Source organism: Tachypleus tridentatus, chromosome 9, assembly GCF_004210375.1.
Source record: "Tachypleus tridentatus isolate NWPU-2018 chromosome 9, ASM421037v1, whole genome shotgun sequence".
In the NCBI taxonomy this organism is placed as follows: Eukaryota; Metazoa; Arthropoda; class Merostomata; order Xiphosura; family Limulidae; genus Tachypleus; species Tachypleus tridentatus.
In genome coordinates this window covers 17758874-18047231 of record NC_134833.1, presented here as the reverse complement: position 1 = coordinate 18047231, position 288358 = coordinate 17758874, and the positions used below count along the sequence as shown (strand labels likewise).

Sequence of the window (288358 nt, the reverse complement as noted above, 5' to 3'; positions counted from 1 at the left end):
CTCGAGGCTACTGACCTGGACTTTTAGCCCACGCGGGAGTAAAACTTTCTTCGGGTTGAAATTTCTAATTTTTGTTTAATGACATAGAAACAACTAGGGTTTCTCTAAGCTCTGCATATAGATATCAGTTACAATAAGTTTTTATAAAACTGACGTATGATAACTAGGGCCGGGTTAAAGGAATGCTATTGCCCAAGGCTACCCGAGTAAGAAAGAAGTAAAAATAGGTCAAAAACTGGGTGAATCATTGAAAAAACACGTTTTGCAACTGTGTCAATATGCAACCTGTGATTTCATTCATTATATATAAAACAATAATTTCGCAATTATTTTAACTAACACGTTCTTACAATTTGTTTGTTTTTAATAAATATTTTTATCGGCTATTTAACAACTGTTGTCAAGCTTTATATTTATTATAAATAAGTTATTTGTGTGTCATTTATGTGTCGCTTGTGTTTATACTACAGTTTGTTAATTTTCAGAACAAAGCCACATTGAGTCATCTGCTGTGTCTCCCGCAAGGAATCGAACTCCGTCCGTAAACTTACTACTGTCTCACATGGAATTTTTTTTTGTTGTTTTTGAATTTCGCACAAAGCTACTCGAGGGCTATCTGTGCTAGCCGTCCCTAATTTAGCAGTGTAAGACTAGAGGAAAGGCAGCTAGTCATCACCACCCACCGCCAACTCTTGGGCTACTCTTTTACCAACGAAAAGTGGGATTGACCGTCGCATTATAACGCCCTCACGGCTAAACGGGCGAGCATGTTTGGCGCGACGGGGATGCGAACCCGCGACTCTCAGATTACGAGTCGCACGCCTTTACACGCTTGGCCATGCCTGGCCGTCTCACATGGGTGGTACAACTATAGTTCATAAGTAGCATTGAATTGTATTTGACTTACTTATAAATTTATTATAGGCCTGAGCCTACAATGCCCTTAATCCCGCTTTGATGACGACATATTTCCCAAAATGGTAGTGGTAGAACATTAATCATACAATAAGTAGTTTTCTTGTGCTTTGGTATAAACCTGTTTGGTACTATTTTAAATAGCGCAAGGATATATACATGTAAATTTGAGTTATAAAAATAAGCTTAGTTTGATGACAAATTTACCTTCTAGTCATTTCGAGTGTTGACATTGGGATAATAAACAGGACTAGAACAGTTTGCTAATCGCATAGTTCTCCAATGAGACTATGATTGAAACGTTGGTGTAAATAACATGGAAGATTTAATCTGAAATTTAAAGTCGTTTTTATTCCATTCAAGTACTTATATATAAAAATAGACTGTTAACAGATATGTATAAAAATAGACTGTTAACAGATATCTATAAAAATAGACTGTTAACAGATAGTTTGATGAAATAATCGCTTTGAATTATTCATTTGAATTTCTATTTGACATTTACGACAAAATACAATGTTTAAATTATGTAAGAATATCACTAGGATACTAGGTAAGCAGCTGTTTCATAATTTCAGAGAAACAGGTACTAAAATAACCACACTCGGTGAAAGATGTTTACATTTTCCGCAACGAGAAACGTGTAGTATCCAAGTTTCAGGGGTGACTATTTTTAAATCTTCCACAATTCGATTTGACAAACGCTGGTTGTTAATTTTCAGCCTAAAACTACCAAGAATCTGTTAAATTTAAAAGATAAAATGTTATGGTTTTATACAGTTTTATTACTTCTCCACAAGGGGGCAGTGAATTCCATTTCTGTGTATTGTTTAGTGTTTTATAAACTGCTATTTCTGAAAAACATTTATTCTTCATCGGTATTCGGTCAGTGTTTTGGACCAGATCAGAGGGGTCAGCACAGACCTTGTTAATAAATACTAAATATGTCACTTGAAAAGTCTTTCACTCGTGTCTTATTCATTTCCAGAATCCCCGTCGCGCCAAACATGCTCGCCCTTTCAGCCGTGAGGGCGTTATATTGTGTATGGTCAATCCTACTATTCGTTGGTACAAGAGTAGCCCAAGAGTTGGCGGTGAGTGGTGATGACTAGCTGCCTTCCCTCTAGTCTTACACTGCAAAATTAGGGACGGCTAGCACAGATGGCCCTCGAGTAGCTTTGTGCGAAATAAAAGAAAAACAAACAAACCTCCAGCTTGTGTGAAAATACTACTGTTTACATTCCCGGTATTTAAGTAAAAAGTATTTGTAAAAATTAATACTACTGATTACATTCCCGGTATTTAAGTAAAATGTATTTGTAAAAATTAATACTACTGATTACATTCCCGGTATTTAAGTAAAATGTATTTGTAAAAATTAATACTACTGATTACATTCCCCGTATTTAAGTAAAATGTATTTGTAAAAAGTAATACTACTGTTTACATTCTCCGTATTTAAGTAAAAAGTATTTATGAAAAGTAATACTACTGTTTACATTCTCCGTATTTAAGTAAAAAGTATTTGTAAAAATTAATACTACTGTTTACATTCCCCGTATTTAAGTAAAAAGTATTTGTGAAAAGTAATACTACTGTTTACATTCCCCGTATTTAAGTAAAAATTATTTGTAAAAAGTGACTGTTTTACTAATACTGATAATTACATGACATTTAAATTTTTATCACTGAAATTCTTTGTAATATACATCACGCAGAGATGTTTAATTTGTTCCATTTCTTAACATGTTTAGGGGTTAAAAAAAGTCTATCTTAAAAATTCCAGTCACAAACTTGCAAAATATTTGTAAGAATGTGTCAGCTGAAATCTCGTAGAAAAATAGATACAGACGATAAACTATGCAAAAAAAATCAAAAAATCACATCACTCAGTACGGTTTATTTTGATTTTGTCGCAAAGCTACACGAGTGCTGTCTGCGCTAGCCGACCCTAATTTAGCAGTGTAAGACTACCTACACGCTAAACAGAATTTTTTTTATTTTTGCAGCGATAAATGGAAAAATATGGTTGACGAAATTTAAAAACTCTTAAATGTAAGTGACTTAATTTGATAAATAGTCACTGGAAGCTGTGTCTGAAACGTGAGATAACTAGGATAACCTAATGTTATGTATACTGTACAGACATAAAGAAGTCGGTCTGTTGAAAGAAGTGACACATTCCTACCACTTTAGCTTACAGTACTACACTAACAACGGAATGTGAGCTCGTTTCATTTGTATGTGTTTGATTAACATGTTACTATACAGGTATGTGGCTTGAGTGGAAGTCAAGTTATTTCATCTTTCTTTAAACCTCGTGTATGTATCCGTTTATAACTGGACGACCATTAGACCAATCGTCATCAAACCAAATACTGGTTTGTTCTTCTTCCAAAACTTTTCTTTGAAGGATTTATCAACTTAACTCAAAGAAAAAAGTGAACCAACTCATTTCCGCTTTTGTTCTCTTAGAGGCTTTCTAAAAAACCTTTGTTTCTTTTGTTTTAAGATTTGCATCATTTATTTTAACAAACTGATGTTGTGATCTTTAAACATTAGTTGAACTGTTGTAATTCTATTATTAGCGTTAGTCCAATGAAACGATATAAAACGCAACTTTAAGTTGATAAACATAAAATTACAGTTCCTTAAAAATAACTGCGAAGTTGTTAGTTGAGACTTTTTGTGGTAAATTCTTCACGTTTGAAGTTCAAACAGTGTCAGAAGATAAAATAATATAGTATTCATAAAATAATATTGTATTCATAAAATAATATTGTGTTCGTTCTTTTGTTTCAATTTTTAATAATTGTTGACAAACATTTTTTAAGTGAACGACTCTTCACTGGATCTATATTGTTTCCATAGATAGAGCAATCTCCAGGTCAAAATCTATATAAATGTAATGGTACTGTCTGATGTATATCGATATAACAACTTCGCAGGGCATGGATGGATCTTCACCGATATTAGTATGGAGGTTCAATAGGCCCATGCAGGGGTACACACCAATTTTCAGTTTTGCGATTTTTATGGGCGTTTTGTTTTATATGCTACTACCTTTTCTCCTTGGATGGATCTTCGCCAGATTTGGCATGAACTTTATTGGGGGATCCATGTGATGATAAGTGCAACTACAAACTTATAGTTTTATATTTTGTGTTTTGCAGTTTTTATGGGCGTTTTTTTTTTTACAATCACTTTGCCAATACACAACCATGGATGGATCTTAACCAGACTTGAGATGGAGTTTTCTTGGATACCGATGAAGGTTCTTCTGATAAAGTTTTGAAGTTGTTGCTTTATGAACTAGTGTTTTTTAAGTATAATGAAAGGAATCATCTTCTCCCGCCCTAAGATAACCTTTCATTAATCACAAACTTACAGAGGACAGGTATTTCAACTAGTATCTAATTACAATTATTTCCCAAGAACCTATTGCGAGTTTCTTTTATTTGAGTTATAAGAGTGACATTCAAATCCTACTATTTCACTAATCTAAAAAAGTGTTGTTGGATGTTGTTGTCTAGCTAGATTTTAACTACTTTTCATATAAAACTAGGAAACGGTCAGGACAGAGAGTTCGTTCACTACAAATGAGATTTACAATTACGCATGGATTTAGTTTGTTAACGTTAACAAAATAATGTATAATACACAAAATTTAATTACGAAAATCAGAATTTCCAAAGATAGAATTTTTGGCAATTATTTGTTTCGCAAGTCAATAATTCAATGGATGTACTTCCAAGAAATAACGTCTCAACTCTATTCGAGTTTGAAATTTTCCCTTTTTGCAGTCATGACGTATCGTATTAACTTAGAGTAGTAAATATGTTGTACATATTATCTATAAGCGCTAAATTATTTAAATGTCTTGCATCGCCTGCCCCAAACTGTAGAGATGGAAAGTGAACTGTAAACACTTGGATCCATAGTTTGGGCTAACCATATGATCCACGATCGTTCAAGAGTGTAAAATAAGCAAAATCAAAAACGAAATCATGATTTTACTTTATTATATGTTTGAGTGTAAAATAAGAAAGGTTTGATTAATTATTATTAATGAGATTCTGTTTTGTGTGCGTTTCGATAAATAGTATTACTAACTCAATCATTTCCCTCTTAAGCTTCGTTTCGCTTCCGTTTCGAAATGAAATAAGTTTAAAGTTTGTTTGTTTTTAATCAAATTGAGACTGTATGAGATGAACATAATTAACGAGAACAAAGTTTTTCAAAGTCAGGCTGCATGGTGTGCGTATCATTAATTAGAACAAAGTTTTTCAAAGTAAGGCTGCATGGTGTGCGTATCATTAATTAGAACAAAGTTTTTCAAACTAAGGCTGCATGGTGTGCGTATCATTAATTAGAACAAAGTTTTCCAAACTAAGGCTGTATGGTGTGCGTGTCATTAATTAGAACAAAGTTTTCTAAACTAAGGGTTTTCTAAACTGTATGAGATGAGTATAATTATTTAATTAGATATCTATAGTAACAAATTAAATGATAGTTTCTCATTAATGAAGATTAAAATAAAACATTATTCATAAAAATTAACGAATCTGGACACCATTTTTTATTTTTTTAATGCCATTGGTTCATAATATCCTGAATGCTTACTACCTAAATATGCAAATAAATCAAGATAAAGTTACAGTGTTGTTTTCAGCGTTGAGAACCCACTACCTGTGGTGATGTATTCTAATATTGATTTTATGACTATATTTATTGTGCTAATGGATCCGTAGTTGAGCACTGTTGGATGGTTATTATAAAAGTGCATTACGCACGCGGACTCCCCGTGACACGTTTTCTCAGCTAATTTGATTTTCCATAAGAATTAAAGCAAGATAGAAAAATGTTCATGGTAGTAAACTTATACAATCTATAAAAACTCGTTCTTATATCTGTCCATTCATATGAGTCTCGTTGTAGTTGTAAAATGGAAAAAGAAAATATATTTAAACGTTCATGAGCCAGTTAATTTCGAAGCGGCCTCTACTTGAAACTAGAGAGCTAAACGTCCACAAATATAAATCAAGATAAATTCAGAGTCTGTGTGAATACTTCACAATACATGTAATATATCAGTTTGTTATTTAAACCCAGTAAGAGTAAAATCGTAAACATTTATAGTGCAAAAATAAAAGAACAAACAAACAGGATATGAAACACAAAAGTCAATGAACAAAGATGCAAACATGAAAGTAGAAACATAAACATTGTGGTATAAAAGATGGTAATAAAGATATATATATAACATAAAACGTGGTACTGAACATTAGAAACAAAGTGTTTCGAACGTTCACATGGTGGGGTGGCTGGTCTCCTTGCTATGAGGAGTCATCTTTCTTGCACAGAAAAATAAATCATACAGAATAACTCTCTTAACTCTTTTACAATTTCTGTACTTTGATAACTTTAACTGAATTACGTGTCTTAATCCTCTCTAAACCAGCGTCTATTAAAACACCAATAAACAAATTGATAAACATTGATAATTTGTCTTTAAAAAAAAGTACTTGTTATTCCTGTAAATGACCAAGAATATTGCTTACACATAAGTCTGTTTTACCATCTCCCACGGAAATTGGTTGATACTTAAAAGACAACCTTTATTGTACAGAGTTCTTAATCAACTTGGGAATGAAACTGTGTGAGTCTAAGAAAGATGGCAGATGTCTGTGCTGAGCACATGCATGAATATGACCGACGCTGTACTGGTGTTTGTGTCTTCTCCCAAAACTGGTGAAAATTCTGTAAAACATTGAAGTTAAGAGCGACAGTGAGTCTGTATGGATGATCAAAAATTGTCTAATGATAAGATATAATGACTGGCTGATGGTGAAATGTAATGATGGTTAGATAGAATGATTGGCTGATGGTGAGCTGTAATGATTGTTAGTATAATTGTTGGCTGATGGTGAGATATAATGACTGACTGATGGTGAAATATGGTGATTGTCTGATTGTGAGATATAATGATTGGCTGGTTGTTAGATATAATGATTGGTTGATGGTAAAATGTAATTTAAATACCGTGTTCCTGTGTTTATTGTGCGTGCTAAATGACCACAGCTTAAGGTTGAAATGACTAGTTTCATGTTTGATCCAGAGAATATTTATATTATACAGAACGAGTATGCCAATGAAGTGGGTATATTCCATATTCCAAGGACTTGCCATTTCACCATATGAGTTCATTTCCAGCCGGTCTAAATTAAGATGAATTTTTCCTTACAGAAGAATCGTGTTTACAACACATAATTATATTAAAATTGGAAATCAATATTTTATATTTCACACACTGCAAATTGCGCGGGCACCTGGATGTGTTTGCCATCCGAAGATACTTGGAGGAGTTCAGTTTTCAAATACTGAAGCTCCCAACACTACTCCAACCCTCTTTTACCATTATATAAAGCAAGATAACTCGGGGTCAAGAGATGGTATAATTTTTATTTATCAAATACAATGAACTAAACTCGCATATATAGCTAGAAAGTACATCAATAAAGATATTTAACAACCAAAAACGCAGAATGAGAGAGGGGTATATAAATTATTGTTTGTGAGTACTATATTAAAAATATTAACAAATTTTCCAAATTGCGCTCAAAACCTTCAGCGAAACCCTTTTTCCAGATACGTTTCCCGAATTAATATCCTGTTTATTGAGTCCGTTCTAGTTCGCGAAAAGAAAGAAAATTAAATTATATTCGTGGGACGTAATTCAGTTTATTATTATTGGTGTGTTGTTGGTGAAACGTTAAAACAAAATGGAATATAAAAGAGCATCTAGAGAAACGTCACATCGTATTGTGTACATTATTATAGACTTGTCTTTTAGGAATGTAAACGTTATGTTCATTTAGGCTTCACACGAACGTAGACGTTCATGTTTTATGTGCCACGCATGATGAGGTTTTATGAGAATGTAATCTTACGCAATATGTCTTTCTCACAGTTCCTTTTGAAAAAAAAAAAATCCAAAACGAACAGAACATTTCTTTCAACTTGTTTACTTGATTCGAAAGGAAATTATTGTGTATTTCCAGTTTCGTATTTCATTGTATTACGAAAACTAAATGATTACTGTACGCAGATACAGCAAAACAAAAATGTGTTTTATTTAAATACATTCATAAAGTACATTACAGGTTGGCAACACAGAACCATTGAGAACAAATCGATTTCTATATTATTGTTTTAACAACTTTAAATAATTGTAATACGTTTATAAAGTCGACATTACACATACATAGACAGACGTGCCTTCTTCAAACATTGCTACAAGAAAGCGTTATTACCAACAACACCGACAGCTTGCTTGACGTCGTTTGTGGAGCCCCGCGCACAAACAGCGTCAGCACAGCTTATACACAAACAAATTTAAGATATACCCGCGTACAAACAATATCTACAAATTTCATACTTACACAAGTTAAGACAGCTAGGTATATACTTAATGTAAACAAACTCAAGTGCAAACAACATTTAGACAGTTCAACTCTAAAACAATGTCAGAACCGCGCATACGTAAATAACAATAAGACAGCTCAACACTCAAACAATATTAACATAGACCATAAATAACATTAAAGCAGCTCAAAACTTAAACAGTATCAGTACAACGCATACGTAAGCAACTTTAAGATAGCTCAACACTCGAGTAATGTCAGAGTTTAACCTTTTTTATAGTTATCATTTGACAACAGTGTTGCTATACAAATAGAGTTTAATAAATATTTTAAAGTAAAGACGTTAATAGTCCATATAAATAGCTATAAGTATTCTGAACAATTTAATTGTTAATATTCACACGCAACTGTTAACTACGAAGTTGAATCGTAAGGGTGTGTTTAACCTCACCCGAGTCATTTTAATATCACTTGTATGGCTTCTCTATGCAGGACGTTCAAATTCATTCAGTTCAGTTATACTCTGAGGAACATCACAACATAGCTTTAGCAACGGTAAAAATACCTAACTATTACTTATCTCATTTTCTTGATGTTTAGAAGAAGCTGATGTATCTAACAAAATCGAGAGGTCGCGAGATTCTCCAGGGTGTCGTAATCGCCAAAGTACGGTCCACGAATTCCTGATGCACCGTTGTTAGTGAGAAAGGGTCTCATCCACTGTAACACTCTGTTACATTTATGTTCACACTATTTACTTTCAAAATGTGGAAAGGCGCGTCTTGCAAACACACGAACATCGTTTCGAGTTTTGCACATCCAGCCCACTAAAAAAAAGTGTTTATACTGAACACAGTTCTCAAGGATCGAAGTGGATTCAGAGAAACTCATGGTTTTTAGAGAAATGTCCAAGACTAAAACATATGGTTTGCTTGTCGTGATTCATAAGGCTATATAAATATAGGCAGTTTTTAGGTTGCTCAGAGATGTAGGTCCAGAATCCTGGTAATGCCTCTGAACTGGTGTTACTATTTAAGTTATATATTTTAAAAGTAACATCCAATAGCTATACACAAATAGCAACCTACACACTACCGTTGTTACCTGAAATATTCACCGAACAGAACTTAGTGCTAGATTTACGACTATAGCATCATTGTCATTAATGGAAAAAAATACTGTCGTGATAATGGTGGGAAAAGGCTTTCCTTGCTCTAACGATCAGGTCTAGAACTAATTAATTTATGCTGGGAAAGAATATGAAAGAATCTGACTATGCGAATTTATCATCGAGCATGTGCATAAAACTTAAAATAATTATTGATCGTTGAATGTCTTTCCTTCCTTGGAAGAGGCAAGGTGGATTTCTTTCCGTAAACCGATTATTTGTTTTCACTTTTGTAAGACACACACACGTTGAAAGTTAAACCAAAAATTAATAGTAAGTTATCTATAAAATTTCGTTATTCAGTCTGGTACTTTTAGACGTGTACGTTCCCACCGTTTCCCGCTCGTTTCGTTCGAAAGGTTGCCTGTAAGGACGTTTCTGTCGAGAGTTACAGGAGATGATCTTGTGAAATGCTTTCCGGAAGTTGTCGGAGAGAAAAGCGTAAAGGAAGGGGTTAACACAGGAATTCATGTAGGCCAAGATATGAGACGAAACCTGAAAAGCAATGGTGGATGTATTATGTTCGTATTTGTCCAAACTTTTGAGCACTAGAACAATCTGTATTGGACACCAGCAAAGAGCAAAGATTAAAACAACTACGACCACCATCCTGGTGACTCGTTTCTTTGATTTATGGCTCTCCGCGCTTATTTTTCCACCTGGTGTTACATGAAACCACAATCGTTTTAACATGAGCATGTACAGAACAAATATAACCACCAGTGGAACTACGTAGGAAGAAAGAAAGAACGAAATCTGAAAAGCAGCATAGTTATAACCTTTGATTGCGAGAAACCCACAAGTCGAATGTTCCATCTGCCTGTACATGTAGTTCATAAGTCCATGGGCCTCAAGAAGCGGTATGCAAGCAATAAGGATGCAGGACCATGTTACAGCTATAGCAATGTAGGCATTTCTTTCTGTGCGGATAGACATCGACGTTATTGGGTGTACTACGGCCATAAATCGATCTAGAGACATGAGGACCAACGTGTAAATGCTCGCGTAGGCACAAACGAATACCAAATACTGGACGATGCGACACCAGGTGTCGCCAAACGGCCAGTAAGGAAGAGAGTAGTCCCATCCTGTGAAAGGTACGCAAAGTATTATAAAAAGAAGATCCGCTATTGCAAGGTTTATAATAAGAAGGTTCGTGGTGGAACGCATCTGATGATTGAACCAGACAACAATAACCACAAACGAATTGCCTATCAACCCAATGACAACAATGGCACCAAAAAGGATTGGTATTAGGACACTGAGGATTCGTTCCATCTTTTCGGCTTGAAAGTAATCTATGTCTTCTTGTCTGCTCTCATTTCCAACAATGGAAAAATTAGTGATGTTGTTATATATGTCTTGCAATGTGAAGTTTAAGAAGATGCGAAGTGAAGGTGTCACCGATTCAGGTTGGATTTCTTTTGGAGAATTGTTATTTTGAAAATCAATTTCTATATCCATATTGTATTATGCAGCTACTGTCAGTTCCATGAACTTGTCAAATCGAACGTGGTCTCTTGTTCTTCCCCTTGTAATCTGTAAATAACATAAAAAAAGATATCTGATAAATTTGTTTGTTTGTTTGCTTTGGAATTTCGCACAAAGCTACTCGAGGGCTATCTGTGCTAGCCGTCCCTAATTTAGCAGTGTAAGACTAGAGGGAAGGCAGCTAGTCATCACCACCCACCGCCAACTCATGGGCTACTCTTTTTACCAACGAATAGTGGGATTGACTGTCACATTATAACGCCCCCATGGCTGAAAGGGCGAGCATGTTTGGTAAATATTGTATTATTAATACAATAATAAATTGCCAAACACCGGATTATAAGCATAATAAAGTGATTTATTTGTGGAACATGCATCGTGTTTCGACATAACAGTGATATGTCTTTTTCACACTTGCTTATATATATACGTAGTTCGCTTAATTATTAAGACTTGAATCATATAAAAGCTAATTTTCACTCCTTATGTTTTAAATATTTATAAAGTCATAAAGATTTTTTTTTTGCTAGATTTTTATTAGAAATGGGATTTTCGTTTGATAAAACCGCTAATACTAATAATATGGCCTGACATAGCCATGTGGTTACGGCGCTCGATTCGTAATTCGAGGGCGGCGGGTTCGAATTTCCGTCACGCTAAACATGCTCGTTCTTTCAGCCGTGGGGGTGTTATAATGTGACGGTCAATCCCACTATTCGTTGGTAAAAGAATAGCCCAAGAGTTGACGGTGGGTGGTGATGACTAGCTGCTTTCTCTCAAGTCTTACACTCCTAAACTAAGGACGGCTAGCGCAGATAGCTCTCGAGTAGCTTTGCGCGAAATTCAAACCAAACCAAACTAATAATATATATATTCGTTATTTCTGCGAGTATTAGCTAAATCAATTAACATTTCTTATGGTGTATAAATAGAAATTACATAACTTTAGATTATACAAAATAAATTACTACACTAGTTGGACTAGTTGGCCTAATCAGCATCTTTATAAAAACAGGCCCTTTCGATCATATAACCATTTTTATGTGATCTTTTGTCTTTCCTAGCTACTCGGCATAATCTGGTTGATAGTTTTAACTAGAAAACTTTGTCCTATATTACGATAATTAACACAAAAATCACATAAACAATCGTTTTATGGAGGGTGAACCAGTTGGCACGCTATTTCTATCACGTGCTAAGACAAATGATTATCTTGTCAAAGACTTATAATATCTGATATTTTCTTCATACTCGATACAATACACACGCACACACAGAAATCCGGTAATGTTGGGGCTTGGAAAGCAATGAGCCATAACACATGATCCGTTTGCTCGCTGAAAAGGCACTCGTGTGTCACGCGGCATTAAACATCCGTCTTCTTTGGCATCTATTTCACGTACTTTAATAACTACATCCTCGCTTAGTTAATTTTAAGGTGGTGAGATTGCCAATCTCGAACTTGTGCAATTGTTTGCCTATTTCAACTCGGATTTCAGGAGATCCACTTGGGTTCTTTTACAAAACTTCATCGGATGGGGTTCAGCCAATCCTCACAACAGATGTACAGCTCTTTCAGCCAATCCTCACAACAGATGTACAGCTCTTTCAGCCAATCCTCACAACAGATGTACAGCTCTTTCAGCCAATCCTCACAACAACAGATGTACAGCTCTTTCAGCCAATCCTCACAACAGATGTACAGCTCTTTCAGCCAATCCTCACAACAACAGATGTACAGCTCTTTCAGCCAATCCTCACAGCAGATGTACAGCTCTTTCAGCCAATCCTCACAACAACAGATGTACAGCTCTTTCAGCCAATCCTCACAACAGATGTACAGCTCTTTCAGCCAATCCTCACAACAACAGATGTACAGCTCTTTCAGCCAATCCTCACAACAACAGATGTACAGCTCTTTCAGCCAATCCTCACAACAACAGATGTACAGCTCTTTCAGCCAATCCTCACAACAACAGATGTACAGCTCTTTCAGCCAATCCTCACAACAACAGATGTACAGCTCTTTCTCTCTCTTTTTCATTCTCATAGATTGATTTGTTTGTTAGCTTTCATACAAAGCTATACGATGGTTATCTGTGCTAGCCGTCCCTGATTTAGTAGTTTAAGAATAGAAGGAAGGTAGCTAGTCATCTTCACCCACTCTCAACTCTTGGGTTACTCTTTTATCAACGAATAGTGAGATTGACCGTAACATTAAAACGTCACCACAGCTGAAAAGGCGAGCACGTTTGATGTGACAGGGACTCGAACCCGCGACCCTCAGTTTACGAGACGAGCTCCCTAACCACTTGGCCACGTTGTTGTTGTTGTTTTTTAAGTAAGGAGATAATACGTAACAATCCGATAATCGCAGGTTAATCAGAGATAAAAGACGTTAACTGACTGTGTGAAGAAACACCACTGTTGGCACTATTTCCCATTTTCCATTTCTAGCCTCGTTTCCAAAAGCAAGTCGCAAACGGCTTAGAACGATAGAATGACAAATTTTGATCTTTTGACGAACGAGGAATTAATATGGCTGAATCTGCCGCATCCTACATATGTCAGAGCACCTGACACGTGCGTGTGTGTTGTAACAGTTCAAAGATGCTATCGATTGAAGGTACAACAAACTAATTTTGTAAGGTACATAGAAAGAAACTTACAAATGGTGAAAACATGGGTGTTATTTTTCAATGTATGCTGTTTGGTTTCGATTTAAAATATAGCCTTGGAAACTTTGTGGAAAAAATTTAACTTAAAAACATCAACTAACATTTCAAAACAGTTCGTTTTAAAATTTTCTTTTTTCATTATTACAAAACAACGCATTTCCTTGGGCACGACTGTTTCAATCCAAAATGTATATTTTATTGTTCTATACTATAGTAGTTCATTCCTAAGCCAGAATAATTTACACGACAGTTAAACACAATAGTTGTATACGTAGAGTATATGAAACCAGAATTGCTGCTTTACGTTGTATTAAATTAATATAATTATCATACGTTTTAAAGTTGAGTACAATTAAATAGTTGGGCATGCGTGTGTGTGGAAAATCTCTTGAATAGTTAACTATCTTTTATCACAAGAGAAACAAGAAACGTTGTTACAACAAACACGCGTACGGACTAATTGGCCTCTGTTCGTCGCTGGGATCGAACTTCGAACTTTAACGTCATAAGCGCCTAAGGCTATCGTTGAACCAACGAAACTAATCAGTTGCTTCATGAGAACTCGCTTAGAATAGGAGTTGAGTTAATGTCAGTGGGGTAAAGTATCAATATTTCCTTCAGGACTAATATGGACTCGTCGACAACTGGCGATGAGCTGACTCATTAAGTTGATTGGTTTTTCAAAATGTAAACATCTTAACCGTCTTTAATGACTGAAGTCACATTTTTACTCCGGCTTCGACTTTTTTTTTCTAATCAAAATAGTAAAAGTACATAGATATTCTATCGAAATGTTCAAAACAATGTGTTGTAGCAGTAAAGATGTATTTTGTAACTATAATAGCCAATCATGACACCTGATAAGTCGAACCTGTTGTACTCTACTCAGATTTAGCCAATCATGACACCTGATAAGTCGAACCTGTTGTACTCTACACAGATTTCATATATAGAACCGAATAAACATAATTACTCAAACACAGTGGAATATACGTTTCCTAAGCGCCTTATTATCTATAACATAGGCTTGGCACGGCCAGGTGGTTATTAAAGCACTCGACTCGTAATTGCAGGGTCGCAGGTTTGGATCCCCGTCACACCAAACATACTCGTCCTTTCAGCCGTGGGGGCGTTATAATGCGGAGTTCAATCTCACTATTTGTTGGTAAAAGAGTATCCCAAGAGTTGGCGGTGGGTGGTGATGACTAGCAGCCTTCCCTCTAGTCTTACACTGTTGAATTAGGGACGGTCAGCGTAGACAACCCTCGTGTAGCTTTGCGCAAAATTAAATAAAACAAACGAACACTCTTTCTTAAGATCCTAATTAACGTGATATGCCTTCAAGAGTTAATACGTGAAAGAAACACCAAAGCAGAACAACGTTTTGTTAGTAATTAGAATAGAGTAAAAGCTGTAATTCTCATCCTAAAACGTAAATTACAACAAGGTGTGTGATGGCTGTTTACTCTAATCATTACGTGAAAAGTAATTAATAACGCCTCCCTCTTAATTTCTGGAAAACAAAACGAAAATACGGTATTGGAAGTTTACAAACAAGCGTAAGAAAGTACGAACAAGCCATGTAGGATTGAGTTACACAAAACCTAGAATATGACACACATTACGAAGGCGACACTGCAAACATGTCCGATTAGCTTAATAACCGACGTGGACAACTTGGCAGGACGCCGGTAAACACGATTAACAACCTTATTACGTTCGTGTGCTGCGACACGTGCATATAAAGACTGTCTGCTTAATGTACTACCTATCTCCTTAAACGTGTTTCGCGGGTAAATTATTATGGGTTATCTAAGCATGTATTTCTTTTATTTCCCTCTTTGAATTATAAATATTGTGCTTACTTGGGTTATAAATCGCGGATCCATGATCTTTGAGTATAGCCGTCCATAATTACGGACCACCGATGGTTTAAAGTTCAACAAACTTTCACTATTATAACACTCATGCAGCTGAGTGTGTTTGGAATCGGCTTCCGCATCTAAGCATGTTAATCTGGTAGATGGTTGTTTACTCAAAATAAGAAAGTCACATGACAACCACAGTAAATATAAAGTTGCAATGAAACAGCATGTATTAGAAATACATTTTAATGTTGTTTTATCAAATAGTAGGTAGGGTGATGCTACTGAAAATTAACAGCTTTTAATAGGAATGTTTAATAGCCTTTTCTACTAAAAAAACATTAATGTGATCAGACTGAGACAAGATCAGATGTATACTAATCAATAGCATCGAAAAATAAAGGAATATGAATCAACTTGGGGTTTCAGAACCATCCAGAAAGAGATCTGCAACAAGTCATACACCATCCATGGTAAGCAAAATGCAGTCCTGTAAAACATGGCCAATAAAACTACATGCAACACAGTCAAAAAGAATCTCCATCTGGAAAAGTGGCACAACTATCCTGTACACAATCTGCTTTCTTGACAACAAAACTTATACTACACGATGTGATATAGTCTAGTATAAATTTATCTCATTCTTATTATAGGTTCTTGTTCTCACAGAATGTGTTTGTTTGTTTTTATCTTGTCTATAAAGTTTTTTTTTTAATCTTAGGAAACCGAGTTTAATACAGAGAGTTCGCTGAATCTTCTACCAGTAGTACTAGTAAGATGTTCAGACACAGTTTGGTGTTAGCTAGATACACTACATGGCCAAAAGTATGTGATCACCTGACCATCACACCCATACGTGCTTGTTGAACATCTCATTCCAATACAATGGGTAATAATATAGAGTTGGTCCCCCTTTGTTGCTATAACAGTCTCTACTCTTCTGGGAAGGATTTTCATTAGATTTTGGAACATGGCTGCGGAGATTCGCTCCTATTATGCTACAAGTGTGTGATCGGACACTGATGTCGGGCGAGAAGGACTGGCTCGCAGTCGGCGTTCTAATTCATTACACAGGTGTTCGATGGGGTTGAGGTCAGGGTTCTGTGCAGGCCAGCCAAGTTCTTCCACACCAACCTCGGCAAACCATGTATTTATGGACCTCGCTTTGTGCACGGGGGCATTGTCATGCTGAAACAAAAAAGATCCTTTTTCAAACTGTTACCACAAAGTTGGAAGCACACAATTCTCTAGAATGTCATTGTATGCTGTAGCATTAAGAACTCCCTTTTCTGCAATCAAAGATCCTAGTCCAAACCATGAAAAACAGTCCCAGACCATTATTCCTCCTCTACAAAACTTTATAGTTGGCACTATGTATTCAGTCAGGTAGCGTATTCCTGGTATCCGCCAAACCTAGATTCGTCCGACAGACTGCCAAATAGTGAAGTGTGATTCATCACTCCAGAGAATGCGTTTCCACTGCTCCAGAGTACAATGGCGGTGTGCTTTACACCACTCAAGCAGACACTTGGTATTGTACATGGTGATCTTAGGCTTGTGTGTGGTGCTTATGAAGCTCCCAAGGAACAGTTCTTGTACTGACGTTGCTTTCAGTGGCAGTTGAGAACTCGGTAGTGATTGTTGCAACTGTAGACAGACAATTTTTACGCGCCACGCGCTTCAGCACTCGGCTTGTGTGGCCTACCGCTTCGTGGCTGAGCTGTTGTTGCTCCTAGACATTTCCACTTCACAATAAAAGCGCGTACAGTTTACCGAGGCAACTCTAGCAGGGCAGATATTTGACGAATTGACTTGTTGAAAAGGTGGCATCCTATGACAATGACACGTTGAAAGTCACTGAGCTCTTCACTACGACCCATTCCACTACCAATGTTTGTCTATGGAGATTGCTTGGCTGTATGTTTGATTTTATACACCTGTTAACAGTGGGTGTGGCTGAAATAGCCGAATCCACTGATTATAAGGGGTGTCCACATACTTTTGGTCATGTAGTGTATCTTTCTCACTGTAGTGAACACACGTCTACGTCTTATGTTCTACTTTCGTTTTGTTAATTTTCTGCACACATTCTAAAAATTCAACACATTTTTTAACATCAATGTTAAGTTTACTTTGTGCTTTTCGTTACATTTGGTGCTGTTGTTGTTGTATTGAATTAAGCGCAAAGCTACACAATGGGCTATCTGTGCTCTGCCCACCACGGGTATCGAAACATACCGCTGAGCCACTAGGGGGTATTTCGTATTTCTCTTCTAGCCGAGTATTTATCAACCACTCGTCGGTGGGTTTTCACGAAAACAAAGAAACAAAAAACCCGTAATGTTTTTCGTTATATTTCCATTTTAGGGGTCCGCAACAGTTTAAGGGGTCTGTTGGTGGTATCGAAGAGGTTGAGAAACACTGACCTAGCCATCTGAAACCGACTATGACAGATACAAGCGTACTACGTTTTCTATATGTATATAATACGAGAAAGAGAGAGAAAATTACTAATTATAATTGGCATATTTATTAGTTTGAATTTCTTACGCTGCTGACAATTCCTAGAATATTTAAACACAACGGGCATTCAGTGTATTTTCTAAGCTCGATTATTTTCGAAACTGAAACCGAGTAGCTGTGCTTACAGTGTGGCATGCGTGAAGGGAAGGGCTTCCTTCTGAGCTGCATCCCGTCATTATCTTCCCGTTTGATGCTTTGTAGGCTTAACTATCTGAAGTGAAATGTTTTTTTTGTGTCTGTCACAACTTGCACTTCGTGGATAGTCAATTATATTTTGTAAAAAAAAATAAATGAAATACTAAATTCGAGAACTCTTATGAAGGTTTTCTCTCCCCCTGAGCTGGATGTATCCGGTGCTTGTAACTTCGTAGAAAAATTTAACACTACTTTGAAAAAGATACTTATATGTCTACGTGTATATGACATATGAAGAGACGGTTATTATGAATAAAGGTTTTGATCAGAATACTAAAGAAAATAAAAATAAATTATTGATGTTTGTTACTTAAGGACAGGTTATTAATGAGCTATCTGTGCTCAGTCCACCACAAGTATCGAAACCTGGATTATAACCTTTTAACTCCACAGACTCTGTCACGAGGGGGTGCAAAAACAAATGGAACGAAACGTTTATCGTTTTTATTATAAAGTAAAATTGTGCAGAGTTACGGTTACACTATACCTCATTCAGGTTGTAACCGTGCTGTCAGTTCTCAGATGATGTCAGATTGTGCTGCCATTTCTCAGTGTATGTAAGATTGTACTTGTAATGTCAGTTCTCAGTAAATGTCAGATTGTACTTGTGCTGTCAGATCTGAGCTGATGTCAGATTGTACTTGTGCTGTCAGTTCTCAGCTGATGTCAGATTGTGCTGCCATTTCTCAGTGTATGTAAGATTGTACTTGTAATGTCAGTTCTCAGTGGATGTCAGATTGTACTTGTAATGTCAGTTCTCAGTGGATGTCAGATTGTACTTGTAATGTCAGTTCTCAGTGGATGTCAGATTGTACTCGTACTGCAGAAGAAGAAAAACCCACTAATGTATGTAATGTTAAAACAAATGTGAAACTAATTACAATGAAGTTTCTTATAGGTTATTTGATTACCATAATGCATTCTTTTAACGTAAAATAGCTTTAAAACACACCAGAAATATTAGTTTGATTATCTTTATAACTTAAAGTAGAAAAAAAAATATTTTCTCATTAAACCTTAAAAATATATATGTATATATGAAGCCCATTTATCAAATATTTTAATTAAATACCCCTTTATTTCTAAACTGAAATCACGTTTTCCAAATGTGAATAAAAATATTAAGTCATGCAGGAAAAACGAAATATTTATGAAGTATTCCACAGTAATTTTTAGCCTATATTAGCTGTTGAGTTTGTTTGTTTAGTTTTGAATTTCGCGCAAAGCTACTCGAGGGCTATCTGCGCTAGCCATTTCTAATTTAGCAGTGTAAGACTAGAGGGAAGGCAGCTAGTCATCACCATCCACCGCCACCTCGTGGACTACTCTTTTACCAACGAATAGTGGGATTGACCGTCACATTATAACGCCCTCACGGCTGAAAGTGCGAGCATGTTTGGTACAACCGGGATTCGAACCCGAATTCGGATTACGATTCGAACGCCTTAACACACTTGGCCATGCCGGGCCCTTCTGTGATGAAGAAACTAATTATATCTTATGAAGAATATACTATTCTGTCCACGCTGAGAATAATACTCTATTAATGCATCTACAGCATAAAGTAAATAGGGAATAGTTTTGAGAGTTTCTGTGAATTCAAACCCGGCTAGTTAATTCTGAAATACATAGCTCTAATCTTGAACAAACGCTTATCCAGTCTTCTAGGACCCAGCATGGCCAGGAAGTTAAGGCACTCGACTCATAATCAGAGGGTCGCGGGTTTCAACCGTCCTCAAACCAAATATGCTAGTCCTTTCAATCAAGAGAGCTTGATAATGCGACGGTCAATCCCACTATTCGTTGGTAAAAGAGTAGCCCAAGAGCTGGCGGTGGGTGATGATGACTAGCTGTTTCCCATCTACTCTCACACTATTAAATTACGGATGGCTAGTGCAGATAACCCTCGTGTACCTTTGCGTGAAATTCGAAAACAAACAAACCAGCCTTCTATTTAAGCTGTAACGTAACGGGGATGTGTTTTAGTATATAGGTACAGAAGAAGCAATGACACTTCTTCAGATTATACTCGAAAGACCTTCTGTTACACGACAAAAGCAAATGAAGAAACTGGAATGAGTGCAACAAGAGGTTCACCAGTTTCTGCCAAAATCAGCCATTGTTTTCAAGTGTTTGCTAGAAAACAGTGAACTCTTTGTGGATGTTACTCCAGTATATTAAGTTGTTTTTTTTCCGTAAAAACATACGCCAATTTTGAGGCTTTGCCAAACGCTTGTCGACGTTTAGTTTCTACTCATCATTAGCTTTAAATCTCAGTTTGTTATGGTAACAGGAGATATTTTACATTTTAATTTAATTTGGTTTGTTTTTAATTTCGCGCAAAGCTGCACGAGGGCTTTCTACTCTGGCTGTCCCTAATTTAACAGTGTAAGACACAATTGTAGGGTTATTCTTTTGGCAACGAATAGTGGGATTGAGAGTAACGTTATAACGCCCCCAAAGCCAAATGGTCGAGCACTCTAACCACTTGACCATGCCAAGCTTCAGAGTTTGGATAGAAAGGTTTTATTTCGTAACAATAGCCTTTACATTGCATGTGAAAACATTGGTTCTAATTGGCTTTCCTAAACGTTTCATTGAGCAGATTCTTCGGTTTCCGTAAAGAGCATTAAATATATTCTCCATTTCAGAATGTTGTATTCTTTTATTCTAAATTGTTTAACAGCTTCGCTCAAGGACTTTTTTTTTTGATAGAATGGTCGTATATTTCTTCAGCGGCCCAAAATGTTGTAGTTTGGTTTTAGCACGTGATCAAATTCCTGTCTGTCATTTGATAGTAATACTAGAGTTATCACAACACATTTTCATATCTATAAATGACTCTCTATCAAATACAAATTATAACCTTGAGAAAACTGTCATTTGTAACGTATGTAATCATGTCTTCGAATGTCATCTGAAGCTTATGGCTAATTCTATAAAAAAACGAAACGTCGTCTTAACAACGAAAATAAGACACTTTCCTTCTTTGCCATAAGATACAATCACTATTAACATATCTATCCTTCTTTAACAGGTTTTACCTAATAACACACGCCTACCATTAAGAAATAAAACTTTCATAATGAACACTATAGCAGATTTTATGTATAAAGCATTCTTTCTCATTCGAATATACCGCACTCAGAGTAAGTAGCTCAAATTACAATAAAAGCTACTCGAGGGCTATCTGTGCTAGCCGTCCATAATTTAGCAGTGTAAGATTAGAGGGAAGGTAACTGGTCATTACCACCCACCGCCAACTCTTAGGCCACTCTTTTAGCAACGCAGAGTGGGACTGACCGTCACATTATAACGCCCCCACGGCTGAAAGGGCGAGCATATTTGGTATGAAGGGGATTCGAACCCGCGACCCTCAGATTACAAGCCGAGCTCCTTAACCACCTGGCCATGCTGGGCCTCATACTTTAAGAAACTGACATGTTAAATTCCACAATTAACTTGTTTGCTGTTAGAAATGCCCTTCAATGGCGTAGCAGCGACAGGTTTGAAGAATTATAGTGCTACGAATCTGGTTTTGATACCTGTGGTGGGCACAGCACAGGTAGCCCATTGTGTATCTTTATGCTTAATTACACAAAAACAAGCTGGTAAATATTTTTTCTTGGTTCTGTTAGAATTACTACACATAACATAACCTTTCGTGACCATTACTTGAATCTGTGTTTCACTGATTTCTGGTCCCTCTGGAATAGCGTAAGCCTCTGGACATACAACACTAAAACCGGGGTTCGATTCCCTGTGGTGGACACAACAGATAAATCAACGTTACTTTACTTTAAAAACAAGCATATACTTACCAATAATATCTCTCCTACCTCTATAAGTGTGGGCACTTATAACGCTAGAAACCGGGTTTCGATACCAGTGGTAAGCATAGCACAGATAGACCATTGTGCAGCTTTGTACTCAACAAAAAGCATACGGTAATTGATTTCCTTTATCACTATGTAAGATTTTACGGTATATTATGAAGTAGTGATTTTTTGTGGTAAAATAAATATATTTAATTGTGGATAGAAACATATCTTAACTGAAACATGATGGCCATAAAGAAAACTCTGTATCGTATCCTAACGATCACCGGTTCTAAAGAAACTAGGTTTCACTACAGAGAATATTAACATTTGTTCAGAACGTTCTGACGTGGCTTGGAAACCGCGTTGTTCTACTTTGTACCTAAGTCGGTTTGTTTTTGTTTATAAATCATTTCATTTTTCCTGTTTCTTGCTCTTACGACAACGGAACAATTATCTATGTCTTGAATAAAATAGTTGTCAGTATTCAGAAGGATGGCTTGAGTAAAATACGTTACTGTGTACGATGATAATCTAAATAAAATACGTTACTGTGTAGGATGACGATTTAAATAAAATACGTTACTGTGTAGGATGATAATTTAAATAAAATACGTGTAGGTGTTTAGGATGATAATTTAAATAAAATACGTCACTGTGTAGGATGCTAATCTAAATAAAATACGTTACTGTGTAGGATGACGATTTAAATAAAATACGTTACTGTGTAGGATGATAATCTAAATAAAATACGTTACTGTGTAGGATGATGATTTAAATAAAATACGTGTAGGTGTTTAGGTTGATAATTTAAATAAGATACGTCACTGTGTAGGATGCTAATCTAAATAAAATACGTAACTATGTAGGAGTGTGTGTTTTTCTTATAAAAAAGCCACAGCGGGCTATCTGTTCAGTCCACCGAGGGGAATGGAACCCCTAATTTTAGTGTTGTAAATCCAGAGACATACCGCTGTACTAGCGGGGGATCGCTGTGTAGTATGATAATCTAAATAAAATACGTGTAAGTACTTAGAATGATAATTTAAATAAAATACGGGTAGGTGTTTAGGATGATAATTTAAAATTTAAACAAAATGCATTTCGTATTGAACATTTAAGGCAATCTAAGAAATACTTGTACCAAGTCCAAACGTTCCTATTAAAAACGGATGATCCTCAATGTACTTTTCGTTAAGCTTTGTATTATAAGATTAAAAGTTTTCAGGTTATACACATTTTAAACATCGGTTTATCAACAATCAGGTCATAAAAAATATATAAACTAAAATTATATTTACTTCATATCAGTAGGACATTAATCTTACGTAATCCCAAAAATTAGCAACACCTCAAATGTTTACTATTCCTTTATATCTAAACTCTTTGTCCAGCATTAGACTTTGACATTGAACGGCCATTGATATTTGCTGTTAGTGACCACATAAAAGACATACTGAAAGAGCATTAATATTTTAAGAACTGTAGTTCCGTATTTTAATAATTTGCACTAAAGGCTAATACTTTAATTTTATGTGTCCGCTAATTATGCTTTTAGAAAATCACCCGCTAACAGTTACATTTTTTCTCTTTATATCCCAATAATTCTAGTTTAATTTCAGCCGGAAACGAGTGGTTTCAATGGGTGTTGTTAACGCATTCATGTTCTATATATCGTTTGCGTGTTGGCCAACCTGCAGTAGGGATACTAGTTGTCTTCTAATTGGACAAACTTGGACTGTTACATGAACCAAAAAACTCACCTTCTATAGGACTTCAGGTGCAAGGACCACGAGGCTGTGTTCTGTGACAGATTTACTCACTTGTTGATGGAACGAATACCGCCGAGCGAATGAGTGGAGAGAGAGCACCGCTGTCTGTTTTTCTAGCGAAAGCTATTCAAGGAACTCTGTCTAGGTATATATGTGTGTTTAGACTTACATACACAGGTTTTAATAGCATGAGATAAACATATATCTCCAGCAAGCAGATTAACGACCAGTGATTGAATGCTACGTAATGACTATAGCCAATGAAGCTTGGTGAGGTATTCTATATTTTTATTGGTTCCCTGTTTTCCCATGTGTTTTTAACATTTTTTTTTTTTTACTATTACCAATTCCACCGCTCTTGGTGGATCAGTGGATAGTGTTATGGGCTATGATGCTGTAGGTCGAAAGTTTGTGTCCCCGGTACTTTAAAAAATAAATTAATTGCGCTCTGCTCTCTCGGGACGCGAGTGCGTTATTAGTGTAACTGTCAACTTCCACTGTTTTGTCAGACAAGTGACCACAACAACTCGTTGTAGATGCTGTTAAATAGCTGCCTTCCCTCCAGTCTATCGTTTCAAAATTAGGAATGGCTAAAGCATTTTCGGTCACTCGGGTGCGTTATAAGCGTGACTGTCAAATTCCACTATCTGGCCCTTTGACTAACTTTTCACGAACATCTAAAAACAAGCAAAATACATTTAAACTGAAAACCAGATAGCTAGTCCCGTAGGTTCAATCCACAAATTACATTATGTTCAGAAGCTATGTAATCTGCACTCAAAATGCGTATTTTAATATATGCAAAAACCTATGTCTCTATGTGTGTGTATATATTACGTTAGGTACTACTGACAAGAAAAATATTAAGTTAAACTGTAAGAGGTATGGAGAAGAACTAGGAACTTATTAACTCGTTATGGTAGATTTAGTGAAACCAGTATTAGCGGTACACTACAACGCGTTTTATCTGCGAATACCATTTAATATTCGTAAAAAAATTTGAATTGTCCATGTCAGTAGTGGTGGAAATTTGTATTGTTGCATTTAATGCGTTTGAACTTCGCGCAAAACTACATGAGAGCTGTCTACGCTAGCTATCTCTAATTTAGTAGTAAAAGACAAGAGAAAAGCAGCTACTAGTCATCACCACCCACCGCCAACTCTTAGGTTCTTCGTTTACCGATGAATAGTGGGATTGACCGTAACTTTATAACGCTCCCACGGTTGAAAGGGCGAGCGTATTTGACGAGATGGGGATTCAAACATGCGACCCTAAGGTTGCGAACCGAGCGCTCCCTAATCAACTAGAAGGATCTTCCTTACTTTTCGTCAAGTTTGTTTGTCTGTTTGTAATTAAACACAAAGCTACACAATGGCTATCTCCATGGGGGGAGTGCTTTTGTTTATTACTCGATTCCTTGATATAGAACATGCACATTTACATAAAAACTCATTTAATATAATTAGTGACTGTAGCTGGTTCATGTTTGTAAACGAAATGAAAGTTTTTGAAGCAACTATAGCTGGCTCAACTGTTTTAGCATTTTTATTCCAAAATTTTCGAATTACATTACGTAAATTTGTTCCATAGCATACAACACGGGTGATAATTTTGTTTTATTACTATCTTGTCTCTAATTTTGATTTAATTAGTTTTCGGTTCTATGTACATTTCAAATAGAATTATATCAAGGGATCTTTAATTTTCATTGCCAAGTTTTGCCCAGAAACTAGGTTATTATAAAGTTGGAGCTTTTGTTCTAAAGACCATTTACATCTTCATTTTCGGAAAACTAAAGTAATGACTTGAGTGTGAACACGTTCGATTCGCGCTTTGCAGAAAGGAAAAAATTACAATTGTGTTGACATGCTGATTTATTTGTTTGTTTTGAATTTTGCGCAAAGCTACTCGAGGGCTAGCCGCCCCTAATTTAGCAGCGTAAGACTAAAGGGAAGGCAGCTAGTCATCACCACCCACCGCCAACTCTTGGGCTACTCTTTTACCAACGAATAGTGGGATTTACTGTAACATGATAACGCCCCACGGCTGAAAGGGCGAACAATTTTGGTGTGATGGGGACTCTAACCCGCGACCCTCGGATTACGAGTCGAGTTCCTTAATCACCTGGCCATGTCGGGCCTGACACGCTGGTATAAAACTTCGAAGCGTCTAGGTTCCTTAGGCCTAAAAACAGTGATGATAAAATCATGTACAGCTGCAGTTGTTTAAACTCACACGTCTATGATTCGAAATTTGTAAGAGTATGTTAAAGATTTTATTGTTATTTTCGTTTGTTTCGTAAGTTTGCGAAATGCTACACAAGGATTTTCTGCGCAAGACATCCTTGATTTTAAACTGATAGACTGAAGGAAAGGCAGCTAGCCGACAGAACCCATCTCTCACTCCTGAGCTTCTTTAGTAGAATAATAGGATTTGACCGTCACACTTATAACGTACTCAAATCTTCAAATTGCAGAGTTAATTTAACGTCACAGCGGGACTCGAACCACGGGCCCTTAGATTAATAATCTAGCACCATAGCTATTAATTCACAAAAAAACCTGTGCGTTTCTTAACTACTAACAGTGAATCGTATTTCTGGATACTGAGCATCTAAATATGCAATCAGGTTCGATACAGTTTATTTTTAAACAAATAATTTCGATTAAACTGTATATTACACTGAAAAGGGTGTTCCGATAAGTCTCGCCCCCTAGTGACACAACGTTGTATAAAAAATTTATAGCGATAAAAATCAGGTTTTGATAGCAGTGATGGGCACAGTCCAACGTGTAACAAACAATACATCCCAATCTTAAACTAGCTGATGGTCAGAAAAATGCGTTGAGTTTGTGATGTGTTATTACAAACTCCTGAATTATATTGGTATCTAATATACGGTTAGTCTGTTTTTTGTTTTGAATTTCACATAAAGCTACTGGAGGGCTATTTGTGTTAGCCATCCCTAATTTTACAGTGTAAGACTAGAAGGAAGGCAGCTAGTCATCACCACCCACCACCAACTCTTGAGCTACTCTTTTACCAACAAATAGTGGGATTGACCGTCACATTATAACGCCCCCATGGCTAAGAGAGTAGCATGTTTGGTGTGACGGGGATTCGAACCCGCGACCCTCAGATTATGAGTCTTAATTATGGCCAGTAATGTTGTTAAGCCCAACGCTTCACAATAAGCTATCTGTGCTGTGCCCACTGCAAGCATCAATATTTTTAGCGTTATAAGCTTTAAAACTTATCGTTGGGTTACGTGGGTGTGCTAAAATAAACAAAAAAATATATGAAAAATTGGGAGAAATATGTTTTATTTCAGGCACCAAACGTTTTCGAGTTGTCAACTCGAATGTAATTAACGTTAACTTACGTCAAAGTTAATAAATGCTTGATAACATAAATAATGGGTGTATGCGTTTGTGTGTTTGGAAGGGTTGTTAACTCCTATTTATATGCCCCTTGTTTCATACTTTCATTCTTCAAAGTTTGGTTGAGATTGGACCAGCGTCCTAGGAGTAGCCAGATAACAGACAGACAGACACATATAATTTTGTCCTGTATATACGCTTAATGTATTTTTAAAGCGTGTGTTTTTCTTAGAGCAAAGCCACATTGGGCTATCTGCCGAGCCCACCGACGGGAATCGAACCACTGAGTTTAGCGTTGTAAATCCGTAGACTTACCGCTATAGTAGCTGGGGGAGGGCATTTTTAAAGCCAATGTGTACAATGACTGTTCATTACGAGAAATCAAACCATGGATTTTAGCGTTTTAATTCCGTAAACTTACCTACTGGAGAAATGTGTTTGTGTTCTTTGATATTATTATCATTGATACATTTACTTATTATAAATAATACTTATTACAGCTAGTTTATTAATTTTATAAAGAAAATATGATACACACTCGACTACATTTTGTGACACATAACGTGTACTGTAAATCTTTTCCAATTCCAAAGAAATTGAAAAAATATATACCTTACGTATATTTTCCCTTATATATCAGTAACTATAAATTATTTTCTAAAGTAAGATGGCGCAGAGTAACTGAATATTTCTTATTATATTAATTCTTACAACCAGCATGATTCACCTCCTGTTACCCTAACCGCTTACCGCCAAGCAATCGAAAGAGACTCTTTCAATACGAATGTCGGTTTTAGAACAGAACTTAGTTGATAGTGCACGAGGGAGATATTAGTTTCCGTGTGGCGAGATTAGCTAGTCTGCGCGCACTCTAGCTTCGAACAGTAAGGAGCTGCGAAATATGAGGTATTTCACTTGTGTGCACTCACGATTACTGAGATGAGAACACGTTATTTTTACCAAATGTTTTTGCTAACGCACTTTAGTTCAAACCCACTTTCTGAACACCATTTCGTATAGTCTACTATGTCAAGTCGTTTTTATCTGCGAGTAACTTTATAAGGTTTGTTTGGAAAATTAGGAGAGAAATTATGTTGAGTGGCTAAATCACACGGTACTTCGACTAGATCCCATCGCGCCAAACATGCTCGCCCTTTCAGCCGTGGGGGCGTTATAATATTACGGTCTATCCCACTATTCGTTGGTAAAAGAGTAGCCCAAAAGTTGGCGGTGGGTGGTGATGACTAGCTGCCTTCCCTCTAGTCTTACACTGCTAAATTAGGGACGGCTAGCACAGATAGCCCTCGAGTAGCTTTGTGCGAAATTCAAAAAACAAACAAACAAACAAAAACTTCGACTAGGCTCTCTTCATAACTGCATAGTTAGTTTATTGGGTGTAGCCTGTACAAACTTTGGGTATAGCTACGCCTGTACAAACTTTGGGTATAGCTACGTGTGTACAAACTTTGGGTATAGCTACGTGTGTACAAACTTCTTTTTTTTTTTTTCTTTTCACAGAGAGGAAAAACGATTTGAAAAAAAAAAACACATATTTTAGGCCTAAAACTCCACAGGTTTTTAGAACAAAATGACACGTTCACAAGGTGGCACTGATTCTTCCCATAATCACTTAGCAGCCCATCTTTTGTTTTATGTAAATACTCTTTTAGTTAAGGGTAAAAATTAGGGGGAAAAGATACTGTCATAGAAGTAAGATGAAAAGTTTAAATATCAAATTAAAGTTTCTACCCATAAAATACCTCTGTGGTGAGAACAGCAGATATATCCCATTATGCAGCTTTGCGCTTAACAACAAATAAATGAACGCGATTACTTGAGCGCCACCAATCCAAATTTTGTTTATAAAGCCACAAATACTTATATCAAATAGTAATCAATGTACGTTTAGCATCCTAGGTTTTGATGAAAGTTTTGGATATGAATGTAATTTTTTTGCATGGTTTAAAACAGTTTTCTCGCATATTTTAAAAGTCTTGACGAGTAATTTGTGTTTGTTTTTCGTGTATTTATTCCGTGTCACTGGAGACTGGATCAAGAGTTGTAATACTATTTATTCTTTTTTTTAGTCCAGCTGTTATAAGGAAGGCCGCATAACACGAGGAATCAAAAAATATAAATATATATATATTTTTCAAAAATATTCCAAACTTCCCAGATGTCACCTTCACTGCGCAACGTCACAAGTTTTAAGCGAGTTGTAAAATGTGCAGTGCAGCACTTTAACACTCGTGGTTCATTATATCAGGTAATATGATACTCAAACGTTCACAGTTTTTTGTACTAAACATTACGATACTTTAACATCTATGGTTCACTTTTTCACGCAGTAAGATAGTTAATTAAACCCAGATGGTTTCTCATCGTGCAGTTCTAAACTTAAGCTGCATGTTCAATCAGTAAGTTTTATACGTGTAAGTTACGTATTAATCTACTTCTAATCTAATTTAGAAGAATCGACGAAAATTGGAGTCTCATTTATTTATTTATTTTCTTTTGCTAAGTACGTGCTTAGAGAACCATGTAATACAAAGCACAAGGCTGTCTTTTTTTAAACTGGGAGGTCATTGTCACCTGATATTCTGTGTTATCTCTGTGGGCACCGAAGGAAACTAAAATTGACTGAGCTATTTGTTACAAGCGATCCAGAAATTAAGCTGCGTGACTGATGAAACTGTCAGTTTCCTTCTAACTCACCAATAAAAATCCTTTTAAGCGATTGCCTTCGATCAACGATCACGTGGACTCTCCAGCTACATTAAACATCGTCCTAAGACCTCATCAAAAAGTGAAGTAAACCTACATAAACTGATGATGTATGATCAGTCACTTCAAGGATATGGGTCTCTAATGAACTGCTATAGCTCATTCGTTGTATTTTCTCTCTATTTTGTTACTAAAACGTATTTCTGGTCGAAGTGGTGGAGGGTGGTGATGACTAACTTCCTTTCCTTCGTGTTGCTTTGCGCGAAATTCTAAACAAACCAAACTAAACCACACTGATGTCTTGTTCAAAAATTGGTAGAGATGAATCTCTACTGGTGTTTTAAACCTTAAAATTCAAATGTTTTGTTGCTAGTGGTTAGTTCGTAAAGTAATATGTATAAAAGCTGACACAAGTTTGACATGGATTTCTATTTAAGATATATTTTTAAATAAGCAGGAACAGTAAGCAAAGTAATTGTGAAGAATTACCAAACCGTTTTTTGTGCATCTATGAAAAATGCGCCTTAAAATTAGTTAAAAAACAGTTTATCCACACAAAAAACGAATAAAAAATTTTCATCTGATGGAGTGTGTGTGTTTTTCTTATAGGAAAGCCACATCGGGATATCTGCTGAGCCTACCGAGGGGAATCGAACCCCTCATTTTAGCGTTGTAAATCCGTGGAGATACTGCTGTACTAGCGAGGAGCAATTTCATCTGATGGAATTCGCCAAGATTGCCGAACCTGTTGTGGTTAAAATTCTAGTGAAGCACGAAATACATATTGCTACATGTGTTTCAATAAAGGTTAATTTTTTTATGTGAAATTTTTGCTCAAAGCTAAGCCGTATGTAATTTTATAATTATAGATGGATAGTTAACACAGCATTCACCATCAACTTTTAAACTAATTTTGTCTGCCCGAATAGAGGGAGTTAACTGTCAATCTTTCCAACGCACGTGTCCCGCGGTGGGACAGCGGTAAATTTACGAACTTAGAACGCTAGCATCAGGTATTTGATTCCTCGTGGTAAACACAGTAGATCGCCCAATGTGGCTTTGATTTAAAACAAACAACCAAGCAAATTACTTAAAGCATACCCTAGAGCACCAAAGTTTGAAGCACGTTATGGGGGAATCAGGACGTGAACTTAAAACCATCGGACTCACAGTCCAGGCGTACGAACTGCTAAGCCGTGCTCGACCCATTATAAAAATTAAAGATGAAAACAGACAAAGTAATAGCACATTGTCAATGTTTCTCATTTAATAGTTTGACGTTAGAAACAAGCATTACAGAGATGGACGAATGATCGGTTATATATATTAATAAAGAAATAATTATTAGTGTGCGAAAAGGGTTCCTAAATCTGAAGAATTTGGTTTGCAATTCTTCACTTCGTAGAAAGGCATAGTTAACAAAAACTTGTGACAACGTTCGAAATAGCACGAATGTTAAGTGTCTAATAAATGCTTTTAAATGAGCTTCAAAATTATATTTGAAAATCGGAGAACTTGTTCAATATTAAGGTTAGAATTAAAACAGTCTCCTTTTATCTATCTTACAGGAACGTTGGACATTTAATTCTACTAACTGTATTCTATTTTGATAAACAGTTTTAGTTATTTTAGTTCGATATAACGTTTTCAAACGAATAAGCCGATGGTCAGTCATGAAATATAAGACAAAATGTTAAATTCAATAATATTCCTGGTAAAGATTATGAGCTTTTAATATTAGGATATTGTTTTACTTGTTGTGAGTATTATTTTCTTTACCATTTTAAACATCACCAAATCCATAACGTCCGAAATTCGCAGGAGTACTAGTTGAATAGCTGTGTAGAGCAGATGACGTAATGTGCTAAATAAGCAGATTTTGAAGTCCAGTACAAAAACCGTTATATGGGGGGAAACCTACAAATTGAGAGTTATCAAACAGCGCCTTTTATCATTACGATAAAAAAGTTGATGCTGTAAAGGCCACTGAAAGAAAACAAAAGGAATTTTTTTATTGTAGTTTCCTCAATTACTTGATTATATGTTTTATTCAGACACTTATAATTTACGGAAGAAGCCGAAATAGCACTATTTTAAGGGCACTCGAATCGCAATTTGAGGGTCGCGGATTCGAATCGCTGCCACATCAAACATACTCGCTCTTTCAGCCGTGAGTGCATGATAATGTGACGGCCAAGTAGACCAAGAATTGACGCTGAGTGGTGATGACTAGCTGCTTTTCCACTAGTGTTACGCTGCTAAATTAGGGACGGATAGCGCAGATAGCCCTCGTGTAGCTTTGCGAAAAACAATCTCTTGCTAATGGGACACCTCTGTTGTTCATAAAGTTTACGGTCATTAAATTCTTGGTAAATATTACAAAATATTTATTTGTCACGCGTGGAAGTGGACATCAATATCTACTTCCCAGAGTGGAAGGCAACAACGCAAAAAATAAACCTGTCACAAATATTTGTGTTGATTTGTCACGATGTCCTTAAGTTTTCCGTGCAGGTGCCACACCCACTAAATACTTAAATTACTAAAAAAATGACTTATTAATAAACGTAATCAGAATTTTAAGACACAGATGCTGCATCGTTAATTGAAGATACATTTATATATCACATCTGGTGATGGATATGATGGTTACAAGGTCTCATCCTCTGCCAGCTCTGAAACGGCTCACTTACTGAAACTTACATTACTAAGTAAGCTAAATCTGAATTTTAAAAAAAAAACCTAACTCACAAATATCAAAGTACATCAGTGGAGAAATAGAAGCAAGTAAAGAGTCAGTTTGTTTGTTTCGAATTTCGCGCAAAGCTACACGAGGGCTATCTGCGCTATCCGACCCTAATTTAACAGTGTACGTACTAGAGGGAAGGCAGCTAGTCATCACCAGCTATTGGGATACTCTTTTACCAACGAATAGTGGGGTTGGACGTCACATTATAACGTCCTCATGGCTGAAAGGACGAGCATGTTTGGTGCGACAAAGATTCAAACCCGCGACCCTCAGATTACCCTCTATTGCCTTAACCACCTGTCCATGTTGGGCATAAAGGGTAAATCAGTGGATACACGCAGATAGAAACCTTGATATGTAACCGAAACCCTGACATGACTCTCACAGCAATTAACTTTTTGCTTCACGTGGGTGTTATATGATAAAACATTCTCTAGAATGCTGTAGATTTATTAAACTGTCAACAGTTCGATCTTATTACCTAAAGGTTACGCCTCACTTCGTATCTAATGGTTGCTTAAGAAATAACTAACATTGCCTACTCTCGCATTTTACATATTTACAAACGTTATTGAATAGCTGAAATTTCAAAAGTAAAACAATTTTTTTTATCACTACACTGTGAGTGTTTTATGTTAAATGGTTCTTCTCGGTCCGTCACAACAATATTATTGAGAAAAACATAAAAATGGGAGAAAACCCAGGTGCCACAAATTTTGGTGGAATTATGTGTCCAAGAGAAAATAGCTATTCGAGGTATTCTAGTTCGCCATTTTGTTTTGTTAACTTACCATTCATTACGTATTAATTCCACGCCATCAGATTAGCTCAGCAGGAATACTTCAACATTTGCTCATACCTTAAAATAAAATTTCCTATTCGCCTTGAAGACAACCGTCAGATATTTCCCTTAAACACACATTGAACACTGGGAAGGATAGGTTCTTGGCAGGTTTTCAGGCCCTAATTTAGAGTGTAAACAAACCACAGTCGGTCTTCACATCAGGTGTTTAAGGTTATATTGGTGAAAGAGGTTTATAACATTCGGGTCCTCTAGTAATTACAACTTTAACTACTGTACAATATATATATATACACAGAATACTCTATAAATATCTTATTAGCGTTATTACTGTACTCTTATACTTTGAACTAGCAGTAAAATAATTAGTGCTAAAAAGACGAAAAGGATTGAAATGGGGATCAGCTAACGTTGAACAAGACAAGAGGAAACACGTTTACTTGATTTTACGTGTAAGATTACGTTTTTAATGTCTTGTGCATAATTAAACAATGTCGAGAAAGCCACTTAAAGTAAAATTATATTCAGGACTCAAAGGTCGAATGATTGTCAACATCTTTGTTAACCTAGAGGTGACCTAAGAAGGTCGAAACGTTGTTCTCTGCTGTATTAGAAAAGTGTTGATACCCATACCAGCCGTCTTGAGATATAATTCTGAATTTTTTTCTTATACGACTCTAGATTTCGTCACGGACAAAGATACTTTGTTAACATTGGTGGCATAAGATCACAGAAGAGGTTACCAGGACACCAGGACAGAAAAAAGAGAAGTATTTGTATCCAGTTTTGTATGTAATACAGTAAATACACAATATACATAATAATTGGTATTTTCCTACTCCCACTTCCTCAAATTCTGGTCCAAATTCCCGCTCACACACATGAGGCAGGTGAGAACTGAAAACGGTTCTGGTTCTCTTGTCACGTCTCTCCGTGACTCTTCATTTACATATTTTACCTCAGAAATGTAACAATAATTTACTGTTTGTTTGTTTTTGAATTTCGCGCAAAGCTACACGTGAGCTATCTGCGCTAGCCGTCCCTAATTTAGCAGTGTAAGACAAGAGAGAAGGCAACTAGTCATTACGACTCACCGCCAACTCTTGGGCTACTCTTTTTACCAACGAATAGTGGGATTGACCGTCACATTATAACGCCCCCACGGCTGAAAGGGCGAGCATGTTTGGTGTGATGGAGATTCGAACCTGCGACTCTCAGATTACGTGTCGAGTGCCTTAACCACCTGTCCATGCTGGGCCAATAATTTACTGACGTTGGTGAATTGGTAATTTATGCCTGAATGACACCTCATGTGACACAGCGGCTAAAAAGTCAAGTCAGACACTCCAAGGTTCAAACACACTTCTTTCTAATTGGATACTGCTGAACAAAGGAAGGGTAACCACTTCAGCAGTACTCACCGCCTATATGGTAATTCTGGTAGGATTACTTGTAACTTTTCTAACAACTAGAAATAACAAGTGGACTCTGGCATATTTCTGGGTTAAACTTTGAACCCTACAGTAAGCAACCCGACAAGCTCACCAGTAGTCCACACCAACCCAAGGATTAAATGATTTTACATCCTTGGTGTTAAGTAGACCTCAAAGAGCAGTACCCATAACTGGTTCAGAAAACGTCAATTTAATTTTCGTACCCAGATATTCAGCACGTGTTAAATTGCGCTCTGAATGTAAAATTTATTACCATTTCATTACAGCTGCACACTGATGCTGAGCAATAAATCATTTAAAAAATTATATGTATATATACTTTTATAGAAATTATATAATAGATGTCAGTAAATTCGGCAGATTTTAACCGGGTTTTCTATTTTACAAGATATCCGGACAACAGATGGATAAGGTGTTACATGCACCAGCACAGCCGTGAGTCGAATGTGTTAACAGTTTCAAGTACTTAGTGTATCAAGTAACTTCTAACGTATATTACAGCATCCTTTTCTCACTCAGCAAAAAACCCAAAAAACATGGCAGCATTCCTATAACGATTACAGCAAATTTCTACCCCAACTGACAAGTGTGTTTCCATAGACATCAAATTACAAGGGCTTTTGTTTGCTTAAAAGTTGAAAAGAGTTTTCGAAAAATCACGTTCCAAGGGAATATCCGCTTATTCAACCACTTATATATTATATTAGGGACAAAACGAGGGAACTGCACGTAGTAGTTTCGGAAAAGAGTACCGCCTTTTCCTTTAATCGCCACCGTTTTTGTGTTGTTTTTTTTCAGGCTCCTACTTTTTTTTTAATTGTGGAAAAGGAAATTTAAAATGCGTGAAAGGCAAAGAACAATATTTAGTTAAACTCTGCCCACAACGGTAATAATTTATTTTCCCATTGATAACTGTTTGTTTTTTTATGCCCCATAATAGCTAGCCATAATCAGGCAATAATTAAATTAAATACAACAGTTTGTATTTTAGAGACGGTACATGATGACGAGGACAAGGTTTGTAGGTGGCGGTAAATTAAGCGTTCGAGTAAAGTGAGATGAATAAATTGTGAGTATATTAGATAAAAGGCATTTTGGGATATTTATTTCACTTTGACTTTAATGATTTCAAAAAGTAGTTCTTCAGTTGCTTTCGGTGGTAACATGTTTGACGATTTTAAGACGTTCCTTAACTCTGGAGTCCTTTTCTGTCCCGGTTTCTCTGATATCATAATGTTTATAAGAGTTGCATTTTATTTTGTGGATGACTCCTTTGTTTTTATTTTTAACGAGGTAACTGTTTTTTATAAGGTTGTTTATGTCATTGATTGTTGTGTTTTTTGTAAAGAATAACCTAGTTACGAATTATTAAACACTATTACACTGATATCAAATGACAGGCGAATTGATGAAGTTTTGATAGGCCTAACAAAAGGCTTAAACCAAGCCTAACCATGAATTTCGGTGTGTTTCTTTACATTCTCCTAAATTAATGCATTTAATTTTTTACCTATCACGAATAACTACCTCTTTGTATGCCCGATATATTAAGTTGCTTGTAAACGCAGCTGTATAGTATTGTCTTTTCACACGCAAGAAAGAAGTTCAGATATTTATAATATACATACTTTAATGTGTGTGTATCTGTTACTGTTCGTCTTACGAAATTCATTAATTCTGTACAAGCGTTCTTTAAATATCAAAATCTTCAGTGGTTAGCTCCACTGAAAAGTTTTGGAAGTGATAATAATATTGATGTTATACTAATCACCGTAATAACACCACAGTTTGTATTGTAACTTCCATACTGATTTACTATCGCTATTCAACCAACTATCATCTCAACTGTACTACTATACCTACATATACAACATCTTAAAGTGAAAACACTGCATTAACGTTATCACGTGAAAAATGAAGTGTTTTTTTTATCACGTAGTGATTTATTTTAGTCCAGTTTCTTACTGTTATCAATGCGCTAATGCTTATTGCCTAAACATTTTAGCCAGTTTGAATAGTTAAGAATTTTTCCAAAAGTTTCATTCAGAACTCTGGTAGGTATGGTTTGTTTATTTCATTGTAAAGTAATTGTTATTCAAAGGCAAGTATTTATCGTTAAACATTTAATAATATTCAACTGCTTATTAATGGTGTAATTATATTCAAATATTAATTTAGCAATTATATTGATAATAGTTACTAATTAATTAACGATATCTATTATGAAACTAATGACTTAATGATAATATATTTCACATCGGTTAATCACATTTCGTACTTTATCATTTTAATTTTTAATTTGATGCTGAAAATCTCGAATCAACAAAGTTTGAGTGACGTTTCTTAGTACTTTATTCAAATGAAAGCAAAGAAAGAACAGAACACTTCACTCTTGTATGCTACGTCTCAGATTCAGTGACTGCTTGAAGCCTGCATTGTGTCAGTCATTACCAGTGTAAATTGAAGGAAAACAGAACACAAACATCACTAATGTTCATTTATTCCCTAATGAACATTTTGTTTGACTTAGATTCTAATTTGAGATAACGAAAACTACATCACACGAGTTAAAGAACGTCTTTATCTCCCTCTTACACATACACACAAGATTTATCAAATACACTTTAATTATAATATTTTTAGCAAGTAAAGCACAGTTTTCGCGCATGATCACTAGAGAACACTATTTTTTTGTTTCTTAACTAATAATACAAATAGTAAGCAGTAGAGAAGTACAGTATAATTTATAAAAGTACTCGTATTGGATAAACGACTGTAATCGTAAATATTAAATATAAAAACTTGTTTATACCGTGCTATTCCGAATAAGATATTAGAATTGTTTTTATTAGGTTAATATTAACATAATATCTACTTGATATTTGATATTGAGAAAACATATTGGTTTTTCATTTTTTGAAGACAGTGCAGGTACAACATAGTTTCAAAAGTCGTATTTCAGTTAGAAACCGAAACCTTTACGTTCTGGGGTACGTCTTACTGCAGCTTCCCAATGACAACATTTTAAAACTTTGTCATCATAATAAATCAACATTTTTAGCCAAAATAACAACTGTTGAGAAGTACCTAATATAATGAGTGTTGCATTCAAAGGTAAAATATTTATTGCTTTTATAATATTTTACTGTTTCTTGTAAATCCAATTAGGTAGGTTGTTCTTGTCTTCCATGGGCTTCGTATGGCATAAAGGGCAGCGTTGTGTTTCAAAAATAGAGATGTCTTCTGAGACCGAGATATCGAGTGCAAATACTGTGAAGAATTCCTTTACCGAAGAACAATACACGTTTGAGCCCCTTATGTTCTACAGGCAAAGAGCAATGTGTTCTAAGAAGGAAACTTTCTCTGACAGGAAGTTTATTTTGATATACTGATTATATCTTTTGTTTTTCTGTACTATTTAACGTCCACGTTAAAAATCGTGATAGTAAATTACGTAATATGTTTACTCTTTCAATGTTTTCTACGTGAAAGAAGTTCCAGGTGATTTTCATTGGACCGAAAGTTTTCAGTGTAACCGCGAGATTGAAAAATTCTAAGATTTGACTTAGTTCTTGAAATTTTATTATAATGTATCTGAGAAAACTTACGTTCGTTACTTCCTCTAGCCTCGACACCTGGTGGGTCAGCGGTGAACCTAAGAATTAAAAATGTTCAAATATATTTTTGATTCCCCATAACAAACAGAGCTGAAAAAAACAAACGTATTCTGTAGCTTGGCAATAAAAAACAACAACACAACTTATGATCTATGTTAGTGGTCTCGGGTTTAATAACTTGTTTATTTCATGGAGCTTGCCGCTAAAAAAAAACACAACTTATGGTCTATGTTATTGGCCTCGGGTTTAATAATCTTATGTTTATTTTATATTTAAATATGAGTGTAACAAATAGTCTTTTAAATTATCATAAAGTTAAAAGTTGTAAGGGGAAGGTTGGTAAAAGAAAGGCCATTCATTAGAAATGTGATGTTATTTAGCACTTCTGTTGGAAAGATGATAAAGTAAAAAACTACGGGTATTCTGTTTGTTTTAGGCTTAAAGCGATATTTTACAGAATTTGTGTAGGATACGAAATATTTTAGACATTACTTGGGGCGTTTACAATATTGATAACTTGAGTTTACTTCTGCTCAGTATACTTCATTTTTGGACAAAGACTGAAACATTTATGTCTTTTTTTTTTACTGTTGTAAAGCGCAATTTTGCATAATGAGGTATGTGTGCCCACCAGGGGGTATCAAAACCCAATTTTTTAACATCCGCCGAGACTCTGGAGGATAATTTCTAGGAAAACGCTTGCAGTGATATCACCGTCGGTCATGTGTTCCTCGATTGCATATCTTTCCATTCTATAGAAAAAAAATGCCATCCCTGAAACGCTTTTATGTTCGAGTACTCCTTTTGTGTTGTAAGACAAGGCTTAACGTCCCATGGACTAATATCTCACAATCACCAAGAGTATTTGGTCATCTTCTCTTTCTTCTTATTTTAGTCCTAGCGTGGCCTGGTGTTTAAGATGCATGATTGATAATTTAAGGGTTACGGTTTCGAATACTCGTTACACTGAATATGCTCACCCTTTTAACTGTGTGGACAATATTATTAACTTTCTACCTTCCGTCTAATCTATCGCTGCTCAAGCAGATAGCCCTCGTGTAACTTGGGAAGAAATTCCAAACAAACCAAGCATGTTGTTTGTTTCCTACTAAGCCCTTTGACCAGGGATGTAGACTTTTTACACCCGATGGGGGGGATGATTTTTGCAACCACTTATGTGGACTGTTCAATTTGTAAATTGGTAATCTCTGATTACGTGAACCTGAAAGCTGTAAACATGTAGTCAGTCACAGAGTAATCTTGTTACCACGATACTTGCATGTATAATTAGGCCTACTGACTGATACTTACGAACTATTGCTTAGATCGAAAAGCTTAGAAGCTCGACTATATTAAAAATTTACATTTCGGCTATTGAAAAAGCCCACATCTAGGCCTAATTATGTAATTCGATTGGTAAGAACACGAAAATCACAAGAACAAACACACAATTTGTAGGCCTATGATGCAATAAAACAATTCAACAGACCAAACAGCAGGGGGGGATGATTGTATGCACCATCCCCTCACCTAAAATGAAGGGGTGTATGCCCCCATCCCCCCAGAATCTACGCCCCTGCATTTGATTTGACGTATGTTATCAATATACGCGTATAGAGTAACACACACTAACAACACTTCAAATAATTTTCACTTTTATAACCTCAAGCGATCAAAACCAGACACTGAGGATATTCGCAATTTAATAATATTAGACTTATAGCTCACTTGTTTTTAGGAACAGTTCCAAGGCAGGAATTCAGTAAATGATCATGTTTGCTTATCTCGAGAAAGTTAATTAGAATTCTAAAATATCGTATCAAGTAAATTTGGTGTTTGAAAAAGCTGTCACATTTCAGACTTCTGATGAAATTAATGACGTATCTAATGAGTATTTCTTTGTTGACTTATGGTACAGGACCCCAATTAATTACGTTGCTATAACGTTCATTATGAGTTGTAATTTCCATACTGTATCGTTTAAAACTATCACATCGGCTCCTCACTCTCGGTTTATATATTATCTTTCTATAATCGGATGTCGAATTCACTTAAGTTTAACCATTTTACAAAATTAGAACGGGAGCTAATGTAAGTCATGTTTATATATATATATAACGGTAGGATTAAAGTACGATATCTTAGAAAGATAATCTCTCTGAGAGTTACATGCAAACATGAGTTTAGATTAAAGAATATTGATTATATCGCAAGTTTTTGCTTTTAAATAAAGTGCTGCTATATTGTGTTCTATAGAATGGTAATATATTTATACTACGCCATACGTTGTTTCATGAAACTCGATCTTAATTTTAGAAATATAAATGTTAATTGAGTGAATATCCCAGCAAGGAGCAAACAAAACTGAATTTGGCATGTTTAATAAGATAGTGGTTAAAAGTTCGTCTGCTTTTTTAGTGTGTGTAACTTTTTTGCATTGTGTTTTCATCTGGAGTTTTCAAATTACGAATTGTCTAATAACAGATATTTAGGAACTCGTAAAAACGATGTTTTAAGACACTTTCTTTCAATACAAAATTTTTAAATAATTTCTGAAAGACCAGTAAACATTAAATGTTGATACTCAAATGAATGTTGTTGTTTTCACTTATTTCTTGATTTGTTTACAGCGATAAAAATAGGTTGTTTTTTTCTTTTCGTTTGGACGATACTTCACTTTAGTCTTGTTTGTATTCCTTTTTTTTTCCAAAATATATTCTTCCACGTAAGCGCCACAAAAGCATCATCATGTTAATATGCGTGTGAGATCTGAAATACGCAAACAAACAGTTAGGCCTATAAAACACTGCTGAAAACTGCAGAACGTAAAAATACATTACATGGTAAATATCTAATAAATCAAGTTTGAATCATAAATAATTGCCTTTTCTTTCTGAAATATTTTCTGGATAATTAAAACATGCAATTAATTTCTATGGGTGCACTTAGTTCTACCTAAATCATTTCGACTAAGTGACAGTGAGAATGGTTCCAGTCCAGACCCTAAAGACAGTAGTATAATGCTCTGTAAATCTTCGCCTTTGGAAAAATAGTAAATAAAAAGTACAGATTTTTATTTACTTAGTGGAAATATTCAAAACACTTTGCTTTTATTCCAGTTTAAAATAAAAATAGGTTCACTAATCAAACGCAACCAACTAAATGGATTGGACAAACACACGTAAGTTATTTTTTGTCACGACAAGAGAAATAGACAGTTAAGCAGGCTTTTAAATAATGTAGATAGTATCTTTAAAAAAACGAAAAACATATTTCGTTTCTTTTCAATAATTATTGGGAAAAATTATTTTTTTAGTGAAATGTAAAATGGGTTTCAAAAGTACACAAGCAACATTGGACTCTAAAATGTAATTCTAGTTGCATCTGAAATATATTAAAACACAACTTTAAGGTAATGAATACATCTGACTGACTTTCTTAACATAAGAGTATGATTATATTTTTATTTGAGACAGACCCTAATTAATCAGGCATTTTTTTTAATATTAAAAATGTACTCGTAGGTTTATATCCATTAGGTCATGTTCGGTCCATCTTCATTGGTCACTAAACTAGACGACCCAGCATAGCCAAGTGAGTTAAGGGGTTCGACTCGTAATCTGAGGGTCGCGGATTCGAACTCCCGTCGCACTAAACATGCTCGCCCTTTCAGCCCTCGAGTAGCTTTGCGCGAAATTAAAAAAAAACCACTAAACTAGTCCCCCGCTTACGGATTTACAACGCTAAAATCAGGGGTTCGATTCTCCTCGGTGAACTCAGCAGATAGCCTGATGTGGCTTTGCTATAAGAAAAACGCACACACACACACACTAAACTAAGAATTTTATTTCGTAACTGTTGTGTTCTTAAGTTACTTCATAAAGATGTCTTTTTTTCAGCGAGTAACTGAGCGTGCCATCATTTTTTTATACTTACTGACAAAATGTTATCAATTCCTGCACGTGGAGTGATATATATATATATAACAGCTGTAGGTTTATTGCTGTAAGAAAGATACAACCAGTGTATGAAAGTAGCTACATTATGGCCAAAGAACATTACTGGCTACTGCTTTGGTTGGTAACATAGGACTGCGTAAATGTGGGGTAGGGAAGTGACATAGCTTAAATACAATTCCACAGTATTGTTAATAACAGCGAGGTCTGACCTAGAAACACTTTGAAAGCTTCTGTCTTCTTAAAATAAAGAACACCAATTCAAGTACCACGCAACTTTCCAGTCAATTTCAGAAATCGAATGAAATCCAAAGTGAAGTTGTGTGTTTTTATTAGATTTCAGAATGTCACTAAGTTTGACACATGTGTCGTGACAAAAATATATATAAATACTGTTATTTGAATATAAATAACAAGATAAAGTATATCCTTCAGAATAACTGGTTTTTCTTCTCCGGTCTTATACATGCACATAAATCTGTGATAATAAACACAAAGAGAAAGGACAACACAGTAGTTTTGTTCCTAAGCCTTACAAAAGTAAAAGGTTTTCAAGAACAGTATTTCTTCTGATTTACTTTTATTCCATGTTTATCTTTTGGTGATAAAATCCAGTTTTGTTTGTAATATAGTTTTGTTTTGTTTTTCACGGGCTCTCTGATTTACCACATATCGTTTGTGACTTGTAATCTATTTAAGAAACGTTTGGGTATTATTATTCTCAATTTGTTTTTATATTTGTTATTGGACTTGACTGTAAATAACCCAGTTCGAAATCAAATATTCTCTGTGGAGTTATTGCTTAAAGAAAAGAACGTGTGTGACAGTTTATCACGGTTACTGAAGATGCGAGTACATATAAAGATTTCTTATTAAGTGTCGTATGTAGCTTAATATGTTGTGTGTTTTTTTTACACCAATGACGATATTAGGAAGTGTAAGAATATGGTGGTAGTAACAGTACATTCTGTATTTATCACAAAGCCACTAATGCTTGTAATCTCTAACACAGGATCAACCAGCTCCAAGTATCAACAAACTTACAAACTTCGATTAATTGAGAGCATTGAGGCAGACCGAAAATACGAAGCTAAGTTCGTTTGTTGTTAACGCCAAAGCTGCATAATGAACTATCTGAGCGGTGTTTACCACAGGGATCAAACATCGAATTTTAAACTTTTAATTCCTCGACCTTATTGCTGAACCATTTTCAGGCGATACAAAGCTACTGAATACCCACCACCGGGATATACGTGGACGTCATTTCACTGAATATATTTCCACTAGGATATACGTGGACGTCATTTCACTGAATATATTTCCACTAGGATATACGTGGACGTCATTTCACTGAATATATTTCCACTAGGATATACGTGGACGTCATTTCACTGAATATATTTCCACTAGGATATACGTGGACGTCATTTCACTGAATATATTAACACTATGATATACGTGGACGTCATTTTACTGAATATATTTCCACTAGGATATACGTGGACGTCATTTTACTGAATATATTTCCACTAGGATATACGTGGACGTCATTTCACTGAATATATTTCGACTAGGATATACGTGGACGTCATTTCACTGAATATATTTCCACAAGGATATACGTGGACGTCATTTCACTGAATATATTTCCACTGGGATATGTGTGGACGTCATTTCACTGAATATACTTCCACTAGGATATAGGAGTGCACGCGTGAAAGCCTACAACAGTATATTTGATTTTGTGTAGAACCGGTACACACCTGAAGTCTTAAAACAGTATATTTAATGTAATGAAGAACCAGTACACCCCTGAAGTCTTACAACAGTATATTTGATTTTGTGTAGAACCAGTACACATGAAGTTCTAAAAATTATGATCAGATCTTTTCTTCGAGAATATGAAATGCACTTTTAATTCAAAAAGTTGCATTCTACTAAACTTCGGAGAATTTGGTTTGTTTTGATTTCCGCGCAAAGCTACACGAGGATTATCTGCATTAGCCATCCCTGATTTTGCAGTATAAGACTAGAGGGAAGGCAGCTAGTCATCACTACCCAGCACCAACTCTTGGGCTACTTGTTTAGCAATGTACAGTGAGATTGACCGTAACTTACAATGATCTCACGATCGAAAGGACGAGCATGGCCTGTGGGACGAGAATTCGAGCTCGCGACCCTCAGATTGCGAGTCAAGTACCCTAACCGGCTTGCCATACTAGCATTTAAACAGCGTTACCAAACAAAACTAAACTTGTCTTTGACGTTTTGGTCTAACGCAAGATCTGGAGCTCTGTGCATAGAATACGTAATGTATTTTTGACAACATAGACGTTTTGGTATCAGAAACATTAGACTTTATAAAGTCAGGAATAATTAAATTCGTCAATATATTAATTAATGGCGTTTAGGTCATCATTTTGGGAATTGGCTTACCAGATTGTTACCTATAGTATGTTTACAGCCATTTTACACAGTAAATAAGGCCCAGCATGGCCAGGTGTTTAGAGCGTTTGGCTCGTAATCTGAGAGTCGCGGGTTCGAATCTTTCTCACACCAAACATGCTCACCATTTCAGCCGTGGGAACGTTATTATGTGACGTTCAATTACACTATTCGTTGGTAAAAGAGTATTTCAGAGTTGGCGATTGGTGGTAACGACTAGCTGTCTTCTCTCTCGTCTTACACTGCTAAATTTGAGACGGCTAGCGCAGATAGCCCTTGTCTAGCTTTGCGCGAGATTAAAAAACAAACAAACAAACTGATACGTCTTCGAAGTGCTTTAATGCATGTTATTACATACTGATGTGTTTATCTCGGTTTACACAGGCAAACCTGTTATGTAACCAAAATACATTAAATGATATGAACAGTGACCAATGTTCCATTTTCACAGACTCCGCTAAGTTTGAGCTGACAAAAGTTCGAGTTAAGTTTGACAACATTCACTATTGGCACACGTATATGTGTTATCTACAGTTTCGGAGATAAGGAGTGAATACTGTTTCTCAACATTAATCCATATTGTGTTATATACACTTAATATCTTAGCATCCGCTTTACCTAGTTCCTACTATTGAGGTAACGTATGCTATGAATATTGCTTTACATCACTCATCCATACTATGTTAGGTACGCTAATATGTTAGCGCTCTTTTCAAAATCCGTAGAACATTTGTGTTACGGTAGTTTAGTGTACTGAGCTTAAACCAGCCTGTATTTGAACAACGTTCTGACTCAGTTCTGATAAACTTTGCAATTTGTGTTTTCATAAAAGGATTTTGTGTTTTTAAAACAATTTCCAGTCTGTATCTAAACAAAGTTTAGTTCGTTTAATTGACAGTAGACAGTTGTTAGGGAAACCAGTTCGAATAAGTGGTTTGTATAATTAGTGATGCATCCATTATAGTGTTGTTTCTGAACCACTCTGATGATCTCTGGATCAATCGAAATGCGTCGTATCCAGTAGATACGGCAAACGTAGTCTGTTTGAAACACTGTTATTACACTCTTCTAATTCTTAAATATCCCTAAGAGACTAGATGTAAAATAGGGTGTTAATAATATATTAGGGTTAATACTAATTTCTGATGACCACCTTCGAAAAGGTGCTCCCACCACAAAAATTTAGTTCAGATATGACAACCAGGACAACCTTAACAGTGTTCTGTTTTCACAAAACGGTTTTGAGTTTGTAAAAGCAACAAGTTACATTTAAAGAGCATTCGGTTATTTTTTACGTCCTCGGATCACAAATAACCAAGTATTTTTAAGTCGCAACATGATATATGTACTGAATATTAAGAAATCTACAACAGACTCACGAGTTTCTTTGGGTGAATCAATAATCTCTCAGATCAAATAGAATCGTTTTATCAGTTACAGAGTAGACAGCTTTAAATGTGGACAGTTTCACATGCTCACTAGTTAGTTTTTTTATTCAACTTATAGTTCGTCGTATTCGTGACGTGTTGCTATATTCAAACATGGGATTTAAATATCGTAAAATGTATAGAGCCATCAATATTCTGTTGGTAACTTTAAAGAAATCGACTTTGTAAAAGTTGTATCTATATTAACTATATGAAGGAAATATAAATAATTTAGTAATGATTAACTATATATATATATATATATATGCATTTTTTTTCTATTTCTTTTTAGACTCCAGACAATTTTTGACAAAATAATTTTAACTTTTACAAGTAGGCTCTCGATGCCAACAAAATATAAAAGGAAGCAAGAAATTCGAAACAATTACTAGGGGACAAAATGGGTGATCGTCGTTTCTGGGGTTTAACGGAACATAATCATATGTTTATGAATTTCGCGCAAAGCTACACGAGGACTATCTGTGCTAGCCGTCCATAATTTAGCAGTGTATGTACAGTGTTTTCGTATAGCAAAGTCACATCGGACTATCTGCTGAGCCCACCGAGAAGAATCGAAAAAAATTATTCGAGAAAAAATTTGAATAACGCGTTTTAATTTCATTGTTTTTTTTCTTCATCAGAAGTAACCTTCCCGCAACTGAGTGGAAACTGTGAATAGTTGTTTCAGATGTATTATCCACTCACAACTTAGAATATTTACTCTTATTTCTCTTCTGAGATTTAAAAGTAGAAGTTAACTATGAATGAAAACGTTTTCCCACCGTAAATATCATTCCTAGAATAAAAGGTACAATTCAAATTGGCCCGCATCACTGAGACGGTGGCAAGTTTACAAACTTACAACTCTAAAATCCGATGTTCGATTCCCTGCGGTGGATACAGCAGATAGCCCAATGTGGATCTGTTATAAAACAAACAACCTGTCGGTCCCCTGGTGGCAAAAGATTAAACTTCTGAGATTATTGCATTAACATTAAGTATTCGATTCTCCCGAAGCCAAATACATCTCATTCAGTATATAAAATAAAAATGACAAGTTTTAAGTCCGTTGCTTGTGTGATATGTTCTATTTTCAGGTCGTCATATTCTTTGTGTTGCCTCGTTGTTGGAAATCATATTCGTAGATTGCGTTACCAATTTTATTCGTATAAGTAATCTTACCAATATGCTATTTAATAACGTTTTATTTTAAATGCTGAAAATGTTAACGGATTACACGAAAACTAAACAACAGATCTTAGATTTATATAAAATAAATACTAAAGCTAGGATGTTGCAGGTTGTCGTCTAACAGCTAAAAACCACCTGAGAAACTTTGTTTCCGTAAATACATTCAATTAATTTTCTTCTCTTGGTCGTGTTTCTCTGTTATCATAACACTTGAACTTACGTACACATCGCTGAAAAAGCCTGAAGCAGCAAGTGTCATTTTTCAATAGAAAAAGAACTCGACATTTAGAGATACCTTGGATTATTTATACCAGTAAATCATCAGAGCGAAACATGACACCTCTCATTAACTGAGGGCCTGGCATGGCTAAGCGCGTAAGGCGTGCAACTCGTAATCCGAGGGTCGCGGGTTCGCGCCCGCGTCGCGCTAAACATGCTCGCCCTCCCAGCCGTGGGGGCGTATAATGTTACGGTCAATCCCACTATTCGTTGGTAAAAGAGCAGCCCAAGAGTTGGCGGTGGGTGGTGATGACTAGCTGCCCTCCCTCTAGTCTTACACTGCTAAATTAGGGACGGCTAGCACAGATAGCCCTCGAGTAGCTTTGTGCGAAATTCCAAAACAAACCCTCATTAACTGAGACCTGTCAACTGACGCTTTCTGGAAAGATCTTGAAAATGGGCTGAAATTAAACGTTGTTGTTTACTACAAAAAGAAACAACAAAACACGATAAACCTTAACAAATGAACTCAGAACTAAGCTAACTGTTTATAAGGTATCTTAAATGATTAGCATTAGTAAGTTGTGTCACACGCCTCGATGATGGATTAAGGGAGAAAAAATTATCTTCAAATGTTTCGATATTATAAAACTTCATGTCTTAACATCTCAAAGTGGAAATTACTTGCATACTTGTAAATATCTGATTGCTTCCTATATAATATTTTTATATATTTTTTCTTATTTACATGTAAGCTAAAATCGTGAAAATACAAATTTTGGTTTGTAAGGATAATATACATTTTATTACTCACAGGAACTCTTACGTTATGCGTGTATGTTTTCTTATAGCAAAGCCACGTGTAGACTATTTACTGAGTCCACCGCGCGGAATCGAATCCCTGATTTTAAAGTTGTAAATCCGTAAACTTACTGCTGTACTAGTTGGGGGCCTTATGTTATGCACCAAAATTTGTATGCTAATTATATCTACATTATTTACATAAGCTGCTTTTAATCGAAAATTGACTCGTGACAAAACTTACGGTCTATTTTCCTTGTATTTAATGTATGATAATACAGCAATGCTCCTTATGTAGGTGTGTTAGTTGCCTTTCGTAGTTGGTCCGGCATACCCAGATGGTTAAGGCACTCGACTCGAGGGTCGCGCGTTCGAATCTCCGTCACGTCAAACATCGCCCTTTCAGCCGTGGGGACGTTATAATAATACGATCAATCCCACTATTCGTTGGTAAAAGAGTAGCCCAAGAGGTGGCGGTGAATGGTGATGACTAGCTGACTTCCTTCTAGTCTTACGCTGTAAAATTAGGGATGGCTCACACAAATAGCCCTCGTGTAGCTTTGTGCGAAATTCAAAACAAACCATAAACATAGCCTTTCGTAACACTGACAGGTGTTTGAATAGCTCCCGTTATCATATCAAATACATAACGTTTAGAATATTTTGTAGTATGTAACGAACTTACTAATGTCTATTTACTTTTAACGTCGCTGTTTATTTTGGTTAAATAAGTATTTAGAAATTTATGTAGTACATGTTGTTAAATGTGTATTGCTAAAGTACCGCCTGTTCTGTAAATTTATAGAAGATTCCCAAGCTTAAGAATTAACAACATACGATGTATATAGTATATAAATTACCAGTTTTCTTACCTTGGCTAAAATTTCTACAACCTCTCCTCTTAAGCTTATAAAAGGTAAACAACACAACACGCGGAGAAGCAGTTTAATAATATTGTTGGTTTGCTACAGTCAGTATACTATAAATCTCAGAAACTATAATTGTAATAAACGTTTATTAATCAGAAAACTACAAATATCGTTTATAGATTTCGAACATTATAAAACAGTTTAACTATAGAGAATTAACTTCGGATTTCGTACTTTTACGAGGACGTTAGATGGCTTCCTCGGTGAAACGTGAGCTTATAAACCACTTGAGGCCAGCCAAGAATATAGCTAGCTAGCTTTCCCGTCAAGAGAAGTGTGCCTGTATACTAACGTAAAATTAATTCGCTATCCAGATCAGATAGAAGACTCAGTTTTATGGTTTGTAAGCTTGTAAAACTTTTGTATATAAATCATTATTTGTAATAACTCTTTGTAATAAACATTATTATAAGTTATATTATTGTTTGTGTAGTAAAATATATTTGTGTAAAGAAAGAAGATTGGGCGAATGATTTTGTTGGCGAACATAATAAATTTAACACATATCGATATTCAGTTCGTGGACTCACACAGCTAGAAACCGTGTTTCGACACCCGTCATGGGCAGAGCATAGATAGTCCATTGTATAGTTTTAGTGCTTAATTCAAAACAATCAATCAATTGGTATTCAATTGATTTCTAAATTTAAACTAAAAACTTCCGGCTTTTTGTAATCGTAATGTGTAACATAACGAATCGGATATTAGTCAGAAATAAATTATAATACAAGTACAACAATGAATTTTAGTTAGATGTGTTAGGTGTTTCCGTGACATTATAATGTGTGTGTGAAGGAATTCTTTTATCATTGTAAAAATAATTTATACATGTAAATATATGGTAGTACAACAATTAAGTTTTAGTTATCTGTGTTAAGTGTTCCTCGAACACAAACACGTGTTTGAGGAGATTTCCTATGATAGAAAATAAATAACTTTACCAATGTTTAGTAGTACAACTGGGTTTTGATTAGCTGTTACATACCAGGCATGGCCAGGTGGTTGGGGCGCTCGACTCGTAATCTGAGGATCGCGGGTTTGAATCCCTGTCACACGAAACATACTCTTCCTTTCAGCCGCATGGACGTTATATTGCGACGATCAATCAACTATTCGTTGGTAAAAGAGTAGCCCAAGAGTTTGCAGTGGGTGGTGATGACTAGCTGCCTTCTCTCTAGTCTTACACTGCTAAATTAGGGACCGCTAGTGCAGATAGCCCTCGTGTAGCTTTGTGCGAAATTCCAGAAACAAACAAACATTTCTACTTTTCTCTGGACTTGTAGTTGTGAATTTAAAAACACCAGCACCTAATTACTTAAATGAGTCAATTATCAACTTCTATAAAACAGTGTATCCGGTTAGCATACAACAGGTCAGTAGAGATTCAATAACGAAAGTAAATAGGGGTATATTGTCTAACATTATATGTCATACAGTTTTTCTGCTTCCTTAACGGGTGCCCTTAACTAATATTTATAAAGATTAGAAAGAATTTTTTTCATCGTTTGGTATCCTCGTTGTTAACGATGTTTTCGGCCGTAAATCCCATAATATCTCATGAAACTTAGTCATCTTATGAGATTTAGGCTAATCCTAAATCCACATATTATTCAACTAACGCAAAACAGTCTCTATAATAAAAGTACAATGACAGAAAATCAAATCAGAATTAATAGAATTACATATTTTAAGTATTTCTAACCAATACTGTCAATAAAAGTAGCAATAAAAGTGTACGTGCTTTTGTGTACGGAAGCACGTTATACTAATACAATAGTCAATTGACAAATAACGAGTTATAAGCATAATGAAAATTATTTTATGTATAAAAACACACTATATGTTTCAACACACAACTTTGGTCTCAAAAGTGTCTTCTTCATTGCTTGAAGCTGAATATTGCCTTTTCTTATGGTTTGTTGTTTTTTTAAATTTCGCGCAGAGCTGCACGAGAGCTATCTGCTCTAGCCGTCCTTAGTTTAGCAGTGTAAACTCTTGTGCTACTCTTTTACCAACGAATAGTTGGATTGATCGTCCCATTATAACGCCCCGCAGCTGAAAGAGTGAGCACGGTTGGTGTGACGGGGATTCGAACTAGCGACCCTGAGATCATCAGATTACGAGTCGAGTATCCTAACCATCTGGCTATTCCAGGCCATTTTTCTAATACAGTATTGCAAAAAAAAAAGTGTAAAATTTGTTTTGAACACTCCTAGTATAATATGTAATTTGAAACATTCGTTTCTTCGGTATACTAGTTTATTTTGAACCAAGAATAAATTCTGCGAGGATACGTCTAAGACCCGAACTCTTTTTTTGTTGAATTTTGCGCAAAGTTACTCGAGGGCCATTTGCTGTTGGCTGTTTCTAATTTATTCCTTTTACCAATGAACAGTAGGCTTGACCACAACATTATAACGCTCCCACTGCTGAAGGAACGATCAGTTTCGGTGACAGGATTCGAACCCTTCACCCGCAAATTGTGAGCCACATACTTGACACGAACTTTACTGAAAGGACAAACTGAAGGAAAGTAATATTTATTACTATGGTTAATATCTGCAGTTTCCCTCAAATTGAAGCACCAGTAAGCAATGTGTCCCTAATTTTGAACTAAGAGAATAAAAGGAAGGTAACTTGTCGGCAATAAACACTGTCAACTTTTACTCTGACCGATTTTTATCGTTTTACTGTCATTATTTTAGTTTATAGCTCATGTAATGCGCCCAAATTATAGAAAACGTGCCCTTAATGACGTGACACAAACAAGCGACCTTCGGATTTACACTCAGGGCACTCTAACCACTAGGCTTCATTCAGCTTGAATTAAGATAAATTACAGTAGTTTAATATTCTCCACTAGTGGCACAGCCGTGAACCTGCGGCCTTACAACGCTAGAAACAGATAGGCTTATTATAAAACTTTGTGTTTAACTTGAAACGAATTGTTTTTTCTGGTTGTCGAAATACTCTATATAGACATGTATCATTTTTTGAAATTGTTTGTTTATAACATTGGGGTCGAGTATGTAAAAAACAAAACAAAAAATAACTATTTTGCGAATATGAATAATAATAAAGTATCAGTGAATTAAAGTTTCCTTGACACTTAACCACATTAGCTAATTGGTAAGAGCACTTCTTAGGTTTAATACATGGAACCTTTTTATTATAGTTTTACACGCTGTAAACAACATGACTGGACATCTAACGATTAGATAGCGCTTCCAATGTTGGCTGTAGCAGTTCTGGTATTATAATTGCTTTAACGTTTTTAAAGCCGTGCTTGAGATCACGTGGCGAACGTGGTCTACTTACATGACAAGAGCTCCAATAAAATAGCCCCAAGTATGAAGATAGGGTTAGGAAATTGCTATATTGTACCTAAGCCTTTAATGAGTTATCCAAGAAGTTATGCTATGAGCCTGTGGTGTCTAATGTGGGAGATAAGGATATGGTCAATATTCTATTGCAAGAAGACATGTATCAGCTAAAGCATGCTTCCCATTCAGCCATACATGAACTGTAATTAAAGCAAATGTTTTCCAGGTTCGTAAATAACACTACACACTTTCTTGTGCGCTAGCAATTGTTTTTTAACACTTAATGATGTCGTTACCTGTGGAGGGGAAAAATTAAAACAATTTTTTTTTATAGAAAACAAACCACTTTCTGAAAGCTCTATAGCTCGCGTTTCTATAGAAAATAAATCACATCAAGATGACGTAATCTCGATACACGATTCATGAGATACAAATTCATGGCTTTAGAATGGCCATGGTACTTGCATTGTTAGCTTTTTATCTTTTTTGAAGGAAATATTAATCGCCATAAATGTACCGAATATAATCATGTTATTACGCAATAAAAATGAAATCCTTCGTCCTTAACTTGAAATATGACAGTATACAAGTTTCTAATTTAAACTCATTGAGCTCGTTTTAACGTCTAAAATAAATTCACACTAAATGTAAAATGTTTGATACAAACCGTTCTATCTTTAAGCTAACACAATCGAATATCTGTGCTATCTCCACCACTATTACTATCGTAACCCAAATTTTTAGTGTATAAAGAATTACTGCTCAGCCACTGAGTTCCATGTTTACGTGACGAAAACAAAACAGCTATATCAACATTTTAACCTCAGGTTGTTATTCTGTTTTTCTTCACTGTTTATTTAACGTTTCCTAATACCTTTATATCAGTAATCCAACTAGGCCTATGTTTTAATACCTCCGTATTGTATCTTAAATACCTAAATTGGTGAAATACTAAGTCATTCTTTAGGCCTAAATAAAGAAAAACGTTATAAAGCGTCACCACATTAGACTGTGAAATATATTTTTCTTGCAATGCTTTTAATCCATTCATAAGATAATTTAACTAATAAATTACTAAAAAGCGCTAAACGTATATTTTTACCTACCCATCATATGGGATGGTATTTGTTCATTATCAGAAGTTACTTAATTCAAACGTAACGTTTCAACGTATTTGTTAGGCCTAATGGTTTATAACATTGATATAAGCATAAAACTATAATCGTCGAGCGAATATTTCACTCATATAGATTAAAATTCCATATGACATTAGAGACCTGGAATATTCTCAAAATAAGAGAAATGTGAAAAACTGAAAAAACTTACGATGAAAATGCTTAAATTACTATAATTACCATAAATTGAAAGCTCACCTTTATAAACACAAAATAACAATAATTAGTTCATCAAAGTATGTGTTATAGGACGCGAAGTGCGCTTTAATTAATTATTATTTTTCAAATATAGTATTTCAATACATTTTCTGACTTGTTCCACAGTCGATAAAAAAGCGAGATAGAAATGACAGAAACTGCTTTGATCTATAGAATATTATAAGCATATTTCAAATGAGTTGGATAAATTTTTTCCTTCTTGAAATCTAATTATCTCAAACGCTTAAGTGAATTTTGTTATTAAGCTTCGAATTTATTCTTTCTTTCTACAAATAATTACGTGACGATAAAATTGGTAAAGTGTTCGATTTCTTAAACACCAGAGTTCGCTTAACAGTTTTAGATAATTTGACAGCGAAGCTGAAGTTTTGTCCGTATTACAAGAGCTCAGATTAAGTAGTTCACACAGATGTCCAACACAGTTTCACTCTTTTGCCAGAGTAAGCGTTTTCCTGATTCTTGGGCATGTGATTTTTCTATCGATTGACAACACTCAATTCTCTTTAAAGTGGTTCTAAAAAACTGAGATCCCTGAAGGTATCTGGTAGCCAGATCCAATTATTAGTATTTCCACATCTCTCTCTGTATACAAATTTGATTATCGCTTTTTAAAAGAATAATAATATTGGAAGACAGCGTCACACACAAATAGCTCGCGAGCCTGAGATTTAATTGATTTTTTTAAAATTGAAATGTTGACATTTTTGGATCTTTGAGAACGAAACATAAAACTGCACAAACATAGCACGTGGGATAATCTAGAATGCTAATCCTACGCTTTCATTTTTAAACTTAATTTCCCGCATGTGGCAGCTTATCTTAGTTCGATATTTAATCTTGTTAGCCAGCCAGACTAACAAACAACACTTTAAGTCAGGTTGTGATTAATGTTTCATTTAAAACAACTAATTATTAAATATATATGTGTAAAAACGGAGGATAACAAATAAAACTGAGATATTGTTTTTCTTAAACAAAAATAAATAATGCTATGTATATTGGATAAGTGAACGCTGGAGAAATAGTAAACCACACTCGTGGAATGATATATGAGCACAAATACCATGATAATAGCTTCGAAACTCTCTTATGGCCTATTCAGTCTTACACTGTCTTCTGAGAGAAAACATGATTGTGAAAGTTCCTTGAGAACACACGTGGATAGAAAACAGTTCATTTTCAACTAGCCTTCAGCGGTGTTAAAGTTCGACACAGTTTTAATAATTTACAGTTTCCAACAATCCTTAATAATATACAGATGTAAAATTTTAATAATATACAGTTTTCAACAATCCTTAATAATATACAGATGTAAAATTTTAATAATTTACAGTTTTCAACAATTCTTAATAATATACAGATGTAAAATTTTAATAATTTACAGTTTTCAACAATCCTTAATAATATACAGATGTAAAATTTTAATAATTTACAGTTTTCAACAATCCTTAATAATATACAGATGTAAAATTTTAATAATTTACAGTTTTCAACAATCCTTAATAATATACAGATGTAAAATTTAATAATATACAGTTTTCAACAATTCTTAATAACACATAGAGGCACAATTTTCAATAATGATTAACAATACACAGTTTCAACAATTATTAATAATACACAAAGTTACAGTTCTAATAATACACAGTTTTTAGTTTTATCTTCGTGTATAGTTTGTTTCAAGTAACATTATTGAACTCTTCTTCAAGGGTAGTAGCTTCTTAGCCGTGAGGGCGTTATAATGTTACGGTCAATCCCACTATTCGTTGGTAAAAGAGTAGCCCAAGAGTTGGCGATGGGTGGTGATGACTAGCTGCCTTCCCTCTAGTCTTACACTGTAAAATTAGGGACAGCTAGCACAGAAAGCTCTCGGACAGCTTTGTGCGAATTTCAAAAACGAACAAACAAACAAAGTAGCTTCTTTCTATTTTCTCTTTTTCCTTTTTTAAAAAAAGTTTTTTTTTCTGTTTTTCAGGTGAGTATTTTCAATGAATTAAATATGAACTTGTAGATTCTTCAAAATGCACTTAACATCTAGTTTTTTTATTTAAGACAGGAGAATGACATATTCTTGCAGTCTCTTAGAAAAATAGTTTGCAATAACGTTTCGACTTTTTTGTAGTACTTGGGTTTCGTTTTAGAATTTCGCGCAAAGCTACACAAGGGTTATCTGTGCTAGCCGTCCCTAATTTAGCAGTAAAACTAGAGGAAAGGCAGCTAGCCATCACCACCCACCGTAAACTCTTGGGCTACTCTTTTATCAACGAATAGCGGGATTAATTGGACCATTATAACATCTCACGGCTGAAAGGGCGATCATGTTTGGTGTGACGGGAATTCGAACCCGCGACCGTCGGATTATGAGTCGAGTGCTTTAACCACCTAGCCATGGCGAGCATTTTTGTGGTGGTGTCAAATAGATTGTTGGTTTCGGTAGATGGACAGAATAATTCTTGTACCGGTTCTACTTAAACGGTTACCTACAGAAAAGGAAATTATTTGCTCATTTTACTTATAATTTTATACTATTATGAAGAAGATTAACTTTAGATATTCACTTCTGTGATTTGGCCAGACATCATCATAAATGTTGTAACACAGCCGTGGATTTGAATCCAGACATCATCATAAATGTTGTAACACAACCGTGGATTTGACCAGACATCATCGTCTATGTTGTAACACAACCGTGGATTTGACCAGACATCATCATAAATGTTGTAACACAACCGTGGATTTGACCAGACATCATCGTCTATGTTGTAACATAACCATGGATTTGGCCAGACATCATAAATGTTGTAACACAACCGTGGATTTCACCAGACATCATCATCTATGTTGTAACACTACCATAGATTTGACCAAGCTTCATCCATGTAACACAACCGTGAAACTTTTATATTGTCCACTTTCAAAATGCTCCATAAATCTGATACATACATATTGCAAGTAATGGATCCCAATTGTCATTTTGTATTTTTACTTGAAATATTTTCCTAACCAGATTAATAACATTGTTTTCTACACAGGTTTCAATGAGAGAGATAAAAGTATTTTCAGGTTCTGGAAGTGCAAGACATTGGGCAGAGAGACGGATTTACGTTTTTTCAAAGGTATTATACTCTTGTTCCAGAAATTCCAGTTCTTTCTCGTAGGTCTTTTATCCAATAAGAAAATTTATATGTTTTGTTCAATTTATCAAGTGTGAGGACGTTATCTACTTCCAATTTTTTTATAGTTTCAATGAAGTAGCCAAGGACATTACTAACATAATTATTGTTATTTAACACGCACCAGCTAAACATTCACGTGTGAGGAATAAAACTTCATCGATATTTTTGGTTAATTTAATGACGTAAAATATGGAGTCTGTGTTAATATAAACATTTGTAACGAGAGACAAAATCAGGTATAAAACGCTTCCAAGCTTTCTGATTTAACCTTTTTTTATTATTATTCGCTATTTCCAAATTGTCTTTCTGTTGTTCCAAATATAAGTTCTTCATTCTTGGCAAGGTGTTGGGCCCGGCATGGCCAAGCGTGTTAAGGCGTTCGACTAGTCATCCGAGGGTCGCGAGTTCGAATGCCGGTCGCACCAAACATGCTCGTCCTTTCCGCCGTGGGGGCGTTATAATGTGACGGTCAATCCCACTGTTAGTTGATAAAAGAGTAGCTCAAGAGTTGGCGGCGGTCGGTGGTGATGACTAGTTGCCGTTTCTCTACTCTTACACTGCTAAATTAGGGACGGCTAGCGCAGATAGCACTCGAGTAGCTTTTCGCGAAATTCAAAATAAACAAATTGATTTGAAATTGACTTATTCAAAAAATAGAATAAATATAAAACTGTAAAACTACATAAATATTTTTCAGGAAAAAAGAACGTATTTCTAATCAAAACATATTCACTCCTAATTTAGTATATACACGTGAAAATTATATCTATCTTTTATACATATGACCTCGATTAAAGATACATATATGAATTATTTTGAAAAACTTTTTATTTGTTACTTTCATATAAAATAGATAACGAAAATCACAAAGGCATAATATACTGGTTTCCGTATCATCCGTATGTGTATATACTTTAAGAACATATTTGTTTAATTCATAAGCTTTACTAGTATTATTTGAGTTAGAATATTGAACTAATATCTGACTCTCCCGTTCTTCATTGTGACATATTTATCCTAACGAAATCGAATATATAGGAAAATTGTAATTAAGCGCTTTCCATAAAATTTCAACATAATCTTATGAGAAACAATGAACCTTACCTTTCACCTTGGCAGATTTGTGTGGTACTTCAACAGGGCGAGTGAATATATCTTCGAGGTTTTACATCAGAATCGAAACTGACAACACGCTCTCTAACAGGTTCGTTCTGTTTTGTGTCGATACCCAGCAAGCAGTACGGGACCACATTTTCCTTCGACTGCGCAGCTTGTCATTTACCCAACTGACTTTAACGGCATCCAAGTATAAATTTTTATTTTTAATTAAATCAAACACAGTCTAGTAGAAATTTACCTAATCGCGCATATTTTGTGACATCTGTTAAGTGAAAGATTCGAAAGAACGTTTCATCGTTTCGTTGAAATAGTAATATATATTTATATTGAACCACATCGTTTCGGTATATTAAAATCGCGTTATTCTTTTCTACGTAAGTTTTTACTTACTTACCATGTCTCTCCCATAGGGACAAACTGTATTTTCCATAGTGATTAGTGTTATCGACTCGCAATCCTTAAGTTGCGGAATGGAAACCTCATGAAGCATGCGCTTTCAACCAGGGGCACGTTATATGGTGAGAGTCAACCCCACTATTTGAAGGTAAATTGTAGTCCATGAATTGGCGGTGGGTGGTATTGACTAGCTACGTTAGTCTATATCTCAAAAGTTAAGGACAGCTAGCTCCAAAAACATTCAAATAGCTTTTCGTAAAATGCAACAAAGAACAATATTCTTTCCAACAATTACAATTGTGCGCCGATTGTCTTCAAGCGTGGAGAGAAGACAAATTAATCTAATACGCGGGAAAACTTTTTAATTTTAAGCCGCGGCATATTGGCTCATAGAATGACTCAGAGTTATCGATTTGTTTTTGGTTTTCAAGCATAAACATAACTCTATTATCTTTTGACCGAATTGAGATTTAATTACGGTTTTGGACTCAGGAGGTCAAATCATTTCGATTGATGTATTTGGCTTTCGACTCGTAATCTGAGGGTCGCGGGTTCGAATCCCTGTCACACCAAATATGCTCGCCCCTTCAGTCGTGGAGGTGTTATAATGGGCAGGTAAATCCCACTACTTGTTGATAAAAGAGTAGCCCAAGAGTTGGCGGTGGGTGGTGATGACTAGCTGCCTTCCCTCTGGTCTTACATTACTAAATTAGGGACGGCTAGCGCAGATAGCCCTCGAGTAGTTTTGGGTGAAATTCAAAGCAAACCAAACCATACTTCAGATCGACTGTATCCTGCAGATTTTATCGAAAAGCATATTGCGTCCATTTCTAGCATGTGGTGATTTTTTTTTTAAACCTAGAATGAAGATGACTAACTAGTTCTGTGTTTAGTTAATTCATTTTTAAAACAGATTATACTGGTTGTTTGAGATAATGTTCTTGGTTATGTTAGCACAGGTTAAGTTAACAAAGTAAAAGGCACTCTTTGAATTGTTTGTTTTTTGTTTTTTGAATTTCGCGCAAAGCTACACGAGGGCTATCTGCGCTAGCCGACCCTAATTTATCAGTGTAAGACTAGAGGGAAGGCAGCTAGTCATCACCACCCACCGCCAACTCTTGGGCTACTCTTTTATCAAAGAATAGTGGGATTGACCGTCTAATTATAACGCCCCCACAGATGAAAAGGCGAGCATGTTTGGTGCGACGGGGGTGCGAATCCGCGGCCCTCAGATTACGAGTCGCACGCCTTAACCCACCTGGCCATGCCGAGGCCTCACTCTTTGAAAATAAACCACTTTGAATTTGTAATAAAGTGTATAATTTGCAAACTGTACTACAACTAAATCACATGTGGTCCAGAGTTAATAACAGTTGCGTCTGAATTACTTGTAGTCGTTATTTAACAATTTTAAAATTTCAAATTTAAAGGATAATACTGATTGATTAACATTCGATAGTTTTCGCTACAGCCTTGATAAAGAATCGAGAAATAACGTTGAAAATTCTATTGTCATATAACAAGTGTTTATAAAATAATGTCTATAACAACTATATGATTCTGCTTCGATGTCCATAATTTTTTCTTTATTTCGGTAAACAATATTTGTTTACAAAATTTAACTGTTCGAATTTTTTAAAAAGTTTATCTTCAATTAAGTAAGATTATTTTTTTATTTCTTGTTGAGCAAAAAAGCTAGACAACACGCCACCTGTGCTGCCCTCACCACTGGTATCAAAATTCGAATTAAAATTTAAAATACACAGAATAGAAAAATGCGAGTTATCACTTTAATAATCTTTAGAAATTGTCGAACCTTGTCAAGAGAACACTGCAAAAATTCAGTTAGAATTTGCTGTACACATAAATGAACGACATTTTAAAATTATACAAAATGCTATTTGAATAAATCAAATAGAGATGCACCAGGCCCGGCATGGTCAGGTGGGTTAAGGCGTGCGACTCGTAATCTGAGGGTCGCGTGTTTAAATCCCTGTCAAACCAAACATGCTCGTCCTTTCAGCCATGGGGGCTTTATAATGTTAGAATCAATCCCACTATTCGTTGGTAAAAGAGTAGCCCAAAAGTTGGCGGTGGGTGGTGATGAATAGCTGCTTTCCCTCTAGTCTTACACTGCTATATCAGGGACGGCTAGCGCAAATAGCCCTTGAGTAGCTTTGCGCGAAATTCAAAAAACAAACAAACACACGCACCATATTAAAAATTCTTACCTCAACACCAGTCATCTACGTATTTTCTAATTTATAGAATCGATTCGTGTTAATGAAAGTTTCTTACTACTGCCTTCATATATATTTTGATATCATGTGTTTTAGCAAACCGCTCTTAATTGGATTTTATTTATATATAAAACCGATTTCCTCATGTGACCGGGAACTTTTCGTTTTGACGAAAGCAGAATTTATTCTATCTTTCAAACAATCTTTTTCAATGTTTTTCCTTAGCGAACAAAAAGTTATTTTCTGGTCTTTGGTATTTATGATGAATTTTAAACTGTTTAAACTTTTGAGCAAAATATGTGACGAAAAAGAGACAAATGGTATATGTTTGTTTGTTTATTTTTATTTCGCGCAAAGCTACACGAGGGCTATCTGCGCAATGGTATCTGAGTTTTTTTTTTTTTTTTTTTTTTTTCTCTGAAACGAAGGGATTTCTCTTTGCTTTGATGTTATTTCGTGCAAGTATATAAGCACTTCAAACATACATGTTACCCACTTTATCAGTTAAGAACTTCTTCGTTATCACCTCAGGCAAACAGGTAAAGTTCCACAATCGATTTAAACACCTTGTTAACAGTTTCGTTTTTCACAGGAAACCAGGCGTTTTAATCTAAAAATCAAAAACAGAACAAAACAAAACGGTTACACGGTGAAATAGTAGTCACACGTAACAGTTACACAGTGAAATATTAGTCACACGTAACAGTTACACAGTGAAATATTAATCACACGTAACAGTTACACAGTGAAATATTAGTCATACGTAACAGTTGCACAGTGAAATATTAGTCACACGTAAGAGTTGCAGAGTGAAATATTAGTCACACGTAAGAGTTACACAGTGAAATATTAGTCACACGTAACAGTTACACAGTGAAATATTAGTCACACGTAAGAGTTACACAGTAAAATATTAGTCACACGTAAGAGTTACACAGTGGAATATTAGTCACACGTAAAAGTTACACAGTGAAATATTAGTCACACGTAACAGTTACACAGTGAAATATTAGTCACACGTAAGAGTTACACAGTGAAATATTAGTCACACATTAGTCTGCTCGGACTGTTTCATACACGATTATTACCTTTACTCATTTGGTTTAAGGGTTTAAATAACAATGTTCTGGAAATGTTGTGAAATGTTACAGGTTACATGAGTAATCCTTCGTAGCGTAGTTCGGGAAGTTATCACAAATATTCCTTATGGTTAAAACTATAAATACCGGTAATAACAGTCCAGGAACCATCAGTTACTGTTCAAGTTAGTTTGTTTTTAAACCATTTGTTTTACATATCTCAAGCAAAACCACCAGTTACGTGTGTATTTTCTTATAGCAAAGCCACATCGGGCTATCTACTGAGCCTACCGAGGGGAATCGAACCCCTGATTTTAGTGTTGTAAGTCAACAGACTTACCGTTGTACTTATGGGGGTCAGGAACCACCACTTACTGCTCAAGTTAGTTTGTTTTTAAACCACTTGTTTTACATATCTCAAGCAAGAACCACCAGTTAGTATTCAAGTTAGTTTGTTTTTAAACCACTTGTTTTACATATCTCAAACTGGAACCGTCTACAAAACGTATATTAGACCAACAATAGAATATGCATCACCTGCCTGGATTAACATAGCACCCACACATGTACAGAAACTTCAACGTATACAAAATTCTGTACTAACTTCAGCATATAAAGTACCACGTAGCACCTCAACCACATTCATGCACAAGTATGCAAACATAGATACAATAGCTGAAAGACTCTTGCATAATTCTCTAAAATATTTCAATAAGAATTGGCATAAAAATGACTTAATGTGTGGTCTCGACAGATATCACGTACATGATGTAAATGGTCCTAAATACCTCTCCCCTTTTAACATATATTTAAAAAATGTAAGGTTATGTGTGTGTGTTTGTGTTACTACAAGTAGTAGTAGCATTCTCTCAATCGAGAAAAAGGAGAAAAATACAAAAAATATATATATATATGGAAAAAAATTAAATGAAGAAAAAAAAACTTCTTGTTCGTCCATGCATGGACTGAGCCCTGAAATGGACCTGAGTATGATGTTATACTTTTACTCTGGCCCAAAGCTTTAAAAAAAACCAAAAAAAAACACCCTAAAGACAGACGCTATAATCGTTCGGGAGGGAGGAAGAGGTCAAATGTACCTGACCCTCCTGGGTATTTAACAACATCAATACCCAAATACCGACACAGTAAAACTTGGAACTTGAAACTGGAACCATCAGTCAGTATTCAAGTTAGTTTGTTTTTAAACCATTTGTTTTACATATCTCAAGCAGGAACCATCAGTTACTGCTGTAATTAGTTTGTTTTTAAACTACTGGTTTTACACGTCTAAAACACGAACTATCAGTTTGTGCTGAGATTAATTAGTTTTATATTTCTCAAGACTACCCGTAGCTGCAATAATGTATCTAATTCTTTTCGCTTGCAGCTATGAATAACAGGTTCGTGTATAAATTGCACATTAATAAGTACTGCAGAAAACTCTGGACACACGTTATGTTTACCGATCTATTTATTTACGCGGAATGTGGTTTCGTATATACACTGTAATCAAATCCTTTACTTGGTATTAACTAAAGGTGTAAACATTTGTAGCTAAATTAACTCATGATTATCAATTATCCGAGTTTTTTTAGTAACTCTTACCTGAAAAACGAATAATTTTTTTTTTTTTTACATTTTAGCAATGACGTAGCTAATGTATTATATTTCTTTGTTATTAAGCATAAAGTTACAGGGCTATCTGTGCTCTGTCCACCATTGGTATCGAGTGTGTGTGTGTTTTTTTCGCATAGCAAAGCCACAAAGGGCTATCTGCTCAGCCCACCCAGGGGAATCGAACCCCTGATTTTAGCGTTGTAAATCCGGAGACATACCGCTGTACAAGCGGGGGGCCCATAGGGATCGAAACCTGGTTTCTAGCGATATTAGTCTGCAAACATTTCGCTGTGCCACTATGGGGCAACCAAAGTGTATGTATCACTTTAAGAACTCCTAGACGGCCCAACGTGGCCAGGTCAATCCCACTATTCGTTGGTAAAATAGTAGCCCAACAGTTGACGGAGGGTGTTGATGACTACCTGCCTTTCTTCTAGTCTTACAGTGCTAAATTAGGGACGACTATCACAGATAGTCCTCGTGTAGCTTTGTGCGAAATTAAAGAAAACAGTACAAGTCTTGATCATTTCCGGAATTCATTTGCTTCCGTCTTGGCCCAGCATGGTCAAGTGTGTTAAGGCGTTCGACTCGTAATCCGAGGGACGCGGGTTCGAATCCCGGTCGCACTAAACATGCTCGCCCTCCCAGCCGTGGGGGCGTTATAAAGTGACGGTCAATCCCACTATTCGTTGGTAAAAGAGTAGCCCATGAGTTGGCGGTGAGTGGTGATGACTAGCTGCCTTTCCTCTAGTCTTACACTGCTAAATTAGGGACGGCTAGCACAGATAGTCCTCGAGTAGCTTTGCGCGAAATTCAAAAACAAACAACAAACAAGCTTCCGTCTTCGAATGGTTGTTCAAGTATCTTCTGGGGCACATTTCCCTGAACCCTCAGTATTAAATTCTTCTTAACAACAACAACACTTCAGCCTGCAAGACACAGGTTATTTTTTCAAACGACACGACACTATCACCGTGTTATCGTTGCCTGTAGACAAATTTCGTTATGGTCAACCTTTTCACGATTTGTTATTATTCTAACTGTCTAACATGCATACCAACATATTATCACTCTTTCAATTAAAAACAAATACACGAAGGGGCTCTGTTCTGTTGTATCAACTTGTAATTCACCATCTTTGCTTTATTTTAACTCAAATATCACGGTACTTTTCTCTTATTGTTTAACTCATACGTCATTATGAGCGTTGTCTTAAAGCGCCACCACCAGTCTTCCTGTTTCAACTTGAACAGCATCATTGTTGTTTTATCAAGACATTGTCCACCTTATTGTCACAACTTAAACAGCATCATTGTTGTTTTATCAAGACATTGTCCACCTTGTTGTCACAACTGAAACAGCATCACTGTTGTTTTATCAAGACATTGTCCACCTTGTTGTCACAACTTAAACAGCATCATTGTTGTTTTATCAAGACATTGTCCACCTTGTTGTCACAACTTAAACAGCATCATTGTTGTTTTATCAAGACATTGTCCACCTAGTTGTCACAACTTAAACAGCATCATTGTTGTTTTATCAAGAAATTGTCTACCTTGTTGTCACAACTTAAACAGCATCATTGTTGTTTTGTAAAGACATTGCCCACCTTGTTGTCACAACATAAACAGCATCATTGTTGTTTTGTCAAGACATTGTCCACCTTGTTGTCACAACTTAAACAGCATCATTGTTGTTTTATCAAGACATTGTCCACCTTGTTGTCACAACTTAAACAGCATCATTGTTGTTTTATTAAGACATTGTCCACCTAGTTGTCACAACTTAAACAGCATCATTGTTGTTTTATCAAGACATTGTCCACCTTGTTGTCACAACTTAAACAGCATCATTGTTGTTTTGTCAAGACATTGTCCACCTTGTTGTCACAACTTAAACAGCATCATTGTTGTTTTATCAAGACATTGTCCACCTAGTTGTCACAACTTAAACAGCATCATTGTTGTTTTATCAAGACATTGTCCACCTTGTTGTCACAACTTAAACAGCATCATTGTTGTTTTATCAAGACATTGTCTACCTTGTTGTCACAACATAAAGAGCATCATTGTTGTTTTGTGAAGGCATTGCCCACCTTGTTGTTTTATACGTCATTATCATTATTTTAACATAGGGATCTATTACGTGATTTTGATTAAGGCCTAAATAGGAATGAAATATTCCTATACTTTCCCAATAAACCTCCATCATCGTAGTTTCTTAATATCGCGCATATTTCTGTTTCAACTGCATTGCTGAATAACATCTGTAGAGAAATATTGTTAAAAAAAAACAGAATATTTATTGACTTTCCTTTAAAAAATTGAGTTCTTTTATGAGGATCTCTAAAATAATCTGTTAAAATACCGAACTCTGTAAAATGTTCTTGAAACTATGCTGCTGAGCCCTTTACTTTAGTTTTATAGATTTTTTTTCAGTGCATATGAATAATAAAAGAGCAGTCTTCCATAGGGGTGTCAAGGTGGCGTTGTTTAATACCAGAGACACCTCAGTAGATAAAGTAGATTTCCTTCATTGGTCTTTGGTTCAATTAGTTTAAAAGCATTTTGAGTTACCTTATACACTTGGAACAAAATCTGTCAATCCTAACCTAAGTGAGTGTGAAGCACGTGCTGTGTAAAATCTGTGAAATACAGCTGTATAGTCACGTGGGAAGCTGTCACGTTCGGGTCTTCTTCGTAGCGAATGAACCGTGCAGTTTAATTAATGGTCGTGTCTCTTACCCGGATTCTTTTCTCATGCACTTACACAGCAGTTATTTCATTAAACCCTTTCACATAAACAAGACCCAACTGCACTTAATTTGAAATAATTTGCTTCTGAATATTGAAAATCCGCCTCAATTAATTATGACGTGTTTCAAAAGGGAACACGAGTTGGTGAACAAGACTTGTTTTATCAAATAGGTCGATTTCGTGTAATCTTACAACGATATAGTTTTTTTGTGTTTTTTTACGGAGTCATATTTTCATACGAACTAAAATTCTATATATCAGCGTTTTTCGAAGTGTGGAGAGCCCTCCCTCACGGGTGTGTATGCAAAATGGTTTGGGTCAGTAGAGCAATAAATGTAAATTAAGCATCCTAATATTTTATTATTTGTGAAAATATTAAGTAGTTACACAACGCATACAGTATCAAACGTTCAGTATAATTCGTACTCGTGCGTTACATCTTTCACTTAAAAAAATAAAATAAAAAGGGATTCGCAAGAAATAATATTTATTATATGGGGCGTGATTGATAAAAGTTTTGGAAACTCTGCCTTAAACTGATCTCGGTTCACTTAGGTTTTGCTAGTAATAATAAACAAATATAAGTTAGAATTAATGTTCGTATATATATCCCGATTACACAAATACGACTGTTAACTTATTATAAATCACAAGGCATACTTCTGTACCCAGGATTGGTTTTAAATAATATTATAATATTGTTAATTAGTTGGTGGTATTTGTATAAAAAAAGACATTTTTTTTTAGTGTAACATATATATTTATATATAATAAAGCACGTGCAGTATAACTGACCGATTTGTTTCTCGTTGTAGAAAACATGGAGATAGATCCCCATGGTTGCTCTGTTAGCAAGTAAAAAACTGGATTGAAGTTACTTTATAAGGATGTTACTCCCTTTTCAAAGGCATTGTACGGCCAGATTGTTATGGCGCTCGACTCGCAATGTACGGGTTACAGGTTCGAATCTCCCTCCCACCGAACATGCTCGTCCTCTCGGCCGTGGAGGAAGTATAATGTGACGGTCAATACCACTATTCGTTGGTAAAAGAATAGCGCAAAAGTTGGCGGTGGGTGTTGGTGACTAGCTGCCTTCCCTCTAGTCTGTCATGTTAAATTAGAGATGGCTAGCGAAGATAGCTCTCGGGTGGCTACGCGTGGAACTCATAGTAAACCAGCTTTCCGAAAATGTAAAACATAATTTTGTAAAGTTAGATCAAAGGACTGAACAGAATTCGAACCTACGACTATGTTTAATGTCAACTAAAGTACTGTACTTGAAAAACGTTATTTTGATTGGTTTAGAGTTTGCTGTATAATACTATAATAAAAACGTGGTTATCGTGACATTTTTAAGTCTTCTGATTATAAAGACGATAAAACAAAGTTGTCCCTCGGTGGGACAGCAGTGAGTTTCCGAACTTACAAAGATAAAACTCACGATTCGATTTCCTGCGGTGAACACAGCAGATGGCCTGATGTGGCTTCGTTCTAAAAACAAAATTAGTCCTTTTTTTTTCCAGGTGCGAAGAGGAAGTTGGAAATAGCTTCGTCAACCAGCTCTGACAAATTATTCTCCGATGCATCGTCCGACGATAATTTAAATTGATGTCAATGCCAATAAATAATAAAACTTCAAGCACATACATTCTGGAATATAGAGAAGCTTCAAGCACAGACATTCTGGAATGTTACAGAAACTTCAAGCATAGACATTCTGGAATATACAGAATCTTCAAGCATCGACATTTTGGAATATTACAGAAACTTCAAGCAGAGACATTCTGGAATATACAGAATCTTCAAGCAGAGACATTTTGGAATATTACAAAAACTTCAAGCAGAGACATTCTGGAATATTACAGAAACTTCAAGCAGAGACATTCTAGAATATTACAGAAACTTCACGCACAGACATTCTGGAATATACAGAATCTTCAAGCAGAGACATTCTGGAATATTACAAAAACTTCAAGCATAGACATTCTGGAATATTACAGAAATTTCAAGCATATACATTCTGGAATGTTACAGAAACTTCAAGTATATACATTCTGGAATATTACAGAAACTTCAAGCATAGACATTCTGGAATATACAGAATCTTCAAGCATCGACATTTTGGAATATTACAGAAACTTCAAGCATAGACATTCTGGAATATTACAGAAACTTCAAATATATACATTCTGGAATATTACAGAAACTTCAAGCATAGACATTCTGGAATATACAGAATCTTCAAGCATCGACATTTTGGAATATTACAGAAACTTCAAGCATAAACATTCTGGAATATTACAGAAACTTCAAGCATAGACATTCTGGAATATTACAGAAACTTCAAGCATAGACATTCTGGAATATACAGAATCTTCAAGCATCGACATTTTGGAATATTACAGAAACTTCAAGCACAGACATTCTGGAATATTACAGAAACTTCAAGCATAGACATTCTGGAATATACAGAATCTTCAAGCATCGACATTTTGGAATATTACAGAAACTTCAAGCACAGACATTCTGGAATATTACAGAAACTTCAAGCATAGACATTCTGGAATATTACAGAATCTTCAAGCATCGACATTTTGGAATATTACAGAAACTTCAAGCACAGACATTCTGGAATATTACAGAAACTTCAAGCATAGACATTCTGGAATATTACAAAAACTTCAAGCATCGACATTTTGGAATATTACAGAAACTTCAAGCATAGACATTCTGGAATATTACGAAAACTTCAAGCATCGACATTTTGGAATATTACAGAAACTTCAAGCATAGACATTCTGGAATATTACAGAAACTTCAAGCATCGACATTTTGGAATATTACAGAAACTTCAAGCATAGACATTCTGGAATATTACAGAAACTTCAAGCAGAGACATTCTGGAATATACAGAATCTTCAAGCAGAGACATTTTGGAATATTACAAAAACTTCAAGCAGAGACATTCTGGAATATTACAGAAATTTCAAGCATAGACATTCTGGAACATTACAGAAACTTCAAGCAGAGACATTCTGGAATATTACAGAAACTTCAAGCAGAGACATTCTAGAATATTACAGAAACTTCAAGCAGAGACATTCTAGAATATTACAGAAACTTCACGCACAGACATTCTGGAATATACAGAATCTTCAAGCAGAGACATTCTGGAATATTACAAAAACTTCAAGCATAGACATTCTGGAATATTACAGAAATTTCAAGCATAGACATTCTGGAACATTACAGAAACTTCAAGCAGAGACATTCTGGAATATTACAGAAACTTCAAGCAGAGACATTCTAGAATATTACAGAAACTTCAAGCAGAGACATTCTAGAATATTACAGAAACTTCACGCACAGACATTCTGGAATGTTACAGAAACTTCAAGTATATACATTCTGGAATATTACAGAAACTTCAAGCATAGACATTCTGGAATATACAGAATCTTCAAGCATCGACATTTTGGAATATTACAGAAACTTCAAGTATATACATTCTTGAATATTACAGAAACTTCAAGCATAGACATTCTGGAATATACAGAATCTTCAAGCATCGACATTTTGAAATATTACAGAAACTTCAAGCATAGACATTCTGGAATATTACAGAAACTTCAAGCATAGACATTCTGGAATATTACAGAAACTTCAAGCATAGACATTCTGGAATATACAAAATCTTCAAGCATCGACATTTTGAAATATTACAGAAACTTCAAGCATAGACATTCTGGAATATACAGAATCTTCAAGCATCGACATTTTGGAATATTACAGAAACTTCAAGCATAGACATTCTAGAATATTACAGAAACTTCAAGCATAGACATTCTGGAATATTACAGAAACTTCAAGCATAGACATTCTGGAATATTACAGAAACTTTAAGCATAGACATTCTGGAATATTACAGAAACTTCAAGCATAGACATTCTGGAATATACAAAATCTTCAAGCATCGACATTTTGGAATATTACAGAAACTTCAAGCATAGACATTCTGGAATATACAGAATCTTCAAGCATCGACATTTTGGAATATTACAGAAACTTCAAGCATAGACATTCTAGAATATTACAGAAACTTCAAGCATAGACATTCTGGAATATTACAGAAACTTCAAGCATAGACATTCTGGAATATACAGAATCTTCAAGCATCGACATTTTGGAATATTACAGAATCTTCAAGCATAGACATTCTGGAATATTACAGAAACTTCAAGCATAGACATTCTGGAATATTACAAAAACTTCAAGCAGAGACATTCTAGAATATTACAGAAACTTCAAGCATAGACATTCTGAAATATTACAGAAACTTCAAGTATATACATTCTGGAATATTACAAAACCTTCAAGCATAGACATTCTGGAATATTACAGAAATTTCAAGCAGAGACATTCTGGAATATTACAGAAACTTCAAGTATATACATTCTGGAATATTACAAAAACTTCAAGCATAGACATTCTAGAATATTACAGAAACTTCAAGCATAGACATTCTGGAATATTACAGAAACTTCAAGCATAGACATTCTGGAATATTACAAAAACTTCAAGCATAGACATTCTGGAATATTACAGAAATTTCAAGCAGAGACATTCTGGAATATTACAGAAACTTCAAGCAGAGGCATTCTAGAATATTACAGAAACTTCGAGCACAGACATTTTGAAATATTACAGAAACTTCAAGCACAGACATTTTGGAATATTACAGAAATTTCAAGCAGAGACATTTTGGAATATTACAAAAATTTCAAGCATAGACATTCTAGAATATTACAGAAACTTCAAGTATATACATTCTGGAATATTACAGAAACTTCAAGCATAGACATTCTGGAATATACAGAATCTTCAAGCATCGACATTTTGGAATATTACAGAAACTTCAAGCAGAGACATTCTGGAATATACAGAATCTTCAAGCAGAGACATTTTGGAATATTACAAAAACTTCAAGCATAGACATTCTGGAATATTACAGAAACTTCAAGCAGAGACATTTTGGAATATTACAGAAACTTCAAGCAGAGACATTCTGGAATATACAGAATCTTCAAGCAGAGACATTTTGGAATATTACAAAAACTTCAAGCAGAGACATTCTGGAATATTACAGAAATTTCAAGCAGAGACATTCTAGAATATTACAGAAACTTCAAGCATAGACATTCTGGAATATACAGAATCTTCAAGCATCGACATTTTGGAATATTACAGAATCTTCAAGCATAGACATTCTGGAATATTACAGAAACTTCAAGCATAGACATTCTGGAATATTACAAAAACTTCAAGCAGAGACATTCTAGAATATTACAGAAACTTCAAGCATAGACATTCTGGAATATTACAGAAACTTCAAGTATATACATTCTGGAATATTACAAAACCTTCAAGCATAGACATTCTGGAATATTACAGAAATTTCAAGCAGAGACATTCTGGAATATTACAGAAACTTCAAGTATATACATTCTGGAATATTACAAAAACTTCAAGCATAGACATTCTAGAATATTACAGAAACTTCAAGCATAGACATTCTGGAATATTACAGAAACTTCAAGCATAGACATTCTGGAATATTAAAAAAATTCAAGCATAGACATTCTGGAATATTACAGAAATTTCAAGCAGAGACATTCTGGAATATTACAGAAACTTCAAGCAGAGGCATTCTAGAATATTACAGAAACTTCGAGCACAGACATTTTGAAATATTACAGAAACTTCAAGCACAGACATTTTGGAATATTACAGAAATTTCAAGCAGAGACATTTTGGAATATTACAAAAATTTCAAGCATAGACATTCTAGAATATTACAGAAACTTCAAGTATATACATTCTGGAATATTACAGAAACTTCAAGCATAGACATTCTGGAATATACAGAATCTTCAAGCATCGACATTTTGGAATATTACAGAAACTTCAAGCAGAGACATTCTGGAATATACAGAATCTTCAAGCAGAGACATTTTGGAATATTACAAAAACTTCAAGCATAGACATTCTGGAATATTACAGAAACTTCAAGCAGAGACATTTTGGAATATTACAGAAACTTCAAGCAGAGACATTCTGGAATATACAGAATCTTCAAGCAGAGACATTTTGGAATATTACAAAAACTTCAAGCAGAGACATTCTGGAATATTACAGAAATTTCAAGCAGAGACATTCTGGAACATTACAGAAACTTCAAGCAGAGACATTCTGGAATATTACAGAAACTTCAAGCAGAGACATTCTAGAATATTACAGAAACTTCAAGCAGAGACATTCTAGAATATTACAGAAACTTCACGCACAGACATTCTGGAATGTTACAGAAACTTCAAGTATATACATTCTGTAATATTACAGAAACTTCAAGCATAGACATTCTGGAATATACAGAATCTTCAAGCATCGACATTTTGGAATATTACAGAAACTTCAAGCATAGACATTCTGGAATATTACAGAAACTTCAAGTATATACATTCTGGAATATTACAGAAACTTCAAGCATAGACATTCTGGAATATACAGAATCTTCAAGCATCGACATTTTGGAATATTACAGAAACTTCAAGCATAGACATTCTGGAATATTACAGAAACTTCAAGCATAGACATTCTGGAATATTACAGAAACTTCAAGCATAGACATTCTGGAATATACAGAATCTTCAAGCATCGACATTTTGGAATATTACAGAAACTTCAAGCATAGACATTCTGGAATATTACAGAAACTTCAAGCATAGACATTCTGGAATATTACAAAAACTTCAAGCATCGACATTTTGGAATATTACAGAAATTTCAAGCATAGACATTCTGGAATATTACGAAAACTTCAAGCATCGACATTTTGGAATATTACAGAAACTTCAAGCATAGACATTCTGGAATATTACAGAAACTTCAAGCATCGACATTTTGGAATATTACAGAAACTTCAAGCATAGATATTCTGGAATATTACGAAAACTTCAAGCATCGACATTTTGGAATATTACAGAAACTTCAAGCATAGACATTCTGGAATATTACAAAAACTTCAAGCAGAGACATTCTAGAATATTACAGAAACTTCAAGCATAGACATTCTGGAATATTACAGAAACTTCAAGTATATACATTCTGGAATATTACAAAAACTTCAAGCATATACATTCTGGAATATTACAGAAATTTCAAGCAGAGACATTCTGGAATATTACAGAAACTTCAAGTATATACATTCTGGAATATTACAAAAACTTCAAGCATAGACATTCTAGAATATTACAGAAACTTCAAGCATAGACATTCTGGAATATTACAGAAACTTCAAGCATAGACATTCTGGAATATTACAAAAACTTCAAGCATAGACATTCTGGAATATTACAGAAATTTCAAGCAAAGACATTCTGGAATATTACAGAAACTTCAAGCAGAGGCATTCTAGAATATTACAGAAACTTCGAGCACAGACATTTTGAAATATTACAGAAACTTCAAGCACAGACATTTTGGAATATTACAGAAATTTCAAGCAGAGACATTCTAGAATATTACAGAAACTTCAAGCATAGACATTCTGGAATATTACAGAAACTTCAAGCAGAGACATTCTTGAATATTACAGAAACTTCAAGCAGAGACATTCTTGAATATTACAGAAACTTCAAGCAGAGACATTCTGGAATATTACAAAAACTTCAAGCATAGACATTCTGGAATATTACAGAAACTTCAAGCATAGACATTCTGGAATATTACAGAAACTTCAAGCAGAGACATTCTGGAATATTACAGAAACTTCAAGCAGAGACATTCTGCAATATTACAAAAACTTCAAGCATAGACATTCTGGAATATTACAGAAACTTCAAGCAGAGACATTCTGGAATATTACAGAAACTTCAAGCAGAGACATTATGGAATATTACAAAAACTTCAAGCATAGACATTCTGGAATATTACAGAAACTTCAAGCATAGACACTCTAGAATATTACAGAAGCTTCACGCACAGACATTTTGGAATATTACAGAAACTTCAAGCACAGACATTTTGGAATATTACAGAAATTTCAAGCAGAGACATTCTGGAATATTACAAAAATTTCAAGCATAGACATTCTAGAATATTACAGAAACTTCAAGCATAGACATTCTGGAATATTACAAAAACTTCAAGCATAGACATTCTGGAATATTACAGAAACTTCAAGTATAGACATTCTGGAATATTACAAAAACTTCAAGCATAGACATTCTGGAATATTACAAAAACTTCAAGCATAGACATTCTGGAATATTACAGAAACTTCAAGCATAGACATACTGGAATATTACAGAAACTTCAAGCGGAGACATTCTGGAATATTACAGAAACTTCAAGCAGAGACATTCTGAAATATTACAAAAACTTCAAGCATAGACATTCTGGAATATTACAGAAATTTCAAGCATAGACATACTGGAATATTACAGAAACTTCAAGCAGAGACATTCTGGAATATTACAGAAACTTCAAGCAGAGACATTCTAGAATATTACAGAAACTTAAAGCAGAGACATTCTAGAATATTACAGAAACTTCAAGCACAAACATTCTTGAATATTACAGAAACTTCAAGCAGAGACATTCTGGAATATTACAAAAACTTCAAGCATAGACATTCTGGAATATTACAGAAACTTCAAGCATAGACATTCTGGAATATTACAGAAACTTCAAGCAGAGACATTCTTGAATATTACAGAAACTTCAAGCAGAGACATTCTGCAATATTACAAAAACTTCAAGCATAGACATTCTGGAATATTACAGAAACTTCAAGCAGAGACATTCTGGAATATTACAGAAACTTCAAGCAGAGACATTATGGAATATTACAAAAACTTCAAGCATAGACATTCTGGAATATTACAGAAACTTCAAGCATAGACACTCTAGAATATTACAGAAGCTTCACGCACAGACATTTTGGAATATTACAGAAACTTCAAGCACAGACATTTTGGAATATTACAGAAATTTCAAGCAGAGACATTCTGGAATATTACAAAAATTTCAAGCATAGACATTCTAGAATATTACAGAAACTTCAAGCATAGACATTCTGGAATATTACAAAAACTTCAAGCATAGACATTCTGAAATATTACAGAAACTTCAAGTATAGACATTCTGGAATATTACAAAAACTTCAAGCATAGACATTCTGGAATATTACAAAAACTTCAAGCATAGACATTCTGGAATATTACAGAAACTTCAAGCATAGACATACTGGAATATTACAGAAACTTCAAGCGGAGACATTCTGGAATATTACAGAAACTTCAAGCAGAGACATTCTGGAATATTACAAAAACTTCAAGCATAGACATTCTGGAATATTACAGAAATTTCAAGCATAGACATACTGGAATATTACAGAAACTTCAAGCAGAGACATTCTGGAATATTACAGAAACTTCAAGCAGAGACATTCTAGAATATTACAGAAACTTAAAGCAGAGACATTCTAGAATATTACAGAAACTTAAAGCAGAGACATTCTAGAATATTACAGAAACTTCAAGCACAGACATTTTGGAATATTACAGAAACTTAAAGCAGAGACATTCTAGAATATTACAGAAACTTCAAGCACAGACATTTTGGAATATTACAGAAACTTCAAGCATAGACATTCTAGAATATTACAGAAGCTTCACGCACAGACATTTTGGAATATTACAGAAACTTCAAGCACATACATTTTGGAATATTACAGAAACTTCAAGCATAGACGTTCTGGAATATTACAGAAGCTTCAAGCACAGACATTCTGGAATATTACAGAAACTTCAAGCACAGACATTCTGGAATATTACGGAAACTCTATCCATCGTTAATCGTTCTGCTAAATTCAAATTTCATGGTTTTTTCAGTTACTGTTATGTGTATATAAATTCATCCGTTATTTAAAATCGTCTATATCTATACACCAGTGTCGAAATATTTATATGATATTAATTTATTTGTTTATTGTATTCCAAGGTTGAAACTCAAGTTCGAATGAATTACTTATGAACTGGTTACGATCATGGTTCATTCCTTGCTGTTCAGTCTTGTAGCACGTGTCGTAATTATTGATAAAGACGTTTAATGTAAACTGTTGTTTATTCTTGTATAACGTGGTGTAATTACAAATAAACCCGTTTAATGAACTTCAAAATGTGAAATGTTTCAGTTTACCACTTTAATACGTCTATGACGTTTTATTTTCTACATCTCTGGTTGGTTAAATTATTTTCCTTGTTTGATTTTATAGAATGGAAAAATGTTTTCCACAACAAATATTTAAAATATTTACGTATTTGTGACTAAGTACATTCGAGAAACAACAGGACGTTATCACTGGAATACGGAGAGATACAGCTTTATTGAGATAAACACAGACCCACTGCTTAATAATTAAGTCTTCCAATTATCCTGCATGGTAACGCTGATTGGTGACAAAGAGACTTCAAGTTCAAAAACAAGGTAGAAAAATGAACCACGATTTTCAGTGCTAGTGGAGGACTCTTCGAGTTTCACAAAATCCCTTTTCGAAGCATTTTGTAATTATGATAATAATAAAATTACCAATGAGTTTTCTCGTGTATTAACAATAAAACTATGTCGCTTTATTACGCGCTGTAACCGTGCTACTTTTACTATGACATAAAGTTCTAAGTAATGACATACTTAAAAGTAATTATGATAGAAATGAACTATACAACCCTATGTTACATTAAACCATTGTTCTTTCATTTCTTTAAATTCATTTAAGATAAACAATTTGAATTTTGTAATGTATTTAACTTATACGTTTTCACTATTTCTTCTTTGAGGTAGAAGACTGTTTAATTAACAGCTGGAAGAAACTCGCTTATTTTTTAAAAAACAGCTTTTAAATACTATTCTATTGCAGTACGAATGCCGGGTAGTTAAGGCGCTCGACTCGTAATCTGAAGGTCGCGGGTTCGAATTCCCGTCACACCAAACATGTTCGCCCTTTCAGCCGTGGCAGCTTTATAATGTAACGATTAATTCCACTATTCGTTGGTAAAAAAGTAGCCCAAGAGTTGGCTGTGGATGGTGATTACTAGCTGCCTTTCCTCTAGTCTTACACTGCTAAATTAGAGACGGCTAGCGCAGATAGCCCTCGAGTAGCTTTGCGCGAAATCCAAAAAACAAAAATATCTTCTCCCAGGTTTTCACCTAGTGGTTGTCGCACAGAACTATGAATACGAAATTTCGTGACTCATGTTTAATTGCAGAAAAATCGTGCTCGGAACTTTGGAGTCGTTGGTGCATTATAGGTGTGATAGTCAAATACCGCTATTCGATTAGTAAATATAAATGATTGTCGATTGCTGCTGTTGAAAAGCTGCTTTTACTCTTTTATTAAAAATAAAATTAGGGACAATCAATGCAGATACCCCTAGTGTAAGTTTGAGTAAACATCCGAAACAAAGAAAAAATGGTGAAAGCGAGAAGAACTGAACAATTAGTAGAATCTTTGTTCCCTAATGTTAGTACAATAAAGAAACAATTATTTTGGTATTAAAGATTCAGAGTTTTCGGGTAAAACACGTCGTCACAAAAAAGCATCAAACAAAGTATGAAAGTAATGAAACTAACAAATGTTGAAATCTTAAGAATCCAAACCAAAATATAACTTTATTTAAACAAATGACGTATAGACAGATAAACTGGAGAACCAGTACCAGACTTGTGACTAATTCACACTAGATCTAACAACTGACGTCTTAACTGATAAACAAGAGAACCCAAGACCAAAGTTGTGGCTAGTTAGCATTGGATATAATTGACATCTTAACTAATACTCTAGAAAACAAAACCCAAAATTGTAATAAATACGCATTGGATCTAACAACTGACTTCTTAACTGGTATGAGATAGAATCCAAGATCAAACCTGCAGATATTTCGTTGAAATACCAATGCAATAAGTAGGTGGTACGAAACCAGAAATTCCTTTGCTGTTAGACTGGAGTACTAAATAGTCCAGAAACAAAATACATTTACTGACGGACCAAAATTCTCCACACCATGAATCAAATCACATTTTTCATCATGAACTACAAATAAACCAAACAAGAAATATTTAAACCCGGCTAACTATATTGCTCAGTTTCTGGTAGAAGTTGACGCATCAAAGGCCAATAATTTGAAAGGTTTCAGTGCTCAAAATCACATCACGGTCACCGAAAATTAGGTTGGATTAATTGTCACTAACTATGGCTGATACAAATGTTGTTGATAGTTAAAAAGCACGACCGATACAAAGGGCTATCTGTGTTCTGCCCACCACAGGTATCAAAACCTGCTTTTTGCAGTGTAAGTTCGCAGATATACATCTATGCCACTGGGGGATTATGATAAAAGCAAACAAACGATAACACAAAGTTTACGTAGAGACTGAGGTAGATTGGTTTTTCTTTGGTGGAGAAGAACAAGCCGTGATGCTCTATATGGTATTTTTAATTATATTGTGAGGGCGGAAAGTCTGCTTGAAAACTTGAAATATGTTATGAGGTTTCTTTGGATTCCTGTAAAAATAGTCACGAACAACAAGAAAAAAACTGTTCTCACAACTTTTCATGTCAGCAACTATATTATGATATATAACTGTTTGTTGACATATTACTGTTTGTTGATATATCACTGTTTGTTGATATGTCAGTGTTTGTTGACATATTACAGTTTGCTGATATGTCAGTATTTGTTGACATATTACTATTTGTTGATATATTACAATTTGTTGATTGATATATTACTGTTTGTTGATATATTACAGTTTGTTGATGTATCACAGTTTGTTGATATGTCAGTGTTTGTTGATATATTACAGTTTGTTGATGTATCACAGTTTGTTGATGTATCACTGTTTGTTGATGTATCACAGTTTGTTGATGTATCACTGTTTGTTGATGTATCACAGTTTGTTGATATATTACAGTTTGTTGATGTATCACAGTTTGTTGATATGTCAGTGTTTGTTGATATATTACAGTTTGTTGATGTATCACAGTTTGTTGATATATCACTGTTTGTTGAAGTATCACAGTTTGTTGATATGTCAGTGTTTGTTGATATATTACAGTTTGTTGATGTATCACAGTTTGTTGATATATCACTGTTTGTTGATATGTCAGTGTTTGTTGATATATTACAGTTTGTTGATATATCACTGTTTGTTGATATATCACTGTTTGTTGATATGTCAGTGTTTGTTGATATATTACAGTTTTTTTATATATTACTGTTTGTTGATATATTACAGTTTGTTGATGTATCACAATTTGTTGATATGTCAGTGTTTGTTGATATATTACAATTTGTTGATTGATATATTACTGTTTGTTGATATATTACAGTTTGTTGATGTATCACAGTTTGTTGATATATCACTGTTTGTTGATATGTCAGTGTTTGTTGATATATTACAGTTTGTTGATGTATCACAGTTTGTTGATATATCAGTGTTTGTTGATATGTCAGTGTTTGTTGATATATTACAGTTTGTTGATATATCACTGTTTGTTGATATGTCAGTGTTTTTTGATATATCAGTGTTTGTTGATATATTACAATTCGTTGATTGATATATTACTGTTTGTTGATATGTCAGTGTTTTTTGATATATCAGTGTTTGTTCATATATTACAATTCGTTGATTGATATATTACTGTTTGTTGATATGTCAGTGTTTTTTGATATATCAGTGTTTGTTCATATATTACAATTCGTTGATTGATATATTACAATTTGTTGATTGATATATTACTGTTTGTTGATATATTACAGTTTGTTGATGTATCACTGTTTGTTGATATATTACTGTTTGTTGATATATTACAGTTTGTTGATTGATATATTACTGTTTGTTGATATGTCAGTGTTTGTTGATATATTACAATTTGTTGATTGATATATTACTGTTTGTTGATATATTACAGTTTGTTGATGTATCACAGTATGTTGATATGTCAGTGTTTGTTGATATATTACAGTTTAGTGATGTATCACAGTTTGTTGATATGTCAGTGTTTGTTGATATATTACAGTTTGTTGATGTATCACAGTTTGTTGATATGTCAGTGTTTGTTGATTGATATATTACTGTTTGTTGATATGTCAGTGTTTGTTGATATATTACAATTTCTTGATTGATATATTACTGTTTGTTGATATATTACAGTTTGTTGATATGTCAGTGTTTGTTGATATATTACAATTTGTTGATTGATATATTACTGTTTGTTGATATATTACAGTTTGTTGATGTATCACAGTTTGTTGATATGTCAGTGTTTGTTGATATATTACAATTTGTTGATTGATATATTACTGTTTGTTGATATATTACAGTTTGTTGATGTATCACAGTTTGTTGATATATCACTGTTTGTTGATATGTCAGTGTTTGTTGATATATTACAGTTTGTTGATGTATCACAGTTTGTTGATATATCACTGTTTGTTGATATGTCAGTGTTTGTTGATATATTACAGTTTGTTGATATATCACTGTTTGTTGATATGTCAGTGTTTGTTGATATATTACAGTTTGTTGATATATCACTGTTTGTTGATATGTCAGTGTTTTTTGATATATCAGTGTTTGTTGATATATTACAATTCGTTGATTGATATATTACTGTTTGTTGATATATTACAGTTTGTTGATGTATCACTATTTGTTGATATGTCAGTGTTTGTTGATATATTACAATTTGTTGATTGATATATTACTGTTTGTTGATATATTACAGTTTGTTGATGTATCACTGTTTGTTGATATATTACTGTTTGTTGATATATTACAGTTTGTTGATTGATATATTACTGTTTGTTGATATGTCAGTGTTTGTTGATATATTACAATTTGTTGATTGATATATTACTGTTTGTTGATATATTACAGTTTGTTGATGTATCACAGTATGTTGATATGTCAGTGTTTGTTGATATATTACAGTTTAGTGATGTATCACAGTTTGTTGATATGTCAGTGTTTGTTGATATATTACAGTTTGTTGATGTATCACAGTTTGTTGATATGTCAGTGTTTGTTGATATATTACTGTTTGTTGATATGTCAGTGTTTGTTGATATATTACAATTTGTTGATTGATATATTACTGTTTGTTGATATATTACAGTTTGTTGATGTATCACAGTTTGTTGATATATCACTGTTTGTTGATATGTCAGTGTTTGTTGATATATTACAGTTTGTTGATGTATCACAGTTTGTTGATATGTCAGTGTTTGTTGATATATTACAATTTCTTGATTGATATATTACTGTTTGTTGATATATTACAGTTTGTTGATGTATCACAGTTTGTTGATATATCACTGTTTGTTGATATGTCAGTGTTTGTTGATATATTACAGTTTGTTGATATATCACTGTTTGTTGATATGTCAGTGTTTTTTGATATATCAGTGTTTGTTGATATATTACAATTCGTTGATTGATATATTACAATTCGTTGATTGATATATTACTGTTTGTTGATATGTCAGTGTTTTTTGATATATCAGTGTTTGTTGATATATTACAATTCGTTGATTGATATATTACTGTTTGTTGATATATTACAGTTTGTTGATGTATCACTGTTTGTTGATATGTCAGTGTTTGTTGATATATTACAATTTGTTGATTGATATATTACTGTTTGTTGATATGTCAGTGTTTGTTGATATATTACAATTTGTTGATTGATATATTACTGTTTGTTGATATGTCAGTGTTTGTTGATATATTACAATTTGTTGATTGATATATTACTGTTTGTTGATATATTACAGTTTGTTGATGTATCACTGTTTGTTGATATGCCAGTGTTTGTTGATATATTACAATTTGTTGATTGATATATTACTGTTTGTTGATATATTACAGTTTGTTGATGTATCACTGTTTGTTGATATGCCAGTGTTTGTTGATATATTACAATTCGTTGATTGATATATTACTGTTTGTTGATATGTCAGTGTTTGTTGATATATTACAATTTGTTGATTGATATATTACTGTTTGTTGATATATTACAGTTTGTTGATGTATCACTGTTTGTTGATATGTCAGTGTTTGTTGATATATTACAATTCGTTGATTGATATATTACTGTTTGTTGATATATTACAGTTTGTTGATGTATCACTGTTTGTTGATATGTCAGTGTTTATTGATATATTACAATTTGTTGATTGATATATTACTGTTTGTTGATATATTACAGTTTGTTGATATATTACAGTTTGTTGATATATTACAGTTTGTTGATATATCACTGTTTGTTGATATATCACTATTTGTTGATATATCACTGTTGCTATTCTCCAGCACACTGTTGGCATTTTAACACATTCACATTAGGACGCATGATGTGAAACAATTTCTTCAAGACTTGGTGTAACATAAAACAATAGTTTGATTTTCAGATGTTCTACAGAATAACAAACTATTACCTGTAGAATACTCTACACTTTGTATTTAATCTCGTCTTAGTTCAACACTCTTTTGACAATACGTTTTTTAAATTTTGGCCAACAGAAAAATCTTAGTAGTATTCACCAATACTACGTTTATATTTAGTATATCGTTAAAATACTGACCATATATCAGTTCAGCAGTGGTCAAAATAAAAATAATGTTATTTCCACCAATCATTTTAGCCAGTGGACAGACCAAAAATAATGTTATTTCTACGAGTTATCTCAGCCAGCGGACTAAAACAAATATAATGTTCTTTGTACGAGCCATTTCAGCCATAAGACAAAACAAAAAATAATATTATTTGTATCAGCCATTTCAGCCATAAGACAAAACAAAAAATAATATTATTTGTACCAGTCATTTTAATCATAAGACAAAACAAAAAATAATATTATTTGTACCAGTCATTTCAGCCGTAAGACAAGACAAAAAATAATATTATTTGTATCAGTCATTTCAGCCATAAGACAAAACAAAAAATAATATTATTTGTTCCAGTCATTTCAGCCGTAAGACAAGACAAAAAATAATATTATTTGTATCAGTCATTTCAGCCATAAGACAAAACAAAAAATAATATTATTTGTATCAGTCATTTCAGCCATAAGACAAAAAAAATAATATTATTTGTACCAGTCATTTCAGCCAGAGGATAAAATAAAAAATAATATTATTTGTACCAGTCATTTCAGCCAGAGGATAAAAAAAAATATTATTATTTGTACCAGTCATTTCAGCCAGAGGATAAAATAAAAAATAATATTATTTGTACGAGTCATTTCAGCCACAAGACAAAACAAAAAATGATATTATTTGTACCAGTCATATCAGCCAGAGGATAAAATAATAAATAATATTATTTGTACCAGTCATTTCAGCTCCTGAAACATTGTTTTCTGAATAATTTCTTCCTCAAGATGTCGTATCTGGAACCTATGTTTGGCTGTGGAAGCAAATATTAACCAATTAAACACACGTTTATGTAATTAGACATATAATCTAGCACAGATGCAATGTAATTGGAAGAGTTATGAATGTCTTCAAATGACCCGAGCCGGTCAAGAGTGGACCACTTTAATATAAACAAATGTTCGTCAAATGAATCTGACCTATCGACTTTTTAAATAGACAGTATAATGTAACGGGCGTTCTTACACGTAGAATTACATCAGCTTTATCGCTATATTACTTAGACATTTTACAACTTAACGACCGTAACAGAACTATTTTGTGAACGTTTCAATTAGGTTAATCTTCTTAAATAGTCTAGTACTATATAGAGCATCAATGCCTTTTTCGCGTCCTACCCTAGATGTCTCTGTTCTGAAAAACGTTTTAGAACCTCGATCTCAATTTTAGAAAATACCACGAGGATAATAATGGGAAACAGTAGCACTCTAAGTGAAGTGAAACTCATGAAAATTTTATAGGTTTAGTCCTTAAATTTACAGTACTGTTTCAGGTTTCATGTAAAATCTAACCCTAATTGTTGCCAATATAATTTACCATGCTTACTATCACTGTCTAATCTTTTACAGACAATTCAACCTTCCATAGTCCTTACACCAACCTATTTCATTATAATTGGTCTTTTCAATATGATCTTACATAGCCCTATTACAGTCTAATCACCTATATTTATTAACAACCTAATATTCCATGGTACATGACTGTCACAGACCAGCCTACTGCACGTGATATTATATAATGCAACTTCTTCCACTCACTTCTGTATACATACATATATATATGTTTGGCAATTTTAGATTGATTCTCTTTAACTGTCTTTTTTCACTTCTTGACTCTTCATAGTGTTTTATGATTAATCGAACCTCATTTGCTGTTGTGTTATAATACTAACATATTAACAGTCTGATCTAGAATCGTCACTGTTAATCTCACCTCAGCCACTCTACGTCAGAATATAAAACAGTCACCTGTGTACACAGTTTAACAAATAACAGTTATTTCAGCAGTGAGACTTACTGGAAGACATGCTGGTCAGCATTATAAAAAAGAAACGAAAAGTGGACTTGGCCAAAATAAGACACAAACAAAAATTATCCTTTGAATGTTTTAATTTCGTTTTTAATATCTCATCATAAATGTGTATTATAATAAGATTAATGCGTGTACTTCACAATTTGCTGTAGGTCTGGGATAGGCGGGTTCTCATGAGCGTTAATTAAAGACGAGGGTAGGGCATTCGACCAGCCAGTCTTTGGAAGTAATTCCAAAATATGCCTGTCAAGACACTCGCTGAATCTGGTTTATTGTCCTGGACAATTTTCGTGATGGTCAGACAAAAACAATAACACGTACATAAAAGAGATGACGGGTATTATAATGTTAATTATAATATTATAAACCCTACCAACCATTTGTGTAGTCTAATTTAGAATAGCTGTTTTTTACAATATTGTTATTTCCAATATATATTTAAAACGACTAGTATGGATAGTGAAAGCACTATATAGAGGAGCGAACAACGTTTTGACCTTCTTCGGTCATCGTCAGGTTCGCAAAGAAAGAAAGGGTTACTGACCGGTAGCTGATTACATGTTTTAAGGCGGTTGTGTAATTGAGTGTCGGAATGTAGAGGGCGTGCTTTGATGTTGGATATATTTATTAATATAGGTATAAAGGTGTTCCTTTGTATTGGTTTATTTTGGAGTTGAGTTGTTGTATAAGTAAGGCTTCTTTAATTTTGCATCTGTTTATGTTTGTTTCTTTATTTAATATTTGAGTGTTTTCTATGGTTATGTTGTGTTCATTTGACTTGCAGTGTTCGAAAACGTGTGAAGGTGACTTTTTATGTTCTTTGAATCTGGTTTCCATTTTTCTACTTGTTTCTCCAATATATTAGTCGTGGCAGTTATCACATTGTATTTTATAAATAACGTTGGTGTAGTGTTTGTCAGTGTGGTTTTTACTTATAATGTTTTCTACGGTTTGAGAAGGAAACTTATTGATGTTGATGAAGTATTGTTTTATTTTGTCTAATTCGTCGTTAATTTTATCTGGTAAGCATAGTTTTATGGTTGTGTTTATTTGGTTTCTTTGTATGTTGACAAAATAAAACAATACTTCACCAACATCAATAAGTTTCCTCCACAAACCTTTGAAAACATTATACGCACACACCTAGACAGAAAGCAAAATCAACCAACAAAAGTAAATATATCTCACAAATAAAAAAATTACGAAACCATATACTGCTGTATACCATATATTCCCGACATCAGCAGAGAAATAACCAACATTTGGCTAAAACTAGCAACAAAATATGACATTCCACTTAATGCCAAATTTGTTCAAAAACAAGGTACGAAACTAAGGTTTATACTATGTAAAAACTACACTGACAAACACCACACCAACATTATTTATAAAATACAGTTTGATAACTGCCACGACTTCTATATTGGTGTGTGTGTGTTTTCGTATAGCAAAGTCACAAAGGTGTGAAGGTGATTTTTATGTTCTTTGAATCTGGTTTCCAAACACTGCAAGTCAAATGAACACAACATAACCATAGAAAACACTCAAATACTAAATAAAGAAACAAACATAAACAAACGCAAAATTAAAGAAGCCTCACTTATACAACAACTCAAGCCTAAAATAAACCAATACAAAGGAACACCTTTATACCTATATTAATAAATATAATCAAATATCTAAGCACGCCCTCTACATTCCGAAACTCAATTACACAACCGCCTTCAAACATGTGGTCAGCTACCGGTCAGTAACCCTTTCTTTCTTTGTGAACCTGACGATGACCGAAGAAGGTCGAAACGTTGTTCGCTCCTCTATATAGTGCCTTCTCTATCCATACTAGCCGTTTTAAATAAATAATTTTTCTACAAGTGAGTTTTCTCGTCATCAAAGATTGCTATTTCCAGTTTAATCCGTTACAGCTAATTGTTGTTACAGTCACTGCTACAATTTAATCAAAGGCAAACGCTGTTTGAGGTTAATCGGTCTCCCGCCTGCTACAGCGGTAAGTCGACGGATTTGCATTGCTAAAATCAGGGATTCGATTCCCCTCGGTGAACCCAGCAGGTAGCTCGATGTGGCTTTGCTAAAACATACACACAAAGATTAATTGATTACAGGCATTGCTAAAATCTGTTAATCCATTAGAGCCGCTACTTGCGTTAAATGTAAGATTCCGGTTAAATAGTTAAAACATTGGATCACCTACAAAAGTTGCAATATTTTCAAAACGAGACCCAAAACCCGAGCGAATAGTTCTCTATTCTTCTTCAGGAGAATAAAGGCTTATGTTTATGTAGACGACATCTGATCCTATATATTTCATCACACTCATTAAACATAACACCTTATTCTCCTAAGAAAGAGATGTTAACTATTCGAAAGTGCTCGAGTTTCGGGTCTCGTCTAATTTAAGTTTCGCTGTCACAGGTTAATCCAAAAACCATCAGTTACTGTTACAATCTAATAAATTATAGACGTCACTACAATCTGAACTAAAAGGTTCACTGTTACACGTAATCCAAAACCATCAGTTACTGTTACCACCTAATAAATTATAGACGTTACTACAATCTAAACTAAAAGGTTCACTGTTACACGTAATCCAAAACCATCAGTTACTGTTGCAACCTAATAAATTATAGACGTTACTACAATCTAAACTAAAAGGTTCACTGTTACACGTAATCCAAAACCATCAGTTACTGTTGCAACCTAATAAATTATAGACGTTACTACAATCTAAACTAAAAGGTTCACTGTTACACGTAATCCAAAACCATCAGTTACTGTTACAACCTAATAAATTATAGACGTTACTACAATCTAAACTAAAAGGTTCACTGTTACACGTAATCCAAAACCATCAGTTACCACCACAGTCAAATAAATTATAGTCACAATAATTTTAAACAATCTCCACTTTATAGTTACCAGTAAATACAATTAGTAACTTTCACTGACACAGTCTAATTCAGAACAGTTACTGTTACAATCACTGACAATCTTATCACAAAGAGTCACATTTTTACGTTTTCGTTCATATTCGCTCTTTTTACAGATTTATCTACCCAAATTATTACATCTAGTACAGTTACTCCTACACTTTTATCTACTAAAGACTTTCTTACGAAAGTCAACATAAATTTATAGTAAAGAAAAAAACTTTCCAACAATTCTTTCATACGCTTCGCGGTAACCCTGCGGGTTATTTATTTGGAAGTTAAGTGCAAAACTACACGGTGGGTGTGCTTTGTCCACTGCAAGTATCAAAACTCGGTTGTTAGCGTTGTAAGTCCACAGACATACCGCTGTTCCACTGGCGGAGTAACCTTAATGGCTTATAGAATAAAACTTGGTGCTAAATACTAGTGGCGGGGGCCCGGCATGGCCAAGCGTGTTAAGGCATGCGACTCGTAATCTGAGGGTCGCGGGTTCACATCCCCGTCGCGCCAAACATGCTCGCCCTTTCAGCCGTGGGGGCGTTATAATGTGACGGTCAATCCCACTATTCGTTTGTAAAAGAGTAGTCCAAGAGTTGGCGGTGGGTGGTGATGACTAGCTGCCTTCCCTCTAGCCTTACACTGCTAAATTAGGGACGGCTAGCACAGATAGCCCTCGAGTAGCTTTGTGCGAAATTCCAAAACAAACAAACAAACAAACTAGTGGCGGGCTCACCGTAGATAGCCTATGGTTGAAATTTGTAATTTTAAAAACTTTTCTCTGCAAAAGGTACAGATTTTTATGAAATTATACATGGTGTACTTTATTTAATCTGGTAACAAAACTGGCTACGTAATCTTCAAAACACCAGGTACCAAGAAATTCTTAAAAAACTGTCTCAGAAACCAGACAAATGTAACTTTTGTAAAAAAAAAATTCTTATTCGTAATTAATAAGTGCAAACTTAGGCCTTGACTCAGAATCTGTGGACCTCGGGTTCGTGTCTCGTCATCAAACCTTGCTTAGGACCATAAAGATCTGAGAAAGAGTTACGTCCTGGAGGTGATGGACTATTCCTAGGTGAAGGCGAAGTGTGTTTGTTTGTGTTTTTTTTAATTTCGCGCAAAGCTACACGAGTACTATTTGCGCTAGCCGTCTCTAACTCAGCAATGTAAGACTTGAGGGAAGGCAGCAAGTCATCACCACCCACCGCCAACTCTTAAGCTACTCTTTCACCACGAATAGTAGGATTGACTGTAACATTATTACGTCCCCGCGGCTGAAAGGGCGAACACGTTTAGTGTTATGAGGATTCGAACCTGCGACTCTCAGAAATTCAAAAACAAACAAACAATTTACTGAAAGGTAAAAACACAGAAGTTGAAAAGAGGAGAAACTGATCAAAGTGATGTTGAAGATGTCATTTTTGGTGAACATTTTACTTTGAATTGAACCTGATATGACAACAACTTCTAGTTCATCACACACAAAATTTAATGTCCGAAACAATATTAAAGTCTGAAATAAATCGGGATGAGATGAAAGAGGTTTTGTTTACAATTAAGGTCTATCTGTGCGCTGTCAACCACGAGTATCGAAACCTGGTTTTAACGATGTGAGTCCGCAGATTTAGCGCTGTGCCACTGGAGGAAGGGGTGATGAAATACGAGTCAACTGCATACGTACCACACGAAAAACACGCAACAACTATAGTGCGGAACAATAGGCCCTTATAGCTGTAGTCCAAAACCACACTCCTTTCAGATGTAGTCTAGAACCCCAAGTCCGTTCAACAGTAATCCAAACTCACACGTACTTTCAGCTGTAGTCCAAAACCACACGTCCTTTCAGATGTAGTCTATGACCACACGACCTTTCAGCTGTAGTCTAAAACCACATGTCCTTTAAGCTGTAGTCCAAAACCACACGTCCTTTCAGATGTAGTCTATGACCACACGTCCTTTCAGCTGTAGTCCGAAACCACATGTCCTTTCAGCTGTAGTCCAAAACCACACTCCTTTCAGCTATAGTCCAAAACCACACGTACTTTCGAACTGTTTTGTTTTGTTTTTTTTGGAATTTTGCACAAAGCTAATCGAGGGCTATCTGCGCTAGCTGTCCCTAATTTAGCAGTGTAAGACTAGAGGGAAGGCAGCTAGTCATCACCACCTATCGCCAACTCTTGGGCTACTCTTTTACCAACGAATAGTGGGATTGACCGTAACATTATAATGCCCCCACGGCTGGGAGGGCGAGCATGTTTGACGCGACACGGATGCGAACCCGCAGGTTACGAGTCGCACGCCTTAACGAACTTGGCCATGCCAGGCCTCGAACTATAATTGAACTTGTGAGATTAAAACATGACGTAACTGTAATTCAATCAAGAATCTATCTACATTCGTTTCTTATTTACTTCTAAAATCCTGGTTACAAGAAACATCAGACAGGTATTCTTTCTTTATGGTAATAACACATAATGTCACGAAATACATGTAATTCATAAGAGTTAATCTTCCCAATTAACTAACGTCTTGTTTATTATAACCTTGCGTCAACCTTGTGTGCACAGATGGGAATCAAAGTGCGCGTACCGTGACTTTGTACAGAATGTCAACACGAGTTGTGACAGCACTATCAAATATTCGTTTTACCTTGTTTTATTTTGGTTTTTTTTAATTTCGCGCAAAGCTACACGAGGGCTATCTGCGTTAGCCGTCCCTACCTTAGCAGTGTAAGACTAGAGGGAAGGCAGGTAGTCATCACCACCCACCGCCAACTCTTGGGCTACTCTTTTACCAACGAATTCTGGGATTGATCGTTACATTATAACGCCTCCACGGCTGAAAGGGCGAGCATGTTCGGTGCGACGGGGATTTAAACCCGCGACCCTCGGATTACGAGTCCCAAATAGTAGCCCAAGAGTTGGCGGTGAGTGGCGATGACTAGCTGCCTTCCCTCTAGTTCTTACACTGCTAAATTAGGAACGGCTAATGCAGATAGTCCTTGTGTGGCTTTGCGCGAAATTCAAAACAAACTATATATCCAGATCTCTGACAATAAGTACCTTTCGGATTGAAAATTTTAATTTAAACTCTACTTACAGTAACTGGTTTTATCAGTATTTTTATACCTTATTTTTCATTAATTTAATAAACAACTTACATATATCCCAGTTAAATTAGCTCGAAAAGAAAACAAGTAACTACTTTCAAATTAGTTACGCGCTTTTTGGGTTCTCACGATAAAGTTTGAACCCCAATACTCACTCGAATTATAGACTGTTATCTCATTATGTATTCTATGTTTTTAAGACAGACCTTCAATTTTGCTTCTAAGCACTTCCTGCATCTTTAACCTCTGTAGATAGCAAATAATTTCCAGCATGGCGAAGTGTTTGGGACGCTCGCGATCTGAAGTGCATGTGTCGTGGAATCGAATCTCTGTCACACCAAACATGCTCGCTCTTTCAGCTGTGGGGGCGTCATAATGCGACGTTCAATTCTACTATTCGTAGGTGAAAGAGTAGCCCAAGAGTTGGCGGTGGGTACTGATGACTAGTCTTACACTGTTAAATTAGGAACAAGCACAGATAACTCTCATGCAGCTCTGTCCGAAATTAAAAAAACAAACAAACAATTTCCAGCCGCAAAAAAATGACAACAAAAAGCACGTTACATACAGGGATTTGAAGAAAACCATTGCTGTTTTTAAATCTATAAAACATTAAAAACATTCGAAGAACTGTAGTTAGTTGAACAACGTATTCATTTTTCTTTAAAGAAGTAGTTTTGATGCTCAAGTCAACTGTTCTGATTTTCTATTGAAACAGCTTAATAAAACATTTCTAATTCAAAAACAGAATGCAATGCTCAATTCAGCGGTTCGATTCCCTTCGGTGGACACAGCAGGTAGCCCGATGTGGCTTTGCTATACAAAAACACCCACACTCACCCATTTAAAAACAGGAAGACGATTCTGTACATTCATTTCCCAAACACTTTTGATCTCAGCGTTACCAAACATTTCATGGCTTCCATGGCAACATTGATCAAGACATCTTACGTAAAGTGACCGGTGCATGAGCCGATAAAGCGAAAAGACAGTGGTTCCATCTTATAATTCAACCTTTTAACCATGTTGAATCCGAAAGCAAAGTAGGGAAACCATGCGTTGGGTTCGTGGATCGTTATTTGCTCGACTACATTTTCTTGATAAAAATAAAATAAAAATATACACACCGGTTACATCTATCCATGTTTTAAATGCATACTTGTGTAAAAAGATGGTACAACGTGTTGTAAAAATGATTGAACGAGAGAGGATACACGTTGAAATAGTAAGCTCAACTGAAACTAATTAAACATGACAATTAAAATGAATCAGTTAATTATATTGTAATAAGAATATATTTGTTTGCCCCAAATTTCTATCAGTTGTCTAAACGATAGAAAAGTTATACACGCATATGCATAAAGTGTTTGTTTTAAATAAAAGCCATGTTAGTCTATCTCCACTGCGGAGAATCGAACCCCCGACTTTAACCTGAGAAGTGTGTATTCTTACCGCTGTTCCCCCAGGAGATATACGAAAGTTAAAATACGTCTCTCTCTAACGTGACCAAAACTATTATACCGTGTTCGAAACGTTTCAGATCATGAAATAAATGAGCGAATAGATGAATATAATTATAATTCTGCTACTATTAGATTGTATTTAATAGATACTTAGTTTAAACACAAATATCCTCTCGTGTTTTTTATTTTTTTCATCGGATGTTTTACAATATTTGTTCGAGTACTGCTCCACTGGAACAGTGGTAAGTCTACGGATTTACAGTGCTAAAATGTAGGATTTGATTCCTTTCGGTGGACACAGCAAATAGTCCAATGTGGCTTTGATTTAAAATAACAAAGCCAAACAATTTCAATGTCATCAAAACTACAAGAATTTCGATTAATATTGAAAAATTATGAAATACTATAATAAAAAAAATGTAATTTCAGTTACACAAACGAAAAAAAAAATGTAATTTCAGTTACACAAACAAGTTCTTGTTTATTATTAAACCCAGTTTTTAGCATGGTAAGTCCACAGACATACCGCTGTGCCACTGTTATAAATTGTTATAAAACTGTTTCTACAGTAAGTAACTTTCACACCTTGACGTTGAGGTGTACAGAATTCCCAATAGCATGGCCAAGTGGTTCGCGCGCTCGAATCGTAATCTGAGGGTGGCGGGTTCGAATCTCCAACACACCAAACATGTTCACCCTTTCAGTCGTAGGAGCGTTATAATATTACGATCAATCCCCTCATTCGTTGGTAAAAGAGTTGGCGGTAGGTGTTATTCACTAACTGCCTTACTTCTAATTTATTACTGCTAAACTTGGAACGGCTAGCACAGATAACGTTTTTGTAGCTTTGCGCGAAATTAAAAAAACAAAACAAACCGAATATCATAATATGAGTTGCAATACTTACAGTTGCTCACACACCAATATATAAAGAGAAAGAGAGATAAAGAAAGTGTGGTTGTTGTTTTTTTTTTTTGGGGGGGGTAGTCCTTTCTTTATACTTATTGCTGTAATTGGAAGAAAATATAGTAATCAAAATACGAAGCGTCATGTTGACTTCACGAGCAGTCAAATGTATATAACCAAGATGGTAATTTGAAAGTTAAGTCCCCGTCACACCAAATATGCTCGCCCTTTCAGCCGTGGGAACATTATAATGTGACGGTCAACCACACTATTTGTTGGTAAAAGAGTAGCCAAATAGCTAACCCGTGGATGGTGATAACTTGTTGCCTTCCCTCTAGTCTTACACTGCTAAATTAGGGACGGCTTGCGCAGGTAGCCCTTTTGTAGCTTTGTGCAAAATTCAAAACAAGCAAACAATATATCTGTACTATTTATTAATGAGAGATTATCCAAATTTTATTTCCACAATTCCGTAATCCAGAATATCTAGTCCCCAGCTGCGACAGCAGTAAGTCTACGGATTTACAACGCTAAAATCAGGGATTCGATTCTCCTCAGTAAACACAGCAGACAACCTCATATGGCTTTGCTATACGAAAACACACACTCTATTATCCAAGTTATATTTCTATTGTCAAGTCATAACAGACTATACATGTTGTGTAAGTTATATATAGAACAAAAACTTCATGTTTACCGTCGAAGCTTCGCCTTAAAAGGGGGGAGGCAGTAATTGCAATTAACATGGTAACAACTGGAATACGTCGTCAACTCAACTGATTTGAGTAAAACCAGGTGGGCTATCGTAAGATACCTTAAGACATCACATGCCACAAACATTTAATAATTTTTTATTGTTATAGATCAACAATAACCAGAGTAACATCCTTTATGGACTTCAGTTTTTTTTGTTTTATAGTTTAATTTTGTCAAACAACACGGAATCTCCAAACTTATCTTACGTATCACATGGACGACAGTAGTGCCACCTTTTACGAAGTTTCGTTAACAGACAAAACTCTATTCCGGTTCTACGGTTTAGTGTAGCCCAGTAACTGGTGTTCCGAAATATCAACAAGGTTCGAGCCGTAATATGCTGCTAGAAATACTTTGTTATTTCAGCTGTTGGGGCATGATAACAATGCTGATAAAACCAGTTATTTTATTAAAAGTAACCACGCAGATGACGGGTGTCACTGTTCGTGACTAGATAACTCCTTCCAATCGACAGTTTATAATTACGGGTCGTTATGCATCAATCTAGGACCTCTGACGTTTCGCTTGAAAATGCCAAACAATTGATAATGGTTTCGCGTAGGAGTTGGAAGATTATCATGTAGACTGAAACGTAAGCCTCCGAAACCCCTGAAGAATTTTCAGTGTAGCGAATTATATTATACTCTTTTACAAGGTTTCTAAGTCTTAACGATAAGTAATAACAACTATTAATATAAAATAATTATTTACTTGAATTATTTATACCAAATTACGATTATCCTAAACATTATGTGGTTGTTTATAAACAAGAAGAATGTGTGTTTGTGTGTGTTTTTCTTATAACAAAGCCACAAAGGGCTATCTGCTCAGCCCACCGAGGGGAATCGAACCCCTGATTTTAGCGTTGTAAAAACAAGAAGAAAGTTGCACACTAGGCTATCTTCGCTGCGTCTACTAGGTGAAAACCGCTGTCTCACTGGGATGGATCTTCAACATAGTAACAACAGCAACTCAAATAATCGTGTCATATGTAAATAAGTTTGTTATTACGAAGAAGTGCCTATTCAGTGTATAAATTCAAAAACTTTCAACAAACTTATCTCCAAATGTCAAGACACGACGTTCTTCAAGTTTCAAAACATGAAATATAAATATACACACAAGAAACAACTCTGTCTAAGCCTTTTCTTACGTTATAGTAACTTGTATTAAAGTTGTTTTTTTTAAAAAACATGAAATAATGTTGTACTTTATATCCACTTATTACGGCATCAATCAAAGAATCCACTTAACACGAAAAGTGAATTTATTTTAGAATGTCTAAAGTATTAGGACTACTTAAGTGATGGATGAGTTTAAATTAATTTTGGTTCTTTAAATAATATTCCTGAAGTATAAACGTCGACATTCAGGAAGTTGTGCCATTTCGAAACTTAATTAAATGCCAAAGACAGATTTTTAATCCAGTTACGCAAGTTGTCGTTAAAGAAAAACTGGAAATGATAATTAGTTTTACATATTAGAAAAATATTTATCTGTCTATTGACGGCAAAGCTAACTTGTCTATCTGCCGATGCCCCTAAATTTCAACTGCGGACCACAGGGAAGGAATCGACTTGTGGTACCTAACTTTCGAGATGTTTTCTCCCAACGAATTGTGGGCTTCACCGATGAATTTATAAACACTACGTGGCTGAGAGGGCGAGCACGCGCGGTGTTGGATTTCGACCTCGCATTACATAAATTGCGAGTCAAGCGTCATAAGCGACAATAAACCACATTATAACTGCGGTTGAAATTAAACACATTGATTATTATGTCCATATCAAGTGTATTTTGGGTGAACAGACGAATATGTGTGTTTTCTTATAATAAAGACACATCGGGCTATCTGCTGAATCCACAGAAGGGAATCGAACCCCTAATTTTAGCGTTGTAAATCCGTAGACTTACCGCTGTACCAGCGGATGCCTATTATGAAGAGCATCTGCTCAAATCAAGCTACCTATATAGATGACTCAGTATGGCCTAGTAGTCCAAGGTTCGAGTCCTGTTACCGCAAGAATGAAATCCCACTTTACATTGGGGTGATGGCTACGTTATAAAGGTGACAGTCAATTTAAACTCCTCGGTCAGAAATCGGTGGGCCACGGTTTGGCGGTGGGTACTGTTAACTAGCTGCTTTCCATTTAGTCTATCAGTTCAATATTAGGAACCGAAAGCGTAACTGCGTAAACAAAGAAACATTAAACCTCAAAATAATAATCTATTAAATTAAATAATGTATATAATTGAATCCACTGATCTAACTAAAACTACAAAATATCATAAAAGCAAAACGTAGAATGATTACAATACATTAATAAATACAATAAACATCTCTGCAACGATTGATTTGTTTTGAATTTCACGCAAAGCTACACGAGGACTATCTGGGCTAGCCGTTCATAATTTAATAGTGTAAAACTATAGGGAAGGCAGCTATTCATCACCACCCACCGCCACATAACGGGCTATTCTTTTACCAACATAGTGAGATTGATCTAATTTTATAACGCCCACCCCCACACGGCTGAAAAGGCGAGCATGTTTGGTGCGACCGAGATTCGAATCCGCGACCTTCAGATTTGGAGTCTTAACCGCCGAGCCGTAATTACTTTTCGATTCTGTTTCTTTTTCTGAAAAGTTTTAGGGTTACGTTACTACGTTTTACGTAAGTGGAAAACTGACCTTGTAGTGACAGACAATAAAATAGGTGTGAAACTTTCGACAGTGCATGTACTATATACCAACTATGTACCAACTATATACCAACTATGTACCAACTATATACCAACCATATACCAACTATGTACCAATTATATACCAACTATGTACCAACTATATACCAACTATGTACCAACTATATACCAACTATGTACCAACTATATACTAACTATATACCAACTATGTACCAACTATATACTAACTATATACCAACTATGTACCAACTATATACTAACTATGTACCAACTATATAACTATATAGTAACTATGTACCAACTATATTACTATAACTATATACCAACTATATACAACAACAACTATGTACCAACTATATATAACTATGTACCAACCAACTATATACCAACTATATAACTGTATACCAACTATGTAACTATATACCAACTATATACCAACTATGTACCAGGTATGAACTATATACCAACTATATACCAACTATATACCAACTGCGTACCAACTATATACCAACTATATACCAACTATGTACCAACTATATACCAACTATATACCAACTATATACCAACTATATACCAACTACCAACTATATACCAACTATATACCACTATGTACCAACTGTATACCAACTATGTACCAACTATATACCAACTATATACCAACTATGTAAATGCACCAACTATGTACCAACTATATACCAACCAACTATATACCAACTATATACCAACTATACCAACTATATACCAACTATGTACCAACTATGTACTGCGTACCAACTATATACCAACTATATACCAACTATGTACCAACTATGTACCAACTATATACCAACTATGTACCAACTATGTACCAACTATATACCAACTATGTACCAACTATATACCAACTATATACCAACTATATACCAACTATATACCAACTATGTACCAACTATATACCAACTATATACCCAACTATATACCAACTATGTACCAACTATGTACCAACTAATATACCAACTATATACCAACTGCGTTACCAACTATATACAACTACGTACCAACTATATACTAACTATATACCAACTATATACCAACTATGTATGAACTATTCACCAACTATATACCAACTATATACTATGTAACTATATACCAACTATATACCAACTATATACCAACTATATACCAACTATATACCAACTATATACCAACTATATACCAACTATATACCAACTATGTACCAACTATATACTAACTATATACCAACTATCTACCAACTATATACCAACTATTTACCAACTATGTACCAACTATATACCAACTATTTACCAACTCTGTACCAACTATATACCAACTATATACCAACTATGTACCAACCAACCTATATACCAACTATGTACCAACTATATACCAACTATGTACCAATATACCAACTATATACCAACTATGTACCAACTATGTACCAACTACTATATACCAACTACGTACCAACTATATACCAACTATATACCAACTATGTACCAATTATATACCAACTATGTACCAACTATATACCAACTATATACTAACTATATACCAACTATATACCAACTATGTATGAACTATTCACCAACTATATACCAAGTATATACCAACTATGTACCAACTATATACCAACTAAGTACCAACTATATACCAACTATATACTAACTATATACCAACTATGTACCAACTATATACTAACTATATACCAACTATGTACCAACTATTTACCAACTATATACCAACTATGTAACAACTCTGTACCAACTATACACCAACTATATACCAACTATGTAAACCAACTATATACCAACTATGTACCAAACCATATACCAACTATATACCAATTATGTACTAACTACTTACCAACTATATACCAACTATGTACCAACTACGTACCAACTATATACTAACTATATACCAACTATATACCAACTATGTATGAACTATTCACCAACTATATACCAAGTATATACCAACTATGTACCAACTATGTACCAACTATATACTAACTATATACCAACTATATACCAACTATGTATGAACTATTCACCAACTATATACCAAGTATATACCAACTATGTACCAACTATATACCAACTATGTACCAACTATATACTAACTATATACCAACTATATACTAACTATATACCAACTATGTACCAACTATATACCAACTATATACCAACTATGTACCAACTATATACCAACTATTTACCAACTATACCAACTATATACCAACTATATACCAACTATGTACCAACTATATACCAACTATATACCAACTATATACTATGTACCAACTACGTACCAACTATATACCAACTATGTACCAACTACGTACCAACTATATACTAACTATATACCAACTATGTACCAACTATATACCAACTATATACCAACTATATACCAACTATATACCAACTATATACCAACTATGTACCAACTATATACCAACTATGTACCAACTATATACCAACTATATACCAACTATGCACCAACTATATACCAACTATGTACCAACTATTCACCAACTATATACCAACTATGTAACAACTATGCACCAACTATATACCAACTATGTACCAACAATGCACCAACTATGTACCAACTATATACCAACTCAAAGACGTTTGCGTTATTTTACTGATTTTTAAAAACTGAAAGCCGTTCGTCATTTATTACTGAACTCGTAAGCATCACTTTTCTTGACAATTTAGGGTTAGTTTTCGAAGTATTTCGTTCCATAAAAAACAAACACACAAGAAACCTAAAAATATTATTAAAAATAAAACCTTTCACTAAAAAATGTACACTTTCGTCATGTTGGAGTTAATAACGTGTCTTCGATGCGCTCTTAAATCGTTATATTTTATTTTACCTTTGACCTCTACTACCAGTGACCCTTGTCCCTGTTGGCTTCAATAACGTTTCTTCGATGCGCTCTTAAATCGTTATATTTTATTTTACCTTGACCTGTATTACCAGTGACCCTTGCCCCTGTTGGAGTTAATAACGTTTCTTCGAGACGCACTTAAATCGTTATAATTCTATGTGACCTTTGACTTTTATTAACAGTGGTGTAGGAAATGATGGGGTCATCCCTTTCACCAATCTTTAATCTGACCCAAAAAATGCATTAAAATTATAAACATCAGTATCGGGAAAAACTGGAGAGTATAAAAGTTAATTTACAGTCCAAGAGCTTTTAGAGCCATGAGACGGAGGCATGGACCCCAACCGTAAAGGGTAATTAATGTGTGTGTTTGTATTGAACATTCCGTTGTTTCTCTCGGTCAAATGAACTTTGCCCTTCCGTTCCCACTTTTAATTTGTCTCTAACATGTCTGATTACCAAAACCTCTCTTTACTTGCAATCTACTTTACTGTCATATTTACTATATATAACATGTCTGCGGACTTAAAACACTAGAATTCTGGTTTTGATACCCGTGGTGTGCAGAGCACATGCAGTTTGTTATGAAGTCTTGAACTAAATTACAAATGAAAAACCAAATGTTTTTAGATACTTACTGAGTATATTTACCCCTAAACAGATAATCGGATAAAAAGAAATCTCCGTAAAATATAATTACTAGGTCAGTTCCTTTGGACAATATATTACCGTGTATTTACTGAAAATATTGTCCTTAAAACTTAACAGAGAAAAAAAAAATGATTTGTTTGTTTACCTATTTGTTAGAAGTTAAGCACGAAGCTACGCTATGGGCTATCTGTGATCTGCCCACCTCGGGTATCGAAACCCGGTTTCGTGCATTTTAAGTCCGCAGAATACAAGTTGTCAATCCAAAGACTTACCGCTGTCACTGCGGGGGATTTGTAAGAATTGGACTTAGACATCTCGGTATTCACAATTTTATATCCTATAAATAAATCATCTTTCTGCTGTAGTTAACTTGTAGTTTTCTACAAATAATTACTGAACAAATAACAGAAGAGGACATAATTATAAAATATGAATCATAAGGCTTCTGAGAATGTAGTCTCGTTTCTTTGTTATGATTCACAAGTCTAGGTTTAATAAGACATTGTTGTTAACGTCACTCGCAGCTGACGAAATACCTTGTGATAACGCGCTTTGAAGCATTTCTTCCTTTAGGCCTAAAGTAGATTAGTTTTCTGGCGATTGCATGGGATCATATTCACTCTACTAAATGATTTATGTGTAACTACAATCCCAACACACAACTCGTTTACAGAATGGAAACCTTTTAATATAACTAAGAATCTAACTGTGACACCATAAACCTAATGACGTTGACATAATTAAGACTAAGAGAACTTTAAAAACGTCTTCGCAGACCTATTTACACTCAAGCCAGCGATTCAACTTCTCGAGCTATAAAAAGTTTATTTCTTTTCTTATTAAATATCTTTATATTATATAAACTAGAAAATTAGGGTCGGCTTAAAGATGTGATGTAAAACAAGAACTGAAATAAGCAAATAAGGGTTCTTTAATAAATTTCATAGTCAAATATGGAGTTATGGTGTGTACTTCTGAATAGATTGTCAACTTGAAAAGAATTACATTTCGGCAATCTTACCGGAAATAATGAAATAGTGATCACGAATAAAAATAATTACGAAGGTATTTTTTGACTAAAAGATTATATTTTAACATATACGATTAATTCCATAAATCTAGATATAAAGACGCCATCATGTACAAACTAGGTCTATTATGTTGGGCCCGGCATGGCCAAGCGCGTTAAGGCGTGCGACTCGTAATCTGAGGGTCGCGGGTTCGCATCCGCATCGCGCCAAACATGCTCGCCCTCCCAGCTGTGGGGGCATTGTAATGTTACGGTCAATCCCACTATTCGTTGGTGAAGAGTAGGCCAAGAGTTGGCGGTGGGTGGTGATGACTAGCTGCCTTCCCTCTAGTCTTACACTACTAAATTAGGGACGGCTAGCACAGATAGCCCTCGAATAGCTTTGTGCGAAATTCCAAAACAAACAAACAAACAAATCTATTATGTTGCGTTGAAACACGATGTATGTAATTAAAGTCGGGTAAAAACAGCTACTCTTAATTTAAACCTAGAATAAGTGGAAGTGAGAATAACTGAACACGAGCCCGACCATAAACATTTTGAAACAGATAGACTGGAGTAAACTTAGAAAAGTAATCACTCTTTTATTGCTGTAAATATCTGCAAATGTTTATAGCTGTTTGACGATGTTTTATAGTAAAAATAAATTTAAAACCTAATATGTTTATGGTGTTTTGGTATTTCTTTTACCTACCACGTAGAACTAATATTTATGCAAGTTCTCAAGAATACTTAGCGCTGGCGCTACTAATTTATTTTCAAGAGTTGTTTCTGACAATAACCTCCATTGTTGTTTTTAACGCCATCTAGTGCTTACAAGTGTCTAAACATTAGGTGTGTAGAAATTGTTTCCCGTTCTACACATCGAATGACAAAACGTTTGAGGTTCCATCTTGAAATATTATTTAATCTAACACTTGATAAATACGAATAACGATCGTGTGAAACATACACTTTTTTTTAACACAGTGCTATTATTTGGTATACAAGGACGATATTTTTCTCCCGTCTTGGGGATTTCATTCTGAAAATATTGGCCAAATACTGTCATTAAAATTACTGACGTAATGTAATAATGACAACTTCAAATGCCGTACAGCATGTGTATATATAATTCATCTTTTACAGAATGTACCTTTTCTCTTCAGTTTCTGTGTTTTTCTTATAGCAGAGTCACATCGGGTTATTTGTTGTGGCCACTGAAGAAAATACTTTGGTTTGTATTTTTGTTTTGAATTTTCTTGCGAAGCTACGCGAGGGTTGTCTGTGCTAGCTGTCTCTAATTTAGCAGTGCAAGACTATAGAGAAGGCAGCTAGTCATCACCACCTTCCGCCAACTCGTGACCTACTCTTCAACCACAGAAGAGTGGGATTTAAGATCACATTATAACGCACCACAGCTGAAATGGTGAGCATATTTGGGGTGATGGAGATTCGAACCACAACCCTCAGATTATGACACGAGCGCCCTAACCATCTCGCTATGCCGAGACCAGATTAAAATTATTGGTATGTGTAGAAGTTCATTTTTTTGTTTTTGTTGAATTTTGCGCAAAACTACTCAAGAACTATCTGCGCTAGCCATCCCCGCTGACCTGGAGATGACCTAAGAAGATCGAAACGTAGTTCTTTGCTTTATTTTGGTGAAAGTGTTAATACCTGTACCCTAATTTTGAAGTTATACACTAGAGGGAAAGCAGCTAATCAATATCACCAACTTTTCATGCTTTATCAAGTCCTTAAAATTATCAGTTGCAAAGTAGAACCTCCTCCCCGCTGAGTCTGAGTACCTATAATGACAGAAATTTGGTTTTGATACTATGGTTGGCACAGCACAGGTGACATGTAGCGCAGCTTTATGTTTAGCAATAAACAAGCAAATATATATCAATAACTCCTAATCGGAGGGTAGCGGGTTCGAATACCTGTCACACCAAATATGCTCCCCCTTTTATTCGTGAAGGCATTATAATGTGACAGTCAATTCCACTCTGCGTTGGTAAAAGAATAGCACGAGAGTTGGCGGTGGGTGATGATGATTGGTATGACCCTGCTAAATTAGGGACGGCTTATGCAGATAACCCTCGTGTACCTTTGCGCGAAATCCAAACAATTTTTTTTTTACATGAACTTTTCACATAAATATGTTTAAGCTCGAAATACCAATAAAACTCTTTTATCCACCGAAAAACTCTCTATAATATTTTTTTATATTATCAAATGGCTAGTATTGATATAATGTTGGTCCACTTAAAATGTTTTAGCAAAAATCTTTTTTTTTGTCAGTATTCGTTTTCTAAAAACAAAAGGAATTACCTAAAATTGGGCAAAGAGCTTTTATCTTATAATAATATACTTGTGTGTGTTTGCTTTCTTTTCTTCACAGAAGACCTTAAAGATTGCTACAAAAATGCACTACACTCGTTAGGGTTGTAAGTGCACTATATGAATGACGTCAAATCCAACTATTCAGGCAGATAATAGCACCTCACGCACTTGCAGTGGATGTTATTGATTAGCTCACCTTTCTCTAATCCATGAGTTGAAATTAAGAACAGATATATGTAGGTTGCCCATTAGTTTTGTGCGAAAATTCTGGGGAGAAAAAAAAATTGCTTTCGATATTTACTCTCACTTAGAACCTATATACCAGTTTTATAGGACATATCATGAGAAAATGAGAGATTGAAAATATTATTATGACAGAAAAGGAAGACAAAAACTGTTAATATCATCAGATGCCAAGAAACTTGGAATTACCACTACAGAAATGATAAGAACAACAAGATACAGAGCTCAGTGGGAGACCATGTCCACCAACGCTCTAGAGTCCAGATGGACGTGGTACTTAGAGACATATCAATCACGTCTCTAAGATAAAACATTTCCATTTTTCCTTTTAACACTATTAAACGTTTTATATTGCTTAATTTAGAAGTTATAGTGTTTTCAACAGGTTTTGTTTGCGACACCTTTGTTTTTTCTTTGTTACATGATTTGTGATTCGTTTACTTGTTTTGTGCCAATAAACACCAAACAACCAACCTTCCACCGAAGCAGTGTTGTTGCATGTATTATATGTAATGAGTTTCTAGTTACACCAAGCCTTTCGTTTATTTTTCTGTGAATTTCGAGAGTAACGTTGTTTTGTTATTACCTTTTTACCTGATTCTGTTGAGCAAGCTCAAGAAATGTGGGAAATACGATTTATTTATTTATTGTAACTGAATTTCTAACTGTTATTAAAATTAGTATGGCTTAGGGCCTGGCATGGCCTAGCGCGTTAAGACGTGCGCTTTGTAATCTGAGGGTCGCGAGTTCGCGCCCGAGTCGCGACAAACATGCTCGCCCTCCCAGCAGTGGGGGCGTTATAATGTTACGGTCAATCCCACTATTCGTTGGTAAAAGAGTAGCCCAGAAGTTGGCGGTGGGTGGTGATGACTAGCTGCCTTCCCTCTAGTCTTACACTGCTAAATTAGGGACGGCTAGCACAGATAGCCCTCGAGTAGCTTTGTGCGAAATTTCAAACAACAATAGTATGGCTTGGTGGTTGAGGCGCTGTGCTCGCAGTTTGAAACACGTTACGGAACAAAGGGGTCGTGCATGTTTGCTAACTGAGTATAAATATTTTTGCTTTACAAAAATACCGCCCGTCCCTAAACTAGGAGAGAGGTTTAATTAACGTCGTAAAGGAACACAAAAAGAAAAAAAAATGCCTACTCAGTCAAGGTGTCTAATAAGAAAACAGTACAAGAGTATGTAATACGAAAATGATTTTGAATATACAGATCATCAAGTTGAATAACCACCACAGCCAGAATAAAGTCATGGTGAAACGTTAAGAGTCAGAACAATGTTCCATTACTTGGCCTAATTCCACTAAAAATTACGGGAATTTAAGAAAGGAATTTAAAACCTCTTTCTGGTGCAAGATTGTCATAATTATATCATAATTACGTGTTCTGATTGGATTTAGATTTTGTGAGACAATTAAATGTTGATATCCCGTGTTTGAAAAACAAATAAATTTGGATCATCTTAAAAGCCAAGTCCATGTAGAATGAGGCCTGCAACAAGTCGTATCTCAGTATAACAAGCAAAGCGTGCCATTTTGTTTGTTTGTTTGTTTTTTAATTTCGCGCAAAGCTACACAAGGGCTATCGGCGTTAGCCGTCTCTAATTTAGCAGTATAAGATTGAAGTGAAGGCAGTTGGTCATCCACACCCACCACCAACTATTGGGTTACTCTTTTACCAACGAATAGTGGGATTGACCGTTGAATTATAACGCCCCCACGGCTGAAAACTCGGGTATGTTTGGTGTGATGGGGAGTTGAACATCAGATTGAATACCTCAAGTAGCTAGAGAATGAAACGAATATTCATTCTATTCCATATGAAAACTTAATGTTAAAATCACTTGGTTCCTGTGAAACTGGAATGAGGGGGGTACGCTATAGATGCAACAGCCTTATTAGAGAACCTTTTGTAATGAAAACTATAAGTGCAAAGTAATTTTCAAGATGCCTGATCGTCGGCTGGAGCACCTTAATTTCACATCATGCACGACAACGACGTAAGGCTCGAAAATCTTAATACAACATTTCAACTATGTGTTAGCGAGAAAACTCACTTGTAGAGAAAAATATATATGTAAAAATGGCTGGTATGGATAAAGAAATCTCAATATAGAGGAGCAAATAATGTTTCGACCTTCTTCAGCGTGAACCTGACGATGACCGAAGAAGGTCCAAACGTTGTTCGATCCTCTGCATAGAGTTTTCTCTATCCATACCAGCCGTTTTTACATATATATTTCAACTATGTCTTCTTTGGTGTATGCCTCTGACAACAATAACCCTTCTAGATTTAAACAAGCCAGCTAGGACAAAAGATACAACCCTAGTTGAAATGCCAAAGAATCATAAGCCTAGTCCAATTGAATGGTTCTATTCAACCCCGGATTGAAGCATGGATTTTCTGGACTGAAGTCCAGGACCTCACACTAATTGGCGGGTCTCAAGCCATGACTATAAATATATGGTATGTAGAGGTTCTGTTTTGAGGGGGCTTCTATAAGTTGGAAAGCTTAAGGCCAATAAAACCCTTAATTCAGCCTTGGTTCTAATATTGAATGGAAAAATACCACCTCCTAATTAAATGCAGCCTAAGTGTGGTTTTAATCACCTCGGTTCGATTCAGATTGAAATTTGTTGTCTAAAGCTATCCACTCCTATGGAAATACGTAATTCTGAAAACCGCGGTTACTATTTGTGTTAATTTTGTGCTTATCTATTTCGCATATACAAATCAAACTCACCTAATAAAATGAGAATATTCATTGGTTTTTGTTGTTTTATTTCGTTTTTTTCCTTTTCGTAAGGTAGGTAAAAGTTTTATTGGAAACGTATATATAAATTATACATACAAACAAGCCTACAGTTTAAGGCAGAAATACTTCCCAGAAAACGTTTTTTACTCTTCGGCTACTTTTTACTGAAGATTGTGTAACATCCTTTGATTGCATCATTCGCTTCCCTTGGGTTGTTCCTCCTTTCTAGGTTATATATTTAGGTTTGTGTGAAATTGGTTTACCCAGTTGGTCACGTGAAAGCTAAAGATAAAATGTGGTAAACAGTGAATCTAGGCGCTTAAATATGAAAGAACGTTTTGTCAGTCTTACTATCGTATGATAAGTTTTTATCGACGTGCCTATGAAATGTTATGCTTTTAATGTTTTATTGCAAGTTGTGTCATAGGAAAATATAAACTGCTATTTTAAAATGGGTAAGAAATCGTTAAGTTAGATTATAAATATAAACTTAATTCGTGAAATTGTTAAGGTAACTACGCTTAACCAAGCGCCGAAGTAGGCGATTAAATTTTGTTATCTTGAACATGTAAAGTCATTAAACTTTCAAGCATAGCTATAATATGAATAATAATATAATTTACTTGAACATTTATAACTTTGCACGAAGAAGTTTTTATTATCTAATTGTAACAAATTTATATGTATTTTTATTGCAACTACTAGTGGTAGTACTAATAGTAATTAAATACGTTTATGAAATTTAGGCATGGATGCCTTATATTGTACTTCTGATCTTGGTGAACCATGCACTTACTGTGTTATTTTAATTTTCATTGTTATTAAGTTTTTGTGGTGATTATGTTTTAAGTTGATGTAGTATAATATCCTTCTTTATTGGTTTATCACCAAAAAACTAAAACTTTAAAGATTTCTCTTCGTTATTGGACAATGAGTGCTAAACAAATCTGTCAGGGTTGTGGATTTGTAGTTTTAAAAACAAGACATTTTAAAGTTTTAATGTTTGGAACAGTAGAGAAATATAAGTTATAAATCTCAAGCTATCTTACTCTTGTGAAATGCAAGAAAAAAAAAGAGAAAAAGACATCGTTATAGAGTATTTAGCCATTAGACAGGACCAAGCTGTTCTTTCAAACATTTTAAATTTTTAATTTGAGGAGGTCAAATACCAGATATGTAATTTTCTCAGATTTTTAGTAAATTTTTGGATTTGGAGAATTGCTAATGTTGTTTTTGTTTTTAAAATGGGTGATAAGCGTTATCCTGTAAATTATAGGCTAATTAGACTTTTGTAATGGTAAGAGTTCTAGAATGGTAAGAACTGTACAAACATTCTTAGTGAGGTAGTTTGCAATAGAAAACCAACATGGCTTCACCAAAGGGAGTTTTGTATTACTTATCTGTTATATTTTCTTAGGATGACATCAGTTGTTGTATTGATGATAGAAATTATGTCAATTTTATGTACCTAAGATTTTCAGAAAACTCTTTATAAGATGTCACAAAAACCTAACCTAAGAAAACCGTATTGTTATGAATCGAGAAATACTGCTTAATTAGATTGTAAGGTAGCTGAATGTTAAAATTTTCAAAAGTTGTAATTAATGCAGTCTGATCCAAGTGGACCCTTGTTAATTAACAGAGTGCTTGAGACTATACTTTTACACACATTAATTAATGATGTAGACATGGGAAAGATTTATAATTTACTAAAGCCCTGATATCATGAAATTCTAGGGCATTTCTAACTGTACAGAGGATGTTGAGATAGCACTTAGTTACTCATGTCTATTAGAAAGTTGTATGAATATTTGGTAAATTAATCTTTTAATTATAGTAGGTAGAAGTTAATGCATTTTGGTTATTATAGTATGATTCACATTATTAACATAGACAGGAACCCATTCAATATTGTGACTGGAAAAAAGGTATCTTAGTATGGATGGAATAAGTCTTTTTTGTGCCACCAAACCGTGACTTGTTTATAATAATAAAACTAATACAGTTTTAGGATACATCTACAGATATATTGATTTCAAGTCAAAAGAGGTAATTATATGTTCATATAAGTTGCTAGTTAGACGTAGTTTTGAATACTAGAGTTTGACCTCTATCTGATAAAGGGTAAATACATGTTGGAAAAGGCTTGGAGGAAGGCCACTGAGGTGAGGATTAATGAAATAAAGGCTTCTGGTTTGTTCTAAAGATAATGACAGGATGTGAGGTTAAGATTTGGAAAAAAAAAAATAGGCTAGATTTGTGATAAGTGTTTTGTTTTGTTAATGGTGTTTGGCTTGTAGAATAAGTTGCTATTGGCAGTAGTAGAGGCTAGCTCTTTAGGGGAATGGTCTCTTGTTGCTAGTTTAATTTAGAATAAATGAAAAGTTCTACCTATAATGAGTTCTTAATTAATGAGTTTCCTGATTTATGTAAAACAGAATGTGCCTGTTGTGTATTGAAATTAGAGTGAATTTATATTGACCATTTCTTTCTGTGTGGATGCGTACTGTGTCCTAAGATGTATGATTGTTTATATATTAGTTCATAGTTTCCACTCTTAAGTTGTATTCATATTAATAGCAGAAGATTTCCTCTGTGTGTTTTTTATCATCATTGGTTAGCCTCAGGTTAGGGGCTTCACCTTACTTTTGGAATGATTGGAATGTTTTTAAACTGATATTTCTATGTGGTATTTTCTTTTTGACAAATCTAAAACAGTTTAAAGGAACCAGCATGGATATAGTTAGGGTACATTTCAGTTTTACTCCTTAAAATAAGTTTAATATCTGATGAACACCAAAGTTTAGAATTACATATAATTTGTGCCTGAGAGGTGTATACGTGAATGGGTAACCTAGTTTTTATGTTATTTTCAATTATGTGTATGTTAGCCGTTGTGATTTGATACCACTTGTACATGTGTGTGACTGTAAGAGGATTCTATTAATTCAGTGTCTAACCTACAGAATACATTTTGTTTTTTATGTGACCCAGTTGCCTCAAAATGCTGGTATAATAGTGTCAAGTATCCATAGGGGAGCTGTATTTATGCTCGTATAACACAAGTTATTGTAAAATATGTTGCTTATTACTTTATTATTACATGTATTTTAAACTGTACCGAGAGTTATAAAGTACATAAATATGCTTATAACATTTAAGTTTTTAATTATACGTGAATGTTGGTAAGTTGTATTAAGTAGTAGCTTGTTGCACATTATTTATTATCAAACATTTAAATGATGTTGTGGCTTTGTTTACACCTTTGATGTACATAACAGGATATGATACATGAATGTTTCCATCTGACTGTTGTAGATTTATATAATGACCTACACACACATGCTTAAAATATATCTAATTTAAATAAATGCTTTTTGCACTAAGAAATTTCTTATGTGAAAGTAAAGTTTTATTTAGATGAACACTTTAAACTAAACAGTCATTTCTTTAGTTTTGGACATAGCGTATCTAGAGTTGGTAGACGTTTCTAATGTGTATATAAATTCTGTTTTGATTTCAGAAGGATTTCGTGACGGAGTGACATAAGCTTCACGTGTGTTGAATTTATCGGGGGGAGGGGAAGTGTCTACAGAGGAGAATTCTGATGGAACTGTTTTATTAATACGGTAAAACTCGCTGAGTACGGCAATTGAATTTACTGTTACTGCTATAAATTGTAAGAGAATAAAAGGAAATTAATCAAATTCCTTTCTCGGTGGCATGGCTGACTTTATAAACACTGTAAGTATATTATGTAGTACTTGGTCACAAAAAATCTATAGAACAGTTCTCAAAATTTTCAGGCTTGTATGGCACTGTTTATTTACATTTTTTTAAAGTATAAACCCAGGCCTGATTTTAAAAAAAGGTAAAAATAACAGTTGCAAACATTATATTTAACACTTATTCATTAGAAGGAAGAATGTACTTAGTTTTTCTACCACAGTTGAATGTGATAGTATTTTTGAAACAATATCACCTCCTCACTCAGAGCTATCGTGGTCTTAATTTTCTCTCTAAGCATTACGAAAAAATTTGTCACTAAGGGCACATCTGTCTTTTATTTTTGCACCATTTCAAAAAATGTGCTAATCGTACTAAACTATCTGAACTGGTCCAGGTCGCTCTTTCTTTACTATTCTGGCACAGTCCTCACTATCTAATGGCATGTTAATGTATAAATGTGTGTTTTAATTCTCTCTCTCCACATGACCTACAAAAACTTGATTCTGCTTGATCACTAAGTTACATCAATTTCAATGTCAAGTTTTGACTTCTTTTGTTTGATTTCCATTGTTTTTTGCTGTGTATTTTTAAAGTATTTCTCTTCTCTGTATTTGTCCATATGAATTCAAGATTTAATGTGATGGATGACAAAATTCCACTCCAACTAGATAATAGTTGTGACATGAATATTCTGGTCTAAGGGTCAACAGTATCTACCAGGAGAGCAATCTTTAGTTCACATCTTATGTATGGCTAATGATTTCTTCTTTCCATTGTTTTTTGTTGGTAAGGAATTGAAATTTATTTCTATGGTATTTTCCACTTCTTACCATGTAATCTGCTGGGTTAGCAACTATTCTTCATTCCCAGGAGATCTGTGGTTTAATAAAAATAAAATACAAGATAAGAAATTCTTTTACACTTTTTCAATTTCAGTGGATTTCGGTTGTTTGTGTAAAATTAGATGGTTGAAAAACTGTATTCAACAAACTTTTGGTTGTTTCAAAACAAAGGAAGAAAAGTGAACAGTATGTGAACTTGTGTTACGTTCTTGTTTGTGATGTTTTAAGAGAAAATATGTTTTGCAATGTTTTTCAAAGTGATGTTTATGTTTAGTGTAAAAACAGAAACTACTGCATAAAACATTCACTAAAGTCTGATATTATGAATAAACTAACACTCTGGTACTGCTACAACAGAATATCGGTATGACTTAATATAGAATTTAGGTCATGAATCAGTTAAGTACTGTTCGGGTAAACTTGGATTTGTTCCAGAAACTCTTTGTCAAGGACATCATCATGTAGAAAGTTTTTAAGGCAACTAGAACCAGTAATTAATTAGTATTTTACTTTTGTAATGCACCGTGTGTGTGCATATTAAGTCCTTATGAAACTGAATAAATATGACATGTTTATATCACATTTTCACTTCGTTTGTTTATCATTACTGTTATAACTAATTCCCTGTTTTTAGTCATTATAAGTTTTTATTTTTAATGTTTGATTTCATTTAAGTGATTGAATTATTGTTTTTTACATTATTGATGATTTAACATCAGTACTTAATTTTCTTTGTGTGTCTAGAAGTCATGTTGTGCCAAAAATGCAAAGGGGTGTTAGCATTAACAAACATTACAATAGAAGATACTGAGGAAACATGAAATACATTGTAATATAACTTTACATATAATAATACCTCTACTTATAATGTGAAATTTTGTATGTAATTTGTATTAAATATATAATTACAAATTAGTGTTTTGTATGCTTATGTTTGGGCATGTATTTAAAGAGATGTATTTGCCAAGAGGATGTCTGGACTTGCTATGGAATTAAAAAATAAACCCAGTTAAACAAGGGTGTATAAACTCTCCATGTTTGAGAAGAAATGGCCATTCATAAAAGAGAGAGTGGTCTGAGCCACTGTGCAGTAAAAATGGTGGGTGTATCTCAAGACTGCTTGTATTAGTATTAAAATAATACCCATACCAGCCATCTTGAGAGATATTTTTACTTCAAGTGGGTTTCTCGTCATCACTAATGGCGGATGTAATAACTAACAAGCTTCCGTCAAAGATGGCTGCAAGACACTGGAAATCACAGTGAACTGATATAAGACTGTGGAGCATCTCTTGGGCATTACAGCTGGATCATATTCCTGAGAACCCAGAAGGTTTATCAATGGCTGATGAATTTGTTGAAATACATTAAAACCTAATGCAGGCATGGTGGAAGAAGCCCTCTAAGGATAAAGTGGAGATGATGATAGTAGGCCCAAGAAATTAAAAGTCATTAGTCTAAGCTCTGAACATAGTTAGTCTAGTTGTGATAACTGTACTGGCTGAAGCAACAGTTGAGCAGGGATGCTACCTTTATTTGAAGATGTCACAGTTGCTTCTTTCTTTGAAGATATCCCTAGAAAAGGTGTGATCAAATAAAGCTTGATCGCCTGAAATCTGGCCAGTTGTTATTTTCCTTAGTTCTAATTGTCCTAATGGATAGCCAATGATGGTATATATATTGGTAGTGGGAGTGTAGTTTTAACTTGTGTACTTCTTCAGAGGTAGTTTTTATGTGCATTATGAGCTGCTTGGTAAACGTTTTACTTTCTCAAGACTAAATTTTGACCAACTTCAGCTGACTCACTGAAATCAACAGTAACAACTCTAAATGTTATTGTCTGGTAGAGCCCACTGCTAAGTTAGAGTAAAACTGGTATTCTGACATGTACAATGAAATATTTTAGCAATTTGTAATGGAATAATAGGATAATTACAACATAAAACCCAAGCATTTTGATACAATATTACTGGTATATGGTTTATGGTTCCAAAGATATTGGCTGTGAATAAGTACTCCCTATGAAAGGTGTATATAAACACGCACACATACATACAAGTTGAATAGAACTCAGTGCTGTGTCTTAAGAGTGAGAAGTCATGCAGTTATTTTGAGTAAAATTCTTACACTCAGTTTAGACAAATTCTTGATTGTTTGAGTCAGAAGTTTGTTTAAACTTAATATATTTTTAGAATTTATGGTGGATAGATCATAAGAATGACATCATGGTATCCAATTTAAAAATAACTTACCTATAATGACTAGGAGTGGTATTTTGCATACTGTTAAGTTTCTACAAATAAACTGACTAATTGATGTATACATTTTCTTTAAAGTTAAAAACTTTTTTTAGATAGTAACTCCACAAGTAACAGAATTATTGAATTTTGTTTGTTACATATAAAGCTTGAAAGACAAATTGGATATTTTTTTCTAAAATTATGTTCAAGTGATGTGTATTTTCTCCATTATGAAATTTGGAAGATATTGATCCATATCCACATTCAACAGTAAATGTATGAAGGCTTTTATTTAAAAGTATCTTCAAGTCATTAAACACAAATAGCAAGGACTTATTCTTGTCAGAAACACTTCTCACTTGCTCATTTTCCACTTTAATTGAATAGTTCCATGTAAGAAATAGTATTTTCCAACATGTCTTATTATTAATTAACAAACTTTGTTGTTTTGTAAATGTTTGAATAATTTATCATGTTATTTTCCATGTATGATATGTTATAACAGTATGTGACTATTACTTCTTATAGTTTCTTAACTTATTTTATCGACAGTACCCTGCCTTCAAGTCGTTTTTAGCAGGTTCTTTCAGTGGGATCTGTTCCACTCTGCTATTTCAACCACTTGATCTGGTGAAGACAAGGTTACAAAGTCCTATTCAAACAAGGTGTGTTAATATTGTTACAGAAAACAAAAATAGTGATTATTGGAGACTTGCCACAAGCCTGAATGTATTTCTAAGTTTTGAAAGAATACCTAAATTATGGACAAAAATGTCATCTAACTGGAACTAGATTACATCTTTGTTTATAATTTTTTAGAAGTGTAGTTTTCAAAACGTTTTGTAAAATTTATTTAGTTTTCAACTTTGATTAAATTTGAACCTTTAAACTGTATTCAAGATTGGATATCACGACAACTTTATTTTAGTGAATTTAGGTAAAAGCAACAGCTTAGACCAGTAGCCTAACTTTATGATTTGAGAGGTTTTGATAAATTATAAGTGTTTTGAAATTGGTAAAACATGCTTGCAAAACGTTTCATATCACGTTCGATCATTACTCAACTATGTACAGACATTTCATTATAGCACCACTAAGGCTTTAGCTGAATTTGTCTTTACTAGCATCGATACTTTATATAATTTGAGGTTACTGCTTGTTCTGATTGATTTTCTAATTAAATTTTAAATATTATTTTCTTTCTTTTTCCAGAACTGCAGGACTTGGAATGGTTTCCTTGTTGTCCCACGTTGTCAAAAACGAAAAAGTGACTGGACTTTGGAAAGGAACTGTTCCAGTAACTTAGTTTGTTGTTTGGTCTATAAAATGAGTTAAATTTAGTCAGTAGTGTGTAAAATATGGAACTTGTTTACTTTTGATTTAGACTTTTATAAAGAGATGTTATTTAATCTGATATTTTTCTTATAGTAATAATAATATAACTATTCTCATAGTTACTTCAAAATTTTGTTTTAAAAAATGAAAATGTAATGGTACTTCTTTGCATATTGTTTTCACATTTTTGTTTATGAGACTTTCATATTTACAAAATTAAAATTGTATAAATACTTAAATCATCAAAATACATTTGGCATTAAATAATCTGTAAAAATGTAATACTGATGTTTATATAAAACATGTTAATGTAATTACCTTTTGTTAAAGACTTGTACAGGTGACTGTAAATGTCTTTTTTTTTTTTTTTCAGTCTATGACTCGATGTGTTCCTGGGGTGGGGTTGTATTTTTGTTCCCTTAACTGTCTACAGCAAGCACTAGCGTAAGTTTTTAGCTTATCTTGCATATAATGTGATCATAAGGGTAGAAATAATGTTTATCTTTTGTTAACTGAATGGTGTTAATGTTTTTATTTTCACTCAGCATTATTTTCAGACAAGTTTCTTCATCTGTAATTACTTTTCTGTTTGACAGGAGCTGAACATGGAAAGAATGGAATCTTTGGTTTTATGTAGTCTTTTGTTGTTCTGTTAGTTTAAATGTTCTGTTCTGCTGATAATTGAGGTATATACTAAAAACTTTCGTACATAGTTCAAAACAAAAAATACTTGGAAATCTCTACCACATTTGCTACATAGCTAGACATTGATATAATAATGTCGGTTATCCCACGCAGTTAATTTTTATGTAAGTCGGGCATTTGATTTTCATTTCTGTCGTCTGAACTACAGAAAATTTGTCAGGTTAACATCTGGTATATATTTAGCTTTTTTAAATCTTTACATGAAATTTCACTTCATTATGGAACATGGTCTCCATGCATGCAAGAGCAACATGGTATCATTGTCAAATCTGTAAGATCTAAACATGTTAAGATCTTGTGGATCACCAATATTTGCTCTGAAAACATTATTTTCAGATGATCAGTCAAAGACTGATCCTGTGGTCCAATTTTCACAAACCTTTCTTTTTAATCTTGTGACGAGTGAGTGGGTGCTACTGAGTGACAAGCATACAAGTAAGTCTTGTGGAATTGTGCTTTCTTGTTTGTTTTTTAAAATGGCATCTAGTTATGGCTGAGAGCATCTAATTCATTCTCAAAGCCTGTACACCCTACAAGTATGTCGAACTAGAATCGACAGAAAGTGTTGTCTGCTTGTGTCATGGATGATGGTTTATCTTTTTATGGAGATCTCTGTGTCCATGCTATTAATTAAGAAATAATTTCACATTTTGATGACATATGGAGTAAAATTAAAACTGTTTTCTCTGATGTCTAGACATGATTCATGATCAGTGTACAATACTTTCAAAATGTCGTTCATGTGTGTTATTGATACTTGTTCCATGTATGTTTTTACATTTCTTGATCAATCGGCACCAAAATTGCACTTGCACAGGATGACATGAGGATGGTCATGAAGGGGGTTGAGAATTAGACCTCCCCCCCCTTCTATATAAATAGATGTCAACATGTGCATGTATCTGTTTTATGGACAAGCTCTCCAGTTAGCTTGTGTGTCCTGTATATAACCTGAATAACCAGTCACATGACTCACAACAGTGGATTCAATGGGTGGCTTACATTATATTGTAACAATGTTTCTGTCATATCCATAATGTTGGATATTATCAGTGTTATTTAATTATTAATTTATGATCTTCTGTATTTTTGATGTCTTGTAATGTTATTGACAAACTTGAGTTGTTTACCCTATTTCAACAGACCAATTTAGTTTGACTACAATATATTCTTTATATTTTGATATTTATATTATTAAAAAAAATTTGGATATTCCAAAAATTTATATATTGCCACTTGAAAATAGCTTAGATATAGTTATTTATTCAGAGAAGTAATAGCATTAAGTGAAACCTGAGAAACAATAAATAATGTATCGAGGAATTTTCTCTGACCGCTCTTAAGTTATACAATATGTTATTGTTTTGGGGAATTTTAATTAACAACACAAAAATCTGTACAAGAAGAAAACAAATGTATAAAAAGGTGAAGCACATGGATGTGATTAATCTTAGCCCTGCATTAGTCTTTTGATAATGGATGGAAGCACTTGCATCTTTGGTGTTCTCAGTATTCAGCTAGTTTGCTTTAAATTGTTATACTTGGTTTAAGTGGTAAGAAATGAAATGTCATAATATTCATTGTTAATTTATTTATTAATAAAGGAAAAGGTCTTGAGTGTTAGTGTTTGGTTCCAAAGTAATAGCTTATTATTATTATTCAAATAATTTTTGAGTTAATTTGTTTATGATGAGGTGCTCTCCAACCCTTGAAGAGTGGCTGTGGTAAACATTACAGAAGACTAATGTAGGGTTAAGTATTTTGTATTAATTGTATTTTGTACATCTAATTTACAGAAGACTAATGTAGGGTTAAGTATTTTGTATTAATTGTATTTTGTACATCTAATTTACAGAAGACTAATGTAGGGTTAAGTATTTTGTATTAATTGTATTTTGTACATCTAATTTACAGAAGACTAATGTAGGGTTAAGTATTTTGTATTAATTGTATTTTGTACATCTAATTTACAGAAGACTAATGTAGGGTTAAGTATTTTGTATTAATTGTATTTTGTACATCTAATTTACAGAAGACTAATGTAGGGTTAAGTATTTTGTATTAATTGTATTTTGTACATCTAATTTACAGAAGACTAATGTAGGGTTAAGTATTTTGTATTAACAGAAGACTAATGTAGGGTTAAGTATTTTGTATTAATTGTATTTTGTACATCTAATTTTTTTCCCCCCTCTATGTTTATGCAGGAAAAGTGATCCTTCCCCATTAGATGCAGTATGTTTGGGTGTTATGGCAAGGTCATTTACTGGCGTTATTCTCTTGCCAATAACAGTTATCAAAACTAGATATGAGGTACGTTATACATACAAAGATCAAGAATGTGTTTCACGTTTGTGTATCCTGTTGTAGATGTAACATACAAGCTTGTAAACAATGGTGAACACTGAGAGTCCGTCAACATTTATGAGCTGTAACAGTTACAAACTTCTCTCTCTTCCAACATTATGTGGAGGCAATGTAATTATAAGAGAAATAATTAAACATAAAATTAGGACTTACCTCACTATGTCCACAGAACTATTCAAATTAAATGGACAGACTTCACAATTTTACATATGTAATTGTCCTTATAGTTTATAAAAGGTATAAGTAATTTAAATGTTTACTGTTTGTGCAGTTTATTCTACTATGTAAGTGTTTTAGTTGTGATGACAGGATAAAAATGTGATTATAGTACAAACAACTGCTAATATTTTGTTGTGTCATAGACGAGGATAATGGATTGTCATGTTAATTACATCTTCTTTTGTCCAGAGTGGTGTCTACAAATATGGTGGCATACTGCAAGCTTTGAAGGCTATTCATACTACAGAGGGTTTTAAGGGCAAGTAGACTGTATTTTAACGTATCTCTAGTAATTTAGCTGTAGCTTTAGGTTACTTAAGTTTTAAGTAGATTTACAAGGTCACGACTTATTACTGTTTGTTTTTTAAGCAGCACGTTGTACACCAATATATGCTCCTGGTGGAAGTCTATAAATAGTGAACTCTCAGTCCATAATTGGTTAATTTTTCAAATGCATTATATGTCTTACTTTAAAAGTTTTAAATGACTCCCTCTAGGAAATATGAGTGAAATGATATGTACTATAACCCTGAGATTTCTTGGTATATCCTCAAAAACTGGTAAGATTGTTTTAAAGATTACCAGTGTCTTATACACAAAGAATGACAGTCTTAATTTAGTGTTTCTACTAAAAATGTTATGTATCTGTTGTAGTTATTTGTACTCAAACCCTTAACAGGCAATTTTCATTTTAAAAATACAAATACCATTCTTTGTTTTACAGTTTTCAAGATTTACATGAATGTGTTTTTCAAGGTAAACATTTATATTTAATTTTTTGTTTTCTCTACCACATTGTAAACCATATATATTACCAATATATAGTTTAATAAAATGTTTAAAATTAAGAAATGTAAAAATGTACGTGCCTTTCTAATTTTGTGTAAATATCTTAAAACATCATCTTTTGGTTATATTTTGTAATTTTAGGTCTCTTCCTTTTCACATATAGTTAATTTTTAATATATTTTTTTCCCTTTCTTGTTCCGTATCTTTTATTACTCATCTTGGTACAAGTCAATGATGACCTCTGGTATTACACTATCTTCAGCAGAGATGCACAAGCTTTCGACAATATCTGATCCTTGCAAGAGATCTTAAGCTTTAAACTGATGCAAAGCACGGTGTATATTTAAAAATGTTAAACCTTTCAATTATATAGTTTAAAACATGTAAATAATACATAATTAACTAAGATGTAAAAGTAGGAAGTGAAGACAGTTTAACTGTCTCTCTAACTATAACCTACTTGGCAAAGAAGAAACTAAGTGTTATCATGGATAAAACAATGAACAATACAGTTATATCTACCAGATGATAACTGTGTGCCATTTCTGTAATTTAGGTTTAAGTACTTATTCTTACCCATAGTATAAACCAGAAGGTAAATGGTGTGAACCAGAAAAGAACAGTATACTTAAACAGCAGCAGTGTCTTTATTATCTGCATTGTGGCTGAATTGTTATTACTGTGTATTTTGGGTGTCATGAGAAACAAGCCAAAATGCTGAACAATTTGTAATTTTTGATTTCTACAATTTTATTGTGGTGTAAGTTTTTTTGTTCAAACTCAACTGTTTACAATAACTACTGTAACAATTATATAGGGGTTATTCTATTAAAAAAATTCAGTACATTGAAATGATTAACATGAATTTGTTTCTGGACTACTAAATTACTATACCAACTTTGGTCCAGATTTGTCAACTTGTTGAAGAAGAGATGTGCTCATAGACAGGCAGAAAGATATTTGATTTTGAATAGTTGTTGTATGTACAGCTTAATATGAATAGTGCATATCTGAAGAACTGTATCCTAGTTTTCGTATTTGTCAGAGCTGCATAACTTAAACACCTTATACTTACAAAACAAAACAAAAAAACTGTTGGTCCACTATAACATGACCGAGACTTTTAAATCTATCATCTTAACTAAGTGAAGTGGTTGAATATTTAAGACCTTTTTCAATGATATCACTCTTCAAAAAATAACTGATTACTAGTTTAACAGTCCAGAAGGAAGTCTGAAACTAATTTTCTTTTATCTTTAAGACTTCTGCTGCCAAAAGGCATCTTGCAAAAAATTCTGTCCATTTGGCTGAATAAGTAAGACATTATTTAAACCAGGCTAAGTACTTAAGTGTTTTAAAAGAATAACTTAGACCCACAATAACTGTTCTGATGAAGTATGTGCAGAGTGACCTTTTCATTTTCAGTTGGTATATTTGATCAAGTAGGTTTTTGTGTTTTAATCTTGTTGTATTTAATATTTTAAAGAACAAAAATAGGACTTGACAGTACACTGTGATCGGGACTGGAGATTAATATTTTTATAATCTTGTGAAAATAAACCCAATATTAAACGTGCTTGACCAGAGCAGTTTATTTAAAGTTGTCTACATCTGTGAACATCATATGCAGTGGTGTTTTATATAACTTGTGGTTTAAATCATATGTTTTATTTACAGAGTAGGTACTTATGGATTATACTTTATAATTATGTGTTTATTATTCTGGTGATGCTCTGAGTGGCACAGCAGGAAGTGTGAAGGCTTATAATGCAAAAAACAAACAAAATAAACTTTGATACCTATCGTGGGCACAGCACAGATACCACAAGGTTTAGCTTTTTACTTATTTATAAATGATTTTGATAAGTACTACTATTTAACTTTGGATATTGAGGTATTAAGATGATAGTTGTATAATGTTTTGTTAATTCTTTGTGAAACTTTTTTGCAATAAAATCGTAGTTCATCAATTAATTTTAATTGGTTGAAAAGTTCTTGGATAATTTATTATTTTTAATCTTGCTAAAGGAACGCGAGGTGTGTTAAACATTGTCCGTATGATTCATTCTGTGGCATGCTTTACTTGAACTGAATACTTGGTAGTTGGGAGTTTATTATCCAGTTATTAATTACCATCCTTAAAAGTATGTTTCTCTGGTGTTACTTATTTTTCATAGGTGTAAATTATTGAAAATAAGACTTTCATTTCTCAGAAACAAAGAGAAACATTGTTTTTCAAATAATATTTAACTTTAAATAACATGAACTTAAAATAAGTAGGCCATCCATTAAATCAGTATTTGAAATTTCTGTTTTTTGATTTGGCTCGTTACTTCCTAATCCTCTGGAAAAGTAGTCCAGAGAGAGATGTTTTTATCCAATGTAAACAAATGTGTGTGTGTGTGTGTGTGTGATGGCATTGATACAGTAGTATCATTTTCAATACTTTGCAGGCTTTATGCACTTACACCATAATTTTTATAGTATCATACAACCTTTTTAAGTAGCATTTCCTTTGTCTTTCATTGTCCAACCCAGTTTATGGTTTCTGATATTGAACAAAAAGCTTATTGGTTACAAACTTGTGAGAGAAGGAGACAAAAAACAGATTTGAAATGCTACTTTTACATACTTTTAATTTTTAGCCACAATGGGCAGATTAAAAGGAAGGTATAAAAAACATCTTAATTTTTATAATGATCATTAAAATTATTGGGTTTCTTACATTTCACTGACCTATGGCATTTAGAATAACTTCTTTAAGTTATTGTGTTAGTTACTAGACTCTTACTGAAACAATAACTTTGGTTTTAAATGTATGACAAACTGATTAAACCCACTGTGGTAAGTCTGAGAAAAACATTGTTTATTTGAGGCATTATGGGATATGTTTTGGGATGACTTCTTGCATTATTTAACCATCTTGGGTAATGAGTTTCTACTACATAGGTAACCATCAAGTGCTGGATCATTCTTTATTGAATAAATTTATTGTTTTCATTTTAATAAGCTTGTTGCCATGGTGTTACGTGGAGAAAAGTGTGTGTTTTTAATTCTATAAGAAATATTGTTTAGTAACTTCATTGTTTCACCAATGTGTAACATTTAACTTTTGTTTTTTTAATCCTAGAAGTACCTTTGGCAATTTTCAATCAAATAATTTGTATTTCCACTTATAAAGAATTCTGTAAGAAAACAAATGTCTTGAATTAACTTTCAGAGGTGGGTGCAAGTTTGCCAAATTCCTTTTTAAATTAGTGAAATAAGGTCTTTAACACATTAAAACTGTATATTCTGAAATGCTTTGGCGTGGTTGATGTTTGTTTAATATTATAAACAAACATTTCTTGCACTTTTGTAGCTATTTTACATTATAACATTCTTCTTAAATATTATTATGTCCCAGTCGAATACTTTACACAGTTTATTGTTTGTGGTGAATAAAAATAGAGTGTATTATACTGAAGGATTACGAGTTGCCAGTTTTCTTATAAAAAGCATGTTTCAATCAATCTTCATATTGGATGTTTATCGTGGAAAAACAGTTTGGATGTTATTTAAAAGTTTATTGCGTATATTTAGGTTTAATCTTTGTATCTAGCAAAAACTTAGTATTTAGATGAATTATGGTCTGAAAAATTTGTTTTTTTTATGTGATACATTGTCATACTTGTGTTCATTTTCTGTTTCAAATAAGAAGAAAAATACTTGTAGCAATGTATCACTTTAGTAATAATTTTACTAAAAATTACAAACAATTGTAAATTTATATTGTTAAATCACTGATTCGTTAAGTAGTGTTAACGTGATGTTGAAAGGAATCTTTGGAGAAAAAAATGTCATTAACTTAAATCTTTATATATATATATATATATGTGTGTGTGTGTTCTTTTAATCTAGGTTTGTTCAGTGGACTCATACCTACCTTGCTACAAGATGCACCTTTCTCAGGCCTGTATTTGATGTTCTACACACAAGTAAAGAAAGCTGTGCCTGAAGGTAAGTATGAAACTCATTTTTCTAACATTAAGTTTTAAATAATGACCAATAAATGACCCCAATGCACCATGCCTACGGGCAACATTATGTTCCACGGTATCTTGTAAGTTCTTATATAGTACACTGTGGATTGTGTCATAATTCTTCCAGAGTACTCTGGGAATGATGATCAAATGTTAGGCACCTAGAGGGAAAACAAATCTTGGGTAATCAGAAGTAAAATAGTTCAAAAGAGGGGTCTAAAACTACTAATGACCAGAGGTGTGGCATGACTAATCATAACCTGAGTGTTAGTATAAAGCGAGTGTTTTGTACAAGATCTAATTTTTAAATAATTTGTGTTCTACAGGCAAAAGCCTCAGCATACTATTTTTCAAACGTTTAGTATACAAACAAATAATAGTGAATTAGTGAACAAACAAATCCTTAAGAATATGAAAAGTGCAACAATAACAAGATATTTACATTTTTTCATGTTTTTCTTTCTTCAGCATGGAAAGATGGAATGACTCAGGTTCCAACAATATTTTTCTGTGGAACATTTGCAGGATTAGTGGCTTCTCTTTGCACCCAGCCAGCTGATGTCATCAAAACACACGTACAGTTGTACCCCAGAAAATTCACTAGTGTTTCTATAGCAGTTAGTCATATCAATAAGGTATTCAGAAGTACCTGCTGAAACAGTGTGTGTTGTTCTTCTGCTGTATATTTTTTGTACATACCTGTTTACCTTTAATTTCTTTGCAGCTCTACACTTTCTGTTTAGGTAGTTATTGTTAACTGTTTCTTTTTAGCTTGTGTACTTTTACATGTGTAGGCTTGACAAATACGTAAACTAGAAATGCTATTTAATTACACAATATGCTACAATATGAAAGTTTAAATGTTTTAGTGTAATGTAAATGAATATGTAATATATTAGCTTGTTTATAACCAAAAACAAGCCGAGACAAAAATAAGAAATAAAAACCAAAACCTCTGCACTAATTGAAAAGATCCCAGTGTACAAGCTATAATGTGAGAACGTACACTCGGTTTTGGAAGTGACTACTGAACGTTGCAGTCTATCAGCCTTAACCTCCAATCGTCAGTCTCACATAAAAAAAAAGTAAAGGAATAACACATTATGAGAGCAAGATGTGGGTGTTCAAGGAGGTTAAATAAACTTTGTTAGCATTCCAGCCCTATTATAGTAAAGTCACTAACTGGTGGTCCAGTAAATGAATTATACTAGTATGAAGAGTCCCATCCAGTTATCTAAATAAATTAATACAGCTCTCAACCACCACCCATTTAAAGTCTATTGTAACTGTCATGCTCTAAACAAGCCTTTATATGTGGTAAGGTGTAGATCCACTTAAAGTGGTGCCTAGTTTTTAAATGACCTTGTTCATAACTAAAAATAGTTATTAGAAATTTTAAGTAAAATTTCTCTAATTTTTAATTTTTATATTTATTTAATATGTTCTTGTATTTGTTTACAGAATAGTTTAATAATTGTATTTAAAGTTTCTTTATTAAATCCATTAACTATTAATTTTTGTATCAGAATTTCAACATTACTGATAAAATATTAATTATTACAAATTTTACAATATTTGAATAACCTGTAAAATTTATAATCCAGATACAAAAATATTCAGTACATTGCTGTTAAGAGGGTAAACCATAAATAAAAATGCAAAATATTTTCGTTTATTAAAAAAAAAAATTTATATTAACATCATTATCAGTTATACAGAAACACATTATTCAGATTTAGAATTAGATACTGAAGTATTTTTAATATCTAATTCTGCTGGATAAATAGTGTTAATGAAATTTATTTCAGGGTTATTTAAGCTAATTAACTCATCTTCTATATATCTGTAGCTTAAGGTAAAAATATCTGGATATTTCTGTAGTTTTCTATAAATATATTCTCATAATAGTAAAGATATATAAATTTTGTAATACAAGTAAAGTAGTTAGCTACCATTGGAACTCCTATTGTTTAAAAACCTGTTTATTGAAAAAAATAAAAATATATAATTAGTGTAAATGCAGAAACTTGATGTAACTTTTATGTTTTTGGAGCTAAATGTTTCTTCCAGTTTTGTGAAATATAACTGAATTGTTCTATTAATGAATTTAAAACTAACATTAAATTTGTTAATAGAATTGTGGTGTACAATGTGGTGAAATCAAATGTTTGAACATTGTTTATTTGTTCACAATATTTTAAGATATTTTAAAATTTCTGGAATGCAAACTTTGAGAGGTAAGTTTATTTAACTTGCTTACCCCTTGTGGTTGTACCTTATTTTTCTTATTTTTTTTTTTCCTTTACTTGGAGAGCAGTCACCTTCCCACAACTGTCTGCAGACAGTGAAGAATGATAGATGTGGGACGCTGTGGACTTGAGCACCCACATCTCGCTCTCTTAATTTTTGTTGCTGTTCCTTTATTTTTGTATATGTGGGACTGGCAAATGGAGGTTATGACTGACAGATGGTGTATCCCCACCTCAGTGTGGGTCCTACTTCTCAGCCACCTCCAAAACCTAGGGTACATTATATCTCACATTATAGCCTGTACTATGGGATCCTTTGAATTAGTGCAGCATTTATTTATTTTTGTTTCAGCTTGTTTTTGATTGTAACAAACTAATCTTAGTCAGAGGTTTGGGTTTGCTGTATTTCAAACAGCTCTTTTGATTTTGTTTGCTTAACTCTTAGTATGAATTTTTGCTAAAAATAATGTATATCCACACAGGAACATGGATTGGCAGGATATTTCAAAGGTCTTGTCCCTAGAGTTCTCAGAAGAACATTTATGACAGCTTTGGCATGGACTGTTTATGAACAAGTATGTTAGTGCATTTTACTTGTCGTGTTACAAACAGGTTTAATAAAATGCCATTTGTTTTCTTATGTTATATATAACTTGTTGGTTTAATATTTTCCATACAACTAGTTGTTTTTTCTTTTAATGGTTATATAGGTTAAATATCCTCTTAACAATCTGTTCTCATTTCTATTTTAATGTCTTAACATCTTATGTTAGTCAGGGTTTTTTTCTAGCAATGGCAGGTGATACTTAAATTGTCTATGTTTGTAAAGACATAATAACAATACGAAATGTTTATTGTAGTTACAGGTTTTTAAGTAAGTTGTACTTTTGCATTTACTTCAATAATCTTTAGTCAGCTGAGATAATGAACAAAAACTGAGAGGAATTGTATTAAAAGTGAATATGGAAATATTATACGAGTATTTCAATACTCAATTATTTTTCTTTAATTACTGTAGATGTTTTAAGAAATTAGTTATTTTAGAGAATTTCTGGGACACTAATGGTTTAAATCTGACAATCATTAGTGTCCCAGTTGTTGTGGGTGACTAGTTATCAAACGTGAAGGGTAACATCTTCGACACATTATACGTAAGAAACATATCATTAGTTTTATTACATAGTTGTAGGTTAAACTGTTAGTTTTGGTTTAACACTTATATTAATTTCATTTTATTATTCACTTGTATCTCTTAGCATGTTTAATGTACTTCTGTAGTCAGTTAACAATATACTTGTGATAATATTCCTTGTATGATCTGTTTATATGCAGTTAAACCTGAAGTGTTTGTGATTATAAACATGCATAGATAATTATTCTGTTTACTTACATCATTGACAGACGTTGTGTGGGAAGTATATTAACGTAGGAAACCTTGAAGTTTATCCTAAACCTAACTGTGACACCTCCATCTTTGATTTTAATCATAAAGGTTTTATAAGAGTAACTATTTTTATATAGACTTGTCACACTTCTTTATTGGTAACATTAGCTTATCTATAAAATAGTTAATACTTGCATAAAGAGCTCTTTGTACAAGTAAATATGATCTGAGTCCCACAAAAATTATACCTTTCTGATATTTTTAACTTGTGTCTTCTGGGTAGGACATTGTACAGTTTTCTGTAGCTTTTATCACTTTTCTTTATAGAATTAATTATATATGCATTATATCTCTACCATATTTCAAATATGTCATACTTATTGTCCATGTGATATTGAAACTAAAGTGCCACAGTTGAATATATATAAAAAAATTTAGCTACTTTGAGATATTTCAAATTTTAGGTGCTAGTTTTGTGTTATGAAGGCTTCTTACACACACATGTCTCCCAATATAACTATAAAGAATATAAAAAGTAAATATAAATTTACAGTAATAAACTATGGTTCTAAATTTTTGTAGGTTTCACGAGAACTTGGACTGAAGTGAAAAAACAAAACGGTATAACAAAGAATATGGCTAAAGGATGTTTACTGATACACAAATTGAAGACTTATTTGTGAGTTTATAATCTGAAGTTTAATACTTAACTAATGTATAAAAATTCAGATTTCCTTCTCTGAAGATGACTACATAAACAGTTTAGGTTACAATACACAGATAACCTTATAAAAAGTGCGAGAAATGATAAATACCCGAGTTTTAAGAAATATTTATTGCATGTTTCAACTCTAATATAAATATTTTAGTCACTGTTTGAACAAACTGTGTGTAGATTTGTCATACATGGATAAAACAGAGAAACATGTGACATGAATTTGTTACTTGTTGATTTATTTCTGTATTACTACAATGTGCTATCATAAAGGAATGAACATGGATGTGTTATATTGTAAAAAAAACAAACTTGTTCAATAGAGAAAACACTGTAGGTAACTCCTTGTTGTCTGAAACTGATGTTTTATACATCCTGTTGTTGTTTGTTTTAAAAAGAGATGTATTTTAATGTGTTATCACTTATTTGTGAATTGTTTTTTCTGTTTTTAAACTGTCATAATCATTAATTTCATTTTATTTTAACTAAAATATTTTTTATGACAGAAATAGTTGTGCTGTTTAGGTTGGTGTCGTATCTTTTAATGTATTTTTATAGCTTTGAAGTTTCATCATAACATTTATAATTTTGTCTAAGTCATTATTAGATATTTTTAATTTTTAAAAGTCGAGCATGAATTAGTATTGCCTGCTATGTTTTGACATGGTAGGTACACTTGCATATTTTTGAAATAAAAAGATAATTAATTTTGATGGCTGAAATGGATTTCTGTACAACTAGATTCTGCAATAAATATCTTAGAAAGAATCTTTTACAATATATTCATTTCTTATGTATTTAAATATATTTTGTCATATGAAATATATATACCGTACCCTTCCCTCTTTGTTATTTATGATAGCAGAATTTCGTGAGTTTGAAATAATGATGTTTTAACTTATATTGTGTTATATGTTAGTACATTTTGAGACAATATTTATTTCTTTGTAGGCTTTTGGAAGTTAGCTAAGTGTGATTACTTTATGAGTTAATCTCAATACAAATCTAGTTTTCTTAAGTTTACCTCATGCCATCATCACAATGTTGACGAAAACAATTCATGTTATAATTTATAAGTTTATTTATATATATATATTTTACCCTAGAAGCTAGAATTTTCCAACACCTGTCTTTTACCCCATGTCCAGTTGTTTTCTCTTGTATATAATAGCTTTCATTTTAAAGTTAAATCAGAAAGTATAAGATAATCATATCAAAAGTAACTGTATTTCACCTGAAACTATGTAAGTGTATAAAAACTTATAAATGCTTTAATTAATTAAAAGAAAGAGGGGAAGAAAAAAATTAATATTAATCTGCAGAATTTAATTAAACAAATTAACTGCTATTTATGAAATGAGTAGTTAGTCACTATAAATAGTAATACACTTAAAAATCTAGTATAATGTTTACATTGTGTATAAATGTGTAACACTGATGCTTTAAGAAAACTAACACTAAAAGTGTGTTATCCTATGATATTGTAATATTTGTTTGAATAAAACTTTAATAAACATTATTCCACAATTATTTCGTACGACCTCAAAGTTTTGTGAATCAACTAGAAAACCAATCGACAACAGGCTGTCAGATATGACAAAAGTAGTTAAATTTGTATCGAGATCCTTTCCAACTAATAAAACTGACAGAATAAACCTTGGACACTTTCTAGCTGACATGAAGATATCTTGCAAAGTAACCATGATGAAAACCAAAATGGTTTTGTAGTTGTATCATCAGTTAACACTGGTAGTTATAATAAATGAAAACCTTCAACATTCTTATAGTTGAACTGTTTATACAAGAGAATAAGACTGACAAACTTTATGTAGAATAATTTAACACTTCCTTTTTGAACCTTGTAATTTAATACGTTGTTGTGACTTTTACGAGAGTTTACTTTTCACTAGTAGCACGATGGATACAAAATAATTCTCAAGTTTGGTTGTTTTACCATACTTATTCAAACAAAATCATGATTTTACACGTTACCTAGAAACATGATACTACAAAACTACAGAACTAAAATAGATTTAAAATGATGAATCCACTCTTTGCACAATAATTTCAGTTTCTATGATAATTTTAGTTTGTCTGAGCTGTCCATGAAAATACATTAATGTCAAATATAATGCAGAGAAAATAACATGCTAAACACACACAACTTTAGTATCACCATTTATTTAATATATAGCACTTAACATGTAGTTTCAGCTATAGGACGTTATATCTTTTGTAGAAATAAAAAAAGGAAACAAGATATGTTTCTAGAAAGTTCAATAAAATTAGAAGTAAAAGTTAGAAAGTCATTGATATGGTAAATAATTATCAAAATATAATTTAACCAAACTAAGGATGGATGCTATTTCATAGTATGTGCTGGTACTGAAATTAAAATATACATTGTTTTTAAAGACAAAAGATTTTTTAAAGACAAAAGATTTTTCTCGAGCAAGCTTCTGCAAACACACTACCTTATTTTTGTTTAGAAAAGTTTGATAATTCGTGCAAGAATATTAGCTTTGTGCGAAATTTCCAAACAAACAAACAAACTGACTGATGTCTACAAGCCTGACTGAAAGTAAGGTGTGTAATATTTTAAAATCTGAATAAATACAGATCTGAGCTTGTGGACTGAGGTGACTTTACGCTGGAAATCCCTTTATATGTTTAAAATGTTCTTTCCAAGCAATGGCATATATTATGTACTTTCGAGAAGGAAAAAGGTAGCGTGGAGCAAGATAAACATAAGAGTTTTCATGTTTGTTTGAAGTCAATCACAAAACTACACAATGGGCTACCTGTGCTTTGTCTATCGGGGTATCAAAACCTGTTTATAGCACTCTTATGTCCCCAGACAGACTGGAGGGCAACAGTTTCCTTGAGCATATCTTATGTAAAACTTGCACATACTCAGAACAAAGAATGAATTTAGAATAAAGATTATAATACTGTGAGAATAAAGAAGCCCCTGCTGTGATGTATTGAAATAAAAAAAACTTGTATAAAACAGTCCCACCAGTAAGTATATAAGATATCAAAAAAGAATGGCCCAGAACATTAAGTAACTAGAGTAAAAGGAACTTACACTAGTTGTAAATTCATGGAGTGATTGTGAAAGCTACATGCCTGGTTAGAAATGTGTATGTGTATGAAAAAATAGAAATTTTACATAAAACATGAACCATTCAATGATTAAACTGAAGAAAACAAGAAACGTGTTTTGCCTACTTTATGTATATAATTGTAAATAGGTGAAGCCACCTCGGGCTATCTGCTGATTCTATAGAACCCCTGATTTTAGCATTGTAAATCATCAGACTTACTGCTGTACTAGCGGGGAACAGGTAAAGCTCGTGCCACTAATTTGTCATAATGTTATGTTTCTTTTATCAAAATATTACTTTACTAGCATTGCTATGCTATGACTGAATAATGACCAGATACAGTCTCCTGAGTCTTTAGAAAAATATCTCAAAATATATTTTTGGTATATCCTTTCATATGTTTAGTATGAATATCCCATAGCAATTATCCCTTTCAATAAATAAGTTCGGAAATTATAGGTTTTAATGGAACAGAGATTATGGGTTTTAAAGATTTGTTTGTTTGTTTTTGAATTTTGCGCATGGCTACACGAGGACTATCTGCGCTATCCGTTTCTAATTTTGTGGTGTAAGTCTAGAGGTAAGGCAGCTAGTCAACACCACCCACCGCCACTTACTTTTTTTACCAACGAATAGTGGGATTGACCGTCACTTTATAACTTTATTCGTATATCTTTAAATATATTTTGACTTCAATGACTTGACTGTAGGATCTGTAGAAAACGTTAATAAGCATTTTCTTCATATTCTCTTAGGTACCGCAATCAAAACGCTTTACAAACATCTACACCATAGTGTGATTACACCATGTAACAAAATTTTTACTTTTCTTGTTCCTGGGCAGAAAGTGTTATTTCTCAATTGCTTATGCCTAAAGTAAACGGAAAAGACCTATTTTTCTTTTCAAACTTTACTATTGTGACCTGGGTAATACATTTTTCAAAGTTAACAATTTTCCAGAACATTCCAAGTAGATTCAGTGCTGAGTAACTGATAGAGAATTTTCTAGAATGTTGTAGAACTTACGAGAATTTTCTAGAATCTTTTAGAATTTCCTAGAACTTTTCATAGTAATATATATATAGGGGTTCACCACTTCAGTTTAGTTCTAGCTGCCTAAGTGAACATATAGACCCATCTGATTTTATCAGAGATGGCATCAAGAAGCTACAAGCATTCTCCAGACGCATTCTGCTACGTATGTAGTCAATTTATCAAAACTAGTGAAAACGTACTCTGTGACAGCATCTGCTAAAATGTGTGAAGCCTACAAGGCATATTTCGTCATGCCTGTTTCTGCCACAATGTATCCTGTCTGTGCAAGGCAATTGGAATTGCCTGTAGCCCGAGCTAATGGCGTCTCTTCATTGATAGCTCATCCAGCAGCCTGAGAGCTGTGGTGCTCCATAAAGGAATAAGTATCCGTCTCTTCCTTTGGCTCATCCGGTGCACCTCAAAGAGGAATACAACATCATCAAGACCTTGATAGAAGCTTTGAAGTATGATGATTATAGCTGGGAGGGGTTATCGGAGACTTCAAAATGGTGGCATTTATGATGGGTCCCCAAGGAGGCTTTACCAAGTTTCTCTATTATCTTTGCCTTTGGGACAGCAGCACACTACAACAGGAAGCAGTGACCACAACGGACCAAGTTCTCTGTGGGGAGGCACAATATCACGTGTGAGCTACTAGTGGACCTACAGAATGTGTTGTTCCCACCATTGCACATAAAACTGGGTCTTATGAAACAATTTGTTACAGCTCTTGATAAGGAGTCTGAAGCCTTCAAGTACCTTTGTGACTTATTCCCCAAGCTGTCTGAGGCAAAGGTCAAAGCTGGCGTCTTCGTTGAATCACAAATAAAGAAGATCTTGGAGTGCACAGAATTCCCCAACAAGTTCAGTAGGAAGGGAAAAAAGCTTGGAGCAGCTTTGTCGCAGTGGTTTGGGGCTTCTTTGGCAATCACAAGGCCAAAAATTATGTGGATCTGGTTGAGGCTGTGGTGAAGAACTACGGCAAAATGGGCTGCAGGATGTCCCTGAAAGTCCATATCCTTGACGCTCATCTTGATAAATTCAAGAACATGGGAGCATACTCAGAGGAGCAAGGCGAGCGCTTCTACCAAGATGTACTGGACTTTAAACGCCGCTACCAAGGAGCGTACAATGAAAACATGATAGGAAACTGTGTTTAGGGGCTGATACGTGAAAGTGGTCGACATTACAGTCGCAAATCTCAAAAAACTACTCACTTCTAAACATTTCTGTTCATTTTTGAATAATTTTAGTGTAAATGCATGTAAAACTTGATTCATATGTTGTTTTATTCAGACCTTATATAAATGAAAATATGCAAATTTGCCCGTTTTTACATAGAAAATAGGTTAGTTTCTAAATTTTATTATTCAGGTCACAAAAGCAAACTTTAAAGGGAATAATGGCCATTTTCTGTACTTTTACAGCACAAGCAATCAAGAAATAACACATACTATCTAGGAACAAAATTTGTGTTACATAGTGTTATCATTAACATTATTAGGCTTATTGGGTTAATTACTTCGCCAGTCGTAGGTTCGAATCCCCGTCACACCAAACATGCTCTCCCTTTCAGTCTTAGGACGCTACAAAGTGACGGTCAATTCCACTATTCGTTGGTAAAAGAGTAGCCCAATAGTTGGCGATGATTAGTTGCCTTCCTTAGAACCCACGACCCTCGGTTTACGAGTCGAGTGCCATAGCCACCTGGCCGATTCTTAAGAGACTAATTATCAGGCTTGTGAAAAAACATACGTAGTCTAGTACCATTGTTATTACCGTAATTACACCTATCAGTTTTGCTGTTTTCTTGGTTGTCGAATTTTAAACTGTAACTTTGCATATTATTGTAATGTATTTTATCGCTGGACAGGTTCAGATTATTTGGGGAAAATAAAGCAAAATTAAATCCAAGTAACAATAACAAATTAATTTATTTCTGACTTAACGCATCTACAAGCTATGTTCACATTGAATAAGTTATAGGCTTAACGTCACGAATAACGTTTAAACAAAATTCGTTGCTAATCATACTATGCCGAAGTTCTACAGTTTGACGCCTAATAAATCGAGTAAGTTAATATAGGCGATAAATTTCCCTATTAACACTGATTCTAACTATTCACTGGATATATAATCACTCCACTAAGTGTTTACTTGTATTTATGTGTTTTATAAAAATTTTCTATATATCAATTTATCATATCGAAGTTAGTAATTGTCTCTGATAAACAACAAAGTTATTTTACGTTTTTCTTATAGCCAAGCCATTTCGGGCTGTTTACTATATCCACTGAAAGGAATCGAACCTCTGATTATTGCATTGTAAATCGGAAGACTTACCGCTGTCCCTGCTGGGAACGACAGTTATTGATTGACAATATAGCTTAGACACTATTTACTAATGTTTATGTTATCACTGTTCTCGTAAACATTCATCTCGATTTTGAGTTTTCTGACAAACAAAATAATTTTTATCGTTATATATCGGGTCATCCCACATGTCCGAATATTTAATACAGAAAGTGCATCATCATTTCTGTCTTTGTAAAAGGTTTTAATGACTAAAATATGTAGTAGGACGTGTATAAAAATGTTCAGACAAATAAAAAACTAACCCAACTACACTTTTTCAGATCATTGATCAAATAAACCCTTATGAAGATGGATGTGTCTGAGGAGCACATTAGACATATAATGTTTTATGAGTTTAAAAAAGGCAATAGTTCAGCAGAAACTACACGAAACATTCAAGGTGTTTATGGTGCGGAGTCTCTCAATGGAAGAAAATGTTGAAGGTGGTTTCAGAAGTTCATATCAGGTGACTACAGGTTAAGTTCAGGTCGTCCTGTTGAGTCTAATGATGATTTGTTGTTGGCTGCACTTGATGAAGATTGTGCTGTAACACTTGAAGAACTAGTATAGAAGCTTAATTTAACCTATTCAACAGTTTACCGTCATCCGCAACAGCTTGGAAAGGTGTCAAAACTTGGAAAATGGGTCCCCTATAATTTGGCAGAAGCCAACCTCAGAATAAGAGTGGACATTTGCACTTCTCTATGCTCTTATGAAGGTAACTCACCTTTTTTGGACAGGTTAATAACTGGAGATGAAAAAATGGATATTTTATAAAAATGTTACGCGCCGCAGACAATGGCTCAGTGCAGGTAAACTGGCTAAAGCACAGCCAAAAATGAACCTCCACCCAAGGAAAGTCTTGTTAAGCGTTTGGTGGGATATTGTTGATGTGATCCACTTTGAGTTGCTGCCAGTCAATGTTACGATTACACCAGACTTCTATTGTCAACAGTTAAAGCGCTTGGATGTTGCACTGAAAGAAAAGAGGCCTGATTTGACCAGTCGTAAAGGTGCTGTGTTACACCAGGATAATGCACGACCCCATGCAGCAAGGATCACATCTGCAAAGACTGAAGAGTTAGACTGGGAGGCCTTCCACATCCATCTTTTTCTCTAGACCTTGTCCCATCTGATTATTATCTATTCCGAAGTTTGCATAACTATCTTGATGGAAAAGAGCTTGGAACACATGAAGATGTCAAACTACCCTCTCTACATTCTTTTCATCCAAATCCCAAGAATTTTACAGCAGTAACATTCAGAAGCTTGTGAATCATTAGCAGGAAGTAATTAATAATAATGTAACATACATTATTGATTAAATACCATTAAAAGCGCTTGAAATAATTTCTCTTTTTCTGAACCTAATAGAAATCCCATAAAGTCGAGAGCCACTTGAACAATGATTATCATTTATGGATTGTGAAGTTGTTAGTTTGGTACTGTTTACTAATTACTTTCTTTCTAGTTTATCACTACTAAACTTAGGGAGGCCCGACATGGCCAGGTGTTTAAGGCAATCGACTCGTAATCTGAAAGTTGCGGGTTCGTCCCCGTTATACCAAATATGCCTGCCCTTTCAGTCGTGAGGTGTTATAATGTGACGGTCAATCCATTCCACTATTCTTTGGTAGAAAACTACATCAAGAGTTGACGGTGAGTGATGATGACTAGCTGCCTTCCCTCTATTCTTATACTGCTAAATTTGGGATGGTTAACGCAGATAGCTTTCGTGTGGCTTTGCACGAAATCCAAATCAACCAAACAAAACAAATCAAAATTAGAGACAGCTATGCGGAAATAGCCCCGTGTGGATTTGTTAGAAAATTTTAAAAGAAACCAACTCTTAAGTTAAACCATAATCCCAAATTAACTAAAAACTGAATAAAACGACTAACGTGTATATTTGTGTACCACTGGATAAACCATCCAATTATTTTAACAACTTCTTATAATAACTTTTAGTTTAAAAATAAATAAGAACTGACTGTGTTCTTCATTTCTCATAAATATAGTAATAAATTACAGTTGGTCCATATAAACTGTTATTAACTTCATGCCTTCAGGGTCGCACAACTGTATATCTGCAGCTCTAGAATGCTAGAAACCAAGTTTCGATACCCGTGATAAGCAGAGCACAGATAGCTCATTTGTGCTTAACTTCGAACAAACAAAATCTGTTGGCTTGAACATTTTCCTTATTAACATAAAATGTTGATATTCTATAAGCAAATCGAAAATTTTCAACTTAAGAATACAATACAAAATTAAATAGATAACAGTAAAGAACTGTAGTTGTACTTTGTTAGAAAAACAGTAAAGAACTGTAGTTGTACTTTGTTAGAAAAACAGTAAAGAACTGTAGTTGTACTTTGTTAAAGAAACAGTAAAGAACAGTAGTTGTACTTTGTTAGAGAAACAGTAAAGAACTGTAGTTGTACTTTGTTAAAAAACAAATGAGGAAAAAATCATTAGACGTGGATGCAATAGAATAGCTATTAAAATAAATTAAATACTATGATTTAACTTTGTTTGATTCAGAATAATCAAAACCACACCCAATGAACCTCGAGTGATACTAAATATCAAAAATAAAATATGTTTCGATTACCCGTAACTAATTTTGAAAGAGAATAGTTATTAATAAATTAAATACTATGATTCAACTTTGTTTGATTCAGAATAATCAAAACCACACCCAATGAACCTCGAGTGATACTAAATATCAAAAATAAAATATGTTTCGATTCCCGTAACTAATTTTGAAAGAGGTAATTTTATAGTTAGGCCCGACATGGCCAGGTGGTTAAGGCACTCGACTCGTTACCTAAGGTTCACGGATTCGAATCCCCGTCCCACCAAACATGCTCGCCCATTTCAGCCGTGGGGGCGTTATAATTTTACAGTTAATCCCCCTATCCGTTGGTAAAAGAGTTGGTGGTGGGTGGTGATGACTAGCTACCTCCCCTCCAAATTAGGAACGGTTAGCGCAGATAGCCCTTGAGTATCTTTGCGCAAAATTCGAAACAAACCAAACCTACAGACTTACCACTAAGCCAATGGAGGGTTTGTTTTCGAATTTCGCACAAAGCTACTCGAGGGCTATCTGTGCTAGCCGTCCCTAATTTAGCAGTGTAAGACTAGAGGGAAGGCAGCTAGTCATCACCTCCCACCGCCAACTCTTGGGCTATTCTTTTACCAAAGAACAGTGAGATTGACCGTAACATTATAACGCCCCCACGGCTGAAAGGGCGAGCATGTTTGGCGCGACCAGGATGCGAACCCGTGACCCTCAGATTACGAGTCGCACGCCTTAACACGCTTGGCCATGCCAGACCACCCAATGGAGAGAAATAAATTAACAAATCTCGTATATTTGTTTTTACGTGTATTTCGTGAGGCTTAACACAGTTTAAAGAACGCTGAAAATATGGATATCGGTTTTGATAACAAAGGTTATAAAGAAGAAACTTTACATTCAGATAATTATAAGAGAACTTTTATTTCGCTATTTGTGTAAATGATAATAAAAATCAGAGGATATTAAATAACACGAGGAGCACAGTGAAAATAAATTATTTGAAACTAAACATTGTTACATGTATCTTATAACGACTTGCATTATTTACAAACCAAGGACATTTGTTTTTAGAACAGATACAACGTTTCGATAACTGGTGGAATTATTTTCAAGTTCCGAAGTTTTACTAGTAAAACTTATTTAGTTGCAAGGGATAGCACCAATTGTAATCTTCCTTGTTGTAATCTGTAATAAAATATATGTAATAAACTCAGAATGAAGCTATTGTTATATGTATATAGTTTTTGAAACAACTGTTTGTGGGAAAGTAGATTTCATTTGGGTACAACATTTTATCTCTAACAGCGACACCTGATAATCTGTTCAAAGGATACTCTTCTTAGCTGTATATGTATCTTTACACGTATAGAGAATCCGAGGCTTCATATATTGAGAAATCCAAATACATTTAAAAATAACAGACAACAAATATATAGGATTTTCCGTCTAACGCAAAACAAATTAGCTAACCGTTGTGCATTCTCTATGGTAAAGAAACATGTAACAACTTAATATATCTAATTTCACCAGTGACTTGCACGAGGGATTGGCTGGGTGGTCATAAGGCCCTGTTTTCATCTCCTATGTTCCAAAAGTTACCCTTTTTAGTAATTAAAAATAGTTCAAAACTACTTAAAAGGCACGCTTAACTCCATACCTTGCTTACAAAGAGATTGTACCCCGCTGGTACAGTGGCAAGCCTACGGATTTACAACGTTAAAATCAGGAGTTTGATTCCCCTTGGTGGACTCTGCAGATAGCCTGATGTGGCTTTTCTATAAGAAAACAAACATATACAGCGAGATAAAGAGAAAAATATTTCAACTTTAAAAATAAATAAATAATTGGAATATGTTATTAATTGATAGTTAATGATATGGTATTAATTTATTGCTAATTAATACGCAGTAATTTACTTTTCAGTTTTAGATTTTACAAGTGTTTATAAAACCGATTGAATAGGAATAAAACAAATTCTGCCTGTTTCTCATGGCTTTCTACTTCACATGTGTGTCAGAAGAAATTCACATTTCTATAATCTCTCCGAACATCCCCCACCCTTAAAAGGTTTTGCCTTACAATATTTGAAAAGTAATCTATTTTTATTAATGAGCTTGTTTGTTTATTTTTGAGTTTCGCCCAAAGCTACACGAGGGCTATATGCGCTAGCCGTCCCTAATTTAGTACTGTAAGACTACTGGTGTGTGTGTGTGTGTTTTCTCATTGCAAAGCCACATCGGGCTATCTGCCGACTTCACCTAGGAGAATCGAACCCCTGATTTTAGCGTCATAAATCCGTAGATTTATCGCTGTACTAGCGGAAGACAAGACTAGAGGGAAGGTAGCTGGTCATCACCTTCCACCGCTAACTCTTAAACTACTCTTTAACCAGCGAATAGTGGGAATGACCGTTACATTATAACGCCCTCACGAATATAAGGTCAAGCATATATAGTGTGATAGAGATTCAAGCCCGTGACCTTCAGATTACGAGTCGAGTGCCTTAACTCACCTGGCCAATAGTGATGTTACTTCTAATTTTTGTGTGTTTTCTTGCTATAATTTCTACCCCATTTCACTTTCTATACGTTTTTTTTTTTTCGTTTTGGTTTAATTATGGTTAAATGTAGCAGTGTAATTGTAATGATTTCAAGGACTGATGTACATGTAAATTTTTTATATTTTATTTTTCGATGCTGTTTTTGTTGTTTTTTGAATTAAGCACAAAGCTACACAATGGGCTATCTGTGCTCTCCCCACCACGGGTATCGAAACCCGGTTTTCAGCGTTGTAAGTCCGCAGACATACCGCTGAGCCACTGGGGAACTTTTGATACTGAAGATGGAATTTGTAGAATTCCGAAACTTATATTTCTTCCACCTTTTTTTAAAATAATTAATGTCGTTTCCCTTAAATAACTTTCGTAATTATTTTTATTACAGATACGCGTATATTGCATATACATCAAAGGAATGAATTTTATTCAAGACGACATTAGTTTGATTTCGTTTTTAAATAATGGAAAACGTTAAAAGTATTAGACAGAGCCCAGCGAGACCTGCAAATTAATGTCTCTAATCGGACGGACCGGCATAGCCATGTCGTTAAGGCACTCGACTCGTAATCCAAGGGGCACGGGTTCGAATCCCCCTCATACCAAAATTTGCTCGCCTTTTCAGCGGCGATATAATGCCACAGCCAATTCCACTATTCGTTGGTAAAAGAGCAGCCCAAGAATTAGCGGTGAGTGGTGATGACTATCTGCCTTCCCTCTAGTCTTACAGTGCAAAATTAGGGACGGCTAGCGCAGATAGGCTTCGTGTAACTTTACGCGAAATTCAAAATAAACAAAACCAAAACCCCTGATCTGGAAAATGTTTATGATAATAACTGTATTTTCCTTTGAGAAATAAGTTGTTTACGAAATTCTAACCATATTTGTTTGCTATACGTACATTATTTATTTATTTACATTTGATAAAGTGTCATTTTCAAGTAATCTTTCATCTTCACTTTCTATTATATTTCTCAGTAATCATACTTTCCTGACCCACTTTCAGAAATTTTCACACTTGCTTTAAAACTTTCTTGTTCTTTGACGTACGACTTTGAACCTTCATTTTCACGTGTTTCTCTTCATCCGGACACACCAATAAAAGCACTGTTTTCCACGGTTGGCTGTACTGAATAGTAAACTCATTAGGCGTGCAGGATATGTGAAATGTATATCCTACTTTATCTATAATAGCAAACATTGGTCTTATTTGAGTTACTTTTCTAGATCATGCTCTGTTTAAATGCCAAAACATGATATGAAATAATAATTTTAAACTTGTCTGAGAAAATCTGTTCCTTTGACTTTTGACCATCGCTCCAACTTGGGTTCCTATGAAGCCCACTCTTCTGCATTAAGACATATTTCAAAGTTAAAAAACAAACTGTCAAACATTTATTTTCATATACCCCTTTCGCCTGTTGTATCACTCGAGGCATTTTTATGATCATGCATAATGTTGAATAAATCGTAATCAATGGTAGTTTTGTTTTCAACGATATTTTTCAAACATCTTGAATAAAACTAGAATTCCTTTTTAAAAGCAACACAGGTTGTTGGCAAAAGTGAAACAGTACTCATTGCACTTACAATATCACGTGATGTACAGCATTTCAGAAAAATATCCACGGACAGAACAGATATGTTGTCTCCAGAGAGCAAATGGAACAAGGGCAGAAATAGTAAAATACACTACTGTGCAAAAGTATTATAACAGCATAATATTTTTCCATTCTTTCACTTTTCTAGGGCTAATTCTTCCGTATCATTACAGACTGTAACTTTCAACACTATGGTAATACTTTACTGATCCATGTTGAGAACTGAATGAACCAGAGTGGGAGTACTTATTATTATTTATAATTCACATATTCTTGTATCAAGGACATGTTATAAGGGTTCTACTGGAATGAACATACTGATCAAATTTAGGCTCTGAAATAAATTTCACGGTACCCCATGCAGAGTCTTAATTATATATATAGAGAAGCTAGCATATGGTATCGGTATATGCTAGAATAAATCAATTTAATATCACTCCACAAATAAACCTTGATAAAAAGAAAAATGTTTAAAATATATTTTAAGTTTTGTTATCATGTCACGCTCCCCAACCAAAAACGTAGAGAATTGTCATTAGAGCAGATAGTTTACATAAAGTTTTACGTGATGCCGATTGGACTCTTCGAACAATTGTTGCAGACTCGAAATGTTCCCCAAACACTGTCAAGTACATACCAGATGAGTGATGGCGAACCTATGGCACGAGAAAAAAACTTTAAACTCTAACGCTGGCTCGTAATAAATATATGTATATAATGATTTTTATAATTAACAAATACAGCAGCGAATGTTTTTTTTTACAACCCGGGAACAGTGAGAAATGTTCACAGGAGACATCTCGCCTTCATGGCACCAACTTTGCGGCTGCGGGAACATGTGACATCGGATGACACGGTTTGAATTCCTCGCAGACTCACTGCGTACACCAGTATTTTAGTAAAAATCGAAATAAACTGTTAACATTGGCTTCGCTCTGCTTATATTTTTCTTCTGTTATTTGTGAGTGAATATTGGATATTTAGTGATAATAACGGTAAATATGAATTTATTTTTCTTGCAATAAATATCTGAATTACATTGTTAAAATTATGTTATTTGGTGTGGCATGCATATATATTTTGACCAGTTAGTTAATTAGATTTATTTTGAAATCAATGACATAATTTTTTACTTGCTGTTATGTTACAGTAAGATAAATTATCGTATTTAAGTTAATTAGTGAGATATTATTACATTTATTTATCCTTTTCAGCTTGTCAGGATGTGGGCCTGGCATAGCCTAGTGCGTTAAGGCGTGCGCTTCGTAATCTGAGGGTCGCGGGTTCGCGCCCAAATCGCGCCAAACATGCTCGCCCTCCCATCCGTGGGAGGGGGGGGTTATAATGTGACGGTCAATCCCACTTTCCGTTGGTAAAGAGTAGCCTAAGAGTTGGCGGTGGGTTGTGATGACCAGCTACCTTCCCTCTAGTCTTACACTGCTAAATTAGGGACGGCTAGCACAGATAGCCCTCGAGTAGCTTTGTGCGAAATCCCAAAACAAACAAACAAACAAAATTGTCAGGATGTCAGCTGAACCAGAAAGTAAACAAAAACGTTCAAATGGAAGGAGATTCAGCAGATATTTTCAAGAATCGTGGACTGAAAGGTTTAACATGATCAGAAATGGTGATAAAATATTATGTTCTGAAACAGTGGTGTGCAGGACTTCCTCTGTAAAGCAGCATTATGAAACTGTTCATAAATGGATTTGTGATAAGAGTGAGCAAGAACAAAGAGAACACGTTTCTCGAAGTCAACAACATGTAGTCGAACGTTTTGATGAAATTCGTTTCAGGTAGTTGCTGCTAGTTTTGAGTTTTCAATATTGCTCAATATGGAAAACAACTAAGCGATGGGGAGTATATTAAAAATCATTAAGACTCAATAAAAGCTGAAAGTGAAAAAAAAAGTTTGAAAATTTATAACCCTTCTTCAGTTTTCTTCTAGGTCAGACTCCACAACTATATTAAATAAAAACTTATTTTATTTATTTAACAGGTTGGGCATGGATCAAAATCAAGCAATGACTAAAGTCTTTTATTTAGAAATGATGAGCTTGTTTGATTAATTAAAAAGAATTATTTTTACTGTATATTTGTTTTCACTCCGAGTTAACAATTCTCACTTTGATGCTAACAAATTCACACTTTGATGTTAAGAAATTCACACTTTGATGTTAAGAAATTCACACTTTGATGTTAATAAATGCACACTTTGATGTTAACAAATTCACACTTTGATGTCAATAAATGCACACTTTGATGTTAACAAATTCACACTTTGATGTCAATAAATTCACACTTTGATGTTAAAAATTTTCCCTTTGAACTTAAAACCCTGTAAGCATATTATTTACTCATACCTTAATATTTATTTAAATTTTAAAAAGTTTTCCCCTAGATTTTTTAATTGCAAAGTCTTTGATCAAGTCTCAAAACGAATTTTGCGTAACAAATCTGCATTTATACTTAGCAGAAACAAGGCATTCAGCCTGTTTTGTCGCATAGTTGTTCTGTTGGGATTTTTAACATGCTTGAGTTGAGAAAATGAAGGCTCAGCTGTGCAATTTGTGACCATCAATGTTAAAAATATGCTCGATGCAATGTGTACGTTTAGAAACACACACTCAGTTTTGTCTTCTAAAATTATTTTATAAAGTTCAGTATGATTGAATGTGGTTTTTACAGTGTTTGTTGCACTGAACTTATGACGCACATATGAGTGAAGCTGCTGAAGCTTGGCAGAGAGATTAGTGTCCAAGTCCTCTGCGTAAGCATCACTTAGCTTTTGGGAACACTAGGAGTACCTTTCAGTTCCAGCAGATGAAATGACATCATTTGGTACATCACTTAGGAAAGAAAATCTGTTTGTTATTTCTTTGTACACCTCTCCTCTTCTTCTCATCTGGGTTACTAGTTTGTCAACAATTGTATAGAAGGTGGCTTTCTTTGTACACCTCTCCTCTTCTTCTCATCTGGGTTACTAGTTTGTCAACAATTGTATAGAAGGTGGCTTTCTTTGTACACCTATCCTCTTCTCCTCATCTGGGTTTCTAGTTTGTCAACAATTGTATAGAAGGTGGCTTTCTTTGTACACCTCTCCTCTTCTCCTCATCTGGGTTTCTAGTTTGTCAACAATTGTATAGAAGGTGGCTTTCTTTGTACACCTCTCCTCTTCTTCTCATCTGGGTTTCGAGTTTGTCAACAATTGTATAGAAGGTGGCTTTCTTTGTACACCTCTCCTCTTCTTCTCATCTGGGTTTCGAGTTTGTCAACAATTGTATAGAAGGTGGCTTTCTTTGTACACCTCTCCTCTTCTTCTCATCTGGGTTTCTAGTTTGTCAACAATTGTATAGAAGGTGGCTTTCTTTGTACACCTCTCCTATTCTTCTCATCTGGGTTTCTAGTTTGTCAACAATTGTATAGAAGGTGGCTTTCTTTGTACACCTCTCCTATTCTTCTCATCTGGGTTTCGAGTTTGTCAACAATTGTATAGAAGGTGGCTTTCTTTGTACACCTCTCCTCTTCTTCTCATCTGGGTTTCTGAGTTTGTCAACAATTGTATAGAAGGTGGCTTTCTTTGTACACCTCTCCTCTTCTTCTCATCTGGGTTTCTAGTTTGTCAACAATTGTATAGAAGGTGGCTTTCTTTGTACACCTCTCCTCTTCTTCTCATCTGGGTTTCTAGTTTGTCAACAATTGTATAGAAGGTGGCTTTCTTTGTACACCTCTCCTCTTCTTCTCATCTGGGTTTCTAGTTTGTCAACAATTGTATAGAAGGTGGCTTTCTTTGTACACCTCTCCTCTTTTCCTCATCTGGGTTTCTAGTTTGTCAACAATTGTATAGAAGGTGGCTTTCTTTGTACACCTCTCTCTCTTCTTCTCATCTGGGTTTCTAGTTTGTCAACAATTGTATAGAAGGTGGCTTTCTTTGTACACCTCTCCTCTTCTCCTCATCTGGGTTTCTAGTTTGTCAACAATTGTATAGAAGGTGGCTTTCTTTGTACACCTCTCCTCTTCTTCTCATCTGGGTTTCTAGTTTGTCAACAATTGTATAGAAGGTGGCTTTCTTTGTACACCTCTCCTCTTCTTCTCATCTGGGTTTCGAGTTTGTCAACAATTGTATAGAAGGTGGCTTTCTTTGTACACCTCTCCTCTTCTCCTCATCTGGGTTTCTAGTTTGTCAACAATTGTATAGAAGGTGGCTTTCTTTGTACACCTCTCCTATTCTTCTCATCTGGGTTTCGAGTTTGTCAACAATTGTATAGAAAGTGGCTTTCATTGTACACCTCTCCTCTTCTTCTCATCTGGGTTTCTAGTTTGTCAACAATTGTATAGAAGGTGGCTTTCTTTGTACACCTCTCCTCTTCTTCTCATCTGGGTTTCTAGTTTGTCAACAATTGTATAGAAGGTGGCTTTCTTTGTACACCACTCCTCTTCTTCTCATCTGGGTTTCTAGTTTGTCAACAATTGTATAGAAGGTGGCTTTCATTGTACACCTCTCCTCTTCTTCTCATCTGGGTTTCTAGTTTGTCAACAATTGTATAGAAGGTGGCTTTCTTTGTACACCTATCCTCTTCTCCTCATCTGGGTTTCTAGTTTGTCAACAATTGTATAGAAGGTGGCTTTCTTTGTACACCTCTCCTCTTCTTATCATCTGGGTTTCTAGTTTGTCAACAATTGTATAGAAGGTGGCTTTCTTTGTACACCTCTCCTCTTCTTCTCATCTGGGTTTCTAGTTTGTCAACAATTGTATAGAAGGTGGCTTTCTTTGTACACCTCTCCTCTTCTTCTCATCTGGGTTTCTAGTTTGTCAACAATTGTATAGAAAGTGGCTTTCTTTGTACACCTCTCCTCTTCTTCTCATCTGGGTTTCTAGTTTGTCAACAATTGTATAGAAGGTGGCTTTCTTTGTACACCACTCCTCTTCTTCTCATCTGTGTTTCTAGTTTGTCAACAATTGTATAGAAGGTGGCTTTCATTGTACACCTCTCCTCTTCTTCTCATCTGGGTTTCTAGTTTGTCAACAATTGTATAGAAGGTGGCTTTCTTTGTACACCTCTCCTCTTCTCCTCATCTGGGTTTCTAGTTTGTCAACAATTGTATAGAAGGTGGCTTTCTTTGTACACCTCTCCTCTTCTCCTCATCTGGGTTTCTAGTTTGTCAACAATTGTATAGAAGGTGGCTTTCTTTGTACACCTCTCTTCTTGTCATCTGGGTTTATAGTTTGTCAACAATTCTGTAGAAGGTGGTGATACGAAATTTATCTCTAATATTCAGATATACTTCCTGTGCATTTTCATCATTGAGTACCTTCTTTCTGACACGTTTGCAAGTTTAAGCCGCATTGTAATCAACATCTGGTAGTATTTCCTTTGCAACTGCTTTAAATCTTTCAAAGTTATCCCTTAAAGTGCGTAGTTGGCCATTTAATGATCCGTATAGATCTGCACGTTTTTAAGTTTAAATCTTCATTTTGCAGAACTTGACTTGCTTGATGAAACTTTTGCAAAATCTCATCCCACATGATCAACATAAAAACAAATTCTAACTCTTGCATCTTATTTGTAATATCGTCTGCTTCTCGTCTAGTTGAAGGCCAGTCACAAAAGGGAGACAAATCTTAAAGAAATACTTCAAAATTGCTACTGTTGCAATAGCATGTGTCTCCTACCTGGTATCAGAGAGGGATTTTAATACACTTTCATTTCCAAGACAAGCTTTAAGAATTTTCCACTGGCTGCTTGAGGATGAAAAAAATGTATAAAGCAAATGCATTGTAGAGAAAAAAAACTAACTGCCACTTGACAACAGTCAACAACACTTCGGCCTATCAGATTTAGTGAATGGGCTGTACAGGGCACATATACGGCAAACTTATTTTCTTCTAAAAATCTCTTGCTGCATCTCCTTATAACGCCCAGACATGTTAGCAGCATTGTTGTAAGGCTGGCCCCTACATTTTGAAAAACTAATTTTACAGACTTCACGTAAGTACTGCAATACCTGGTTTGCCATTTCTCACCGGAAATGTATGGCTTTTCAGTTTCAGAAAGGTTAAAAAGCGTTCAATAGGTTGCCCATCTTTTAAGTATCGATGTACAACACTTAACTGATCTGTATGTGATAGAGCTTGGTTCAACTTTAATCTTGTCAGAGTCAGATGCAGTACAAGTGACTTCTGATGGCAAAGATGGGTTTTAACTTAGAAGATCATGTTGTGCAAGTTGAGTGAAAAGATTAGTCAGCTTTCCAGTCTTGGTCACTAAATCCAAAGCCTTTTGTTGGTTTTGTTTTTGCCAGTTTTCTCTTTTGTGCACATTGAACACGTTTCATCTTGTAGTGTGAAAAATTAGAAATAAACAAAAAATACAAAGGAATATGGATCATATATAGAAAAACATTGGTAAGACAAACAAACATACTAAACTTTAGGTCTATATCTCGACAAAGATTGTCAGAAAGTTATCCTATGACCTAGGTCCATCAGCACATAACCATGAATTCATAAATACCTCTAATGATTTGCTGCATTCTGATTGGTTAAAAACTTTTGAAACTGGCTTCAATCCATTTTCAGATAATTAGTTTTCAGCCATTTAAAAAGTTTCATTAAGGTTGTTGCTATGGTAGCTGTACGCAAGAGGCAATGTCAGTGGTGATATGAAAATCCATTATGAGTCGAAAAGTATTCCAAAACAATTTGTGATCAACAACACATAAATGTTTGTCGTCATTGTCATTGTGTTTCTGTCTTGGATTGTTCGTTCGTCCCATAAAAATATCACTAGAGGGGTGATCCGGGTCGGGCATTACGACGTCAGGATAGAATGAAGAAAGAAGTAAGGAGAATATTGACCTCCAATTTTGGGTCTAAAAATGACATATTTGACAAAATTTTGTTGGCTATTTAAGAATGGGGATAAAAACAAGAGTGTCCACTCTTAAATCACATTTAAAGTTGGTCACCTTTGTATTTATTCCCTAAGTAAATATCAGCGTCAGGTCTGTTTAATTTATTACATAATCACAAGGGTATACATACATGCCCAAATACTCTTATAGGTTATATATAGTCTATGAACGGTGGCATTGCTACAGTGACATTCCTTTCTAAATTTTTTCTTGGTATGATAAATTTCAAAACATGTACTCACACAAAAAGGAGTTGTTTTTTTTTTCTTTTTTTTGTTACAGCGAGTTGTTTGAAGCCAAAAAAATTACGGCCCCTGAAAAACTTCAGTAAGAAACATACTAATAAAAATATTACAAAACACACATGAATAATGCATTATTAACGCAACTAAAATTGAAATAAACGAGACAGCAACCTAAGTATAACGTGCGAAAACAGAAGCCGAAAAAACATAAAACTAGCCACTTCTCTGTACACATCTGTCACCATTTGTTTGACTTATGTTTTTGTGGTATTATACTCTTATTTTTCTGTAGATGTGACTGAATAAAGCAGTAAAAGGTAAAACTGTCTATGATTTCTTATAAATAACTACAATAGAAGAAATGATTGAGAAAAATATTTCATCTTCAAGGTCAGACATAAAAACATACGATCATCTCTTACCTGAAGTTTCAACGACACTTTGTTCTGCGCTTTGCAGTAATCTTTCACAAATCAATGACTTCTTACTTCAGATACGTAGTTTAGTAATTTCTCGAAACTTTAGTCACTCACCGAGCCAAAGAAAACGTTCTTTTTAACAACGAAGAGTGAAGTTGAACACGGCAGATAAAGTCAATTATGAAAAAATCGACTAAAGTTGAGTGTTGCAGTGAAAGGGTTAAGGGCATAATAACTAGGGGAAAATCTCTGTAGTTCCCCCTTCCCTTGGTGTCCTAAACACGCGCTTATTTTGCTTAATGGTTAATTCAGGGATGCATTCCTGCACTAGATATTAACTGTTTGTTGAAATGAAGCATTTCCACTGAATTTCTGTTGTACTAAATATAAAGATTAATAAAATTTTGAGTTTCGTCTGTGATTTACCTTCCATTATTCTTTGGAAGTGGGCTCAAATCTAATTTTTGTACTCTGTCCTAACACTTTTGCGTAGTACTGTACATACTATGGCATGTGCCAAAAATGTTACGAAATTTTATTGTTACTTGACCTAATTTTGAATACAAAGCATTGCAGATCTAGTTTGAGAAAACTCTTAGATAATACGTCGTAGAAATCTGTTATGAAAATTATATCTTTACTTGAAGTAATGGGAGAAGTTGGCTCTTATTAACTTTAAAATAACTGAGTACACAGATCAGACACATATAGCATTTAAATTTGAAAGAATATTCAAAATAGCAAAGTCTGCGGAATTACATTATCTCGATTTTATAATCAACACTTTTAAAAACTCAACTTTAAATATATGACAGCTACTGAACCAATAGAAAAATATCAAGTCAAATTTTTAAAATTTGATAAAAAATTTAAATGACAATCTACTTTCTGTAAATAAAACTTTCAAAAATAAGTTTTATATTTGATATTTGTACAAATTCTCAACTTGAAAATATTATCAGAAAGTTTTCGTTACTATTTTAAGCCTCAACAGTTTTTCTTACCAGATGTATTTTTCAATAGATACTCTTTTAAATGTTAATAAAAATTGTGAAAAATATTAATATGACATTTGGAGTTATATATATTGAAATTTCCCGTGATGAAAAATTTATTCTGAAAGGTGACTAAAGTAAAAGATTAAAAATCATTATCAATGATACATTTTCCATTCTTGTTAATATAATTAATTTTGCATACTACTGATCTCTTTCTACATCATGCTTATTTAATTTGTTTCAATATATTTGGGTTGAAAGAATCCGTGCAGTGATATTCAGATATTCAATGAACAAGGCATTCAAAACGCTAACAAATGGGCGTAATGAGACCTTTCCGTTGTTTTGAAATTGTACCGCTAGGCGGCCAAAAAATAATCAAATTCTTAGTAGTCATGTGTTAATCACGCTACTGTTCTATATTATTTATGGAAGGATATTCGTTGCAATGTCTACTTAGTAGAGTTAATTTCTATATCATTTATGTAAGGATATTCGTTGCAATGTTTACTTAGTAGAGTTAATTTCTATATCATTTATGGAAGGATATTCGTTGCAATGTTTACTTAGTAGAGTTAATTTCTATATCATTTATGGAAGGATATTCGTTGCAATGTTTACTTAGTAGAGTTAATTTTTGTGTTATAATACGCGTATACAGTCCATCTATTAAATTTTTCTACAATACGTTTTTGGTTGTTTTCGCTGTGTTATAATTTCAGTTACGATTCTGACATAAGTTTTGTGCATCTAGTGTATCATAAATAGTGTTACAAAACGCGAAGTTTTAGTTTAACTTAAGTCAGTTAAGATCGTTTTAGAAAAGAAATATGGATGAAACTGGACCTTTAGGTTTATTTTTGGTAAATTCTGGAAGTAAAGGAGACCGATTACTTTTTCGCTATCCATATCAAGTCGATGACCAGAAAACCTCCTCGTCGAAGAGTGAGTTTACTATACACTTGTATTGAAATTATTAATTAGAACTTAAGTTAAAGGCCTAACCGACGTCAGTGGCTATATTCATTGTCATTATTTCAGACTTTAGACAATGAAATTCAAGCATAAATGAAACTGATAGTGATAGCTCCACTTATGTCATGATATAAAAATGCGACAGAAGAGACCATTTGGTTCTTCAACACTAATCTTAGGCACCAGTCCTTTATTTTTCTAGCAATTGTGAATTCCTAACTTAGTGAAGTTTTTATTTTAAACGAAAAGTTTAACTCTCATGAAGGGCCAACTTCTAATAGGTACTAATGTCAGTAGCAACTTGTTCCATGAGCCAATTACGTTGTTAGAGATATAAAACTGTCTTAGCTGGACATATTTTCTAAATATTATAAGGTCATCCTGTGTTATTAGGATCTTTTGGAATATAATCTAATGAAATCACAGGCCTTTAACATACAGCTAAAGAGATAACATTTTATAACTTGAAAAAGATTTTAGCCTAACCCTGTAAAAAAGCTAAAAACTCTATCCATGGTCGTTCTAAGAACCTTCCTCTGAACATTTTACAATAAGTCAGTATCTACCTTTTAGGTCCAGAACAACAACAACACTCCTTACACTAAGTGCAGACTAGCTAGTGATATGTGTATAGAGATACCATTTTGGACTTGCAGTAATTGCATTAGCAAGTGCCAAATTCTCTTCTTTTGCTAATAGCAGTAGAACACATTTTGATATCGTGTTATTTATCTAATGTCATTCCAAGATCTTTTTCATCAGTCATGCTGTTAACCAGGTTTCCTTCAGTATTGAATTGTCAAAGCCTGATAATCCAGATTAATCACCTTCCACTAATTATAAATAAAGGTCATTTGTCAAGTATTTGTCTAACTGTTGTGTCCAACATCTTTTATTCTCTTGGTAAAGAACAGTAGACTATTCAGAAGCACTGGAATTTTGGGTTTCTTTTAAAAACCATTGCTAACTGATCAAAGTAATTCTTTAGTATATCAACATTGTGAATATAGTTAGAAGTACCCAAAAGTTAGATGTCATCTGCAGGTTCTACTAATTATGTCTGTTATTTCATCAGTGTAAAAAGAGTGAAGCATCTGCCTTCTTGATTATTCTAGTAGTGTATAACAATGGTCCAACTGATTGAACAATCAATTACTTTCTCCTATCCACCCAGCCACCCTATAGTTAAAGTAATTAGTCTATACCCAACATCTTCTGTTGTGAATTTCTTGGCTACTTTGCAATGAGGCACTTTAACAAAAGCTTACTGAAAATATAAATGTTCCAAGTCCATATCCAATCCATCTTCCAGTTAAAACATCCTTAAAAAAGTAACAGATTAGTTTGAGAATATTTTCCTTTGGTGAATCCTATATATATTAGGTTGAGGAATAATATATATTATATTATATTATATTATATAAATTATATTTGGACTCCACATATACTTTATGTGGTATATATAAGATTAGAAGATAAATGGGTTTATAATTTCTTGAATAACTTATTCATCTCCATAAAAGTAGAAATATTGTTAGTTACTCTCCAGTTTTTTAAGTACTAGATTAATGTTTAATGATGCACCAAAAATGAAACTGAAAAGTCTGATCTTTAACCTCTAAAACCATGGGTAAAACTGTTTGACCCTTATGCTGCTTTACCAATTTTGAGTTTGTTTTCTCTTTTATAATTGTAGATGGATTGATATAAATGCCATTTAGGTGAATTCCAATATTTATCATAGAACGCTTAGAATCAGCATTATTTAACATCATCTTTTCCAGTAAAGAATATTTAAACAGCTTGGCCAGCTTCTAGTCAACATCCTTTAAGAATCCAGTACCCATTTAAATATTGTGTTTACCTTTCAAAAAGTCCTTATTGTTTTAATATTGTCATTCAGCTTTTTTTCATAAGATCTTTTGGATTTGAAATTTGTAGTTGCATTTTTATGCTTATAAATACCTCAGTCCCAATTTAACTTCTCAATCATATGACATTCACTCCTGGTTGTTGTCTTTACACCTTTAGTAAGATACTCAGGTGTGAACTTCCCTGTTATCTCTTTTTTCCTGTTTAGAAAAGTAGTTATCTTGGATTGAAAACAATCTGTTATTTTACATTTCTCAAATGATAAATCATGTCTTATGTTTCAAAATTAGAGTTCTGAAAATTAGAAATGGAAAATTTTTTTATCTTGGCATTTAGCAAAACTTTAAACTTGATTATGCAATGAAATGGTTGTTCTTCCTTAAATGTTTCTTGGCTTCAATTTTACCAAAAGTTCCCTTGTTAGGGCTTAAAAATAAAAGTAAGATAGTATCCCCTCCCACGTGGTTGAGTCTTTGACTATTTGATAAAGAAAACTATTTTGAATTACACCAAGAAATCTCTTGTTGTTGGACTCCACAGCAATCTTAATCACTTTATCAAACATTAGAGTATGTCATCATAATTATAAGTATATCATTTTAATTCTCTCAGAATTCTCAGTTGTAATAATTATGTTAGTAATACAGTATGTTCATTGTGTTATACAAACTTCTGTTATGTACGTAAATTACAGATGTTAGAACAAGGATCTTGGAGACCCTTGTCTCCAATATAGCAGTACAGCACCTACTTTGTTCCACTCACAAAAGTTTAATTTTTCTGAGTCTTGCCTGTTTAAATGATTTTCAATCACCTTGTATATTTTTAAACTTAAAATAACATTTTTTTAAATGTAGGTACATATGTGTAGCATTTGTTTAGGGCCTATTTTCATTCAGTGTAAGATAGGATGTGTAAGTGATGGCAAAATGTGTTTTTTAAGTGGATGGGACAGGTTTAATTGGTGAATGTGCTCCTTATTCTCTGTAAGTGTTATGTTACTCATTTTTCTTTTGCCACGGATAAGGGGTGACTTTCAGGTAACATATAACAATCTATCACTAACTTTTGCATCACTTTAAACTAAATGTTTCACCAAGATCCGTTTGTAGAAGCTGAAAAAAGTAAGTTTCAGGTTTGCTTTCTGCTTACATGTGAATCAACTCATTGATTTACTGTATATCTTGAAACTTAAAGACAATTTTGGACTTCTATTATCTTAATGTTAACTTTCAGTCAGAGCAAGCTTTGTACTTCGAGTATTCAATAAAGGCTATCATTGTAGCTAAGGTTATAAAATAAGTATGTTGATATATTGTAAATAGCACTGCAAAATTATTTTACTTGTTTGTTTGACTTCATTTTTCTTTGTTTTTAGGAAAACAAAATAATCCATATGCTTTGATTGTAAATGAAGATTATTTGACCAGTACAAGGTTGGCATTTGCTCTTTTGTACTAACATACGTTAACTTAATACTATTAATATAGTAAAGTACTTGGTGATCAGAATGAGAGATATTGAAGAGTGATCAGGACATAAAATGTGCTGAATTACTTTGAGAGTAGTTTTTTAACAAGAACACAGTACAGTTTCATTTATTTCTTTTTGTTCTATTTAGTTGATTTGGTTGTTTTATGAAAATTATTTCTAAAATTAATTACTGAGTGTGTTCCTCTGCAGCTAACCAAGCAGTATATGGACTTTACCAAAATAAAATTGTAATTAAATAATTACATAAATATTTTGCTTACATGCTTTATCACAGTATCATTAAGCTATTACTCACAACCAGTTTCAAATCATTCATAGTTCAGGAGACCTGTTTTGATGTATTAACATGTACTTATAAAGCTATAATATCAAAACATTAAGTTTAATTGTTGTTAGTGGTAAAAAAAAAAAAATCCTCCAAACTTTGCTATTGATTTTAAATATTTAATGATACTTGTACATGATACAGTATTACTTATTTCAAAGTGCTTGCTCTGTGTAACATGCCGGCATAGATGCATGTGCATCGTATAGCTGTTATGCGTTTTGTGATTATATGTATGTCATTAAGTGGAGGCAGAACTCTGACTATGTGGAAATCGTTAGTTCTGTATCTTGTCTTCTAATAAACACGATATTGAATTGTATTTTTCTCTTTCAGTTGATTACATAAATTTGCTACCAGGTTGAAACCACTCAACGTTAAAAAATCCTTTTTAAAGAAAATAAATTTCAAATATCAGAGTAAAGTAGCACTAAAGTGATAATTACTTTAAATTGAAGATTCATCACAATGTTTTCCATTAATTCTAGAGGAATAACAGGGTCTGAATTGGGTGAAAAGAATGTCTTAAAGTAAGTATTTCTAACTCTGTTATGACATAGTTTAATTATGTTTATGAATACATTTCTACCATTAGTACTGTTTGTGGTTGTTGTATGTACACATCCTGGCTCAAGTAAAGTTTACATTGTATCTCAGAGTGGCTGCTATGGATATTTACATTTTTACTAATAAAGCGGAGAACAATGTTTCAACCTTGTTAGGCCATCTTCTGGTTAACCTGAAAGTTATCTCTGCTTATCAATACTGGAACTGTTTCATGTTTTACTGATAATGGAGAATTCTGTATTAAAAACATTTATAGCTAGCTTGTATTGATCAAAGGTAAACTGGTAATATTGTTAAAATGGCACAGGATTTCAGGTGTGTGTGGTTAGGTTTTTATTGTTGAAATGATCACCAAACAATAATTCATGCTAACAATCACATACAAACAATTTAATAGTATTGTCCGAACTAACTGTCTTTGGTCTCGTCTGAGTCTAGTATGTGTACTGATTGGTTAAATTGAGAAGGGAAAAAAATGCAAAATTTGTTGTGCAGGAACATTGCTTCATTCGTGGAAAAAAACATGGAAGTCTTGGATCTGTCATTCAATACTAGAAACGAAGTTTGATTTAGGACTCAAATAACACCAAATAGTTCCATACTTCCAAGAGTTCAGAACTCCACACGAAATGGAAGAAAATACTAAGCACTATAATGAAAGTTTTAGTCACCATGGCAACCTGGTGCCGAGGATTTGTCAAAGCCTGACTTGTATGATATGATTTTTGGATAATTGTAATTTATTTCCCTACATCTATGTATTAGAATGTAATATAAAATAAGTTATCCATCTAAAGAAACAGTAGAGTATATAATTGTTCTGACATCTGTCTGTGTTTCCATAACAGTCAAATTGTACATTTTCTCTAATGTGTGTGTGTGTATTTTCTTGTACATGTTTAACTACATGCCAAACTTCAATTTTTGATCCTCTCCTATCTCTTTGTTGTCATGGTTGGAATTTTGTTTTCTGTTTCTCATGTACTTTTCAATTTAAATTTCAAAGATAGTAAGTGTAATGCCTTTTGTGTGTTTGTTCAATGATTTATTTTTTAAATTATTTTTCTTGGACTGAAACACTATAATAATACATCTTTCCTTACTCTTGCTTCTTTTGTCTCAATTTGCAGATTCAGCCTAGTGAAATGTTGCAACACTTCTAAATATAGATCAGTACATTTCTTACTTTTACCTTGGGTTTAATGATACTTTCATAGTATCGTTGATACCTTTGTCCTCATTTTAACTATATTAATTTGTTTATATCTCCATGGGCCTTAAAATTCTTAATTCAAGTTCTTTTAAAAAATCTTAAACATTTTATTTTTAGAAATAACTGTAAAATTAAAACAAATTTATACTTGTAAAACTTACCTGTAAAATTGCTTGAAGCTTCAAAGTAGTCCTAAAATTTAATGGAATTATCCAGTTTCTGATCATCCTGGAGTGTTCCTCTGATGAGGATGTTAACCCTAAAATTGATCTAAATAGCTAGTAGTTTCATTATTGTAGATTGATCAGTGTACGACTTCTGTTATTTATTATTGAAAATTACCAAGTATAAAAATGAGATAACTGCCACTATCAACATTTTCCTGTCAAGACAAGCTTTAATTAATTTATTCTCCTTGAGTGAGGAATATTATTTTGATGTATTAAGTTTATTTCAGTAATCTTGTTTACTACTAAAAAGCATTTTCCTTGAAGCTATCTTTGTTATTGCCTTTATAAAACCAGTTACAATTTGGAACTGAACATTTAATTTTCCCTAATAGTTTTTGGTTTTAAACTTTTTCATATATGTAAGTTTCACCAAATTTTGAGGAACTACAGTAATAACATGTACATGTATTTAGGTTTACAAAAATACCAAACTAAAGAGCATATTTGTTTTTGTTTACTGGCCTGGCATTATTGTCTTAATCTGTTCCATCACAACAGGCCTTACCTACGTTTTCAAGTCAGTAGATACATACCTAATATTAAAAAGAGAAATACCAGTCATTCAATTTTTTTTCAGGTAGGTAACTAATAATAGTTTTGGGAAAAACTGTATATGTCAAAATTAATTAGTTTTATAACTGCAGAATTGTAATTTATCTATAAAATTAAATTAGGCTAATATTATAAGTCACTTTAATAATAATAATAATGAACTATAACTTGGTTATATTACAGAGCTTGTGCAGTAGACTTAAGTTTTAAAGCTTGTGTTTCCACTAACTAGTGCTTTAAGGTTTCCTGATAAAGCCCTCTCCAACCTGTTTGCTGTGAAGTTAGAGCTATGCGACCGAAAGTTTGAGCTGAAAGTAAACGATGTTCGCTTTGTTGGCCACCCTACTCCCCTTTCTCAGACATTCAACCGAGAGCCGTCTTCTATTCTGATGTTTAACATAGTTTTTGCCCTAAGGGTAGGTATTACAGTTTTTAGGGACACAGAATTAGCAAAGAGGAAAAACAGTGAATGAAATTGAGAATTTTTTAAATAATAAGATTTAATTATATAACAGTAAAGTTTTAGTTTCTACGTTAACTGTACTAAAAACACAAGATATCTTAATATTGTTAATATTTTATGATATGGGTGAAATATAAAACTAGTACAAAAATAAATGTGGAATTTTAATTTGTTGTTTGAAGACTAATGACTTGATTAATTACAAAATGAGAAACATTACAGGTATCTTCTTTATTAATAACTGATAATTCATATTATGCTATTTTTTTCAACATATTGGCTATTAGATTTGTATTATCTTTAGTTTAAATATAAATCTTAGTGCATATGCTTTTTTTTTTCTCCAAAGAACTAAAAGTTCCACAAAAAAGGATTAATCTTCAAATGTTGTTATTTTTTCATTGGATATTTGAATTTGAAAATGGTATACTTGGGTATTTGTTTCATGAAACACCGTTATCCATTTCAGAGAATGTAATTGCATTTATCAAAATTAAACTTCTCTTAAACAGTGTTAAACATTTAGGAAAGTTTGTGTGACGAAATATTTTACGTGCTAAATAAAGTATTTCTTGATGTTGGGTTTGTATTTTTGCAGGCTAATGCCAGTCATGCTGTTGTGAACTGCTACCACAAATTTAGCCAAAGAATAGCCATAGCACTGCAGCATGAAGAGCGACGATGCGGTTATGTCACCAGTCAGGCTAAGATGATGGTTTTAACGCACGATGAAGTAGCAACCTTACCTGAAGGTTTTGTTTCTGAAAGTTAAAATGTTCATTCTTATTTAACTAGTTTAAGTTTGCAGTCAGAATATTATTATATTATCTTTAGTGGTGATTGGTTGAGACATTTATTTAAAACTGTGTTCCATCGTACTTGTGAAATATTTTGTGAGTGTGTGGATACGCAACACAAAGTATGTATACAGGAAAAAAATGGAATGGTAATAGTATATTTTTAAAGTAATTTAAGTTTAAAACACATTATAATGTTACCTTTATTTTGAAATTTTAATTGTGGTTTAAGCCTCATATCAGAATGTCAACCATAACATTGGTACTTTGAGGTGGGAAAAAGTCCAGTTCATTACTACTCATGTAAGAAGATTTATTATTGTTTTAAGAAATTGGACAACTTGATTATTTTGTGTTTTATTACATGTATTTATACTGTACGAGGTCTGTTAAAAAAATACGCGGACTGTTTGAATTGCACGGCTCCAGTTGGTTCCAGGGGAATCCACTTGGTGTCGCTAGGTTCGCACAGATCAGCTGATTACGACGCCATTTCCCCAATTGCAGATATCTTTATTTGTGTATTAGCTACGTGGTTTTAAGTGAAATGCGATTTTTTCGTTTGGCGGATTTCAGAATGAATAACCTAAAGGAGCAACGACTTGCTGTGAAATTTTATGTTAAACTTGGAAAATCTGCGACTGACACTTTTGCTATGCTTAACACGGCTTACAGTGATGTTGCTATGAAGCGTACGGCATGTTTCAAGTGGCATGAACGTTTTAAGGATGGTCGACAGTCCATTGAAGATGATGAGCGTCCTGGACGTCCTTCCACGTCAACTGACGACCCACACGTCGACAAAATCAACACCCTGGTGCGGGCAAATCGACGTCTGACTGTCAGGGAGCTTGCTGAAAAGTGTGGGATATCAGTTGGATCTTGTTACGAGATTTTGACCGAAAAATTGAAGATGCACCGCGTTGCTGCGAAATTTGTGCCTCAGAACTCGTGAGTTTTCGGCCAAACACTCAATCACTGTTCTTCCCCACCCATCCTACTCACCTGAACTTGCTCCTTGCGATCTTTTCTTGTTCCCCAAACTCAAAAGACCCTTGAAAGGAAGAAGATTTGAGACGATTCCCGAGATTAAGGCAAATGCGACGAAGGAGCTGGAGGATATTACAAAAGAAGCATTACCAGGACTGTTTCAACAAGTGGAAACACCGTTGGGATAAGTGTGTGTGTTGGGGAGGAGAGTACTTTGAAGGGGTCCCAGACCTGTAACTTCTAAATAAAGTACATTTTGTTTTATGACATCAGTTCGCATATTTTTTGAACAGCCCTCGTATGTGATAAGAATTTGTTAAGGTTTTCTTTTTTATTGTTCATCAGATTTCCTGATAACAATGTTCTATCATATAGTACAGATAATCATATCCATCAGTCAGTACGTGAAGGATTGGATTCACAACATTCTAACTTTTACTGGTTAAATTGAAATATTGTTCCAATTTTAGAAAGTTTGTGAAAAGTGAATGTTTAATATTAAGTTACAAAAGAATGGAACAAACCAGAGAAATTTTCTCACACAGAAAATATCCAATAAATCAACTGTGTGTGTGTGTGTTTAATGATAAACTTTTAGAAAGTGCATCAATTTATCATAATATATTAATTTAAGGATCTTAATGAAATATTAATATAATGTACTTATGTACAAATGAAGGATAAGAAGTAACCGCACATTTTAAATGATGTAATAACTTGAATTTTTGATGCAGAAAAGGACTTCTTTGTGTTTCATCTTTCACTTTGTTGTACATATTTATCAATAAAAACCAGAGTAAAATTCCTCTTCCATCAGACAGTGACCAGTCACCATATGCACTTATCCTCACTAGATGTCAGTTGGCCCAAGCACTTAAAAAAGTTTTTGAAGAGTAAGTATAGTTCACAGTTGTATATTTCTGTATGACTGGCTGTGGGTACTGATGTAAGTTCATATAGAACTAGCTGCTCCACAAACTGTCACTCACTTTGTACTTTCACTTTGTAATTGTTGAATGGTTGCTCTATAGTATATACTGTTGTCATGTTAAGTTGTTGCTAAAGTCAGCAATTATTTCTGATGATCAAATACTAAAAGTGTTGGTTATGGTATCATGATTCTTTCTCCTGTAGTAGATGCCACCCCCTCAGAGTATTTTACTGTTATAACCTATTTTGTGATGCAATTCTTTAGTGATTTTTATTTGTTTGACTCTTTATAACATTGCAGTCTCAGAAGCACTGGTGAAGTACATCTGAGGATTCATAATTGGATTGAAGTGAGCTTTTGTCTTCCCAACAAGGTTCATCGAACACATAACAAAGATATATTTATTGAGGTTTGTTGAAGGAAATAATCCAACTTGTTTGCATAGTTTGTTGTACCTTTTTTAAACATAATGTGAAAATGTAACTTTGTGTTTTCTACAAAAGGAAACTTTCTAATGTATATTTTCCAGGGATGTTATAAACTCATAAAAACAATTCTAGCATGGTTATGTTTTAAAAAATAAATTAACTGAAAATGTACATTGAAAAGCACTCATAATTATCCAGAATATTTTGTTAGACTATTTTGTAGACTTTCATACTAGATTTGTATACTAGGTTAAAGTATTGGGTTGAGGAATAATTCGTGAGCATTTTTTCAAGTTAAAAAAATATATTCATAAATGAAATGCTTTCGCAAAATATTTCATGTCATTTGGTAGATAATTTTTTGCTCTAATAGATGGTGTGTTTGATTTTCATATGTCTTTAATTTTTGCTTTCATTTTCAGCTCATTAAATGGAATGTCAAGTGGACAAAATCGAGCATTTTCGACACCAACTGCTTTTCGCATTTAATTTCTTGCAATTTCGTTTAAAACAATGCATACTATATACCTAGGTATTACATGAAATAAAGTATCATAATAAATGTTTTGGGTGTAATGTGTTCATGTATTGAAGTATTGTATAGTCTTGCATGTAATGCTTGAATGAAATTATTTAAAAACGCTCACGAATTATTCCTCAACCTAATACTTTTATGTGCAAGGTTTCAACATTCTTACAGAACCTTTCATCTGGTTAGAGGACCTAAACCTCACAACTGAAAGTATTTTAAGTAGATAAAAGTGTGTGTATAACTTTAGGTACTGATTTATCTAAGTTATGAGAACTAAAACATTGATCCACTTACTGTACTTTAGAACTTGAACATTTAGAAATTGAGAAAGCTAAACTGACGAGAAATAAATAAATTAGTACACAAGGGAACTAATGTAATTAAAGTGGATTGGTTTATTATTTGAACACCTTTACTGTTAAGGTCATAAGTGTTTATATAAACTTAAAAAATTTAAATATTAAACTTACAAGTACCTTCACGTATTAAGAGATCTCACTCATGTAGCATGTGCTAGAACTTTGTAAAATGCAGAGAAGTGCTTTTTCAAAAATTAAATTGCAATGTTTTAAGGAGGCTACAGGGTTGGTGATAGACTTGTTTTTGTTATATCCTTGTCATTAAAACATTTCACTGTCCACTTCCTTGTCTATCAGATATAGTTTGTTTCTAAACTGTGTCAGTTTCAGCCAAAGTCTTTAAAATAGTCACTTCATAGAGATAATATGTGTAGTGAAATGGAGCTTTTATATAATAATTACCCACAAAATAATTTCGTACCAGTATACCTTCTAAAGGAAAGATTTCAGTTATACTGGACTGGGTGATATATGTAATTATTATTTGTCTGTAAGAGCAGTTATAGCATCATTATTTACATATTAGCTATCAGTAACTTATAAAATTATTTTATTTAAAACTTATTTAATAGCTATAGATCAAGTACTGCAGTGAATTTTAAGATACATTTGTAGAATTTAGACTAAACAAAAAAGATAAGGTATCTGGCTGTATTAAAAAAAATTAAGTTTTATAATGGTTCGTCCTTCTGTATAATAATTTAATGTATGGTATGTAGTCTTGAAAAATTCAGTAATGTATTTTACATATTATGCAAAATCTCTAATAGATTTTGAGAGCAATTTATATTATGGTGGAACTTGGGTTTTAGAAGTTTTTTTAGCATGTTATTAAAAATTTATTTTCATATGATTTATTTATTTTCCCTTAGCCACAAGCTATTCAGTCATGTTTGGCAGCATTGAAGTAAGTTTGTTAGAGATTGATTTTATTAAAGCAAAGCTTTCTAGAAATCTGAAAATATAACAGTGTGATCTTTGACTTGATGTTTTTTGAGGTTTTGGATGAGACCTTATTAGAAATGTATTCAAATTTTAGATGTTGGGTTTTTTTAATTGAACATACTTTGGGTAACAAATTTTATTTCTTTCATCATGGTGATTCAAATTAGATTGTAGTCTACAAATATAGTTGTATTAAACTATGGTTTTGGAGTACAATTTTGAAAAAAAAATGTCCAGGTTTTGCTTGTAGTGGGTTAGAGTTTAAGATGGGTCTTTATCTTTTAACCCTTTTGTGGTAGGCTCTGTATAATATACACGTTCTTCTACACATTTGCACATGTTAAGTATTTGCAGTATAACTTTTGATACAGTATGTGTAGCTTCACAAAGTTTTGTAGACTTTTAATAAAGATTACAAGTTTTTGACACAAAAATAACATTGTTTAATGAAATATTTTACTAAAGATTTTTTGTAAAAAATATCACGTTTGTTTCATTACTAGTCTGAGTGCAAAGTGATTTCATGTCAAGATTAGGAAAACTATTCTTCAACACAAAAATCTCAAGTATTAGTTGTTTAATTTCTAAAACCTCTAAATATATTTCAAATGTTTGTTTTCAGTCACACTTCATATTTTATTATTTTCTATACGCTAACTACGTGGGATCTGTCATTTGACCAACTTGTAACCATTATAACAAAACCAGGAAATAAATGTTGTTTTTCATGCTAGAATGACTACATATTATAACACAAAAATAGAAATGTTTAGTTTAAATAGTTTAAGTCTCATAACACTTATTTTTTATTATATTGACCTTCCAGTCATGCCTAACTAACATTAAATATCATTGATGCAGTGCACCAGCACTCATGTTGCATATCTAGTAATACAAAATTGACCTTTAATCTTCCATGTCTTGGCTGTGTTTTGATGCACTAGTATTTTGTAATATAGTCACATTTCAATTATACATTGTATATGTATATAGATTATTACTATTTAAAATAAATTATTAAACTTGTTTTTTCTTAAAATATTAAACAATAAGTCAAGAAGTAAAGCCAACAATTATCTCTTATAGCTGTGACTTTTGAACTCAGTTGTTGCTTGACATAGCTGACTAAACCTTTTAAAATTTTGCAGTTGAAGGACCTCAATGAATTTTCGTTTTTAGGTTTTATGTATAAGTTGAATAACTTAAAAACAAAAAAATAACTATACTGATATAATATAATTCCAATGTAATTTATTAAGCTTGGTAACTAAGGTGTATTTAGGTTTAAAAAATTTAAAACTTTGAGCAGAATGAAGTTACAACCTACCTTCTTGAAATCTTGGTTAGAAAGAACATGGCAGTCTTATCACAGATTAAAATGGCTGAGAAAACCACTAGGGGGCACATTTTAAAGCTGTTGAATTGTTATTTACATGTCACATTTATATTGAAATAAGTGTTTACAAGGGGCTGTTTACAAAAATGGAAATATGTGAATAGGGCTGTTGTAATTCATTCATTACATAAGCCATACCTCAGCAAAATAAAGATATTTTTTATTCAGCTTGTTAATATTAATGTGAGTTCCTAATTTGTACAAAACTATAGACTTGGTATTTTGACATCACAAACATCTAATTTTAAAGTGTTACATTCAACATACCTCGATGCACTAAAATCTATATTTAGGTGTGTTCTTTTAATATTTACTTTTAAGTTAAGAAATCAACTCTAGTAATAAAGTTTGAAGTACCTACAAATTTATGAAATAGTACTTCAATGAAGATTTCAATGTAAATCAACAAACACAATGACATGGCCTTTGACCCATGACCTGTCACAAAAGGGTTAATGAAGTTTATTAGAGTGAAAGCCTTTAATAAATTTCTTAGATTTTGGTGAAATTATCTTGTATTCGGTAATAACGTACTACACTCATCATATCACATTACGTATGGAGGGTAGGTCAATGTTCCAAAGTCTTCCACCTTTTGTCATTCTCTATACTTGTGTTTCTATGACAGACAGTTGCTGTCCATTCAACTAAATTTCATAAATATTTTAAATTATGTTTTGTCAAACATACAATTAAAAAAAACAAAACTGAACTTTCATTAAGCCTTTACTTTTATTCATTTAAATGGTTAAAGAATTTTATGGTAAATCTCTTAAGTTTTTTTGTGTTTTTTTTTTCCTGAGATGACATTTTGGGTTTTGTGGATAAAAATAACTTCCAGTTATAAAATTATTTAAAGATGTATTGGCAGCATGTAAGCATGCATGATGCTGCTTGTGAGAGTTGCTTAGGAAATTTGAGGAATTATATTTTAAATGAATTGATGTTTTACACAGAAAAATATGTATAATTTTACCAATAGTCAGATCTAAGAGAAAAGAGAGTAAACCACAGAGGTGAATACATTATATAAGAAGGATTTGTTATAGTACATGCCATCAAAACTGGTGGCTGGAAATTTTGTTAGTAGCCCTGCAGCAACATTTCCATTGTGAACGTCTATTCTAAGCCCATCATGTCCAAAGTTTACTGGTCATCTCTGTGATTGTCACCTTACTTACTGAATTGGAAATTAAAAATCATTAATACAATGTATTCAACTCTCTCTATGTACATATAAAGACTGGCATTCTGTACGTGTTGGACTAACTGACACAAATATTAGAAACTGTAAATGTGCATAAGTGAATGTTAATATGTTCTTTGTATGTTTACATTTATGTAATTTCATCTTCTTGTAACATCTTCTTAAATAAAATTGCACTGTTAAGTCAGGCAAACATGATAAATAAATGAAAGATGTGCACCTGTGAAGACAGTTAATCTCGGAAGTCTCGCAGTCTTTGCACAGTTGCATCTTTGGCTTATTTAACACGTTTGTCTCGTGCACTGCAGTGTGGTGTTTGATGTTAACATTTTTGGTATATGAACTTTCTCGAGATCTCTTTCCTTCTGCAGGCCCTACCATGGCATGTTGATGTTGGTAGATGTTCAGGAGTTACTCATGACTCTTCCCCATGACGCATCTCCGGCCCTGGTGCGTCTAGTGCAAATTACAAGTCCGCTGAAGAGCTTGCAACAGTTATCAGCAGATACAGACTTAACCCTAACACAGGTACATTGATATTCAAAATCCTGAATAGAAATATTTTTTTAACCAACTATTCAATGTCTGAAGGTAGAGTCCTTATGTTTCTTAAGATCTGTTTTGTTATCATTAAAAGTCTTGAGCTAATGCATCTGTTCTGAATAATTTAAGACTATATAAACTTGGTTTCTTTAGGTCTTTCACTATCATAAACAAATATACATGTGGACAATCCAATCTCACACGGTATTGGAAAAGGAGTGTTGATTATAATTCTAAAGTTCCTAAATATATCTACAGCAAAATATAGCAAGCTTTTAATAAAATATAGAAGTCTGTTGTAACAAAAATGAAATATTTTACAAAAGTTCTTGTAATATGTCTGAACTGGTGACAGCAATCTGACTCGGATTCTGGCGAGACAATGTTTATGTGAAGAATAAAGATACTTTTGTGTATCGTGCAGTTTGAATATTGTATTTGAATAACCTAGAAGACCTGATAAATGTATCTTCACAGTTACTCAGTTCTACTCTTTACTTTTCTACAAACTGCTTCTAAATTAGCAGTGTAAAATAAATAGTTGATAACACATTAAATACATAGCAACATGTTGAGTGGCATGTGCATTTGACTGCTACTTGTGCATGTAGGATTAGTAATGAACCAACTCAAAACTGGTTAAAAATAGAGGTTAGTATGGAATCCTTTGTTAAAGATTTATAAGTTTCTTCTTTTGTCTTGAGGCTTTGTAATTTTACTGTTTCATAAAATATAACCTTTTGAATTTAAAAGTGAGCATGCTCATAAAAATATAAAATATTTACACTTTTTTTTAACTTGAATATTAGAACTTTCGTTGTTTCTAAGTTTGATTTGTGACACGTCTAGCAACTGAAATGCATTTTTTTTTATCAAGTAGTTGTATATTTTTTTGTGAAACATTTCTTTATATTTATATCTAATTGCTAGTGTAATGCCTTAGAAGTCCTATTTAAGTTCTGTTTCAACGTTTTTCTTATACAAATAAACAGTAGGGTACAGATGTAACATACAGGTACATCATGTGTGTTTTACATGCTTTAGTGATACAGAAGTGATATTTTTTCATTATTTAGTTTCTATGCTTTTATTTGAAACATGGCCTAAAAAGACATTAAGATTGCATTGTTTTAGTTGCTTTGCTTCCTTGTTCTCTGTAATAGCTTATGTCTGTTCTGTCTGAGAGGATGTTATAGTAACATGTATCACCCAGGTTGAAAGAATAATCACTGTAGAATCCTTTGCTGGTTGAGTTGACATACTCTTAATAATACAGATGTTCAAAGATGGGACAATGGTCATGATGCTGTGATGCTGTCAACCGGACAAAGAAAGCTAGTTTACTTGCTAAGTTCATGTTTGCTTTATTTGGTCAGATCTCCTTAGAGATTGTTGACCAATGAAATAGATGAATATTATATTTTAGTTTTACAGAGACCATTTCTGAAGGGAAAAAAATATTGTGATGATTAACATGCTTCAGTAAAATTGACTGGTTCTATCAACACAAGTATGCAAACTGTGTTTTCTGTTTGTCACAATAAAGAATTTTTCTGTCTATTTGTCCAGGCTTGTAATTACACAGTTAAAGAAAGTCACTTGAGTTAATAATTGTAGAACACTTCCCTCGTGTCTTAATTAAATCTACTATTATTAGTGGTTATCTGTTAGTTGTTGGGAAATTGATTTTTACTGACAAATACCACATGGGTAGTACCAAAAATAGTAAAATGAAAAACAGTCTTATTTTTTTTGGGGTTACTTGTAACTCTGAATTTCTGGTAGCTAGAACCTCTGTATTATAGGTAAACTATTTGCTAAGCCTTTGAAGCTCACGATTTATTAGCTATGTTTAATACAATAATAAATAAAATGATATTTGTTGTTCCATCAGTTCTCAGTAACCTTGTTATTTCTTTTTCAATTTGAAAAATTCCAGGTCTTTCAGTTAGTGGGACATTTAGTTTACTGGGCCAAAGCAACAATAATCTATCCTCTTTGTGAAAGCAATGTTTACATCCTTTCACCAAATGCACCAACCTGTGTGTGAGTATTAGGCTTATATTTTATCTTGTCATTACATTTTTAAGATACCTTGAATATTTATAAGAAAAATAATCTATAAAGATCTTCACATGTTTTGTTGGTATTGGAATTTTTGGTTACTGTATCATAAAATATAATTTCCTTATTAGAATGTAATCAATTGTTAAAATATCTTTTAAAAGATATTTTCATATAGTTTAAATATTTTACAATATATATATATAACTATTTCATATTTACATCACTTAAAATTAATTTTTTCTTTTCATTAGAAATTCTCCCCTTGTGGAAAAATTTCGAGAGAAATTTATGGGAATGTCACTCTTATCTCAGATGTCAGAATTTTCTCTCCCTACCTCCCTGAGCCAGGTGGCTAATCCATTAGACAGTCCACAGGAAAAGGTTAAAACTTTCCTATAATGTGTTATCGTATTCAGTTGTAAAATTAACTTTTAAAGGGTAAGGTTGGTAGCAGTTGGTAACTACCAGATATGAAGGTTCCAACTTGTCCAAGTTACATGTCACAATATTTGTTGGGAGACAGTTTCTTAAGTTCAGTTATTAATTGTAATTGTTGAACGTAGGCCATTTTTAGATAGTTTCTTTTTCAGCCATCCACTTTAAAATGTGTATACGTAGTTTTACTGGTATATCTCTACTTTAGAAATCAGAAGAAGAAAAATGTTTGCCTTGGAATGTCAAGGCTCTTTGTATAGGTCCTTTTGTGATTTGTTTTGTTGAGTAAGGTAGAACTGAACTGAGAGTGTCAAATAGTAACCATGGGTTTAGTTTATGTAGAGAAACATAAAAGGTTGTTCTTTTGTTTATTACAAGCAAAACATTTCAAAATTTGACAATTTTTAGGCAGTTATGGTATTTCACTAAATTCATATCCTACCTAATGACATAAAATTAGATATTTGGAAACTAAGATGGACTCTTCCTAAAAGTTCTTCTAAAACTAAAAACTAGTTCTGATGTTCATACAGTGAGTATTCGCTCCACCATCAAAGGTTTTAATAAATCACCCCTGTTTACACACTTGTTAACAACATAACTACTTTAAACCACCCTCCCCATCAGTTTTAATAAGTCACCCCTGTTTATGCACTTGTTAACAACATACACATGCCACTTTTAGTAGTTCTTACACATATCTGTACCTTTTGGTTTCTTTGTAGATTTATCTTTAAAGACTGTTGAATTCTTGTTGAAGAAAATGTCCAGAAAACTGTCTTACAAACAACAGTTCTCAATATCTGCACCTTTAAGGGCATATAATGTCTTTGATACTTTTTAATTTGACTAGTTGCTCTGTACATGGTATTTGTTTTACTTCTTTTTTTGTAATTTAAACTTTTGTTTTCTGTCCGTTTAAGACATAGTTTCTTAATGTTTCTGAAATTAAGTTAACTTATTACATTTTAAGTATATTTTTATTTCATCATTTGTTTTTTTCCCACTTTTCAGAAATGTATATTCTTTAGTCCCTTTCTCATGTCTCTGCACCCCCAGTGGTTCAGCAGTAAGTGAAGGAATGTTAAGAATTGGATTCAGATTTCCCTAGAGCAGAATACACGTAGTCTATTGTATGCCTAACAATACAAACCATTATCATCTCGGATAAATTTAAATAATATTGTATAGTGTAAAACAAAGGATTTAATACTCGTAAGTGTTTACATAAAAGTTCTATGAAATGTGGAAGATGAATTTTAGTGAGTGAAAAAGAACATATTTATGAAATTAGTTTGTTTTTTTCAGTTTCAGCAAGTCCAGATGATAGTGTGGATGTTACAACATCGGTTACTGATGCAGCTGCACATGTACGTCTATCTAATTCCAACTTCACAACCTCCATTGTTATTAAACATACATCAACAAGATAACCGTCGTCCATCTACAGATGAAGCCCTTTCTGGTGTTCAGGGATTTAATCAGTCAGACTATGGCAGTTCTTGTAGGTTCAAGCAAGAAAAAAATTGCTTCCTCTTTGATTCTTGATGACGAGAAACCCACTTGAAGTAAAAATGTATCTTGGATCTGCTGGTATTGGTATTAACACTTTTACTAATAAAGCAGAGGACAATGTTTCGACCTTGCTAGATTATTTTCAGGTTAACAAAGAGAAAATTTGAAACTGACTGTTGCCGGACACATGTCTTAGGGGTGAGAGTATAAATGGGTGTGGGATTGTAGGAGGTGTAGCAGTTAGAACCTATACACAATTCAAAACAGAAATCTACAGAAAAATCACTCATACTGGACTATATATTCCCTGGGACTCGACACAAGAGACGAAACAAAAACTCAACATATTGAGAAACCAGATAAATACAGCCAGAAAACTATGCTCACCCGATAAAACTGACAATTAAATTAAGAAAATAAAACAACACTTCGTCAACAAACTACAAAAACTGTTGAAAAAACTATGTGCACACACCTAGACCAACAACAAACAAACAACAATAAATCCTAAGATACTACAAAACCTTATACTGCTGTATACATCTGTTCCTGACATTAGCACAAAAATAACAAACATTTTGAAAAACAATTATAACAAAAACACAATATTCCAGTAAATACCAAATTTATTCAAAAACCAGGTACGAAACTAAAGTCCATATTTTGTAAAAACTACAATGACAAATGCAACACCAACATAATTTATAAAATACAATACAACAACTGCCACAACTTCTATATTGGAGAAACAAGCAGAAATATGGAAACCAGATTCAAAGAACACAAAAAAATACCCTCACATGTTTTTGAACACTACAAAGCAAACAAACATAACCATAGAAAATACACAAATACTAAGTAGGGAAACAAATGCAAAATCAAAGGAGCCCTACTTATACAGCAACTAAAACCAAAATTAAACCTATATAAAGGAACACCTTTATACCTATACTAATTAATAACCTAACATCTAACTGCAACGCCCCCTACAATCTGGTACCCTTTTATACTGTTGTCCCTAAGACATTGTCTAACAACAATAATTTTTTAACTATTTCTTTGTTAACCTGAAGATGACCTAAGAAGGTCAGAACATTGTTCATTGCTTTCTTAGTAAAATTGTTTATACCATACCAGCCATTCTGAGATACACTTGTTTCCTCTGTTTTACTACTGAGATTTTGAACCTAACCAGCCATTCCTGAGATACATTTGTTTCCTCTGTTTTACAACTGGGTGTTTAAACCTAACTCAAAATTGCTGTTTCAACAATTGCTCGATTGAAAATTTTTTTCTCTTGTTTAAATCATATTTTCACTTTCATTCTTTTTCTTATTTTCTTTAAGACAAAAAATATTTCTTTTAGTTCTCATAAATAAAGATACAAGTTGGTTCATATTTTTTAAAGTTAATCCAAGTGTTTGGTGTTATACAATTGATTTTTCTTTCCAAATGTTACAAAAACATTTATATTTAATCATAAACCCATGGCCCTATTTCTCAGTTTTCTTTTTACCCACAGTAAATACTAATCTAACATTCCTGATAACTCTGAATGTACGTTGCATTTATGAATTATACTTAATCTAAATTAAGAAAAACATGAGTTGGATATTACTTACTTGAAGTGTTAGTAAAAGAATTGGAAGAATAGATGGTTGGAAATTAAGTAATTAATATAACAAACATACTTTATAAAGTATTTTTATTCTTTATGTTCAGTATAATTCATAAATGCACTTTGGGCTCAGAATAATTGTTAGATTGGTATTTAATGTGGTAAAAAACACAGTAATAATGCTTTGGGTTTATATACGTGCAAAAACGGCTCGTTTGGGTTGATAAAATATTTTGCATTTCTATGTAAAATATTTTTTTAACCCAAACGAGCCGTTTTTACATATATATTTCTCTACAAGTGGGTTTTCTCGACATCACTGAATGCTTTGTGTTTATTTGTTATTCATTTGTAAATACTACAATATTAAAGCAATAGTATTCTAATCTCTAAATTTGGTAATATAGAATGCAGTATCATTAAAAAGTATGTTCAATATTCAATAACCTTGATGGTAGTATTAGCTTCTTCCACATAGTTTTCATATAAATCAGCTTAATCAATCATTCTAACAGTTCCAGAATAACATTGTTAGCATACTAATAGAGTGGTGTTAAATTAGTTTCTCAAGCAATTTAAAATAACTGTCAATTGTATTCTAACAGACTCGATTGATAGTAATTCATTCTTTATCAGCAAATTTATTACTGATACATGTGTAGATAGCAAACTAAATAAGTACCTTTGTCATATGTTTCTGTATTCTGTTGGTGATTCAGTTGTTAGTCTAGTATTATAATAATGTTGTGTTGAACTGTAAGTTCATAGTGAAGAATCCCTGGGTGGGAGTCCTATTCATTCAGCCCTGTCTGGATCCTCTTCTAAGAGTGGATCTGAGGAAGATTTGTCATCTCGAGATCCCAGTAATGCAGAGTTACTGGCAGAACTTTCTCCATCAGAAAGAGAAGCCATCATGAAAGTTCCAGCAGCGAGCAACACAGACGACTTGAAGTTATTTGTTAGGTATTCATATTTCAAAAGTTGTTTTTTTCAAAGTGACAGTAGATTTGTGTAAAAAATTCTTTTACAAAACTTATTGTCTGTATTATATTCTAACAAAATTTGAGATGCAATTTTGTGTTCAGGAATGAGTTTATTATTGACCTGAACTTAAGTCTCTTTACAGTCTTTCTGGAGATGACATTTCTGAAAGAAAGACCAAACTTGGAAAGTTCCATGAAAATGATCTTGTCAACAATGAGTAAAACTTTTATTGGAACAGTTTCTTTAAAATTCAGTATTTTGATGAAATTTTTATAAATGCTTTCAAAGAATATTAAACCCTATCTTGAAAGCATTTTTTAATACATTGGAGTTAAACTGGAAGTACAAGCAGGAGAATATGCAGAAGACAGTTTGCATCAGAGGGTTTTCTGTTTTGTGTGCTAGTGTTATCTAACTGATACAAATCCAGACAAGAGAAATCAAATATGTTTTTGCAAGTTATAGAAAACTAAGTTGGAATTGAAGTTATTATTGGATAGATGAACACCAGTGAATTATCATGTTAGTTGTTATTAAGACCATGTACTTATGACTCTGTAGGCTCATGGATATGGAACTAAATTGTTCCTTTAATTCTCATATACAGACTGCATATGAAACTGTAGATAGAGGTTTTAGAGCTATAAACAACAGCTAAAAGTGTTTATAGAATGGTAGCATTCCTCTGTGTTACAGCCACGATTTTGTCAGAGCTACAAAGTAAACCATTTGGTTTGTTTTGTCACATTTCATCTAATGACGTACAAGAACAGTCTAACAGATGTTACTTTAAAAGGAAAAAATTGTTTGTACCCATAACAATAATTACCTATAAAGTGTATGATTCAGCAATTATATACATAATAATGTATTTATCAGTTTAGTTTCAAATATATTTAAGTTTTTAAGGTACTGATTTATAGCCTATTTTAATTACTGCCTCTTTAATACAAATCTTTCTTACTGAGGCCTTAAAGTTTGTTTTTATAGTAATATACATTTGACAGTTAACTGATAAATGCTTTATTGTATATACAGTTAAACTATGGTAGTTAACCCTAGTCGTCCACGGTGGTACAGTGGTAAGTCTACGGATTTACAGCACTAAAATCAGGGGTTTGATTCCTCTCGGTGGACTCAGCACACAGTCCAATGTGGCTTTGCTATAAAAAAAAAAACAACACAATAAGCCTAATCAAACATTGTGACAAACCTTTTTCTCTGTTTTACCAATGGAAACTTCTGAAATTTAAAAAAAAACCTCTTTCAAATTTTTAATTCTTTTGTACAATTTACTTCGTTAACAATATAAACAAGTTTAAATGTTGTAATTCTGTTTATTAACTCCCTGTTTTTCCAGGTTACGTCCATACTTTACTGGTAAACACCACTTGGAAGAAATTATGTATTACGAGAACGTTAGACGATCCCAACTTGTAGCAGTTTTGGACAAGTTTCGAGATGTACTGATTACAATGAAACATGAAGACGCAACAGTTGCGTCATTTTATCGTCATTCAAGATGATGAGTCCTAACCGTAGAAAGTGCAACAGGAACACTTGTCTCAGAACTGCTTCTAATGTGTAGAATAATTATTAAACAATGAAAACAACGTAAACAATAACACAATAATTACTTATAAGATTAGATTATACCAATTTCTATTGTCTCTCTTTTATATACACCACATTCATTTTGTAGAAGGTATGTTTTATTAAGTCTAAAGCAAAGAAAAAGATTATAACATATGTTTGCTGAATTCTTATGTTAATAGGAAGGCACGGTTACATAACTTATCATAATGTGGACAATTCATTGCATGTCACAAAGTGAATTTCAACAGATTATCAGATGATTTAGTTAGTTAATATTTATTTTTATCTGACTTTGAGTGAGGATAGGCTAAGTGATAAACATCTGGTTCACAGCAAATAAGTAATCGATTTATCTGCTGTTACGTAAAGACTTATTTAATTTTAACAATTTCTTTTTTGTATGTGTGAGTGAATGAAAGGAACCTTGCCCATTATTTATCTTTAGCTTCGAGTTGAATTATAAAAAAGTTCTGCTATTTAAAATATGGTATTACTAAATCGGTGAGCGAGGAGTGTTATTTTATCCATTCAGCTGGTCGTTGGAACTTATTTTTCGAATGCACGATGTCTTATGGAACAAAACATCTGGTGACTTCAACAAATTAACCAGCGTGAAGCCAGTTCTTGTTTGAAGTAGGATTCAATCGTTTCAGTAGTATCAAAAGTGATCGCCACTGTTTGATTTAAACATTAAATAAAACCATTAATCAAAAGCTAAGATGAAATTACAGAGATTGTGACAGAACTCTTTTAAGCGTTGTAGGAACCTGCTTGGATTCAGCTGTTAGAAGCATGAATTGACAAAGTTTATTTTTGTAAAAATGTTTATTTGTGGGGATAAAGTTTTTCTTTTTTTTCTGATTTATGTAACTGGTGGGTGAGCGATCGTTCTTGGAATTGTACTGAAATTGTGATATTTGTTTATTATGACGTACGAAAAATATTTTAGTTAAGATTAATTTTACAGTTACAAGTAATTAAAATGTAAGTTTTAATATAACAGATTTTTAATTCTAAAGCTTTTGTTGCGTTTAAGGAATTAATTAAACACATAAGTGGATTGACATGTTAAATTCACGAATGATTTTAGTTCTGTTTTAAGTAACGCCATCTAGTGATAGAATCTATCTTCTAAAATTGTTACTACTAGCAATCAAAGTTACTCTCGTAACATTTTTTTAATTAGTATAAAACCGACACACCAGTCGTTTAAACGGAGCGTTGTTATGTGATGGGTGAGTAAAAGTTTTCAAAAAATAATGTAGAATAAAATGGTATTTCTTGTTGTGATAAAAAATTGCTAAAAATGTTTTAAAAGCTAGCAGAGTTATAAAGAAATTAAACTAATGAGATATACAGATAATTAACCAGTTTCATATTCATATTTTACGTTCTTTGGTAAATATATCTGTTTGCATTTAGAATAATAACTGTTTATAAACTGTTTGCTTCATAAATGGGCCTGGCATGGCCAAGCGCGTAAGGCGTGCGACTCGTAATCCGAGGGTCGCGGGTTCGCGCCCGCGTCGCGCTAAACATGCTTGCCCTCCCAGCCGTGGGGGTGTATAATGTGACGGTCAATCCCACTATTTGTTGGTAAAAGAGTAGCCCAAGAGTTGGCGGTGGGTGGTGATGACTAGCTGCCTTCCCTCTAGTCTTACACTGCTAAATTAGGGACGGCTAGCACAGATAGCCCTCGAGTAGCTTTGTGCGAAATTCAAAAAACAAACAAGCTTCATAAATAACTATTATAAATGATTTCGAAAGTTCTAAATTCATTTGATAATAATTAAAACATGTTGCAACAACCGTTAGAGATCTGTTATAATTCAGTTAGCATCACATCTGAAGATCACCATCACTCCAAACATGCTCGCCCTTTCAACCATGGGGACATTATAATGTTACGGTCAATCCCACTATTCGTTGATAAAAAGAGCAGCCCAAGAGTTGGTGATGACTAGCTGCCTTCCCTCTAGTCTTACACTACTAAATTAGGGACGGCTAACGCGAATAGCCCTCGTGAAGCTTTGCGCGAAATTCAAAAGCAAACAAACATTTCCGAAGAACACCAGCAGTGGACTGGTTATGTAGAAAAACTAACCGTATGATAATGTCGTGTGACAAGATACAAAACTTGTTTTATTTACAAAAGTTTCGGAATAAAATTAGTTCATCTTCTGTGACATCTGTAAATGATATTATGATCATCTATAAATATCATCGTATTTCCAGATTTCACTGAACATTAGTTTTGACTATCTCCGCTAGGGGGTCCTAATTTAGCAGTGTAAGATTAGAGGGAAGGCCTTCCTCCTCCACGGCTATAATGAAGAGCATGTTTGTTGATGAGAATGCGAATCCGCAAATTGCGAGTAGAACGAACGACATTAACCACAAAACCATGTTAAGCCATCTTCATCTCTGGGTAACCAGTTAAAGTAGGTTTAAAATGTTGGTATTAAACTTATTAGCATCTAGTTTTCAAAAAGAAACGGGTGAAAAATTGTAGCGATATTTGAGAGTCACTTACTTGCTTCATCTTGTACTCTCTACGTCAACGCGTCTTGTATACCAGGATCATGTCTTAATTCGTCTAAGTCATGTTAGTGCCCTTAAAGGCACTTCTGATACCCTTTAATTAGTTACATTTTAACTGCGAGAACACTTAATGGTTCGCTTATAAACTGCAAAAAGTGGTTTGAAATATGTTTGTTTTATTTTGCAGTTTTTTTATAACCTCCAATCGCCACTTATTGTTCGTTAGTAGTTCATTGAACCATTTGTTTTTAAGATCTTTTGTAGATGGTTATTTATGATTTCCATACAAAACTGATACAATGACGAACTGAACATGCTTAAACATATTGGAAAAAAATTCTAAAAAGTACTGACGTATAAAATTGCTACCAGAAGTACGTTACATTCAATACATGAGAGCTATCTCTGTTAGCCATCTCTAATAAGTCTAGAGGGAAGGCAGCTAGTCATCAACAGTAGCTCTTGGGCTACTCTTTTACCAACGAATAATGGGATTGACCGTCACAATATAACACCCATACGGCTGAGAGGGCGAGCATGTTTGGTGGGACGGGATTTGAACCCACGACCCTCAGATTACGAGTCGAGTGCCTTTAACCACCTGGTCATGGCGGGCCTAATTATATTTGATAGCATTTCCTTATTTCACTTTATGATCCATATATGGAATCGTTTCATATTCCATCCTTACTGTAATTACTGAATAAACGTTTCGTGCTACTTCCTCACAGACCTTTTTTTTTCTCTTTCAGTTACAAAATTCTGTAACATCACCTGCATAGTTTCGTGTGTCAGTGACGTTCGTATCAGGTACTGAGAATGTGATTTTAACGACTTCTGAAAAACAGTAATCGATTCGTGCAATAACTTCACCTACAAGAATAATTTTTTCTCTACGTTGTTCAGCGGTCAGCTTTAAGGCTTCTAACTCTAATGTTTGTGGCTAGATTCCTGTAGTGGGCCTGCGCAGATAGCTTGTAGCGTAAATTATCTGTTAAACGAAAAAACAACAACAACAAACTTCTTGGGCTTGTGAACTTTTCTTGTGGTAATTATTGGCTGATTGTTTGTAGTTATATAGAAAGCTACACAAAAGGGCTATTTATAGTGTGCTTTTCACGGATATCGAAATCAAGTTTTTAGCACTATAATTCCGCGGGCTTACCGCTGTTCCACTAGAAGGGAGGGTTAGAAGTAAAACGAATCAAGTTAGCTGATGTGTTTGTTTCTTTTGAATTTTGCACATGGCTACACGAGAACTATCTGCGCTATCCGTCCTAAATTTTGCAGTGGAAGAGGGAAGGCAGCTAGTCATCACCGCCAACTCTTGGGCTAATCTTTTAATAACGAATAGTGGGATTGAGCGTCACATTATAACGCCATCACGGCTGAAAGGGCGAGCTAGTTTGGTGTGGTAGAGATTCGAACTCGCGACCCTCGGATTACGAGTCGAGTGCCTTAACCACCTGGCCATGCTGGGCCTAGCTGATGTCTGAAGTCATTTTGCAAGACGTAGAGGAAACCGAAATACTGTGATACATGCTATACACTCTTGGAAAAAGTTATATAGTTTCAACTATCTATATAATCTAATGTTAATTAACTTTAATCTTGTAACTATTGACCATCAGTTACTGTTTCAAGAGGCGGGTTTTTATTCCTTTTTCTTTTAATTCAAAAGAAATTTTTGTCATCCCCAACATTTGTAAATAATAATAATGCTCTTTTAACGATGAATGAAAGGATTTTAAGTACGATTCTGTTTAGTACGTCGTTTTGTCACCAGAGTACTACAGCGTTGCCCGTTACGGTCAGAATTTACGTTTACTGGTTAAAGAGTGGTTGTGTACCAGCAGCTGACCCTGGAAACACGCTATTGGTTTGTTGGCTCTGCCTGCTGCTCTCCTAGAATCAGTATGTAGAGAAATCCACGTGCGTAAGCTCCTGAAATTAGACACAGTCTCTCGTGCTTTTAAGATCGATTTTATACACACGAAAACGGAGATAGTACGTAATAGATAATTTTAATATTAGCTACTTAAGACCTCACTATCAATTAAACTGAGAAAAGTAAGCGACACACACAAAAATTGGCTCTAATCAAGGTAAGAGTCCTTTTCTGATTTGTATCTGTGACGAAAACGACCAGGAATTAAAACCTAACGACGTAAAAACAAACGTTCAAGAAAGAAGTAAAAATAAATGTATTGGTTTAAACAACCAAGTTCCTGAACTGAGCACAAGGAAAATGTATTCAGCTTAAAAGCGGATAAAATGTTTTTGTTTTTTTAAATAGTTTTTGATATATTTGTCAGTGTTTTTAAGGAGGGGCTGTTTTAGCTCCCTCTGTCTTCCTAGTACTTTATAACATAGTTTATTCTTAGAATTGTCCTTCACTATATAGGAAACAAATGATACTACTTGTTTAAAATAACTTGTCTGTCCCTTCCAATAAACTGAAAGCATTTGATATTTCTTTTAATCCACGAAATTAAAGCTTATAATACTGAAATTGTGCTTACAGCGGCGACAGCGCAGATAGCCTATCGTACAGTTTTTCGCTTCATGCCAAACAAACATTAATATCATAATTTTAAAGTATCACAGTAGTTCATGCTTTTAATTACGTCATTTAAATATATTTTCTTTATACCATGTTCATGCACTTCATAACTTCGATATAAAATGAGTTAGACGTTATATCAAACTCACCAGGAATGATTTCTTGGGGTCACAACAAATAACGAAAATACGTTCACATTAGCAGTCCATATACCAGACGTGGAAAACTTTGATCATAGAAGGGAAGACGTTAACACTAAGTGTTCAGAGGTACACTTCTTCATCATGTCTTCTTCAGTTTCATATGTTTTAAAAAGTGGTTTAACTACAGACAGCTTATGATCATTTCTGTACATTTTCTCTGAAATGTAAACTGTAATTATTCCAATCAAATATTTATCAGAAATAGAGGTACGTCAACTGATAGAGATAGTCAGTTGTTGTTTATCTTCGCCTTTTAAACCAGCATGGCCAAGGGAGTATAGGCAATTCCAATATTCGTTGGTAAAAGAGTAATCTAAGAGTTGGCGGTGGGTGGCAAAGAACACCTGCCTTCTCTCTAGTCTATCACTGCTAAGTTAGGGACGGCTAGCGTAGATAGCCCTCGTGTAGGTCCACGCTAACTTCCTTACAAACCGAACACCTTTTATTCCTGACGACATGACCTGATACTTGTAATACATATTCATTAACAATAACTAGTCCTACTTTACTGCAATTTTTAAGACACAACTGAGTGATTTGTTTTCTTCTGGAATTGTTCTTTGACTAACCTTTGCTCCCCTCCCCGAGTAGCACAGCAGAACGTCTAATGGAAACGATCAGACTAGTTTCTGAGAAACAAAAAAAAAATCGTAGGTCCGTCATCGCCAGCTGGTTAAGGCGCTCGACTCGTAATCTCTGAGGGTCACGGTTTCAAACCTCGTTACATCAAACATGATCGCCCTTTCAGCCGTGGGGGCGTTATAATATTGTGTTCAATCCCACTATTCGTCGGTAAAAGAATAGCCCAAGAGTTGGTGGCGATGACTAGCTGCCTTACATTGCTAAATTAGAGTCGGCTAGCGCACGTAACCTTCGTGTAGTTTTGCGCAAAAATTCAAAACAAATCGTTGAAGGATATACAATGGAACCCCTCTAAAGCAACCACCCTTTGGACTGAGACAAACTGGTCTGATTAGTGGGTTCCACTGTACAAGACCAATCGTAGAATATGTATGCCTAGCATGGTTAAATATAGCACCTAAACACCTACATAAAATACAGTCAGTGTAAAATTCAATACCTACTGCAGCATACACAGTCCCTCACAGTACATCGTCAAAGTGTATACACCAATACGCAAATATACAAACCAGAGCAGATGGATACTTGTTTAATTCTCTAATTTACTTCTAGAAAAATGGCAAAACATTACCTATTCGATGGGTGTGATTGTTACTACACACATGGTGAAAGTGGACCTAAATAACTCTCATGTTAATATTTGTTTTAGAAATAAATATCTCATAAGGCCACCTGTTACTAGACTATAAAACCTACACAAGTTTTGAGCTAATATGTTAACATTTAAGATTTTTGTTTGTTTTAATGAGAAGAATGTTGTGTTAGTCAATAACTGGTGAAATATGTTGATTGTATACACTGAACTGTTCGTTTAATTGAAAGACGTATCAACACAGAATATCAGAGACGATATCCACAACACTTGAATGCTAATGAGGATACATACATGATCATGAAGGGTGTCGAAGCAAGTTCGGATTACTCCGACCCTCGTGTAACATCAGCATTCAATAGGAAACAAATCTACAAGATTAAAAGACCCTACAATAGGATGGGGTTAAATACTATGCTTTAACTTTATTTGGTTCAGAATGATCAAAATCACACCCAATGAACCTCGAGTGATATTAAACCTCAATAAAATATATTTCGATTCCCGTAATTAATTTTGAGAAAGGTAGTTTTATCGTTAGGCCCGGTATGGCCAGGTGGTTAAGGCACTCGACTCGTAACCTAAGGGTCGCGAGTTTGAATCCCCGTCACACCAAACATGTTCGCCCTTTCAGCCGTGGGGACGTTATATGTGACAGTCAATCCCACTATTCGTTGGTAAAAGAGTAGCCCAGGAGGTGGCGGTGATGACTAGCTGCCTTCCCTCCAGTCTTACACTGCAAAATTAGGGACGGCTAGCGCAGATAACCCTTGTATAGCTTTGCGCGAAATTCAAAACAAACCAAACCAATTTTATTGAGTCGACTGTCAGGCATAACAAATTGTTTCTTGGACTCGAAAGAAATATTATCAACCCCGACAAAGATAAGGCTCTTAAATAGGTGTGAAACTCCTCTTACGCAGCTGGTTGTTACTATTGTCTTGAATCTAGTTCCGTTATTGTCTCTGTGATCACTGAAAGCTTCTTTGTGAAAATGGGGCCGCGTACCGCTGGCTTTGTATGGTAGGTTAATGATGCAAAACGTGTCTTAATGGCTGCCTTTCGTTCGCCAGATGTTTTTAGCTTCACCTGTTCGTCTTTTGTGCGCTATTATTTGCTCCAGTTACTGAATAGTCACCATTAAAGGTTAACAAATTTTTTCTCTTTAATTTTTGCCTTTGAAAAGTTATGAAAGTAAAACTTTTTTTTTTTTGTCTCACATCTCTAAATTATGTTTTCGTTAAATTTGAACTATAGGATGAGACGGAGAAAAGTTGAAACTAAATAAAATATTAATATTATAATGACATTAATCAAATGCGTACATTTGAAAGACAAATAATAAAACATATCAAAGGTAAGTCATCACGCATCGTTTAGATCTTTTTTATATAACTATATTTTGTTAATTGAGATTTATAATAGACTTTGAGGTTAAGCCTTTCTCAAATCTAAATATTACAAATATAGAGTTACCTTTACCAAACGAGACTAAGATATCTATGTAATGTGCTAACACTAAAGTTAGAAATGATTTATTAATTTTATAGTGAAAGGGAAGTGCTCCACCTCTTTATGATTGTAGCTGAAAACCATTTTATCAGTCTTACGTAATCGAAACAAGAAATCTAATAATATTGTGTCATCGAATCCCCGCAAGTTTCAGTTTTAATAATGATAATGGATCGAACGAAAATTACGACCATTGACAGTCGGAAGGCTTATAAGAATATGTCGTGCCTAATTTTCTTATTTGAAGGTAAAACGTAATGTTATAACAAAATATTCTACTGTTATGTATATATACGTTTAATACCGCATTACACAGTTCCAGGTGTTGTTTTATTTGTTTCTTTTCGTTTCTCAAATACTCATGGATGTGAAAGACAAAAATCCGAAAATAATCAAAATTTTCTATACAAATCAGAGGAAAAAGTGTGGGATATCTTACAAAGTACGTGATCGAAATACTTTAGAATCCACTTGAGATTTTTATTTCGAGAATATACGATTGAGGGTATAAACATTTATGGTTGATATCTGTACGACTTTCTGTCTCGTGCACAAAATTTATCTATAAAAAATCTTATATCATTTAGATACAATCAATATTAAATGTACGTTTGGTAGAGTTTTTTTTTCTCTCTCTCTCCTTTCTTTTTCACGTGCGTTTAAACCTAGATTCAAATGAACCTTGTTACGTTAGGGTTAACCTTGAAGCATTCCAAGAACAGTGATAAAGCGATAACTATACTAACGGTCTCGTCGTCATGGTTACTTTATGTTTACGTTCGTTCTGGACAGCCATGTTTAAAAACGACGTTGTTCATAATTCTATTAATTAAAGCTGTTAATTCAGGTAACGATTTGTAGTTAAAATCCCATGTTTGTTTCATGTGGCAGGAATATTGGCACAAGTTTACAGCTACAGTTCCTTGTTTAGTTCATGTGGCAGGAATATTGGCAGTTTTACAACTACAGTTCCTTGTTTAGTTCATGTGGCAGGAATATTGGCAGTTTTACAACTACAGTTCCTTGTTTAGTTCGTGTGGCAAAAATATTGGCACAGTTTTACAGCTACAGTTCCTTGTTTAGTTCGTGTGGCAAAAATATTGGCACAGTTTTACAGCTACAGTTCCTTGTTTAGTTATTGTGGCAGGAATACTGGCAGAATTTTACACTTACAGTTCTTTGTTCAGTTCATGTGGCAGGAATATTGGCAGAATTTTACAGTTACAGCAACATATATAATACAAATGGCAGGAACACTACCAGTATCTTATAATTCAAACTGCTTGTGCCACGCATGTGATAGGAATGACGGTAGGTTTTCATACAGGTTGTCATAATCAGTAATTAATGTAATAAAAAACACAACAAAATAATTCGAGAAAAGCAAAAAAACTAACAAGTAGTTCTGATGCTGAGTTCAAAGATCAACTGACGTCAACACCGGTATCAAATAGACATATTTCGCAAGTATAATTAACATGAGTTTTTCGGGTATCTCATGACACGTACCTGTAGCTCGTCGAAAAGGAAAATCCAGTGATAAACTTTGGGGCAATTATTGTTAAGCATTGGACTAAAAAATATTCATTTTATTAATAAAACGGTTAACTTAATAGTAGCAGAACACTATTTCGAAGTGAAAAAAAAAAAAAAGGTTTTATAAGATAGACGCATAAGGCAATTATTCTATGTTTTTCCCCGAAAATAAGTACATTTATAAAATACAATAAAAAAATCTCTATACTTTAAAAATGATCGCTATAAAAATATATAAGGGTCCAATAAATCCCATATTATTCGATCACATTTGTTTTAGCCCTCAAGTAGCACAGTGGCATTTCTATGGACTTATTCATGGTGGACAGATCAAAGATAGATATTGTGTAGCTTTACGCTTAACTTGATACAAAACATTTGTTTTAAATTTAACTGTATAGTTTTTTGTGGAAAAAAAAAAGCTGTCTAAAATGAAATATTTTAATCAGCCCAGATAAACTTCTTACTAATTATAATACGAATTAGGAAGATATTCAGTTTCATGACGCTGATGACAACATAGGAGTTTCTCTAATGTGCCTAAATAACTCCAGGTACAAAGATACTTTGGAACTTCATAAACGACCTCGCGCTCTTTCACAAATAAACGTACACTTATACACAAAAGAGCACAAATGTCATTTACGTACGTGATCTAAGTTTCGCCAAATGTGTGAGCAAACAGCTGGTTCTCGTGTATGTGGGCAGCGAAGGCGCCGACAAAATTAGTAACGCCAGTCGCTCTTCTTACGAAAAGGAATTTAAACCAAACGGAATTATTAAACAACAGTCTCGCCTATACGACCGTCTCAGTCACATTAGTCTATACGCTATTTGTTTCTATTCGAACTAAACCACAATAGCCCACCTGCTGTGTCCACTGCGGGGACTGTTTGTTTTTATATTTTGGCGCAGAGCTACACGAGGGCTATCTGCTCCACCCGTACCTAATTTAGCAGTGTAAGACTAGAGGGAAGGCAACTAATCATCACCACCCACCGCCAATTCTTGGGCTACTCTTTTACCAACGAAGTGGGACTGAGTGTAACATTATAATACCCCCACGGCTGAAAAGGCAAACATGTTTGGTGCGACGGAAATTCGAACCCGCGACCCTCAGATTACGAGTCGAATGCCTTAACCTACCTGGCCATGCCAGGCCTCCACCACGGGGAATCGGACCCCTAATTCTAGCGGTGTAAGCCCATAAACCTACCAATGTCCCATCGGAGAGCCGCTTTTGTATGTTTGGTAATTAACAAAAGTAAGAGTAATTTAAGTTTTTACATATATTTCAAAATATGTAATTTATAGTTTTTTAAAAATATTTTAACAAGGTCTTACTTTTTACTTTTCTTGCTCATTAAAATATTTCCAGAAAAGCGTTTCAGATTCTTTATATATGCGTGTGTAATTTAATATGTGATTCATACTGCATGTAGTTTATTAATTTGTTTTTCTACGAGCTATCAAAAGAGGCCCCCCTCCCAGTAAGTACCCATCAGGAAAGTAGTGGCCTGAGCACTATATGTGGAAAGTTTTATCAAATGAGCTATAATAGCCCCCCAGTGGCTCAGCGGTATGTCTGCGGATTTACAATGCTAAAAATCGGGTTTCGATACCTGTGGTGGGCAGAGCACAGATAGCCCATTGAGTAGCTTTATGCTTAATTTAAAACAACAACAGCCCCCACCTTAGTTTTTGGATAAGTCCGATGTTATCTTAATATTTTACATTTAATGCAAAAAAGTAATAACTTAGTACAAATAACAAACAAAAACATCTCCTGGAAGTAAGTGGACAAAAACGAAAAACAAAAGTGATCTTTATTCTATAAAGAAACTAACATGTGGAATGAAGACAAGCTGCACAGCCAACACTTAATAAAGAATTTTTCAGAAAATTTTGAGTTCCAAAAGTGTTACTGTTGGCTACGTATTTTTTGTTTCGAACATCACTTCTCAGTGGCACAGCGGGTATGTCTGTAGACTTATCATTTCGATACCATACCCGTGGTGGGCAAAGCACAAATTGTGTAGCTTTGAGATCAGCTAACACCAATCATACCAAACTTCTCAAAAGTGGATAAACACAAGACTAAACTTTGTGATATATGTAAGTTGATCAGTCTGAGATGTCACGTTTTGGTTCCAGATAAGAAAATTACAGGTTTTAGGTGAAGTAGAATATAACATTTCTACCTTCTGACATATAAAATAGAAGGAAATTTATTGCACAGCAACAACAGTTCTTACTTGAAACTGTCTTAAAGTTACTATTTTTAAGATGTTGTACTCCTGAGTATTTTCAAATATCTTACGAGATAAATATCTTTGAAAGACCAGTACACCCTACCTTACCTCAAACGGAGGTCTCCTCTGGGGCTGTCATGAAGTGTTTCAGGTCTCCTTGTATGTGTGTTATGACTAATTTTATTTGTTCACAGTTTTCCTCACTTATTTCCTTTCTTTCTAATGTGGAATAAATCCAAAGATTTAAATTTTATAGCTCTTATTAAAACAATGAGTACACTTAGATAAAACACCTTCACTTAAAAAGTCATCTCAGTTCCTAATGTGAAAGTAACAGATTAGACAGTTTACCAGAAAGGTTAGATTATAGTACTCTTTTTTATTTGTGGTTTCTTTTTGTTGAATTCTAAAATAATCTTATTGAAATCATACAAAATCGCGTGAAACATAAGTTTAGTTTATCTTGACTTGTTTTGTGATTTGTTAGTCAGATTTTTGGCGGGACTTGTTCCTTCATTTTTGATGTTCCTCAAAGGCCTTTTTTCAATTTTTGGTCACGCTTCTGGGTTCGTAACTTTCAAGTTTCTGATATTTGTTCCTTCATCTTTTAACTGTTGTCAGACTATTATTTATTTATTTTCTTCAGTCTCTTTCTCTCACTCTTTCAATTCAACATCTCTTTCTCTCGTCTTTATCTTTGGAAATTTGAGTTTTTATGACACGTTTTTTAAAACGCTTACAATACGACTTTTCAAACATATCTTATTGTGTCTCACTCCAGACACCAAACCGACTCACCTGTCACTCTCCTCAAGCATCTGTAAGTCAATAGATTTAAAATTCTAAATCCTGGGTTCATTCGCTGCGGTTGACATGGTGATTAGCCTGGTGTGGTTTTTCTCTAAAACTAATAAACGTTTTCAATAATTATTTTTGAATAATCTTTATGAAATCTCACTCTTGACTTGAATTCTAAATGTGAGGACTTATAAGGCTAAAAATCCAGTTTTGACACTCGCGACTGAGTATCCTTATCTGTAACTTTGTGTATAACTACAAACAAACCTGGCCTGGCATGGCCAAGGGCGTAAGGCGTGCGACTCGTGATCCGAGGGTCGCGGGTTCGCGCCCGCGTCGCGCTAAACATGCTCGCCCTCCCAGCCGTGGGGGGTGTATAATGTGACGGTCAATCCCACTATTCGTTGGTAAAAGAGTAGCCCAAGAGTTGGCGGTGGGTGGTGATGACTAGCTGCCTTCCCTCTAGTCTTACACTGCTAAATTAGGGACGGCTAGCACAGATAGCCCTCGAGTAGCTTTGTGCGAAATCCCAAAACAAACAAACAAACAAACAAACCTATTTCACTAAGTGGTTACAATAACAAAAAGTTCCCTAACACATTAAGCCACTACCAACTTTACTAACATTCTCTAAAGCAGAAACTCCCAAACTGTGGTCCATGGAAATGTTTCACAATTAGGGAAAGGAAGTAAGAATCTGTAAAACCCGAAGTAAATCAGGCACCTGAGACAAAACGACTAGGAGCAGTTTAAATAGAAATAATACATGTAACTTAAATAGAAAATTCCGAAGTTCTACGTTATATTTTTTTGAGTAAAAAATGGAAAAATAAGTCGCCCAGTTGGAAGTTTTCACACATTGTAAAATAAAGACCAGTCGATTGGTTTCTCCCTAAACAAAAAATCACAGCTTGCTGGAACAAGTTTTCGACGGAACATTAATTAATATCAGAGTCTAAAAGGTATTCCACCATTAGTGTTTTGGACTGAGAGAACTGGAGAGGGTCCAAAACCTGGAGACAAAACAGTTTTACGATACCATTTTCTATTATGTACCTCTGCAAGGTGGATTTGTTCACCATTTGCATCCTCGAAAATAAATAAAGATGCAGAAGAGATGCTAAATCTGGCAGGAAGTTGAAGACGATGATGTTTTTCATCACATTAAAGGACGTTCAGACATTTTGGACTTGATGGACGTTTTTAGACCTATCTTATTTTGTGTTTGTATGATTTTTGTACTCCTGTTTGTATTTATTGTGTGTATATATACTTATGCCTATGTATATACCTTCAGACTGTGAGTCTCTAAATGGTCCTACTGTTTTGGTATTGGCGTCTCTATGTATATAAAAAGTGTATGCACATATAGCTGAAACAATATTAATCTGTCAGTTCTTGACGACGAGAGAAATACACTTGAAATAAAAATGTATCTCAGAACGGCTGGTATGGGTATTAATACTTTTATTGATAAGGAGAGAACAACGTTTCGACCTTCCTAGGTCATATTCAGGTTAATACCCATACCAGCCTTTCTGCGATACATTTTTAATCTATCAGTGGTTGTGATTGCAGGTTTATTTAGTGTGAAATTGTATAACTTGTATTAAAATTAAAACAAGCTCATTAGGTTTTTGTTGTTTATTTTATATTATTTCGCGCTAAGCAAGAGCTACGTGTTCGTAGCCACCTCTAATTTTAAATTGGTAGACTATAAGGAAAGCAATCAGTCATCATAAAGTCTACTCTTGTAGAACTGAAGAGTTGGATTTGACAGCCATTCTTACAAACGCAACCACAGCCTCAAAGCGTGTGTGTGTGTTTTCTTATAGCAAAGCCACATCGGGCTATCTGCTGAGCCCACCGAGGGGGAATCGAACCCCTGATTTTAGCGTTGTAAATCCGTAGACTTACCGCTGTACTAGCGGGGGAAGGGGGGCAGCTTCAAAGCATAGAACGTGTTTTTGAGGCAGTAGAACACAAACCAACAACCACTAAGCGTAGCTTTGTCTTTAAGGTTGCGTGTTCGATCCCAGTAGCGAGTACAACACAGTTTTGTACAGTCTTGCTGTTAAAAATAAACAAACAACTTCGAGTACACTCAAGGTCCCAAAATGCGGAACGAGTTTTTACAACAATAGGAAACAAACCACGAATTCTCGAATTTAACATCCTGGGCACGTTAAAAAACTGGGCCACACAGACTTAAGTTTTGTTGCAGGTAGTTATTGCCAGAGGCGTGTTTACGTTTAGAATGGATGAACCTGAACTTTCATAGAATGTCTCTGAATTAGAAGCCTTAAGATAAAAAAGAAACTTCGCCACACAACCTGAGTGGGTTTAAACCAGTTTTACCTGATCATTATCTTCAAGGTTGTTTCTTTCTCTTGAAGATTATTACCCCTTGAATATTTTGCAAGGCAAGAAACGTAAACCTAAGTCCTTAGAAGAACATGCACACATATAATGGTCTAAATTTAGTCTTCCACGTGTTATTAGCAGAAATAATCAGACGTTAGAAACAATTATCCCGAAGGTGAGTTACTTCGTGGTACAGAGTTTGATGAATTGTGATTCTGACGTGACAATTTTACATGCGCATGTGCAGACTGTTCAAGAGATGGAGCCTTTGTCGAACTCAGTGAAGGAAAGGCAAAGAACAAAAACACAACAACGGAAGTAATAACACTTACCTGGATGTGAACTGACTCTTATAGTTTATTTAGGGGATTAATTTCCTGTTTATTAGTGGTAGAGAAACAACAGAAGGCCAGAAGGACATTGGACTCACTTAAAAGATGTTTCACTGCGAGGTCTTTGACTTTTGTGCTCTAAAAGAAAGAATCACTAGCAATACTTATTCTAATTTTCTTTTTGAAAGACAGGTGATTAAGGCACTCGACTCGTAATATGAGGGTCGCGGGTTCGAAACCCCGTCACACCTAACATATTCTCCCTTTTAGTCGTGGGGGCGTTATAATGTGACGGTGAATCCCACTATTCGTTGGTAAAAGAGTAACCCAAGAGTTGGTGGTGAGTGGTGATGACTAGCTGCCTTCCTCTAGCCTTACACTGTTAAATTAGGAACGGCTAGCGCAGATAGCCCTCGTGTAGCTTCGCGCGAAATTTAAAACAAATCAAACCCTGGCTGACTCTGTTGAAATTATTTGATATTTATTAACTCACCAGGTTTATTTATCTCTGCTGTATTCTTTTTTTTTTTTATAATCAGGCTTTTATTAGAAGGATTTAATTTTATAAAGTGTTTTTCTTTCTTTTTTTCTTGATTTCTGTTGGTTTGACTGCTTGTTTTATTTTTCGGTTGTCTTACTATGTAATGGGACGGAATTTTTTTCGCCTTTTAGAAATTTTGGTAAATGTAAAATAATATGGATTTCAATATTTTTTTTACCTTTTTGAGCTGTTTTTACTTATCATAACTTGTCTTTGTAGGATAATGGTATGTGTATAGATTTAAAATGCTAAAATCCGAGGTTCGGCTCCCACTGTGGACCTACCGAATACGCATTTGTTCTAAACCAAACAAAATTAATTTTTCGGTTGTGAAAGTTAACAAGATGTTTATCAACATTTAACAACCAATAATTTTCTCTCTTGACGAAAGAAAAAAAAAATTCAGTGTTTGATCTATTTTTCTTTAATCTGCGACAGACCAAATATGGTCTGACATCAATAAGACTTGATCTTTGTTTAGTTTTGGTTCTGGCCTAAGGGTGATAAAAAGTGGGATTTCTCGAAATTAGCCTAACACACATTGACAGACAACAGGGAAAGCTTGTTTTGTTTGAATTTTGTGCAAAGTAACACGAGGGCTACCTGATGTAGTCGTCTCTAAGCTAACAGTGATAGACTTGACGGAAGGTAGTTAGTTAACACCACCCACCGCTAACTTTTGGGCTATTCTTTTCCTAACGAATAGTGGAATTGACCATCACATTAAAACGTTCCCACTGCTGAAATGACGAATATGTTCGGTGAAAGGAATTCGAATCCGTGAGCCTCAAAGGGAAGACGATTAGCAAGCAGCATCCACCGCCAACTTTTGGGCTACTTTAATCAAGTAGTAGGATTTTGAGCATCGTTTCTAAAACTCACCAACGATCAAAAGTGCAGAAAATGATTGATTTATTTCTTTGTTTCGGAAACGAACGCAAATCATGAAATATCTGGCACACTAACTACTAGGCAACGCCTGGATCACAAAAGTAATTGATAAATTATATCTAATAATGGTGATAAATTAATTCGTGACGACAAGGATGGCGGCTGCATTATAATATTGTGTGAAGCAGTGATACAGTCAACACGAAATTACAAACACGCTTAAAATTAAAATAGATTAATAGGACATTACCTTGAAAAACAGATTTTGTAAATGTTAAACAACAAATAATATAGTATTACTTTAAGAACATTTTAGCTGATGAAATAAATATTCTTAATGTCTAATAATAATGATAATATATGTTAGCAATCATTAACATCTTTTGTTCATTTAAAAATATGTTATTCTAATATTTTTACAAATTACTAAACATCAGTTGTTAGAATATTTATTTTAAACTAGGATGACAGCAGACATGTTGTAGTGAAAGTGCTTTTAACGATTTTCTGTGTCTGTTGGAATTATTTTGCGGTTAAATGATCACATCGACTTTCTTAACAAAGCACGTCCACATCAACAGTGGGTTTGATGATTTTCACTGTGATATGATATGTCCAGCTTATGTCTCTTTGGTTAACTTGTATTCAGGACTACTGATGAGAAGTTGAATTATCTGAAGCTAGTACAACCCAGTAAAAAAACCGTTGATCAAAACGTTGGTTGGAATGGTTCTTCCATGAACTTAGACTTCGAGATTTAAACAGAATATTATTACATTCTTGACAGTAAGTGCCAGAAGTTCTGTGAAGATGATGTTCTTGCTTTTTTAAAGCAAAGTCATGTGGAGCTGTGTGCTGTGTCAACCACCAGGACTCGAACCCCGTATTTAAAGGGTGTAAATCCCTAGAGTTACCTCTGTTCCACCGAGAGAATCGTGAGAAGGTGTGTGTTTTGTTATAGCAAAACAACATCCGGCTATCTCCTAAGTCCACCGAGGGGAATCGAACCCCTGATTTTAGCGTTGTAAATCCGCAGACTTACCACTGTACCAGGGAGGAACTCAGTAAGAAGGAAATATTCTAAAATCTTTCTGTTACACTGTACGTGTAATTTGTCAACATGTAAGTTGTCATTTCTCCATAATTATTTGCATTAACTATGTTCGATAGAACGTTTTTGTTAACTGTGCCTTATTTTGTGTTTTGCTCCAGTGGCTCAGTGGCAAGTGAAGAGGTCATTAAACATCGACTTTCGAAACTTGCGGTGAGCGTAGTAACGTTAGCTCATTATGTTCCTTTGTGGTTAAAAATAAATAAACAAAGACATTGGATGCACACACTTTTACCTCAATCATGCCATAAGAGTAAGCGTTTAATCTCACTTTTAAGTCTAACTTTTTAAAGGAATACAACACATTAAGATCCCCTTTCAACGTAAATGTATGTATATTGGGGAATTGTAGTTAAATAAGTTTTTAGACCATGGGTGTACTTGTCTTCATCTCCTTGAATACGTCTAGTTACGTACCCCTCCTTTGTTGATTTAATATGAATTCCAAACAGAGCGAGCTACCTGCTAAGAACAGAAGTATTATTTCGATATCAACCCTTTTTAACGTTTCAAGTATCAAACTACAAATTATGGTGTTATAAGTCATCTAGCTGAGCAACTTTCAACAAAACTGATGTTTTTAGACTTTATATTTAGTTCGATTACAAACGTTAATGTTCTTCAAATAAACGAATTTATATCCTTTCATCCATCTAATCTACACTTATGTAAACTGGTTTCCAAAATTCACCTTCACGGATGACTATCCGAAACGATAAGGTTTCGGTTACTAAATGCGTGAAAGGACCAACGAAAACATACGTTAATTTACATATTATGGAAAATAACTGAAGAAGGTGGAAAAACACTGACGTGTACGAACGACCCACCAATCATCTAAATGGACTCTGGTTAGCCAATATAATTTATCTTATTTTCTAATTCAGCAATTTATTTAATGCATTTCTTTCAGGTTGTGTGTTAATTCAACATAAGTTGGATTTATTTATTTATTTTAATCTTACAACTAAGCCAACAAGAAACCCGGATTTAGTTTTTGGCATTTAACAAATTGGATAATTTTGCATGAACTGAGGCATAACTTATTCGGTGGACTCAGCAGATAGCCTGATGTGGCTTTGCTATAAGAAAACACACACGCATAACTTACCAGTGTATACCTTGAAGATACATTCTTGCACGCGCTGCTTATTACATAAGGGATGGCCCGGCATGGCCTAGCGCGTAAGGCGTGCGACTCGTAATCCGAGGGTCGCGGGTTCGCGCCCCCGTCGCGCTAAACATGCTCGCCCTCCCAGCCGTGGGGGTGTATAATGTGACGGTCAATCCCAATATTCGTTGGTAAAAGAGTAGCCCAAGAGTTGGCGGTGGGTGGTGATGACTAGCTGCCTTCCCTCTAGTCTTACACTGCTAAATTAGGGACGGCTAGCACAGATAGCCCTCGAGTAGCTTTGTGCGAAATTCCAAAACAAACAAACAAACAAACATAAGGGATAAAAATTTATCGTCTGCTTTGCTCAGTGATATTATTCCTATTTTTCTAAACCTAACCTTTTGAAATATATTTATATTGATAAAAAGGGTTTCAATTTTTACTTCAAAGACTGTTTTTATACTTTCTTTACTTTTCACATGACCAATTGTAATTTCCAACTTATATAAGCTGAGTTCACAAGTTCATATTATAAGTTCACAAACTTGTAATGGTAAAATTCTGGTTTTTATATTGATTCCTTATTATAATGAGGTCAAAAAATCTTTCACAATGTGTCACTCGTTGAAAAATTAGGTCGCTTGTTTAGTGTAAAAGGAAGCTTCGTTGTTTGTTTGTTTGTTTTAATTTCGCGCAAAATTACACGACAGATACCTGTGCTAGCTGCCCCAAACTTAGCAGTGTAAGACTAGAGGGAAGGCAGATAGTCATCACCACCCACCACCAACTCTTTGGTTACTCTTTTACCAAAAAATAGTGGGACTGACCGTCACATTATAACACTTCCATCGCTAAAAGAACGAGCATGTTTGGTGTAAGGGAATTCGAACCCGCGACCCGAGTCGAGCCTTTAACCATCTGGCCATGCCTTGTAAAATAATTGTTTTGCTCTTTACGTTGGCATTAGTTAATAATGTCCCACTTAACCACCTGGCCACGCTGGGCCTCACTTTTGGTCATACGCCAAGCCTTGTAAAATAATTGTTTTGCTCTTTACGTTGGCATTAGTTAATAAAGTACAGCCGTAAGTATACGTACTTACAACGCTGAAATCAGGAGGAGTTCGATTCTCCTCAGTGACGTAGCAAATAGCCCGCTGTGGCTTTGTTATAAGAAAACACATACTACTCAAAATATTCTCACACAAAACACTGCTTCAACTTCTTGGCCTATTCAGGGCCGTGTCTTTGAATATAATGTGAGTAGCATTTAGTGTAATTTTAAATTATTCGCCTAATTTGGTTACACACATTTGCAAACGTTTCATACCATAGTATTTCGCTTCGTTTGGTCGTCTATGATCACAAATAATTCCGAAATCAAATTACACTTGTTCACTACATATATTCATTCATAAATATTCGTGTATTTATCCACGAAATACCCTTTTTTGTATAGAACGATGATATATTAATCTTAGTAAAAAACATTCTAATGTCTAGTGCAGGTGGTCTTATTTCTAATCGAAATTTAATGGTAACTTAACCCTATCGTTATCATGAATAATAAAGCGACCTATTTCTGTTAACAAATCGTTTTTGTATGAACTATTTACATTTTTAAAGTAGCGGAATAAGCAATTTATCAGTTTGCCTATGAATGGAAATAAATTTTGATAATTATGTAAAAAATTATTGTGTTTCTGATCCTGTGAAAGCTGTGGTTAGTGTTAAATGTTGTATTATCTTTAAGATTTATCGTTGCTACATTTAACCACGCTGTATATTCTATAACTAGTCTGGTATATTATTTATAAATTTTAAAAATATTTTTTATTAATGCTCTTATCTTTTTACCTGTTAATCTCTTCCAATTGTTTGTTCTTTCAATCACTTTTATCGTAATTTCAGATATATGTTTTCTTTAAGTTAGATTTAACCACACACACGGTATTAGGCCTAAAACTTTTGCTGACGAACTGGTATCAGTAAGTGGATCCCTCTTATAGGAGGGTTTCTGTGTAAGTTAAGTGAATTTGCGAATAATATTAATTTTGTTTTCGATATATTAATGTTGATTCTATATTTCTAACATTATTCCATTGTTTGATTTAAAACTGATTGTAAGTTGTTTGATGCTCTTGTGGGTGTGGTTGAGCTTTTATGGACAACTACATCATCAACAAACTGTGAAACTGAATTACAAATAGTATCATTTAAGTTCTATCGTTGATTGAGTTCTGTCGGTTTATTTGCCAAAAATAATAACAAGTCTATTCCACGTAACGATGATAAATTACTTCATTCTTTCAGTAAATGTTTTCTGTAGCTCCGTCCATTAGTAGGCCAAACTTTTGTAAGTCACTTTTTCAGCATAAATTATAATAGTTACATTAGGCCCAGTACACTAATAACATTTACCACAAAATTTCATGGTTGATAACAAACCGCAGTAACTTAGTAACTCACTTGTGAGATAACGATAAGTACACATACTTACAACTCTAAAGTCAGGGGTTCGATTTCCGAGGGAAGGCACAACAGATGTGGTTTTCCTATAAACAACGACTTACTTATTGACTAATATTGGCGGGCCCCAGCATGGCCAAGTGGTTAAGGCACTCGACTCGTAATCCGAGAGTCGCGAGTTCGAATCCCAGTCGCACCAAACATGCTCGCCATTTTAGCCGTGGGGGCATTATTATGTGACGGCCAATCCCACTATTCGTTGGTAAAAGAGTAGCTCAAGAGTTGGCGGTGGGTGGTGATGACAAGCTGATTTTCCTCTACTCTAAATAAGGGACAACTATCGCAGATAGCCCTCGTGTAGCTTTGGGCGAAATTCAAAACAAACCAAACTGACATTGATTTCGTATTTGTATCGTACACTTATTTTCACATGGTGCCAAATGTGATCAGATTTTTGGGGTCATCGTAATTACGAGCTCTCTCTGGCAAACATTTCAATTAAAAACATTAACAATTTTGTTTACAACATTATCATAAGGTTGAGAATTGGAGAACTAGGGAGGTAAATTTGTTTGTTTATTGTATTTGTATGGTTATTAAATAACGTGCTAACGTATGAGTGTTCGCTGCTTCTTTAAGGTCAAGACCTATGGCCTGGCGGTTAGAGCGCTCAAGTCACAATCTTCGGGCCATAGTTTCGAATCCCTGTCACCAAACATGCTCGACCTTCCGATCATGTGTCCTTTATAATGTTACGATCAATCCTCACTATTGGTCGATAAAAACAGTAGTCCAAGTGTTGCGATGGCTGATGTTTACTGCCTACTTTCCTTCTGATCTATCACTGCTAAATTAGAGACAACTAGCCCATGCAGACCTCGTAGCTTTGCGCAAAATTTGAAACATATGAAACTAATTTCAATAGTTTTCAAGGGCTACGTAGTGTTTGTCTAAATTTTTTAGCATGTGGTTGACGTGGGTGTTGGTCCATCAGATATATTGCGATTATTCTGTAGATTAACAGAATTTCGGGAATTATTCAAAAACGATATTACCAATCGCCACTAAAGAAACAAGTGCACGTGCAATAAGTTGAATATTCTCGCCAACGACTACGTTATTTCATTTGCAAGATCATCAAAATGGATCATTACGTTGTGCAAAACGCAACGGTAGGGAAAAGTGCAAAATTATTAACTAAGCCTACTTTATTTTGTTCCATAAAATATGTCTTTTCCTATCATACTTCAGAATTATATATCAAATGAAATATTAAATAATAAAGCAAGTTTTTAAAAACAAAACACGACTGTAATTGTAGCAGAAAGCGTTTATGTGCACCTTTGTGACAGAAACATCTTACCAAGTGGTTTTATTGACTCATCACAGTATCTGTTGTTAAATATTTAGCTGATATTTTGTGCTATCAAGTAAGTTTATTATTATATTTATTTCCATTATCTGTGTTGTGTGTTCATATACATATATAAACATCTGTTTGATTTGTAGTTTAAGCATCATGTTAAACAATAGGCTATCTGTGCTCTGCCCACCACGGGTAACGAAACCCGGTTTTTAGCTTTGTAAGTCTGTAGCAATACTGCTGTGGCCCGGCATGGCCAAGTGTGTTAAGGCGTTCGACTAGTAATTCGAGGGTCGCGGGTTCGAATCCCGGTCGCACCAAACACGCTCGCACTTTCAGCCGTGGGGGCATTATAATGTTACGGTCAATCCTACTATTCGTTGGTAAAATGGTAGCCCAAGAATTGGCGGTGGGTGGTGATGACTAGCTGACTTCCCTCTAGTCTTACACTGATAAATTATGAATAGCTAGCGCAGATAGCCCTCGAGAAGCTTTGCGCGAAATTCAAAAACCAAACACACAAACTTACTGCTGTGCCACTAGGGGAGGACAAAATGCATTAGTTAAGTTAAATTTTCTTATTCCCATTTTAAAAATTTTCTTACTTCACTGAAAGTCATCAAAGTATATTTGAAGAAAATTGTAAGTGTTTTATTTCTTGAGTATATTGTTTCGTTTGTGCTATCTTCGTCTTAATTTATAAGTTATGATGTTTCATTTTCTGTAACTGTCTAAACACAGATGCATACTATGTCAGTATAACGTTATTATTAAATACCTCCTGTAATAATACAAAGCTTTCATTTTACAGTATATTTGGTGTGACCTTGTATGAACTAAAACATTTTTAATTTTTGTGACCTCTGCTATGACCCCTGTTAACTACTGAGACTCATACCTATATATTAACATAAAAGTTATATAACAAATTATTTACCAGTCGAAGCAGGTTAATGAAGTGTATTTTCAGAAACGCTGGGGATGTTTTACAGGTTAGTGTACAGGGTCTGTGATACTGAGGATCCGTGGTTCGCGTCCCTTTGTCGCAAAATCCTGCTCGATTTTAGGATAGTGGGCACGTTATAAGAGCAACAGTCAAAAGACACTATTCTTCGTCGGGACAGTAGTATGTTACGTACTTCAACACCAAAATTCGGGGCTCGATTTCCCGCTGTGGACACAGCAGATAACCCAGTGTGTCGTTGCTCTAAAACAAACAAACATCAAGCACCACTACTAGATCAGAAAGGAGTAGCCAAAATGTTAGCAGTCGGTGCTAATTATTATCTCTCCCCCCTCCACTTTATCTCTTATTTCAGAATTACGGACGCCAAATGCAAATAACTCATTTGTAGCTTTGCGCGAACATTCGAAACAAACTTGTCCAGGTTGGTGGAGGAATTCATTTTTCAAATATTTGCCTATAAATATATATATTGTGTGTGTTTGTCTAATATATATAGGTATATATGTGTTTAAACATCTCGATCGTACTTGATACATAAATATTGAAATCACCACCAGGTTTGACTTGTTTATATTTATTATGTTTTTCATTGGTTGGTTAGTAGCTCTTTCACATCTTTAACAAAAACAAAACGCATATTGTAACAAAAACAATCAACAATGCACAATAATGACGTAGTAGATACAATCACTAAACATTAAAAACTCGTTAATAATAAGAGACAAGAACCCTGCAAGTTATTTAAATCAGATATAAAGAACTTCCAAATGTTTTCTTTTTATAAAATAATCGTCTTTGTTCATTATTATAAAACCAAAATTGAAATACAAGCCATTGCATCGAGAGGCAAGTCGGGCCCCGATTACGTCACTGGGTTTCTTTTTAAAATCTTCATAAGTTCTTACTACATGCACGGACATACGAAGAATGTTTCTCGTGGGCGGAATGTGTTGAGAATTTATATCTTTCTGGTGGGCGGAGTGTGTTGAGAATTTATATGTTGCTGGTGGGCGGAGTGTGTTGAGAATTTATATGTTGCTGGTGGGCGGAATGTGTTGAGAATTTATATTTGTTTCTCGTGGGCGGAGTGTGTTGAGAATTTATATGTTGCTGGTGGGCGTAGTGTGTTGAGAGTTTATATATGTTTCTGGTGAGCGGAATGTGTTGAGAACTTATATATGTTTCTGGTAGGCGAAGTGTGTTGAGAACTTATATATGTTTCTGGTAGGCGAAGTGTGTTGAGAACTTATATATGTTTCTGGTGAGCAGAATGTGTTGAGAACTTATATATGTTTCTGGTGGGCGGAATGTGTTAAGAATTTATATATGTTTCTGGTGGGCGGAATGTGTTGAGAATTTATATATGTTTCTGGTGGGCGGAATGTGTTAAGAATTTATATACGTTTCTGGTGGGCGGAATGTGTTGAGAAGATACGGAGTGTGTTGAGAATTTATATATGTTTCTGGTGGGCGAAGTGTGTTGAGAACTTATATATGTTTCTGGTGGGCGAAGTGTGTTGAGAACTTATATACGTTTCTGGTGGGCGGAATGTGTTGAGAATTTATATACGTTTCTGGTGGGCGGAATGTGTTAAGAATTTATATATGTTTCTGGTGGGCGGAATGTGTTAAGAATTTATATATGTTTCTGGTGGGCGGAATGTTGAACTTATATAGTGGGCGGAATGTGTTTATATATATGTTTCTGGTGGTGGGCGGAATGTGTTGAGAACTTATATATGTTTCTGGTGGGCGGAGTGTGTTGAGAATGTTATATATATGTTTCTGGTGGGCGGAATGTGTTAAGAATTTATATATGTTTCTGGTGGGCGTTTCTGGTGGGCGGAATGTGTTAAGAATTTATATACGTTTCTGGTGGGCGGAATGTGTTAAGAATTTATATACGTTTCTGGTGGGCGGAATGTGTTAAGAACTTATATATGTTTCTGGTAGGCGAAGTGTGTTGAGAACTTATATATGTTTCTGGTGGGCGGAATGTGTTGAGAATTTATATATGTTTCTGGTGGGCGGAATGTGTTGAGAATTTATATATGTTTCTGGTGGGCGGAATGTGTTGAGAATTTATATATGTTTCTGGTGGGCGGAATGTGTTAAGAATTTATATATGTTTCTGGTGGGCGGAATGTGTTGTTATAGAATTTTATATACGTTTCTGGTGGGCGGAATGTGTGTTAAGAATTTATATACGTTTCTGGTGGGCGGAATGTGTTAAGAATTTATATACGTTTCTGGTGGGCGGAATGTGTTGAGAATTTATATATGTTTCTGGTGGGCGAAGTGTGTTGAGAACTTATATATGTTTCTTGGGCTGGTGGAACTTATATATGTTTCTGGTGAGCGGAATGTGTTGAGAACTTATATATGTTTCTGGTGGGCGGAATGTGTTAGGAATTTATATATGTTTCTGGTGGGCGGAATGTGTTGAGAATTTATATATGTTTCTGGTGAGCAGAATGTGTTGAGAATTTATATATGTTTCTGGTGAGCAGAATGTGTTGAGAACTTATATACGTTTCTGGTGGGCGGAATGTGTTAAGAATTTATATATGTTTCTGGTGGGCGGAATGTGTTAAGAATTTATATACGTTTCTGGTGGGCGGAATGTGTTAAGAATTTATATACGTTTCTGGTGGGCGGAATGTGTTAAGAATTTATATATGTTTCTGGTGGGCGGAATGTGTTGTTAAAATTTATATATGTTTCTGGTGGGCGGAATGTGTTGAGAACTTATATATGTTTCTGGTGGGCGGAGTGTGTTGAGAATTTATATATGTTTCTGGTGGGCGGAATGTGTTGAGAATTTATATATGTTTCTGGTGGGGGAATGTGTTGAGAACTTATATATGTTTCTGGTGGGCGGAATGTGTTGAGAATTTATATATGTTTCTGGTGGGCGGAATGTGTTGAGAACTTATATATGTTTCTGGTGGGCGGAATGTGTTGAGAACTTATATATGTTTCTGGTGAGCGGAATGTGTTGAGAACTTATATATGTTTCTGGTAGGCGAAGTGTGTTGAGAACTTATATATGTTTCTGGTGGGCGAAGTGTGTTGAGAACTTATATACGTTTCTGGTGGGCGAAGTGTGTTGAGAACTTATATATGTTTCTGGTGGGCGGAATGTGTTAAGAATTTATATATGTTTCTGGTGGGCGGAATGTGTTGAGAATTTATATATGTTTCTGGTGGGCGGAATGTGTTGAGAATTTATATATGTTTCTGGTGGGCGGAATGTGTTAAGAATTTATATATGTTTCTGGTGGGCGGAATGTGTTAAGAATTTATATATGTTTCTGGTAGGCGAAATGTGTTGAGAACTTATATATGTTTCTGGTGAGCAGAATGTGTTGAGAACTTATATACGTTTCTGGTGGGCGGAATGTGTTAAGAATTTATATATGTTTCTGGTGGGCGGAATGTGTTAAGAATTTATATACGTTTCTGGTGGGCGGAATGTGAATTTATTAAGAATGTTGAGAACTTATATATGTTTCTGGTGGGCGGAATGTGTTATAGAATTTATATATGTTTCTGGTGGGCGGAATGTGTTGAGAATTTATATATGTTTCTGGTGGGCGGAATGTGTTGAGAATTTATATATGTTTCTGGTGGGCGGAATGTGTTGAGAATTTATATATGTTTCTGGTGGGCGAAGTGTGTTGAGAACTTATATATGTTTCTGGTGGGCAGAATGTGTTGAGAATGTTTCTGGTGGGCTTATATATGTTTCTGGTGGGCGGAATGTGTTGAGAATTTATATATGTTTCTGGTGGGCGGAATGTGTTAAGAATTTATATATGTTTCTGGTGGGCGAAGTGTGTTGAGAACTTATATATTTTCTGGTGGGCGGAGTGTGTTGAGAATTTATTTATGTTTCTGGTGGGCGGAATGTGTTGAGAATTTATATTTTTTGAGGCAAAGCGATTTCAAGCAGTACTGCGATTTTTCATTAAACGTATTATGAACATTACAATACATCATTCTGCATTCCATATTTTCCCAGGCCCCGGGACTGGAGCCCCTCTGGTCCCCACTCTCGTCAGACCTGATCGTGATGTTCGTCATATATTGCCCACTACACTTTATCATATAAATATAGTTATCAGAGCTACTACTAGATAAAAGGTTTTTGATATAAAATATTATAATTCTACTCTATTCTATATTTCTAGTAAAACTAGAACCAGTAGTATAACCTGGATCACAGAGTTGACATTATTTTTATAAATCGACCAGTTATCCAGTTTATTTAGATCTTGGAAACAACTACCCTAGACACGTAAAAAGAAATATCCCGTGTAGGTTAGCGAAGAGAAACATACAGACCGTAAACAATAATAATAAAATTCAAAATATTTTTTCTCATTAAATAAATGAAATCCAGAGGGCTAATTAACGATTGTTTATTTCACGTCAAATTATAAAGTGCAAAAGCTAACACTCCATAAGAAGTGTTACTAGTTATTTTTAAATGTACTCTAGGGTTGTATGTTAATGTTAAAAGAATGCAAGAATTTGATTGTCCACCTGTACGTCTAACATTATAATAAGAACCTTTATTAATATCAGTGTTATTGTAAGGACCAGCAACATAAAAACTTGGACTGTTTACTTTGCTCTAAACGAAATACTGAAATATAGACAACAGAGAATTACTCAGTGTAAGAACTTAAGATGACAACTTTGTAGGCTAGGTTATATTACCAATGGTGATATGTTTGTAAGTTAGCTGAGGTACCCGTTCCCTGGATGGAAGTTGTGTAAATTCGTGATCAGTGAAATGTCTTTGGACATGAAAAGTTGCTTCCCTTATATATAACTGTAAAAAAAACAAACCATAAAAACCACAAAACACAAAATGTGAAACCACAAATTTGCACCTATTTGTCCATGGATCAAATGAACCTTCATCCTTGGTTTCTAAAGCAGACATGAGTCAACCATTACAACATGTGTTGTAGTTTAAGTATATGTTCTCACCCTTGATTTCTAAAGTAGACAACGTAAGCCACTTAGTGTAAACTAATACACAGAAGTCTGAGCTTCAGGTTTCTACGTACGTGTCTAGAACATTCCATAATATACCTAAAAAAATATGTGTACGTTTTCTTAAATGCACTCATATTTCTTCTGTACCCCACCCCCCAAAAGAAGAAGGGGTTGGATCCGAGCCATAATTGATGTTGATATAGCGTGGCAACTCTTAAAGTGTGTTTTAACTGCTTTTTTTTTTTCTGGTATTCTATCTCTTACTGCTTTTTACTGGATAGAATGTTTTGACTATTGGATCATCCGATTGTGATACATGTCACATTATAATAGGAAGATGTTGGCAACCTTGATTACTACGTTAGCCAATCCTGTCACAGGATAATATATTAAAAACGTTCTCAGCCTTGCTTCAAACAAGATAGCCTTACACTCGTTGTTACTGCATAACACGAGACGTATATGATACATGTAGAGTAAAAAGAGAGTACATATAAAAACTTGGCGAATGCTAACGCTACCTGTATAATCCATATGCAGTGACGCGTTTTGTATGATTCGTATTTCCTCTGTTTAAAATTTGTAAAAGGAATGAAAGAAAAACTTTTGCTGTGTTAAAAGCTCCAAAACCAAGAACAGAGAATGTCTGAGGAGTGATGGTATAGAAGTATTGTTTAAGTTTGATCTGAGAGCAAGGGAAGGTTGCCTGCATTATAACAAAACAGGAGGGAAGGGAAGGTAGCCTGCATTATAACAAAATAGGAGAGAAGGGAAGGTAGCCTGCATTATAACAAAACAGGAGGGAAGGTAGCGTGCATTATAACAAAACAGGAGGGAAGGGAAGGTAGCGTGCATTATAACAAAACAGGAGGGAAGGGAATGTAGCCTGCATTATAACAAAACAGGAGGGAAGGGAAGGTAGCCTGCATTATAACAAAACAGGAAGAAAGGGAAGGTAGCCTGCAATATAACAAAACAGGACGGAAGGGAAGGTAGCCTGCAATATAACAAAACAGGACGAAAGGGAAGGTAGTCTGCATTATAACAAAACAGGAGGGAAGATAAGGTAGTCTGCATTATAACAAAACAGAAGGGAAGGGAAAGTAAATGTGAAGAAAAGAAAACAGCAAGATAAATTGTTTGTTTGTTTGTTTTTGAAATTCGCACAAAACTGCACGAGGGCTATCTGCACTAGCTGTCCCTAATTTTGCAGTGTAAAACTAGAGGGAAAGCAGCCGGGCCCAGCGAGAGTGATCTAAATGAAAGTATATTTGGTTTAAATGTTCTTTTGAGGATACTTATACACGAAGATTACATTCACTCCCTTAACAAAAATACATTATTCCGAAAATTTCATCCACAAACTACCGAAACTTTGAGAAAAATATATGTTCACTCTTGTTCAATAGGAGAAAGAATTTCACATCTGACTTTAATTATTTTATTATTGTTTAAATATATAAATAATCTACTTCATATCTGTTTGTTATTGGGGGGATGGTCTTCAGGCACAAAGACTCGGAATTGAAGGGTTCATATATAGTTCGCGGTCTATTGTCGTAAAACAAAGTCGTCCGTACTTTGGTGCTATGGAAGCGCTGTAGTAGTGACAATTGGACCTGGCTATTGGGTCAAACAAGAGTAATCCACTGGTTAAAGTGGGTACTGTTAACTGGCAGCTCTCTTCCTGGTCTGTTTACCAAGTGGAACAACGGTAAGTCTTCAGACTTACAACACTAAAACCAGGTGGAACAACGGTGAGTCTTCAGACGTACAACGCTAAAACCAGGTGGAACAAGAGTAAGACTTCAGACTAACAACACTAAAACCAGGTGGAACAACAGTAAGTCTTCAGATTTACAACACTAAAACCAGGTGGAACAAGAGTAAGTCTTCAGACTTACAACACTAAAACCAGGTGGAACAAGAGTAAGTCTTCAGATTTACAACACTAAAACCAGGTGGAACAACAGTAAGTCTTCAGATTTACAACACTAAAACCAGGTGGAACAATAGTAAGTCTTCAGACTTACAACACTAAAACCAGGTGGAACAACAGTAAGTCTTCAGATTTACAACACTAAAACCAGGTGGAACAATAGTAAGTCTTCAGATTTACAACACTAAAACCAGGTGGAACAACAGTAAGTCTTCAGATTTACAACACTAAAACCAGGTGGAACAACAGTAAGTCTTCAGATTTACAACACTAAAACCAGGTGGAACAAGAGTAAGACTTCAGACTAACAACACTAAAACCAGGTGGAACAACAGTAAGTCTTCAGATTTACAACACTAAAACCAGGTGGAACAAGAGTAAGTCTTCAGATTTACAACACTAAAACCAGGTGGAACAAGAGTAAGTCTTCAGATTTACAACACTAAAACCAGGTGGAACAACAGTAAGTCTTCAGATTTACAACACTAAAACCAGGTGGAACAAGAGTAAGTCTTCAGACTTACAACACTAAAACCAGGTGGAACAACAGTAAGTCTTCAGATTTACAACACTAAAACCAGGTGGAACAAGAGTAAGTCTTCAGACTTACAACACTAAAACCAGGTGGAACAACAGTAAGTCTTCAGATTTACAACACTAAAACCAGGTGGAACAATAGTAAGTCTTCAGACTTACAACACTAAAACCAGGTGGAACAAGGTGGATTTACAACACTAAAACCAACAAGTGAGTCTTCAGATTTACAACACTAAAACCAGGTGGAACAATAGTAAGTCTTCAGACTTACAACACTAAAACCAGGTGGAACAACGGTGAGTCTTCAGACTTGCAACACTAAAACCAGGTGGAACAATAGTAAGACTTCAGACTAACAACACTAAAACCAGGTGGAACAACGGTGAGTCTTCAGACTTACAACACTAAAATAAGGGAAGGACACAATTTCCACCGGAAGGACACAGCAGATACCCGGATGTGACTTTGTTATAACACACACATTCCTTCTAGTTTATTAGTTTAAAATTACAAATAGGTATCCACCAAGATGCCATTTGTGCGAATTTTCTTAAACAAATAGAATCTTGAAGGTTACGAGGAACCTTGACCCAAGACAGCTCAAGAAACCCTGGGTCACGTGACCTTTAATCTTTAACCGTTTTAGCGGATCATAGAGGTTATCCTTTTTTAGGGTCAGAGTTTATACTGGAAGTTTTGACGGTTGTACGTTATTTTGTGCACGAAGAAGATATATAAATAAGGTCATGTCACACTGTACTGAGTGTCCACTTTATCCTTCTGAGGGTGATACTTGAAAGACCTCGACAATACTGTGTCCTTCCTGGCCTACCACCATGTTTGTAGTAGAAGTACAAATAATAGAGTCGTCTTTAAACATTCTCCTGTAATGCAAAATTTTGCATCATACCGCATCATATGAACAATATATTTGTGTGTATCCGTACGTGAAATTGCTGTTGAATATTCATTTTTTTTTACAGTCTGAATTTCTTCCACATTCCTTATACGTATTTTCTGAAAGCGCAAGACAATGCTTTTATTACTGGAATATGACGTTTTTGAACTTGGGTTAGGATATCCTCCTTTTCTGTTTTTGTTTACTGCCCCGGATGAGCAGGTGGTGGTTAAGGCACTCGACTCGCAAGTTGTGTTTGTTTGTTTGTTTTGAATTTCGTGCAAAGCTACAGGAGGGCAATCTGCGCTAGTCGTCCCTAATTTAGCAGTGTAAGACTAGAGGGAAGGCAGCTAGTCATCACCACTCACGGCCAAATATTACCAACGAATAGAGGGATTAATCGTAGCATTACAACACCCACGGCTGATATGGCGAGCTTGTTTAGTGGGAAAGAGTTTCGAACTCACAACTTGCGGCGGCCCGGCATGGGTTGTTGGTTAAGGCGTTCGACTCGTAATCTGAGGGTCGCGGGTTCGAATCCTCGTCGCACCAAACATGCTCGCTCTTTCTAATAGAAAAATGCAATAACGTTAGAACTCGTATGTTATCACATAATATAATTAGTAGTTTTTAAATGGTAGTATTTGACATCGTAGAATCGTAGTAGTTGGCGGTGGGTGGTGATGATTAATTGCCTTTCCTCTCGTCTTACACTGCTAAATCAAGGACGGCTAGCGCAGATAGCCCTCGTGAAGCTTTGCGGGGAATTCAAAGCAAAACAAATTTCCCTTGCTATAGAATGAATCGAACCAAGCATAATACTTAGAACTTATAGCGTATAATACTATCTAGTCCTGCGGGGGAAATTATGCCATATACTTTAACCAGGAAGTATATTTGAAAACTTACATATGAGTTTATATTTTTTCTACATTTATATGCTGTTTAGCTAGGAAACTCCAGTCTTTCGTATGAAAATGTAGACAACGGATGCATTAAAGTAATCAATATTGAAATTTCAAGCACGTTAACAGGTTAGAATGATGAAACTTTGTACTATTCGTGTGTGTCTACTTGTCCTTCCCTTTTCCAAGACTGTCAAAGGTCTGGAGTTTCGCAAGTTTAACATAAAGATATGGGTAAGAAAAACTATTTGAATATATGTTATATAATTTTAGTTGTTCAACACAAAAATATTTGCAGAATAGGTTTACTACCAAGAACTTGTTAGGTGAAACATCCTGTGGAGGATTAAAAACAGGATAACACAGGAATAAGAAGGTTGAAAGTGATTATAAAAATCTAGGAAAATCGAAACACGTATGTTTGAATTTCGCGCAAAGCTACATCAAGGCTATCTGCTACAACCGTTCCTAATTTCACAATGAACGGAAAGGCAACTCGTCATCACCACTCACCGCCAACTCTTGAACTCCTCTCTTACCAATGAATAGTGAGATTGACAGGTCGCTTTATAACGCCAAAGGGCGAGTATGTTTGGTGGGACGGGGATTCGAAGCCGCGCCCTGCAGATTGCAAGTGCCCGAACCATCTGAACGTGCCATGCCTGCCGAAATAAGAAATGAAATTTTTATTAAAAAAAATGCGGTCGCGTTAGAGCTCGCGTGTTATCACATAATAATAATTAGTAGTTTTTAAATGGTAGTATTTGATATCGTACTAAGAAGCATTTCATCTAGCATTTAAAGAAAATAACATTAGTTTTTTATTACCTATTCGACTTACGCATACTGCATAGAATTACAGAAATATAAGTGTTAGGCCTAGTGTAGTATTTTTTATTCCTTAAGTAATTTAATTTGTTGAAGCAAAATTTTTGATATACAGGAAAAAGGCAAGTTAAACTAACAACGAATTGTGTTTACATTGCTATAAATCGGCAATACATTAGATAGTGTGTATTTGCTGTTATCAAACTCGCTCAACATCAGTTAGTATTTTCAACCTTACCAGAATTTTAGACTTTAAAGCCAGTCAGCAGCACACTTTGTCTCATGGACTTTCATTCGGCTCCTAGATCCGAATGACGGAATTAACTGTCACCTTTTTAACGCTTCCAAAAATAAAAATGCAGCGAATTTGCAGCGGTATCGCTCTTCGAACATTGGACTCTTCGAAAAGCAGCCCGAAACATTTATCACTAGCAACGCCTAGCTATGTTAGTAAACTTTCTTGTACTTTAATATACTTGTTTATGACTTACTTATCGGATTATCTTCTTTATTACGGTATGAGCTTACATATTACTCATACAGACGATGATAAAATAACACTGAAAATGAAAAGTTTAGGTCTGTACACTCATTAGGGTTCGAATTTGCGTATCTTGCGTGATCAAAAGTGCCGCTTGCATGAAGTAACGACCTCAAAAGTTTTGACCGACACGTGTGCGTACATAGATGCCAATATACAAGTTAGGTGGCTAGATAACTCAATAACCGATCTCAAAACACCACCTGGTGTCTATCTCTCGGCTGTACGATCTTGTGTTTAAATTCAGCCAGCATTACTTAAAAGATAACAAAATAAGGTGATATAAGTATACCTATTTGGCCGTATGTTATAGATAGCGACATCTGTAAGCATTTTTATGTACTGTGTGTACTTTTAAGTTGACGCAGACGTCCTTTAACCACGCAACTTTTATTGCACACCAAATTGAGGTAATTTAACGTAAACTTTTCCAATGTATATATATATATATATATATATATATATATACATATGAGACTGTAAGTTAGATGGTAAGTTAGTTTCGTGTCATTCCTTTGTAACGAATTTCACTAATAATGTGTCATTTTGTGTCACAAATATTGATATAAATTGTAACTATGAGTTATGTAATGGCTATTGGAGTTGAAATGTTATTGTTATAGATTCGAATATTACTGTTAGGCCTTTACCGAGTACCACCTAATGTCTTAGGATATTGTTAACCGAATAGGCTTACTTCCATTCATGTATGTTTTTGTAGCTAAGAATTATGAATGTTCTACAGGACGAAAGTTATACACAAGAAAAAAAAAGTAACCAACTGTGTTATTTTCGTGAAGTATTAAAAGCTGCATTATTTTAAAGAGTTTCTTTTCTGAAATGGTCAGGTGGTTAGGGGGCACTTGACTCAATATCTGAGACTCACATGCTCGAATCCCCGGCCCACCAAATACGCTTCAGTCGTGGGTGTGTTTGTGTTATAATGTGACGAATTTCGGTAACAGAGTAGCCCAAGAGTTGGCAGTTGGTGGTGATGACTGGCTGCCTTCCCTCTGGTCTTATACTGCTAAATTAAGGACGGTTAACGCAGATAGCCCTTAAGTAGTTTTGTGAGAAATTCATAAATAAACGAACAAACTTTATGTATGAACAAGTTTGGATAATCTCAAAATATCAGGCTATCAAATTATCAAATCCAGAAAAGTTCGCTTGTTGCAGGTTGTTTTCTTAACCAAAGGTATAGAGTACTTCACGATACACGGAGCTTAATACTCAAACTACTACTATCAGTATCATCTTGTTGAAAGCTGATATTTCATGTCTGCCTCTCACTCGTGAGAAACTTCACTGTGTCACGTTATCTTACACCTATCTATCTGTACCAATAAATATTTGCTCTTGTATAATACATGATACTACAGACGTCATGAAGCATGTATGCCAGTTTTTAACTGTGAAAACCAGCTCTGAAAAATGTTCATTGGATAAGCCTAAATGCCAAGTGGTCAAGTTAATGAGGTCTGTATAGAAACTTGTTGATTATTTGACATTTGAACTTCAAAGAGACTATGAATGTAAGTTATACACAAAATTAGTTTCGTGATACATACATACTTTCAGATCTTGGCCCGGTATTGCCAGGTGGATTAAGGGGTTCGAATCCCTATTGCTCCAAACATGCTCGCTCTTTCAGCCGTGGGGTCGTTATAATGTGACGGTCAATCCCATTATTCGTTGGTAATAGAGTAGTCTTACACTGCTAAGTTAGCGCAGATAGCCCTCGTGTAGCTTTGCGTGAAATTCAAAACAAACTTTCAAACCAGTCCACTTAATTGGCATACATGATCAAAAAATGAATTATTTTATAAACGTCAACAAAATAACAGAAACTCTCCTTACGTTGTGTATAATTATAACAAAAAAACTATTTTTAGTCTAAGTTATTGTACTTGTTAAGAAATGAATTCAGATGTGTGATTGATCCTTTCAAGTACAAAAACTCGAAAATGCTAAATTACTCAATTTTTATCAGATCACAATCCTTAAATGGAGGTTCGAGCAGTGCTGATAAATATAGTATTTATAAATATTTTTTTTCAATTTTTGTTCTTCTACTGTGGGGCCTGGCATGGCCAAACGAGTTAAGGCATTCGACTCGTAATCCGAGGGTCGCGGGTTCGAATCCCGCTCGCACCAAACATGCTCGCCCTTTCAGCCGTAGGGGCGTTATAACGTGATGGTCAATCCCACTATTCGTTGGTAAAAGAGTAGCCCAAGAATTGGCGGTGGGTGGTGATGACTAGCTGCCTTCCCTCTAGTCTTACACTGCTAAACTAGGGACGGCTAGCACAGTTAGCCCTCGGGTAGCTTTGCGCGAAATTCAAAACAAACAAATCTTGAACTGTCCACTGAAGTGTCTTACAATTACACAAGTGGAGGCATCTATAAACAATCAGGTTTATAATTTGAGATTCTCTCACGTAAACGCGTAAATAACAGCCTAGCTTGTTAAGTGTGTAAACATCATAGCACAACGACTTCTCCCATTAAAATTTTCTGCGTTCATATTATTATTATTATTCTGTTCGTGTATCCACGTGGTTACACATACTTTGAGTGCAGTAACCTTTAATCAACTCGTCGCTGATTGGTCCGTTTGTATCGATTTATATTGACTACTCCTTCTAAGGCTTACGGCAAACAAACAGTTAAAGCGCATATTTTGAGTTTTCGTTTTTACATTTTCAAACTTAACCCTCTGTTACTTTCATACACACACACACACACAGAAAGTCCCATTCAAGTTAGCAGTTTTTTTTTATGAACTGCACCAAGGATTAGGAACAACAGAAGATATATAAATCTATGAAAAAAAATGTAAACTACTTCCCTTCTAGAAAACTATGGTGTATCGATTTGTGCCTTTCTTAAAACTATGGTGTATCGATTTGTGCCTTTCTTAAAACTATGGTGTATCGACTTGTACCTTTCTTAAAACTATGGTGTATCGATTTGTACCTTTCTTAAAACTATGGTGTATCGATTTGTGCCTTTCTTAAAACTATGGTGTATCGATTTGTGCCTTTCTTAAAACTATGGTGTATCGATTTGTATTTTTCTTAAAACTATGGTGTATCGATTTGTGTCTTTCTTAAAACTATGGTGTATCGATTTGTGCCTTTCTTAAAACTATGGTGTATCGACTTGTGCCTTTCTTAAAACTATGGTGTATCGATTTGTGTCATTCTTAAAACTATGGTGTATCGATTTGTACCTTTCTTAAAACTATGGTGTATCGATTTGTGCCTTTCTTAAAACTATGGTGTATCGACTTGTGCCTTTCTTAAAACTATGGTGTATCGATTTGTAACTTTCTTAAAACTATGGTGTATCGATTTGTGCCTTTCTTAAAACTATGGTGTATCGATTTGTGCCTTTCTTAAAACTATGGTGTATCGTTTTGTGCCTTTCTTAAAACTATGGTGTATCGATTTGTACCTTTCTTAAAACTATGGTGTATCGACTTGTGCCTTTCTTAAAACTATGGTGTATCGATTTGTGTCTTTCTTAAAACTATGGTGTATCGATTTGTATTTTTCTTAAAACTATGGTGTATCGATTTGTGTCTTTCTTAAAACTATGGTGTATCGATTTGTATTTTTCTTAAAACTATGGTGTATCGATTTGTGCCTTTCTTAAAACTATGGTGTATCGACTTGTGCCTTTCTTAAAACTATGGTGTATCGATTTGTACCTTTCTTAAAACTATGGTGTATCGATTTATGCCTTTCTTAAAACTATGATGTATCGATTTGTGCCTTTCTTAAAACTATGGTGTATCGATTTGTGCCTTTCTTAAACTATGGTGTATCGATTCGTGTCTTTCTTAAAACTATGGTGTATCGATTTGTACCTTTCTTAAAACTATGGTGTATCGATTTGTAACTTTCTTAAAACTATGGTGTATCGATTTGTGCCTTTCTTAAAACTATGGTGTATCGATTTGTGCCTTTCTTAAAACTATGGTGTATCGACTTGTACCTTTCTTAAAACTATGGTGTATCGATTTGTGCCTTTCTTAAAACTATGGTGTATCGATTTGTGCCTTTCTTAAAACTATGGTGTATCGATTCTTAACGTATTCATCAAACTGTTGTTTATTTGTTTATGGCCATTGCTTCCTTTTATTTTCCATCAGGGATTAATTTTTATGTGAAAAAGATTTATTTAACTAGTTATTAATATATATCAGAATTGCTGGTATGGGCATTAACACTTTCAGGTTAACTAGATATTAAACAAGAAGTGAGGAAGCAATATGGCGGTTTTTTTTTCTAAGAAAATTTAACTATTTTAGGTAATTTTTTAAAGACATTTTCAATATTTTTGTAGCCATGAAAGTCCAGTCACCAGGAATAAGTCAACATAATGGACCACCAAGAGGCCATAACCAATACAATGGACCACCGAGAGGCCATAGCCAACACAATGGATCACCAAGAGGCCACACTATTTATCACGTTCCCAAGGAAAAACTTTCCAGAGCTTTGTTCCTAAAGATATGGTTTGGAACTATCGTTTTCCTCTTTGTTGCTGGTGTCATTTTGCTCGTCCTGGGAGTTGTTTTTTGGCAAACGGGTCTTGCACTCTTTCTTGGTGGTCTCTTTTGTTTAACTCTTGCTGTTCTGACGTTGGCCGTATACTTTTGGTATCTTCGTTGGCGAAAGACTGGAGTTGTCGACAAGAGAAGATACGAGCAAAATACGATATCTACTATTGGGAATCCTGAGTTATACACCCCAGCCCCCTACAACTCAAATCTGACTATCCTATGGGACCTCTTCTCATTATGACTCTTCCCAGAACCAAGCATTTTCCATCATCCCATCCACTAGGTGACGCTGCTGTAGAATCAACTCCTGATATTTATAGAAAAATGTAAGTATATGAAGAAAATAATTTTGTGTATTTCTCACCTAAATATCTTATTTGTTAATAACATAAATAAAATTCATAAGGATTAAAATACACTTGCTTAATCTGATTTATATCCAAACATCTGTTGTTCAAGAAGTATATTAGTTTGTTTGTAGTTAAGCGCAAGGCTACATAAAGGGCTATCTGTGCTCTACCTACCACGGTTATCGAAACCCGGTTTCTATCCTTGTAAGTCCGTATAAAAAATTGGCCTGGCATGGCCAAGCGCGTAAGGCGTGCGACTCGTAATCCGAGGGTCGCGGGTTCGCTCCCGCGTCGCGCTAAACATGCTCGCCCTCCCAGCCGTGGGGGCGTATAATGTGACGGTCAATCCCACTATTCGTTGGTAAAAGAGTAGCCCAAGAGTTGTCGGTGGGTGGTGATGACTAGCTGCCTTCCCTCTAGTCTTACACTGCTAAATTAGGGACGGCTAGCACAGATAGCCCTCGAGTAGCTTTGTGCGAAATTCCAAAAAACAAAAACAAACAAACCGTATAAAATTCAGTAGTGAAACATAAAGTGTCTAGACTGTTATTGTGTCTGACGAAGGCCAGCCGACCTGATGCGCCCTAATATTAGGCTAAAGCCTCTCCGACACTGAAGAAACCAGATGTAATATGGTTGACATATTATAGCCTATTCTCATTTACTTTCACTTATGGGCTTTTAGAATATGTACTTGTATACAGAATGACATAAGTTTTTAAGTTTCGATTCAACTTTACAATCATATCTTGGTGTTCTTTTCTACAGTCGCTTACATTATCAGTAATCTCACACGTGGTACCTGAAACAATTAGTACCTGTTTAGTGTAAACATTTCTGTTATATTTTTGAGCTCATAATTTTCACAGATGAAACTCATTCATTTCTTCCTTTTCAACAGCAGAATTATAGTATCATGCTGGTACAGCGGTAAGTAAATTCAGATAAACCGACGTGGCTTTGCCATAAGAAAACACACACATACATACCAGGATTATAAAGTGTTTTTTCCCCACGCCGCGATTATGATTTTTTTTTCTACGAAACAATTATGAAATTTTTTTAATGCTGGGATTATAAAGTTTTTTTTTCCTACGTTAGGATTATAGTGTTTTTTTTCCTACGTCAGGATTATAAAGTGTTTTTTCCTACGTCAGGATTATAAAGTTTGTTTTTCCTACGTCAGGATTATAGTGTTTTTTTTCCTACGTCAGGATTATAAAGTGTTTTTTTTCCTACGTCAGGATTATAAAGTGTTTTTTCCTACGTCAGGATTATAAAGTTTGTTTTTCCTACGTTAGAATTATAGTGTTTTTTTTCCTACGTCAGGATTATAGTGTTTTTTTTCCTACGTCAGGATTATAAAGTGTTTTTTCCTACGTCAGGATTATAAAGTTTGTTTTTCCTACGTCAGGATTATAGTGTTTTTTCCTACGTCAGGATTATAGTGTTTTTTTTCCTACGTCAGGATTATAAAGTGTTTTTTCCTACGTCAGGATTATAAAGTTTGTTTTTCCTACGTCAGGATTATAGTGTTTTTTTTCCTACGTCAGGATTATAAAGTGTTTTTTTTCCTACGTTAGAATTATAGTGTTTTTTTTCCTACGTCAGGATTATAGTGTTTTTTTTCCTACGTCAGGATTATAAAGTGTTTTTTCCTACGTCAGGATTATAAAGTTTGTTTTTCCTACGTCAGGATTATAGTGTGTTTTTTTCCTACGTCAGGATTATAGTGTTTTTTTTCCTACGTCAGGATTATAAAGTGTTTTTTCCTACGTCAGGATTATAAAGTTTGTTTTTCCTACGTCAGGATTATAAAGTGTTTTTTCCTACGTCAGGATTATAGTGTTTTTTTTCCTACGTCAGGATTATAGTGTTTTTTTTTCCTACGTCAGGATTATAGTGTTTTTTTTCCTACGTCAGGATTATAAAGTTTTTGTTTGTCTTGTTATTTGAATGTTTAATGTTTTATTTGCTTTTTGTTAATTTATTTTGGTCATTAAATTTGTTATGTTTCTTGTCAAACCTTTTCTTCAATTTTTAATTCTGGCACTTTAAGAAATTATTTTTCTGTGCCTTAACTTTCAGAGGTTAGAGGGTTCTTTTTGTTTTTTAACCTAAATGTTATCCCGTTTGTTTGTTTGTTTTTAGTATAAAACTGCAGAATGAGTTACTTGTGCTTTGTTCAACGCAGGAAATCGAACACCGAATTTTAACGTGTCAATAATTATTCACACTTTCCGCTGAGAGACTATAAATTCATTCTTCAACACTGTGTTTCTAAACGTAATTTAAGATATTTTTAATCGGAAGGTCTTAAGAAGTATGACTGTTACCAAGCGACCTGTTATAAAGCGACCTCTATCTTTTTACTAGATTTAGTTCGTTAAATAATTAATCATATCAGTTTTTATTGGACACAGTTGTCACTTCATTGGCATCTAATGTCTCTAACAAAACGAGTATTCGTTGTGAAACTGTTTTCAGGTATCAGCAACAATATGAAATTACGACTATTATAAAAAAAAATGCACATACCAATCACAACGACAACAACGGCTGGTATTGTGTGTTTATGCCGCCACAAGAGTCAATTGTGTTAAAAGCTCACACAAATTTGTTTTGTTGCGAAATAACATTTTTTTTTGTGTTTATTTACAACGCAATTATGTTTATAGAATATATATTTGGCTCGCAATCAAATGTTGCTGGTATGTTTTTCTTACCTTGACGTAATATAATACCCTCCTCTACCCCCAACGTGCACGAAATAACGTTCCGGAACCTCATATCTACTTCTGGCTATTGAACTGGTTGTCATATAATGAAGGCATCTGTAAACGTCAAGGTCAAATAAGCACCAGAAATACACTTAACTGGGTTCTGAAGGGTAGGACGCCATACTGAATTTTTATTTTGTTTTCTTTCCGAATCACTTTATCAACAGGGTGGAGATTGCCTTCAAGGATACGTACAATAAACATCTAAAGATATATTAAATAATGTGATCTGAATTTTCCAGGTAATTATAAAGGTAACTATGAACATTATATGATATTCTACACTTATATTGAGTTATTTTTATTATAAGTGTTAAACTTGTGTTGGTAATAAAATAAATTATATGAATAGTTTATTTTTGGGGTGGGAGGGAATATATTATATTATACAGTATTCCCTCGCTATTCGCGGGGGGTTACGTTCTTTACACACACCCCCCCCCGCGAATAGCGAAAAACCGCGAATATTGGATGAAGTTTTAAAACTTCTATGTATGAGATTATATACGGTACTAAATGCTTCCCAGACACTTTCTAAAGACACTCTTACTCATTAATACAGTAATAATGTAGTAATACTGCATGCAGTCATGTATTTCACTAATGTAGTAATGATAATGTAAACACATTTTAATTTTGTACTGCAACAATATTTTAATCAAAAAGAAACGTAGGTACAGAAGGACAGTAACACCGCATAGTATAGTTACCCATACTGTATTACTGTACCGTAAAGTCATTTTCTATGCGTACAACACATGTATTAGAATTGACAGAAAGTGGAACAAATTTAAAGGCAAACTTAGACAGATAAATACAGTACGCACAGTTCAGGTAATAATAATACAGTACAGTACAATTCAGTAATAATTGTTCGATAAAGACGTCAATCGATAAAACTGCTTGAGAGAGTAAATACAGACATACCCTCGAAAAGCGCTTTTAGTTTCTATGACCTACAAAAACCTGGTTTACCGAGCATTCGTTTTTTATGACGTTAGCCCGGTATACCGGCATACGATGCGATAGGGTTAAGAGCCTAACCCGCGAATATGCGGGGCCGCGAATGGGGAACCGCGAATAGGTGAGGGTATACTGTATATCATTATATTATATTTATATAGAAGTAATCAAACATAACATTAAAAATTCTCACTAAGTTGATTTGAATTTTCCATTATGCCTTTTTTGTACTAAATCATTGTCTCTAAGTAAGTATTTTGTGTGTTTTTTTAATTTCGCGCAAAGCTACATGAGAGCTATCTTCGCTAGCCGTCCCTAATTTTGCAGTGTAAGACTAGAAGGAAGGCAGCTAATCATCACCACCCACCGCCAACTCTTGAGCTACTCTTTTACCAACGAATAATAAGATTGACCAGTTGAAAGGGCGAGCATATTAGGTTTGACGGGGATTCAAACCCGCGACCCTAAAATTACAAGTCTAGTGTTCTAACCACCTGGCCATACCATAGTAAGTGCCCTTAAGTAAGTGAGTCTACGTTTGTTATTTAAAGGCTGAGAAATACAAAATAATATTTACGTCGTTTGCAACTATTGTTAGTAAAACACAACACCGAATTCTCACCACAAACAAGTTATAACACATCACCTTCAGAATAACACATACACACAAAATGTTGTGTTATTTCCCTAGAGACGCTGTTTACGACGGGAAATTCTATTAGGATGTAACAAATATGTTTGGAATGAACATTCTCCAAATAAAGCGGACGTTCGACTTGACCTATCGTCCTAGAAACGTTCATTTTGAATACAATGGAATAGGTATCAGACAAACCGTATTTTCTACCGTGGATTTCCGTTATAGATATGTGCGATACACAAGCACACACTTTTGTGAGGGAAAAGGTGCTTTCTTTTATTTTTTAGGGACGCATTTAGAACAATGTGTTTTCTTTACCAAGCATATGACTCCAACAATTCGAATTAAATGCTCGTACAATTACCAGTATGAAATCGTTTGTTGTAAAACGAACAAAATATTTATACCAAATGAGACCAGTCGTCGTAGCTATATAAGCAAGATCGAATTAAGGGTTTTATTGTTCTTCGGCTTTTCAACTTATAGAGACCCCTTCGAGATAGAACCTCTAGGTGCAATATATTTATAGTCATAACTTCAGACCTAATTAGTGTGAGTTCCTAGACTTCAGTCCGGCAAGCCCATGACTTAATCCGCGGTTGTATGTAAGTGCCTTTTTCATAAGCCATGAATGCCCCTCCTCCACCTTGGGTCAACGGTAAGCTTACGAACTTACAACGCAAAAATCCGAAGTTCGATTCTCCTTGATGTACAAAACAGATAAACCAACATGGTTTTGTGTTAAAAGAAACACACGCACGCACACACACACACGAAAATAAAATAACTATTGTTTTTGCTGTTCGAAGAAACATGAGAACTGAACGCCAGCGGTATACGTCATTCAGAAAATATTACGATTATTGTCTAATTTAACAGCTTATGAATGAAAGTAAAACAGTAACATGTCAACCATATTGTTTCTGCTTTATCCAATGTTGTATCGGCTTTTCGAACGATACCAAGGTACTCAGTAGGTTTATTGGTGAATTGTGTGTCTTTTCATTTATGTTTTCTTTCCAAAGAATAGCGCATGGTCGTCAAGGTTACAGGAAGAGTTCATACAGAACTTGTTGTTAAATGTACAGCTTTACAATGGGTTATTTACGATGTACCCACCAGAGGTATCGAAACCCGGTTATAGGGTTGTAAAACTTCAGAGGTATCGCTGAGCCACTGGATAAAGGAACAAAATTACAAAACATTATGACTTTGTTGAGGATTGCTGTTTACGAAGTCGGTGTTTAGATTTACGAAATGTGCTAAAACATTTTAGTTATCAGCAATAATTAAAACAAACAAACAAACTTATGAATATCTTTGTGATTAGGACTAGTCCTGTGGATCCTTTTTACTTTCAACTTATAGTTCTCTCAGAAAACTGAGCATTCGCCAACTAAACAACTAACTTAACGAAGTATTTAAGAAACGTGATTCCAAAACAACTCCAAATTCAAGCAATATCGAGTTACACAGTATGCTTACTAATATGTTTTCTTTAAGTTTAGAATTTATAATGTTTTGGGTGTTAAGAATATACACTGCTGTCCAAAATCTTAAGACCAATGAACATAAAGAAAAAATATGCATCTTACGTTGTTAGACTCAACCACTTATTTGAGTAGAGCTTCGAAAGATGAAAATACATGGGTTTGATCAGGTTGATGGTTAAATTTGAAATTTGTGAATAAAAAATTGTTTATATAAATTAGTTGGCCCAGCATCGCCAGGTAGTTAGGATGCTCGACTGGTAATCTGAAGGTTACGAGTTTGAATACCTGTCACCCCATACATGCTCGCCCTATAAGCCATGGGGGCTTTATAAAGTGACGATTCAATCCCACCACTGGTTGGTGAAAGACTAGCCCAAGAGTTTGCCGTGGGTGGTGACGATTAGCTGCCTAGTTCAGACAGCCCTCGTGCAGCTTTGTGCGAAATTTAAAAGAAAGAAAGAAAGAAAGAAACAAAAACTAATTATTATGTGTAAGCTTTTGGTGGTTCGGCGGTAAGCATAAGGGCTTATAACTCAAATTTTGATTTCCACAGTTGGCAGAGCACAGATAGCTTATTGTGTAGTTTTGCGCTTAACAACAAACAACGTCAAAAACAAACAATGAAAGTGACTTCAATTATTTGTCCTGCGATCGGCTTATGGACTTAACAACGCTAATATACAGGGTTGGATTCTGCTCGATGGACATAACCCATTGTGTAGCTTTGCACTCAACAAACGTATCTTATGTACACAATAATTTTGAAAGTAAAATCTGTATCCTGTACTTCGGGAGTTTCATTTTTATTTCAAGTTAAGACGTATGAAAAAATTACTATTTATATCAAATATTTACAACCATGCGTGTATAAATATGATTGTTATATGTGTGATTTGTACGAACTATTTTATTCACTTTCTCTTCACAAATTCCTACAACCACTAAGCTCGAGGCTGACAAACCTAAAAGAACTGAGCAGCTGCGGGCGATTAAACTTGTCTAGTATGGTTTATCTTCCCTCTCCACACATTAATTATTTTTAGCTCAGTCTCATGAGATGAGTTCGTATTTATCAGGTAAAAGGCCTTCTGCAACAAGACACTGATAAAGGTTGGTGTGTTTATTTATTCCGAACATTTGTTCAGAACTACACAAGGTTTACAAGTTGTGCTAGCAGTCTCTAAATTTGAACTGATACACAGTATCGAACAGATAAGACAACTAGTACCCATAATCAATGTTTGGGCTACTCTAATGAATAATGTATATCATTGGGCAATCACTATTCTAATGTGCAGCCACGAGAACGGAGCGCTTTGTGTTGTTGTTTTGATAATGAGACTCAAACCTAGAACCCTCATAGTTCAGTATGTTAGCTACTAAGCTAGACTTGGTACACTGTAGAGGAAATGGAACCATAATATTTTATTTAGCCAAGTAGTCTTAGTAAGTTACTAACGCGTTTACGTTGGCGCTAAAGAATCATATCAATAGGAAAAAAAGTGTTCAGACATACAGGGTGTTCGGAAAGTCACTATGCACTTATATATTTATCAACAGACAAAACTTCAGAGTGACTTTCCGAACACCCTTTGCTTTATGTTTTGAATAAAAAACAACACGCTTTTGGAGTGAATGTTTATTTTTTTAGCTAAGTGTAATGTTTCACTAAGTAGTTTTTTTGCCTGTTTATGTCACACAGTAAAGGTTTTTTTTCTCTATATCCCACAGATACCCTTTAAAATCACGCAATAAAAATCATCCTCCATTAGCAAGTGTCGAAACATTGTCACCTTCACTGACGTCATCGGTTGTGAGCATCGATACTGCCATCTAGCGTTACTACAAAGAACATAACGCCTGCTTCCTGTTATAAATGTTAAATTAATCGTTTCATCAAGTAATAATATCAAATAGAGAAAATAAAAAGACCATCAGTTTCTAGAACGCCGTTAACTACATGCATTAGGTCTTCTAGGAGTTTAAAAGTAGATATTTGTTATTAGAGATTACTGTAAGAACCAGAACTTGCATCCCTACAAAATCATACAATAATAAATTAGTTTATATGACAATCTTCGGGTTCCAATATTTTGTGCTAATCTGAAGGACGCGACATAATTTTTTCATAGCTTATACGTCATTTATGTAAATATGCCTGCCTTTTATAACATTATGATGTACTTTAAATGTGCATCAACTTTTCTACACTTGATTTACGCTACATAAACATTTATTTCTCAGCTTTTCTATGTGAAACTAGTACCTGAGAAGTGACTTTATATAGTAAGTACTATTTTTTTGTTTGTAGGAGCATGACGGAAAAAATTACTTTCAAAATGAAATCGATTAAAAAATGTAAACATATATTTTTTCAAATTTTTCTTTATTAAGTCTTATTTATTAATATCTTTGAGAGCTTTTATGTTTCGGGATTATTAATTTTAATCAAAGTATGGCCTGAAACTTTTATCATTTTACCATGTTTGAAAGTTCATGATTTTATTGTGATGTTACCAAATAAAACGTATTACCGTATGTGTATATATATATGTATATATATATTGCAGTTAAATGGTGAGGACTAATTTTGTATCATTATAAATATTTATACATATATAAGAAAATCAAATACATAGCCTTTGTTATAAAACAAAGTATACTTAAGGTATCCATGAATGTATACGCATTATGTACTTAGCTTTCAACAAACCAAACATGGTTATACATATAATAGAAACAATGGGAGGAAAGTAAAACGTACATTATTAAGAAAGATATTTTTGGAAACAGATTCCACATTGTGGAATGAAAGATACAACTCCCATAGACTCCATTCGCTAGCCTCACATATAAGTGGGAGGAAGGGAATATTAAACATAAATAGCAGATAAGGACACACCAACTCAGGACGTCTATGCTTAAATCTACCAGTCACCGTCTACAATCATTCGTGGGAAAAGAAATAAGAAAAATGAAACATCTTACTAAAACAGGGCCACTGAAGGTAATGGATAAACCTATTTCTTAAAATTGGCATTCAAACTCATAAATCACAAAATATTCCTATAACTGAACAGAAAAATGCAAAGATGCCTCGATTAAAACTGAGTATTATGAAAAAAACAGAGGACAACATTTCTCCCTTTATTTCAAAATACTAGCAGAAAAACAACATAAACACGCTTTTCTTTGTGTGATTTCACGCAACGTTGTCACAGGGTTATCAGTGCTATCTATCTTTAATTTTGAAGCGACAGGTTAAATGTGGGACAATTAGTCGAAACTACTCACCACCAAATTATGTGAAACTAAATACTGTAACGTTTATAACGCATCCACGGCTCCAAAGTTTGAAACACTAATCACTAGGTGGCACTCGGCCCAATAAAGAAACACTTCCAAATTCCACCGTTGTTAACATAATATTAAAATACAGTTATTACCTACGTGTTTAACCTTCATTTTGTTCTCCGCGAGTTCGAATCTCCGTAGCACCAAACATGTTCGCCCTTTCAGCCGTGGGGATGTTGTAATGTACGATCAATTCCAGTATTCGTCGGTAAAAGAGTAGTCCAAGAGTTGACGGTTGGTGGTGATGAATAGCTGCCTTCTTTTAGTGTAACACTGCTAAATTAAAGACGGCTAGTTCGGATGACACTCGTGCAGCTTTGCGCGAAATTCAAAACAAACAAACAGAAGTAAATAACCTGATGCTGAACTAACTTGATCACCATCCAAGCGGATGGGTCAAATAACTCAAGAACGAACCAGCTATTACTCTAAGTTCTAAGTTAATTTGCTATTGAAAATACTTTAGATACTCACTGATCGAGAAAACAAATATATCCGAGGGGCACTCAGTAGAGCACACACCTCTGCCACGCAGCGTTGAAAATATTTGGCTCTCAAAAAAAAAAACAAAACAAAAAAAGAATATGTTTTGCATATTAAAATTTTCAACGAACACACATAAATTCTGGCGGGAAAGTGAGATATAATATCCTACATATTTCCACCCAGATTAATCAAACTCTGAACATTTATGACTGAGATATAGTGTGAAAAATCGGTCCCTATGCCAACACATAGAAACTGTTACAATTTTCATCACTTTACAGCGACCATGATTCACAAAAAAAACTAAACACCTCTACACTGGTCTATAATCCAAATCCATACGATGTTTTGCCCAAATCCATTTAGCCGTTTTCGAGAAATCCTGTAGGGCAACAGACATACATACAGGGATATGGATATTGAACAATGACCTCTACGTTGTAATGTGGTACGAATGGCCTTAAATTGGCTAGTATTAGGTATATTCAAACAGGATGTCCTCTATTACAACATATTTATTTTACATACAGAAGCATTTTGTAAACCACAAAATCTGATAATGTTCATTTTATTAATGTTTAAAGTTCACACATTTAGACTATCGAAAATAATCTAACATTATCTAAGTAAGATAACAAAACGAAATGAAACGCAACAAGAAGTGTTTTAAAATAACAAACTCACGAAAACCACTTAAACGGTCGCCATATTTACTGTAAGAAAATTCATAGACGACGTAAAAAAATGAAATTATTAAAGCTAATGTATCTTTCTACTCCATGTTAAGTACAAAAGTAGCGACATGCACGTGGGTTCTATTTCTCAGTTCAACTCAATAACTACTCGTAGATTGCAAACGTTTTCTTCATTGTAAACTATAAATAATTAATGAAACGATCAAACAATACAGACAAACACTTTAGACGAAAATATGATTTCTTCATTTCGAATTTAATTATACTCTGTCTCATAACAATTTATTAATGAATAATGAAGCCCAGCATGGCTAAGTGGGTTAAGGCGTTCGACTCGTAATCCGAGGGTTGCGGGTTCGAATCCCGGTCGCACCAAACATGCTCGCCTTTTCAGTCGTGGGGCGTTATAATGTGACTGTAAATTCTACTATTTGTTGGTAAAAAAGTAGTCCAAGAGTTGTCGCTGGGTGGTGATGACTAGCTGCCTTCCCTCTAGTCTTACACTGCTAAATTAGGGACGACTAGCGCATTTAGCCCTAGTGTAGCTTTTCGCGAAATTCACAAACAACCAAAATGAATAATCGGAACACAATAAACATCTGTTTCTATTTGAAACTCTTGCAGCTCTGAAATCGTCCATGAAAAGAAATTCGGAGAAAAGGTCAAAGTTATATATTTATGTACAAGTTATATATTTATGTACAAGTGAGAAACAAAGAATATCCGGTATGAGATCATATGCATCAATATTCATTGATATTAGTATGGTTAGAACGTCCTCAATATCCATTGATATTAGTATGGTTAGAACGTCCTCAATATCCATTGATATTAGTATGGTTAGAAGGTCCTCAATATCCATTGATATTAGTATGGTTGGAACGTCCTCAATATCCATTGATATTAGTATGGTTAGAAGGTCCTCAATAACCACTGATATTAATATGGTTAGAAGGTCCTCAATAACCATTGATATCAGTATGGGTAGAACGTCCTCAATAGTCATTGCTTTTAGCATAGTTAGAAGGTCCTCAATAACCACTGATATCAGTATGGTTAGAACGTCCTCAATAACCACTGATATCAGTATGGTTTGAAGGTCCTCAATAACCACTGATATCAGTATAGTTTGAAGGTCCTCAATAACCACTGATATTATTATGGGTAGAACGTCCTCAATAAACACTGATATTAGTATGGTTAGAAGATCCTCAATAACCACTGATATTAGTATGGTTAGAAGGTCCTCAGTAACCACTGATATTAGTATGGTTGGAAGGTCCTCAATAACCACTGATATTAGTATGGGTAGAAGGTCCTCAATATCCATTGATATTAGTATGGTTAGAACGTCCTCAATATCCATTGATATTAGTATGGTTAGAACGTCCTCAATATCCATTGATATTAGTATGGGTAGAACGTCCTCAATAGTCATTGCTTTTAGCATAGTTAGAAGGTCCTCAATAACCACTGATATTAATATGGTTAGAAGGTCCTCAATAACCATTGATATCAGTATGGGTAGAACGTCCTCAATAGTCATTGCTTTTAGCATAGTTAGAAGGTCCTCAATAACCACTGATATCAGTATGGTTAGAACGTCCTCAATAACCACTGATATCAGCATGGTTTGAAGGTCCTCAATAACCACTGATATCAGTATAGTTTGAAGGTCCTCAATAACCACTGATATTATTATGGGTAGAACGTCCTCAATAAACACTGATATTAGTATGGTTAGAAGATCCTCAATAACCACTGATATTAGTATGGTTAGAAGGTCCTCAATAACCACTGATATTAATATGGTTAGAAGGTCCTCAATAACCATTGATATCAGTATGGGTAGAACGTCCTCAATAGTCATTGCTTTTAGCATAGTCAGAAGGTCCTCAATAACCACTGATATCAGTATGGTTAGAACGTCCTCAATAACCACTGATATCAGTATGGTTTGAAGGTCCTCAATAACCACTGATATCAGTATAGTTTGAAGGTCCTCAATAACCACTGATATTATTATGGGTAGAACGTCCTCAATAAACACTGATATTAGTATGGTTAGAAGGTCCTCAATAACCACTGATATTAGTATGGGTAGAACGTCCTCAATAACCACTGATATTAGTATGGTTAGAAGGTCCTCAATAACCACTATATTGGTTAGATGGTCCAGTGAGATGCAGTTATGCCATCCCAAGCTTTGGATATTTAAAGTGGGTTTTTGAAGCTTTCTTTGTGAAAAACCATGACTAAAATGCTACATTACGTACAAGAACGTATTTTCTTTGAACAGTACCTCGAGTGAAATACTGAAAAGTGTTTTATAAGCAAAAGAGAACTGATACTTTATTGTGTTTAATTAACTACAGTATACAAAGGCATGAAGACGAAACTTGTAAGCTTATTGTAGTAACTTTCAAACGCAAAAGAACAATTACTGTTTTACGTTTCTTACACACAATTTTTATTTCAAGTGTTATTGTTACAACTGTGGATTTCACTTTAATATGCTATTTAAAAATTTTCGACAGTAGCTAATGCTAAACATAGATACACTGCTGACCAAAATCTTGAGGTCAATGAACTTAAAGAAAAAAATGCATTTTGTGTTGTTAGACTCAACCACTTATTTGAGTGGAGCTTCGAAAGATGAAAATAAGAAAAGGGAAAATAAAAATAAAAAACTTTTAAGCATTTAATAGGGAAAATATGAATACTATGAAATTAGTCTGAGTACTAGCTGGTCAAAAGTTAAAGACCATAGTGAAATGAAGCGTTAATTGATAAACATGTAACGAAATTTAGTCATTTGTGTTCAAGCATTAGCGTTGTCAACATCTTCCACTGACATCTCCTGTGAAACATTGGGTAAAAACACGGCAAAGGCTAAAATGTCGACAAAGTTTGAACGTGGCTGCAAAAGCAAGGTCTCTTTCCACGTGTCATCGCTGGTGAGATTGGGCGATGTAAAACTGATATTGCAAATTTTTTAAGAAACCCTGAGAGATACGGAACGAGAATTTCAAGAGGTCGGCCCAAGAAAATTTCGCCGGCGTTGAGAAGGAGAATTCGACGAGTTGTCCGGCAAGACACCAGCCGATCGTCGAACCAAATTAAGGCTTTTACAGACGCAGAATGCAGCTCAAGAACAATAAGACGAGAGAAAGGCTTTAAAAACCGTAATCATCTTCAAAGGCCACGCTTCCTTCCACACCATGAAACAGCTCGCTTAAAATTTGCTGAGAAGCACCAAACATGGAACGTAGAAAAGTGGATGAAGGTTTTATTCTCTGATGAGAAAATATTTAACCTGGATGATCCAGATGGCTTCCAACGTTACTGGCACGATAAGGATATCCCACCGGAGACATTTTGTACACGACACAGTGGAGGAGGTTCCATCATGATCTGGGGTGCTTTCTCCTTCCATGGAACAATAGAGCTTCAGGTTATACAGGGGCATCAAACAGCAGCTGACTACAATGACATGTTGGAGAGAGCATCCATATTGACTGAAGGCCCTCGCTTGTGTGGAAATGACAAGGCTGAAATCCACAATGCCTGCAGGACAAAGGACCTTTTCATGGCAAATAATGTGATTCTTTTGGACCATGCAGCGTGTTCGCCCGAACTGAATCCCATTAAAAATGTTTGGTGATGGATGGCAAGCGAAGTCTATAGAAATGGACGTCAATCCCAAACAGTACATGATCTTCGTGAAGCCATCTTGACCACTTGGAATAACATTCCAGCCAGCCTTCTGCAAACGCTTATATCGACTATGCCAAAGTGAATGTTTGAAGTTATTCGCAATGACGGTCGTTGCAACTCACTACTGAGACCTCTGGTTGGGCACTTCCTACCCTGTTTAGGTCTTCTTTTTGGTATGGTCTTAAACTTTTGACCTGCTAGTATTTAGGCTAATTTCATAGTGTTCACATTTTCCCGATTAAATGGTAAAAAGGTTTTTTTTTTATTTTCCCTTTTCTTATTTTCATTTTTCGAAGCTCTACTCAAATAACTGGTTGAGTCTAACAACGCAAAATGCATATTTTTCCATTATGTTCATTGGTCTTAAGATTTTGTCCAGCAGTTTATGTCACTTAGAATAAATTATGTCAACTGAATGAATTTGTTTTAAAATTATTAGTTGTTATGTTACAGTATTTAAAACAAACATGAGTATTCGTTGTCTAAGAATGGTAGTTTTAGAAAATCTACAAAAGTTTGTTTTCCTCGTGTGAGATGGGCGTATAATTAAATTTCTGTACAATATCTTTGGAACGTACTAATTAATTTGTTGCTTAAAGAGGATAAATCAGCTTAATTAATATATGGCTGTAATATTTATTTTTCGATTACACGTTTGTTTGTAGGGTAATAATACAAAGGGAAACTACTACTACTCAGTAGTAAGTTGTATTTAAAAACATATATTATTTCCATATTTCATAATACGTTTAGTTATGCTCACTAGATGGCAGAACAAATGTTTTATACCACCGCAGTTTGAGACTTCATTGCCAAATATATCTGCCAAAATAATTTTGCTAACAATAAATAAGCATAATAAATAATTATTTTAATTTTATTCAATGTATGAAACAGCTGAAACCTGTTTGTAACTGACAGATCTTGCTTATATTACTGATGCCTGCGTTTAATAACACCACTTTATTAGATGTCAAAACAACACATTATATAACGGTGTTTTCACTTCAATATTCTCGAGATTTTCCACGAAAAGCCCTACTAGTTTATTCACAGTCTTCATTAAATGAGTGCATTATTCCATCCAGCCGAGTGAAATTAAATGCGCAGTTGAAACCAAAACCCAGTCAGTGTTATACGCCGTGCACCGAATTTATTCAAAATCCTCCCGTCAAGTTACGAAGTTCATGAAGATTGTAACACCCAACAAACTTCTTGCAGATACCATCCTACGCAACGGATGCTACTACCATATATTCCACTTCAGTGCCGAACGCCCCCCGACGCCATCCAACTACACCCAAAACTCCTAACCAACCTACACCTATACCACAGCCTAGCGGAATATCCCCTATGCCCACAGCCACCCCGCTACCTGTAAACCAAACATCAGCAAAGTATACCCAAACAGATTTCGTTAACAAAATATCCCAGGGCACACAAACCATCGATGAAGAACCAAAAACTAGCGAGTCTTCCACCTTGACTGACAATATCCCAACAGCAGACGCAGTTTCTCAAACCAAGTATCCCAGTATCCTGACGATATGCGCATCACGAGAGCAAGCAGGAAGGCTGCCTTTCTTGAGTCGAAGCTTAGGCCGTTCTCTAATTGTTCTCCCCTGGCTTGACCGACATTTCGACCCATCAGACTTGTACAATCCGAGTTGCCCTTTGAAACAGTCGCCATTTTAGTTCAAAATACATCCAAGCTACCACCTATGCGTTTTGTGTTTTGTAATTATCATTTGCTTTGTTATCATATGTATGTCAATTGTTCTTAATCTATATAAGTTCTTTTACTACACCTCTTCTTCCGGGCACGATCAGGGCCTACATTCGGCGCCCTGGTCGTGAAAGTGGGTTTTCTCGGGGTACTCCCGTTTCCCCCCACAGCAAAAGTTCCGTTTCATAGGATCTATAGATCCCAGCCCTGAAAAGAGGTACGTTACTTTGATATCTAAATTTTAAATTAATATCTAAATTTTTGAATATCCAAAATTTTTAATTGTTTAATAGCTAATACATATAACTCATGAGACCTAATCATGTCGTCGCACTGTGTTTGCATCTCTCTCCAAGTCAACATTCTTAGACATCATTCCTCGGACGCTTGTGGGTGTTCTGCTGAACCTTCCTCATCTTTCTTCGTCGTCTCTCGAGCCGGCAGGATCTCTTCTCAGCTTTTCCTGACGCCCCTCAATTAAATTCAACACACTATCAACTTCTAGGTCATTCGTGATCATCGCGTTAGATGAATAACTAACATGCCACTTCTGTCCATATCACTCGCTCCGTAATCAGGTAACTAATTTATTCTTGCCTTGTGTGTGGTGAAGAGAAAGAATAGTTTCTGACCGCCCCTGGTTATTTTTCGTTCAACCAGAACGAAAGAATAATTTAACCAAAATACCTACCATGGTCTATGTCTATGTCTAAATTCTCGATTTATAGATGCTTTTAAAAACAAAATGTTGAAGGTACAAATTAAATCCAAGATACTGTGATCCGTTTCTCAAAATGTGTGAAATTTCAAGTTGGTTGTCATAATTCTGAACTTGCGTGGTTCGCCCATAATTACATCAGGTATCAGTCAACGAAAGATTAGCTGTATAAACAAAGCATATACCCCTCAAACTTTTATGTTTATATACAAATGTGTATCAGATCTCTAGCGAATACAGTTGCATGCTACTCTGTAACATGCCCGACTATGTCACCAAAAAATTACAAGTGTTACAATACACGGTTATCAGGACTGCCTTCCGTTTACCATGCTACACTCCACATTGTTACCTAAATAAAATATACGACATAACACCTATTAAAACACGTTTACTTCAACTAGCCAATAAATTGTATAAAAAAGCAGTAAACAGTAACTCGCTTACAGCCCAGTTTACCAATTTATCAGTTACTCCCTGCTCTTGGCAAAATCATATTTCACCCTTTAATACACTCAACTTTATTTACTAATGTCTTTTATCTCAATTTAGTTATGATTATCACGTCTAATTATCTTGTTTGTTTATAGCTCAGGCAATAACCAGATATATTTTTCGGCATCTGGTTAGTGAAAGTGGGTTTTTCTCGGGGTACACCCGAGTTTCTCCCACAGCTAAATTACCGGGTATTAGGATTTACAAATCCCTACCCTCGTGTTATATGTGTTTTTTATAGAGTCAATATTTAACCTCTCGCGAAACACCAATGGACCTTTGCCACCAGGTGACTTCATAATCTCGTTAACTTTAAATTTTGTAGGTATAGACATTTATCATCAGTTCAGCTAAATCTAGCTTCGCGTGCAGGGCGAAGAGAAGATCTCTTCTGAGCGCCCTCTATTGCTTTGCACCTCAAGAGATGTAAAGTGTTAAATCGAAATACCTGCCACGAATTTTAATTTATTATTTTTCAAATTTCTGATGAAGTCGAGGCCTTGAGCTGGGTGTAAGGTTTTCATTTGTATAAGATGGACTTGTGAGTGTAGTCGTTCTCAATGACCTTTTGATATACATGTTTTTTAAAACTTAAACTTCGTGTTTCGTCACGTTCCTTGGTCCATTAGGACCTTGAAGGTGATTTGACTTTTTTCTCTCTGGACGTTCGGGGTGGAATACCAGCACCATGCTTGAGATAAATAAATTGGAGAAAAGGCCTGGGTCTCTGGTTTTCAGGGTGAGATTATACAAATCTCCCCTTAGTATCAGTCCACCACTCAGTGCGTGGTACTTGAACCGTCCTTGAGAAAACATTCCAGTTTTACTAGCCTTCCAATGAATTCAAAATTAGATTATTTAAAATTTCAGGTCTTTATTACAAGACTGAGATTAATGGTTTCACATAAAAAATACGAAGAAGTTTGTTTATATCTCAATAGATAAAGATAATGTTGATCTATTATACAAAAAAATAAAAAAAAGTGCACAAAAGAAGTAAAACGTTTTCAATACCCATATCAGTTGTCGCAAATTTATATTTACTCCAAGTGGGTTTCTTCACATCATGAACAATTAAAGTTGCAAATATCCTTCTCATTATTCATAATAGAATATTTAGTGTCCCAATTGCTGAAATGTAACCTGTATTTGGATCATTTATTCATGCTCACCAGCACTGAGGGTTTTTAGTTTAATGTAATGTAATTTCACGTTAGGAACACGAAATTGAATACATACACCAGTGGAAAGAAGATGTCTACATAGTGGTTGATCCTAATGCAGAAGAACTGCGTAAAACAACATCACACTTCAAACTATTTATTACATTTCTACAACTTGCGCTGCAGTCGATTAGGTTCATTAAATTAATTTCTATTTTTACTTGTCATTATTTTAATATGATATAAATTTAATAAAAATGTAAATAACACTCGCACAACATATTGGTATCTGTTGACCAAATTTTCACTACACCATGTATTTAAAATGGATACCAAGAATAACGTTGGACTTTTCTTCGGGGTGTGGCTCAGTTTCTGTTTACATCTATGCTATTTGTTTGTTTTGAATTTCGCGCAAAGTTACCCGAGAGCTATCTGTGATAGCCGTCCCTAATTTAGCAGTGTAAGACTAGAGGAAAGGCAGCTAGTCATCACCACCCACCGACAACTCTTGAGCTACTCTTTTACCAACGAATAGTAGGATTGACCGAACATTGTAACGCTCCAACGACTGAAAGGGCGGGCATGTTTGGTGTGATGGGATTCGAACCCACAACACTCAGGTTACGAGTCGATCGACTTGATCACGTGCCCATGCCGGGCCCTGATAAAATTATACAGTTTATTAATGACGTGCCTTTAATTATTCTCAAGTCTTTCTTAGTTATAGTTAGATTTAATTAATAATATCTACACAAATATTGTGTTTGTATAAACGCACGTGTGTATAATACTTTGTAAGGGTTACATTTATTTATATAAAAATTAAAGTTTTTCTAACAACTGAAACTGAAAACAAAAGCCTATAGGTCTGCGAGTGTGTGTTTGTTTTTTATAACAAAGTCATATCGGGTTATCTCTTGTGTCTGACGAGAGGAGTCCGACCGCTGATTTAAAATCCGTAGATTTAACACTGTCCCATCAGGAGATGTTTTTGACATACTGCATAAACGTAAAATCTAAAAATTATAACAACAGAAAAATGATTCGTGTTTTATATGTAGACCAAACTGTTGTATTATGAAAATTAAGACATGGTTGTTGTATTACTTCTTCACTTTTAACACTTTTTTCTCGCTGTTTTAATTATCAGTTGGTTATTCATTTAATTGTTATAAGAGCAAAACTGCACAAAGAGCTGTTTGCGCTGTGCCAAAGGCAGGGATGTAACACTAAATCTTTGCGTTATTAACCCTTGTATTTTCCGTTACGCCACCAAAGAGTCTTAGTTAGTTATATTGATAGTAATTAAAATCATTACAATATCTGATAATTTAAAAAAATGATAATGTTTAATTTACTTAAACATTTTGTCACTAGATGGCAGTCAAGAAGGGAGTTAGTGTTCAAAGTAAACAAGGGATTTCTTGTGTGTGTACTGTCTGATATATTAACGTCTGAGTGCCCAATACCGGCAAGGTAATAAGATAAAACGTCACATGAAGCTCTCACCAAGGAAACGTTTAAACATGCAGAAATTTAATCAGATGTTTGACCACGGCTATGTTTCTTCCTTTGAAAAAGAGACGCAGAAGAAAGATGGATGTCGAAGAACGTGGTTTTGTATCTAGATCATCTCACAAAGTAATCGTTTTTCTGATTCTTCTCCAAGCGGTATTTTCATAAAATCGTACAAATTGAACACAAACAAGGTGGTAAGGTGAAACTTCATTATATTATTATTGTGACGAATATTAGCTGTATTTTGTGTGTGCTTTTTAAAAAAACTACAGTTTGACTTTATAGTGGTAAAATCGAATAACTTTTACTTTGGCTTACTACTGGATGAAATTCCAAATGTTTGATTTTAAAAGTATCTTAAGAAATCACTTGTTAACTTTAGGTTCTTTACATCTGCTCCTACAGTGGTAATTTGAAATGTGCACTACATATGTGACAGCATTTTCTGCCAAAAAAAAACAACAAACAATTTTGTAAATATAGCTTGTTGTTAGTAATTAAACACAAATTAAACGAAAAGGGCTATCTGTGCTCTACCCACCACGGCTATCGAAACCCGGTTTCTAGCATTGTCAGTCTAAAAACATACCGCTATGTCACTCAGTAGGGATGGCGACGCTAGAAAAATATTCATGATTGAAACTTCGTATTTTTAGATTGTCACTTATTATAATTTATATCGAATGTACTTCCAATTTATTATGTTGTGTATTACAGTTTAAAATAGTACAAAACTAATTAAATTTTAACTTTAATTACAAAGTTTTAAATGTACTGATGTATCATATTTATAGCGCAAGGTTGATACACGTGGTTTTCTTTATCAAGAGAAATATATTTCAATACATATTATAACAACGGTTTATTATAAACATTTGATGCAAATAAGGATTTGCATATAAAGGGGTTACAAACAATATTAAGTCTTCTTTCCTGTCTGGAACTTCCTTAATATCTTATCGAGGGTTTACGATGAGCGAATTAATTGCAGGTAAACGCAGATACAATTCATTTAACAGGGTTGTTGTTTTGGAATTTCGCACAAAGCTACTCGAGGGCTATCTGTGCTAGCCGTCCCTAATTTTGCAGTGTAAGACTAGAGGGAAGGCAGCTAGTCATTACCATCCACCGCCAACTCTTGGGCTACTCTTTTACCAACGAATAGTGGGATTGATCGTAACATTATACACCCCCACGGCTGGAAGGGCGAGCATGTTTAGCGCGACGCGGGCACGAACCCGCGACCCTCGGATTACGAGTCGCACGCCTTACGCGCTTGGCCATGCCAGGCCTCACTCAACAGGGAACTAGCCAGCTAACATTGTATTTTTCGCTCGTCTCACACCATTTACGAGCTGAATTTTTACCGCTAAGTTACGCAATGCTTTTGTAGAAATACTGACGTCCAATGATAATCCGGTACAGTTAAAGGGTTTGTAATGTTTTAAATCTATAACCGTTCCTGGTCAATAACACTATGTAACACAAATTTTGTTCCTGGTTAGTATGTGTTATTTCTTAATTGCTCATGTTGTAAAAGTACAGAAAATGGCCATTATTCCCTTCAAACTTTGCTTTTGTGACCTGGATAATGAAATTCAGAAATTAACCTATATTCTGTGTAAAAACGGGCAATTTTACAGATTTTAATTTACATAAGGTCTGAATAAAACAACATATGAATCAAGATTACATGTATTTATAAAGTTATACAAAAAATGAATGAAAATATTTAGAAGTGAGTAGTTTTTCAAAATTTGCGACTGTAATGTAAATCACTTTCACGTATCAGACCCTAAATATAGTCTCCCATCATGTCTTCGTTATACGCTCCCAGGTCACAAAAGCAAAGTTTGAAGAGAAAAAAAAATAGGTCTTTTCCATTTACTTTAGGCATAATCAATTGGGAAATAACACTTTCTGTCCAGGAACAAGAAATAGCAAAAAGTTTGTTACATAGTAGTTTATCTTACATCTGTAGTTTCCGATCAATAAGCATTAATCGAATTATAGTTTCCGAAGTTTATAGTGTACCTACTGTAGCAAACCAGCATTATATAACCATCTCTTGGGGCATCGATTTATAAATTTTAAGCGAGGTTTTCGAAATTTCAGTTCGCAACAATACTTAAAGATACGCTAGTCCTTTTGTAAAAACATGATGTTGGTTCTTACACTCGAAACTCTTCTCCAGATTTAGGAGTTGTACATTTAACTGTGTATGTTACATGGATTTCTTACACTGTGTATGATAACAAATTTGTTATTTTAAATGAAAAACAAACATTATATAAATTATCATCCGTTTGGAAATAAGGTTTAGTTCATATTTTATTCTTTGTCACACAATTCATTATGAATTTTTGCAATCGCCATTAAAAATGACAAGAAAATGGCACATTTTCATTATAAGTAAGGCATCGGCATAGCCAGGTGGTTAATGCACTCGACTCGTAATCTGAGGGTCGAGGGTTCAAATTCCCGTCACGTCAAACATGTTCGCCCTTTCAGCCGTGGGGGCGTTATAATGTGATGATTAATCCCACTATTTGTTGGTTAAAACAGTAGCCCAAGAGTTGGCGGTGGGTGGTGATGACAAGTTGTCTTCCCTCTAGTCTTACACTGCTAAATTATGGACGGCTTGCGCAGATAGCCCTCGTGTAGCTTTGCGCGAAATTCAAAACAAACAAACAAGCTAATGAACAGAGTTAGAAGTTTACTTATTTGGTGGTTCGGAGAAAATGTTTTAGTTTGTTTTTAGGGTTAGCATTTAGTGGATTATGAGGTTATTAATAACAATTTGACTCTAGTGTAATTTTGTGTAATGTTACAAGTTGGTATTTAGGTATAATTTATTTTTAAAATAAGTCGATAATAACATTTTTGTAAAACACTTGAGCAAATCAAACGATTGGAATTTTTAATATTTTTAAATTTTGAAAGATCTCGCCTTTCTGGAGTTATAATATAAAAAAAGAAAGAAAGATGAAATACGTGAAATATCAAATGTCAAAATTAGGCTTAGTATTTCGATACATTATGATAATTTTACCTGATTGTGGAATGGAAGACGCAGCATAGAGTACAGATACAACTGTAGTCCACTAAGATACACAAACACAAAACTAATTCAGGTGGTTTGTATAGAGTACAGATCCAACTGTAGTCCACTGATATACCCACACACAAAACTAATTCAGGTGGTTTGTATAGAGTACAGATCCAACTGTGGTCCACTGAGATACACACAGACACAAAACTAATTCAGGTGGTTTGTATAGAGTACAGATCCAACTGTAGTCCACTGATATACCCACACACAAAACTAATTCAGGTGGTTTGTATAGAGTACAGATCCAACTGTAGTCCACTGATATACCCACACACAAAACTAATTCAGGTGGTTTGTATAGAGTACAGATCCAACTGTAGTCCACTGAGATACACACACACAAAACTAATTAAGGTGGTTTGTATAGAGTACAGATCCAACTGTAGTCCACTGATATACCTACACACAAAACTAATTCAGGTGGTTTGTATAGAGTACAGATCCAACTGTAGTCCACTGAAGTACACACACACACAAAACTAATTCAGGTGGTCTGTACAGAGTACAGATCCAACTGTAGTCCACTGAGATACACACACACAAAACTAATTCAGGTGGTTTGTATAGAGTACAGATCCAACTGTAGTCAACTGATATACCCACACACAAAACTAATTCAGGTGGTTTGTATAGAGTACAGATCCAACTGTAGTCCACTGATATACCTACACACAAAACTAATTCAGGTGGTTTGTATAGAGTACAGATCCAACTGTAGTCCACTGAGATACACCCACACACAAAACTAATTCAGGTGGTTTGTATAGAGTAGAGATCCAACTGTAGTCCACTGAGATACACCCACACACAAAACTAATTCAGGTGGTTTGTATAGAGTACAGATCCAACTTTAGTCCACTGAGATACACCCAAACACAAAACTAATTCAGGTGGTTTGTATACAGTACAGATCCAACTGTAGTCCACTGAGATACACACACACAAAACTAATTCAGGTGGTTTGTATAGAGTACAGATCCAACTGTAGTCCATTGATATACCACAACACAAAACTAATTCAGGTGGTTTGTATAGAGTACAGATCCAACTGTAGTCCACTTAGATACACCCCGACACAAAACTAATTCAGGTGGTTTGTACAGAGTACGGATCCAACTGTAGTCCACTGAGATATACCCACACACAAAACTAATTCAGCTGGTTTGGCTTGTTTTGAATTTCGCGCAAAGCTACACGAGGGCTATCTGCGCTAACTGTCCCTAATTTTGCAGTGTAGGACTAGAGGGAAGGTAGCTAAACATCACCACCTACCGCCAACTTTTGGGCTACTCATTTACCAACGAATAGTGGGAGTGACTGTAACATTATAACGCCTCCACGTCTGAAAGGGCGAGAATGTTTAGAGTTATGGGTATTCGAACTTGCGACACTCAGATTACAAAATTCGGGCAGTCCGGTAGCAAAAACGTTTGAAAATTATTAGATTAGTAATGAACAGCTATGGGCGTTCTCGTGGTTGAAAACATTATTACGTTTATAATATTGAGATTAAAGAAAAGAAACATTCTAATTATTTTTCTCCTGAGTTAGTAGACGAGGTGTGTTTAAGGTATTCCTAAAATATTTATACAGTATTTTAGTCTGCGCTGGATAATTGGTAATTAAAATGTAAGGGATATGTTATGTTTTGTTGGTGTTTACATGGTGGTGAGAGTTGATTTAGTAGAAACATGTGAGCACATAAGTTAATGAGTTAACATAATATTACACGTGTGATTTGCCAAGATTAAAGATTCAGTGAAAGTAATAAAAAAGTTGAAGTCCTATTTATCGTTCGATTCTTCACATCTTATTGAAGTTGCAGGAAATTCCATCATTTTAACTTTAGAACCAGAGGGTTTGTTTTGTTTTTGAATTTCGCGCAAAGATACACGAGGGCTATCTGCGCTAGCCGTCTCTAATTTAACAGTGTAAGACTAGAGGGAAGGCAGCTAGTCATCACCTCCCACCGCCAACTCTTGGGCTACTCTTTTACCAACGAATAGTGAAACTGACCGTCACATTATAACGCCCCCACAGGTGAAAGGGCGAACATGTTTGGTGTGACGAGGGTTCGAACCCACGATTTTCAGATTATGAGTCGAGCGACCTCTAACCACCTGGTCATGTAGGGCCTAACCAGACGGAGGGTGATCAGTCTAGGTCGTCTGCCCTCTGTACTCCCACCCCAACAACGGGATTGGCTGCATGATCAGCTAAAAATGCAAGGCACGTTCAACAGTTTATCGTGACTCGAGTCATGCATGACCATGTGATTCCATGTGATTGTTGTTTTGAAATATAGTAATGGTTTCTATTATCTCACCAAATGCGATATGAAAGGAAGAAAATAATTTAACTGGTTTGAACACACGTTCATTGATGATCGTTATGGTGAGTTATGAATAACCTGATCTGTGTTCTGTGAGTTATGAAGAACCTGATTTGTGTTCTGTGAGTTATAAAGAGCCTGATTTGTGTTCTGTGAGTTATGAAGAACGTGATTTGTGTTCTGTGAGTTATGAAGAACCTGATTTGTGTTCTGTGAGTTATGAAGAACCTGATTTGTGTTCTGTGAGTTATGAAGAACGTGATTTGTGTTCTGTGAGTTATGAAGAACGTGATTTGTGTTCTGTGAGTTATGAAGAACCTGATTTGTGTTCTGTGAGTTATGAAGAACGTGATTTGTGTTCTGTGAGTTATGAAGAACCTGATTTGTGTTCTGTGAGTTATGAAGAACCTGATTTGTGTTCTGTGAGTTATGAAGAACCTGATTTGTGTTCTGCTGCTTTACAAACGGATTTAAATCATCTAGTGAGTTGAGCAAATAAATGGCATATAAATTTTAATTGTGATAAAGGTGAGTTGTTGCTGGTGGATTATCATAATTTGAATTATAAATATAGTTAGGAGTAGTTAGGAAGAAATGGATCTTGGTGTAATGGATGGCCAGTCTGAAGGTATCCAAGCAGTGGTTGGAAAGGATTTAAAGAAAAGTTATTAGAATGGTGCTTGGCATGAAAGGGTTGTCATAGGAGGAGCGGCTAAAATCTCTCAAACTGTTTTCTTTGAAAAATGAACAGTTAGAGAGAAGATCTAATTGAGATGTTTAAGTTTGTAAAGGAAGTTGAGAGTGGTAATGAATCGTCTTTTTTTATAGTTAACAGTGAGAATAGTAGGACTAGGAGATACGAATACAGATGGTAGCAAGATAGGAGTCATCTTCAGCTAAAACAGTTTTATTTTTCAAACAGGTCTTTGGGTAGATTGCATGTTGTAGTGACAATAAATTTAAGTAAGTTTAAGAGAAAGCTTCATAAGAATGTGTTGAACAACGGCTGGTTCTAAAGTTGTTGTTTTTTAAAGTTAATTTAGTTTAGAGTGTTGAACAACAGAGATGAATCTATAGGCTCCACGTTGTTCTATAACGTTACGCTGTGCACAATAACAACCATAATAACATTAAAGTAGGCAGTTAAATGCTGACCTAAATAGCCTAACAAAACAGTAATTACATATAAATATTGTACCTGAATACAAAGGCAAAAAAACAAGTGCTTAAATAAACATATTTACAGCAGGAAACAAGCATTTACAACTGAAGAAATAAGAAACAGACACAAACATATGTATGTAAATATATTGTTACTGGACTTTTAATTGATTGTGTTACGATGGTAAAAAGCTGGTTTTGATCCTCGTAATAGGCATAGCATAAATAGCCCACTGTGTAGCTTTGAGCTAAACAACAAGCAAGCGAAATATCACTGTCGATAAACATTATTACGTATTTAAAACGTGGTGTTCTATTTAGAGAATAACATTGAACTGAAGCGTATATAGTGAAACAGAGGGAGAAGCAGTGTATTAAGTCTTCCCCCTACTCAAATAAACAAAAACAACATGTTAAGACTTTTATAGACCTCATGATATCAGGATACATCGATGGAATTTGAGCTGCGCTTTAATGTTATTACTATCAATAAAATATGCGAAACATAGTTTTGCAATTATTCGCTAGTCACGACATGTCTGCTAAATATCTCACGGAACTTTCTATGTTACTAATTTGAGACCCATTTTGAAACTTCCTGTGTTAACTAAATTCAGACCCATTTTGGTATTTTATATCTCGCTAATTTGAGACCCATTTTGGAACTCTATATATGACTAATTTGAGACCCATTTCGGAAATTTATATATTACTAATTTGAAGCCCATTTCGGAAATTTATATATTACTAATTTGAGATCCATTTTGGAACTTTATATATTACTAATTTGAGACCCATTTCGGAACTTTATATATTACTAATTTGAGACCCATTTCGGAACTTTATATATTACTAATTTGAGACCCATTTCGGAACTTTATATATTACTAATTTGAGAGCCATTTTGGAACTTTATATATTACTAATTTGAGACCCATTTCGGAACTTTATATATTACTAATTTGAGACCCATTTTGGAAATTTCTATATTACTAATTTGAGACCCATTTTGGAACTTTCTATATTACTAACTTGAGACCCATTTCGGAACTTTATATATTACTAATTTGAGACCCATTTAGGAACTTTCTATATTACTAATTTGAGACCGGTTTTGGAACTTTATATATTACTAATTTGAGACCCATTTCGGAACTTTATATATTAGTAATTTGAGACCCATTTTGGAACTCTATATATGACTAATTTGAGACCCATTTCGGAAATTTATATATTACTAAGTTGAAGCCCATTTCTGAACTTTATATATTACTAATTTGAGACCCATTTCGGAACTTTATATATTAGTAATTTGAGACCCATTTTGGAACTCTATATATGACTAATTTGAGACCCATTTCGGAAATTTATATATTACTAAGTTGAAGCCCATTTCGGAACTTTATATATTACTAAGTTGAGACCCATTTTGTAACTTTCTATATTACTAATTTGAGACCCATTTTGTAACTTTCTATATTACTAATTTGAGACCCATTTCGGAACTTTATATGTTACTAATTTGAGACTAATTTTGGAACTTTATATATTATGCCCATAAAAGTTTTATCTGAAGCATAGAAATAAAATCACGTCTTTTTTTAAATTACATTTATATTATATTATATTATTTATATTACATTTATATTATATTATATTATTTATATTGCATTTATATTATATTATATTATTTATATTACATTTATATTATATTATATTATTTATATTACATTTATATTATATTATATTATTTATATTACATTTATATTATATTATATTATTTATATTACATTTATATTATATTATATTATTTATATTACATTTATATTATATTATATTATATTATTTTGGAAGCCTCATCATTCATGAGTATTTACTCAGTAACTATTCATGTGCATTAGTATTGTGAAGAGTTGGAAAGTACGTCAGACCACGAAAAGTAAACATGCTACGTTACAAACCCTAATGAACAGATCACTTAAGGAACATATTGTTTATGACTGAAAGTTCGTCTAGTTATTAAAATATAAAATATTCTTTTGTCATCAAACGTACTAGTTCTGATGGTTATGATTATGCTGGACGTACCAATCTTTTTATGACCAAAAATTCTTTCTTTCATCAAGACAAAGTTTGACAAACTTTCCACTAACTGTTCACTTGTCCGGCCACCTGCTTACAGGATCAGGAGACTTGACTTGTATGTGGTCCAATGGAATTGCTCTGGTTTGTCAATTTATTTGGCCATTTTCAACAGGAAGATGGATGTTAATTTCAAGGTGTTCCTGGACACACGCCAGCCTTTGTTAAGTTCATATTTTTGCTTATTATCTTGTTGACGACTACCAGCGTCATCGCGACGATCTCCTAAATCAGAAGGTCTTTTTTCGTGACCCAAACATTCATTTTTGCGGACAAGGAAATTTAACTTGCAATCCTAAAAAAAATTCTTGCTGTGCGAAGTCTCAGTTTTCGTAGATAACAATGAAGGATCCCTTCTTTGAAATGTTATGGTTTTGGTCTGGCCAGGTGGTTAGGGCGCTTGACTCGTAATCCTGGGGTCGCGAGTTCGAATCCCTGTCGCTCAAAACATGCTCATCCAATCAGCCGCGGGGGCATTATAACATAACGTTCAATCCCACCATTGGTTGGTGAAAGAGTAGCCTAAGAGTTGGTGGTGGATGGTGTTGACTAGCTGTCTTCCTTCTTGTTTTACAAGAATCATTTATTGGTGAATAGGGCACATAGCCCTCCTGCTGCTCTGAGAATAATTTAAAACAAACAATATTTGGTTCTAAACATCGTTTAACAATCTCATTATATGAATAGTTAAAGACGTTTGTTTTTGTATCTTTGGAGTCATAATGGAAACCCCGAAGGCATTGTGCTGTCTCCTGGTCATGAATTCAGTATAAATGAAATATATGTGCTAAAAATCATAACCATATAGAACATATATGTTGATACGTCACTTTATTAACATATGCAAATCGTTCACGCAAAAGTTCGATTTATTCTCTATAATTATATTTAATTTCTAACTATTATATTTCATTATTGAAGCACGTATACTTAAACCATTGTTAGTCATTTTATATAGCTCAAACATCTATTTCTATGAAGTGTATTAGGGTGCTTGACTCGCAGTCTGAAGATCCCACCAACATACTCGTTCTATCAGCTGTGGGGATGCTATATAGTGAGGGTCAATCCCACTATATGTTGGTAAAAGAGTAACCCAAGAGATGGCTGACGGTGATGATGACTAGCTACATTATAACTAGTCTTACACTGTTAAATTAGAGACGATTAGAGGAGATAGCCCTCGTGTAGCTTTGCGCGAAGTCCAAGAACAAACTTTTATGAAATTTCATGCGTTTAAAAGTTACCATTATGAAATACATTAATAATTTGATATGCAACGAATGTTTTAAAGTTAAAATATTTCTATGGTATTGGTACCCGCTTCACATTATATGCTTGAATAAGTATCTCAGAATACAAGTTTTCATTTTAGTTAACAAAACTACTGTGCATTTATTAAATGTTTTGGTTGTTCGCTAACTTATTGGATAACTTCTTCTCAACTCACGTAAGTAATGAATCGCTGAATGCCAGATTTTTGGTCCATACGCTAGTTATTCATGCATTTAGTTATAAATATCTTCCTATAATTTTTCGGGAAGTGATTACGCTCTATTTTCGTCACAGCATCCATCACGAATATGGATTATAAAGTACTGTGTGAAAGTGTTAGGACAAGAGAATGTTTTGCCACTCTTTCCATAATATGGGACTATTTCTTCTATGTCATAAGAAAATGTAACTCAACACTAGGGCAATGCTTCACTGATCCGTGTTAACAATTGAATGAGCCCGGACGAGAATATTCATCCCATATACTTGTCATAAGGGCATGCTATGAGGGTTCTGCTTGAATGAACATACTGATTAAATTTACGGTCTGAAATAACTGTCATGGTGCCCTATGTAGTGTCTTAACTATATAGAGAGAAGCTAGCATATGGTATTGGTATATGCTAGAATAAATCAATTTAATAGCTCTCCACAAATAAACCTTGACAAAAAGAACAGTGTTTAACACTATATGTTAAGTTTTGTTGTCATGTCACGGCCTGAAAAACAGAGAATTGTCAGCAGAGAAGAGATATCAAATGAAAGCTTTACGTTATGCTGGTTGGACTCTTCGACAAATCGCTGGAAACTTGAAATGTTCCCTAAACATTGTCAAATACACCATAGACTGTCAGACCTAAACAGGTATATTTGAAAATAAGAAAGTAAGACACAGAACACCTGAACTCAGTGATACTGATGTTAAGTATCTTTGTTTATGTAGTATTCAGAACAGAAGGAAGACTACTACTGATTTTAAACATGAGATAAACAACCATGTGCCAGATGATAGAAAACTGTCCACATCTACAGTATCTAGAAGAGTCAACAAGAATGTAATATATGGTCATGTAGCAGTTAAAAAACAACTTTACTTTAATCTTCAAATATTGTCAAGAGACAGAAGCTTCCTAAAAAGTATAAAACGTGGCTGTTGATTATTATAGGTTTTTTTTTTTATTGACGTATGAGTCCAAGTTCAAAATATTTGATTTAAAGCGCAGGTTGTACGTCCGGTGGAAAAAAAAAAAGACATACTTACCACAATTTATAACACCTGCCATGAAGCATTGGGGAGCCAGTGTGATGGTTTGGGGATATTTTCTACTGAAGTGACAGGAGATATTTACAAAACAGATGGAATAATGGACCAGTACAAGTGTCATCAGATGCTAGTCTGTCATGGTATACCCAGTGGCTTGCGTATTATTGGTAAAGGATTCTACTATCTAAAAGATAATGTCCTCCAACACTCATCAATGATACAATAACCCCCACAGAGCCACAATCTCAACCCAGTTGAACAGATCTGGGATTTAATAGATCAGAAACTTAACAAATCAAAAGTTACTTTCAAAGAAACTTTAAGGGAGTGTATTACAAACATCTGGAATAAAATCCCAAAGAACACTTGTATTATACATGTTGTAACAATACCTGAAACACTGTTTGTAGTTATTAAAGAAAAAAGGACCACAATATATTAACTGTTTACTGAACTCAGGCATTTCCACTGAGTTTCTGTTCTACTAAATATGAAGATTCATATATGTTTGATGTTTCACCTGTGATTTACCTTACATTGTTTCAATAGTGATTTACCTTACATTGTTTCAACTGTGATTTACCTTACATTGGTTCACCCGTGATTTACCTTACATTGTTTCACTGGTGATTTACCTTACATTGTTTCACCTGTGATTTATCTTACATTGTTTCACTGGTGATTTACCTTACATATATATTTATGTATATATGTGTGTGTAGTCTTCCTTCATACATTTCTGCACAGTGCTGTATATTTATGTATATATGTGTGTGTAGTCTTCCTTCATACATTTCTGCACAGTGCTGTATATTTATGTATATATGTGTGTGTAGTCTTCCTTCATACATTTCTGCACAGTGCTGTATATTTATGTATATATGTGTGTGTAGTCTCCCTTCATACATTTCTGCACAGTGCTGTATATTTATGTATATATGTGTGTGTAGTCTCCCTTCATACATTTCTGCACAGTGCTGTATATTTATGTATATATGTGTGTGTAGTCTCCCTTCATACATTTCTGCACAGTGCTGTATATTTATGTATATATGTGTGTGTAGTCTCCCTTCATACATTTCTGCACAGTGCTGTATATTTATGTATATATGTGTGTGTAGTCTCCCTTCATACATTTCTGCACAGTGCTGTATATTTATGTATATATGTGTGTAGTCTTCCTTAATACATTTCTGCACAGTGCTGTATATTTATGTATATATATGTGTGTAGTCTTCCTTCATACATTTCTGCACAGTGCTGTATATTTATGTATATATGTGTGTGTAGTCTTCCTTCATACATTTCTGCACAGTGCTGTATATTTATGTATATATGTGTGTGTAGTCTCCCTTCATACATTTCTGCACAGTGCTGTATATTTATATGTATATATGTGTGTGTAGTCTCCTTCATACATTTCTGCACAGTGCTGTATATTTATGTATATATGTGTGTGTAGTCTCCTTCATACATTTCTGCACAGTGCTGTATATTTATGTATATATGTGTGTAGTCTCCTTCATACATTTCTGCACAGTGCTGTATATTTATGTATATATGTGTGTGTTGTCTCCCTTCATACATTTCTGCACAGTGCTGTATATTTATGTATATATGTGTGTGTAGTCTCCCTTCATACATTTCTGCACAGTGCTGTATATTTATGTATATATGTGTGTGTAGTCTCCTTCATACATTTCTGCACAGTGCTGTATATTTATGTATATATGTGTGTGTAGTCTCCCTTCATACATTTCTGCACAGTGCTGTATATTTATGTATATATGTGTGTGTAGTCTTCCTTCATACATTTCTGCACAGTGCTGTATATTTATGTGTATATGTGTGTAGTCTTCCTTCATACATTTCTGCACAGTGCTGTATATTTATGTATATATATGTGTGTAGTCTTCCTTCATACATTTCTGCACAGTGCTTGTATATTTATGTATATATGTGTGTGTAGTCTCCTTCATACATTTCTGCACAGTGCTGTATATTTATGTATATATGTGTGTGTAGTCTCCCTTCATACATTTCTGCACAGTGCTGTATATTTATGTATATATGTGTGTGTAGTCTTCCTTCATACATTTCTGCACAGTGCTGTATATTTATGTATATATGTGTGTAGTCTTCCTTCATACATTTCTGCACAGTGCTGTATATTTATGTATATATATGTGTGTAGTCTTCCTTCATACATTTCTGCACAGTGCTGTATATTTATGTATATATATGTGTGTAGTCTCCCTTCATACATTTCTGCACAGTGCTGTATATTTATGTATATATGTGTGTGTAGTCTTCCTTCATACATTTCTGCACAGTGCTGTATATTTATGTATATATGTGTGTGTAGTCTTCCTTCATACATTTCTGCACAGTGCTGTATATTTATATATATATATGTGTGTAGTCTCCTTCATACATTTCTGCACAGTGCTGTATATTTATCTATATATGTGTGTGTAGTCTTCCTTCATACATTTCTGCACAGTGCTGTATATTCATGTATATATATGTGTGTAGTCTTCCTTCATACATTTCTGCACAGTGCTGTATATTTATGTATATATGTGTGTGTAGTCTCCCTTCATACATTTCTGCACAGTGCTGTATATTTATGTATATATGTGTGTGTAGTCTCCCTTCATACATTTCTGCACAGTGCTGTATATTTATGTATATATGTGTGTGTAGTCTTCCTTCATACATTTCTGCACAGTGCTGTATATTTATGTATATATGTGTGTGTAGTCTCCCTTCATACATTTCTGCACAGTGCTGTATATTTATGTATATATGTGTGTAGTCTTCCTTAATACATTTCTGCACAGTGCTGTATATTTATGTATATATATGTGTGTAGTCTTCCTTCATACATTTCTGCACAGTGCTGTATATTTATGTATATATATGTGTGTAGTCTTCCTTCATACATTTCTGCACAGTGCTGTATATTTATGTATATATGTGTGTGTAGTCTTCCTTCATACATTTCTGCACAGTGCTGTATATTTATGTATATATGTGTGTAGTCTTCCTTCATACATTTCTGCACAGTGCTGTATATTTATGTATATATGTGTGTGTAGTCTTCCTTCATACATTTCTGCACAGTGCTGTATATTTATGTATATATGTGTGTGTAGTCTCCTTCATACATTTCTGCACAGTGCTGTATATTTATGTATATATGTGTGTGTAGTCTCCCTTCATACATTTCTGCACAGTGCTGTATATTTATGTATATATGTGTGTGTAGTCTTCCTTAATACATTTCTGCACAGTGCTGTATAGTTGTCCATGATAATACGTATATGGATTTAAGTAAATTTGCAAATATCGACAATTTCTTTTCTAATCTGTAACTCTGGTAAAATAACAACATGTTCTTCATTGGTTTTAGCTTTATAACTATTATTTCTTGATATTAGGTTACTATAGTGGTATTTTTCACGTGCACACGTAATAGTAAAATAGCTATAATAGCTGTCATTTCACTTTTGAACTAATTCGGTTTTTATCATTCTCAAATATCTCTGGTAACTTGTTCTGTAATTTCAAATATAAACAAAATTGTGACTTGTGACTAGAGTTGGGAGTGGCTTAGATTTATATGGCTAGCCCTAGTCTAAAGGGAGAGAGAGGGCGAGGTTTTGAGACCTGAACTAATTATTTTTTCATATAGACAAAAAAATTAAAAATATATATCATTAGATATAGTTCGCAATTTTTTTACTTGTTTCAAAACGTTGGTCTGAGTTTACTAGGAGAACTGAAAAGTTAAACAGATACACTATGAAAACGTATTAATTGTCTATGTTTATAATTAATCCAGACATGGCCAGGTGGGTTAAGGCGCTTGACTCGTAATCTGAGAGTCGCGGGTTCGTATCTCTATCGCACCAAACATGCTCGCTTTTTCAGCCGTGGGAGCGTTATAATGTTACAGTCAATCCCACTGTTCGTTGGTAAAAGAGTAGCCTAAGAGTTGGCGGTGAGTGGTAATGGGAAGCTGTCTTCCCTATAGCCTTGCGCTGCTAAATTAGGGACGACCAGCGCAGAAAGCCCCTCGTGTAGCTTTGCACAAGATTCGAAAACAAACAAACACTGTTTAAAATTAAGCACAAACCTACATTATGGGCTACCTGTGTTTGCCCACCACGAGTATGAATATCTAGTTTGTAGCGTTTTAAGTCCGCGAACACACCGCAGTGCTACTGGTGGGCTTATAAATGTCCTCACTTATTCTTTAAACTATGAGCTAACAGTAGATAAATTTTTACGTCTCTGATGTTACTATAAATTCATCTTGAATCTTTACTATAAGAACTTGAACCACGTCTTGAACTGATCGATTGTTTTGGAATTAAGCCCAAAGCTACACAAAGGGATATCTGTGCTCTGCCTAATACTGGCATCGCTATTTGAAAGCAATAAATAATTACAAAAACTTAACATGGAAATATGTAACGGCTTTTAAAACTATAATCGATAGTAATAATGAGGTTGTAGACACTGTTGTAAACATTTATAGTATTTATTCTAATAAAACGAATCGTTTTCGACTGGTATGAAAAGTACCATATTCAACTAGTAAAACGATACTTTAATGGCTTCAAAGATCTTCCGTTAGTTACGAAGAATAATCAACTCAAAATAGCCCTACAACCTTTGGAAGAGTTTGTTTAGTAGATGTGCATAGATTTTGGCGAAGTATATCCAGCCATTTTTGCTGTAGGCTTCAGTGCTTGAATGGCTTTGAAATGTAAACTTGGACAGTAGTAACGAAAAAGATTAATAAAATCTCCCCTTCTCTTCCAAGAATCAACATAAAAAAGTTCTGTGACCTGTGCAGTGCTTTTTTAATCGTTTTGCTCAGGTTTGAATAAAATATTCACAGCGGTTTTTTGTATGCTTATGAAACAATAATATGATGAAAAAAATAGACGAATTTTGTCTAGTGACCTGAAAGTCAATTTTTGTTGATATTATAAATATTTTTAGCAGCCATATCCATTACAATAGAAGGTATTCGGTGTTTTTTTTACAAGAACAAAGATGTTGTTTTAAGATAGTTTTTCCCATATGTTATATTATAATTTTTGTGAAATTCCTGGGCGATCCCTATTACGAACCACAGTTATCGTTCTGAAATTATAAAAACAATTAAACTGATTTTAAACGTATAGTTTTATAATATTACTTTAGTCTCTTGTCATTTCACTGCTTTTCAGATTAATTTGTTACACTTTCAACAACAGTCCCAGACTGATATTATTGCCAATTGTTCCGGCCCGGTAGGGCTAGGTGGGTTAAGGCGTTCCACTCGTAATCTGAGGGTCGCGGGTTCGAATCCTCATCGCAACAAACATGCTTGCCCTTTTCAGCCGAGGGGGCGTTATAATGTGAAGGTCAATCCCAGTATTCGTTGGTAAAAGTGCAGCCCAAGAGTTGGCAGTGGGTGTTGATGACTAGTTGCCTTCCCTCTAGTCTTACACTGCTAAATTAGGAACAGCTAGCGCAGATAGTCCTTAAGTATTAGGTTGAGGAATAATTCGTGAGCGTTTTTAAATAATTTCATTCAAGCATTACATGCAAGACTATACAATACTTCAATGTATGAACACATTACACCCAAAACATTTATTATGATACTTTATTTCATGTAATACCTAGGTATATAGTATGCATTGTTTTAAACGAAATTGCAAGAAATTAAATGCGAAAAGCAGATGGTGTCGAAAATGCTCGATTTTGTCCACTTGACATTCCATTTAATGAGCTGAAAATGAAAGCAAAATTAAAGACATATGAAAATCAAACACACCATCTATTAGAGCAAAAAATTATCTACCAAATGACATGAAATATTTTGCGAAAGCATTTCATTTATGAACATATTTTTTTAACTTGAAAAAACGCTCACGAATTATTCCTCAATCCAATATCTTTGCGCGAAATTTAAAACAAACAAACTGTACTGCCAATGTGGCACCGATGAAAGATCACGTTTTTCTTTTTATTAAACACCGCCAACTCTTGGGCTACTCTTTTACCAACGAATAGTGGGATTGACCGTAACTTTATAACGTCCCCACGGCTGAAAGGGCGAGCATGTTTGGTGCGACGGGAATTCGAACCCGCGACCCTCAGATTACGAGTCGAATGCCTTAACCACCGGATAACTCCAAATGCGCAGACCATCCATGTGATACACGTGTATTAACACTCGCATGTTTAAAAGTGTAACCTTCTGGACACTTTGGTTATTATTGTTTGTTTATATTAACTTTAATCACAAGCAGTGTTTCAGAAACACGAGATATTTGTGTTTAAGGAGTGAATTAGCTGTTGATAAACAATGAAATATCATTTATTTATTTAATTGTGTCTCAAAATAACCAGTTCATTCCGCCTTGAACTCTGTTCATGTCACGCGATTTGTATCATTAAGTGACTGGTATAGCAAAAGTTAACCCCGCCCAAGTACTGAAATTTCTCACGCTCGTATGTTGCAATTGTAATCTGAAGATATCGATTTTTGTTCTGCTGAAAAACTCTTTATATAACTTTGACAATGGTTAATGGCTTCAGAGTCAATGGAAGAGCTTAATTTTATCTTCCTACTTTATCCTGAAGTGATTAAAAATATCTGTGAAACTCAGATGTTGAAATGTTGTAATGTTTTTAAATGTTGTTTTTTTTCCCGAAAGTACGAAGTTATGAAATTATAAAGAAAAAATTCAGGGAGAATTTGTTGGAAGGTTTTTCTGCTACAAGGGGGATGTCATGTGTAATCTAATGAGTAAAGAAGCCCATTACTGAGAGTAGGCAAAGCTTGTGAACACGTTCTTTATTTTCGACTGTAGGTGCGTTATAATAATAACAGTCAATACCGTTTTTTTCCATTCAATGCTATACAAAGTTCTGACGGTAGCACGAGAAACTGACAGGCTGCCTTCGCTCTAATAAATGGTTCAAATTTAGGCTTTCGGTTTGGGTTGAATTTCGCGGAAAGCTGCTCGAGGGCTATCTGCGCTAGCCGTCCCTAATTTAGCAGCGTAAGACTAAAAGGAAGGCAGCTAGTCATCACCACCCACCGCCAACTCTTGGGCTACTCTTTTACTAATGGATATGGCGATTGGCCGTAACATTATAACGCCCCCACGACTGAAAGGGCGAGCATGTTTGGCGTGACATGGATTCGAACCCGCGACCCTCGGATTACGGGTCGAATTCCTTAACCACCTAGTCATGTTGGGCCTCAAATTTAGGGACGACTATACTTTATACACGACCCTTAGGGACTTCTGACGTAGCAGTTTATTTCGCGTATCAGAGGTTGAAAAATCCGAACCAACGCGAGAAAATACCAATATGTTTTTGAAATTACAACCGAAAGGTTGTATCAGTAGTTAATTAAACCATGAATGGAAACTGTTGTTAGAACAACTTTAACACTAATACGAATTTTTTTTTTTTAGTCGTCGCAAAATAGTTAAAAAAATTCTGTTGGGGATTGTACATACGTTTTTTGAATTTCACACAGAGCTATTGTAGAGATATAGACACTAGTTACCCCTGAGTTCTAAAGTGATAGACTAGAGGGAAAATAGCTATTCAATACCACTCACTACGAATTAATGGGGTACTCTTGTTAGACCGAAGAGGTGGATTTGACTATCACTCTCATAACGCATCCACAGCCTCATGGTGTGGCGAGTGATTTGGGGTATTAAAGAACGCGAATCACGAAACCTTAACTCTACCGTCTCTAACTATTAAACTAAATCTAACTCTACCGTCTCTAACTATTAAACTAAATCTAACTCTACCGTCTCTAACTATTAAACTAAATCTATCTTTAGATATTAAGAAACTAAATTAAAAATACTAAAGATTAGTTTATTTCGCGGAGACTTATGAAGTGAGCTAAGAAACGTTAAGTTTGGGAAGCAAACTTTTATCGAACATATTGGACAAACCTATAGAAAGGCTATCTGTCCTTGCTGTCTTTAATTTCGAACCATTATACTGTTATTATACTTGCACTATATTTTCGCTGTCATTTTGTCTCATAAATATCAAATAATGACAACACAAGTACTTCAGACTTAGTCGAACATTTGATGAATATTGTCCATACTTTAATTGCTTCTTGTAATACTTTTGAACACAGTTGATTTCACTTATTTTAATATTACTTTATAGAAATAGTAAGTTTTGTCTATTGCGTGTCCTGATTTGCATTGTCCATGAATATTTACTTGTAAGCACGTGCTTATAAACGTGTACTTCACTGAAACTGATTTCATGTAAATCTTCCATTCAAAATTCTACATATTTAACACACATGGACAACTCTGTTGCACAATCACCGTCTCAGATCGATCCACACCACAAAATGAAATAAAGCTGTGTTAAACAAAGTGAACAATAAAGAAAACTGTGTTAAACAAAGTCAACAATAAAGAAAACTGTGTTAAACAAAGTCAACAATAAAGAAAACTGCGTTAAACAAAGTCAACAATAAAGAAAACTGTGTTAAACAAAGTCAACAATAAAGAAAACTGTGTTAAACAAAGTCAACAATAAAGAAAACTGTGTTAAACAAAGTCAATAATAAAGAAAACTGTGTTCACACAAAGTCAACAATAAAGAAAGCTGTGTTCACACAAAGTCAACAATAAAGAAAGCTGTGTTCACACATAGTCAACAATAAAGAAAACTGTGTTAAACAAAGTCAACAATAAAGAAAACTGTGTTAAACAAAGGCAACAATAAAGAAAACTGTGATAAAGAAAGTAAAAACAAAAGAAAGTTATGTTAAAAATAAACTAAAACTAAATATATCTGTATTATTAAATGGAACCAAAACTGGTAATATTTATTTTTACACTAGTGTATAGTTCGTCAAAAATAACGGGACAACTACTACTACCCCATAATATACCCTAACCTCACATTTCATAGTTAACTGAAATAAATACATTTTGCGAAATCATGCTTGACCAACAAGGCGGTAGTAAAGTGCAGTCGAGACAATAAAAAGTCGGTAAACTAAGGTAAGTCGTGAAATAATTATTGGTAAATATCAGTTAGTTTCACAATTTCTAATATATAGAAAAGCCAATTCGTTTTGGTAACACTCCGTTCCAACAATGGCTTTTGTGTCATATCGCTCAGCAACATAAGTTTTCTTTGTTTCTTTTGAATTTCTGCGGACTTACATTGTTAGAAAACGGGTTTTGATACCCCTGAGAGAAGAACACAAATAGCCCTTTGTGTAGCAATGTGTTTTTTAGCAAACATTATTGTTTTTTTAAAATATAATAGGCCTAACCGTAATGAGTTATGAGAATTGTTATTGTAATTATGCTTCCTCAGCTTGTCTCAGACGTACACTCCAAAAACAATAGATATTAAAATTATTTGCTATTACAACAGTTTACTCTTCCTGAAAAAAGAAAGACACGTTATTTATTATCGCCCTCAATAATGTTCTTGGAAACTCCTCGGAAAATACTTTGTCTATCTTCAAACAATCAGCGTACGTGTGTTTCTGGTTGACACTGTAAAAAATCCTTTATGATTTGCTAGCGTGTTAAGACATGAGATTTGTATCTGACCTTTGTCTTAGAACAAAGGTTACAGTTCATTTTAATATCACAAAGTTTATTTTGATATTTTCCTTTGTTTAACGCTTGGCTGTTTTACAACATAAATAGTTTGTTTGGTTTTGAATTTCGCGCAAAGCTACGTGAGGGCTATCTGCGCTAGCTGTTCCTAATTTTACAGTGTAAGACTAGGATAAGGCAGCTAGTTATCACCACTCACCGCCAACTCTTGGACTACTCTTTTACCAACGACTAGAGTGATTAACCGTCACATTATAATGCCCCCAAGGGTAAAAGGGCAAGCATACTTTGTGTGACGGGGATTCGAACCCGAAACCCTTAGATTACGAGTCGAGTGCCTTGACAACCTGGCCATGCCGGGCCCAACTTCTTCGTTACGATTATTTGTCCATTAAGTTGGCAAAGCGTGCCCTAGTTTTAAGTGAATCGGGATTCTATGGTGTCGTGTTCGATACCTAATACCAAATATGTTTCACACTTTCGGTGTTGTTGCATAATAAAAGTGAGAAGTAATTTCGACACCTTGTAAAGAGTAGCCATTTCAGGCGGAATGTACTGTCAACTATATGTCTTTACCCTGGATTGTAGTTCAAAATTTTGGAGAGATATACATTAATCCCAGGGGATCACCTGACCATTTAGTGTACTGTACGCCCATATCAAGTGTCTTTTGGGTGAACAGGCGAGTGTGTGTATTTTTTTTTTTTATAACAAAGCCACATCAGACTATATCTGCTAAGTCCACGGAGAGGAATCGAACCCCTGATTTCAGCGTTGTAAATCCATATACTTACCGCTGTACCATCGGGACGTGTGAACTCACGAAGTTTCGATCATATGGCTCGAAGACGATTTTCATTAAGTGTTATTCAGGCTCGTATGTGAAAAATCCTTTAGAAAATAAAGTTTTGAACAGCATTATCGGGTCTCATAAACAGCCTATCACTAACTATCAAATAATATGAAAGTTCAATAAAATATGTTTATATGAGATTTATTAACACGCTATTAAAGAGCAATAAACATATCAACAAATCTCGTGGTATTCGTGATGATAAATAGTCGTAAAAGCTGTTCTGATAAGTTACAGCAATACAACTACAGAGCTGACGAACCACCACAAAACTAACGAGTTACTACAATAGTACTACAAAACTTGAAACGTTACTTTAATACTATTAAAGAACTAACTACTAGTACTACATTACAACAGTAGTGGTACTACATTACAGCAGTAGTGGTACTACATTACAGTACTATTACAGAGCTGATAAATTATTTTAATTGTTTGATTATAGTTTAGATACTAGGCCTAAAATCTATGAATTTGGTTAACTAAATATATAACTTCGTTTTCATACATCAGTTTAATAAGAAACTTGTTGCTTCTGTGATTTTGCCAGAAATTTCGTCTCTAAATCAATTTAAAGGTGAAGTCAATAAGCTGTCATTTCAAAATTGTATACGATATATTTACATGAAAAACATGCTCTTCTTGTAAGTTACTATATTTCAAGTCTGAAACAGACGAACAACTGTTAGATCAATACATTAAACCAAAAATATTATTTGTTTTAAAATAACTACTTACACACGCTAAATAACATCAAAATGTTATGTTACGGTTTTCACATGACATGTTTATTTTTATTTACCAAGTCGTTTTAAAACAACCTACTAAACAGATAATTTTAACTAATGATACAACTACGATGCTCACGGTCGCTATTAAATTAGAACTTGTTTGCTGAGACCTATATTTCAAGAGAATAACGTTTCAAAATAAACAAGTTAAAAATTGATTACACGACTTTATAATTTGTTCCGGATTTCACGTAGTTGGTATTGGGATAATACCAAGTTTCCGTAACGATTTCACATCACGTTCAATAATATGCAAGCATTTATCGTATGATTATTGAAATACTTTCTGACTCAATTGAAAATAATTTATGGTGGTCATTGTCTTTACTGAAAGATCCCCAGTGCCACAGCGTAATAATGCCTATGGACTTTCAACGCTAGAAACGGTTTCGATAACCGTGGTGGGCAGATTATTGATATCATATTGTGTAGTTTTGTGCTTAAATTCAAATAAACTTTACTGGAGATGTTTTGATTTTTAAGGTACTACAAAACGTTAAATTATTTTCATTTTGTGTTGATTTCTTTGAAGTCAAACACAAAGCTATATAACGGAGTTCTGTGCCCTTTCCACCATGGGTATCTAAAACCGAACTCTAGAGTTGTAAGTCCGCAGGCGTATCGTTGTGCTACTGTGGGGACTAAAATTTGAATAATAAATATATCAGATTGTTAGTTAAAAATTGATCTTAAATACGCGTGTTCCAATTTCTGCATATGCTAACGTGAGTGTTGCTCGTAGGTTGTTGCACGAAATTCATTGTGAAGTGACATAAAGTACAAAACAAAAACTTATTATTGTTAACATTTCAGGTCATTTGTCAAAATGTTCTTATTTAATATTAATTCCCCAGTTGTCTTCTAACATATTTTTTTTTATTTTGCGATATTTCAGACGTTCAGAAAGCGTTAAGTTATTTACTGGTTTTATCACTTTCTAGATGGCGCTGTTTAATACCATTCACCAATTGCGATACGAAATGGTCTCTTTTACTCAATATCCTGCGTTTCATGTCGCTACGATCCATTAATATGAGAACGACTATTCGCTGATACTATGAATACTCACATCACTGAAAAGTTTGCGTTTCAAGGTTTGATTTAACGGTAAAACGCTTTCAGTTACGATGCGCCTAACTGTTCTACGTCATCAATAAGTAATATTGATTTTTGTTTGTTCGATACGACGCGTGAAGTACACAAGGACGGATTGAAACGTATTTTCTCATTTTGATGTATCGATTATTTGATGATTTGGGTTTCATTAATTATTTATAAAATCTTTGAGATACGAATACACGAGCCTTAAAGCGTCTCAAAGGTTACTGTAAATTGTAAGTGCAACGTCAGAGTTAACCTTCGAAAGCTAAGCCTTTACAAACTATAGTGTCTAGAGTATACATTTGAAAGTTTTAGCTGATTTTACTCGATGGGGTAGACCTAACCTAGTGGTTATCGTGTCATGCTGAGGGTCAAAGGGCAGAAGTTCGCGCCGCGATGCTTCTGAATACGTTCCGCACTTTTAGAGCGTTGTTTGTTTGTTTTGAATTTCGCGCAAAGCTACACGAGGGCTATCTATGCCAGCCGTCCCTAATTTAGCAGTGTAAGACTAGAGGGAAGGCAGCTAGTCATCACCACCCACCGCCAACTCTTGGGCTACTCTTTTACCAACGAAAAGTGGGATTAATCGTCACATTATAACGCCCCACGGCTGAAAGGGCGAGCATGTTTTGCGTAAAGGGGATTCGAACCCGCGACCTTCAGATTACGAGTCAATAGCCCTAACCACCTGGCCAATGGATACTCTCGTTATTTAGTTCAAAGCCGGTTTACTGACTAACTGATTTTCTTCTGGTTAGTAGTTCAAAATTAGGGAAGTTATTTCTGAAATATGGCCTGGCATGGCCTAGCGCGTTAAGGCGTGTGCTTCGTAATCTGAGGGTCGCGGGTTCGCGCCCGAGTCGCGCCAAACATGCTCGGCCTCCCAGCCGTGGGGCGTTATAATGTGACAGTCAATCCCACTTTTCGTTGGTAAAAGAGTAGCCCAAGAGTTGGCGGTGGGTGGTGATGACTAGCTGCCTTCCCTCTAGTCTTACACTACTAAATTAGGGACGGCTCGGTGCAGTGGGCTGACAAGCTACTCACTTAAATACCTGTTCATGAAACCGCAAGTGATTGCGGCCCTATGTTCCTTGACGGAATCGAGTGATAGATGATGATGATGATTTATGAAATATATAGGGACTTTGACCTCACTGTTTAGGCCATGTGTGCTCTTCAGGTTAAAAATGGCGTTTCGATCTGATTAGGAAACTTTTAATTGAGTTATTGAGAATATACACTAGAAGATCAAACCTAACACAGATCCATGAGTTCCGTTTCCGCTTTCGAACGGACGCAATCTGCTTGTTTGTTTGTTAGTTATGGAATTTCGCACAAAGCTACTCGAGGGCTATCTGTGCCAGCCGTCCCTAATTTAGCAGTGTAAGACTAGAGGGAAGGCAGCTAGTCATCACCACCTACCGCCAACCTCCTGGACTACTCTTTTACCAACGAAGAGTGGGATTGACCGTCACATTATAACGTCCCCACGGCTGGGAGGGCGAGCATGTTTGGCGCGACGCGGGCGCGAACCCGTGACCCTCGGATTACGAGTCGCACGCCTTACGCGCTTGGCCATGCCAGGCCTCGCAATCTGCCTTTAACCCTTTTTAAAATTCTTACACATGCTCCGTACATTTATCAGGAGAAATCCGAATTTTTATTTGTACAAAAGCGACTTGTTGGTTTTTACAAAATTTGGTGTGCAGAAATATGCACCTTAGTTTTTACTTCAATTACACCGGAAATACTATAAATTGAACGGAAATAAGATAATTGTTGTCAAACCACAAGGAAATCTGACAACAGATAGACTGTTTTCTGTGACAAATGTTGTTGGAAATCTCAGTGTATTTCCATTATAAAGTGAAGGGTTGTTTTAGTAAATATTTATGAATATAATAACACTATCTGTTGTATGTCCATGTAACTACTTCCTAGAGTATGGATACATCTTCAACATGGAAAACAATATTGAATCTTCACAAAAACTAACATGTAGGTTTATTAGGTTCGTACTGAAATAAGTGCAAATTTTCAGGTTTTTATTAGGAATTTTTTTTATGTTTTTTGCCACTATTTTGTCCCCTCTTAGTGGATCTCCACCAAATTTGGCATGAAGGTTTGATTGGTCTATACGGAGATACATGAAACCTGTGGTTTCACATTTTGTATTTGGTAGTTTTTATGGGCGCGTTTTTAAAAATAAATATAAGAGAAAAAATTTTCATGTTCTAAGATAACATTTTATTAATTATGAATTTGCATATATTCTATTCAAGGAACGGTTACCCAACTAGTATATAATAATATGATAGTCAAATACGTACTTGAGAGTGTGTGTGTGTTTTGTCTGTTTTTCTTATAACAAAGCCACTTCGGGCTATCTGCTGTGTCCACCGAGGGGAATAAAACCTCTGATTTTTTGCGTTGTGAATCCGTAGACTTACCGCTGTCCCAGTATAGGAAGTATGCAAGATATTAGGCTATTTTTATACAGTGACGAGTATTTTGTCATATAGTGTTTCCACGAACTGATTTTAATTATATGAGTGTATTCAGGATACATAACTTTCAAATAATGGAAAGAGGGTTCAGACAAACTGATATCGAAAAGTTATCAAAGGAAAAAGTCTTAGAGGGGTCCTGTCCCCCTTCTCTGATACGTTGAAATGTATTGTTTCTTTATGGAAAGTTCTTGACATTTTTCATTGCTTTTTACCGGTCACTTTCATCTATTAATTAGTAATTATAAATAAAAACGACCAATACTTGCTTGTACAATAAGAAATCCTAATTACTAATACTTCCTGTGATAATGATAGGGAAGCATCCAGTGACAAAGCGGTATGCCTACGGACTTACAACGCTAAAAACCAGTATTCGATACCCGTCATAGAGAGAGCACGGATAGCCTATTGTATAGCTTGGTACTTAAATTCAAATAAACAAATTTCCTGGGATAATGATAAATCCGAACCACTAATACTTTCTGGTGTTATAAGAAATCTGAATAACCAGTGCAGTTTGATACAATACAGAACACAAATACCCAATGCTTTTTAAGACAACCGAAAACATGGGCATTTACATTGTAGGTTTTAAGTAAATTTAGAGAATCGTTTACGAAATTCGACCTGGCAGGGTCAGGTGGTTAGTGTGCTCGACTTGCAGTCTGACGGTTTGAATCTCCATCACACCAAACATGCTCACCCTTTCAGCCGTAGAGGCATTATAACGTATAGTCAATCCTACCATTCGTTGGTAAAAGAGTACCCCAAGAGTTGGTGGTGAGTGGTGATGACCACAGCCAATGGAACGGGCTTGGAGAAATTTAGTCTTACACTGCTAAGGTAGGGACGGCTAGCGCAGGTAACCCTTGTGTAGCTTTGCGCAAAATTCAAAAAACAAATAACACTAATGATGTTCTTATAAGTCTGTTCTGAGGTTAGTAATGTCAACATAAAGACTGCACGCTTGTTGATGTTTTAGATATGTAATCGGGTGCATTTTAGAATTGAAGGAAAACAATCAATTAACAGAAAACATCATAACATTCAGAAAACACGCAAAGTCTCGCTAATAAACAAAATAATACATTTGTTAAATACGCAAAATTATCTTTACTAACTTATTAATTTGTTGTTAAGTGCAATGGTATACAATGGACCATCTATGATGTTCTACTGGGAAGGGAAAGGAGAGCTTGTTCGCGAACAGGAATTACAGTTAGGTTTATTCTTAAACACAGTTTATTTATCCATTCCAAAGGGACTGAATCGATCTCCGAAAGACCCTTTGACTCTCAACCTCTGACCCTAAGAAAGTTTTAAATTGACCTAAAACTAAAAGCCATGGATTTTGAGCCCAGAATCAACTTGGTCTAGAGAGGGCAGATGGAAAGTTTGGTAATCATTGTTCACTGACGGACTAGAGAGGGCAGATAGAAAGTTTGGTAATCATTGTTCACTGGCGGACTTGAGAGGTGAGATGAAAAGTTTGATAATCATTGTTCACTGACGGACTAGAGAGGTGAGATGGAAAGTTTGGTAATCATTGTTCACTGATGGACTAGAGAGGTGAGATGGAAAGTTTGGTAATCATTGTTCACTGATGGACTAGAGAGGGCAGATGGAAAGTTTGGTAATCATTGTTCACTGATGGACTAGAGAGGGCAGATGGAAAGTTTGGTAATCATTGTTCACTGATGGACTAGAGAGGGCAGATGGAAAGTTTGGTAATCATTGTTCACTGACGGACTAGAGAGGGCAGATGGAAAGTTTGGTTATCATTGTTCACTGACGGACTAGAGAGGGCAGATGGAAAGTTTGGTTATCATTGTTCACTGACGGACTAGAGAGGTGAGATGAAAAGTTTGGTAATCATTGTTCACTGATGGACTAGAGAGAGCAGGTGGAAAGTTTGGTTATCATTGTTCACTGACGGACCAGAGAGGTGAGATGGAAAGTTTGGTAATCATTGTTCACTGACGAACTAGAGAGGGCAGATGGAAAGTTTGGTAATCATTGTTCACTGATGGACTAGAGAGGTGAGATGGAAAGTTTGATAATCATTGTTCACTAACGGACTAGAGAGAGCAGATGGAAAGTTTGGTAATCATTGTTCACTGACGGACTAGAGAGGGCAGATGGAAAGTTTGATAATCATTGTTCACTGATGGACTAGAGGGGAGAGATTGAAGGTTTGGTAATCATTGTTCAGTGATGGACTAGAGAGGGAGAGATGGAAGGTTTGGTAATCATTGTTCACTGATGGACTAGAGAAGGCGGATAAAAATCATTCAGACAGAAAAGACTGTATGTGCTTTGTCAAATGTGGGTATCGAAAGTCGCTTTTTATCGTTATAAGCCTCACATTATTGAAAGATGTTGCGCATCAATGCACTTTAATTCTAAATTATTTTCAAACAGTAAACAACATGTGTGAACTTCATAATATTTGTTAAAACTGAACATGTATTTCTACATTTATGACAAAACTACTAAGAATACCTGCCATCATTCCTAATTTTGAGAAACTGACCAGGGAGTGGAGAAAGCCTGTCAGCAGCACCCTATTAACCATCGCCTAAGGTAAGAGATTTCTTTCATTCTTATGACGCACCCACAACCTAAAACTTGGAATATTTTGTGGTATCGCATAAAGTGGAACTCGATTCGGTAACTCTGAAATCCAATGTTCTTCCACAAGAACAACTCGCGTCTTAAATGAAAATCATTCCCAATCTATCATTATTTCCTATAACAGCCACTAGGTTATATTCGTAAATGGGCTGTTCGTGGTCCGGAAGTTAGCGTACCCTAACTGTGAATTCGGTAACTAACGGTTCACATCCTGCTACCTCAAAAACTCTAATTACTTCGGGACCGTGGGTGGACTATTAGAACTACGGTCGAATCTCCCTACTCATCTAGAAACTAGTTCAAGGGTTAGGGGTAGGTAATATTGACTAGTGCCATCTTTTCAATTTATAATTTCAAAAGTAGGGACATGCAGCCATTTATGTAACCTTACGCGAAACTTGTGAAGATGAGTGACGAAGACTGTGTAATATTTGTAAATAATTTAAATCGTATTTTCGAAATTAAGTTGTTTTCTTGCTAAATTTCTGAATGTCGTGTTTTTTAAAGTCCAATCGATTAACTTATCGAGTATCGTTTTGTTGTAACAAAATTCTAATAACATTTTAATTAACTGATTTTGTAACATCGACTTTTCTGAATCGTCAAAATTCTGTTTTTTTTTTACGTAATCATGTTTGGACATTCTATATTAAGCTTATATGAACCTCATCGGTGATCTTAGGGTTAACATCCGAAGTAGAAAACTCGATCGTGATTCAAAGACATCCAAGTTTTCTTCGAATACGTTCCTCAACTGAATCTTACAAATTAACTATAAGCTCTTCTTTTTTCTTTACAGATTCTGACATAGGCTGACATTCCAAACTATGCTGTCCGAGTTTTATCTGGCTTGCAATATCGCAGTTTGTTTATATCAAGATGTCTTCTGGATTCGGGATTCAGCTGTTCCTGTTATTTGTTTGCCAATTGAGTTCTTAGTTTTATCAGATTTAGGAAGTCTGTTTTTCCTTTATACTTTATTACATAACCATAAAGAAACATGCATAAAAAACAATCCTTGTTTGACAAAAGTTTAAAGACTACCAGAAACGAAATCCAACACGAGATTTAAAGAGAATGACATTTTAATGACTTAGTGAAGTCACGAACGACAGTTCTTGTTTTTGGTAAAAGTGATTTCGCTAAAGAATATTCGAAACGTTCAAAGCTACGTTTCAAGAAGTTACCTTGTTGTTAGCACAACATTTTTCAAAACCTCGAAATCATAAATGACAAAAAGAAAAACATATAGAAGGCCATCAAGAGAGAAGAAAATTTCCAAAACGTTTGCCACTTGAAACCGTTTACCATACGAGGTATCATTAACAATAGTGTTTTACCGTGATTACATTTACCAACTGAAGTTACACGATTATATAAAAGTGACACTACAGGATGAATAATCCGCCAGAAATAAGTGCTTCCAGCCTTTCAGTTCAGGATAATGTTGACAACGACACATCAGAAGTCCTCAGGTGGTTGATGTTGAACCGGAACGAAATCGGCCAAGTATCAGAGGGAAGAGGTTCTACCCTTGGACCCCCACGTCTCCTCCAAGGAATAAGGGCACGTCAACGCCTTCGTAGCCTCGCTTTAACTTCAGCAGCTACTATATCCACCCGAAGAGAATACGTTGGAACAGACGTCTTCATTGTGATTGGACTCGGTGTTGGCTTTATTGGTACAGCGATAGCCCTCGTAGGCCTCTTGGTGCCTTTTGGAAACACTGAAGTAAGGCCTTTAATTCTGGGAATTGGCCTGGCCATCACTGCTTTTGGCCTGATAATAGCAGGAGTTCGAATTCTTAGCTGTCGATTTTACAGAACAGACTTGTGTTGTCGCTGTTTTAACAAAATCATGAATTTTCCGCGTCAAAAGAAAGCACTCGTGCACCCGACTCCAGCGCATATCATTTGTCCTTCGACATCTAGTACTTCTAGCTCGAATAACATTAGTTTCGACCATTCATCATTTACTAAGTCTCATTCAAGTAAAACTTTAGATGCAATGCTGAAATCGTCTTTCCGTTCTACCACCAAACCAACGACCGCAAACAGAGTGAATTTCGACTCATCGATTGAAACATTTTCAGTTAAAAGTGGTACTCAAAGTTTGGTTTGGTATTCTCAATCCTCGGGACCTCTTAGAAAGTTTGAAGCAAAGCAAAATCCATCTAGTTACTTAGAGCTGAAAGGTCCTTCAACGGTAGAAACCGTAGAAATAAACTCTGATCTGTATTCAAGCTTCAGACAAAAGGCGCGATGGTCTGAGTTGAAAATACCATTTCAAAGACACTATCTAACTGCAAGCACAGAAAAAAGACTTAGTGATGGTTTGGATAAAACGAGAACAAATTCTGCTAATTTTCATGAGGACTTCAACAAGACAATTCAAGAACTAAAGATGAAATAGCCAATGATTTTTTGTTTACTTTTTATCCATATATTTTAATTTGAATATATTTCCCATGTAATTTAATACATAAATACGTAAAGGCTCACCACAAGTATCGAAACCCAATTTTTAGCGTTGCAAGGCTTTGGGTATACTGCTGAGACACTAGAGCCTATGCATTGTGACAGATAGTGCGAAATTAAGTGAAAATTAAAAAAATAAAGACGTTTTAACTATAATACAATTGCTTCTTGCTTATCTGTAATTGGCCCGATATGGCCACGTGGGTTTAGGCGTTCGACTCGTAATTTGAGAGTCGCGAGTTCGAATCTCCGTCGCACCAAACATGCTCTCCATTTCAGCCGTGGGGACGTTATAATGTTACGGTCAATTCCACTATTCGTTGGTAAAAGAGTAGCCCAAGAGTTGGTGGTAGGTGGTTATGACTAGCTGCCTTCCCTCTAGTCTTACACTGCTAAATTAGGGACGGCTAGCGCAGATAGCTCTCGTGTAGCTTTTCGCGTGATTAGAAAAACAAACAAAACATTTATCTGCAATAGAACAAAGCAAAGGACAAGTAAAAACAAAAAGTTGGTTATCGTGTTTGTTATTATGTACTCACACACAGGGTCATTGGTGCTCTGCCCAACACGGGTATCCAAACATGGTTTCTAGTAGTACAAGCCCACAGACATACCACTATGCAATTGGGAAACAAGTAGAAATAACAATCAAACACATGAACATTTAATAAAAGGCTTGGAGAAACAAAATAAATCTTAAAGTCAATAACATTGAGAAAAATATTTTATCACTTATATACTTGCGAGTATACTGATGTATGGCTATTTTATTACATCGAATTTCTTGACCAGAATAAAATTAATATTTATCATAATTAGTGTACTCTGTTGTATTAAGTTTAATACGCCCTCTCTGTTTCGAATCAATAACTATACCATATTTGCTGAGGCTAGAATTTGACTTGAAATATCCATTTCTTTCCGTCTTACCACATTTATCACAGCAAATAAATTTGTTCGAAATAATATCGGAAGCAAAAATCCAATACAAACACACATGAGACATTTGATGAAACACAATACATCTTACTTACAAGATTGGAATGTTTCGGAACACAATGCATCTTACTTACAAGATTGGAACGTTTCGGAACACAATACATCTTACTTACAAGATTGGAACGTTTCGGAACACAATACATCTTACTTACAAGATTGGAACGTTTCGGAACACAATACATCTTACTTACAAGATTGGAACGTTTCGGAACACAATACATCTTACTTACAAGATTCGAACGTTTTGGAATACGCTAATTCCATCTTCGGCGAAATCTGAAAATAATGTTATTAAGGTGATTATTAACTAAACGTATTATACGATAATCATTAGTTTACTTAGTTAATAAGACAATTATTTTATTTTACACGAATAAATCACCCTTCTATATAAACACGTGTTAAATAATGGCCACCTGATTGAACTTCAAACGGAGATTACATGTAATTTTCTAAACAACAAATTCCAACCACCAACTAATGTGCACACCGTTCCCAAATTTTCCCTCATAATTTCATTTCCCTTTATTGGCTCACATTTCTTACAAATTAAGAAAAAAAAACTCTTCTTTAACAAAAACATTTTACCTCAAATTTAACTTAGAATAATATATAGACTTCTTCTCCATATTAAACACCTATTTCAATACAAAGATTAAATCTCTAGAATTTTACATTCATGGTTCGTGTACATATAGAAAAATATACGTGCAGCGACTCTAAAGTCACGTACATTGGCCAAACAAATTGCCACTTAAAAACCAGTCTGTGAACATTTTGTAGTATCTAAACAAAACCGACCGTCCACTACTTAACAAGCCCGTCATGGCCACGTGGCGAAGGCACTCGACTCGTAATCCGAGGGTTGAGGGTTTTAATGCCGGTCGCACCAAACATGCTCGCCCTTTCAGCCTTGTGGGCGTTATAATGTTACGGTCAATCCCACTATTCATTGATAAAAGAGTAGCAGAATCGGCTCAGGGTGGTGGCGACTAGCTATCTTCCCTCTTGCTGCTAAATTAGGAACGGCTAGCGCAGATAGCCCTCGTGTAGCTTCGTGCGAAATTCAAAAATAAATCACAACTTAACTACAGCCATCCATCCTTTAGTTTAATTATTTTTATCTAGGGGTCGAAATGTTTCATTTAATAATTTATCTATCATTACCGCAGGATCTTGTTTGTTTGTTTGGTTTGTTTTGAATTTCGCACAAAGCTACAAGAGGGCTATCTGTGCTAGCCGTCCCTAATTTAGCAGTGTAAGACAAGAGGGAAGGCGGCTAGTCATCACCACCCACCGCCAACTCTTGGGCTACTCTTTTACCAACGAATAGTGGGATTGACCGTCACATTATAACGCCCCCACGGCTGAAAGGGCGAGCATGTTTGGCGCGATGGGGATGTGAACCCGCGACCCTCAGATTACGAGTTGCACGCCTTAACACGCTTGGCCATGCTGCACGATCTACAGAACTTGAAAATTCCTGTTTCGTATCCTTCCGTTTACCACTTTTCCTAATAACTAAGTTGACCAGTGATTACGACATTATGGTTTTTAGTTCATAACCGTCTTTTTATGACTATTTTCAGATTTCGCTGAAGATAGAATGATTGTTTTCTGAAACTTCCGAACCTTGTAAATAAAATGTTTTGTGTTTCATTTCCATTATTAAACTTCGGTTTCCCCATCATTAATCCGTTACACATAAGAACGTATTGCACATCGAAATCTGAGAGTAATTATTTTCCTTCAAACATAAAATTATGAAACCAGCAGATAATGTAAATTCTATCTTACTTTCGGTTACAACGATCACTCTCATTGTATCAAGAATTCAAACATTTCGAAGCTAGTTACTTTACTTGTAGTTAAGCACAAAGCTGCACAATGGGCTGATTAGGGTGTTTAAATCACGGGTATCGCAACCAGGTTTTAATATATAAGCCTTCAGACTTTCCGCTGTGCCACTAAGGGAGATCAAGAAAAATACATTATATATAAAATTAAGTCCGATTTAAAGCTACGTGGTGTAAAGAGTGGGATTAGTTATGTGATTTCTGCTTTAATACCGGAGGAGTTTTTCTTACAATTATAATTTGCTATTGGCTATTCATTTGATTTCATTACGAACATGATTCGAGGTTCGGTTAAATATTCTACTTGGTTTTATGTTTACTAGTTGAACTAATTATTAAAGAACGTATTAAAGATACGAATAAGTTAATAAAATAAGTATTATTAACATGCTTAAAAATATTAATTGTAAAAAGTTATTCTAACTTTGTGCTTAAAAACAAACAAACAAAAACAAGTTTAGACCAAGCAAATAGTGCAATTTTTTTTTAAGTTTTGGTTTTATCAATCCAGCTAGCGAAAATAAAGTTAGATATGGGTACAACAACGAAGTATTTTTTCTCTTTTTTCAAACTCTAATTTTGTCACACTACAGTGGATTTAATTTTAATAACACTTTATTTTCTACCTGTTCGTTCGGTAAAACGTTTTCTTTTCTGCGTCTCGTTGTTCTAGACACACACAAAATGTTGCCCAGTGGGTCTTTATGAAGTTAGAACGTAAAGGTTCGAGGTTTAATCCCTACTGGCGGCAGATTACAACAAGACGTCGTTAAATTTTAGTCTATCGTACTAACTATTAAGCGTCAGTGGTAATAACTTTTGGTCTGTTTTGTTATGAATTTCGTGCAAAGCTAAACGAGGGCTATCTGCGCTCGCCGTTCCTAATTTAGCATTGCATTTAGTGTTTTTTTAACACTGGTTAAAAACATTATTTACATTCACGATAGAAAAAGAATGTATTCCTACGTTACATTTTACAAAATAGAAATATGCATGAACGAGAAAGAGAATTATAGAGTACAAAAAATAAAATCCAAGAAAAAATAGTCCCCCTAAGTCTATGGACTTACAAAGCTAAAATCAGGGGTTCGATTCCTCTTGGTGGACTCAGCAGATAGCCTAATGCGGCTTTGTTATAAAAAAAACCACTAAAATATCTCTACACCGTGAGAGTTAGTAAGCAATCAAAAGTGCTACGGCTATAGATTTCACAGCCAATCAAAACAGAGGACTTTAGACTGAACTTAGTACCTGAATTGATTTTGGACAAATTAGTAGTAACGTGGGATAATTTTGAAATGGTTGTCGAAAATTACGGGAATTAGTTTCTGTGATTTGATATATGTAAAAGAAACTTAGATTTTTAAAGTACATAATAAATAACGAACTTGACGAAAATAAAATAAAATAATGGTATTTTTATAAGGATTTCTTTCCTTTCCTTACTTTAAATAAAAAAATATTTTGATATATGCATAGAGAAGTTTCTCAGGTGTGCAGACATCATAAACTAGCTACATAATGCACGTGTTAAATAACAAACAAAGATGTTTTTCTCAGGTGTGCAGACATCATAAACTAGCTACATAATGCAGGTGTTAAATATTTGTATTTGTATTTTATTATAGCAAAGCCACGTCGGGCTATCTGCTGAGCCCACCGAGAGGAATCGAACCCCTGATTTTGCGTTGTAAGTCCGAAGACATACCGCTGTACTAGCGGTGGGCACGTGTTAAATAACAAACAAAGATGTTTTTCTCAGGTGTGCAGACATCATAAACTAGCTACATAATGCACGTGTTAAATAACAAACAAAGATGTTTTTCTCAGGTGTGCAGACATCATAAACTAGCTACATAATGCACGTGTTAAATAACAAACAAAGATGTTTTTCTCAGGTGTGCAGACATCATAAACTAGCTACATAATGCACGTGTTAAATAACAAATAAAGATGTTTTTCTCAGGTGTGCAGACATCATAAATTAGCTACATAATGCACGTGTTAAATAACAAACAAAGATGTTTTTCTCAGGTGTGCAGACATCATAAACTAGCTACATAATGCACGTGTTAAATAACAAACAAAGATGTTTTTCTCAGGTGTGCAGACATCATAAACTAGCTACATAATGCACGTGTTAAATAACAAACAAAGATGTTTTTCTCAGGTGTGCAGACATCATAAACTAGCTACATAATGCACATGTTAAATAGCAAATAAAGATGTTTTCCTTAGGTGTGCAGACATCATAAACTAGCTACATAATGCACGTGTTAAATAACAAACAAAGATGTTTTCTCAGGTGTGCAGACATCATAAACTAGCTACATAATGCACGTGTTAAATAACAAACAAAGATGTTTTTCTCAGGTGTGCAGACATCATAAACTAGCTACATAATGCACGTGTTAAATAACAAACAAAGATGTTTTTCTCAGGTGTGCAGACATCATAAACTAGCTACATAATGCACGTGTTAAATAAAAAACAAAGATGTTTTTCTCAGGTGTGCAAACATCATAAACTAGCTACATAATGCACGTGTTAAATAACAAACAAAGATGTTTTTCTCAGGTGTGCAGACATCATAAACTAGCTACATAATGCACATGTTAAATAGCAAATAAAGATGTTTTTCTTAGGTGTGCAGACATCATAAACTAGCTACATAATGCACGTGTTAAATAACAAACAAAGATGTTTTTCTCAGGTGTGCAGACATCATAAACTAGCTACATAATGCACGTGTTAAATAACAAACAAAGATGTTTTTCTCAGGTGTGCAGACATCATAAACTAGCTACATAATGCACGTGTTAAATAACAAACAAAGATGTTTTTCTCAGGTGTGCAGACATCATAAACTAGCTACATAATGCACGTGTTAAATAACAAACAAAGATGTTTTTCTTAGGTGTGCAGACATCATAAACTAGCTACATAATGCACGTGTTAAATAACAAACAAAGATGTTTTCTCAGGTGTGCAGACATCATAAACTAGCTACATAATGCACGTGTTAAATAACAAACAAAGATGTTTTTCTCAGGTGTGCAGACACCATAAACTAGCTACATAATGCACATGTTAAATAGCAAATAAAGATGTTTTCTTAGGTGTGCAGACATCATAAACTAGCTACATAATGCACATGTTAAATAGCAAATAAAGATGTTTTTCTCAGGTGTGCAGACATCATAAACTAGCTACATAATGCACGTGTTAAATAACAAACAAAGATGTTTTTCTTAGTTGTGCAGACATCATAAACTAGCTACATAATGCACGTGTTAAATAACAAACAAAGATGTTTTTCTCAGGTGTGCAGACATCATAAACTAGCTACATAATGCACGTGTTAAATAACAAACAAAGATGTTTTTCTCAGGTGTGCAGACATCATAAACTAGCTACATAATGCACGTGTTAAATAACAAACAAAGATGTTTTTCTCAGGTGTGCAGACATCATAAACTAGCTACATAATGCACGTGTTAAATAACAAACAAAGATGTTTTTCTCAGGTGTGCAGACATCATAAACTAGCTACATAATGCACGTGTTAAATAACAAACAAAGATGTTTTTCTCAGGTGTGCAGACATCATAAACTAGCTACATAATGCACATGTTAAATAGCAAATAAAGATGTTTTCTTAGGTGTGCAGACATCATAAACCAGCTACATAATGCACGTGTTAAATAACAAACAAAGATGTTTTTCTCAGGTGTGCAGACATCATAAACTAGCTACATAATGCACGTGTTAAATAACAAACAAAGATGTTTTTCTCAGGTGTGCAGACATCATAAACTAGCTACATAATGCACGTGTTAAATAACAAACAAAGATGTTTTTCTCAGGTGTGCAGACATCATAAACTAGCTACATAATGCACGTGTTAAATAACAAACAAAGATGTTTTTCTTAGGTGTGCAGACATCATAAACTAGCTACATAATGCACATGTTAAATAGCAAATAAAGATGTTTTCTCAGGTGTGCAGACATCATAAACTAGCTACATAATGCACGTGTTAAATAACAAACAAAGATGTTTTTCTCAGGTGTGCAGACATCATAAACTAGCTACATAATGCACGTGTTAAATAACAAACAAAGATGTTTTCTCAGGTGTGCAGACATCATAAACTAGCTACATAATGCACGTGTTAAATAACAAACAAAGATGTTTTTCTCAGGTGTGCAGACATCATAAACTAGCTACATAATGCACGTGTTAAATAACAAACAAAGATGTTTTCTCAGGTGTGCAGACATCATAAACTAGCTACATAATGCACGTGTTAAATAACAAACAAAGATGTTTTTCTCAGGTGTGCAGACATCATAAACTAGCTACATAATGCACGTGTTAAATAACAAACAAAGATGTTTTTCTCAGATGTGCAGACATCATAAACTACCTACATAATGCACGTGTTAAATAACAAACAAAGATGTTTTTCTCAGGTGTGCAGACATCATAAACTAGCTACATAATGCACGTGTTAAATAACAAACAAAGATGTTTTTCTCAGGTGTGCAGACATCATAAACTAGCTACATAATGCACATGTTAAATAGCAAATAAAGATGTTTTTTTAGGTGTGCAGACATCATAAACTAGCTACATAATGCACATGTTAAATAGCAAATAAAGATGTTTTTCTCAGGTGTGCAGACATCATAAACTAGCTACATAATGCACGTGTTAAATAACAAACAAAGATGTTTTTCTCAGGTGTGCAGACATCATAAACTAGCTACATAATGCACGTGTTAAATAACAAACAAAGATGTTTTTCTCAGGTGTGCAGACATCATAAACTAGCTACATAATGCACGTGTTAAATAACAAACAAAGATGTTTTTCTCAGGTGTGCAGACATCATAAACTAGCTACATAATGCACGTGTTAAATAACAAACAAAGATGTTTTTCTCAGGTGTGCAGACATCATAAACTAGCTACATAATGCACGTGTTAAATAACAAACAAAGATGTTTTTCTCAGGTGTGCAGACATCATAAACTAGCTACATAATGCACGTGTTAAATAACAAACAAAGATGTTTTTCTCAGGTGTGCAGACATCATAAACTAGCTACATAATGCACATGTTAAATAGCAAATAAAGATGTTTTTCTTAGGTGTGCAGACATCATAAACTAGCTACATAATGCACGTGTTAAATAACAAACAAAGATGTTTTTCTCAGGTGTGCAGACATCATAAACTAGCTACATAATGCACGTGTTAAATAACAAACAAAGATGTTTTCTCAGGTGTGCAGACATCATAAACTAGCTACATAATGCACGTGTTAAATAACAAACAAAGATGTTTTTCTCAGGTGTGCAGACATCATAAACTAGCTACATAATGCACGTGTTAAATAACAAACAAAGATGTTTTTCTTAGGTGTGCAGACATCATAAACTAGCTACATAATGCACATGTTAAATAGCAAATAAAGATGTTTTTCTCAGGTGTGCAGACATCATAAACTAGCTACATAATGCACGTGTTAAATAACAAACAAAGATGTTTTTCTTAGGTGTGCAGACATCATAAACTAGCTACATAATGCACGTGTTAAATAACAAACAAAGATGTTTTTCTCAGGTGTGCAGACATCATAAACTAGCTACATAATGCACGTGTTAAATAACAAACAAAGATGTTTTTCTCAGGTGTGCAGACATCATAAACTAGCTACATAATGCACGTGTTAAATAACAAACAAAGATGTTTTTCTCAGGTGTGCAGACATCATAAACTAGCTACATAATGCACGTGTTAAATAACAAACAAAGATGTTTTTCTCAGGTGTGCAGACATCATAAACTAGCTACATAATGCACGTGTTAAATAACAAACAAAGATGTTTTTCTCAGGTGTGCAGACATCATAAACTAGCTACATAATGCACATGTTAAATAGCAAATAAAGATGTTTTTCTTAGGTGTGCAGACATCATAAACTAGCTACATAATGCACGTGTTAAATAACAAACAAAGATGTTTTTCTCAGGTGTGCAGACATCATAAACTAGCTACATAATGCACGTGTTAAATAACAAACAAAGATGTTTTCTCAGGTGTGCAGACATCATAAACTAGCTACATAATGCACGTGTTAAATAACAAACAAAGATGTTTTCTCAGGTGTGCAGACATCATAAACTAGCTACATAATGCACGTGTTAAATAACAAACAAAGATGTTTTCTTAGGTGTGCAGACATCATAAACTAGCTACATAATGCACGTGTTAAATAACAAACAAAGATGTTTTTCTCAGGTGTGCAGACATCATAAACTAGCTACATAATGCACGTGTTAAATAACAAACAAAGATGTTTTTCTCAGGTGTGCAGACATCATAAACTAGCTACATAATGCACATGTTAAATAGCAAATAAAGATGTTTTTCTTAGGTGTGCAGACATCATAAACTAGCTACATAATGCACATGTTAAATAGCAAATAAAGATGTTTTCTCAGGTGTGCAGACATCATAAACTAGCTACATAATGCACGTGTTAAATAACAAACAAAGATGTTTTTCTCAGATGTGCAGACATCATAAACTACCTACATAATGCACGTGTTAAATAACAAACAAAGATGTTTTTCTCAGGTGTGCAGACATCATAAACTAGCTACATAATGCACGTGTTAAATAACAAACAAAGATGTTTTCTCAGGTGTGCAGACATCATAAACTAGCTACATAATGCACGTGTTAAATAACAAACAAAGATGTTTTTCTCAGGTGTGCAGACATCATAAACTAGCTACATAATGCACATGTTAAATAGCAAATAAAGATGTTTTTCTTAGGTGTGCAGACATCATAAACTAGCTACATAATGCACGTGTTAAATAACAAACAAAGATGTTTTCTTAGGTGTGCAGACATCATAAACTAGCTACATAATGCACGTGTTAAATAACAAACAAAGATGTTTTTCTCAGGTGTGCAGACATCATAAACTAGCTACATAATGCACGTGTTAAATAACAAACAAAGATGTTTTTCTCAGGTGTGCAGACATCATAAACTAGCTACATAATGCACATGTTAAATAGCAAACAAAGATGTTTTTCTCAGGTGTGCAGACATCATAAACTAGCTACATAATGCACGTGTTAAATAACAAACAAAGATGTTTTTCTTAGGTGTGCAGACATCATAAACTAGCTACATAATGCACGTGTTAAATAACAAACAAAGATGTTTTTCTTAGGTGTGCAGACATCATAAACTAGCTACATAATGCACATGTTAAATAGCAAATAAAGATGTTTTTCTTAGGTGTGCAGACATCATAAACTAGCTACATAATGCACGTGTTAAATAACAAACAAAGATGTTTTTCTCAGGTGTGCAGACATCATAAACTAGCTACATAATGCACGTGTTAAATAACAAACAAAGATGTTTTTCTCAGGTGTGCAGACATCATAAACTAGCTACATAATGCACGTGTTAAATAACAAACAAAGATGTTTTTCTCAGGTGTGCAGACATCATAAACTAGCTACATAATGCACGTGTTAAATAACAAACAAAGATGTTTTTCTCAGGTGTGCAGACATCATAAACTAGCTACATAATGCACGTGTTAAATAACAAACAAAGATGTTTTTCTCAGGTGTGCAGACATCATAAACTAGCTACATAATGCACATGTTAAATAGCAAATAAAGATGTTTTTTCTTAGGTGTGCAGACATCATAAACTAGCTACATAATGCACGTGTTAAATAACAAACAAAGATGTTTTTCTCAGGTGTGCAGACATCATAAACTAGCTACATAATGCACGTGTTAAATAACAAACAAAGATGTTTTTCTCAGGTGTGCAGACATCATAAACTAGCTACATAATGCACGTGTTAAATAACAAACAAAGATGTTTTTCTCAGGTGTGCAGACATCATAAACTAGCTACATAATGCACGTGTTAAATAACAAACAAAGATGTTTTTCTTAGGTGTGCAGACATCATAAACTAGCTACATAATGCACGTGTTAAATAACAAACAAAGATGTTTTTCTCAGGTGTGCAGACATCATAAACTAGCTACATAATGCACGTGTTAAATAACAAACAAAGATGTTTTTCTCAGGTGTGCAGACATCATAAACTAGCTACATAATGCACATGTTAAATAGCAAATAAAGATGTTTTTCTTAGGTGTGCAGACATCATAAACTAGCTACATAATGCACATGTTAAATAGCAAATAAAGATGTTTTTCTCAGGTGTGCAGACATCATAAACTAGCTACATAATGCACGTGTTAAATAACAAACAAAGATGTTTTTCTCAGATGTGCAGACATCATAAACTACCTACATAATGCACGTGTTAAATAACAAACAAAGATGTTTTTCTCAGGTGTGCAGACATCATAAACTAGCTACATAATGCACGTGTTAAATAACAAACAAAGATGTTTTTCTCAGGTGTGCAGACATCATAAACTAGCTACATAATGCACGTGTTAAATAACAAACAAAGATGTTTTTCTCAGGTGTGCAGACATCATAAACTAGCTACATAATGCACATGTTAAATAGCAAATAAAGATGTTTTTCTTAGGTGTGCAGACATCATAAACTAGCTACATAATGCACGTGTTAAATAACAAACAAAGATGTTTTTCTTAGGTGTGCAGACATCATAAACTAGCTACATAATGCACGTGTTAAATAACAAACAAAGATGTTTTTCTCAGGTGTGCAGACATCATAAACTAGCTACATAATGCACGTGTTAAATAACAAACAAAGATGTTTTTCTCAGGTGTGCAGACATCATAAACTAGCTACATAATGCACATGTTAAATAGCAAATAAAGATGTTTTTCTTAGGTGTGCAGACATCATAAACTAGCTACATAATGCACGTGTTAAATAACAAACAAAGATGTTTTTCTTAGGTATGCAGACATTACATTGTGTAGTTTGGACATTAATTAGCTGGAGTACCCGTACGTTGGGCAGGTGAAATAAAACTCGTTTGTGACGAACGATTGCGAATTTTCTCAACATTTTTCCTTAAAATAATAAATATTAAAATACATAAAGGTGTCAATACTGAAAATAAAAACACACTACTTTCAAGAACTCCATCAATAGTGGCTACATAGTTCGTTCCAGTACTGGGGGATGTTACAACATTGGTAGTCTTACCAAAATTAGATGGAGAACCCAGCCCCCTCAGACCTTTATCGTGTTATCCTATATCACTGTATCAATTTTGGTGCTGACTGACCAAGAAATGTGAAAACGAACATGAAAGAGAAACACACATATTAGTAAAGAAAATGACCACTCTTGGGTTACTGTCATTACAAAATAATTACGTAATGTTCATATTGACGAGTACATAGTCCCTTAAGATAACTAATCGTTTCTCAACTAGAACCTTTGAAGGTTTCTTTGTTGTAATTTTCTTTTTTAAATCCCAAAGTACTCAACATAAAGTCAGGACTAATAATATGATTAGTTGTGTCTGTCACGTGACTCGTCTGTTGCCCAGTAACATATCTAAAGAACTAGTCTATCATAAGGAGAAAAAAAATAAAGTGAGTTATGACGTCATTTTATTCTAAGGTATAAACACGACTAGTCTATAATGTTGTGAGCTCATTTGATCAGGACTTAGGCCTAAGAGAATAGCTAACGATAAGTGTAATTTTATGTGACGAACCAATAAACCTGTGTCTTTGGATGGAATCTTCTTCAATCATGTCTTTGATAGGTTACATATCCTTTGGTTCGATTCTTACTAAAATATAAACATTGCTTTGAGAGTAACACAATATGTTACACAAATAAACTTGAATTGTTGTTTTATCTTATCGGATTATTCGATATTATGCATCTACTTGCTGTTTCTAAAACCAATTCTGCTCTTCAGACTAAGACAATGTACACTGTTGATCATGAATTTAGTCGATTGATTTTATACAAGTCGGTCAACTTGGAGGTTCATGAACATAGCATGGCCATGATTTTTGAGGATTGTTATAAAACCAATAAAGCGTCACCAAAATATCCCACAGCGCCGTGTAGGTTGTTAAAGTCAACAGGATTTAAACACCGAGTTTTACAGCACTCTGCACATCGGTTTTCTGGATGCAGTCGGTTCATCAACAGAAGCGGACTTGGAAACCTAAAGACATTGTCTTCTAAAACGGGTCCTTACAGATTAAGTAAGTTGAAAGCCACTAAACAATTCTCACTAACAACAAATATTCCACGTAACGCATTGATAAATTATCGATGAACTGTTATTAAACAAAGGACCCTATGATTTTGACTTGAACAATAAAGTTTGCGGCAACAACATCAAGTAAAACTAATTGATTTGATTATTACTATAATTATTGTTATTACTGTCGCAGATACGTTTTACGCATAACTACACAGAGGGCTATCTATGGGTAGCCATCATTGATTTTGAGCTGATAAAGTAGAGTGAAGGCAACTGATCAACTCATGGGCTACTCTTGATTGATTTAATAGTGGGATTTGACTGCCACTCTTATAACTCATCTATAGGGGTGGAGAACAATTTTCTTGAAACAGACCACGAACCGTGAATAGTTCGACCATCTTAACAATGAGGTCATGTCTGTTTGGTGCACATATATATTCTGTAACATTTGAGTTTGGACGTATTGTATTCATCCCCTCACAGTCTGTGTAACATTTGAGTATGGACGTATTGTATTCATCCCCTCACAGTCTGTGTAACATTTGAGTATGGACGTATTGTATTCATCCCCTCACAGTCTGTGTAACATTTGAGTATGGACGTATTGTATTCATCCCCTCACAGTCTGTGTAACATTTGAGTTTGGACGTATCGTATTCATCCCCTCACAGTCTGTGTAACATTTGAGTATGGACGTATTGTATTCATCCCCTCACAGTCTGTGTAACATTTGAGTATGGACGTATTGTATTCATCCCCTCACAGTCTGTGTAACATTTGAGTTTGGACGTATTGTATTCATCCCTCACAGTCTGTGTAACATTTGAGTATGGACGTATTGTATTCATCCCCTCACAGTCTGTGTAACATTTGAGTATGGACGTATTGTATTCATCCCTCACAGTCTGTGTAACATTTGAGTATGGACGTATTGTATTCATCCCTCACAGTCTGTGTAACATTTGAGTATGGACGTATTGTATTCATCCCCTCACAGTCTGTGTAACATTTGAGTTTGGACGTATCGTATTCATCCCCTCACAGTCTGTGTAACATTTGAGTTTGGACGTATTGTATTCATCCCCTCACAGTCTGTGTAACATTTGAGTATGGACGTATTGTATTCATCCCCTCACAGTCTGTGTAACATTTGAGTTTGGACGTATTGTATTCATCCCCTCACAGTCTGTGTAACATTTGAGTTTGGACGTATCGTATTCATCCCCTCACAGTCTGTGTTCACAGCCTTCGCGTGTGAATACGTCATGGTTTTATCTCTCACTTCATTTCCCTGTCCCCAAAGTTCCATATTTTTCCTGCTCATCGTTCCTAACTCCTGACCCACCCCATGTTTTGTACCTGGGTGTGTCAGAAAGAAGGAGACTGTAAAAAGCGATTTTTTAACAGACTGTGAGAGAAACACCAGGTGTATTTAATTTGAGGGTTCAGCTGCAGTGTTAATGATGTTTCCCACACCAGATGGATTTGACGTAAAAAACTCAATGAAAACTTCTGTTTTCTAAAACGTATCGAGTTTCACGTCTCATCATGTGAAGAAAGAATAAAACAGTGTAACGAACGTGTATACGATACAGCAAACAAAAATACGTTTCCGATTCAAATTTCTCAGAAAGGAATGTAACTTAAAGCGGATAGACTATCGATACGAAATGAATAGGTTCTCTAGCTGATAGACTATCGATACTAAATCAATAGCTTCTCTAGCTGATAGACTATCGATACTAAATCAATAGCTTCTCTAGCTGATAGACTATCGATACTAAATCAATAGCTTCTCTAGCTGATAGACTATCGATACTAAATCAATAGCTTCTCTAGCTGATAGAATATCGATACTAAATCAATAGCTTCTCTAGCTGATAGACTATCGATACTAAATCAATAGTTTCTCTAGCTGATAGACTATCGATACTAAATCAATAGTTTCTCTAGCTGATAGACTATCGATACTAAATCAATAGCTTCTCTAACTGATAGACTATCGATACTAAATCAATAGCTTCTCTAGCTGATAGACTATCGATACCAAATCAATAGCTTCTCTAAGGAGTTTCTTATTTTCCTTTCATTGTACTTGTTTATCCACTTCGGGTATTGAACCGACAAGTTTTAAGTAAGGCGATGTTTGTACTTAAAAAATCGATTATGATTCTAAAAAAAAGTGTTTACTTATATTTTTTTATGTTAAACTCGCCTTTCGGAACACGCCCAGTTATCTTAGATTACAACGATCTAAGTCAATACGTAATTCACAGACTATTAAATCATAAATGTAATACGCAGAGAAGGAAGTGTGTCACGACAGAACACACTTGGATCAAAGAGTCGACGGATATGTAAAGGTAATTAAGTGACGGACATTTAATCAACGAGTCGACAGGTATGTACGTGTAAAGATGGTTACATCAAATAAGCACCTCAGTGACTCAGCGGTACCACCAACAACAACGGGTTTCCATACACGTAGTGGATACAACAAAGCTACCTCATTGTGTAGCTTTGGCCCGAACAAAGAACAAATAAACAAGGAGCAAACTTTGACCTATGAGTCGAAAGAGTAAAGGTAATTACACAAAATAAACTTTGGTCAGCGAGTTGACAAATACGTAAAGTTGTTTGAGAAAATAAAATTTGATCAGTGATCGAAGTATATGAAAGGATTATTATGGGATATATATTTTTATCAGTGAACCAAAAACAAATGTAAAAAAAGAAATTATTCACGTGTATAAGTTACGTTTGTTTGGTTTTTTTCTAATTTCGCGCAAAGTTACACGAGGGCTACCTTCACTAGCCATCCCTAATTTAGCAGCGTAAGACTAGAGGGAAGGCAGCTAATCATCACCACCCTACGCCAACCCTTGGGCTACTCTTTTACCAACGAATAGGGGGATTGATCGTAACATTATAACGCCCACTCCCACACGGCTGAAAAGGCGAGCATGTTTGTTTGTTTGTTTGTTTTTGAATTTCGCGCAAAGTTACACGAGGGCTATCTGTGCTAGCCATCCCTAATTTAGCAGCGTAAGACTAGAGGGAAGGCAGCTAGTCATCACCACCCTACGCCAACCCTTGGGCTACTCTTTTACCAACGAATAGGGGGATTGACCGTGACATTATAATGCCCCCATGACTGAAAGGGAGAGCGTATTTAGTGCGACGGGGATTCGAACCTGCGACCCTCAAATTACGAGGGGAGTGTTCTTGCCACCTGGCTATGCCAGGTCTACGTGTACAACAAGATATTCAGTACATTCTGTTTACAATTGAGTATTTTTTTTAAATTTTGCTTCTGTCTCCCTGGTTACCAGCTGTTTACAGAACTAATTAATTAATAAACATGTTTTCATAATTTTTCCATACCTTGCATGAACTTCTTAGTTAATTTTAAAAAAAATACAAATTTTCTTGTTTATTAGAAGTAAATAAATATATTTTATTACCTTGTGATTGTGTTAGTACGACATCAATCACAATAAAAACCTGTAGGACAACTGGCTGCTCTGATGCCGGATAGTGTGAATACGTGCGTGTGTGTTTATTTAACGTCTGTAAAGCGTTTCCATAGAAACATGCTTTTCTTATGAAAGAGTATAAATTTTGAATTAACTTTAAACTGTCTCGATTTTAATACAGACGGTTATATTGACCGGGACCTAACGCAAAACCATACTTTTTGAGTTATTAATTAGTTGTAAATTATACATTATAACAAGAGATTCTCGTGAAATTATCTCCCGAATTATGTTTGTCGCTATAACAACGTTTACATGTGTGTATATAATTAACAATCAGTAATAATTATTACGAAGTAGTGCTGTGTTAGCCAGAGCTTGTCCACTCTCCGTTCATCAACCGAAAACATAGCATAAAGAGACATGTAATCACATGGTGTAATAATCTACAAAGTATGGGAAAAAATAGTTCCTTATATCAACTCTAGTTGGCGTTACCACAAGTACTTTATCTGAGGATATAGAGAAATCAGACACGTGCGAGCAGAACAACAAACAAGTTTTACCCAATGAAACTTATAAGCCTGAAATATTGTCTTGATTGTTTGGAAAACCGTTTCGTAATTGTCTTACATTCATTGATTTTCAAGGATTCTAAACATTATGTGTAGCCAGTGATACCACTTGTCTCTGACTAAGAAGTCAGAAGTCTAAAAAGTGGAATTATTCATAAAATAAATATATTTTGCTTTCATACAACAATTGTTCTTTCTAAAATGAAATATAATTTCATCTACTGGTTCTTTCTAAACGGAATTATTTAAATCATTTGACGTACAGTTGGCTACATGATCTACAATAACGGCAAAGAACGAACCCTGATATTCAGTGTTATAAGCCCAGAAGTTCACTGTTGAAGAAACAGGGGAGAAAGAGGCACATCTAAATGGTATTAGCCCAGTATGTCCAGGTGGTTAGGTTCGAAACCCCCTCACATTACAACTTGCTTGCCCTTTGAGCCAAAGGAAGCATTATACCCTGACTGTCAATCTCATTAATTCGTTGGTAAAACAGTAGCCCAAGAGTTAGCTGTGGGTGGTAATGACTACTTGCATTCCCTAATAAATTAGGGACGGTTAGCATAAATAACACTCGAGTAACTAAATTAACAAAGAAACTGAACTGATATCTTGTTTCTGAAACAATTCCAACCTCCGTCTTGAAGGAATAAATTACTTAAAACTTTTATGTTAAAATAATGGAACAGAGAAGGTAAAAAACAAATAAACATATTTAAAATCAAAGTAATCTAAAACCAAAACTACAACTTTTCGCCGAAAACAACACACGAAATTTCACAATAACTTTCTTGTGCGGAAAAATACATAAAAAACAGATAGCACTACGCTAGGTAAATAAATTCAGCTGTTTCGAAAACAGTTGTTCTGTTGTCTTCACACTGTACGAATATGATTCAAGGATCATCTGAAGAAGAAAAATAGAACATGAAAGAAAGCAACAAAATGTGTTTACACTGTGATCCTACAGACGTATGTACAGTATAACATTGAACTGTGTTTACACTGTGATCCTACAGACGTATGTACAGTATAACATTGAACTGTGTTTACACTGTGATTCTACAGACGTATGTACAGTATAACATTGAACTGTGTTTACACTGTGATCCTACAGACGTATGTACAGTATAACATTGACCTGTGTTTACACTGTGATCCTACAGACGTATGTACAGTATAACATTGAAATGTGTTTACACTGTGATCCTACAGACATATGTACAGTATAACATTGAACTGTGTTTACACTGTGATTCTACAGACATATGTACAGTATAACATTGAACTGTGTTTACACTGTGATTCTACAGACATATGTACAGTATAACATTGAACTGTGTTTACACTGTGATCCTACAGACGTATGTACAGTATAACATTGAACTGTGTTTACACTGTGATCCTACAGACGTATGTAAAAGACATTGAAATGTATTTATATTGTGAACCTCTCGCTGTATGTACAAGAGATTGAACTGTGTTTACACTGTGATCCTACAGACGTATGTACAGTATAACATTGAACTGTGTTTACACTGTGATCCTACAGACGTATGTACAGTATAACATTGATATGTGTTTACACTGTGATCCTACAGACGTATGTACAGTATAACATTGAAATATGTTGACACTTTGATCCTACATTTAAGCTACTCTTTACTAACAAGTAATGGGGTTGCCCGTCACATTATAACTCTTACACGGTTGAAAAAACGAACATGTTTGGTGTTGTTTCGAGCACGCGACCCAAACCACCAAGAAATCGTATATAAAATCAACATTTTAAGTACACAATCAAAAACAGCTGAAGGTGGCGTTGCTTCAATACTAATTGGAAGTTTGCAGTGATAATAATTAAACCTGAAGTAATCAGTATTGAAACCTCATTTTACCGACCTAGCAGTGATAATAATTAAACCTGAAGTAATCAGTATTGAAACCTCATTTTACCGACCTAGCAGTGATAATAATTAAACGTGAGTAATCAGTATTGAAACCTCATTTTATCAACCTAGCAGTGACAATAATTAAACTTGAAGTAATCAGTATTGAAACCTCATTTTATCAACCTAGCAGTAATAATAATTAAACTTGAAGTAATCAGTATCGAAACTTCATTTTACCGACCTAGCAGTGATAATAATTAAACCTGAAGTAATCAATACTGAAACCTCATTTTATAAACCTAGCAGTGATAATAATTAAACCTGAAGTAATCAATACTGAAACCTCATTTTATCAACCTAGCAGTAATAATAATTAAACCTGAAGTAATCAGTATTGAAACCTCATTTTACCGACCTAGCAGTGATAATAATTAAACCTGAAGTAATCAGTATTGAAACCTCATTTTACCAACCTAGCAGTAATAATAATTAAACCTGAAGTAATCAGTATTGAAACCTCATTTTACCGACCTAGCAGTGATAATAATTAAACCTGAAGTAATCAGTATTGAAACCTCAATTTACCGACCTAGCAGTGATAATAATTAAACCTGAAGTAATCAATACTGAAACCTCATTTTATCAACCTAGCAGTGATAATAATTAAACCTGAAGTAATCAGTATTAAAACCTCATTTTACCGACCTAGCAGTGATAATAATTAAACCTGAAGTAATCAGTACTGAAACCTCATTTTACCAACCTAGCAGTGATAATAATTAAACGTGAAGTAATCAGTATTGAAACCTCATTTTATCAACCTAGCAGTGACAATAATTAAACTTGAAGTAATCAGTATTGAAACCTCATTTTATCAACCTAGTAGTGATAATAATTAAACCTAAAGTAATCAGTATTGAAACCTCATTTTATCAACCTAGCAGTGATAATAATTAAACGTGAAGTAATCAGTACTGAAACCTCATTTTATCAACCTAGCAGTGACAATAATTAAACTTGAAGTAATCAGTATTGAAACCTCATTTTATCAACCTAGTAGTGATAATAATTAAACCTGAAGTAATCAATACTGAAACCTCATTTTATCGACCTAGCAGTGATAGTAATTAAACTTGAAGTAATCAGTATTGAAACCTCATTTTATCGACCTAGCAGTGATAATAATTAAACCTGAAGTAATCAATACTGAAACCTCATTTTATCAACCTAGCAGTGATAACAATTAAACCTGAAGTAATCAGTATTGAAACGTCATTTTACCGACCTAGCAGTGATAATAATTAAACCTGAAGTAATCAGTATTGAAACCTCATTTTATCAACATAGCAGTGATAATAATTAAACCTGAAGTAATCAGTACTGAAACCTCATTTTATCAACATAGCAGTGATAATAATTAAACCTGAAGTAATCAGTATTGAAACCTCATTTTACCAACCTAGCAGTGATAATAATTAAACGTGAAGTAATCAGTATTGAAAACTCATTTTACCGACCTAGCAGTGATAATAATTAAACGTGAAGTAATCAGTATTGAAAACTCATTTTACCGACCTAGCAGTGATAATAATTAAACCTGAAGTAATTGGTACTGAAACCTCATTTTATCAACATAGCAGTGATAATAATTAAACCTGAAGTAATCAGTATTGAAACCTCATTTTACCAACCTAGCAGTGATAATAATTAAACCTGAAGTAATCAGTATTGAAAACTCATTTTACCGACCTAGCAGTGATAATAATTAAACCTGAAGTAATCAGTATTGGAAACGTCATTTTACCGACCTAGCAGTGATAATAATTAAACCTGAAGTAATCAGTACTGAAACCTCATTTTACCAACCTAGCAGTGATAATAATTAAACCTGAAGTAATCAATACTGAAACCTCATTTTACCGACCTAGCAGTGATAATAATTAAACCTTAAGTAATCAGTATTGAAAACTCATTTTACCGACCCAGCAGTGATAATAATTAAACCTGAATTAATCAGTATTGAAACCTCATTTTACCAACCTAGCAGTGATAATAATTAAACCTGAAGTAATCAGTATTGAAAACTCATTTTACCGACCTAGCAGTGATAATAATTAAACCTAAAGTAATCAATACTGAAACCTCATTTTACCGACCTAGCAGTGATAATAATTAAACCTTAAGTAATCAGTATTGAAAACTCATTTTACCGACCCAGCAGTGATAATAATTAAACCTGAATTAATCAGTATTGAAACCTCATTTTACCAACCTAGCAGTGATAATAATTAAACCTAAAGTAATCAGTATTGAAAACTCATTTTACCGACCTAGCAGTGATAATAATTAAACCTGAAGTAATCAGTATTGAGATCTCATTTTATCAACCTAGCACTGATAATAATTAAACCTGAAGTAATCAGTATTGAAACCTCATTTTACCGACCTAGCAGTAATAATAATTAACCCTGAAGTAATCAGTATTGAAACCTCATTTTATCAACCTAGCAGTAATAATAATTAACCCTGAAGTAATCAGTATTGAAACCTCATTTTATCAACCTAGCAGTGATAATAATTAAACTTGAAGTAATCAATATTGAAACCTCATTTTATCAACCTAGCAGTGATAATAATTAAACCTGAAGTAATCAGTATTGAAACCTCATTTTACCAACCTAGCAGTGATAATAATTAAACCTGAAGTAATCAGTATTGAAAACTCATTTTACCGACCTAGCAGTGATAATAATTAAACCTGAAGTAATCAGTATTGAAACCTCATTTTACCGACCTAGCAGTGATAATAATTAAACCTGAAGTAATCAGTATTGAAACCTCATTTTACCGACCTAGCAGTGATAATAATTAAACCTGAAGTAATCAGTATTGAAACCTTATTTTACTAACCTACATATGTACATACACCTGATTCTCTTGAAAACCGTATTTTCTCTCATGAGCAATTCCTATAATATGAATCACAAAAGTTTTTGGACTATCTACACAAAATAAACCACTGAATGGCGTTTCTCTTAAGATGTTTACCTATTAAAGCAGAATTTACTTCCACACCTAGTAAACCATCGAATGTTAATATATGATTTATAATTCCCATTAAAATCAACGGGAAACAAATTACCTGCGGCTGTTTCAAATATTACTCAAGGAAAACAGCTAAAATAAACTCACTGTAGGTGCATAGTTTTGGTAATCATGTGTCTGGATCATATCTCTCTGTTGTTCCTTTTTCCAAACCTTTTCAATTAACTGTCATTCATTCATTTGTCGACGGATTGACTTGAAACTTAGTAGGTGTATACTATGGTCCAACACAAATATACACCCTTTGATTTTTATTTAGGTCTTTTTAAGGACATTGTGAGGTCAAAGGTCAAACAACCAAAAATATACATATCGGGCTCTCACACTTACAACAATCAAGATTAAACTGACACGAAAATAAATTTGCAAGCGCCAAACAAGTTCATAGAAAAACAACAACGTTACAGTTGCGTATTTTGAGTCAAGGAGACATACTGTATTCGTCCGCGAATGTTGGCCTCTTTCGGTAAGTTTTACTTTGTCCCAATGTAACATAGGAAGGAAGCCTTAAGTAAATATACTGACAATTGCTGAAGGCACATTATTATCTCAAGGTATTATTCAAAAAGAGTCTTGTCGTGTTTGCTGGAGTAACCTTCATGCTTTATGCTGGGTTACGTTATTTAAAATTCTAGTGTTATATTTAATTAACAAAACAGGTTTATTGGAAAAGGCTATCGACTGTCAAGAGTGCACTTGTTTTTTAAGCACAAATCTACACAGTGAATGGGTTATCTGTGTACTGCTCGCTGCTGTCATCGAGACACGACGTCTGGCGTTATAAGCCCTAAGAGTTATCACCGATAACCCAGGAGCGAATGATCATGAGTTTGTTTCATTTGTTTGCAGTTAAGCCTAAAATTCTACACTGTGCTATCTGGGTTCTGACCTTCATGGGCATCGTAAACCGATTTTGAATGTTATGCATCCTGAAACTTACTGTTGTATCAGTCGGTGCCAGTGCCAGTGCCAGTGACAAGAGACTTTTAGTCCAACTGAGCAGAAAAGTATTTAATAAGACCAGCAGTGATTGAAATCTGTCACTGATCTCAAGTATACACCAGTGGCCATATTGGTGAGATGGCCCAGCATGGCCAAGTGGCTAGGGCGTCTTATTCGCAATCTGAGGGTCTCGTCTCGCTAAACATGCTAGTTCTTTCAGCTGTGAGGGCGTTATAATGTAACGGTCAATCCCACTATTCGTTGGTAAAAGAGTATCCCAAGAGTTGGCGGTGGGTGGTGATGACTTAGCTGCCCCTTCTCTTTAGTTTCACCCTCCTAAATTAGGGACGGCTAGCGCAGGTAGCCCTTGTGTAGCTCTGCACAAAATTCAAACTTACAAATAAACTATTCAGTGCAGTAAAACTACTACCAATGACGAAGTTAAACATTTCTTTATCAATGTTTACATTATTCAAACAGTTAAACTTGTGTCTAATATAAAATTATAATTCTAGTTTAAACTTTTAAAAGATAAGAAATTGATTTAGTTACATTGTTCAAAATTAATTCCTTTCCTTTGGGAAAACAAATAGTGACGAATGCATTTTACTCTATCTTTCATAATATATATGTGTGGCTTACATTGGGCGTTCTGTGAAAATCGTTAGAAGAAACATTAGTACTCGAAGCTGTGAGTAAGCTTTGAACGCATGGTAGGAAAAAACAAAATTGGAGCAATTGTTGAAAGCGTTTGTTTGTTTTGTATTTCTCGCAAAGCTACACGAGGATCATCTGCGGTAGTCGTCCCTAATTTAGCAGTGTAAGACTAGAGGGAAGGTAACTAGTCATCACCACCTATCGCCAACTCTTGGGCTACTCTTTTACCAACGAATACTGGGATTTACCATCACTTTATAACGCTCCCACGGCTGAAAGAGAGACCACGTTCGGCGTTACGGGAGTTCGAGTCTGCAACCATCAGGTGACGAGTGGAGCGACCAAACTACCCGGTCATGCTGGGCCCTGTTGAAAAGGTCACTGCTATTTTGTTTGATGGTAAAGTAGCTGTTAACAAACTCGTTTCATTTGAAACAAATAAAAAGTCGAAGATATTCAACTGTTGCTGTGGCGTACTTAATGACCTACAAGCTAACCATAATATGAAGGAGTTCTATCTTACTTTTATTAATGACTGTGTGCGTTTGTGGGTGTTTTCTTATAGCAAAGCCACATCGGGCTGTCTTCTGAGCCCAACGAGGGGAATCGAACCCCTGATTTCAGCGAAAGACTGAAGGAAAACAAAGCAAGTATATTATGTTCTTTTTCTAACAACTCATGATAATTCTCCATGGCCACACGTTCTCTTAAGACTACATTGTTAAT

General features: G+C 34.6%; 3 protein-coding genes and 1 pseudogene across 18 annotated transcripts; 3 read left to right on the top strand and 1 right to left on the bottom strand.

The window, feature by feature from the left end:
- Positions 1–8028: 8028 nt before the first annotated feature.
- LOC143224796 (allatostatin-A receptor pseudogene) lies at positions 8029–58647 on the bottom strand (annotated as a pseudogene). Of its 4 annotated transcripts, XR_013013442.1 has the most exons (4): positions 58542–58631; positions 41254–41345; positions 38568–38614; positions 8029–11046 (listed from the first exon to the last, which is right to left on the bottom strand). The product of XR_013013442.1 is annotated as an allatostatin-A receptor pseudogene, transcript variant X2 (transcript). The 4 variants fall into 4 exon arrangements; XR_013013443.1 differs by lacking the exon at positions 41254–41345 and having other exon boundaries at positions 58542–58647; XR_013013444.1 differs by lacking the exons at positions 38568–38614; positions 41254–41345; positions 58542–58631 and adding an exon at positions 33495–33623.
- Positions 58648–107131: 48484 nt separating this feature from the next.
- On the top strand, positions 107132–129147 carry LOC143224795 (mitochondrial glycine transporter-like). 2 transcript variants are annotated; one of them, XM_076453106.1, is made up of 11 exons: positions 107132–107476; positions 110545–110765; positions 114385–114497; positions 115045–115129; positions 115541–115611; positions 118080–118185; positions 118648–118717; positions 123148–123246; positions 123738–123904; positions 126001–126093; positions 127485–129147. In XM_076453106.1, the coding sequence occupies exons 2-11, from the start codon at positions 110745–110747 to the stop codon at positions 127509–127511; spliced, it is 852 nt and encodes a 283-aa protein (XP_076309221.1). In that variant the 5' UTR covers positions 107132–107476; positions 110545–110744; the 3' UTR covers positions 127512–129147. The 2 variants fall into 2 exon arrangements, with proteins under 2 accessions (XP_076309221.1, XP_076309222.1); XM_076453107.1 differs by having other exon boundaries at positions 107230–107476; positions 110545–110650.
- Positions 129148–149826: 20679 nt separating this feature from the next.
- Positions 149827–176729, top strand: Nprl3 (GATOR complex protein Nprl3). The gene is made up of 14 exons (XM_076453095.1): positions 149827–150375; positions 153656–153713; positions 154585–154626; positions 156891–157074; positions 157720–157873; positions 159726–159801; positions 160140–160248; positions 162031–162065; positions 165078–165234; positions 167189–167295; positions 167568–167697; positions 169060–169255; positions 171646–171847; positions 173229–176729. The coding sequence occupies exons 1-14, from the start codon at positions 150261–150263 to the stop codon at positions 173392–173394; spliced, it is 1731 nt and encodes a 576-aa protein (XP_076309210.1). The 5' UTR covers positions 149827–150260; the 3' UTR covers positions 173395–176729.
- Positions 176730–176881: 152 nt separating this feature from the next.
- LOC143224793 (uncharacterized) lies at positions 176882–264674 on the top strand. Of its 11 annotated transcripts, none has more exons than XM_076453096.1 (3): positions 176882–178110; positions 212266–212811; positions 262211–264674. In XM_076453096.1, exon 3 carries the CDS (start codon positions 262807–262809, stop codon positions 263821–263823), a length of 1017 nt encoding a protein of 338 aa, XP_076309211.1. In that variant the 5' UTR covers positions 176882–178110; positions 212266–212811; positions 262211–262806; the 3' UTR covers positions 263824–264674. The 11 variants fall into 11 exon arrangements, 10 of the variants coding, with proteins under 10 accessions (XP_076309211.1, XP_076309213.1, XP_076309216.1 ...); XM_076453098.1 differs by lacking the exon at positions 176882–178110 and adding an exon at positions 178701–178837; XM_076453101.1 differs by lacking the exon at positions 176882–178110 and adding an exon at positions 179378–187326.
- The last annotated feature ends 23684 nt before the right edge of the window (positions 264675–288358 follow it).

Bases quoted from the DNA above. Each gene is read 5' to 3' on its own strand.
- Nprl3 (XM_076453095.1), top strand. From the start codon at position 150,261: ATGGATGAAACTGGACCTTTAGGTTTATTTTTGGTAAATTCTGGAAGT. The intron at 153,714-154,584 runs GTTGGCATTTGC...CATTAATTCTAG, and splicing joins GATTATTTGACCAGTACAAG to AGGAATAACAGGGTCTGAAT. The intron at 160,249-162,030 runs GTTTGTTGAAGG...ATTTTCCCTTAG, and splicing joins ACAAAGATATATTTATTGAG to CCACAAGCTATTCAGTCATG.
- LOC143224793 (XM_076453096.1), top strand. From the start codon at position 262,807: ATGAATAATCCGCCAGAAATAAGTGCTTCCAGCCTTTCAGTTCAGGAT.
- LOC143224795 (XM_076453106.1), top strand. From the start codon at position 110,745: ATGGCTGACTTTATAAACACT. The intron at 114,498-115,044 runs GTGTGTTAATAT...TTCTTTTTCCAG, and splicing joins CAAAGTCCTATTCAAACAAG to AACTGCAGGACTTGGAATGG. The intron at 123,905-126,000 runs GTATTCAGAAGT...ATATCCACACAG, and splicing joins CAGTTAGTCATATCAATAAG to GAACATGGATTGGCAGGATA.